This window comes from Simochromis diagramma, unplaced genomic scaffold, assembly GCF_900408965.1.
Source record: "Simochromis diagramma unplaced genomic scaffold, fSimDia1.1 OVJJ01000302.1, whole genome shotgun sequence".
NCBI classification, from domain to species: Eukaryota; Metazoa; Chordata; class Actinopteri; order Cichliformes; family Cichlidae; genus Simochromis; species Simochromis diagramma.
Genome location: NW_024386792.1, coordinates 12,887,415 through 13,103,702, shown reverse-complemented (window position 1 = coordinate 13,103,702; position 216,288 = coordinate 12,887,415). Strand labels below are relative to the sequence as shown.

The 216,288-nt window shown below is 40.1% G+C and overlaps 9 protein-coding genes and 3 long non-coding RNA genes across 22 annotated transcripts; 4 read left to right on the top strand and 8 right to left on the bottom strand.

Annotated features, from left to right (window-relative positions):
- Nucleotides 1-5,360: 5,360 nt before the first annotated feature.
- LOC120729153 lies at nt 5,361-14,203 on the bottom strand. 2 transcript variants are annotated; one of them, XM_040024641.1, is made up of 5 exons: nt 13,368-14,203; nt 7,863-8,216; nt 7,157-7,546; nt 6,176-6,285; nt 5,361-5,739 (listed from the first exon to the last, which is right to left on the bottom strand). In XM_040024641.1, exons 1-5 carry the CDS (start codon nt 13,372-13,374, stop codon nt 5,542-5,544), a joined length of 1,059 nt encoding a protein of 352 aa, XP_039880575.1. In that variant the 5' UTR covers nt 13,375-14,203; the 3' UTR covers nt 5,361-5,541. The 2 variants fall into 2 exon arrangements, with proteins under 2 accessions (XP_039880575.1, XP_039880574.1); XM_040024640.1 differs by lacking the exon at nt 13,368-14,203 and adding an exon at nt 9,211-10,343.
- Nucleotides 14,204-14,533: 330 nt separating this feature from the next.
- On the bottom strand, nt 14,534-20,618 carry znf207b (zinc finger protein 207, b). Of its 3 annotated transcripts, XM_040024639.1 has the most exons (11): nt 20,450-20,618; nt 19,837-19,963; nt 19,567-19,705; nt 19,227-19,409; nt 18,290-18,365; nt 18,079-18,131; nt 17,836-17,963; nt 17,256-17,354; nt 16,223-16,468; nt 15,681-15,837; nt 14,534-15,316 (listed from the first exon to the last, which is right to left on the bottom strand). In XM_040024639.1, exons 1-11 carry the CDS (start codon nt 20,488-20,490, stop codon nt 15,165-15,167), a joined length of 1,401 nt encoding a protein of 466 aa, XP_039880573.1. In that variant the 5' UTR covers nt 20,491-20,618; the 3' UTR covers nt 14,534-15,164. The 3 variants fall into 3 exon arrangements, with proteins under 3 accessions (XP_039880573.1, XP_039880570.1, XP_039880572.1); XM_040024636.1 differs by lacking the exon at nt 17,256-17,354 and having other exon boundaries at nt 20,450-20,617; XM_040024638.1 differs by lacking the exon at nt 17,256-17,354 and having other exon boundaries at nt 17,836-17,960; nt 20,450-20,617.
- Nucleotides 20,619-26,103: 5,485 nt separating this feature from the next.
- Nucleotides 26,104-99,809, bottom strand: rhbdl3 (rhomboid, veinlet-like 3 (Drosophila)). Of its 3 annotated transcripts, XM_040024633.1 has the most exons (11): nt 99,685-99,809; nt 98,381-98,557; nt 97,641-98,184; nt 97,043-97,066; nt 57,719-57,877; nt 52,761-52,985; nt 51,132-51,280; nt 41,049-41,161; nt 31,432-31,532; nt 30,661-30,721; nt 26,104-29,690 (listed from the first exon to the last, which is right to left on the bottom strand). In XM_040024633.1, exons 3-11 carry the CDS (start codon nt 97,779-97,781, stop codon nt 29,419-29,421), a joined length of 1,245 nt encoding a protein of 414 aa, XP_039880567.1. In that variant the 5' UTR covers nt 97,782-98,184; nt 98,381-98,557; nt 99,685-99,809; the 3' UTR covers nt 26,104-29,418. The 3 variants fall into 3 exon arrangements, with proteins under 3 accessions (XP_039880567.1, XP_039880568.1, XP_039880569.1); XM_040024634.1 differs by lacking the exon at nt 97,043-97,066 and having other exon boundaries at nt 99,685-99,808; XM_040024635.1 differs by lacking the exons at nt 97,043-97,066; nt 97,641-98,184; nt 98,381-98,557; nt 99,685-99,809 and adding an exon at nt 72,022-75,113.
- A 4,036-nt stretch (nt 99,810-103,845) lies between these two features.
- rhot1b (ras homolog family member T1) lies at nt 103,846-117,819 on the bottom strand. 2 transcript variants are annotated; one of them, XM_040024629.1, is made up of 20 exons: nt 117,420-117,819; nt 116,460-116,518; nt 116,217-116,298; nt 116,069-116,112; nt 115,929-115,982; nt 115,716-115,768; nt 114,427-114,535; nt 113,263-113,364; nt 113,026-113,124; nt 112,812-112,920; nt 112,599-112,719; nt 112,317-112,401; nt 111,704-111,849; nt 111,062-111,162; nt 110,785-110,915; nt 110,299-110,382; nt 108,514-108,636; nt 108,204-108,406; nt 106,502-106,624; nt 103,846-105,064 (listed from the first exon to the last, which is right to left on the bottom strand). In XM_040024629.1, exons 1-20 carry the CDS (start codon nt 117,454-117,456, stop codon nt 104,947-104,949), a joined length of 1,983 nt encoding a protein of 660 aa, XP_039880563.1. In that variant the 5' UTR covers nt 117,457-117,819; the 3' UTR covers nt 103,846-104,946. The 2 variants fall into 2 exon arrangements, with proteins under 2 accessions (XP_039880563.1, XP_039880564.1); XM_040024630.1 differs by lacking the exon at nt 106,502-106,624.
- An 8-nt stretch (nt 117,820-117,827) lies between these two features.
- Nucleotides 117,828-125,438, top strand: LOC120729149. The gene is made up of 3 exons (XR_005694856.1): nt 117,828-118,190; nt 124,326-124,395; nt 125,252-125,438. It is a non-coding gene; the product is annotated as an uncharacterized LOC120729149 (long non-coding RNA).
- On the bottom strand, nt 119,712-124,610 carry LOC120729148 (arf-GAP with dual PH domain-containing protein 2-like). Of its 2 annotated transcripts, XM_040024632.1 has the most exons (11): nt 124,248-124,608; nt 123,555-123,685; nt 123,186-123,277; nt 122,903-122,991; nt 122,651-122,763; nt 122,387-122,533; nt 122,184-122,267; nt 121,203-121,265; nt 121,023-121,100; nt 120,587-120,815; nt 119,715-120,492 (listed from the first exon to the last, which is right to left on the bottom strand). In XM_040024632.1, exons 1-11 carry the CDS (start codon nt 124,333-124,335, stop codon nt 120,464-120,466), a joined length of 1,143 nt encoding a protein of 380 aa, XP_039880566.1. In that variant the 5' UTR covers nt 124,336-124,608; the 3' UTR covers nt 119,715-120,463. The 2 variants fall into 2 exon arrangements, with proteins under 2 accessions (XP_039880565.1, XP_039880566.1); XM_040024631.1 differs by having other exon boundaries at nt 119,712-120,492; nt 122,387-122,763; nt 124,248-124,610.
- A 1,807-nt stretch (nt 125,439-127,245) lies between the features above and the next one.
- Nucleotides 127,246-130,106, top strand: tefm (transcription elongation factor, mitochondrial). The gene is made up of 5 exons (XM_040024627.1): nt 127,246-127,397; nt 127,620-128,104; nt 129,000-129,149; nt 129,282-129,460; nt 129,584-130,106. The coding sequence occupies exons 1-5, from the start codon at nt 127,355-127,357 to the stop codon at nt 129,843-129,845; spliced, it is 1,119 nt and encodes a 372-aa protein (XP_039880561.1). The 5' UTR covers nt 127,246-127,354; the 3' UTR covers nt 129,846-130,106.
- Nucleotides 129,995-137,205, bottom strand: atad5b (ATPase family AAA domain containing 5b). Of its 2 annotated transcripts, XR_005694855.1 has the most exons (15): nt 135,726-137,205; nt 135,386-135,631; nt 135,195-135,291; nt 135,010-135,092; nt 134,754-134,902; nt 133,869-134,040; nt 133,475-133,740; nt 133,288-133,381; nt 133,148-133,212; nt 132,798-132,972; nt 132,598-132,716; nt 131,723-132,510; nt 131,149-131,307; nt 130,346-130,474; nt 129,995-130,112 (listed from the first exon to the last, which is right to left on the bottom strand). XR_005694855.1 is itself a non-coding variant. In XM_040024624.1 (14 exons), exons 1-14 carry the CDS (start codon nt 136,369-136,371, stop codon nt 130,396-130,398), a joined length of 3,138 nt encoding a protein of 1,045 aa, XP_039880558.1. In that variant the 5' UTR covers nt 136,372-137,205; the 3' UTR covers nt 130,287-130,395. The 2 variants fall into 2 exon arrangements, 1 of the variants encoding a protein (XP_039880558.1); XM_040024624.1 differs by lacking the exon at nt 129,995-130,112 and having other exon boundaries at nt 130,287-130,474.
- A 924-nt stretch (nt 137,206-138,129) lies between these two features.
- suz12b (SUZ12 polycomb repressive complex 2 subunit b) lies at nt 138,130-148,283 on the bottom strand. 2 transcript variants are annotated; one of them, XM_040024625.1, is made up of 17 exons: nt 147,984-148,283; nt 147,597-147,741; nt 146,762-146,808; nt 146,589-146,653; nt 146,396-146,464; nt 146,225-146,274; nt 145,640-145,725; nt 145,323-145,554; nt 144,973-145,078; nt 144,767-144,872; nt 144,470-144,647; nt 142,589-142,677; nt 142,016-142,159; nt 141,501-141,658; nt 140,649-140,847; nt 139,966-140,045; nt 138,130-139,183 (listed from the first exon to the last, which is right to left on the bottom strand). In XM_040024625.1, the coding sequence occupies exons 1-17, from the start codon at nt 147,996-147,998 to the stop codon at nt 138,877-138,879; spliced, it is 2,076 nt and encodes a 691-aa protein (XP_039880559.1). In that variant the 5' UTR covers nt 147,999-148,283; the 3' UTR covers nt 138,130-138,876. The 2 variants fall into 2 exon arrangements, with proteins under 2 accessions (XP_039880559.1, XP_039880560.1); XM_040024626.1 differs by having other exon boundaries at nt 142,589-142,674.
- A 3,378-nt stretch (nt 148,284-151,661) lies between these two features.
- Nucleotides 151,662-164,573, top strand: utp6 (UTP6 small subunit processome component). Its single transcript, XM_040024623.1, has 19 exons — nt 151,662-151,949; nt 154,002-154,086; nt 154,182-154,223; nt 154,332-154,424; nt 154,744-154,791; nt 154,885-154,948; nt 155,114-155,232; nt 155,358-155,435; nt 155,530-155,611; nt 156,641-156,722; nt 156,833-157,011; nt 158,353-158,432; nt 158,544-158,621; nt 159,414-159,593; nt 161,474-161,554; nt 161,932-162,041; nt 162,206-162,272; nt 162,433-162,505; nt 163,992-164,573. The coding sequence occupies exons 1-19, from the start codon at nt 151,858-151,860 to the stop codon at nt 164,144-164,146; spliced, it is 1,788 nt and encodes a 595-aa protein (XP_039880557.1). The 5' UTR covers nt 151,662-151,857; the 3' UTR covers nt 164,147-164,573.
- On the bottom strand, nt 164,512-169,404 carry LOC120729142. Its single transcript, XR_005694854.1, has 2 exons — nt 167,789-169,404; nt 164,512-166,300 (listed from the first exon to the last, which is right to left on the bottom strand). It is a non-coding gene; the product is annotated as an uncharacterized LOC120729142 (long non-coding RNA).
- Nucleotides 169,405-169,711: 307 nt separating this feature from the next.
- LOC120729141 lies at nt 169,712-208,684 on the top strand. 2 transcript variants are annotated; one of them, XR_005694852.1, is made up of 4 exons: nt 169,712-171,046; nt 189,786-190,870; nt 207,174-207,269; nt 207,541-208,684. It is a non-coding gene; the product is annotated as an uncharacterized LOC120729141 (long non-coding RNA). The 2 variants fall into 2 exon arrangements; XR_005694853.1 differs by having other exon boundaries at nt 169,734-171,046; nt 190,634-190,870.
- Nucleotides 208,685-216,288: the final 7,604 nt, after the last annotated feature.

The window sequence follows — 216,288 nt, the reverse complement described above, 5'->3', positions numbered from 1 at the left end:
AGGATTGGCCATAGAGACAGAAACAGAAACAGACTTCATCCTCCAAGCAACATCCTCTGGGGCGATCGTGGCTCAAGAGTTGGCAGTTCGTCTTGTAATCGGACGGTTGCCGGTTCGAGCCACGGCTCCGACAGTCTCAGTCGTTGTGTCCTTGGGCAAGACAGAGGGCCCGGTGGTGCCAGTGCCCAGCAGCCTCGCCTCTGTCAGTGCGCCCCAGCTACAATGTAGCTTGCCATCACCAGTGTGTGGATGTATGGGTGGATTACTGAATGTGTAAAGCGCTTTGGGGTCCTTAGGGACTAAGTAAAGCGCTATACAAGTACAGGCCATGCCATTACCATTTACTCTGTTAGGCCCTATACCCACTGCCCTACACAGTGGACCCTGCATGGATAATAAGCAGAAGGGGAGCAAGAAGTGGCAGAAGAAGTGGCTGATATTAAAAAATAAAAAAACATAACAGCAGAGTGCAAGATGCTAGGATGCAGGCATAGATGGAACGTCAAAACCAAGTGGCCAACAGTTATCTGCTGGATTGTCTCAGGGACAGCTTGCACGTAGCAGAGGGCTGCTGTGGTCAAGAAATGACCGCAATCACTCTTCAGCTTCACTAAACATTTAAACTAAAAGAAGAAATCAAATTGTCGTATTACTAGCCTGAGCTGCAAACAAAGTTAGTGCACGGGTAAAGCAAGTAATCAATCCTGGATATCTTTTACACCACCACAAAGCACTGATTAAGCTCTGGAGGAAATCCACTGATCTAAACTATCACAGTATAAATAGTAAATGCATCAGGACTCAGAAGTTAAATCAAGGGAAAATTAATTTGCCTTGTATTCAAACCTAAAGATGCAAATAAGAGGAAGCATGCACTAACATTACAAGCTAAGCTCTTTAAACATTAACACAATGAAGATGTTAAAAAGTTACTAACACATCCTCTAGAACATAACAAGAAGATCCCGAAGGAAACCCAGAAAGGTTCTTCAGTGTTCCTTTACGCTTTTGCTTATGTTTGCAGGTTTGCTATTGAAACGATTATAGTAGCAGCCACAGTAGCGCTGACATTGAGTGCTTTTTCACATTCTTTATTTTATTTAGCCAGACCTAGGAAGCAGTCACATACATTATTCTGCAATAGCCCCATATTATACAGTACTGCAGCAATAGCATCTAACCAGTAGTGTGTAGGATTGGGGCTGTTGCAGAGTAATGTATGTGATTGCTTCCTATCACATACATTCATTGTAGACTGCTGTACTAAACTTCACCATAATTTAGTTAGCAGTTAATTCCATCATATCACAGGCACCATCTTACTTTCTTTGGTGTCAAAAAACACAAGGGAAATCTTTATTAAGGTTCTGATCAATGTACAAGAATTTCATTTGTATTTCTTTTGTTTATCAGCAACATTTTCATTTTATTTTTTCTTCTGAGAGTCATCGGAAATGTGTTACTTTAACATACTGTAGTAAAACTTCAATTCAATTCAGTTTTATTTGTATAGTGCTGTATCACAACAGTTACCTCAAGGCGCTTTATATTGTAAGGTAAAGACACTAGAATAATACAAAGAAAACAGAAAATCCTGACAACCATATGACCCCCTATGAGCAAAGAAACTTCCAGCAGAACCAGGCTCAGGGAAGGGTCCCTTCTGTTGCTACCGTTTGGGGGTGAGCAGAGGAAGACGGGACAAAGACATGCTGTACTTGTGATCACTACAATAGAAACTTTGATTCAGTTTGCTCACTGCTCATTTATAATAAAGTCTTTACAGAAATACCCAAATGCAAACGTGTTTACAAACTGGCAATATGCACCAGATTCAAAACATATTATATATAATGGAAAGATTCTGCGTGCTAACTGGAGTCCAATTTGTTTGGACCAGATGAGTTGACAAGTTGTTGTAGTTTATGATGGTGTTGAGATGAGAGGCACTCTCTGGGTTTTGTAGTTTCAATTTAGATTTCTTCACTTCACTTCTGAACTCGGAGCACACCATTTCCTCCAGATGGAGGGGGGGCTGCTGTTTGACTGGGAGACTTCATCTCCTTTTAGGTGTGAGGATGTCACTTCACATGGTGGCGCACTTTCCACTTTCATTGAAAGAAGAGGAAAACAGAGTTAACGCGCACTCTCGATTTCCCATATCAAAGTTTGTCTCAAGATGTCGTCCTCAACAGGAACTCTTACTTGACTCTGACGTGACTTACCTGGGAAAAAATACTGTATTTCAGCACTAATAAAAATTTATTAAACAAACAAGAAGAAGCAGATTTTCAAAGTGTTTCTGACTGAACTTTAAGACAAACATCCTCGTAACTGACTGAAACCACGTCATGAAACTAAGCTTTGTTTTTAATGTCTCCTGTCTTCGTCAGTGACAGGTATCTTCGTCATTAGACACTTGTACACAAACATGCAATGAAAGGTTCATAGCTGTTGTGAAACTGGTGTAAAGCGTATGCTTCAGAGCCTGTAAGAGCCATGAAGAAGCCAGAGGTTGGCTGATGGTCACTAAGAGGATACCACAAAAGAGAAGGAAGAATGAAAATTTCCACTTCAAGCATGTTGTGCTTTATGGTTCCATGTGGTAAGCCTTGAGAGCTGCTCTTCTGCATGAATTGGTTGTAAAAATTGTTCCAGCTCGAGTAGTCTGGCCTCTTACCTCCAACATTTTCACTGACCGTAAACCTCGTCGACACCCACGCACATCTGAAAATCAATAACGCTTTCAGTTATATATGTATGTTTGGTTTATATCATTTTACAATCATCACATTCTTGCTTTCTTTAACTTTTTAAAACTAAAACAGGTTTCTATTTTATAAAAATTTCACAGCTGGTTATTGCTGTGGTGATCAAAAAAAGTTTGGACGGTTGTTCGTGTGTGTGAATTCTTACGACGCTATGGCCGTTGGGCTTCAAGGTATATTTTGAAATCATATTATAAGAAATGTTAGAAAATATCCACTAGCTCTTTAAGAAAGTGACTTCCTGTGGCTCAGCTCAGAAATTACCACAGCTGCACGTACAGTTCCCACTGAAAGTTGACACCAAAATATCGAAATACCGGCCTGAGCTGCACAAACAAATTTACCAACCCACTTTGTGTGATGACAAAATCCCGAAGGCATGCCAGGCATTGTAACACCACCGCAAAGCACTAATTGAAGCCTAGAAGGTAATCTACTGACATAAACTGCGAGTATACAGCAAATGGATCAGGACTTTGAACATTTGAGGCAAAGTGAAACTTCGTTGGGCCCACGTTCAAACCTCAAGACACGAACAAAAGGAAATGTGTAACTAACCAACATCACAAACGTTGAAAAACACTCATGTGTTGAACATAACTGCAAGAACTTAATGGAAGAGTTTCACCACCAATTGTTCGAAGAATGACTTTGTTGTGTAGTCATTATTAAAATGGTTCTAAGTAGAAGTAGTAGGAGTAGTAGTAGCATACCCAGAAAGGTTCTTGAGGGGTTCTTCAGTGAATCACTTTGTGATATCAGGGGTTTGCTAGTAGCATTGACATGAAGTGTTTTCTCTCATTTGTTATTTTATTTAACCACACATAGGGAGCATTAGCACCATATCCATATTGGTATGATATTCATATGTAATACATGGGCCTATCACCCAAATGCAGAGGATGGACTCACACAATAATGGCAAGAAAATACTGTGCCACATCAAGTACTTCTTTTACTATCATTATTTTTAATCTATATGTGCAGTACACACTCAGAAATGCACACTTCTTGCATTTGTCTTTCCACTGCTTGATTTATACACAGCAATCACCAACACAGAATTACCACAGATGACTGATAATTATGCAAAGTTCAGAATATAGCACGAGCAAGACAAAACCACCCGACAATAAAAACCAGAACTATGGTAAAAAGCTGTTTACAGCTCATGATCACTTCTTGTTGTATTATTTTTCTATAGAAAAGACAGTACTAGTCATTCTGAGAACAGCAGGCAGGAAGAGACCACAGATATAAATAAGCAGTACACTGCACCGTTGGTGTCTGCAGACACAGTGGTTAACACTATAGTCATCCAGACTTTAAAGAACAAAATGTTAACTCAGTTTCACAAAGTTGGCTTTTAATCCAGAGCTGCTGCAGTTTGCTTTGTGTTGCTTTCCCTCTTTAATGCATTAGACAGAGATTACTGAGACATGTGACCACACTTCACTTCTATGAACCTGAGTGAAACCTAAGTTTCACTAAATATCTGTCTTCACCACCATTGGTCTTTATGCTCTTTGCTTTTCTGCTTCAGTTGCATCCAGCCAGAGACATGACATACTTGTTGGAGTGCCTCTCTGGTGAGGGGGCCCCTCACAAAAAAACATCCCTTCAGGTGATGAGGAAGAGCGCCATACAGACCCACAGAAAAAGAAGAACGGTGTATTTTAATGCTACGGTTCAAAAGGACACACGAGGTACAGATTATCTGATGAACCCCTCCACCTGGCTGTCCTTTCAGCCTTTTTGTGCGGCATGTCTCTTTGCAGATGTCCATGAGGTGGTGTGGCTTGTTTTCAGTGACAGTGACACTGGTCACAGCTGGGTCACAGCTGCTCTATCAAAGCCCTCAGAGCTTAATTGAATTTTAGCTGTTTCTTTGCATAGTTAATTTGAGTTGTGCACCTGCAATTGTGGTGTGTGTTGACCCCTGGGCAGGTGTGAGATATTATCAGTTTTGGTCTGTGTGGAGTTTCTCCCTCTCTGCAAGTATAGTAACATAGTCAGTTCATGGGGGGTTTGTTGTGTGCTTGCTTTGGGCCTAATTGGGTTACTGAGTTGAATGTTTAAACAGCCAACTGCTAAGCTTCTTAAAGTAGATAAGTAAAGGGAGGATTCCACTTTAGTTGAGGTACGTGTTTGTCTCTTTGCACTAAATGACCTGAGGCCATGCTGGGTTTCCCCCCCTTCCTGGGCCTCATGGCAGCGATAGAGGAATTTGTTGCGGTGCCATGTGAACGCTTTCTGGAAGGGGAACTAGTCAGACATCAACACTGCCAATTGTGGTTTCACCAGGAAACTTGACTAAGAGCTAATTTTGTTGTTAATATTGTATGAAAAGGAAAAAGAAAAGTTGAAGCAAGGCAAAGCATAGACATGGAATAAAGAATGCTGAATATGGAGATGCCACGAAGGAAGAAATGAGGAAAACCTCAGATGACTCAGTATACTGAAAGGAGGATACTAGTGATCCACTGTGGAGACCCCCTAAAGGGTGATGGATGGACTCAACAAAAACAAGATGACAAATGAAATGAAACGTGTGCAGAAAAAACCTCCACATGCACATCACGACAAACCAGCTTTGAATTTCAAGATGGATTTTATTGCAGCAGGTCAATAAAATATTACAAAGGATGCACATAGCCAGAAAAATATTTACGCCAAACCAGAAAGTGAACTGACCCCCACCAGCCAAGTTCAGGCACAAATGTCCAACTGCAACATTTTCTTCTGTGTGTTAACTGGAGTTGCGAGTGTCGCTCTAGGTTCTGATGCTGTTGAGAGCTGCTCTTGGAGTTTCATAGTGGTTCTCTGACGAGGATCTCTTCACTGGGCTGTCTCTGTACTCGGAGCACCCCATGTCCTTCAGACGGAGAGGTGCCTCTTTTTGACTGGGAGACTTCATCTCCTCGTAGATAGGGGCCGGACTATGTGACTTCGCATTGTGGCGTGCTTTGCCCTGACAATCATTGAGCGAGGAAGAGAAGTCAAATAAAGACTTAACACACATTCTCAATTTCCTGTGTCAAAATCAAAGTTTGTCATTTTCTCTCAAGGCGACATCCTTAGTGGGAACTCTTAACCTGACCCTTTCTTGGAAAAAATAAAGGCCAATTTAAGCACATAATGTAAGCAAATAATACAAATTTGTTAAACTAAGAAGAAGAAGAAGAGGGTTTTTGAAAGTGTTCTTCACTGAACTTTAAGACAAACATGTTGATAACTGGCTGCACAAAATTGTGAAACCAGCGTGGTTTCTGTGGTGAGCTGCAGATCAGCCGTGATCTTCACAAACAGGTGCTGTTTGTGCTAATGCTTCAGTTAGATTTCACTCTCTTGCCCCTGTGTACGAGCATACTCAAGGTAGCACATCACAATCAAAAAAGGACACTCACTTTACATAACACACATCCAGTGAGGAGCAGGAGGAGGAGGAGAACGCCCACAGCTGATGACAAAACGTACAGCAGAGAGGAGTAACTGGAGCAACCGCACCAATGACCACCTGTGGAGAAGCAGAAAGAGGAAGACGTGTTTAAAATGTGAAACTCCATACCATTCCCCTTTCTTCAACATAGACACACAATCAGAATCAGAAGTCACTTCCTTCTTAGTTTTAAGCTGCAGTTCGAATAATATACCTCAAAAGGATATCAGATAGTGTGGAAACTTCTGCAAACTTTAGGATAAAAAGCTCCAAAAAAAAAAGCACACATTAAAAGCAGGAGATATGCTAAGCAGCACAATGACCTTTAAAGCCTTAAAAACAAAGTGTACACATCCCTAAACCTGCTGAAGATTACAGGATATCTGTTTACAGAGGGGGAAATGTAGAACATCATGACACAAATGATTACAACTTTAAAATAAGACTTCATTAGAATAAAAAACAAAAAGCTTTCAGTTGTTTCCAAATTGAAGATAAGCTTAAAGGATATAGTTCACACTACATTCAGAAACAACCCCTCAATACCAGATACCATCAAAGGAAATGAGTCAGAAATATTCCTGTTCTCATCACTAGGGCTATCAGATTGATTTGGTTAGCACCTTATTAAACTTATCTCACATGCACAATATATTAATTTCTGCTATTGTCTTTGTGTTATCAGTTTTTCACATGCCTACAGAGAAAAAAAAAGTGCAAAAGACATTGGAACATTGTTGATGTGAAACTAATACAGACCATAAGCTTTGCTGGCTGTAAAAGCCCCACAGCAACAGTGTTATTGATTACATCATCAGTGGCAGCTTTGTTAGTAAAAGCTAGAAATTTTCACAATTAGTATGGAAAGAAGTTTTTCTTTCATCTTGAACAGCAAATACCAGTCAGCTGAAGTCACCTGGTGAGAAACTCTCACTGTGATGTGACCCACCTTGTACAGAAATAAAGAATACACGTCTCCCTAGGCTGGTACTGCTATCGGGTTGACCGTGCAGAAGCAGCTGGCAGCTGTACAAAGCACTGTCTTCTGGCTGCAGCTGCTGCAGGGTGAGGTTGTAGGTGATGCCGCCGTGGCCGGGCGCAGAGGACAACTGGACCCTCTCAACAGGGAACTGAGAGGAGGAGGAAGAACGGCTGCCGCTGTGGTGCTGCTTTGAGTTGTACAGCAGCTCTACAGGTCCCCGACCCTTCTGCCTCTTTAGAATCACCCCCTCCACGGCCAAGCCTTCCCCACGTTGGGGGAGGCAGGGGAGTACCGCTGAACCCCCAGCACATCTCTCTATCACGTACTCTGGATAAGTGTCCACTGACTCAGGGACATCTCCAAAGGGAAAGGGAATAAAAACGATATAATGGATATGGGTGCCACTAGTAAGGATCAAGTTCCAAATCTGATTTTATTATGTGCATGAGTCTGGCATGATATGTTAAGGAGGAAATGTGCCATACTTAGGAAAAAACAAACAACCAGAACTGCTCTGTTAAACTTTTAAGATGTTTGAGGCACTGCTGAGACGCTATGTTACGCTTTTTACATCCCCAAAGAAAAAAAGCTTCATCTTAGCACTGTAATATGGTTTGGAAAGTGTAAGTGTAGTTTAATGCTAAACCTAAAATAAATCAAAAAGTACACTCACCAGCACCAACAAGGAGGAAGAATTCCGTCTTTGATGGTATCTTTTCATCTGCAGAGGAAAGATTTTCCACGACAAACTCGCAGTAGTAGCGGTCTGTGTCGCTGGCGTTCAGCTGAGAGATGGTGATATTCAGAGAATGAAGGCTCGGGTCTCCACTGACGCTAATGCGGCTTTTGTCAGCAGAATTGTCAACTGTAAAGTCTTCCTTGGTGTACTTGAACAGCACTTCTTTATGATTCAGCCAGGTGCGTTTCAGGTAGACTCCCAAGGGCGATGGGTCCCTGTGTTCAATCTCACAGGGAAGAACGACAGATTCACCCTCATGCCGCTTCAAGAAGCGAATCTCACTGTGAGCTTTAGATGAAATTAAAATGACAAAAAAAAGAAGCACATCACAAACAGAGAAGAACTAAACATAATTTATTTTTTAGCCCAAATTTCCATAAAACTGGGGTATGCAAAATGTAAATACCAGCAATGAAGGTGTATGTGTTTGTATACGTATACAGACAGTATGCACCTAAACAAATGTTTCTAGCGAACGATAAGCTCTTTAATGCGCCGCTCTGTTGTACTACATGCAAAATGTGGTTTGGCATTTATTGAAATAAGGAAGATATTCACTGAAAAGGATGTTATTCTCAAACCAAACGGCATTATGTGACAGATTTTCAGGTTACCAGTTCCACCAACTGGCACTCTACGCCAAGATCACAAAGTGGTGAACCACTTCCCATCTTTACTTTTGAAAGAGTGCCTCTGACTCATGATAGTATTGTATAACGTAATAAGGCTTTAGCTGTTACATGTTAAAAATTCAAAAGATCTCTCTACATTTTTTTCAGTTAAATGTATTGTTCAAATGATTTGCAAACCATTCTAGTTGCTTTTTAATTTCCATTTTAGATAAGCATGTTTTAAAGTGTTGGAAAAATAAAGATAATTTTCACGTATTTTTTAAAACATTTCACAGATAATTACTGCAGTGGGGGGCAACAAATATATTAAATATGAAGAGTATTGTTCAGCAGAATGTAAAACAAATTGTATGTTTGAAGTCTAGATTACAATCTATCATTGTAATAGACATTAGACTTGCCTAGTGACTATATTTCAATTTCACACTATAACAAAAGGCAAAAAAGTTCAATAAATGTGACCAGACTATTTTCACAGATTTCCAGTGCGCTCTTTTTTGCTTCTATCATTTTATCCACCAGCACTCCAAGTGACTTCAGATTCCTTCGCACAGAAATTACCCAAACCACTGTGCCGCATGCACAATTCACATTGAAAGAAAAACCAGTGATCAAACCACCACCAGCCTGAGGAACACAACCAAACTTACCAAACCCAATCTGCGTGATGACTACAGCCCACAAAAAAGCAAGGTATTGGATCCAAATCATCTTTTACATCACACACTTAAGATCTTGTGGGAAGCCACTGATGGAAACCATATCAGCAGAGATGCAAGTGTAAAAAACTGAATTTCAAGTGTGTCTTACAGTAAATGAAACCAAGAGGAACTCCATTAGCTCCACCTTCAAACCTCAAGACATTCACAAGAGGAAGCGCGAACAAATGAACATCACGACTGTTGGATCAGCTCCTCCTACAGCCATGAATTAAAGCATTTAACACCTCAGCTGAAACAGTTTAGGATCATATTGAGTATTTGCTGAGCACTGGCTCTAAAGAAGCAGCATGTGCTCTCTTTTGTCTTAACTTCAATTAACTTCAATAGCAGAGCTTCATTTGCATTAATTGGGTTTCACATGTTTCGGAAAAAAACTTTCCTCACATAGTATTTCTGTATGTCCCAGAGGAAATGATGCTGAAGACTCGTCTGTGAACAGGATGTGTCTGCTTTTTGATGATAATTTGCATCATTGGAGAGAGACTAGAAAATAGGTCCGGTGACTGAAGGGAGCTAAAAAGATATTTTATTACTGAAAAATGAATCAAGAAACTCAAGAAAGTACTCTGAAAACATTCAGATCTCAAGTTTTTACTGAAGAATGTAACAGCTTCAGTACATGTTAAATAAACTTGGTCTCAGCTATAAGACAAATTGGATCATTCTTCAATATTAGCGATTCACCTTCTATCTACAGACAAAACTACAGAGTATTTCGTTAATCTAGATAAGAATCCTCATCGTTTCTGACTTATGGGGAATTCCAGTTATCAAAACATTCATCATGCTATTGTTCACATTCCAATTAGCAGATATAAGAAAAACAGAACAAATAGGACAGCAGTGTGATGTCATTTGAATGCATCAACAACTGAAGCATGGTAGAAAAAAGTGCATTTCGTGCAACCTCGACCTGCACAAACTAATTTCGTGCTCTAGATTTGTATCAGGAAAACCACAATTAGGTGTCAGAGGTGGCTTTATAGCATTTTTCTGAATAATGAGTCACAGTTTGAGAACTCGCTTTATTTTTGAACTGTTATCTTTACTTCAGTGGCTGAATGTGGATGCATTCAAATAAAAATCTATTAAGTAAATCTTAAGTAAGTAAGACTAAGTCTTACTTACTTAAGATTTACTTAACAGATTTTTATATGAAGACTTACTTAAGTAATTAAGTAAGTCTTCATAAATGAAGACAGAAAACTAAACAGCAGTGACGTTTGTAGGGTTACTGTAGTTGGGCTAGCTGGTATATAATGATGTGCTACGTGACCGCTAGCGACACAGCTATGTTAGCATAATATAAACAAGCTAACTTTCTTTCCACTCGATAAAAGTTAACGTGAGTGTTCACGGTGGTCAGGAACAAATGTAATCGCATGGCAGGATGCTGTAAAAGGACCAAACTTCAGCCAGGAGAACAACTGAGATAATCCATCCACAATACGAGGTTAGTCATTCATATACTGCTGCATGGGCTGGGCTGTAGTTACATCCTAAGGTTTTAAATACTGAGCTTAAATAAATGATTAGCGGTAATAAAAGCCGAGAGAGGTCAACGGTGATCACTGACTTTTTTTAGGAGCTTTTTGAGATTAAATAGAAGAAAATACAAAGCATGAAACATGTTAACAACACAAAAGCCATATTAAATGCAGACTACTTTAGGCCCAGAAGTAGGATTCGTCACGTCATCACTTAACAATCGGTTTGCATGTCCACCATGACCGAAACCGGAAGTGGCGTCATTTCGCGGAAATGTAGTTTTTTACCATCAGGACCTTACGAGTCTATACTTGTGTTTTTAAAAGTTATGTTTGACTTTATGACTTTCTGTGTCGTTTCTGGAATGCTTAGGATTCATATTGCACTACTGGAAATAGTTTATTTTGATGCATATGCTGGTTTTTTTTTTCTTGCAAATTTGCATTATAATACTTATTTTCGTTTTTCTTGCAGTATATAAAAATTGGTGTATTTCAAAAATAAAACTATGAAGACACTTAAAATAAATTTCCTGTGGTGGGAAACTATTTTGTGCAACTTTTTTGTATTTACAGATAAACCTCTTAAATTTCTCTAACTAGAAATATATGTTAAAAACACAAAAACGATTTTAAATTTTTTTGTAACTTTTTTGCAATTTATGTAATTACTATACACTTAATGCATACATATCATTAAAATTTGGGCTATAATGGTTTTATTGATGTATATCAACTTGAAATGCTCCCAAAAATGGCACTACAACATGTAAAAATATAAGCTCTGGCGGACTTGGTTCTATGGTAGGTCTTAAAGGGTCAATACTGTGCTGTACACCAACTACACGATGGCAGGTGAAACAAATACCTTGATGAACTTTTGCACCTATGTGCACTAACATGTTTTACTTTAGGAGCCTTTTCAAAACATTCAAGGTCCCGTGACACAGAAGAGTTAAAAACGGTAAGAACAAAAGTACCTAACAAGTCAAAACAAATTTGCATGTAAAATAACTCTGAACAGAGGATTCATGTGGCAGGTGAGGAGCGGAAACAATACAATATTTAACCGGAAGCCAACAGAACTGCTGAAGGACTAGTGTGACGTGACTAACGGAAGGACTTGAAGTAACTTATTACACTAACAGAAATTAGATTCCACTGAAAGTCAAGGTTTTCACTGTTTCACTATTATTTGTATGTTAATCAGCAGTAAATCACAATTCTGACCTTAACTTGGGTTAACATGCATTCAGTGATCATGAAGTTGGGGTTAAAATCTGACTAATACTCTGTGACGGAGCAGTGACTCGTAGAGGGGCAGATAGTTTCTGAATGCCTACAAGCATGAACACGTGGATGTTATAAACCAGAATGTATTTTTTTTTTTTAGACCCGTTAAAGAAAACAAGTGTCAACAGAAAATTTCAATTATTTTTATTAAATTGACATGTATTATTTCTGCACTTTATATGACAGCTTATATTTATTTTACTATCTGGAGAGAGAAATAAAGCATCTGATACAGAAAACCGTTATGACATGAATAAGCAGCACATGTTAGACAGACTCATAGCTATGCACAAAGAACATATTCATCTGAAATCCAATAGCTTGGTCTAAACATGAGCCTGATGCTAACCCCCCCCCCCTCAAAAAAAACCACCCAAAAAGCTGAAAAAAAGAAGAAGAAAAAAACAAAACCAAAAAACACCTAACCAGTATCAATACTTTCACTTTACGTATTACAGACATTAGCTCTTATGTCAGAATTTAAGAGTTAGTTCACCCAAGTTTAAAACAACCTTTCCACTCAGCTCTCACCTGTGGTGTCCTGTTTTGCTTCTTTTTGGTTCAGATATTCTCGATATAATTTTATGTTCAGGAAAAAATGTGACATTGTTTTGGAGAATGTGTAAGACAGCAAGGAGAAGAAAAAATAAATAAATTCAAGTTTAGCCTAAATTTTACTGCTATATAAGACTAATCCTGAAATCATGGTGTTTTTCCCAAAAACACTTCAGGGGAAATTCATATTATCATTTTATTTATTACAAGGAACAAAAACAGTGATGATTCTTGAGACTGAAGGGAACTTCCCAGAGGAGAACAATCACGTTGGTGTGAAACATTTGACAGAAATTCTTTAATGTCAATGTGCAAAGTTAGTAGGATGCTGGAATTTACCTAGCAAGCACAAAAACTAAGAGCAATCAGGTTAGACACCACTTGCGAAATCAGGGTGAACTGACCCTTTGACAGAAGCCCCGGTGACACTGGCGGCCCATCCCACGACTACTTACCATGTCTGTAATTTTCAAACTCAGACAGGACAAGAGAGACAAACTCAGTGCACATTTCAATGTCACTTCAGGCACAGCTCTTCTGACATCACACTAATGAGCCACAACCTTGAAACCACTCACAGATGAAGTGACACTAATCATCTTAAAATCTGCTGCTGGGAGACGTGTAGTCCAAGTGTTCATGTGCTGTGGCTGATTGGTGTGAAATTTAATAATACAAGGCCTAACATCCACATGTAGAGGATGGAGCCACACTAGAACATCATCAGGTACTTACTGAGTTTTAACTGACCTGTCATGCCAGCTGATTGGGTTTTAAGGCTGAAAAGCTGATATGGATGGGCTACAGACAAAAACAAATACAAAGCAGTAAGTGATATGGGCAGAGGAAACACTGTGCCACATCAAATACCTACAAGCACTTCTTTTTAAAAAACCTGCTATTTTTTGTTTTTAATCCATATATGCACTACACTCAGATTTGCACACCTGTGGTGTCTGTTCTTTCACAGATTGCTTTATAGACAGCAATCTGTAACAGGATAACCCCAGATGTCCGACAACTATGATACGTCTAGGATTTAAAACAAAACCACGCAGCAACACAGGCCAGCACTGTGGTAAAGACCAGCCAAACAAAGTGCTTTTGAAAATTATAATAGGCATTGATTTACTGTCATTTTAGAAATATAATGTTAAGGGGTTAACAGTGGTCACAAGAAGACCCTCAGGTGTCTGTTCTTGCATTTTATTTTTCCTATAGAAATGACAGTGCTAGTTACTCTTTAAAAAAATAAAAAAAACACTGCAGGGAGAAAGACTGCAGAAATAAGCACTACGCTGCAGACAGTGATTAACACTATAATGACGTCTAAAGTAAATAGCAAAAACCTCACCTTAAAAAACAAATATGTTAAACTCAGAGCTGCTGCTGTTGGCTTTGTTTTGCTTTCCCTCTTCAATGCATAATAGAGAGATGACCACGACAGACACCAACATTATTAAAGCAGTCAACCGTGTGTGTGTGTGTGTGTGTAGGAGTTAATGGGTCAGAAATGAAACTTAGCTTTTCCTTCATTGCAGACTGGGTGTACTGCAACTGTATTGCTTAATTTGCAGTTAATTCCATCATATCACAGGTACCATGCAGTATTTTGGAACAAAAAGTTAGCCAACATCTCAGTTTTTGGCTGGAAGTACACAAACTTAAAGCATGTAAAATCTTTATTAGGCTAATGAATTTATGTAAAGAATTTTTTTTAAATTTATTTTTAATAATCAGTCTATTATTAAGGCAATGATGGATGCACTCAACAAAAAACAGATGATGGCAAACTTGGTCTTTGTCTACCTGATAAGATTCTGCCATTAAACAAATCCCTAAGCTGTGCAGAAAAACAAAAGACATCAGTACAAACCTTCATGACTCACCTCCACGCACGTCAGGACAAACCAGCATTGGATTTCAAGATGGATTTTATTACAACAGATTGATAAAACATTACAAAGGATGCATACAAGTAGACTTAGGACCAGGAAATATTTAAATCAAACCTGAAAAAAAGAATAAAACTAGAGCCTGATGAGTCATGGAGTTTATAGACTACGTAACTGGAACCAGTTTCTGAGACCCTCACCAACCAAGGTTGGGGACGAATGTCCAACAGCATCTAAGCATGCTGTGAGGGCCTCAATCATTCCACCAAAAGAAATAAACAAAAATATGATTAAATGTTTACAAGAGAAACTTGCCTTTGTAAGGAGTTGGTACGTTCATGAAACTCCAGCAGCTTCAAAAGAAATATGAATCATTTAAACACACTTCACTTCTATGAACCTGAGTGAAACCTAAGGGGAAAAATATATCCTCACATGTAATTAGTTAACAACGTTATAGTTGTTAAAAACTTATGTGGTGTTTGGCTCTTTTCAAATAAAGATGTTACGTTAAATGTCCATGTGTTCTAACAAATATTTGTCTTCACCACCGTTGGTCTTTATGCTCTTTGCTTGCAGCTAGGTTTGAAAAAGCACAAGGGTGATAGAAAGGTGTTAACCTCAAACCTAATGTGCAGGTTGCTTTGCTGCTTCAGTAGCGTCCAGCCGGAGACATGACGGGAGGCCTCATACCCATGGGAGGGCCTCCCTGGTAAGGGGGCACCATGGGAGGCCCCTGCCCATATGGAGGCATCCCTCCAGGCATGTAGCCTGGCATGCCCTGAGGAGGGGCACCATACTGACCTACAGAGAGAAGAGCACGGAGTGTTTTAATGCTATTGTTCAAAAGGACATCTGATCTCACCTGCTGTGCACCATACACCTTCCTGTCCAAATCTACAAAATTCAATTAATTATATTTTTCAAACAGCCAAATATACTTGGTTTTTTTCTGTTGCGGTTTCTTTTTTTAAATTAAACACCTACTTGACAGAGACTGCTGAGAAAAAGCTAAGCTTTCAATGAAATGTGAACTAAAATGATCCACAGACAGGTAATGCGCACAAGCTGGTAGAACAGTGAGTTACACAAAAAAATGAGTTTGCTAGAACAGAGAAACAATTTTGTACACTGCCAAAAAAAAAAAAAAAAAAAAGCATTTTCTTACCATGTATGGGATGCCTCATGCCTGGCTGCTGTGGTGGCAAGCCTTGCTGTGGGGGCATTATACCACCCACAGCTGCCACTGGGGGAGCAGCCACATGGGCCTGACCAGGTCTTGGTGCAAGACGCTGGTAACGAGGAAGTTGGGCCTTCATCTCTTCCTGTTGGCAGGGACAACGCACAGAACAAACATTCAGACTAAAGAAACTTTGTTATGCCCCTTTACAGTACAAAAAAATGATGAGGAACTTGTACCAATGTTGACGTGCCCTGATTTCAGACTGAGGATGTTCAAGTTCAGAATCATCCTTTAACATAACCACAAAAGAAGAACTACTAAGTAGTATTAAGGATGTGCAACCAAAGTGTTTAGCTTCAAACATATTCTGAATATATAGCTGAATTATGATCAAGATATACAGAATCAAGCTGGTGGTCAAATACTGCACCAGTCTATTATTGTCTATTGCCCAATGTGCTATTATAAATATGTATCAGTCATTACTTACTGTGAAAAGGGCAAAATAGAAAGCTCAAGCAACTTACCAGTGAGATATCCTCATCAGGGTGGATCAACTTACTAGTTGCACTCGTGGTGGTGAGGGTAGCAGGCTTACTGGTCACTGTGGCTGGGGGTTTGGCCACAGTGCTGCTAGAGGGATTAGAAGAAGTGGAAGAAGAAGAGACAGAGGGCTGGGTGTAGGCAGGGAATGTTGCTTTGGGTGGGTCAGTGGAGGCAGCTGTGCTGAGGGAACTTGAAGCTCCTGCGACTCCTGGAACAGTCTGCTGGGCCTGTGCAAAGACACCATACATATAACTGATTTTTTTAAATTAAACAGTTATAAGATACTAGCTTAATGTTGCAATATGCAAAAAAGGAATGAAAATAACCCCAAAATAAATTCATTTTAAAAATTACAGTGAAAAGATGACATCTCAGTAACAACATTAAAAAAAATGGAAAAGTTAACTAATCATTTGATTTAAGCTTTACATTTTAAATCACTGTAATGTACAAGTGTATTATGATTTGATTACTCTGAAGCTTAAATACACAAATTACACATGATTTTAATAATCCCAATTAATTTGTTTCCATTTTATTTTAATTGGAACAAAGCTGTTGCGCTATTTTGTCTCAACCACAGTGCAATTTTTACATTAAATGGAGAAGAACTAGAAGTATCTATAGCACTTCAGATGGGAAGAACTCGGGTTAAGGGAGAAAAATAAAAATCTTGCAAAATCTGTTGGGTACTAATTGCATCATGCTCCTGAGGTTGAGAAAGAGTGGAAGATTCTAAATAAAGTTCATCTCATCTTAGGCCTATTTTAACTAAAGCGCATGCACACTAATGAAGCTCACAAACAAAACATGTCAGTTCTTGTCAGAGATGCCCATCCTGTGACACCAACATCATGGCCAGCATGGCTATTTTGGTGCACAAGTAGACTTATGAAGCAAATATGGTTAGTATCCAGCCATGTTTAAGTTTGCAAATTCAGAATTTACAGGCAGTGTTAATAAATATTCAACATGCAGCTGCCACAGAGCACAGAATCCTGTCTGTGAGCATACTTGTAGCATATTAGGAAAGGGAGGCTGGGGAGACGCAGACTGAGGGTCTGCAGATGGAGAGGAGACAGCTGCTGTGCTGCTGTGAACACCAGAGCCCATCTGCAGCATGGTGGAAAGGAAACCACAGCGTTTGCATGTAACATGTCTACAATGTTTTTAATCTGAATTTTACCCTTTACAACATACCCTAAACAAGGTTAGAATGCGAAGGGACACATCAGAAACAAGAACAAATGGGAAATAAAATATGAGGGGTTTTTTTTCCCCTGGTATACAAGACTAATTTTAACTAGCTTATCTAAGTGGGGTTTCTTTTATGTTCTACTTCTGACGATTTGTTTATCAATCAACCAGAAATGTAGCAAATATGAGCACGTGACACAGATTCCAAGCCTAAATTTTGAGCCTGGAAAAATCCTGTTATGTATACAACGACATCATAAAACACCCTGTTGACGATTTAATTCCAGATAAAGTAAACTACATTAACAACATGAGACCTAAGAAAACAATAACATCTCTTTGAGGCAAATGTCTAAAGAAGTCACTGCATGCGTGTTAGTGGGGTTACAATGCCCACCTGTGCTGCACTGGGGAAGAGAGGTTTGGTGACAGCTGGCTGGGCCGCTGGTGCGGCTGGTCGAGTGACTGCAGGGGCTGGGGCCATGTGAGGAATTCCTGGCCTTGGGGGTATGTGGGGTGGGACTGCTGTAGGATGAACCGGAACCAGGATCAGAAGTGTTTACATGATCACATTTGTCAAATTTAGTTCTTTGTGTAATATAAGTTCAATGGTTGTTTCTGAAATGCAAGCACAACTCACCCGGGGGTATCCCTGGCATCATTGGGGGCATCATCCCTCCCATTGGCATCATACTGCAAAAAGCAGAGACCCACAGAAAATTGGACACACTGATCTGACAGTGAACTACAGTAAAACTGCATTTCAGTTAGCTCCATGATTGTATTATCCCTACAGACAAAACACTGGATAGTAAAGTTACTATTAAATCAAAAGTTAGTAAATGAATTACCCTGGTGGCATTCCAGGCATTGCAGGAGGCATGCCATGCATCATGTGAGGAACACCGGGCATCATAGGAGGCATTCCTGTAACAATGGGTTAGAGAAGATTTATTTAGCAATAACTCATCATGCCACACAAACAAACAAGTAGGCAAATAAACACAGCAAAAGGATACACATACATAAACTACATTTTCACAGGCTCCATTTAGTTTCTTGAATGATTTCAGTCATAAATTTAGGTATTTGTGGCAAAAAACTGAAGGAGTGTGTTAAAAGCATACATGACAGATCATCTATAGGGTTAAAATAGATACAACCGCTGAACAAAAATTATTTGTTGGTGCTCTCTGGTGGACAAACTGCATTAATACTGTCAACTTTTTAAGAAGGTAGCTAAAAACTTAAAATACTAAGATATATACTGACGTGGATTTGTTGGTTAATTACGGGTCATGCGTGCCCAACAATTACACCAATTATCTGAGATTGTTGATGAATTTAGAGACACATCCAGCAGGAATGTGTTATGTAACGTGCTACAGAAATCAAATTCCCATGTCTCCTTAAATGCAGCTGTGATTCAGCAGTAAAATCCATCTAGCAAAAACATTTAAAAATATTGTGAATTTGTGGATGCTAGATTTCCTAGCATTAGAATTACAATTCAATTGGAAAGAAAAAGAATACTTTTAAACTGAAATAAACCTGGAATGAACTTGAACTTCTATCGACTGGCAAGAGGAAATGAAAAGGATGTGAAGGATGGCGACATGAGAAAACTACTGCAAAACAATTCAACACAATAACGGTTTTAGTTAAAAAGCAGAACTGCAACTGGAATTAAAAGTTGATCAGCTGCTAAGCCCGTTTCATATGTGTAGTTGAAGCATAGATTTTTAAGTTTGTAAAAAAATAAATAAATAAATAAATAAAAAACCTTGCCTTGATATCCTGCAGGAGGAATCACTGGTGCTCCAGCCACAGGAGGGATCCCAGGTTGTGCCATTGGAGCAGCATAGCCTGCCTGGGCCTGGACCACAGTGACCTGCTGAGCTGATGGTCCAGCTTCATCATCATCAGACTCATCAGAGTCATCCTGATTGTTTGACTTCTTCTTTTGACTTTCTGAAAATAGAAAATGTTGACACCTAAGCAAAATCTTATGTAACCCATACCATAACACTATATTAGATTACTAAGACTCGTGCATCATATTACAAACCCTATAATATAAACCAGGTTTTAGTCAACACAAGCACAGCCCTTGCATAGGTGAACAAACCTTGTGATTTCTGTTCTAACGTTCGCCTTCGTTCCTGCATGTCTTTATCTGGAATTCCCTCCATGCCATAGATTTCCAGCTCGATGTCTGTTCTTCCTGGAATTGCATTTGGTACGCTGTCAATCGTCTCTTTGTGCACCTGAAAAATATGCAAAGTGAGTCACCACAAACTCGAATAACTACTCGATTACCTGTAACTTATGTGTGTGTTTTTTTTAAACAAAGATGCTACAAATATTAATAAGGTTATTAATAATTAAAAACCCATACCTGCATGCAATGAATAGCCAAGCCAGGGCCAGTGTACAACTTCTTGTGGCAAATGTGGCATTTAAAATGTTTTGCCTTTTGATGCTGAATGAGGATCTTTTCATCGTCGAAGTCTCGATTACAGTACCTGGAAACTGAAGTTAAGGACTGCCCAGTAACACTGTACAAGATCGAAATTCAGCGACCATACAAGCCGGCAAAATAACATAATAACTGCTTAACATAACCATCACTCTCAGCGACTAAGTAGCGCAAATCGTCTGGTTACACAAATCTAAAGACGGATCAGTCCTGAAGATTGAATCATAAACGAAGCTAAATGCTAACAGAGCCGTTAATATCCAAGGTATTATTCGATTCCTGTAACCAGCACCACGAACCCAAACTCTACTAAAAATGAAATACAACCGATACAGAGTATTTTACAGCTTTAAAAATATCTCATTAGGTAAAAATCAACCAGCAAAACTCTTAAGTTCGTGAGTGCCAGTCGCTAATGCTAACGCAAGCTTTAGGGCGTCAAGAGGCTAGTTTGGGCCTTCCCTTTGTCGAGCTAACATGTAGCCCCTCGTCTTTCCACAGCGGCATTTTGTCGTCGAAACAAAAAGGATACCAGCACCATGGCTTCATCTGCTTCTTCTTTTTTCGCCCCATTTTATGAAATACTGGAAAACCGGTATCAAAACTCTAAACACTTGTCTTATTATCTGTTTGAGAACAGCATGCTGTAATCCCGTGACAAGGCCGAAAATGGCGCTACAATGGCGGAAGTTGTAACGAACGTATTCTCGCGCGAATACGAAATGAGCGTCACAGACACGCCCAGAGGTTCAAAACAGGAAGCACGGTAGGCAGGATAGCCGACAGGTGAAGTAAATAACTGATTTCACTGCAATGCAATATTCTGGCGAACCTTGGGTGCTGAATAGCACTTGGAGACTTAAAATGAAGTGTGTCTCATTCCATCATTCCTTTAAGGCAAAAACACTCCCCGATGGACAGACCTCCCAAAGCCAGCTCGCCATGCAACATGCAACTGTCTTGATCATGGCCAACACACTGATGTCTCACGAAAACGTTCATGACTCACGAAGTCTTAAAACAAGAATATTAGCAGATTGGGCTGATAGTCAATGATGTCTTATTTGGAACTTAACTTACAGGACGGTTTTTCTCTTTACATATTATTTATTCTAACAGATCCGTTTACTGAAATAACTGCTGACATTTTCTTGTATTGCTATAACCATTGTTAGAAGCGTTTATCCACCAGCATATTTAAAAGCTTTATGGACACTAAAACATAGTTCATGATTGACTGGCAACTGTAACCCAATAAATGTGCAAAGATCTACTTTCACCAGAAAGATGAACTAAAGTTATCATCATGATAGGTATTACGTGTTTTATATATTTTTTAACAAGATTAAAAACAAGAAGTAATGATATAGCTGCATGGGCACGGATTACAGCAGGGGGATTATATCATCAATAAATAGCTGCCACATTATCCATATTTTTCTTTTAACCAGTGTTGACTTTTTTCTTGTTGCGTGGAGTCTAGAGGTTTCCATCATATAAATGGAAAAAAAATATACTAGGTGTAAAAACTACAGTTTTGTCGATAACAAAACTGGCTTTTGTGCGCCACTTTTGCATCTGAGGGTGGTTTTTATTTAAAAAATGGTTTTACTATAATGTAATTTAATATACTTATATTAATATAAGGTCTATGGGACTATTTTGATGTAGTTCTAAAGTTTTGTCACAGGATGGTGGTGTTTTCTCCTGCATAACATGCAGTCACTTCAGTAAAACCTATACAGAACCCAAAAGAAAATGCTTTATCTTCAGGATTATGTTCATGTAGCCAGACAGCTAAATATCTATACCTTTTGCTATTAAGTTGTTGCAATGCCAGGTGTATTTACAGCTAGGTCCATATATATTTAGACACAATACAAATACAATTCTTGTTATATAATGGACATGGGCATAATGTGTAGAGCTTTCATTTGAGGGTATCCACATTCAAATTGGATGAAGGATTTAGGAGTTTCAGCTCCTTAACATGTGCCACCCCCTTTTTAAAGGGAACAAAAGTAATTGGACTAATTGGCCCATGTATTTCATGGGCAGGTGTGTGCATTCCTTCATTATGCCATTAATGTGGTGCTTGCATTTGGAAGAGTTCGCTGTCAACAGACAATATGCAGGCAAAGGAGCTCTCCATGCAGGTGAAAAAAAAGCTTTCCTTTAACCTCGAAAACAGAAAAAACCATCAGAGAAAGACAACAGTGGTGGATGATCAACAAAAGCCAACCAAGTGAACAACATTCAGAAGGTATCAATATCCAAGTCCACCATAAAGAGAAGACTACATGAAAGTAAATACAGAGGGTTCGCTGCCATCTGCAAGCCACTCCTAAGCCTCAAGAAGAGAAAGGTTAAATTTAAATTTGCTTAAAAATGAAAAACAAAAAAACCCCAAAACAAAAACAAAATCCATAAAAAAACAACATAGTCCTGAAAAAAACATTTTTTGGCAGATGAATCCAAAATCAACCTCTACCAGAATGATGGCAAAAAATGGAAGAGCTCATGATCCAAAGCATACCACATCACCTGTAAAACACGGTGGAGGCACTGTTGTGGCTTGGGCATGCATGGCTGCCAGTGCCAGTGGCACTCTGACACTAGTTTTTATTGATCATGTGACACAGGACAAAAACAGACGAATGAATTCTGAGGTGTTCAGAGACGTGTACAAAGAAATGCTCAAATCCAGCCAAATGCAGTCAAATTGATTGGGCGTCATAATACAGATGGACAATGACCCAAAACATATAGCCAAAACAACCCAGGAGTTTATTAAAGCAAAGAAGTGGAATATTCTTCAAATGCATTTCACTTGATCGAGACTAAACTTCAGACAGAAAGGCCCACAAACAAGCTGCTGCAGTAAAGGCCTGACAGTGTTAAAAAGGAGAAAACACAGCATGTGGTGATGTCCATGAGTTCAAGATGTCAGGCTGTCATTGGCAGCAATCTTTTGTTCAACCCACTGAATTAAAGCTGAAAATCTGCACTTTAACTACATCTGAGTGTTTTCATTTAAAATTCTTTGTGGTAATGTGCAGAACCAAAATTATAAAATAAACATTTGTCTCTGTCCAAATATATATGGACCTAACTGCAGTTACTAAGTAAAAGGGAAAATGGGGTTTAGGAAGAGAGACTTACTTTTCTGTCTTTCTGCTTTCCTCTTTCTTTTCTTTTATATCTCTCCTTATTTTTTGTTCTGTTTCTTTTTCTCTTTTTGCATTCCTGTTATGTTGCTCTTTCTTCAACTTTTTTCACTTTATGTCCATGCTTTCCTAATCTCTTCTGTTTATCTACTACTTCCATTTCTAGCCTTCTCCCTTTTCATCTCGGCTTTGCCTTCGTCAGTTTTTAAGGTAAGCTCCTAAAAAGACACACAAAGCATTTTATTTTCATTTTGAAAAGAAAAAATCTTACAATCCGTCATATTATCATGTAACTCAAACGATGAGGTAAAATGGCATTAGCTCAGCGTTTTTCATGGCTCGTGAGCCTGATGAGCTTGATCTCCTCCTCCAGCTTTCTCACCATGTTGACAAACTCCTCACCATGGAAAGCTGCTTCTCTTTATTGTCTCTTCTCTGTTTCTGAAGCCTTTTCTCTTTCTTTCTTTCTTTCTTTCTTTCTTGCTGCCAGCTCACATCTGAGACAGTCCTCCAAAGCTTTGAAATTTTTCTGGCATTCAGTTTTGCTCTGGTGGTGTTTCGACTTAATTGTTTTCAGCTTGGCCAAATGTTTTTCTACCAGTGTCATCATTTCAAGTTTGAAAATTCAGCTGTCTTGGACGAAGTTTTTCCACAGTGTTCCTACAGAGTTTTAAACTCAATGGTCACCCCCCCCACCCCCCCCTGCCAGCTTTGCTGTTGTGTTTAGTGACAGCTTCACCTCATTGCCTTGTTTGCACTCTGTCGCTTGGTGTTTTTTGACCTTCTCACTCTCACTCGGCTGGATGCTCAGATTTTCTTTTAAGATCCAACCTTACTTCTCCTTTTCTTTCAGTTTTCTGTCAGTCTCCTCGCACATAGTGTCAAACTGTTTTTCACTGCTTTTACAAAGCTTTCCAAGTCCTGTCTGGCCATTAAAAGTGTCGACACTTTCTTGAGCTCCTTTCCAGCAAATACCTCCCCACACAGCAGCATTTTTTTTCTCCTGTCAGCTCCTTGGATTTTTGTTGTTGTTGTTGTTGCTTGTCTTTTTAAGTCCAAAAGGGGTTTGTAGCAATATGTGCTGCATTTTGCTGGGGTATGTGCATGTAGGTATGCGATTTCCTTAGCCTAAAAAGTTCAAAAATGAAGTAAAAATACATGTTCACAGTTAAATGCAATAAACTATTTACATTTTGATGAGACCAAACAAGAATCTGTGAACTATGAATGAATATGAACTTTTAGCCAGCTAAACATTCATCACTTATCTTATAAATAATTTATAAAAGTTAATTATCACAAAAGTTTACTTACATGCGCAAAAGACACAGAGGATTTAATGTCAGAGAAATTTTCCATCATTCACAGATTTTTCCACTTTCAGTCCAGTCGCCAACAGTGTCTTCAGCCCTTCAGATTCAAAATGTAATGCCATGTCATGTATTTGATATCTCTCTGAATTTCCAACTTAGTTATAACTAAAAATATATTTTGCATTAAATTTGAACCCATATTGTGGACGCGGCGGATTTTTGTCCCAGATGTAATAAATTCCCTCCAAGGCATCCTGATAGATCACATTTACAAGAAATTGACAGATTTTTGACCGGTGACGCTGGAAGCTCAGGTAACACTGATAGATGAAATAGAACGGCGCACAACTTGTTTTGGCCACTAGGTGGAGATAGTACTTCAAGAACAGTACATTGGGGGTTTCAGGCTGTGGAAATTGGGTGGAAAGGCTTTCCAGAACAGCTGTTAGTAATGGTTTATATATACATTTCATTAGGAAACGCTCTCATTAGAAAACGTTCGATGGTTACTCTATCTGTACCAACACACAGTGTCGATTACGCTTATGGTCCATTACAATTTAGAGCCAAATATACATGTATTTGAGAGGTTTAGTAACCATTAGGTAATCAACCCAAACAGGAAAATAAGGTGTAACAACATTGACAATTTTAATGTATTACAATACCCAGTATTTAAAATCAAGTCCAGACTGACCCACTGTAATGTAATAGTGATATTTTTATCACTCCTCATTAGTTTTGGTCCTTTAAGTGTACTTCGTACTTGTCTCTGTGTGCACCTTCATGTTTAAACAAGGATAAATAAGTAACAAGTGTTTCTCGCAGCAGGCTGCATAAATGCTGAGATGCAACAAATGTTTCCAGACAGATTTTCCTTTCCTGCGGCCTCTCGTTTTCTTCATCAAGGTGAATGATTACCTCTGAAAGGAAAGATTTATGAAGGGGAAACACAACTGAGGCGGCTTTCCTTGGCTGCATAATGAATTTTTCATCGTAGGCCTTCAAAACTGCTACTCCATGGTTGTACCGGCTAGACAGAGAAGATGTTCAGTGACAGCTTAAGGGGTCCCTTCTCTGAATGAATTATAGCTGATTCTTGTATTCTCACACATTTCATTGATCACTCTGACATCTGCTTTTTTTCACAAAGGCTCTTACCCCAGCTCTCTACTCTCTGTATGGCCCTATAATCGCTTCCTCCAACTTTTAAGTTTACATTTAACACATAATCCTGTTTTAAAGTTGCTCAGTTTGAGCACTTTTTTCTTTGATATTGGACAATATCCTCTGTCCTTCCTTCCTTGATACTGAATCAACCGACATTAATGTTTCCAAAGAAAGTTGTTTAAATACAATCATCATAGGCATGAATGTCATGGTAATTTTTAATTTATTTGAACTGTTCTTTCCCCAGGATGGATAGATAGCAGTGACCTTCCTTAATTTGTTTAGGGAACTGCTTCTTTTATAGACTTTAAATGTTTGGGAACTGAGAAAACCACTTGCTGCATTTCTGAAAGCCAAATGTTTTCCCCATTTCTACTGAACAGCTGTTCAACACTTCAGGGCCTCCTTTGTTGTAATTTTTATTTCATAATGTGTGCAGTGAAGCTCCTCTTTATTACTTCACAAAACAGCATTTGCTCATGGATAAGTTGTACACATTGTACAGATAAATGATCACACACACACACACACAAAGATTGAGGTTATGGTGTTTTATTGATTAGTGTTGTTGGCAGGGTCCAAGCTGGGAGTCACAAAAATAAAGATTAGATTGGAAATCTTGGTTATGCCAAATAAACAAAATAATTTTAACTGATGTCGCTGAAGTGAAATAAAGGATAGAAGTTAATGAGTGCAATAACTAACCCTTTTATCTGTTTCCTTTCCCTGGTGTAAGTATACAAGTATAATAAGTATACAAACTTATATTTTCAATGATAGCTTGTCGGTGAATTGTTTTCTATTTAAATAAAGTTCACAATATTTGTAAATTTATCTAGTACTAATAAAGTTTAATATTAGCAATCTGATTGTGTAATCCATTAGTTTAGCTGACTTTTTAATAGCAGTCCACAGAAGTTCAGCCAGTTCACATCAGAGGATGCTAAACCCACATGCCACCTCAGATCACAAGTGGTGTTTTGTGGTTTGTGATGTTTGTCTAAAAAGGCTCTATAGAAATAACATTTTACTTAATTACTTTTTAGTTTGCTCTTTTATGTTTTGTCCAAATTCATTGAAGCCATCCACAGGACGGGCCACAAGCCAGTGTCAGTCCTAGTGTCACTCCTAGTGTCAGTCCTACACTCAGATAAAAGGGCAGGACTACGTCAGGAAGAGCATCCAGCGTAAAATCTTTGCCAAATCAGACATGCGGATACAAAGACCACAGATGAGGTTCATCGATGGAGTGATGGAGGAGATGCAGAAGGTTGGTGTGACAGAGGAAGACGCTTGGGACAGGGTGAGATGGAGGCAGATGATGAGTTAATCTCTAATGCAGGTTTTTGATGCGTCCTTGATCCAGCACAGCTGATTTAAATTGCTAAATTACCTCCTCAACATGTCTTGAAGTTCTCCAGAGGCCTGGTAATGAACGAATCATTTGATTCAGGTGTGTTGACCCGGGGTGAGATCTAAAACCTGCAGGACACCGGCTCTTGAGGCCTGGAGTTCCCTACCCCTGCTCTAACAGGAGCAGGCAAAAGAAGATGCAGCTGAAAGAAGACCTGCTGGTCTGTACTTCATTTCCTCCTCCTTTAATCCAACTGCCAAATGTTTTGGCATTTTGTGTTTCAATCTTTGATTAAAATATTTGAAATGATTTTATTTGATCAGTCCGGTGTGTGTGTGTGTGTGTATATATCCATGTATGAAACAAATTTATTTGTTCAAGATATTTCTTGGCTTAAAATATTTGAGAAAGTGCTATGACCTGCTGTCAGGATGCTGTAGTAACAGAGAGTTGGAGCCACCCCGAGCAAATGGAAAAACAATAACAAAGGCATGCATGTGTCCAAACACTCACAACAAAGGTGAACAGTACACTTATTGTTGGGCACATTCAGATTCTACATTGCTAAAATATATTATTGTAAAATTGTGTGACAGATGGACAAACAGCATCATTAAAAAAACTGGTACAGAAGAGGGCAAAATCAAGCCATACATCATCTTAACCACTTTTCTAGTTCAGGGTCAGAGGTGGACTGGGGCTTGTCTCAGGTGTTACAGAGCGAGAGGCGGGGTCCACTCTGGTCAGGCTGTCAGTCTATCACAGAGATTGCAAAAATCCAATACATCAGTATTTGTTTCTGTATAAAACTGTTTAATGCACTCCAGTATTTACATATCAAATCTAGAAAATATGCACAATGTTAAAATAGCAGTGATTTGCCCCTCATTCAGTTTTGTGCCATAGCCCTTATTATATACAATCCCAGGCCATTAATAATCAATCTTTAAATAGGACACATATAGTATATAGCTAACATATCACAATGCAGACCGACCAGACGATTTACACAACATACCAATATCACAATCTTTTTTTTAAAAATCAACAGCAAACACATGTTAAAATATTAATCTGTATGTAATTACATTATGTTTGTGCCAAGCAGTTACCAGTGTAACATGAGGTTAGAATACAGTACAGTTTAAGACTTACAGCTTGGGGCTGGGGTCGCTTTCTGTCTCGGTTCAATCAATTAACAAATTAAGTTGTGTCAGGAACTAATGAGAAGACCATTGATTTCTTTGCCCAGTTGATCCTGAACTGAGAGGGAAACAACCCCAGCCCAGATGTATTCGAGGTCAGGCATGTGTGTTTGTCTACATTTGGTAATGAAGAAAAAGAAAAAAAAAGATGTATTCAGAATGGCCCGGATGTCTTTACTGCTGTGTGTATTTATTACATTTCAATAAATAAACTTCTTTTAACTCTTTGCAGATTTTTATTTTCACCTTTGCAAAAACTACTTAAAATGAAAATAACTTTACTCTTCTTGGTGTCAGTAAAACATTTGTTAGAGAAAATATAGCATTCAACTGAAAAAATTAGACCTATTTCACGTCAAAAAAAGCAACACTTGTTACGGGCTGTGCTCTTGCTGCTATTAACAATGTTTTGGCATATTTTTTTAAGCAAAAAGCCTGAATGGCACTTCCGCTTCTTTTCTTTTCGCACACACAATGATACATTTGCTGCACTCCTTCCAAACACACGAAAGACACAAGTTTGAGGTTGAAATTGTGCCGAACACAAATTGACTGAACCCTGAACCCACAGTCTCCTTCAAACGGTAAATTCATAATAACCTCTGAAGGTAAACTGTGCCTACACGCTCCTCAGTTTCCTGTGAAACTTGGGGAAGATTGACTATCCTGTTGCCTGTTATATCCTCTCATGCTCATGGGGTGCTTGTAATGATGACAAAACACCAGCTTAGACTAAGTTCTGATATACTCTCCTTCATTTAGAGGAGTTTCAGAGACGTCTCCCTTCAGAAAATGGTTGTAGGATTTTACTGCTGTCACCCTACACTACAGGCAATTGTGCAGAAATACTTTCATCAGGCTGATGTCTCCATGAATAGGCACCATTGGATCGAGGGAAAAGAGGCAGAGAAGGTCAGGCCATGCAGACAGGTCTTCTTCTGCCTTCTGTCCCACTGGTTGATACTCTTGACACCAACATCCAGCAGACATGGAGACAAAGAACGAGTGGAGATTAGCTTGTATGGTGAGTGTGAGCCAATGTAAGGCTTAACCAGAAAACGTAGCACACGTGTCCAAAAAAGTTTAGTGTAACACAGAGGGCTTCTGCATGCCAAGTATCATTGCATCGGAGCACTGGATGTATGAGTAAAGCGGTTGTCAGACAACTCTGACTGCCTCAAGTTGAGGCTCGGTTAGTGAAGGCCCGGGTGACTCATCCAGCCGGGCAGTCAGGCGTCTACCAAGGGAGGAATAAAAGGGATACAGTGTCTTCTGTGCCTCTAATAAGCAACTCATGGTGGTGGGGGCAGTCGCACATCAAGCAGGCTGTAGGCAAAAATGTTCCAGAAAACAGCGCAGAGCACAAACAAGGTGTAGACACAGAAAAATATCCAAAACAGGGACTGCTCCTGGAGCCGCTGCTCATAGTTCTGCAGAACAACCACACCAAGCGTCAGGCCGACCACCACTCCTCCCAGGTGAGCTACAAAGCTGGGATTCGGGCATGGAGGAAAGGCCGGAGGGTAGAACCGGAGCCATACTGCTCGACCAAACTCTACACTCACTGTGGACAGGAAGGAGAAAGGAAGACATAATGGCAGCGAGATGTGAGCATGTAGGTGAAAACAGCAGCACTTTATTAAAAATAAACAGTCCTGACTTTGAGGTAGATGAGCTATGATAAAAAAAGAAGGATGTCGAGATTTCTTAAAATAAGACATAAAGCAACAGTGAACCTTTGTTATACAAGTTTCAATTGCTCTCATCCTTTCTCTTGTGTATTTGACTTGATCTGCTCCTAACAACCTTCTAGTGGAACTGGGGGTGAAAAATTCGACAGTCCTTGTGCTGCTGCAAAATTACATTCTGAAGTTTTATGCAAAGTTATTATGAGGCTTCAGCTTCAATAGCCAGGATTATGCAAATCAAGTGGATGAGCATGTTACACACTCAAAGTCAATATTAGTGCAACTTTCCCTCTTGGGGTTTCACAGACATATTTTGCTACTGCGTTTATGTGGCAGGATAGTAACAGAAAGAGGGAGGATTTTTATTTGATTTAAGACTGACTGGAAGCAACTCACCCAGCTATTTGGATGGAGTGTGTCAAAGGTTACGAGCAACAGAGGAAATTTAGTTTAATTTCAGTGAATCTGGCACGACTACAGTTTTTGATTCGCTGCTTGTTTAGTTGTTGTTTTCTGTTTTTGGAGAAAATCACTTTGAACTTGTCAGATCTGGGTTGCCTGGAATCCCATCTAGCCTTGCAATGAAGTTTGCTTACATCACCCCATTGCAGTGCATCACAACAATCATAGTGTCTTAGCAGCGAGAAATCCTTCATGTGCTGAAGCTCCAAAGCCAGAAAGCTTATTATTGTAGCATTTGGAGAAAATAAACACTTTTTTTTTCAAGAACAGGAACATTTGTTTTGACATAATTAATTTCTGGTGCTGAAGTAGTAACACAGCAAAACTTTTCTGTTGAACGAGAAGTGTTAAGAGTGGGAGTGTGGCATATTTATTCAGACTTACTGCAAACCAGAGCCATGGCCATCCGAAATAACTTAAACTGACACTTCATTCCTGACCAATTCTGCAAAGAAGAGAAAGAGAGAGTGGAGAAATCATAATGAAACACATTTCTGATGATAAAGACAGAACTAACTCTGCTAGAAGAGAAAGTCCTCCTTACATACACACTCACACACACACAAACAGACATGCATGACTACCTGAAATGACCTTAGATTGTGCCCTTTGTCTGAATTCACGTCAATTTTAAAGGCTCCAGAGACACTCTGACCCCCAGTCTGTTCTTGCTGTGTTAGATAATAAGATTTCAATGGAGAGGAGGAACACAAACTCCTCCATACTGACCTCAAGAATGCTGTGAAGGATGTGGCAGGATACATAATGAGAACCCCACTGCACATAATAGAGGTTCACCTTGACTGATATTTGCTACATGTGTCTAATGACCTGCTGAATGGGTTAGACCAAACAGAGTAGGCATAGAAGTCAAAGGACAGCAGAGTGCATTGAGATGGGATGCATTTTATTCGCACTCTGTCACGTAAACATGTGCACACGCTCAGATGCTTTTCTGATCTTTGAAGGAATGGGAGAAAACTGACGGTGAGGAATGCATGGCATCTGTAGATAAAGCGGCACCTGTCGAGGGGCCACTGTAGGCTACTTTGATGATACGACAATGATGTGTAGAGACAGGAACACTGAGTGATGTGGTAATCACTGATACACAAGTGCACACACATAGCATGTGCATGTAAATGGAAAACTTACCATTACTACATTGGCTAAATGTGCAGAGACCAGGGCGTAGACTCCCCCAGACGAGCCAACCACCGGAGCCGTCATATCCGTGACAGACACGGCCAGAGACCCTGCAGTGATGATAAAGGCCACATGTCAGTGAAAATTTATAAATAAATGATGCCATCATTTTACTGTCTGATAATTCATTGAAGAATTATCTTTTCAGTCAATCTTTGTTAAAACCTTTGTTTAAAAAAAAAACAAAACGCTGGGGGTTTTCTTTCTTTTTCAAAGCTGCCACTGAAATTTGAAGTAATGATCAAAGCCTAGGGGATATTTAAAAGGTGACATTAGACAGGTATCCAAAATAGTGAAATATATAGGATTTCATTCAACCACACCTAAGAAAACTTTCAAGAGATTCAACTCCCTGACTTTCCTTAGGATTAATTCAGTTTAACTCTATTTAACAAATCTTATATACTTTCTGTTGAAAAAAAAAAGTACTTTGAATCTCAGCTTTTAAGCAGGCAGTCACAAAAACTACTTTATTACCATAGGAAAGACAAACTTAACCAAACCACTGACTGTATCACCAGCAACCTCTGGGGTCAGTGTGAAAGCACAAAAAACTGCAATTACCCAAAAGGCCACTTGAGGACGGCTTCAAAAGCAACTCAGTCAGACCCCCACAGACTCCTCTGTAAAAATCCCAAGTTCAAAGCAAAAAGAAACATGTCTACAGTCTAAATGTTTTGGTCTCTGTAGCCTCTGTTCCTTTACCTTGAGAAAACTATACGAGAGGCTTTTTTTTTTTTTTTTTTACAATTTTTTTCATATCTATAAATCCTCCCTTTAAAAACTATTTTAAAGTTGCCACTTTGAATCATAGGTATGTGCATGCTGTTGCTTCTTGTGGCGGAGGTGTGGTCCCTGGCTCAGCTGCAAGGGAGGAGCGGTGCAGTGAGCTCAATGGGGCGGTGCTGGGGAGGCAGGTGAGAACACAGCTGGTGGCGTTTGGACTGATGATGGTCTTTTTTCCCCTTTTAGACGAGAGAACTGGTTGTTGGAAAAGCTGAGACCAGCGCTGACCAGACTGTGGGTTGTTGCACAAAGAGCCCTGAATAAACATGACATCTGGGAGCATAAACAGTGTCTCAGCTTCCACCACTCTCAGCACTGGAGCCCCCCAGGGGTGTGTTCTGAGTCCCCTGCTGTACTCTCTGTACACATATGACTGTGTGGCCACTACCAGCTCCACCACCATCATCAAGTTTGCTGACGACACCGTCGTGGTGGGCCTGATCTCTGATAACAACGAGACGGCCTACCTGAAGGAGATTAGGAATCTGGAGAACTGGTGCCAGAGGAACAACCTCCTTCTAAACGTCAGTAAGACAAAGGAGCTGATAGTGGACTTCAGCACTAAGCAGGAGAGGAACTACCAGACCCCCGTCATCAACAAGTGCCCAGTGGAGAGAGTGGACAGCTTCAAATACCTCGGAGTTCACATCACGCAGGACCTGTCATGGTCCTGTCACATCAACACCGTGGTGAAAAAGGCCCGTCAGCGTCTCTACCACCTCAGACGCTTGAGAGACTTCCAACTGCCCTCCAAGGTGCTCAGGAACTTTTACTCGTGCATCATAGAGAGCATCCTGACGGGAAACATCCTAACCTGGTTCGGGAACAGCACCATGCAGGACAGACGAGCTCTACAGAGGGTTGTGCGATCAGCTGAGCGCACCATCCGCTCCGAGCTCCCTGACCTGCACTCAATCTACAGCAGGCAGTGCTGGACCAAGGCCAGGAAGATCGTGAGGGACCTCAGCCATCCCAACAACAGACTGTTCTCTCTGTTGAGGTCAGGAAAGCGATTCCACTCCCTGAAGACCAACACAGAGAGACTGAGGAGGAGCTTCTTCCCGCAGGCGATACGGTCTCTCAGTCACACCACCACACAGTACTGACCCACACATACAGTTCTTACACACACACTGGACATTCTGGACATTGTTTTCACTTCATCACTTAAATCACTTTAAGCATATTTGCACTGCACAAGACACTAAATAATGTGGATTGCACAACACTGGACATTATATTCTTCATTTCCAGTTAATACTTGTACAGCTGCTGTTATTGTGTGTGTATATATATATATATTTATTTATTTATATTTCTTCATACATTCTTATATAGTTCTATACTGTGTATTTTGTTGTACAGTTATTTTATTTTCAACTTTAATTTATATATTTTATCTTATTCTTTCCCAGTTAAATTGACCCTTCATTCTAATTTGTGTTGTACAGTTATTTCATTTTTTATATTTTATATTTTATATTCTTATATTTTATTCCTTCCTAGTTAAATTTACACTTTTTAATTTTTCATATTTATTTCCTATCTTATTCATAGCCTTTTCCTTTTTTTTCCTTTAGGTCACAAGCAGTTGTCTAAGCATTTCACTGCATATCGTACTGTGTATGACTGTGTACGTGACAAATAAAAATTTGAATTTGAATTTGCATTCTACACTTTTTAGCATCTGGTTAGGTATAACAACCTAATGCCAGCAACTGCACTGACCAGCTCAGCAACACCAAAAGGCCTGAAAAGTTGATGATTGCAGAATTGTTTCCTTCTAGAGAGATTGTCAAGGTCTACAATCAAAACACTTTCATGAGTGTAAATAACTGGTACTTATAGCCTCTTTCTACTCAATTTGAGCACTCAAAGCACTTTCTACTGCAAGTCACAAACATTCATACAGTGTTTTAACCTATCTATGACTAAGCGTCTTATCTAACAGTGCACACGCTGAGGGCAGCTCTTGCCCGAGGATGCTTTGACATGGGAACTGGAGGAGCCGGAGATCGATCTACCAACCTTCTGATTGGTAAACAACCACTACCAATGTACTGTAACGACAGAACATATCGCAAACTACTGGTTACACTCAAGAGCAGGAAGATCATATTAGACTTTCTAAAAGAGCCCTGCACAGGTCTGGAAAAAAAAATATTTGGACAGATGGAAACTGAGCTGGTGGTGGAAGCGGAACAGCTCATGATCCAAAACATACCAGACATTATTTGTTAAACATGGTGGAGGCAATGTTATGGTTTGTGCATGTATACCTGCCAATAGAAACCAGCTAACTAGTGTTTCTGATGTGACTGCTGATAGAAGCAGGAAGATGGATTCTAATGTGTAGAGGCCTATATCACCTACTCAGCTAAATGCTGCAACGCTGATTGAGCTACAGAGCACAAATGGATAATGACCCAAAAACAAAAGCAATCCACAAGTGTTTCAAGACAAAGAAATAAAATCAAGTCAGTCACCTGATCTCAACCCAAAAGAGCATGGTTTTAAGTTGAAGATAGAAAACTGAAGTTAGAAAGTCCGACAAACAAGCGAGGGTGGCTGCAGTAAAGGCTTGGGATAAGTACTCAAGGAAGGAAACACAGCATCTGGTGATGTCCATTTGCTCTAGACTTCAGGAAGTCATTGATTATAAAGGAGTTTCATCGAAGTACTTAAAAAATCTTTATATTTGAAATTATGTTAGTTTTGTCCAATTACTCAAAATTACAAACATTATGTCATCTTAGAAATGGACCAAACTGCACATATGCTGCAAACTTTCTATAATATGTTTCTATAATATATTTCAGTCTTGAGTTTTAATTTATTCAGGAGGAAATACTCTGACAATATGTCTAATTTAAACTGCTTTCACACCAGCTGTGACCATTCGTGTACTGAATATCTATTGTGAATAGCATTTTGGCAGCTTTGCTATTAGCTATTTAATGTGGGTGTATTATATACAGACCTCCGTGAACTGAGGCTTACTCATACCGCAACAGCACACGCTATAATTTAATGTAAGACAAAAGCAATTCAAGCAAATTGGGCAGCAGCAAGGAGCTGCTCTCTTTTGTGCAACTGGTGGCAATTCATTGCATACACAAAAGATCCAATCACGTATAGCAAAGTTTAAACATGCGGACATTCAGAGGGTGAGACACATTTGTTCTCACAGCACTCACTTTACAAGAGATGGAATAAAAGGAAACAAAAAAGGCAGACATGTTTAGCTGGGCTATTCAAATGTCCAAACACTTACAGTATCTGTTATCGTCCCTTTCCTCTCACTCATTTCCTTTCTTCATTTACACTTTGCTTCTCTTTTCCTTTCCTTCACTTTTTGGCACTGAATGTTTACTGTATTGATGCAAAGTACATAACACACAACTGCCCACACTATGAAAGAGAGCACAAGGAGATGCAGATAAATATTCTCACATTCACTCTGTGTTCTTGCACTCTTGTTCTCAAAGTACGAATACGGATGCATATTACATATTTCTCCTTTAAGCAATACACAATAAAATGTGCATCATATACTCAAACGCATAGAAAATCTAATGGGGTTATTCTCCACCATTTCTCTTCACCATCTTGATTTTGATACAGATGCTTTATTAACTTTCTATAGATGAAGATTCGATTTTTTTAATGTCTGGTACTGGTACCAATAAATTCAAATTAAATGTTTAAAATGGAATGGAAACTCTTGAACTGGATATTTTCTATAATTCTGCACCTTTGGCCAATCCCATAATGTTTAAATTAATGTTAAAACCCGGTTTGATCAATGCTCAGTTTTACTTTCTCCTATATTTCTGTTGCTATTGCTATTTCTCCTTGATGTACAGAATTTATTACACCATACTTTATAATTCATACATGCCTTATTCCAAAAATGTTGTAAAATGTGAATAAAATAAATAAATAACAAAATAAAAGGAGCATCTTAGAGAAGCAGATGTTCACCAGTTTGTTGAACAACTTTAGATTGATGCCCCTCAACATTTTGAATATCTCAACATCTACAGTACATAATATCATCAAAAATCTGGAGAAATCTCTGTCCACAATGGATAAGGCCAAACATTGGTATTTGATGGGAAAAGCATGGGGCAATGCATGAAAAACATGAAATATTCTGTCACTGAAATCACTGCATGGACTCAAGAATTACTTCCAGTAATTTCCACAAATGTTATACTATCCACAAATACAGGTTCAAGCTCTCGCATGCAAAAAAGAAGCCATATGTAACATGATCCAGAAAAGTCACCGTCCTGTTTGGGCTAAAGGTCATTAAAAATGCATTGAAGCAAAGTAGAAACCAACAAAAATGTGACATTCTTTTTAGAAAACATGGATGCCATCGTTCAGACTAAGGAGGAGATGGACCAGCTTGTTATCACCGCTCTGTTCAGAAGCCTACATCTCTGATTTTATAGGAGAACATTAGTGCCTATGAAATTGGCAGCTTGCACATCTGGAAATTCATCTTTTTCAGAGAAGATCTTGCATATTTTAGCAATGTAATACTAAACCACATATGACATCTATTACAACAGCATGGTATTGTATTAGAAGAGCCTGGCTACTGGCCTGCCTGCAGTCCATCACATATACACACTTGGTACATCATGAAATGAAAAACACAGTGACGATGACCCACTATTTAGCTGCTAGAATCCTTTATAAGACAAGAATGGGATTCTGTTGAAAAATGAACTACCATAATCTGCCACTCAAAAATATCGGGGGCGATCGTGGCTCAAGAGTTGGGAGTTCGCCTTGTAATCGGAAGGTTGCCGGTTCGAGACCTGGCTCGGACAGTCTCGGTCGTTGTGTCCTTGGGCAAGACACTTTACCCTACCGCCTACTGGTGATGGCCAGAAGGGCCGATGGCGCGATATGGCAGCCTCGCTTCTGTCAGTCTGCCCCAGGGCAGCTGTGGCTACAACTGTAGCTGCCTCCACCAGTGTGTGTGAATGGGTGGATGACTGGGTGTGTAAAGCGCCTTGGGGTCCCTAGGTGGGATTAGTAAAAGCGCTATACAAATACAGGCCATTTACCATGTCTAATCCTTTACTTTTAAACACTGGCACCCAAACTAACAAACAAAAAAGAACAAATAAAAAAAGAACAATTGAAAAACAAGATAATCAGATTCCTACCCTAACAGATCTCTCTTTCTCTCTCTTTCATGTGCGTGCACGCACACGCACACACACACACACACACACACACACACACACACAAAGAGCAACTCCACCTTCTAGTTCCTGTGTTTTGGAAGTGTGTCTCTGCAGGGTGACCTCCATCTCTGTAATTACCTTGGTTTAATAACATTATTTTAGCAGTGTGCTTCTGTGTGCACATAATCTCACACACACAAACACACACACAGACAAGGACACGGTCTCTCATAGTCATTCAGCAGGCCCCAGGAGGCCCGTAGGTTTTACAGTTGTAAGTGGCAGCTCATTTTTCTTGGCTCTTCTTCCAAACTGCAGCGAAACAGCCAGACACATGAGGAGAAATAATAACGCACATCAGTGCTCATAATGAGAAAAATCAACAGCTTGGCTGCATGTTGAGCCAACTGAATATACCGAGCCTTTACAGTAGTGTTTTATGTGTGTGCCCTTTGTAAGTGACCCCCATGTGCCCATAGTCAAGTCTTTGACTTTGTGTAGCTGCTTTATTGTCTGTGTGTCTGTTTTGTCTCGTCTGAGCCTTAGTTATCATTGTCCACTGCTGCACCTGTCTTATATCCTTTGCTCTGAAAAGCCACTTCTTGTCTGTTTTCCATAAGGGGAGCTATGACATTAAAGTGTCAGAGTGTGTGTGAGCCCTAGAGGGTCAGACACCCTTTTCTGAGTCATTACTTGACCTCTGAACTATGCCTTAACCTCTGTATGTGCCAGCTGAGCCCTTTTCTGTTTGATGCAATATTTCCTCACGTAGTAACCTAATAGTGTCATTATGCAGCAACAGAGTAGCTGTTTGTCCCCTAATATTGAAGGATTAAGCTAAAATGTTTAAATGGCCTCAAATCAAACAAAACATGTAGGGAATTCAAAGTTTTTTGTTAATATTCATTATATTTGCCTCCCCAGAACCCAGACCTCAACATTTATGGAAGCAGTGTGTCATCTTGACAGAGATGATCCCATGACAGAACAGAGAAGAAACAAAGATATAGAGCTATCACGTGTTCTTCAAAAAATCTGGAGAACTGTTCCTCCAGAGTACTTAAAGAAACTTGCATGAAAGCTTTTCTAAGAGAGGCCAGACCACGTGGAAGAATTCAATTCAGTTCAATTCAGTTCAGTGCAAATTACAACAACAGTTGCCTCAAGATGCTTTATATTGTAACACAATATAACCGAGAAAACAAAGAAAACCTCAACAATCCAACGACCCACTATGAGCAAGCACTAAATAAATAAAGGTGGTCTTACCAAATATTGATTTAAAGCTTGTTAAAATTGTACACTCTGTTGTTCTGAAGAGAATTGGTCGTAGAGTTTTGATACAAACAAAACCAAAAATAGAAAAACTGAAAACACTTTTGTATACACATGTATGTCTACATTGAGTTGAATTGAAACAGACTCAGAAACTTTATTGTCATTGTAGCAATGAGAAATTAAACAATGCAAAAGAAGAATAGAAATTAGAATAAAAATAGTCAATTATTCCTTCACTTCAAATGAAAATATCATGAGAGAAAAAATTACTTGCTCAGTGGCTGTGGCTATTGCGCCTTTGATTAACTCCTCATAAACCAGTCAATTATTATTCCTAATGAGTTATGCACGAGGCGCTATATTGCAGGCCATAACTCACTAGAGTCTCTTCAGAGTATTATCCGCCTTAAGTCTCAAACGCTGATTAATGTCAATTTTTATTGTACCGTTTTAAAAGTAAATAAATACATAGAAATTGAGGTCCAGAGCTTGATGACCTCATAGATGTTTATGGCCATGTGTCCCTGTGCACAAGTTCAAATTGTGCCCCTCCAATGACCTCGACTGTTTGAAAGACAAAAAACAATCTAAAGCCGGCCTTATATTTGATTTATTACACTGATAAAAGCATCTAGTGTAAAGAATAAAAAGCTCACAGTAATTCTTTTAAAGATCCTTTACACATATGTTTGAAATCATATACAAATACTCCACAAACAGGTTCATTCATGTTAAAAAAACTACAGGCACCTCTGAGTAGGATCCACAACAGTGCAAATAAAAGTAAGTAAGTGAGAACAGATAGTAAGGAAAAAACTTCTGGCAATTTAATGTAAAAGATTAATATAATTTAGGCTAAAAGGGGCAAAAACTAAACATTAAACCTCAGTGAAAACTTCCTTTTTTAAAATTTAATTTACTGTTTACTATTAGAAAGTTTCTGTTAAAGATAATCATAAATCTACAGTCTACACAATACATGTGCTGTATATGTGACACATACACAAACATCCGGTTCTTGTTAAATATTGCAGATTTTGGTTTGAGTCTTTCTGCTGCCCAATTTTACCTGCTGAGCTCAGTCAGACACAAGAAACGCAAACATGGCAGCCGGCACAACCACACTGCAACTCCCCTCTTCCTCTTGGTGGTCGATATCTAATTAACAGACATTTGTGTGTGTGTGTGTGTGTGTGTCTGTGTGCATATGTAAGTGTGAGTGATTTATGTGCTCCGTCCTCATTTCACTGTGAGGTTAATGCTACAGGCCGCCGCAGCTGGTATCCCCAGGGGTGTTTGTCAGTGACCCTTGTGCGTGCACGCACAGACACACACTCTCTTACACACAATGGGGGCTCGCAGACGTGTAGAGAGAAATGTTCATGAATATTAAACAAAACCTCAACGGCTGCGATTCATATCACACAATCATTTTTTTTCAGTCTATCAGTAAAAACCCTCATTTTCCCGCCACGAGGCATCATGTTTCTAAGTCTCGTCTCAAAAAGTAGCCCAATATTTCCACTCCAGTTGTTTTGCTAAAAATGACACCCCAGGGTACCAAAAAAATGGGGGGGAAAAAAACAGGAAAACAGCACTGGGGTTGATCACTGTGCTGGAGACCACAGATTCAGTGAAGAAAAACGGTGCTTATGAGCTCACACATACACATGCTTTGTCTCAGCTGAACGGGCCTGAACACTCAAATTGCACCAGTGCTTGAGGTTGATAGGGGAGTAGGAAGGGAGCAGTGACATTTTGTTCAAAGCTGTGTCCGCTTTTGCTTTCTCATTTGTAGTTCCTCTCCTAATTCTTGCCCAGCTCTGCTTCACATCCATTTCTGCATTTCTCATATCCCGGCTCTCCTCTTCAGACTCTGTGTTATTAGCGGTTAAGAATTCATCACGTTTCTCTTTCTTCATCCCCCCCGATTTCATTATTACTGTGTGTGTTTCTCTGACTGAGCTTTATTTGAGATGACTCTCTTTGCTCTGCCCTTTACTGAATGAATATGGAGGACGCTGGGGCTTAAATAGGGGCTCTGAGAACCCCCTGCATCCCACCATGTCTGGTAGGAGGACAGAAACAGAAGACCATCTGTCCTGAACATGCCACACACATATGCACAATTCTCTCTCTGACCAGTATCCACCAACACACAATGAAATCTGATAGGTGATTAAATGCATAAAACAAGCAGATGGAACAACGACGGAGCTGAAAGGGAAAACCCCGCCATGTCTGTTTGTGTTTTTGTCCCTGGGTAGCAGAGAGACAGTGAAGCCACACACCTACCTGCTAACACACCACACACATAGACCAGTCCAATTCTCAGGGCACCGTGGACCATTTCTAGAGGGACGCCCACCAGCAGCTGCATGGCCATGTTCAGGCTCAGGTGTTCAATCCTGTAACATGAAAAATATATAACCCTGCACTTAATACAGTAGCAATATAAAAAGGTCATTGCAGAAATGTGAGTGGCACATGAGCTATTGAGCCTCAAAGTTTTACCATTTGTGTTTTCATTGTTTTGAAACAGGATTTTGAAGACCACAGCTTTGTCCTCCTTTTTAAATCAAACGAGGACCATGTTTTACAAAATGAACCTTATGTTGCATTAAATAAAACTTAAAACGAGCATTTGAGGAATTTAAAGTCATCAGAGAAGTGTTCTCTCATTAGAAAGTACAGCTTTTATACATTTCTACATCAATTTCAGATGTGGATGCTACATTCACCCTCTATACGGCCTATACATTCAGAGCAGGATACAACAAATGGAGCTCAGTCTCCCCAGTTTATAGTGTAGTGTGATTTATTTTGGAAAAAAGTAATGTGTCATTCCAGAAACATTCTTCCCTAGAAACAGCCCCTTGTCATTTTGACAAGTTTCTTGAATCTAAACTGGAAGCTGGTTCCACAGAAGAGGGGCCTGAAAACTGATATGTGCATTGAAGGACATATCCTGGTCAATAATGACTCCAAGGTTCCTCACAGTGTTACTGGAGGCCAAAGTAATGCCATCCAGAGTAAGAATCTGGTTAGATACCATATTTCTAAGATTTTTAAGGCCGAGTACAATAACCTCAGTTTGATCTGAATTTAAATGCAGAAAATTTGAAGTCATCAAGGTCTGTATGAGACATTCCTGCAGTTTAACAAATTGGTGTGTATTTTTTGGTTTCATGGATAGATAAAGTTAGATGTCATCTGCATAGCAGTGAAAATGTATGCTATGCCTTCTGATGATACTGCCTAAGGGAAGCATGTAAACAGAATTGGTCCTAGCACAGAACCCTGTGGAACTCCATAATTAACCTTAGTGCAGGGGTGTCGAACTCCAGGCCTCGAGGGCCGGTGTCCTGCAGGCTTTAGATCTCACCCTGTTTCAACACACCTGAATCAAATGATTAGTTCATTTCCAGGCTTCTGGAGAACTTCAAGACATATTTAGGAGGCAATTTAGCCATTTAAATCAGCTGTGTTGGATCAAGGACGCATCTAAAACCTGCAGGACACCAGCCTTCGAGGCCTGGAGTTCGACACCTGTGCCTTATTGTGTAAAGAGTACTCTCCATTTACATGAACAAATTGGACTCTATTAGATAGATATGATACAAACCACTGCAGCGCAGTACCTGTAATACACACAGAATGCTCTAATTGTTCATTTGTAACCTTCACTAAAGCTGTTTCTGTGCTGTGATGAGCTCTGAAACCTGACTGAAACTCTTCAAATAAGCCATTCCTCTGCAGATGATCAGTTAGCTCTTTGACAACTACTCTTTCAAAATTTTTGAAGAGTATCTAGAATTTAAATTTTTGAATTTTTGTTGCCATAGATGTTGTCAAATGTTATTTTGAATTAAAACACACACACACACACACACACACACACACACACACACACACACACACACACACACACACACACACACACACACACACAGATACATTTTCTGCTGATTAACATAGCTCCTGGATTTGTTTTTGTCTTTAAGGCTTAAAAACATTTCCATAAAAATTAATATTCCTCCTCCATCTGCACAAAAAGAAAGAAAGATGGGGAAGAAATGGAGGTTGGTCAGTTTGCATACTTCTCCATTGAGGTTTATTTCTGAAGCCATTATTTGCAGTCAGTTTATGACTTAAGAATCTGTGCTGCTGAGCTGTTGACAGGATTACATGCTTTGTTAAAACGCATCTATTAAGTGTCTCATAATTAACAACTAAATTTCTTACTATATTGTTTATTAGTGGTTCAAAGCAGTTTTTTTTCCACTGCAGCTTTTAAACACTGCATAATGTCATAAACACACAAATCCGCCTTTAGTGTATCTAAATAAGCATGATATATCATCACATATGATACATTTATAATGATTTTTACCCAAATTTGCAATGAAAGAAACTTGAATATCAACAATTTCCCAGCCAGAAAACCCATGTGGCCTTATCACTCACTTATGAATGTGTAACACAACATAGCATTGCACTCAATTCCAAATCTTAAACATGTATCGTCTGCCTAATCTTGACAAATATGAAAAAAGACATGAAAGTGTTGGGTTTTGCATTTCTCTCAAGCAACATACTGTTTGATCATATTTAATTAGTTTTATGTCGCATTAAAAGTGCAAAAATTACCACTTTCATGACAAATTCCTTGTATGAGACATAGAAGTCTTTAAAAGGCAACTTTTTTCTCCTGTTTCTCTTCTGTATACTTTAAAAGTGAAGACATGAAAGTGATAAAAAATTCTGTGATGGCAAAACACTTCTTTTTCCTCCTGCGGATGATTGGCAGGAAACGTACTGAATTCTGGCACGAAGAAGTAGTGAAACAGAAACTCTGATAAGAATCAAATTCTGGGTTCATGTTTACTGGGATGGGAAATGTTTTTCACAATGTGTAAAAGTAAATGGGAGCTACCTCCTCAAAGAAGAAGAAAACATGATTTCATGAACAATACAGAGCTTGCAAAGGCATTATCAGAAAAAAGGGGCAACTTGAATGTCACAAAGAAAGGAAAAAAGCCATATAGGAAGGGGAAAAAATATGTCCCCAAGAGTAAATGTTTATGTTTTATATCAAAGTCTTACATGACTCATGTCTCATAATTTAATCACAAAAGTGATTAATTCGCTTTTCACTTAATTCTTATGTTTTATGACACAACAGCAAAAGAAGCTAAACAGCATAATGTGAGATATGAGTCCTTTGAGATATACAGTACAATATATATAGAAGACAAATGCTTGAATTTTAGACAAAAAAGAGAGTGGCCTCAGGGGAAAAAATCTCTCATTATTTTTATGTTTTTTTAGTAGCATTTCCTTTGTAACTGTCCACTTTGGCCTCATTATTCCAAAACTTTCATCAAAAGGCTGAGGTCATACATTGGTAAGCTGTCAGCGAGGCAAAGGGAGGTGAAAGGATAAACAGCCCGAAAACAAGTCCAAAAAGTCACACACACACACACACACACAGACCTATTAGACACAAGGAATACACAGAAGACAAGAAACTTTTCCTCATCTGACAGTGTGCGCATGTTTATGTAAGCTATATCCTAATTAAAATCAAACAAACAAACAAAAACCCAAACAATCTCTGTATACAAATGGAGATAAAGTCTACTTGACGCCAAGCTGACTCTCATTTAATAAACTTATCACTACCATAGCTCAACAGGAAACAAAATGCTTATAATTGCTTATAACCAGAAAAAAAACAAGTACCAAATTTAGTTTTTTTTTTACAGGTAATTTCAGGGTTAACACTGGATTTTCAGGATTATGAAAGCGGTTCACTTCCTAGTGAGGTACATCATGATGGAAACTTGCACTGCCCGTATTCAGGTTATCTTCAGGTTTGATGAACACAATTAAAAAAATACATTCTTTTGTTTTTTAACTTTGCAACCCTAATTCCAAATAAGTTGAGGCGCTACGTAAAATGTAAATCCAGTAAATCCATATTTTATTCACAACAGACCACAGAAAACATGCTGAAATGTTTCAAATGAAACATTTGACTATTTCATGAAAAATAACAGCTCTTGAATTTGATGGCAGCAGAACATCTCAGAAAAAGTTGGGACAGGGAGAATAAAAAGGCTGGAAAAGTAAGTAGTAGAGATGGCACGATACAACTTTTTTATGTTCGATACCAATAACGATATCATAACTTTGGATATCGGCCGATACCGATATGAATCCGATATAGTGTATTTTGTAATCAATACAATTTTTTTATAAATATCTTGCTGCATTTTGTATAAGTTCATACTCAAGTTTTAAAAAACAAAACACTAAAACTATTCTGTTATACCTGTATGCAAAAAATACACTGCACCCAAAATATTTTCTAGTTCAGCTACACTGATCAATCTAACAAACTTAAACCTACACCATCCTCCCTATTCTGGTATTTTAAAGAGTACTTAGCATAAATAGTGAACAACCTAACTAATAGGGTTGCAAACCCTATAGTTTAGTTATGCAAAATTTTTTGCACTCTCTGGTCAAGTGAATCAAATGACTCAAAAAACCTGATTCACTTTGGTGAGTGACTCATTAAAACTCGATTCAGTAAAAAAATCAAATTTACCATCACTAGCTGTGGCTCCAGCAAACAGCACTAGAAATTAATATTAAATCAATTCTAACAACAGCTTATCAAGCTTAAGTGTGCTGCTGTTGTTTATCCGCTGGTCTCCTCTTTCTAGCGCAAAGTGGGCGATAAATAAACAAGAAAGACCGGAGTTGCGACAGAAAAGCGGATCACCTGATCAATGATCAGTTTCATGATTGAAGTAGCAACAGGGGAGGGAGGGGAAGAGAATGAGAGAAGAGCCAGCTTTGCAGCAAGGACATAATAACTCCAGCTTTGTGTCTTTTTTTCCATTGTAACTGTACCTCAATATGGAACTCCGATGGCCAGTCCAGCTGTGGCTCCATGTATCAGTTGTTAAGCTTAACGTGGAAATACTATGCAAACATTCAGAGATGAACTTACGCACTTGCTTTACTTTTCTGGGATAGTTTTCTCCGAGACGAAATGCCGCGGTTTGGAAGCAGTGCGGCTCCAAATGCTCCACCAGACCTCCGACAGGTCTTGCAGACAACAGCCGCTCTATCACGTGACACATACCGCTCCGATGCGCTGAGCTGGGTTACGCTAAGCAGCGCGTTTTGTGAGGTGATTTTGTGATACTTCGGATCGGATTACATTTTTTATTTTTCTCCCATATCCGATCCAATAATTTAGGTCAGTATCGGACCGATACCGATACGTAATATCGGATCGGTCCATCTCTAGTAAGTAGTACCAAAAAGAAACAGCTGAAGGAGCATTTTTCAAGTAATTATGTTAATTGGCAACAGTTAGTAAAATAATTGAGTATAAAAAAAAGGATATTAGATAGGCAGCGTTTCTCAGAGGTTACAATGAGCAGAGATTAACCCATCTGCAAAAAACTGGGTCTGGAGCAATTTCAAAATAATGTTCCTCAACTTAAAATTGTTGATACTGAATATTTCATCATCTATATTAAATAACTTCATCAAAAAATGTCATAAAAAAAAAATCTGTGTGCAAGGGACATGGGCAAAAATCCATATTGTATTTCTGTCCTGCTGCCTATATCAGACCAGAACGGGACAGCATACCTCTCTCAAAGTTTCAGCAGCTGGTCTCTCGTTTAAACAGGAGGGGATACTAAAGGGTGGCAAACATGGCCCTGTCCCAACTTATTTAAGAGGTGTTGTGTTGCGGATTGCTGTTCTATTTTTCTATTACTATAATCGCGTTGGTCATGAATGCACAATTTTGCTTGGCTTTGACTGTTACCTCAGAGCCCAGACTCAGTCTCCCAGCTATGATGCTTTGAAAGAAGAGAAAAAGAGTCTTTGGTCAACTAGAAAGGGTAAAGCCTATTCATCTGCTTGGAAATACTTTTTATTCAAGGGAACCAATGAGGAACAACAAATATAGAAAAAATTCAAACAAATGCACAATGTTTCAGAAGCCACTAAATCTCCGTGACCTCAGTAGTGACCAAAATGATTACAGTGTCAGCCATGATTAAGCAGCTCTATCACAGAGTCGCAGAGACATGCACCCAGCATTTAAATATTTCAAAAACAACAAAAGATAAAAGAGGTGTGCGGCTGCCATAAATGGACCCTAATCTGCTCACAGCTTGTGGTTCAATGTGATGACTGTAAGCAAATGATAGCTTTGCACACAAATACGTACACCCACACACACAAACACAGACACCCTGTGCCCTTCACAGCTAGAGAGTCCTTCCAGCCAAACCTCAGTCAGCAGCTCAGGCACGTTCGGGTGTCACAGCAGAATCCAAAAGGAAAGCAGCTAGCATAATCTGGCCTCTCAGCCTCTCTCTGCATCTCGGCTTTGATAACTCTCTCTCGCTCTCTTCAATCACTTGGTGTGTTTTTCTGTTTCTAAATTATCCTGACGTCTCTTTTTCAGCGAATGTGTGAGAGCGCTGACAGAAACGAAGAGAAAGACATGGCGATGACTCTTGTAGGAGTCCCGTTTTTTCCCCTGTTTGACAGGTTGACAGAGGGTTCCAGTAAACGCTGCGTTTACAGACAGACTCAAACAAAAATAAACAAAAACTTTCCTAAAACAAATAACCTCTCTCCCTCTGTGTCTGACACACATGCTATTCCTTCAACTCAGGCAAGCCCAGTAATCTAGTTAGCTTGAAACAACGCAGCCACCTCAACTACAACGGCGACATAAAGCATCGCTCAGCGATCAGAAAGACAATGGGGATATTGATTGGCTGGGAGAAGCCTGTTCAGAGAACAACTCCCCTCCAGATAACAGCAGCTATATATTTCTATACCACTAATGAGGCTGTGAGGAACAGGCTGCACTGTCAGGCAGATCCGTGGATACCCATGAGAAGCCCTATTGTGTCGAGATAACCATGGCCTTTCAGGGCACTCAACAAAAGCACTGTTGAATCTTACTGTCTTTATCGCTGCTTCACCAAACTACAGAAAACCTTATTGTTAGTTCACGTTAATGGAACAACTTTAGCGCTGAACTGAGTGCAATCTCTTGCCAGTTTTCCACAAATTATTACACTATCATCAGGTGCTCAGGCTCCTCTGATTATTATTGTAGGTTACATCTTCCCACATTAGACTGAGAACTAGAGAAACACAACCGGGCAGAAACTTGTCCTGGTTTAATCTCAAAAAGCACTAATCTTTCTGAAGGCTTCACACTTGCTACAGACATCCTTCGTGTGCTTGTGATGGAAAGTGAGAGCGAGGGGAGAGAGAGCAGAGCAGGCTCTGTCTGTCTGAGAGTCTGCTCTGCTGAGGGATGTTTTGGGGCCAATATTTACATTTTTGTTTTAGTGTTGGGAACTGGAGGGATCAGTGGTACTGAGCTGTTGACAGGATTACATGGTTTGTAGATGTGTGTGAGACTCTCACTCTCTGTTTCTCTGTGTGTGTGTGTGTGAGAGAGTGAGAGACACAGGGAAACAAGAAGAGAAAGCGGGCAAAATTCAAATATGGAAATATTGGTATCAGTCAGTTGCAAAGCTTTGTCAGTGCCACTTTTAATGTGAGCGCCAAGTATTATCTTGCAATACACATCAAAGTTCGTCTGCACCATTGGATAAATGAATCAGAAAACCAGCCTTGACTTTTGTTAAAGGGCACTCCATTTCTGTGTCTGTGCTCTCTGTCAGTGTTAAATCAATTACAGCTAAATAAAGAAAGACAAGACTTGTGCACTTTACACTCGATGATGCATGAGTCTATCTGAAGTGACATGAATTGGGTTACTTTGTCTCTAAAATCTATAAAAACTGAATGTATTTCAACATTATTTAAAGATCCAGAGTGAATCAGTGATTAAAGGTTTATATTCTCTGAATAAATAAGAATATTGATTTTCAGTCTGTAGGCGTTAGAATATCTTTGACAAAAAACAATCCATACAAGCTGAAGAAGTTCTGCTGCAGTGTGATATAAACGATCATTCTCTGCATCAAAAAGACCAGCATCATGGATTTCACACAGCTGTGCGGTAGCTACTTGTTCAGCTATTAGCGATTAAATTATGTGGACTATCATCAAGTGTGACCTGGGCTACTGCTGCTGAAAGCAAACAGCACAAATCAGCAGCTTGATTGCAAATATGCAATATATCTGTTTAGGTGAGAGCAGCCAGCTACAGATGATGGAACATTTAAGGATTAAATTATGCAATCATAGTAATGCTTTTAAAATATGTTTGTTTTTTCTTTGTGATTAATCAATAAACTGTTCGTGCAAAAACTCACACATTCATAGGTCTCCGCTATGAAAAGCAGCTGGTCCATGTTTTCTCCATTATAGCCGAAGTCCTAAAAGCAAATCTTGTCACCCAGCAGCCATCTTGAATCTATATTAACTTTTAATCAGGATTCTTTGAGCTCTTTCTCTTCTGACAACGCATAACAGGGTTCCTGCGTACATCACATGACCGCGTGAAGCTGAATATCGTGATCATCTTTCAAACTTTTTTAAGGGTACTGTGCTGAATTCATGTCACTTTGTGTGATTATACATATGTCTGTGAAGGTTCTCAGTCATCCAGGTCATCGTAGTCTAAGGAGCTTGGAAAGAAAAGTGTCTTTTATGAGACGTTTCACCTCTCATCCGAGAAGGTTCTTCAGTTCTAAGAGTCAAATGGTGGAGAGTCCCAGATTTAAACGACACGACATCCCAGTGTATTTCCGACCCAGCAACGCACTCAGACAAAAACTGGTTCTCCCGAAAGACAAAACGCCAAAACACAAACTTAACAATGTGGTGTATGCTGTACAGTGTAGCGAGGAATGCCCAGACCTCTACATTGGAGAGACCAAACAGCCACTTCATAAACGTATGGCACAACATAGAAGAGCCACCTCCACAGGACAAGACTCAGCAGTCCATCTGCATCTAAAGGACAAAGGTCACTCTTTTGAGGATGCCAACGTTCACATTTTGGACAGAGAGGACAGATGGTTTGAAAGAGGAGTGAAAGAAGCCATTTATGTTCACTGTGAACGACCATCTTTGAACAGAGACGGTGCTTTACGACACCAACTGTCTGCCATCTATAATCCAGTTTTGAGATCCCTTCCCAGACGCCTTAACGGCCACTCACATCCTGGGCCATCTGACTTCAGGAAATCACATGATAGGGTGGGGCCAGGTTTCACAATGAGCTCACCTGAAACCCTGGCTAATTGTGACCTACACCTGTCTTCACACCTTGGCTCATGTGACTAAGCAGAGGATCATCAGGGGGCCCTTTTGTCCCTCTTTGGGGGGATACTCCCACTGGGTTTAAACCTGGGACTCTCCACCATTTGACCTTAGAACTGAAGAAGCTTCTCGGATGAGAGGTGAAACGTCTTCAAGCAACTTAAAGAAGTCCAGACGCTTTTCTTTCCAAGTGATTATACATAGATTCCTCAGTCAGACTGTTTAAATCCCAACAGTCCCTTTTCCCCCCAGCCACTTTCCTTGAGAACCGTAATCATTTCAGTGAGTTCCTCTGTGATTGGGGTGTGTTAAACATCACTCCATCCTTTCCAGTTTATCTTCTCACCGTGCACGAGCCCTTCCCTCGCACTGAACCAGGTTCTCTTAAGTAAATTACCATTTTATTAGTTCTCTTTATCGCCTGAAACTACATTTAGCCAGAAGAGTAATTAAACCTGGATGACCTGGCCGGAACTGAACAGATAATAATATAGTCAGAGAGGAGAGGAGCGGAGGAGGGAAGGAGGAGACTGAAGAAATGTAGAGGTGGTTTTATTAAATCTGTCAAGTTGATATTTGGTGTTTTCTCTTTTTTTGTGAAGAGTACCTGTAAAGATAACTGTTTTCTATGCTCAAATATGAGCACACATAACACACGTTACAATAATCCAACTACAAACAGTTGTTAGAGGTTTCTTTCAGTCAACGTTATTGGCTGCATCCATCGACTACGTTTCTCATCTCTTACTTCTTTGTCCTGCTCGGTGTGTTTGAACGAAAAATCACTGCTGTATATTTCTGTTGATGAATCTGTTGCATAACTTGTGCTGATTCACTTCAGCACCTCACACGCCTTAGGTAACACGACCCCAAGGCATCACAGTTATGCGGCACTTCAAATTAGTGTTCATCAATATGTCATATCCACCTAAAATGCTACAAGCGTACCTCCTTGATCTAAAGGCTGACATGAACACACTGTAGCAGATAACTTCATCTAAAATATGTCACCAAGTTGTTTCCAAGATCAGAAAATCTGAATGGTGGCAAAGTTATGAAAAGCAATAGATTTAAACTCACCCAGTGTGCATGAAAATGTAGCTGAGATACCTCCAGGCTTGGGCTCGTAGCTGAGGATGGTAAGGTAGGGGACTTTTAAGGAAGGATGGACTGGAAACTTGCAGGACCAAGCGGTCCATCTGGCACCCATAGTACATGAACACAGCTACCTGGGAGAGCAGAGAACAAACAATAAGTGACTTGCTGTAGTATTTATGATAAGAATAACAAATACACAAATCCATTCATAGAATATTATAGAAACAATGCAAATAAATTACTTCAGTAATTTCACAGGAGTTGAGCAAAAGCTTCTGATTTAATATTGTTTCAATCAAATTAACCTAGAAAAATCAGTGGTGGCATCAACATCAAATACTATTGTTTTTTTGCTTTGTTTTGGTTTTTTTAGGGGATTTTGGGGGGGCGGAGCCATCCCTTTCTCACAAAGCTTTGGATGTTTTGCATTTTGTGTTTTGTTGTTTTTTTTCTAAAATTTTAATTTGATGATATGAAACATTAAAGTGTAAAAAACATACAAAAAACAGGAAACCAAGAAGGCGGCAAACACTTTTTCACACCACTGTATGTTTATCCTATTATTAAATGTTTTGTATACGCCTTATATGGGCAAACTATTATATCACCACCACCACTGACACAAGCCGAATGGATCCATGCTTTTATGTTCTTTATGCCAAATTCTGACCCCACCATCCCAATATCACAGCAGAAAAAGAGACTTCTCAAATAGGTAACATGTTATTCAGTCTTCTGTTGTACAGTTTTGGTGAGTCTCTTTTTCTCAGCTGACATCAGTAAAATATATATATATATATATATATATATATATATATATATATATATATATATATATGTGAAGAAATAATAATTTAAACGAATTTATCCTCTCCCAGTTACATCTCCCATCCATCGTCCATCCTCCCACCCACTACCCCCCTGCGTGTGCAGTGATTTTTCTCCCTTTGTTTGGTAGAAGAGGCAAAAAGGGTTCTTTTGACACTAAAAGTTGCAAACCACTCAGCAAGAAAGATGAAACCTGGACACATTTGGGTGTCCCAACAGAACAATGATTGCAAACACACAAAAACGGAATGGTTTAGGAATAGATAAAGCAGGCTAGCATTAAACTTCTGGAATGATCTTCCCAAAACCCAAACAGATTTAAATATAGAAGAGTGTCCAAATACCCAACGAAAATCATGCCAAGAGCTTGTTGATGGCTAGTTCAGGGACATCTTGCTGAGGGACATTTAACCAAATATTAGTGGCTGTGTTTGTATTTATTTGCACCTTTATTTATAATTTTAACCCTGTGTGAATTAGAGAAAATCCATATTAAATTCAAACTTGTGCAGTCAATTAAAGATTACATTATACTAAAGAATATGTCGTACAGTCATTCCACCTGGAAAAAGAACAGCTCAGAGAAATCAATAGCTCAAAATTACTACAACGATCATGTCCATGATGAGTGTAAGTAAACGCCTGACCACAACTGTATAACAGGCACACTGACATCATACTAGAGGTGCACGAGAAGGCACCGTTGAAAAGCATCATGGTCAATTCATATTAAAATGTACTATTACTAAAAGATTCATCACATTTTATGTTCCATCAACTTACCTCTGCGATGGTGATAGCCAGGATGAACCAGGGAGGGGGACAGTAGGTATAGCTGTCAAAGTACCACTTGCGGTCGACCTCACGGGGTAGCGTCTCATAGGCAACGTGGCGGACCAACCGCTGGGACAGTCCTAAGCCTGCCTCGTCTCTGAGACTGCAGCCTTTTAGCTGCCTGCTGCCCTGCAGAATCGCCCTCCGGAAACTGTTGGAGCGCTTGTTGCTCATCTATCGAAACAAACATAAAAAGAGGAAGAAGAAATATTAAGAATGGAAGAAAACTGAAGAGGAGATGGAGGTAAGTACAAATAGTTTAATATAACAGTCTAACTATAACCATCATTATTAAAACTCACTATCAGAGAGTTTTTTCACTTGCTGTATCTGTGAGAGCAGATATATGGTCATCACAAGTACACAGCTCAGAAACCCACCCGCTGATCAAATCTTCTGTTTACAAGGGGCAGCCAATCGAAATAAAGTTGCTTCAAAGGCAATGACAAGGGAGATAAAACGGCTTGTTTCATGCAGTCGATGAACTGAGGGACTGCACCAAGGCCCAGGATAAAAAAAGGATTATATTGAACCGTGAATCATTCAAAACTACCCAGGCTGAGAGTCTAAGGACAAAAAAATGAAGCAGGAATGTGTATGATTTGGTGCTGTTGGCTGAACAAAGGCATTTTTCACACTTTTATGATATCCAATAGGTCAAACGATTGACTGACTAAGAAAATAATCTGCAGTGAACTGATAATGAACACTGCCAGCCACCCTACATTAAAACAGTACAGACACGTACAGGCATTAAAAGCTAACACATCTTTTGCTGAACAAACATGTCCATCACAAACCCGTCCACGGAAAAAAGGTGCAAAATCCACAAGAAATGAGGGTTTCCAGGCTTTATCGCATTTGTAAATGTTTCGCCATTTTCAGCAGCCTTTGTTTGAGCGTAACGGTACATTAAGAAGGTCAGAAAAGTGAGAATAATAATAGGAATGTCTTTTAGCTATCTGCCACTTAATTATCTTTACATTTTCCACAAATAACCAGACGAAAAAACGTTTGCACAAATCTTAAGAGTAACTGAGTAAGGCTTTTTGTTTTGCATAGATGGCAAAAGAAATTCTAGTTTATCCTTTCCAGCTCTCTGCCTAAATCACAGCCGTCTCTATGCCGTTTATTGCACTTGCTGTGTGTTTTATAAGATTCTTGTCCCACATCTCCATCCTTCTCTCACTCTGGCTATCGTTCCCAGTCTTTCCCTCCTCCCCCAATCTGTTTCCAGCTCCGCTCTGTTTATGTGACACTCCATAACTCAATTTTACGGCTATGTCTGTGTCTCTAGAACTGCAGGAAGCCCAGATGTGTCAGTTAGCAGATGCTACTTTAAGGCAATAAGGATGAGTGTTATTGTTTTCAGCAAGGGCAGAGATTGGGGAAAAAAACATAAATGTGTTGTGGCAGCGGAGCTGTTGGCAATAGAGGTAGATGTGGACGGTAACACTGGATCTTCAAAAGCTACAACTTTAAATTGGCTTCAAAATTGCGATGTGTAAGAAAGCTTCAATTGATGTTTATTCAAGTACGAGCACTGGCTTATCAGAAGGAACATTTTAGTTTAAAGCCAGCAGGCTTATCTTCTTGTTTACATCTTGAAAGCAAAGACATTTATCACAGCTAAGCTCAGTTTAACGAAACTGCACGAGAAATAAAGATAAGAAGGAATACACGAAATCAGAAAAACAATAAAATCTCTGAACAGTTGTCTGATAGTTCTTCTGACACTTTTTAATGAGACTTTTAGAGTCTTAGGACTCATTGTTTGGAGACAAACTTCAAAAAAGCCAATTATTTCAGCCTTTATATCAGTCACAGAGAACTGTGGGAAAATGATTACAGGTTACCATGGCCACTTCGAGACCGCACACCGAAGCAAGCGCTCTCACAGACATCCCCCCCAGGCAGCCATGCCCCATAAAGACAGTCAATTCTTCGTGTGAAGCAACTGTGATTCCTCTCGTCTTTGCGAGGCACAAAAGAAAGAATAATGTTATGTCTGTTTTCTCGCTGCCAAGAGGAGAAGGGAGAGGGGCAGAAGAGGTGAGAGGCACTGATGAGCGTTCGGCTAGGAAGAGACAATTTCTCTGTTTGATCAGTGGAAAATACAATCAGAGAAAAGAGACGGAAGAAGAGGCAGAGGAAGAAACAAGTACAACAAGAAGGGGACAGAGAAGGACAAATAGGCGGAGGATCAGAAGAAATATGAGGAAGGCTGAAAAGAGACTATAGAAGTGTGTTAGTATGCGGTTTATGCCTTAATGCCTCCGTTAGCTCCACCAGGTCAGCCCTGAGTTTCATCTGTTTTGTTGGATTACCCTCAGTTTTTTGGCAGAGCGCACAATGTTGGCATCAACAGAGCGGCTTTTAAAAAAGCACAGACAAAGACACACACGCACACAAGGTGGTCACACTAAAAAAAAGTTCAACCAGGCTTAACATTTACCGCAACACACAAAACAACGTCATCCGTCCACATTCCTGGTGGACTGCTTTCCAAGCCAAGTGAAACAATTAAAACAACTTCCACTGTCATAACAGAAAATCCTTTCTCATATGCCACTGTGTGTTTTGGCATTTCCACAATGTGTCTTGGATTGCGTTTCACTGTCTCCACGTGTTTTCCTGCCTGAATGTCGACGATTGTGTCGAATCACAAAAACAAAAAGATGTTGGGAGATCTTACACCAGCATAAACAAACGTCCACATAAAAGAAGAAAAAAAACTAACATAAAGCTCAAGCTCTCTCAGGTATACATAACACAAAACAGGACATGCGAGCACGCATCATAAGTTATGAGCATTACCTGAATTTATTCCACTCGGGCGAGAAACTGAGTGGTTAAAAGTGTAGATATTTTGTAAAGTATAAACACATTACGTAGCTATTTTCTGCCCAGGAAAGCTGTAAAAAAAAAATGCAACACATCAGGGTGATGTATGAGAGAGAGTTAAATACAAGGAGACAAATGTAAAGGAGAATGTAATAAGCATACAAAATAAGAAAGAAAGAAAGAGCTGGAACCTGCTGGTTTATTCAATGCAAGAAAGGCAGATGGAAAGGTAAAGAGTTAGAGAGGATGAAGAAAGCGAGCGAGCAGTGATATGAAAGCTAACTGTGATGGAGCAGCGAGCAGGCAATTACTGACAATCACGCTGATGGAAGAGCTGTGGTGCAAGGGAGAGATGGCGCAACAAATAAAACCCTCACAGTTTGTCTCTGTCTGTCCTTTCCTTTGCCTCCTTTTCTGCTATTCCTCCCTACTCTTCTACTCCGCTCTTTCTTTGCTGCAGTCCTTCCTTCTCTGCCTCAAGCTCCCAGTTTGCAGTTGGTACTTTTGAGCATCGTGCCTGCGTGTTTACATACCACGCATTTCTTCAGATAGTCATAAAATGTTTCACAAGCCTTTTCACAGAGCTGTGGGTTCACATGTGAAGGATCCCACCAACAACATTTTTACTGCTGACCAATCGAAACAGTTCAATGTTAGTGTTAAAGTCATCGAAATTCAACTTACTATAAAAAAACCTTACTATGTTTTTTACAAAGCTCAGGAAATGTCTAAAGATGGTCAACCTTTGTAATCCACCAGTGCAAAGCAGTGAGTAACTGGAAGATGATGATAAATGCTTTACAAATCTGAAATTTTAGCACCTATTTACTCAAACATGCACACCTTATTACCATAACCATGAGTCACTCCTTTCTCTCTTATGTGTTTAGCTGCTGTTGGTGCTGCCTCTGTGAATGTATAAACTATACTTCACTATATTGTACACAAAGATCCACACGCACGCAGACCTCCATTCCTTTCTGTCCCACTTCCAGTTGCACACCATGACCCACAGGCTCTCACGTGACATGAATGCACCAAATAGAAAATGTCCTTTTGACATTTTTCCAAGCTTCCTACAGGCCTCATTCCTCACCCACTGTATCACACAATAAACAGCTCCGAAGAACAAGAGAGACAGGGAGAGATGGACTCTCTTACAGTCAGAGACAACAATGAATTCCCTACAGTCTGTACAGAGATGTACACCCCCACCGCATCCCTTAGCCACCCAGTAGTTATTGTGTACCACATAAGACCACTTCACAGTATCCTGGGTCAGCAGTTGAGTCTCCCACGAGGTATAGCAGCAAGAAAAAAGAAAAGAAAAGGTTATGAAGAAGCTAGCAAGGCTGAAGAGACTTGAGTGAGACCTTGGACAATCAGCGGCGGGCTGTGGTTTGAAGGTGAAACTGTAAGTGGGGCAAGGTGAGCCTTAGGAGGGGTAATTCTCACCAGACAGGGAGTTATTTCCTATTAGGAGCAATCTTGTGTAGCTGAGGTGATTTTGGAATATGGTGGATGTAAAGCTGAAAAAGTTCCAGATGTGGCAAAAAAAAAAAAACTGTTCCACAAGTCACAAATAAATCTCAGTTTCTGCACATTAGGAGACAATTAACAAGTCTTGGCCATACTTCAAACAGTTTTGGCCTCATACAGAGTACTATGAACAATTTTTAATCAGTCTTTTTAATGTCTCTAGTGTTTAGAGTTGTACTCTACTGCTTGCAACATATGTTTTGCTTTGGCGTATTAGATATTCTTTAGCCTTTGGGTTTGTGGAAGCTTTAATGTCATCACAATTAAATGAAAAAGTGTGACGTCCACGTGAAGTCATAGGTATTGAGTCTTTGACACTCACCAGACACTTTATTAAGTATAGTCGTTCAGCTGATCAAAAAGCAAATATCCAATCAATCAATCACATGGCAGTAACTCAAGTAGACATGTCGACGCATATTGGTGCTAGGCAGAGTATTTCAGAAACTGCTGATGTAGTGGGATTTTCTCACATAACCATCTTTATGGATAATACAGAGTTACAGAAAGTTAAATCATCTCACCAGGTTGACAAAGTCCTGATAACAGATCTTTCCATCAGCATTGCCATCAGCAAGGGCCAACAGGACTTCCAGTTTGTGGGGGTCGAGCTCAGAGCCATGGGTGGCCAGCAGGTCCCTGAACCGCTCTGTACTGATGAAGCCTGAGTTCTCGGGGTCATACTGCAAACAAAAACATATGAAAATGCAAAAGATTATTATTGATTCATTATTTGATTGATTATGTGATTACCTGTTTAAAAGTATTATTTAAATAGAACAGACAGAAAAATACTAGACAAACGAAACATGGTGTCTTTATGGGCACAACACTTGCAGTATATCAAACAAATAAAATAAAATAAACGTTTTAAAAAGTCTAGAGTAGTCAGTTTCACCTCGTGCACAGTTTTCTGCAAAGCCAAATATCAATACCCTAAAAACCATCAGCAGCGGTTTAGTCATGGTTTGAAGATCTTGCATAAAAGAGCTCTAATTGCTCTAAAAGGCCCAACTGTGGAGATGCAGTAACTTATAACAGCTTTGAATTTCACTTTGAAATGACACCCTGCACCGCATTTAGCCACAGGCTGCTTTTTGCTCATGAGAGGAAGCATTCAGACATATCTGAAAAATAACATACCCAAGATTTTCTGACAAATCCAAATATGTCAAAAGACCTTCAGAGCAGTGATTACTAAAGCACTTAAATGGTAAAAGAGCTTTGCTTTTTTTCCTCCACTCTTTTCTTTCCTTTGTGCCGTGTGGCTTCAAATCTTAAGTGCCAATTTATAGTGAAGTTGCCACTCAGCCTATGCATATATACATGCACGCACACAGACATTTAGGGGGCCAGAGGAAGGACCTCTTACAGAGGCTTTCTGATTGCAGAGAAGTGAGCAGTGTTTCTGGAATAATTCTGAGTGAAATGTGAAAAATCGAGCTGCTCATGACGCCCTAAAACAAGAAAAACAGAAAAAAGGTACAGCCATGTGCGACAATATCTGTCTGGCCTCAAATTACACTAGAAAGGACTTGAATGTGTTATTTGGATGTTGTGTTGATTGTGGATTCAGACAGAAGACAGCTGCTGCCACTCTGCTTGCCTCTGTGCATGTGAGTGTGTATGCACATGTAACTCTGTCTTTCTCTATCTGTATATTTGCAAATGTGCACATCCATGCATAAAGATGTGGCATTCAGACAATATTAGCCGCCTGCCAGACTTCAACACCCCTGAACCAGATATAGTTACAGCACGCATGCATGCGCGTGTGTATGCAAACGTGTGGTTGCCATATGACAGCGCTAGCAGAAGCTGAGCACAGCCAGTCTGGCAGCAGGTGGTCTATGGTTGACCAAGGGACAACAGACAGAAGAGGTTCTAGCTCTCTCTAACATTGTGTGTCTTTATTTTTACATGTTATCTAACAGCGATGATGCAGTTTTCATTTAACGCAAGCCCATTTGTACATTTTCAAGCCAGTGTTATCTCTGAAATTTGCATCTAGCCTGAAACTTGTTTATATGCAGTTCGTCTGGCAGCAGACAATTAAATGCAGCTCGTTCCAGCTGGCAGTCATGTGTAGCAAGCATGCCGGTGCTACAAAGTATAGTAAGTAAAGTGTATGCTATGGACTGACTCATCAGACAATGACAGATGTTTTTAACATATGCAGTCATGTGAAAGGACTCTATGCAGTCCTTTGAAAAAACTAAGTTTACCTTCACTTGCAAAGGAATAAAGAGGTTAAGAAGCAGCAAGTGCTGATGACCAAATACACTTAATAATAACACTTAGATAATCAGCAAGTGTGAGTTTATTAGTCTGGAGCACTCAAGCGTATGTTAACACAATGCCACAATCTTCACAGGTTAGAGGTCCTAGCAAAGTGACCTCTAAGTCAGATGTTCAGAGAACATGCAAAAAATCCAAATGCTACATCTCAACTTTACAGGCCTCAGTTAGCATGCTAAATCACGGCAAAAAAAAAAAAAATCATGATAGAAGAATTAGAAAAAAAAGACTAAACAGCACCTGGAGAAATCACTAGACCTCTGACACAATGTCCTGTGGACAGATGAAACTTTGACGCACAGCAGAATCTTTCTGCCAAAACCAAACACAGCATAGCAGTACAAAACACCTCACCCAGCTGTCCAGCACAGTGGTGGATGGGTGATGATTTCAGCTTGTAGTCACTGTGACCATGAATTCCTCTGTATATCAAAGCATTCAGAATCAAATGTGAAATTGCAATGAGCTGAAGCACACCAGCAAACTACAACAGAGGGACGGGAAAAGAAAATGTAACTGGACTTGGTCCAGATCTCAGCCCGATTAAAATGCTGTGGCAAGACCTGCGGAGAGCTGTGCATAAACAAATGGCTGAAAACTTCAATGAACTTAAGGAACAATGTAAAGACGAGTGGGACAATTTTAATCTATCACAACGTGAGGAAGTAATAAAGTCATATAAAAAATGATGACCTGTGAAAATGTTTTTTCCACTTGACAGTAAACAGAAGAAATGACTGACAGCAGATAGTAAGTGAGACCTTTAGAGTATAGAAAGCATGATGAGAGGCTCACACGATTAATGCATGGAGTTCTCAAATGTTGAAAAACAGTACAGTTGCAACAAAGCTGTACATTTGCAGAAGAGGAAGTAGCATGGAAAAGTGTCTAGATGTCTGTATTTTTTAAATAAGCCATAGGTTTTCCCACTTCACTATATAATCGCTGACAATCTGATCCCCTGTGAATCAGCTGTTTTCGTTTTGTTTTTATACAACAACTGATTTATTGAAACCATGCAAAATGAGTATTTTCTGATGCACAGACCCTCGAAGTACATCAGGTGGTGCATTTGAATTTGTCTTCATTTTTCCAGCCTTTTTGAGCCCTCTTACGTAAAGGAGATAGCTACATGAATTTTCAGGTGTGAAAAATGCATTTAAACTCTGATTTTTTTTAAATGGCACAAATGTTCATAGTAGGAAAGTACAATTTTACATAGCTTCATTAAATGTGTTCTGAGGGGATCAGATGGAAACCTTATTTTAGATTTGACTGATTTTACTTGGAATGGTACGGAAGAGGATTAGGGCCACTGGAAAAAAAAAGTGGGCACATCTTTTTTTTCCAGTGGCCCTAATCCTCTTCCGTAGAACGGCCTTACTACTATTCAATATTATATTCAATATCACATGAGTAATATTACTTTTGATGATGTGACTACTTACTTTCACATACATATCTGTAAGCAATGTTTGGAAAATGTGACAGCAATCTGAGAAAAACCATAGTTTAATGCTAACAGATGTAGCACTGAGAAAAGACAAAATAGGACCACAAGAGTAACCTCACCAGAAGGGGGCCAAGTGCTCTTCGTGTCTAATGACCTCACGCATACAGTGCTGTGAATAAGCATTTGCCCCCTTCCTGTTTTCTTATTTTGTTGTGTATTCGTCACACTTACATATTTCAGACGATCAAATTTTTTTAATATTAGACAAAAACAACCTGAGTCGATACAAAATGCAATTATTTAATAATTAAGGGAAAAACAACTATCCAGACCTAGCAGGCCCTGTGTGAAAAAGTAATTGCCCCCTAGACCTAATAACTACTTGTGCCACTCTTGGCAGCAAGAACTGCAATTAAGCATTTTCAGTGACTGGCAGTGTGTCTTTCACATCGCTGTGGAAGAATTTTGGCCCACTCTTCTTCGCAGAATTGTTTTAATTTAGCCACACTGAAGGGTTTTCAAGCATGAACAGCCCATTTTTTGGCATTTTCTATTTAGACAAACAGTCACCCCTGAATATGCTCAAACTTGCACTGCTGAGTGCAACATGCTCTCTTTACTTTATGCACCACAAAAAAATCTCACTTAATGCGTTAAATGTAAACTCTCCTCTACAGAAGTAAGAACAAACCTTCTTTTGCAGATCAGTGAGCTCCCGTTGAAGACATTTTGTCATGATGAAGTAACGTCAGCCAAAGCCAGTCTCACCACTCTGAGCGAGGCAATATGTTCAGTGTGTGTGTGTGTGTGTGTCTGAGAGAGAGAGACCCTGTCATATTGTTTGTCCCAGACTGTGCAGGGTTATTTCAAACCAGGACTAAAGGATTACAGTCCAATCCAAGACCCCCGCCACACACACCGCCCCAATTTTATCTCGCACCCACCCTACTTACGAAACCCCCCCGGCCCCCATCAACCTCCTATCACCCTCCTCCATCTATCCCCTTCACACAACACCCTCTTTACCCTACATCCATGCACCTCTCCTTCACTTCTCCCCTTTACTTTCTCACTGTAAAGTAAAATACAGGAACTCCCTCAGAAGAAAAATAAATAGTTCAATAAATATGCCTGTTATCTCTTCCCATGTCACTCACAGATGCAGACAGCCATGCATTATTTTCCTCACACACACAAACATCTTCCTCGCTCCACCCTGCAACACCACAGGCTTCATAGCTGAGTGAGCACCCTCTGAAGTCAATGGGCAGACTGCTGGGGTGGAGCTGCAGAGGGACACACACTCAACAATGGACCACTGATGGCAATTTCATGCAAGGTTTAGCCAGTTCCTTCACTCCAATTAGTGATCGTTTCTTTCGATGCAGGTCCACGCAGAGAAGGACATTATATCGCACAAAAAACATTTTTGACCAAGACTCTTGGCACAAGCTAAAACTGGCACATTTATGCAAGTTTAGTTTGTTTGTGTATCATTTAATCAATTTAATTAATTAAGTTATGAATTAAATGATTAACATTTAATTGCACTTTGCAAAGGAAATGAGTGTGAGCTGCACATAAAGATGTACTAATGCTGTTTTTAAAATTATGCACCGACGTTATTATCATCTGTCTAGCATGAAATAACTTTGAGTTTTGTTGGATGCATTTTGGCTTGTGTTGTAATATTATTTCCCAGATCTAGAATTTGAATTAGCTTCTATCCCAACACATTTCATTTTCATAATTATGTTATTGTCTCTGCTTCATAAGGCCTGTTTTGCAAGCAGCAAAGGGAGTGTGATGCAAATCTCTCAGATTAAAATAAGCACACACACACACATACTCTCAAATCCTGGTACAGACATAATACCATAAAACATTCACAACCAATGAGCCTTCATATTAAGGGCTTCTCAGCAGCCTGTCAGGGGGAAGAGGAGGAAAACAACAGAGGGAGGGGAGTGCGAGGGGTGTTAATGCTGAGGCAGAGGGGTGCATTTTGGACACAATGCAGGGCTTTTTGTCTTCATCCTCATTTTCATAAAGCTGAATATTAAGGAAGCAGAGGGGAGGCAGCGTGTGAGGGTCAGGGACTTTTTTTAAGGATTTAAGTTTGCATTGAGAGCCTGGAGAAACAACTCAGGCTGTGTAAAATATACTCAAAACAACTCGAGGATGATAAAATCGAACCCTCATTTATTTTAAGTGGCTGAAAAGAATGAAAACACTGAGATCCTCTGCTGTACTCTGGGCCTGGATTCCAAAATATTGATCACAATTTGTGTTGCTGTGTTAAAACATAAGACCGAAAGCCTTGATCTGTCTGACCTTTTAGTTTTTCAGTGACCATTGACACTGACCCCACACTGTTTTGAATCGCTGTCTCTGAGTCGTGAGCTACTAATTAGATGGTGTCTGGAACAAGAAGCACAAGCTAAGAAGAAAATTGGACAGATGACGACGTCCAAACGATCATCTTGCTCTACCGCAGCTGGTGGCCACGCTCAAATCCTGCTACACCTGTGATGGGTATTTTCAGCTGCTCACTAATTTCCCAAGGAAATTCCACAGCAGATGGACATGCACGTTTGATTTGGCACAGACTGTTAGATAGGGTGCCCTACCTGATGCAGCACGTCCATCTATCTGGGCCTGGGACCGGCACTAGGAGTACACTAGTTTTTGACCTCATGAAGCTGATCTCAAACCAGCTATCTTTTACATGTAAGGCTAATGTTTAAACGACTACATCACAGAGCCACTCAACGCCTGCTACACCAACAGTTGTGGTCAGAAGTTTACATACACTCATCCTGGGCATAAATGTCACGGTAATTTTGGGCTTTTAATGATTGCTTTTCTTGGTTAGAAAAACATCTTTAAATCACTTTAAAAACAAGAACTGGGTGCACATGTTTGAATCTATTCTGGACTTTCTCCAATCCACTCAGGGTCAAATGCATACAAACAAGCTCAAATATATACATACATCGACTTCCTTAAATCTTCCACAGTGCCTTTTAACTTGTCAAGGTCAAGGCTTACTAGTGATCATGTCTGACTACAACTGGCAGTTCTTCTTTGACAGCAGCACTCACTGGATTAACCAATATCCACAACTATTGGAGAATCCAAGGAACTCAGTGAAAAATACTAGATCTACACAGACTGGGAAGATCTTTTGGAGCTATCTCTAAACAATTTAAGGTTTCAACATCACCACTTCAAACAATTGTATGTAAGTTCAAGTTATTCTGATGTATCACCGGTTTGCAAGGTCTGTAGAAGACCCAAAGTGTTACCCTCAGATGAGAGGAAATTGGTTAGAATATTCAGGAACAACCAAGGAGCCAACAATTGCACAAGCCTGCCATGAACTAGAAACTCCTGGAACACCACCGTCACTCTCCACAGTGAAGACAGTTTGAAATCGCCATGGACTGAGAGGGTGCCGACCAAAAAAAGAAGCCCCTGCTCCAAAACCCGCACCTCCAAGTTCGAGTGAAATTTGTAGCTGCCCACATGGACAAGCCAAATGCCTTTTGGAGAAAGGTTTTATGGTCCAACGAGACAAAGACTGAGCTATTTGACCACCAATGCGAGAAGCTTGTTGATTGTTACCAAAATTGACTGATTTCGGTGCAGATTGATAGTAGAGATTAAACCAAATATTAGTGGGGGATATATGCATATATTTGGGTCTGTATGTATCCCAATTTAAACCCAAAATACATTAAAACTTATTTTTAGTTCAAAGAATGCCTTAAAAGCCCAAAACTACCATGACATTCATGCCCATAATGAGTGTATGCGTATGTCTTACCACAACCGTACATCAGTAAACAGTTAATAAGCTGTCAAACAGTTAAGAACTGATGTGTTGAATGCTGAAATGGGATAATTGCACACAGTGGGAAAACTTTTTATTCTGTGTCTGACAAAACATTTTTAATTGTTTCCGAAGAAAATGAGATCTGTTGTTCCACTGCTGACAGTAAACTTATGTATGATTTATGCAACATCAGCGGAAAACAGACTGCCAAAATTTTTGATAACCTCATCTACATTTTAGACAGGATGTACCCTGGAGGCTCTGCAGGAAGAAGTTCATATTATAGCATGTAATCACAAAATGTAGGCTGTGAGTCATTCTGACAGTCACTCTTTTCTCACTGCCTACGTCAGAAATGTGGTGAAACAAACTAACAGGACAGGAAATTGAAGCTGCATCACCACAGAGCTAATTTCACACTGGAAAATAATTCATTCAGTCATATGGGTTGGTGCAGTAACAAGCGTGACATGTGTGACCTGTCTCACTGGGATGGAATGACACGCACGAGCCATTTTTCCCATTGATAATGTCACTCTATCCCATGTAAAGAATTGTTAAGTACCTGGATTACCTGAAAGCTGCAAAGGTTTGCACATGGACAAGGACGTGAGGAAATGAACAAACATGACTGCTGCCCGTGGAGTCAGTAAAGATTCCCAGTGTCACACATTTTAAGAATAACATCCTCCTGGTGGTGTAGGTACGACTATGGTTAAGTAGCAAAGCACCGCGCTGTGGCAGCACATCCAGGTTGAGAATGCAATTACATGTGTTTGAGTGTGTGCAACCACACACTGCAGGTGGTTTTAAGGAGGGATTGCTAAAAATAGACACTATCTTTAGGATGCAGTAGACTTACTTTTGGTAGTGTTATTTGATATTAAGAAGAATTAGAGAGCAGAATGCATGTAAATACAGTCAACATACAACTTTGGCTCTGCAGATGTATGCTCAGCTCAATTATTTTTTACCTAAATATTGTTATTTGGGGTATTAAGGAAAAATATATATTACATCTACATACAGTGTATCATTTATTACTTCCTTCCAGTTAAATACATGGTGTGGCATAATCCATCAGCAAGCAGCCTGTTCAGCAATATAATTACCTACAGTCATACCACACAGTCAGACAGTGTTCAGTTGTTGCTATTTTAAGGATTGTGCAGTACAAAAAAAAGCAGCTTCTGCCTGCTCGAGTTGCTGACCCACAGACAAAACAAGATTTTTGGTTATCCAGCCACTGGCATCTTGTATTTTCTACAGTAAATCAAACATCTCATTACAACTCACAGCAATGAGGCTATTCTACCGTGTCCTGTTAAATTCTTTCAGAGAACAAGTTGCTTTGCTGTAAAACACTTGGAGATGTTGAGGTTCTCCCAGATATATATATATATATAGTGTTACAGTATTTTTATATGTAATACATCATGAAGGATGGAGCATGAAGGCAGAGCAGCTAATTGACTGTGGCTGACATTACAAAAGGCAATTTAACGAGCTGGCAGATTCTCTTTCCTAATGACTTTTGTAAAAACAGCATCTGAACTTCAACCTGCTGGTGTTAGAAACTCCGAGACACCCTGTTAAAGATTCAAAATCTGTCTCAGTAAGACTACATGACATGTTTGATCACTGAGTATGAGGACAACACTGTAATTAATTAAAAGATGTGTGTGCATGGAGTCTAGAGGGAATCAGAATCAGTAATTAGCATATGAAAAATAAAAAAATCAAGCAACTTTTCTCAGGAAATCAGAGCTTGTTCAAAACATCCAGTTCCTTAACAACTCGTCCATTTCGTGGCCCTGATGTAGCTGGAGCTTATCCCAGCTGTCATGAGTAAAAGGCAGGGTAAATCTTGGACAGGATGCCAGTCTATTGCAGGGCCAGCACAGAGAGTCAGACAACCATTCACATCCAAGTTCACACTGACACTAACTTCATATCACTAATAAAACTAACTTGCATGTCTTTGGACTGTGGGAGACGCAGTGACAACATGTAAACTCCACACAGAAAGGTCACAGCTGGCCAGCTGATTTACAACCAGGAGATCCTTGCTGTGTCCTATTCAAATCAATCATAGTAACCAATGAATATTCTTCATTAACTTGTGAATCTGATAAGAATGATTACTGAGGCCTGGCATGCAGATAAACAAGTTTATACGAAAAAGAAATTCCTGAATGAGAGTCAGCTAAAAAGAACCTTATAATTTGAGTTAACAAAGTTCAGTCAGGGCAAAGAGAAGGAAATGCAACCATTTGAAACTTGAAATGATTGGAAGAAAATCTCAGTTTGATTAGAGCGTTACATCAAACCTAAGCACACCCAAACAGAAGCACAAATACGCAAAGGTAACTGAAGATGCTAATTTTTCCTTTAATTTGTCTCACCTATAAACATGGAATACACATGTGAATTCAAAAAGGAAAACGGGAATGTAAATAAGCATGTGAACAGTTTTACATGTAGATTCCTGTCTAAATACAGTCTTTGAGTGTTATTGCCTTTCTGAGCAGATACTGCACATTTACACACACACACACACACACACACACACACACACACACACACACACACACACACACACACACACACACACACACACACACACACTCAACACACAAGTATTATAATTCCACTTCCCTGTGCTTCCTGAATATTCCCCTGGCATGGAGCAATTAGCAGTTCTAATAAAAAGCCCGCCTCGTTAAAGCTTGTTAGTCTCCTTGCTAATTACACTGAAGCACCAGGGAGGACAGGCAAAACCAGCGGCACCTCATTCACTGGCCATTACTCAGACCCTACAACTGAAACCACTCAAACACACTCACCTTCTCATGTTAATCAGGCTTTTCAGGATGTGACCTTGACAACAGGAGGGGTTTCCCTGTGTGATTTTTTTCCTTCTTCTGCCTTCTCTTTCATCTTTCTCACACACTCCCATTCTTTTATTTCCTTTGCTTTTTTTTTTTTTTTGCATTATCTAGCCCAGCTGAAAGAGTACATTATCAGAGTTATTGCCACTGTAAGCTGGGAGACGCTCTGTGGTTTTAGAGCTTGTCATAAGCCCCGCTAGCAGGACCCAGCCTCATTTAGGAGACTAGTTCAGGTTGAGTGGAGCCAACAGCTTGTCGGCGGGAGGCAACCCTTAATGGTAGAGGCGGAGCAGCGATGGAGAGGTGAAAAGTCAAACACTCAGACCGACAGCTGACATCACCCAAAAGACCCCAGTCAAGATTATGGGGCTATGAGCAATCATGGATGAAAATCTTCATGTTGGTGATGTGTGTGTCTTTGCACCAATTCTGGCCATTTCCATGCGAAGTGATGCATTCGAAAAAGCATTTTTCCATATTTTCCCTTTAGCAACACAAAACCACATATACAAAATTGCCATGACACATGTGTAGTATGCAGAATCCTAATGATCTATGGTGATTACTTTATTATGCCCTGATTTTTTCTTTGCCCTTTGGGTTTTTTCATTTCAGTGTTCTAATAGACAAGCTACTATCAACACCTTTGTTAATATACTTTATCTAGGGCTGCACAGTTCATTGAATTTTAATGTTCACGATTTTGGCTTCCCACAATTAAATGAACGTGACCGAGAGACACTGAAAATGCATGCTAAACTCAAAGCAAAAGCTAATGAAGCACTCCCTAAATCAGATCCATAACCTGTTCCTGCATGTGCCAGTCACAGCTGCTCACTGCATCACACAGCTTGAGTTTTTCCGGACGAGTGTGGATGAGCAAAATTACATTAAAAGACAAATATACAACAAAACTGAAATGTCTGGCATAAGAGAAGATGAAGAGATTATCCTCCAAATGGATCACCCTCTGTTGTTTGGAAATCAAAAGTATTTCCAAACAACAGCGCTTGATTTAGCCCAAGTGTTGCTAACCGAGAACTAATCATGTGCAAAAAGTGCTGTAGAGTTGTGTCTACAATGAGCTTATTCAGCCAGCTGAAAACAAACCACAAACTGTATAAGTATAATGAATGCATGAATATCAAGAAAAACTATGAATTGGTCACTTACTTAAATCATCCAATATTAACTCTGATGTCCATAAAAGTGAGCCCGTACAGCTGACAAAACTTACTGAAATCACCAACCAAAGATAGGAGGCCACTGAACACGGTGTGCATTTTAGTCATATGCATCATGCATGTACAAACACTTCAACAGGCAAGGTGAATAAACACCCTGTTTTAATTAACAGGTATGTAGCTTAATGTAAAAGTAGTGTGGTGTTGATGTTATCCGGATGCAAAGATTTGTACAGATATGAAAATGTGAAAGGAGTGTTTACATGACAATGCAATGAAAACATTTTTTGCCAACACAATTGAAGAATAATTGTGATAAATAACCACAAACAATACTGAACAAACTAAGCATGATAATCATTTTGGCCATAATCGTGCATCCCTAATTTTATCTGTTGGTTTTAAATTTAACACTACAAGGAAATAATTGGATAACAACTTAACAATTAAGTATTTTTCAAACGTGATCATCATTCTCAGAAGTTTTGTCTTGGTGCAAGTATGCTCAAATGCATGAACATCAATAATAACTCTCATTATTTTGAAAATTCATTTACCAAAAGGTTCAAAGCCTTGCAAACACGCACATTGTAAAGCATATATACATGTAAGACAGCACAGCAGTCAGCTCTCTTTCGAAGTAAAAAGTGCCAAATTCACGTCGGTCAGTCTGACATCAGCGGTTCTAATCTTTCCCACAGCCTGGGGCCAGTTTGACAGCTTCCAGCTCAGGCAGGCACTGATGCAGACAGGCTACCAGTCAGTAGCCCATTTGTCGTATCATTGTTTTCTGACAGAGAACAAATTCAGTTACCCAGACAAAACCAACACCGTTCAGAGCAGAAGAATTCAGCAGCATCTAATCGTTACTTTAATTATGCTCTGCAGTGCATGTGTTATTTTTTTTAAACCTCAAAGGGCAGAACTTTTTACTGAAATGAAGGAAAAACAATCAGCTCAAGTCAACTTGTCTCACACTGAAGCTGGATGACTCGCTTTAGTCTTGCTGTCACACGGATCCTCTTTTCAGTTTCATTATCATCCGTGTTCAAAATGAACTTTGAAAGCATTCAGCTGGGGAGAGATCTCCACCTGGGATAAACACAGAAAGGAAGATCCATTACCTCTCTGCTCCTCCCAGGTGGATCATCCGCCGGTGTCACTTGAAGGCTGAGTGACAAGACGACAGCAGAGCGGGGCGAGTCGTGAAAGGAAGGGATGTGATGAGCAACCACAGTTTCACACCATTAATTACTCAGACTTCACCTCTCTTGTCGTGGAGGATTCTGCTGGAAAAGGTCAGCCGTCTGGCTCGCATAGAGACCAGCTCACCATGCATGTCACGGCCCCCGCTGGCCAAGCCAGTGCTCTGCCCACATCACACTTCAAACGCATGACTAATGACTCAACAAGACTTCTAATAGCCCCCCAAATGCCAAGCAGTGCCTGTTAATGCAGCCATAAAAACTTAAGACTCAAAGGCCAAGGCCACAGATGAGTAAGGGAGAAGAGAGGGAGGAAGAGAAAACAAGGGAAAAGCTAGAAATAAAGCAAAGAAACTCAGGAAAGGATTAAAAGGATTAAAAGTTATAAATATGCTGACCACTGATGGGGGTTAAGCTGGCTATCCAGTTGAGTCTTTGATCTTTTGAGATAATGGTAACATTTCTCTTGCTAAGTCGTGATAAAATAACATGAGGATGAAGTTTAAAATTATAATACTTAAAAGAATGTCCAGACTGTAGCCTACAAATGGACAGAAAGTACTACAGATTCCAGGTGCCAGATAAAATTACTTCTTTTGATGCAATAACCTTCAGCTGGGCACAAAACAAGTCAATTAAGCAACATTGTGACAGAGCATACATCAGCAAGTTCAACAAGCTGAGGGAGGACCTTTCTTGTCCCAGCACAGCTCTCTATTACAACCCACTTTCATTAAATAGCAGGACCAACAATTTCTCACCCACTCCACTTTCTTTACCTCGTTACTCATGCTTGAATATGAGCTGTGTTTTCCCCTGGGAAACTCGGGTGAAACACTGAGGGGCAAGTGTTGCACAGAACGCACACTTGAACTTGTTATTTCCCCGAGCTTGTAGCGCAAAAAGATGATTGTTGTAGGACAGAGAGCAGGATGAAGCCACTTTGCTTTGGAGTGTAAGGGACAAAGGAGCAACAAGAGAGACAAAAGAGTAATCACTGAGAAGTGCATGCAAGTAGCTCAGGATGTGAAATACATATAATAATCAGAATAATAATATTAAGAACAATAATTATTCAAATGTCAATTTTATTAAGGCTGGCATTTTACAAACCACTTAAGGACGCAGAAGAAGATGCGTAGAAGAACAGTGTGAGAAATAAAGAAAGTCACTTAAACATAAATATGTGATATATACTACATTATAATCCAAACTATTGCTAATATTGCGTCTCTATCATGTTTGCTGACGAGGTAAACAAAACATTTACTAGTGATGACAACGGTTATTTCTGTTTATGTCTGCTCTCTGGTGAAATTACAGACACAAAAATAGTCACAACATAAATGCAACAACCTAACAATTGCAGAGCGGGCCAGAGGTGCACAAGGGTATGACCCTGAAGGGCATACTGGCCAAATGTATGATTTTTGATTGTCTGTGGGCAGAATGGTGTAACATTAAGGTCCTCGCTCATTGTGATGTTCACCTGAAAAACCAGGAGAAGTGGGGAAAGAACAAAAGTAATATTTTATATAATGATAATGTATTGATAATGCTTATCTACTCCATTACCTGCTAATCTACAAAAGTGTTTTGCCATACGGGATAGTTCTGTAGGATAAAACTCAACTTTTGTCAACTAATTCAAAACAAAAGTGTATTTCAAACTAAGGACTGAAACTATGGCACCATCAAGAAAAAGCTTTGCACTGCACTTTTGAATAATGTACAATTTAAATCCATGTACAGAACATGCACAGTATGTATCAGATCAAGTAGAAATTGAATGAAAATTTGTTTCTCTTTTTACCTTCGGCACATGTATATGTATCTATGGATATGTGCAGTTACCTGTATATGTACAGGCTTGTGTGTTCATGCACCTGTACCTGTTCATGTATAACTTTCCATGGATTTACATACATATTTGTATGGCTTCTACTACTGGATGTTACCTTATCGTAAGCCATTGCTTGTTCAAAGTGTTCAGGTTGAAGACAAAGAGACCAGGAGGCAAAAATATCAATAAAATAAAAGTTGTTATTAATAATTAAACTAGAAAAGAAGGACAAGGAGCTAACACTATCAAAAGAAGTAAAAATACAACAATGCCTAGAAGCTGCACAAAAAACAAAAGAATCAAAAAGGTTAAATGGTCAAAAACAACCTCTCTTCACAGAGCAGGAGTAAGAAGTCCAGACACAAACATCACTCACAAGCTGGGGGGAAAAAAAAACAAAACAAAACGGCTCTCTGGCACTGAAGCTCTGGCCTTAAGCACTCCTGGCCTAATTGCTGATTGGAGGCAGCTGCACAGAAGGGTGGCACTTAAGGCAGGAGACACCCACACAGGTATAAATCACAGTAGTCTCAGCTAGGGTTGTAACACTCATATTGAATAGAACAGGGTTACACAGGTGTTTCACAAGTGCTCAGAGTGCGTGTGTATACATAAATTTTGGTCATTTTCTAAAAGAAATACTCAGACAAATAATACAAGAACAATGCAGAGCTGTGTATGGTAAAAGTGAAGTCACTTGATGTTTAAGTTTGAGCATTAAATTGAACCAACTCTCATGTTTTTAGAAGACGAGAAAGAGTCCAAATAGAAAAACTTTCTGCACCGAAGCTAAAGTTCACTCGGCGGAGCAGCTGGTTGCACCTGGACATTCTTCCTCCTAGTAATTCAAACTCAAAGTCTCAATATCACCCCCCCCCAAAAAAAAAAAATTGAAATTTCAAATGCATGGCATTACTTCCAAAACTGCATTCACTCAGATTAGGCTTATCAGCTCTCACAGAGACAGCTGACTTGCAGACTCTTTCGGCCACAGTATCTCCGCTCTTTCCTTTTTCCTTTCCTTTTTTCCTGATACAGCTTCCGCTCCCTTTTGTCTTCATTTCTCCTCTCTCCACTGCTTTCCTGTTCTATGTGATGGGAAGTGCACGTAGCCGTCCACAGGTAATTGCTTTTTCTTGCGCATAGTCTAATATACTCTCTCCGCTCGCCTTCTTTTACTCTGTCTACTTCACCATGAAACAGACAATTCTGACACAGTACATATTTCTGTATCAAAAAGCATGCAAATAAGAATATGTGAGAATACACTGCTTCATTTTATTCTTTTAATTTAAAAAAATCTTTTAAAAAAGATCAGAATTATGCACTGCTACTTCTTTTAGGACCACTTCAGTATCAAAATATATTTTTTGAGTTAAGTCAGGTAAGTTGCTCATTTTGTCGCTATAACATAAATTGATTTTAAAGAGTCTGCTGTTGTGTCTGTGCAAATCAAAGCCTTGCTGGGTCACCTGTCTCACTTGACAGATTAGAAACCTTCATTGATCTTACACACACACACACACGCACACAGACACGTAGGCACGAACAGAGTCATCTCAGGCCATCACAAATTAGCATGGGCTGTCACCGTTCCCTTGCCAACTGGCCAGTAACCAGGCAACGTTGATCCACGTGAAGATGTCTTCAGTGGGTACATGTGTGTGTGCACACACAGATGGAGTATATGGATAGGTGTCAGACGCAAAGGTATTACTTTAAATCTGTAGACATCTTACTGTGCTGCACGGAGATAGCATATAAACATACAACTACACACTGAGACGGAAACAGCTTCACAGTTAATTCATCTGTAAACCCTGATCAAAACTACAGGAGTGGTTTCACATTTAGTTATCATTAATGGCAATAAGTACAGTTCCCAGGTGACACTGTTTATTAAGAGATCCTCGTCTACTTAAGGCTGAGGAGGAAATCCTGCCTGAGTGGGATGCTTATTGCAAATTTATCCTTTCTACAATTGCAATGGTGCAAAAATCCGCTTAATGGTATCATTATGATACGATTGAGACATACAAGTGAAACATTAGATCAGGCTAGATATCTGAAAAATGTCAGAAACATCATTTCAGTCAGTTTATTCATGGCTGGAAGACTAAAATGATAATCGGTGTTTCATTTCTCCAAAGCTTAAGGTGGTATTAAAGTAGCTTTTTTAAAGTGTCTCCGTCTATATTTAATGCACAGTTTTTTTGTATTTTTTATGGACTCTCTACATTTTAATAGTGTCTGTAGAGCTGTTATACTGTGCAACCTGTGTTCAGTGGGTCTAAGCAAACCTCTACACTGTAATATTAGTTTCTGCTGAAGGTGTGAAATTGTACAACCTCTCTTTTCTGTGCAGCCACTCACTGCTGTAAATACTGGCATCCTCTTTATTCTGCTTCACTAAGTAAGACCGAATAGAAAAAACATAGGCACTCTGCCTTAAGCAAATAATCTTAATAAGCAAATAATCTTAATAAGAAAACTCACTTTCATGTAACTATAAAGCACCTTGGAGCAGCTTAATCTAAACTGAATGTTTCTGGGTAACACAGTATCAATACCCTTGATCACCCAGCAGCATGCTGAGTATCTGTCCCATCGACATCTCTGCTAATTTCCAACACATCACAGCAGCTCACTGCACAGACAGCTGAGATCTATCACCGAGCGCCACAAAAGAGGGCTGCACACCAACTGTGTGTCCCTGAATATCCATTAACACACCCTTAGATGCACACTTCATTGCACTGTTAAATCACAAAGCCTTAAAGTTTAAAACCACATTCCTTCCTGGTTTAAAGCTGTTGCAGACAAAGAGCTACTTTGGTCTGTGGGTGACAAGATGCAGTCATAATATCATCAGCAGTTTTCTTTGACAGATGCTGAATGGGGAGACATTACATTCAGGCTCTACATTTTATTAGCTCCAAGTTCTGCGGTGCTACTTGTTGGATGAAGCTTACTCCATGGAAGCCAACTGTTGCAATAACTTTGATAAACCGAGTGTGAATGAGACAACAAACTAACCATAGGTGAGTGTTACTACTGTTATTCCTATGGGTTCAATAGAGTTCTGTGATTGGATTCTGTGATTTACATCAGCGGTCCCCAACCCCCGGGCCTCGGACCGGTACCGGTCCGTGAGTCGTTTGGTACCGGGCCGCGAGAGTAGAGGCTCAGGTGTGAAATGTATGGATTTCAGGGTTTTTATCGGTTTTCAGCGTTATTTTGTTATCGTTTTTATGGGTCTTTTCACGTGTGTTATGAATAAATCTTCTTTTTTTCGGTACCGGTACTAGTTTTATTTTGTTGTATTTATCCGCGGCACCTTAAAGGCCGGTCTGTGAAAATATTGTCCGGCATAAACCGGTCCGTGGCGCAAAAAAGGTTGGAGACCGCTGATTTACATGTACCATGCTTAGGTTTTGTTTAGTTTTTGTAAAGATTTTACTATATGAATTAAAACAGCTCAATCAGGACCAATTTAAATGTATGGCTCTGGGATCACCCCTTCAGTACAAAACATAAATCGCAACAATCAAAACAGAGATGACACTGACACATGATGCTGGGGTGGAGGTGGGTTGCAAAGCAGCCTGCAGACGGAGCAGAAACTGGCCTAAATAGAACACCCCTTAGCTTATTAGTTCGTTCTGCGAATCACATGCAAGACTTTTTACAGCTTTCAACTTTCACTGCTGTAGGGATGTCACCTGAACTGATATGTGTGGTACCATTAGTTGTCCCAACCCATAGGTATGTATCGAGACAGTACATACCTATGGGTAAAGGTATGTTCCAGTCTTCTGGAACTGAAGGAGGCAGCGTACAGCTACAAGTGGTCTAGTCTATCCTTGCATCCAGAAGAAGAAGAAGACTAGTGCGATTTCAACATTGGTTCTGCTCCAAATTATTGGTAAAAAAGGCGGAGTCTGCAATAACAGTACTGTGGCGTGGACGTGGTCTCTGGCCCGCTGCAGAGGAGGGGTGGCACGGTGAGCTCCCGGGGCAGCGCGGAGGCGGGGCTGAACAGGTGTTTGGGACGAGTGACTGATTGTGTTTGCTGTCACTATACCGCTGGTCTGTGTGCGTGTGTTGGGGTCCGACATGACAAGTACTGTGTTCAGCGGGGGTTTAATAAGGGATCATAATTGATTCACCAAAGGCAAGATGCAATTGATGTTGGGCGGAAGTATTTCCAATGTAGCGAAGCACCCAAGACCTATTCAAAGAATTCAGTTTGAGTAAGTTTCAACTCACAGCAACAAAATGTGATCTTTCTTGGCCTTGTAAGCTCAACTTTTGTTTCATAGATCAAAATGTTTACAATAGCAAACGTTAAACTCTTATGCTAATGTAATGCAAATGTAACATTTGTAGATTACTCAGGAACCATCTTAACCTTTCACTCTGTGTCTTGTTAACAAAATATAATTTAAAAATTGTAAACTTTTCCACCATGTCTGTGTTTTAAAATGACTTTTTAATAAAGGAGTTTGTGTCCGCAGGATGATCGTTTTGTTTTGGCATTCAACTGGGTATCGAGAATCTTGCAGTTCTTCCGGTGTTCGTACCGACTACTAAATTTCTGGTAGTGTGACATTCGTACAGTACTGAACACTGAATTCAGAGTTACATATTATAATTGCGTTGATGGTAAAAGCTGGTTTACCAATATTGATCTCTAGTCACGAGCATGTGTAGACTTGGATGTATGCTTGGATATCTACAGGTGGTTTTTGACATGGGGTTTAGAGTATCTAATGTCATGTGAACTTTGGCAGCAGTGGCAACAAGCTTATGGAGGGGGACAAGGTATAGCAGCAAAAAGCACATTGCTAATTAAATTATACATTACATGCCAACAAACACTTTTGCAGATCCTAAGTGCATCATTGACAGAATGGCATTAATCCATGCAAAACAAAAAACTGCAACATTTTCTCCTTAAATACTATTACCTGCATTTTAGAAAGAATTGGGAAAAACTCAAATTTAAGCCTTGACATCCACGAGTGGGTGTAAGAAAAAGATGTGCTTTCAGAGTTATCTGCATTAGTATGGATGGGGTTTGATTTTGTCTGACAGAAGGCAATATGGAGCGGGACAGACTGGTTGATAGTTTAAAAGATGGGTGAAATGAGAGAGAGAGCTGTACTGCCCCCAGGGCATTTCCAGAAGCAGAGGGGATTGTAGCAGACAGCTGAATGGCCCTCAGCAGGCTGTCTAACATGTGTTCAAATAAACACTTTACCTCCCGTCTGTGCTTGTGAAAGCATTCACACTGGAGAAAAGCATGTATGGAAACACAATTAAACACACAAACAAAGACACAAACTGGACACGCAAGACAAGACATGACCAGGAAGAAAGCTTTTACACCACAAGAGCACAAATGTCACTTTTACAGACACACACACGTGAGCTAATCTGCCAGGAGGCATGGAGAAGTCAAAATTCATGTCAAACACACACATACACCAACAAAGTTATAACAGAGCATCCATGTCACTCAGGCAAAGGGCACAGGCAGGTCAGCGCTGAGACAAAGATGGAGATTAGTGACCTTTTCTCCCCAAACCTCCCCTTTACAACGAGGTGAGAACCCTTCATTATAGCCAGGCCAAACCCTCTATCAAACGTCCCTTCAGTGCTCAACACATTCAGCAGCTCCTCACAGGATAAGAAGGGGAACAAAAAGTGGGGAGAAACATTTGTTTAATGAGCCATTCCCCAGGCTGTCTTTCTCTCGCATTCATTCCTCTCTTTTGCTACAGGCCTGCCCTCAGGTCAGCTCTCCCCAAAACACAATCAAATCCCTGCACCACTGATGGCAGCGGTTCCATTCACCGCAGAGATTTATGATCTATAATAGCTGGCAAATGGACCCGAGCTTGGGCTGCCCCAAGGGGAGGCCCCAGACTTATTTTCTTTAAATCTCAAAAAGAAAAGGGGGGAAAGGGTGAGCTGCCAGAGGCTGGGGGTGAGGATGGTGGAGTTAATCTGGCTCTCAGAAACATTTTCAAGGTAGCCATCTGGGCCGGGTGGGACTTTTGAAACTGTCTGTCAATCTTAAACAAGAATTTCTCCCTTAATAGAAGAAACACACTGCATGCAAAAGGACATGTTACACCAGTATACAGAACCCTTCATTTGCTCTTTGGGGGCCACTCTGCAAGCAGGAGCTTTTATTAATCAGCTACAATCAGGCAGCCAGCCAGTTAGCTGTCTCCTGATCCTTGGCAGTAGTGGAAAGTCCCATTCGGGCACCCTCAACTTCATAATCCTATTCCCATAATCCTTAGAAATCAGCGAGCAAGAGACAATCCCCACTCTCTCCATGGTCGACTCCCCTTTCCTTTTAAGGCAGAAGAAGAAGGGAGTTCTTTCAACCCACATTACTCGAGTTTCAAAAAAACAAAAAACAGAAAAAGCAGTTCAAGGTGTTTAAGATGTGAGGCAGTTATGTTGCATTCATACAACAACCAAAGACCTCACAATCAAGTTTTTACAGGAAGTGTAGGTTATTATATAATTTTATCTGACTTCTTTCAGGGTTTTTTTTTTGTCCTTTTACGTAAATATTTGAGAATAGTTGAGAATCATACTAACATTTTCAAATAGAAACAAAATGCAACACATAAAGCTAAGTCGATCCCCATTGACTCCCATGTTCAGATGTGAAAACGTCTTCAGCTTCAACAACGGCATTAAAAATACATCCTACACTGGATGAGAGGTCTCGATTGTCTTTGTGATGCTAGTGACTTTGAAACTTTTTAACTGAATTATTGAAGTCTTTGTTGCAGTTTAGGTGAGTAAAATTCAGGTATTTTATTAGTGCATTACTCGTCACTAAATAGTAGATATTTGTGGCGATGCACCATGCAGTTTATGGATGCAGCTTGCTAAACATGCATGCTAGCCTTAGGCCTCAGACTTTCTGGCAACCGCTAGTCACTAAGGATAAATGTGAATTCTTACTAGCAGTTTCTGGATGAAACTGAGATATAGTGCTGCAGTGCAAACCTTCTTCCTGCGGTCATTAGAAGACTATGGTGGCCTACGATTTGCGTTAAAGATGGTGACTGGGCTGAAAACAAATGGCAACTGCTCTGTGAAACACATAACACTAACTGGAAACAGAAACAATTCACCTTCCAAAAAGCTGCCCCCAATATGTTGGTTGCAGCTGTAAGACAACTTTTACTTTGAAGACAAACTTTTTATATTTCTGGCTTCTGTTGTACTTTTACAAGTTTCACTTCAACTCAGGGACCATCCACAGATCAGTCCATGCAAGCTACATGTGAAAGTGGCAATCTGCTAATGACCAAAGTAACTGCAAGGTTTTTGGTGCAACATCCCCTTTGTGACTGGTTTCATCCGGAAAACAGCAAGCAACCATCAGCAACCACTCACCAACCAGTTGGGGAATGCACATTATTCTCCGGCCGCTCTGTAGGCTTGTATGACAGGGGTCTTCATTGAGGAAGTCAGGGTGACATGTTACTCGTGACCCTTAAAAATAGCAACATGGCAGCGGCCAAAAAAAAAAAGTTGAAGTTTTAAAATTGGAAATCCAGAAAACAGTGGCTAATGATGGCTACTTCCATCATTTATATACAGTCTATATTTATAGTTAAGCGCTTGAACACAAACAAAATGACTTAAGCTACCAAAATAAAAGAGCATATTTCACTAAACACTATATCTGGTTAGCTGTTTGAAATAAGTTATAAATCAGAGTTAGCTAGGTAACAGATATGATTAATAACAGCTCCATAACTCCATTTTGCACATACCGGATTGATGAAGATGCTTCAGCTTAGATTGCAGACATACAACATCACTGGCATTTTGAGATCCCACTGGTCACTGAGTAACAAAATAGTTGCTGTATATTTGGCATACCAAATTTCCTGATCCAATACCTTCATCTCTTCCTGTTCATCTCATGGATCTTATGACCAGCTTTATACTTTTTAGGGGGGTTTTTTGTGCCAAACTAAGTTAACTCTCTCCTGACCTTTTCTTGCATCTTCATAAAGTTCTGAAGAAAAGTAAGCAAAAGAGTCCGTTTGACACTTTTTCTGTTCCCAGTCTGAGTTGAATCACCAATGTTGCCACAATATCCTCACTGAAGAATAAGAAAGAGTCGAAATAATAAGATCCATGCACAGATTTCATTAGAGTACACAAGCACACACACACACATACTGTTGTGTGTGCACATGTTTGCTCTGTTGTGTCCACACTGTCTTGTGCCTGCATTGTTCTGTTCTGTCTGGTGTTGCACTGTCTTTGTTTTGTTTTGTTTTTTGCAATTCTTGCACATTGCACTTTATGTAATCCTGTGTTGACTGTCTGTTATATGTCATATGTGACTGCACACACATAAATACCTCATTAAAAAGTGACGTTTATTTCAGAAAGACTGTTGTAAAAATAATAAATATGGATTCTCGTTCCACCTGAAATTGAACTGTAAGTTATCATAACCTTGGCAGTTTTTCCCCTGAAGGAGATAAGCATTATCTAATGACAACTTCAGTGTCAGACTCTGACAGGCACTCTGATGAGCCACTATGTCTGCAAATGTGGCTTCAGCAAACCCAGTGACGACCATAAGAATACCCCCACCTGCTTCTGTAACTCTGAGAAGATTTCTACTAAACACTGCAACAGAGGAGACAAGGTGATGGTGTTGTCACAGAACAGGCCCTGTTTTCACACTCAGCATTAACATGCAGTTTGTTTGATCTGATTCCAAGTAAACAGAGCGACTGCACCAAAATGCATTAAGGATGCGCTGTGATCACTACAGCCACATTTGGAAGTGACACAACCACATAAAAACGCAAATACCCCACTGGGCTGGCAAAGGATTAGGGATGGATTTACAGGCTGAGAATCTTCCATTATCAATGCTGTGAAATGAATCTTCTCTCACTTAATGTATGTCAGGTTACAGCAATTCCCTCTTATGTTATCCTTACGGTTAGTGTCAGCACTCAAGACAGCACTACGAGACCAAGTGGATATACAAAAGATTTTGAGATTGCAATAAATGAGGTTTTTACTGCCCCACAGCACAAAAGTGATAGCAACAAATCCGGACAGAGTAATAAGCTGAAAGCTGAGTAACATTCATTCTGACTACAACATATCAAATTCTGATTTTTTACAGGAACGGAGCTAACTTTAGATCCACTGACTAATTATTGAGGTAAGCTGAACACAAACACATTACAACTACAAAAAAGCAACGTTGAAGATCCACCAATACTATTTATTTCTTTTAAAAGCTTTTCAATCCATATCTAGAAATATCTGCTCTTTGCATGTTTTCTATTGTTGAAGGTTAATTCAGCTCTATTTACAATCGTAAAAGCTATATGAAAATTTCTATGTTGCCTATTATCTATTTGAAAAGCCTCTGTTATCTCAACCTCTGACCACTGTGTATCCTTACACATAAAAGGCCTGTTTAAGGATGTTCCCCCATGCTAACAATTATTTGAGAGCTTGTATCTCAGTCAGCCAAAATATAGTCCCTATTCAGTGACATAATGTGACCAATCTATATTAAATACTGTTTGGTTAACAGTGTAATTTTATTGTGTTTCATCTAACAGTTATAATAATCAGTCATGACATTTCCCAGTTTTTAGCACAGCAGTAATTCCCGTCCTCAATTTGCCTTAAATGAGAATTACTAAGCTGAAAATTATCTCCCTGCAGTGAGTTCAACAGATATTAAATTAAACAACACACTAAGACTCAGTGTTGGTAAATTCTCCACAGATAGGGAAATGTTAGGATCAAATGCAGTAAGCTTTATTAGTCCTTTATGTTCTTGACAGGCGGGTTTTTATTCAGGGTGTGTCTAATAGCCAAAGTTCAGTCATTCATTCATTTTACCATCATGTGAAAAATACAGTTGGTGCAGGACATTGTAGCCCTGTGGAAAAAGCAAGTACGCCCCATAGTTCAATAGCTTGTAGAAACACTTTTAGCAGCAACAAGTTGAAATAGTCATTTTCTGCATGACTTCATCGGTCTCTCACATAACTGCATAACAGGTTTAGTCCCCTGTTCTTTACAATGGTGCTTTGATTCATGGAGATTTACGATCATTTATTTATGAAAAGATCCAACCACAGGCTGAAGTCTGGACGTTGACTGAGTCATCGCAGCTCCTTGATGCTTTTCCCTTTCAGCTATTCTTTTGTAGATTTGTTGTTGTTGTGCTTGGGATCCCTGTCCTGTTGCATGGTCCAATTTTGGACCAAAATTTAGCTAGTGGACAGATGGCTGCACATTTGACTCTACAATACTTTGCTATACAGAGGAGTTCATGGTCTAATCAATGACTGAAGATGCCAAGGTTACTGCAAAACAAGCCCAAGTTATTACCCGTCCACCACCGTGCTTGGCAGCTGGTATGAGGTGTTTCTGCTGACATGCTGTGTTTGGTTTTTGTCTAATGTGGCGATGTGTATTCTGGTCAAACATCTCCATTCTACGCTTATGTATTCAAAGGGCATTGTTCCATTTGTTCCATCAAGTCTTCTGGTTTGTTCAGATACAACTTTGGCTTAAACTTAAGCCATGATGTCATGTTTTAGAGAGAAGAAGCTTTCTCCTGCAAACCATTCCTAATAAGTCATAATTGTTCAGTCTTTTTCTAAGTGTACTACTAACTGAGATGTAGCTCTTGAGTCTGCTACAGTTTCTCTGAGTACTGGGGTGAATTTGCTGGGATGTCCACTCCTGGGAAGATTGTGGCATTGTGTTAAAACACACTTAAAGGCTCCAGACCAGCAAACTGCTAAAACATCTGCTTTCATAGAGGAAGTCACACTTTATGATAACTGATGATGTGCATTTGATAAGCTACACCAGTGCTGCAACTTACCCTCTAAATTCCTATGGAAACAGTACGGTTATACTTAGATTTTTACAGGACTGCATAGAGCCCTGTGAAACCTTTCATTTTCACATGACAACTGGGGCACATCAGACCCACACAGCATCTGCCAGTGCCATAGCTGAGCCATGAGAGTCAAAAACAGCTCAGATAAGCCCCGCTGTGTCTGCATTATAGGTCTGAGTTGAGAAACTGAAATGAAAATGTAAGATGCAATTTCTTGCCATCAACAAACCCAACCATCAAATCTATAAATTTACAACTTGTGTCCATGTAATGAGCAAGTGCCATAAGAGATCTAGGATCAAGCTCTAGATCTATTCTAACTTACAGCAGCGATTTATTATTTCTTACTAATATCTTAATTAAACACACAGTCTGACATTACTGTGCTGTAAAACTATGGCAACAGTTTTTCCCCAGTGCTGAACAACACAGGCTATTCTCTTTGAGGAGTACAAAATATATTTTGTCTAAAAACAGTTACGCCTGTCCAACCATGAGAGAAAGGGAATCAAAGTATCTTCCCTGAAGCTCATGCTTCATAGTAAACACTGCTGAAAAACTGCTGAAATTTTTATCATCAGTGGGAACAACTCCATCTATGACCTAATTTCATGTCCCTGTATTTTACTATGGGCCTTCATTGGAAAATTACATGCAGGACGTCTGGATTATGTTTTATAACCTGAATGATTCAGTGTGCAGTTTATCTTATTTGCCCCTTTATGAACAGATGCCACTGCAGCAGTCAGCAGTATCAATGCTAATATTCAAAAGGATGCTAGAATTCAGTAAACATCAAATCAGAAAGTTAAGGAGTTACAATGGCTGCAGATCCTGTTTGTCTAATTTTGTGTTGCACGCTGTGATGTGGTTTTGCCCTTGGCACTGTTAGCCACTTCAGCACTTTGGCCCGGCTGGCAGGCTTTGGCAGCGATGCCCTGTAAGACGACACAGGGGAGACAGGATGGTATCTGTGTGAAAGCTAAGCACTGTCACTCACCTTGGACATTTGCTGAGCCTGCCAGGCTGGCCCAGGATGTCTGAGAGTTACTGACCCATCCTCTCACCCAAACAAATCAAGCGGTTATGTTGATATAAAAGAGCTTTTATATAAAATATAAAAACTCCAAAATCTATAATAACCCCACTAATATTTAACGTTTACTCTCAGACGCATAACAACTTTTTCTCTAACAAAATTATGTTTTAGTGTGTAAAACCTCTTCATTTTTTAAGGTTATATAGAGTTCACAGTCAGCAGAAACACTCAAATCACTTCATAATAGCCTATTAAAAAGCCAGTTATTCCCTTCTTTTAGTGTAAGATAGTCCAAATACACCTTGTACACTTTTATTACTACCCATGCAATTTCAACATAACTCAGTTTTTTTGTAACTTTTTTTGATATTCATTGTAATTGCTTTGCAAAGAAACACAGATGTAATGAATCACATAAAAACATCAGGAAGCTTCCTTTGCTTTGCTGTGGTATGGGTAACGTAGTCAGTAAGAAGGCTGCAAAAATGTGAATGATCTGGACTCCTGACTTGAAAATGCAATTCATAGAGCCTCTCTCCTGATGTGAACAGTCTGACACAACAGGTCCTGGTCCAAGATACAACGAAAAGCTCCAAAGTTTTGCCTTTCTTATCTGCAATATTCAAACTTTTGAATAAAACCCATCCAAAGTTACAAGCATTTTCTTCAATTTGACTTTCTTCTTGAAATCTAAAACTGCCAACATTCAAAACTCCTCTGGTTTACTCTGAAACTGTATACAAAAGATGGACGAAGCCATTATGATGTCATCCATCGGTGGATGATATCCCAGAGTGAACCTCATGCTGAGCATTTTCATCACCGTCATCTTGATGTGCATAATCTTAAAGTACCGCCATTCACCAGGATGACACCCTAAGGCATACCCTTTATGGGGGTTTTATTGGTCAATGTTACATTACATTACTTTATAGGTATAACATCAAACATGGCAATAAATAAATGCAAGGGAACCTTATATACTTGAAAATAAAATAAGAAAGCAGTAAGGAAACAGTAGGACGGGGCTAAGTATCAGTATCATGTATCACTTTCTCTAGGGACACCATTATCATTGTGCTGTCACCAAATACCAACATTTCTAATAAAACACGCAGACACTCTAAAGAGAATTCTCCACTAATGTGACCTACTGGAGTCCCACACACACGCACACACACACACACACACACACACACACACACACACACACACACTGACAGCAAAATGCAGCTGCTAAAAATATTTTCTTATTTAGTTATTTACTTAGATGCCATGATGTATCAATTGCTACAAAATCAGTGCAATACCATCGTTACTGTGGGTAATGTGTGATGATATTATCATATCAATCATGACTCTATGATTACCCACATTAGTAAACAGTAAACATCTCTCTCCCTTTCTTGAAGCCAGCTTCCTGATCTTGAAACTGGGGCAGGCACCGAGTCTGAGGGAAGTCACTTGTCTGCCTAATTTATTTAACCAATCTTGATGTGGCAGACAGAGGAACCTGATGTGAGGGCTGCAGAGAGAACAACTGCTCTGCAAAAAGTTATAACGAAGCGTCCAGGCCCACAGTCCCACCTGTACCGTGTCAAGTAAATTGTTTATATTCTTCTAAGTGCGTTATTAAGTAAAGTGACACCAGTTTGGGGGTTATATACAGTCTGCTTCTGGAAAGTTGTCATGTGAACACAAACCAGAGAAGCCACTGAGCACAGACAAAAGAGAGAATGGACACATTTTCTGTTCATTTTTAAAGTGGTGTTGAGCAAGAGTTCTCCAGGCTTTCTGGAGGTCTTATATGTTTTGGAGGGGTTTTTGGACATTGGCTGCTTGGCTCCAGTGTTTATCTTTCTTATATGTGTCTATACATAGAAAAGAATCCGTTTTAAATTGTGTCTGTACACATTTTACTGCTAGCAGCCTGTAAAAGATGAATAAGTAAATAGATAAATAAAGGCAAACTTTGTTCCCATTTCTTTAGCAGAACTTGTGAAAAATATGAGAGACAAATAGAGTCACGTGACCTCAAAGCTGGTACAACAGTGAGTGTCTACAGCTTGGAGCTGCATTTCACACAATTGTATTGGGACTGGTGTTGGTGTGAAAACTGATGGAAATACGGAGATAGAAAAGTGTCTTCAGATTTTGATTTACCCTGAATTATCATCTGGAAAGGTTCTGATTGGCAACAGCTTCATTTTTCAACAAAAGCAGTAAAAGCATGAATAGAAGAACACCCAACAGAGCACTATCGGCCAACATCCAAAGCTTTTAATGTCCTTCAGGAAGTCTGGAGAACTACTCCTGAAGACTACTTAAAGAAACAAAGAGAGTTCAGGCTGTGCTGAAGAATAAAGGTGGTCACACCAATTATTGACTTGCAAGCTCATTAGAACTGAACAAACTTAGTTTTTGCCTTCTATACTATATTTTAATGTATGTGTGCAGATATTTCAATAAATAACTGTATCTACTTTCCATTTTCCTATAAAAAATATAAAGAAATGTCAGGTACTGTATACTGTACGCACATGTATCTATCTTCTCAGCTATGCCACCACCCATGATGTTTAAAGCAAACGTCTGCATACTTTCCATGAAAGTATGCAGACATGTGAAAGTGTTTAATCACTAAGCTTCTAAAGATTTTCATACCAAATATTGACTTTTAAGCCTATTAGAATTGAACAAACTCTGCTTTTGCCTTATGTGCTATATTTCCATGTATTTTTGGACATGTTTCAATAACATATTGCACCTATTACACCTTTAATCAAGAAATTCAGATTTTTTTCACAGTACTGTTTTTGTGACAAATGTATGGATGGAAAATGCCCCTAAACTAAGAAAAAGGTTTTAGTAAATTTAGAGAAGTAAATCCAGAAAAATGCGATCTGAGCTCACCACCTAAAGTTTTACTGTGGGCGTAAAAAAAAGCAGCAAAAAAGAAAAAAATGCTATTACCTTTGAATTATGCATTTTTCCTCTTGTCTGCACAACAGTCTGTCATGACTGCAAACTCTCCGGAGAGACAAGGAGGTGTGGAAATAAACAAGGAGTCGCTGGAGAAGCACTTTGTTAGAACAGCGCTTCACGGACAGCTGAGCACATAGTGAGACAAAGTGATCTGAAAGCCAACAAACAATTTAGAGTTCAAACTCAGCAAATACAGCCAGCATTATGAATCCAGCACATGGGCCTAAACATCTGCGGTAGCAGTTGTCAGCTTTCGTTTGAGGTGGTTGTCAATGTGCCATCTGTCTTAGTGAGCACTAAACGCTTCTTCTACTGGGAGAAGAGAGGGGAATGAAAGAGTTGGCTCAGCTGAACACTCAGTCAGAAACATTCCTTAATGGGAAGTGCTTGACTGAAGAGGCAGAAATCAGAGCACTGAAACACACAGACAGGTATACACAGCAAACACAGGGTTATTGTACCTGTGTCAGCACCACACCTGCAAGGCTTCATTGTGGACCTGCATGGCCTATGGCATAGGAATGCGTCCTAAAATTCTGGTTTTCTTGATATCTCACTGGGGAGAACATTCACACAACATCTATAAACTGAGAAAAAGGGAGTCATTTTTTATTTCATGTGCCACAAGGTTCAAGAACTGCTTAGCTTACAAGTGTGCCACACATGTAAACACACACGCACACAGCTGCTAGTTGCTGTAATGTGTAATGGGTCATGACCAGATCTGTCAACAGCTCTGCAACCTGTGGGAAGACCTGTTGATACAATGAGGAATGAATGGACCTGCAATGTGTCTTTGATCCCCTGGAGGATCAGAGTGATGACCAGCTACAAGGAAACCGGACTCTGTTAAACAGTGATCCTGCACTGCTACGTTGAAATAGACGAAGAAAGTAAACTAGCTGTCATCTGTGGAAGAATGAGCAAGATTTTTACAGCTTTTAATTTCTTCATATGACTACTTCTGTAACTCATATTGTATATCATCAATACCTACAAAGAAAAAGTGAATATTGAGTGTTCAAATGTATCCTCTTATCTAAATGAGTTTTTGCCATCTTACATTTGTGACTTTGGAGCATCTCTACATCTGATTGGTTTGGACAAAATGGTTCACACTTAGTGTCTTGAACGATACAAATGTAAGCGCATATATAAAGTAAATAAGAGAATAAGTATATTTTATTACATTTGTTTCTCCGTGCATGATCAACTTTAAACGACAACAGGTGAAACAACTGTAGGCAACGCAAAGTGGATGATCCTGAGTTAAGCCCGTCCACTTGATGAGTGGGATTCACTCATCAAGCATCACTTTGTCGCTGATGGTTGATCACTAGTGGACATTCCTGTAGGTAACCCTCTCATTTATTTACTACCTTGTCATATGTCAATGAGTGCTATCCTGCGCTCTCAATCATTTGCCTCAACATTGAGAAAAGTTTAAATTGGACCCGCCCACTTTGCAGTTATTTCGCCCATCCTCTCTTGAAGTCATTGAATGTAACTGAGTTCCTGTGTGGACAGGGCTTTAAACTTTTCTCAACTTTAAAATGAGATATAGAAAATAACTACCAATAATCATAAAGGACTGTACACCTACAGCAGCCTCATGGCTACAGGTAACCCATCCCATGAAGCTCCTGGTGCAGTCTTTATGCTGATGTTAATGAAAGAGGATATGTGGAATGCTGCAGTTACTGAGTCAGCAGAGCATTCATGACTCTTACACACTAAGCACCTCAACATACCTCACTCGGAAACTCTGTTCTTGACTTTATAAAATCGGCCACTTCTCAGCTGAGCTGAGATCTATTTCTTTCAGTGGAATTGTTCCCCTGAGCACTGGCATGTCTGGTTGATGATCTATTATGCGCGTTGATACTTGAGTTGTGCTTTCTGTTTAGTAAAAGTGAATAATGATTCATTAGTTAACCTGACTCGATGACTCCATCTTTTTTATATATGCTATGTTCCACACTGCAATAATATCAGTTATAGTTGATCATGAAATATTTATGACAACTGGACCAAAAACACCTGAATTCAAAGATTAAGAGGTGCAACCCAATACTTTTGGCCATAAAGTGTAGAGCAACCTCGAGCCTAGAAGCTACCAGTTGTCAGCAACAAAGCGATGTACATTGAGCAAAGTGCTTCCTTTGCGATTGCCCCTTAAATCTGGTTTTCAAACCTAAAAAACAGAATTTTTGAAATCTCACACCTTAGATTGGCTTTATTTATGGGTGAAAATAAGCTTTGGTTATTTTTTTCTCACTAAAACCTTTTGCAGCATGCCTGCTAATTGGCTGTCTTGAAAAAGATAGATCTATCTATTTTCTTCTATAATTTTCAAGGTTGTATTCCTGTTTGATAATTATAAAAAGCAAATCCTTTTGGCACTTTTGTTCAAAAAACAAATAAAAGATGACAGCAAAACATGCTTGTGTAAAGCAGGAGAGGACAAAACAAGTCTGGATACCTGAGACTAAACAAAGTAAGCAAATGTGTTTGTTTGATGTCCGAACATTGGCTGATAGGTAAATCTTGTTATTATGATTTATTTTGATGAATAAATAAGGAGAAAATGAGAATTTGGAGAATTCTTTTCATGCTGCAACATGAAAAGATTTTTTTTTCACGTATAAATCGTGTTTGCAGGTTAAGCTGGCTTTCGGGAGCACACTGGATGTGCTTTGCCCTATGCAAAGCCCAGTGGCTTAACAGGACCACAACAATCAAACAGTCATTTTGTGTAGCTTAAGCCAGAGCCTGCGGGCTGACTGCAGGCAGCCTACAAGCGTAACATTGAGCAATAAAGGATCCAGAGTTTATGTCATGCTGGCACATACAGCACAGAGCGGGACCAAGCTTTTCTCTTAAAATTAAACTCTTCTGTTTTAACCATCCCAACATTGATAAGTGGTGTTGAGAAATGCCACCGCATTAATGGTTAAAAACAGTGCAAAAATGACAAGTTACCAACAAAAGCCATCATTCAGGAACAAACTAGAACCCAGTTTCAGCCAAAACTCTCACAATCTCACAGCTAGAGAGACTACAACGTGATCTTCCAGACAAAAAATAGCTTATTGTGAGCTGTGTCAGCAGTGACATAGACACGCACTCGGCTCACAATCACAATATATGTAGCCTTGCTGAAAACAATACCTCAGGCTCCTTTATCAGCCACTGATTTGATGTTTTTCGTCTGTAGCCCTTCAGTTTTTGGGCTGTTATTGTATCATTGATGAGCTAGTGCATGGTGATGTGTGGATCTGTGAACAGAGCTAATGGAAAGAGATTAAATAAAAGCACTGATGAGCAGACAGAGACTGAAGCCTTGTCACATCTGCAGTGTCATCCACTTAACTCTGATGGCAAATCGCATTTCAGAAGAACGAGACAAGAGACAGAGAGGTAATAAGTGAGATGAAAGAGAATGTAGAAAGCAGACCAGTCAGGGATGATTTGTGAAGAAGCCCCATCAGAATGTACGCACTGACACTGGTCCTAAAAGGCAATAGGCATACCCCGCCTTCTTCACTGCCCTCCCTTGACTTCTAGTAATGGATTTACATTCTCAGGACCAGTGTGTACAAAACTACTAGATGCACATGCATACAAACACACGGCATATGGAGGTTGCCAAATTACCGAGCCATTCAGCTATCAAAAGAGACACCTCGGATTCATGCCACTGCTGTGTTTTGCACACTATAGCCAATTACAAATAAACCGGTGCATCGTCTATCTCTCATTTACAGATCGACAGACAAGGCGGCTATTTTTACCTCTGCATAAAAGCAGAAACTGTTTTCACACTCCGCCAACTGGAACTGTGCCTTTCATTAAGGAAATCTATTTAGAGCTGAGCAGGGGAGCGGCAAAGGAGTGGGGGAAAGATGAGCACTGATTAAATCTTTCAATGAAAATGTTTGAGGCTCTCTCTGTTATTTCATCACCGCACAGGCCAGGCGCTTTGCAATAAAAATGAGGCGGAGTGTATTTTGCTTTCAGGATCCTGAATCGAGACAACACACTTCAAAAAGTGTTTGTCGTTGGCTCATCTCCAGGACTCAGCTGGTGTCAATCACATGTGTGCCGTTGGATGAGCAGGTCAGCAAACTGTGACCTCGCCATCTGTGTATGTGTCAGAGGCAATTAGGCTCATAAACACATCAGGATACTAAAAATAATGTGGATAAAAGAGAGAAACACTAATAAGTAAATTTATACACAGAAAGCAATTAGAAGCTAATTGATATCAAGGACATAAAAGGTACAAATAAAGGGAAAAAACGCCTGTCCTGGAAATATTTTGGTCAAACATCTAACCATCTGATCTAGTCTCAGATTTCTTGAAAATGGGGAGCGGCAAAGGTCCTTATGATTTATCCTTTACAGTCTGCGGGTGCCATTCTTTGAAATGATGCAGGCCTTACCCTCTTCAAACACAATACCTAACTACCACTAGATTCACTCACTGCTGTTCATGATCTCATTGTCTAAACCTCCTTCTGTTTTTAGTGTAAGTAAAACTGATGGGGCGTGTCGAGACATCCTCTCCCTGCATGCACCGCTAATAGCAGCTGAGGCTTCCCAGTTGGCTTTCCATTAAGTGCCAGTCAACTGGGTGGTGGACCATTCGCTCATTTACTCAGACAACATGATATCCTTGTTTCCTATGGTGTGCATTGTTTCAGATTAAGTGGCAACAGAGTTGCTAAATATCACCTTTATGATTTTTGCTTGATAACTTCTTTATCTGCATACTAGAATTAGGTGACCCCGTGTTTGAATGTTACTTAACACTAATTATAAGATATGTGTCTGTGCATTGCACCCATACTATTTATGAATGCAGCTCACTAACCAAGTTTAATTCCACCCTCTCATCCAAATGTGGTAAGTTCTGGCATCCAAAAAACGACAGCATCGGCGGCCAAAACATTAACGTTGAGCCAGAGCCCAAATCCAGTATATGATGCTAGGAGGCTACGCCCATCATTCACAAAGTTCGTGGTTTCCCCTCGATCAGTCATGCTTGACATCTTTTATAATATACGGGTCATGAGGAAGGAGGCACTAACCAGCAGTTTACAGGAAAATATACACTGATGTGCAAAAGTATTGAGCCAGTCTAATTTATTTGGATTTTGCTACCATGTAGTCAGACTTGCTTGTCATTTTTTATTGTTGTTGAGCAATAATTCTCCACACTTTCCTGAAGTTTTTCTTTTGACATATCCACTTCTTTACTTATGTTCAAGTCCAATCCCTATACCTGGCCATTTTCACTGTTAAATCACTTTACACTGAGCTGTGAATCATTGAAGCACAAAAAAGGAACCTAAATCAAGGGATGAACCTTTTTTTCTAGACTTAACAGACAACTTAGCAAAGAACCAATCTCTGTGTATTTAGGTATTTCGTTATTTGCAACATGTCGCTAAAACACAAAATGTGTTCCAATTATTTAGCTGAATCTATTTTTTTTAAATTCCAAAAATAACATCATCTGATACTTTTTCTTCACCAAAAACATGATTATTGAAGAGCCATTGATCAATATTTTTGTGTGCCGCGTGTCACTAAATAATTTGAGGAAACTGGACATGTGAAGGTGAAAAAAAGACACTACAGAAGATGAGCAGTATCTTCAAGCCACATCCAAAAGAAAAACAGCAACAAAAAATAATAATAACAATCCAACAAAGGCCTTGCTAGAGTTGGCCCTTCAGTTGATCCATCTATGGTTCACTGAAGCCTCATCAGAAATGGTCCCAAATGAAGGATGGCTGTCAAGAATCCATTCTTAAGGAAGTGAAACAGGGAGAAAAGGCTGAGGGATGCCAAATGACACACAAATTGGACTGAAAATCACTGGTAACAGGTCTTATGGAGTGATGAATCCAAATTTGACATTTTTGGTTCAAATAATCAGAGGTCAGGAGAGAAGCCCAACAGTGAGAGTCTACAGCCATCTGGGAAAACACGGTGAAGGCTCGTTCATTTTAGACAGTGGGGTTGGGGATCTTTTGAAAATTGATGGATTTATGAATTCGGATTTGACCAAATGCAACACCATCTGTAAACAGTGTGATTGGCAATGGCTTCATCTTTCAGCACAATGATTCCAAACGAACTGCCAGTGCAGTAAAAACATACCTGGGCAGAAAAGCACACAATGGAACAATATCAGTCATTGATTGGCCTCCCCGGAGCTGTGACCTCTCTGGGATCATCTTTACAGAAAATGTGAAAGAAAAAAGGCAGCCAACATCCAAAGAAGAGCTTTGAATCTCCTTCAGGAGGCCCGGAGAACTGTTCCTGAAGACTACTTCCAGAAATAAGAAGAGTTCAGGCTGTGATGAAGAATAAAGGCAGTGATACCACATACTAATTTCAAGCTCATTAGAACTGAACAAACTTTGTTTTTTCCTCACGTTTTGATAAATAACTGTATCTACTTCCCATTTTCTGGAAGAATAAAAAGAAATGACATGTACTGTATACTGTATCTCCCCAGCTAGACAACCTTCCTAAAACAACTATAAGACATTGATTTATGTGGCTCCAGTCAGTTGTTTTGGGATTTTCTTTGCCACCAACCATGAAGTTAAAAGGGAAACACTTTCACGGAAAGTATGCAGACATGTGAAAGTGTTTAATCACTAAGCTCCTGTGGGCGCATGCCTGGGGGATTTTCGAAGTGGCATTGGGAGCATGCTGTCAACACAAAGGCATCTGTGGACACACTTATGGATTGCACATAAACAAACACACACACCCAGAATCAAAGATGTATTAGTATTCACTGACAATTTATGAGAATTGACAAACAATCCTGTTGTGCGTCTTCAGTCGAGAGTTAGCTAAAGAAAAGTTTCTAAAGAAGAGGAAGACAATCTATGGTTTGTATATATCCTGCCTTTACAGGTGCTTCATCTCATTTGAGCTGAGCCACGTCGCAATCAGTACATCTGGGGACTTCTACTATCAGCAATCGCAAACGCAGATATAGTCCCAGCCCCGGTAAATAATAACTTTGAGTCTTTGCTGTGTGTACGTAGCTCTTCGCAATCAATATTGTAAGAAAATCACCATCTAGGTCAAGGCAGCTAAAGGAGAAAGAAGCTTTTTAGACACTTTTTTTACCAGCGGGTTGAAAAAGAAATCTTTAGCGCTCCCAGTCACACATAAAAAGCCATCTGATGTGCCTTCCCTGGCTGAGCAAAACAAATGTGTTTCCTCCAATTTACCGTGTGATTTAAACATGCTTAATATGGTTTATCAAATAAATCCTAGACATAAACTGGATTGATTAAATCCACAGAAACCTTCAAAAAAAAGAAAAAAAAGAAACATCATTATCTGAGCTTTGGTGTGCAAATCAGTCAGGGTAGAAAGAAGAATCTGTAAAGGGCCCTTTCTTTTTCTTCTGATGACATGTGCCGTGTGTAATCACGCTACAATGACTGCAGCCTTTTCAGATTTGTGTGTCTAGAGGACAAACAGAGGCTGGGACACTTTGATTATGAGGGAGAGCGAGGGCAGTGCAGCTGCTGTCCGCGCTAACAGCATCTCCTCTGCTTCATTAGATATCGCCTGTGTCTGTGTTGAGTCTCGATGTTTGTTTCAGGCGATGGGAAACATGAATCAAAGCATTCTGAGGTTTGCTCTCTTGCTTCCTGTGTGCAGAGAAAGAAAGCACTTATACAGCAACAAAATCCTCTCCAGGGACTGGAGAGAGGAGTGAGGGGGAAACAGAGCAACGCAGCACTTTGATTCCTGTCCCCAATGGTCTGAAATCCAGAAATGATAGCTGTATGTACAGAGTCACGTGGGAGCTGGTAAAATTGATAGGATGGCAAAGCTCAAACTGCTTTAAAGAGTTGGAAGCAAAGCCAAAGAGTGAGGCTGAAAAGAATGAGAGAAAATGATCCTGTAGTTTCTTTGCTGTGCAAACATCACTGAGAGAGATGACAGGATAAAATGCGCGCTGTCGAGACCATACAGAGGTGTCAGGACTGATTAACAGAAAAGATGCATCATTGTCCTCAACATTAGACGTTGTATTTTTAGCTGATTTGTAACATCTAGTTATTAGAAGGTGAGATTTTCATTCGTGAGACATTTTCAAGTTTACATACTGGGATATCTTTTAAAGAAACAAATGTATACAACCTGTCAGCCAAGAAAAACTGCTCTTTTTTTTTTTTCGTTTAGAATCGACAGATGTTCTCAGCTGTCCTCAAATACGATGATAATATGTTATAAACGTGAAGAAAGGACTTTGTTACCTGTACTTAATTGACCTCTTACCGGTCAGTCCACTAAGTCATGACTTTTCTTTGTTTTGAAAACTTGTTTGGTGACCTGTTGCATGTCACACCCCTCTCTTCTCTTGTTCCACATCTCTGAACCATACATATTTCTATTCATTCACATCTTATATTTGCCAAATAAAGTATCCAACACATGAAATAGACTTCCACACATACAGATGAACTTTGAAATGTGTATCTTTACTCATAAATCTTTGGATCTTGCTCTTTGTTTTTCAGTAGCTTTCATCTTTTGTTCCACATGCAGTAACACGGGCTGCCAGGGTGGATTAAAAGCCTTCTTTTCCTGGTCTTCAGTGGCCCATCATTTCTCTTGTCGCTTCACAGAAGCTGGGGGTCCCCGAGGTCAGCCCCTTGACAAATGGACCAACTCATTGTGTGAACCAAGAAGGAAAGGAGACCGAAAGAGTGAAAGGATATTTGTTGCTACCACGGTGAGTAGAGACCCTGCCATTTGCTTTTTTCTGACCGACGCCCACTTGAGGAAACTCCAAGCTGTGCAGCACACATGGAGACAGCGGCTTGAGAGGCCCACTTAATGCGTCCACAGAATATGCGCCATCACTTACACACACACACACCATAATCCCACGGGACCTCTGTCTCCCCCTTAAAAGTGAGGCTGACACGAGCCTCAGTCTCAACCCTAAAAATCCCAGCTGACCACTGCACTCACGCGCACACACAGACACACACATAAATATGCACACAATTCCCCACATGAGAAAGTGGGGGGCCCTATGCCGAGCAGGTGATGCAGTAGTCGCACACACTGCAAGCTGTGTGGGCATAAGTGTGCGTGTGTTTGTGTGATAGAGGGGGGGCTCGTTTGCCGTCTGTCAGTCCTGTCAGACCTGCTGCTTGCATGATCAGCCAGTCGCTGTTTCTCTTCTCCTGGGGTTTCTCGGTTGTGTGTGTCTGTGCATGTGTGTGTGCATGGTGGCATGTGTTTCTTACAAGACTGCTCTGACTCACAGATCAATCCATCCAGGTGTATCGTCCTAATTGTATTACTGGGGCCGATATCAGTTAATGACACACCCACCACAGCCCCCACTTCTCCACGAGTTTGGTTTGACAGCGATTCGACCTGGTTACACGTTATGCCGTCATACCCAGCGGGCGAAGGATTTAAAGCTGCACTAGGCAAGATTTTGATCTGAAAATATATTTATCAACTCATCCTAATTCATAAACTGGGACTGGAGGGAAAAAAGTCTCAGGATTCAAGTCAATTAACCCCATGAAACTCTGATGCTACTTTTTTGTGGAACTGATCAAAGTTTAGCAGTATTTTGAAACTATAAAAAGTATTAAGTAAGCACTTGTGATAGCTGAACAGAAAATATTTGCATCATATTTCTAAAATCTAAATGGGTTTTTTTTTGTTGTTTTTGTATGTCATTTCCTTTACCAGTTTGCAAAATCCCCCAGCGCAGGTTTAAATCACTTCTGTTAGTGATTAAGCCACTGTTACAGCACATTTACAATGATAAGGTCATGATCCATGGGCAATTCACACTAAAGTGCACTAAATATGGAGTTTTTATAAATTAATATTGTTGCCTCTGGTGCAATCCTGCAATCCTGATCTTGCTAAATCTTTCCTATGTTTCATGACCTTTAAGCAAGACAATGCCGTTTTTAACAGATTAATATATCTGTGTTGCCTGGAGCGGATAATAAAGATTAAGACATAGGTCACCAACAGTTCACACACAGATGAGCACCTTCAGAGACAACACAGTTCCACGATGAGTGAAACATGCATATGAAAAGTCAAGCCTAAAGGACTAAAGGTTGTGATACATACCTTGTCAAACAGAGACTTCCATTGCTGAGACAAGTAAAAAGAGAAAAGGAGCATGTGAAGCAATGAATAAGAGGAATAGATGGGAAGAAAAATAAACTCAGAAACAGGTACCAGACAGGAGGGAAGCACCTGTTTGATAATGATGAATCTCGGCCAAAAGGGCTTCCTTCACTATGCGCATTTGCCATAATTGCAGTCTTGCGATCACATGCAGCTATTATCTGATCATTACGGTCAATGAGCCGCAGCAAAAGATAACAAGGTACCAAAAGTGTGCCTCATTATGTGTAAAAGGTAGTATGCTGTGTGCGTGTGTCTTTGGAAAAGATGAAGCAAAGTGCTGGGTGCTTTTACTAACTCGGCTCTCAAAAGAATAAACAGTATTTTAAATTCCATCTCGTGTCTTTGTAAAACGCTTGTTTTTGTCAGTTGTGCCACTGAATTTAGGGACAAATGACTTTCTGAAATTAATTTTAGAGGGACTGTGTTTAACTTCGCTCAAAGAAAAAGAAGCTGAAGGTCCTGATTCATAACTGTGAAAATGTCAAAAGGTTACAGGGGTCATGTGTTCACTTGACGCCACATTGTGTAGACCTACTTCTTCTGGAGCCACTGGGATGACTTCGGTACTTTCCAAAACCTCGATCTCCTCGCCTTCTGCGTTGGCCGCCACCGCCGGAGAGATGTTCACCGGCGCCTCCCGGGTTCCGCCTGTCATTCTCAGGCTGCTCTTCTCCATACACCCACGGAGAGCAGCGATGCGGTCCTTAGGAACGACTCCACATGCTGTAGTTTAAAATCCCATGCTCCCGCCGCGATGAATTAAACGTGTGCGCACTCCGGTTATGCCCGACGCACTTTCACATAGACAGAGCAAGCAAAGCTTCATCCGCAAGGGAAAAGTTGACGTCTGACAGTTTAGTAAAAGCCAGTTAGGGGATAAAAAAAAGTATCCATACAGTGTCACACAATTTGTCAATACATCGTTAGTCAGCAGTGACAAAAGGTTTTCAGAGGTGGAGATGAGTCTTTCCGCGAAAAGAGGCGACGATCCAAGTTTGCGATGCTGGGGACGCACATTGGCAGAGCGAGTCTTCTCACTTCGAGAGGTGCGACGCAGCAGCAGCAGAACGCAGATCCAACTGAAAAAAAATAATTACATCATCAGTAGTGACAACAACATGAAACCCAGAAAAGGGATGACGACATCGACCTATGAAGTCTCGTATGGCTTCTCCGGGCAGAGGTAAAAGTCTACTTCAGAAGCGTGGGCACATGGCACACTGGGAGAGAAGTTCAGTTATGTGCCAGCTTCTTTTTTGTGGTGCGTCACGTTACCTGGCACGCTGTTTTCTGCCGGTCGACGGCGCAGAGCGGGAAAGGCCGCCTGGTTTCTCCACCGTGCGCCGTGCAAGAAACCTCACTAGGGGGCGGGGGGCACAAAACGACCGCCTCAGACGGGATGGTTGGATCAGCTCCAGGAGACGCCGCGACTCTGCTCCATCCGCATACGTCCTTCCAGGCACAGAGGGAGTGAAGAAGAGAGGGAAGGTGGGGGCGGAGAGATAAGGGAAGGGAGGGAGAAAGGGAGAGATTTGGCCGGCGGTGAGGAGGGATCACCAGCCACTGCCTCTCGGGGGTTTCGAGGAACTCCGGCTCCCTGAGCGAGCAGCTGGCTGTCGCTGGCTCGTGGGGTTTAGGTTGATTTGTGCACGATCGTAACGACTTGTGTTCTTCATCTTTACTGCTTAAGAGTGACCATATGGAATACAACATGCTCATTTTTTTATTTTTTATTTTTTACTTATTTTTATTTGTATTATTTGTGGAAAAGTCTTGTTTTAAAAGACTTTTGTCGAGCACAGCTGTACCCAAAAGACAAGCCCCATCCACCCAACAATTAGAACATGCACTTGCCCTAATCTCTTCCTCCCCGTAAAACATTAAGGAAGTAGATGGTTTATTTTGGGAAAACACGATAACATTACTAAGCAAAGAATACTTCTGGAGCAGGCAGGTGTTTGTTCTTAAGCAATTTGCTCCCAAAATATAAATATTAAGCATAAAATATTCATGCAACAATAAAGGTTTAACCACAGAATCTTCTGAGGTAAAGGTAATTATCCGAAGAAATTCATAAAGTTAAGTTTATGACACTTAAAATTTCCTAAGGGAGGACCCTCGCTTAATGTCCCACCATATGCTCAAATAAAAACTACAAACATAGTATCTTGGTTCAACATTTCCCTGTTAATATTTGAAGCTAGAGTGAGCATTTCACGTTTGGTCTGATCCATCTAATCTAAAACAGTCCATTCATTTAACTTTATTTTTATAGCACAAAATTACTGTAAAAGTCTACATTCACGATTTTATTTCAAGGTAAAGATTCCAAAAAAAATCTCGAAGACAAACTCAACACAACAGTAAGCAAGCACTTGGCATACAGCTCTATTGTGCTATAAACACTAATTAATCATGCCCCAAAAAACAGCATACAAAATCGCTTCAGTCTAAAAGCGGGAAGGGGGGAGTGTCCAAAGCTATAAATTCCGTTTTATTTAGAGGGATATAAAATGTCCCCTCCAGCCCGCAGCTACAAAAAGCAGGGGCCCCACCTCAGACAAACACATACCAATTACCTGAGGAGACATCAAACAAACATAATAGTTGGGTGGAAGCCATGTATGAGGAGAAATTATGTGGTCTGCAGTGTGTGGGTTGATCAGTATCCATCAAGTAAACCTCCCCCAGGTACTTCGTGTTCGCATTACCATGGTAACCATATGACCAGTTGATATTTTTAACCCTGGGGGTCTCTCCCTGACTCCCACACAACAACGTGGGATTAAAGCTGAACTTTGTCATGTTGCTTAAAAAAGGAGGAAAACAGAATACTTGGTCAAAGGTCACCAGACCCAGTGATGAGATTCTGTATTCTTATTTTGTGCTTTTTGTGCACTGGAGAGAAAAAAGTTTAATGACAGTTTTTTGAACTTACTGTAGGTTGCACAAATAATTCACTCTTCATTACCTCACATGACCATCTCCGTGCAGGTGAAGCAGATGCATGAGCGACACCTTACGATCTGATTTGCACTTCTATTTATATCCTGAAGCAGAAACACAGCCCCAGACCATCACACTACCACCACCATGTTTGACTTTATGATGTTCTTTTTATAAAGCAGCATTTGTCTCTTCAGTCTACAGAATATTTTCTAAAAGCCTTGGGAATCATCAAAACATTTGATGGGTTTTTTACAAATCTGAGGTGAACCTTTGTGTTCTTTTTGGTCACTAGTGATTTATCCATATTGGATCTCCCCCATGGATGTGCACTTTCTCTCTTGTTGTTAAATTGTGAACACTGAACTGAGGCAAGTGAGGCCTGCAGTTCTTTAGATGTTTTTCTGGTTTCTTTGATTTGTCATTGAGTCTCTGTTGTTGTCATTGTCGTAGGATGGGCACTGCTGGGAAGCTTCACTACTTCACAAAGGTTCACAAAGTTTGGATAATGGCTGTCTCTGTGGTTCGCTGGAGTCCCAGAGCCTTATAAAAATGAAACGCTTTTTTAGATGGATTGATGTCAATGACTTTGATTCTCAGCTGTTTCTTTAGATTGTGGCATGATGCTTTTTGAGATCTTTTACCTGCTTCACTTTGTCAGAAAGATTCTGTTTAAGTGGCTTTAATTAGGCTTCAGTGTGGCTAATGAAATTAAAGTCAGCTTTCAAACAAACATGCATAATCACAGTTAATTGTGGGAAATTTGTTTTTCACACAAGGCTGACGATGCACTGAATTGTGACAAATATGCAAAAACCTAAGAAATCAAGGAGGTGGTAACTACTTTTTCATGACACCCTGTCTTACTGTAAAGCTCAGCCAGAATTGATCTTTTCAACTATAAAACCAGGCATAAAATCATAAAAGACACCAGAGAACCGGCAAACTTATTGTCTCAACAGCTGCAGACAGCCCAGAAATTTCCATTTAAAACAAGTACAAAACCAGCTTTGAGGTGGCTTTCACAGGTCATGTGTTAACATCAGCTGAAGAGCTGTAACCCAAGAGACAGAGAGAAAGGACAGAGGTGATGAGGAAAGAGAGTGTGAAGAAGAAACAGAGAGAGACAAGATGTTTGGTTAGAAAAACACCTGCTATGTGGGGGAACTTAGCTCATCTATAAATGAAGACCTGAACTGTATCACTTTCTTTTCGCATCCGTGTAGCTCAGGGCTGTTTGCAGGCACCAACTGCTCTTTATTAACACCATTCCTGATGGTGTGAAAGTGTTTATTTCCACTGAAATTAAAGTGACTGAGTGAATCAGAGATGGACTCATTGATTGTTAATTATTTAAATGTTGTTTTTCTTCTCTCCATTTTTATATTTTGTATTCATTTATTTATTTGTTTGTGTATTTTGCATATCCCATACTTGCAGTAACAGATGCTGACTAAGTTTAATTAGGTTAAGTGTTTTAAAAAGTTTCCATTATTGATTAGTTTTAGCTACTATGACCACTTTCTGCTGTAGAAAACACTATTTTTTATTTAGCTTCATATTATCTGTTGCTATAACTAGTCTGCTATTTAAAATGTATACAAGCACATTAATTTTAGCTAGACATTTGAACTAATGGCAGAAGTTAGTTCACTTATTTATTCATTTGCTTTAACCAAGAACATCACAAATCTGTTATCTTTTTATATGAACTAAGAAAAAAGACTTAAAGACTTTAAAACAGTAGTAATTAATAGAAACTAAAATTCCCAGAGATTTAAACTGAAACTCCCAGGAATTTCAATGTAATTTATTCTGAAATACATACCAGAAAGTGCACTGGGATAAGGTGGTACTAATTCGGGTTTTTACAGGAAGGAAGAAACATTTTGATTGTAAGTAATTTTGGGTAGCAAGTAACTTCAGGTTTTTTACAGTAAAGAAGAAATAAACTACACTGTATGTAACTTCAAGTAGTGAGTATCTTTAGTTATTTTAGCTGAAAAACTAGCAACAACATTAAATATATAACTATGCAGATTATGGAGTGACTTAGAGTGTTTGACCAGTCACCAGGGTAAAACATATGACAGTCAACAGTTCAAATGTTGTGGTTCACATTAATTAGGTGGTTAATATATGCCCAGCTAATTCTTGCTGGTGCCTCATTGGTCGATATGTAAGTATGTTGAATCTGATGTTGTATATCATTGGTTGTCTTTGGTTGGTTGCCTAAGCCACTTCATAATATGGCCCTTTCCCTAAAACATGCAGAATATTACTTTATTTTTCTGCTTAAAAAAACTGAATTACCTGCTAATTACCTGGTAATTAAAATTATCCATCCATCCATCCATCCATGCTTGTAGGACTTTAAATTACTTACAGCATAAATTTTTCTTCTTTCAAACTTTGTAGAAAAACAAAAAATTTGAGACAAAAATATTGAAATTTTCTAAGCCACAGCCCGATCAGGTTTTCAGTAGGAGACATCACAGCTAGAGTGTAAGAAGTAAGGCTGTTATTCTAAGCAAAGACAGGTTTTCTCCCGATTCAAGTTTCTCAGAGAGCAATAACTGGCGCTCTCTGCAGAGCCGCAGCAGACAAAAAGACAGCACATCGAGCTTTGTTCACAGAGACATAGAAAAGTACCTTCCACAATGAAGATGAGACACCAACCAGAAAAAAGCAGTCAAAGGCAGGCTGCCTCAAAGTACTCTCTAAAGACAAGTAGTGATTTCTAAGTTTCCCTTTAAATGGAGTTTAAAGTTTTCAGTGGGCTGTGATATGCCAACATTTCACAGCGGATGACTGGGGGAATAACTAATGAAGCATACAGCATGAGATATTGCTGCGTATTGTGAAATTAATCCTGTGGGATTCAGTCATCTGCAATGGATCAAATTCACCAAGAAGCTCTACTTTATTATTTAGAAACTTCCAGCATCCTCTGGTTTCTGTCCTTATGCAGTTTATGACGCAAAACACATCTCAAAGGATTTATACATTTTCCAGAGGTCTGGAAGATAACTTCAGAAGTTCAGCGTCGCTTATTTAATAAATCTAGGATAAATTATGGTTCAGTTTGAGCCTCTTCAGGGGTGTAGGGAGATGCTACTTTAACACAGTACTGGGTCCCGCTTTAAAACATTCTGGGAGAAAAGCCCTCCACCACATTCCTCATGAAGTTATTCCAAATAGTTACAAAAAATATGCAATTTTTTTTTACCAAAGCCAAAAAAAAAGCCTGCAGAGATTTTTCATCGTTATAATTCTGTTAAATTATAAATGAGTCAGAATGATGAGCACTAATTCTAACTTGTATTTTACTGCACAGAATGTATGTGTGTGTGTGTGTGTGTGTGTGTGTGTGTGTGTGTGTGTGTGTGTGTGTGTGTGTGTGTGTGTGTGTGTATATATATATATATATATATATATAAAAACATGGACAGGCTTGAGTCAGAATCAGACTGTATGGCTCACAATCTGGTTTTAGCCACTGATGGAGATTTTTTTTTTTTTTAAGCAACGCTGCCCTCTTGTGTTAAGGTAAACCTTATTTCCAAATTGTTGCACACCGAATATAATCTGGAGAAAGACAGGCCTAGAAGAGGACAAGAGGAAAGTTAAGAGTGTAGTAAACATCCTGAATATAAAAGCATGAATAAAGAAGTTACTGTTTTTCAATAATTTAATTAGTTGTGAATAAATAACGGAGTCTTCGGGAGATAACAACTTTCAAAAAAAGAAAATCTTTGACCTGAAACACAATAAAATAACTCCAGTACACCACATTGTTCAGATATATTTATTCAATGTAAACTCTTGGAAAGGCAGGGATGAATGAATACAGAAACCAAGCAGTGAAGCAAGTAGCTGCATTTGGTTGAAAATGAGCATCTAGAGAAAATTATTACACCTTTTGTAACCAGGAGAGATCGGCGAGTCCTCGATTTTGGGGACTTTACAAGCAATGAGGAGAAGCTGTGAAGACGTTGGGCTACAATAATTCTTAAAACACTGAACTGTCATCAAAAAGTTTGAAGCATGCAAACTTTATGACAAGTACTTGCATACATACAGATAAAATGTAAAGTGACCAACATAGGAAGACATGAGAGAGCGCAGCAGACCTTTCGTTTCACACATTCACTTCCACTGATATAATCTTGATCCACTCAGGTAGCAACAAAAAAATAAAGCAAACATTTAAAAAAATAAAATTTAAAAAAAAATAATAATAATGTGCATCCAGGCATTTGGCCATTAAAGGAAATCCTAATTTCTGCCAGGTGATAATGATGAAAGATTGTGCTGTTAATAGCTCTGCAGTCAGTGCTGAAATGTGACTCAAAAGTGGCCTTTTAGACACAAATAAATCAAACGTACACACAGTCTACGCTATAATACAGTATTTACATCTTCTTCTAAAGAAATACTTGCATATGGTACACATCACAAGCCTTATCGTACTGAAAGTGACACTAAATTGTTCATCATATCAGCAAGCAACCAAAAAAAATAGCTTTTTACGTAACTCAGTATGACTAACCAGCAGCTCAACCTTGTTTCTTTTCATATAAATATATTATCTTTATTTTCACAGGACAGATTGAGCAAATTAGCATTTGGTAGAAAATTAAATATTTCTTTGTATCGTCCCCAAAGAGAAACAGAAATGAAAATGCAAAAAAAAACCAAAAAACAAAAAACCCTAAATGTTTGCTTATTTGCACATAAATCTCTTATTTTTAAACGGGGCTTATTAAACAACAGAATTATGAGTGATTTTCCATAAGGTTAATTCAATGAAAACAGGAAAATCAAAACTTCCGACTGGTCAAATTAGCTTTTATGTACCCCGGGTAGTGAGGGCTGGACTGAATGCTGAAGGATCACCGCGTTTTGAGCAGCACTCTGTACATGGCGAATCCCAGCACTGCAAACACCGTGGCTCCAACGCTCGCTCTCAGCCAGAAGGTCGAGCTCTTCAGGTCCGCTTGGCTAACGTGTCTGTTAAATAGAGGGATGCAGAGTGTAGAGACATATGTAAAGAGTCAAAAAACAAAAAAAAACAACTGATTTTCTGTATCATATAACCCTGTTTTCACTTGGCTTTAAATTTCATTTTTGTGCGACTGGGTTAAAACAGCTAAGATGTAGTTACATTTGTCGCCATCATGTGTATTCATGGTGTCCGATTTAACTCACATCGTGTTACTGACTATATGACCGGTACGCCTGTGGTGGATGAGCATGGGAAAAACCACTGAGTTAAACTGATTTAAGTAGGAAACCACACTACAAAAGACATGCGGCTAAGTTTCTCCCAGACAACCCGGCAGGTTGTTTGAGTGACTCGTGTGTTGTTGTTGGTTTATTACATCTGGATTTAACGCCGTCAACTTGTGACTGATCACCCAAGATGATGCATTTTAAAACTAAGTGTGAACAGGATCACAGATAATTCATTACTAGGACAGAAGTGACTCACAGACATCTCATCCTGTTTAACATCGAAACAAAAATTAAACTATTTCTCTTCCCCGATTAGCTCTCAACTTTCCAATAAAAGTGACAAACAGATCAAATAAGCAGTGACATTAGTTGCAAAGAAGGATCGCATAGAAATGAACATTGAGAAAATATTGATGAGCGGATGACAGAACAAACAGAGAGCTGTGACATATTGAGACGCTGAAGCAAAAGCCAGTCAAACAGATGAGGGACTTAAGAGGTTTATAGTTACGGATGCATGAGACAGCGAGACCAGAAATGAGTTGTGACAACTCTGTTAGATGAGACGGCTGAGGCACAGTGACATATGCAAAGCTGATACCAACAGAATGACAATCAGATTGAAGTCAAACACTGGGAAAAAAATGATGATGATGAAGTCTTTATAAAAAAGAAAGCAATATCAAGATTGAGCAAAATGAGGACAACTAAAAAGGACTGTAGAGGGAAAGCGAGTAAACTTAATGGCCTTTCTATTCTTCATTACAGAACAGCAATAGAAATGCAGTATAAGAAATAAAGTATGAAAGACTGGAACTTCAACAAAATCAGATTAGACAGAAACAAGCATCATATATGCCGTGAGAAGCATTTAAACAGATCTACAGCAACACTGAAGGCTCATGTTGCTCCAAAGGAAAGTTACTAATATTGAGCAAATCTAATATTTTCTGTACATTTGTATAGGAATGAGGATATGAGGTTTTTGCATGGATGAGTTAAGGTTCACCACCATCCTCGAATTTGGCGATTAAGAATTAACGGGAAAGAACTGGTCCCTTTGGTGCAACCAGCCGGGTCTGCTGCTGTGTTACAAATGATGATGCCACAGAAAAAAGAAAAAAAAAAAGCAGCTTAAGAATGAAAACGCGAAAAACATAAAAATGATAAACGCCAACACGTCAACAAAGATAAGAGAAGTTTGTAAGAGACCTTCGGAGTACGACAGCGTAGAGTTTGGCCCTGACCGTCTGCAGCAGCTCAGAGTTGAGGAAGTTCTGACACAAGCAGAATGTGCACCGGTTACAAGTGCACATGCAGCGCAGCCGGGCGTGGCTGAGGAGAGACACAGGGTACGTACACGCACACACGCCAACAAACATACAGACAAACAGGACACATACGACAAACAAAAACAAAGTTAAAAGCTGAAAGAGGCCGCCACCATTAAAAGGCTCCAGTGTAGTTCAGATCACAAGAGAAGCAGCTTGATAAAAGGCTAAATGTTTCTCCTTTTGAGAGAAAAAGAAAATGTTACCTAATATGCTGATCTTTTAAATATTATTTCTACAAAAACAAAGAAAAGAAAATTCAAGCAAATTAAAGAATTTTTAAGAAACCTGAGAAAACAGAAACAGTGATAAAAGCAAAAAAACAAAATCTCAATCTACCTGAAACAGTCACTAGAAAAGGCATTGGCCATGGAGGCGCCTCCAGCTTAAACACTTGAATCTCAGACAATAAAGTTGACCTCCTCAAGATTAAAGTCTCTGTGCAATCGTATAATAGCACAACGTGCAGCGAGGTGATTTACGTTGACAGTAAAGTGAAGCCTGACTGATGGCATGAGTGTGATGCTCAGGGAGAGATCACTATTACAGCTCAGCAGGAGGCCCGTGTATCCACAGTGGAAAACACAGTGGCATCAGACTAAAAGCAACATGTCCAGAGACCAGTGAAGTGCATTAATGCGTGTCGAGTGAGGCGCATGATGACAAATACTGACACTTGCAGACAGCAGGAGCATCCCCAGAGGGGACCTGGGAATATTACACAGAGTACAGCTCGGTATTTAAACTGTCAGACTAATCTTAACCATATGGGGGGGGGGGGGTATTCTATGATTCATCAGATTTATTTCTACAGTTGGGTCTTAAAGGGCAGAAAATCCTCAAGGACTACAGGAAACACAATTAAAACTTTGCAAGTTGCCTCCTTTTACAGCAGCAAACGAGAACTGTGACTCAGCTGCTTCATCACCTCAGACCACAACATCCTCTAAAACTTATGTTTGGAGCCAGAGCGGAGGATTTAGAGGACTATATTGTCGGTCCGCATTTCCAGACCCGAGGGAGATATAACGAATGCTCTAAATTGTATTAAAAACCTCATCCAGCACCAACAGCTTTAATAAAAATTACCAAACATAAATAATATAGGATTTATGTAATCATTTGCAGGAAACAAGAAAACTATGAGATTACAGCTGCAGTTAATAAATGCATATAAATCTTCCTCTTCTGGCTGATGATTTATACTCATCATATCCTTATATCATAGTTAAAGGGTTAACAATATATAAATAGAAAAAATAAAAACAGGATATCATGAAGAAAAACATATTTTCCACAAATCTTCTCATTCTAATTTGTCGGCTAAGCTCATCTCACAGCTGCGAAACTAAAGCTGCACTTCAATTAAAACTCAGACAATGCCCTCCAATAACAGACAAGACAGCTAAGTGGGATTAACTTCAGTTAGCACTAATAAATAATTGGATTTCTCTGAATTAAATACAATTCACTATGTTCTTAGTTACCTTTTTACCCTTTCGGGAATCTAATCTGAAAATGTGACTCGTAACAAAGTATCACATTTACAGTCAGGTTGATGTTTCAAATTTCTGCATACTTACGGATACATAGCCATGGTGGTAAGTTTGGTGTAGATGTCTCTGTTGGGTGCTGAGGCTGCGTTACAAGTGAAAGACTGAGGCGGGGGCATCTTGTGCCTCCGACAGAACTCCAGAGGACTGCAGCCATACATCTGCTTGACCTCTGGCAGGTCTGACTTTGCTGCAATCATCATACATGGTGTCTTGCTGTCCATGAAGTATTGCTGAAGGAGAAAGACTTGTTAATGAATGATTATGGTTGTGGTGGTCTTTTGTTTTAAGTGGAAAAACATCTGTTTTGGTACAGTGTGAACACTAAAAACAGTTTTACCTTGAAAACCTTGGCGCAGTACTCAAAGGAGTAAGGGTTGCTGACGTCATAGACTAGGCAGACGATGTCACAGGCCAGATCAGCGTCAGACAGGTAGTCGAAGTCAGGAAACACTTCGTGAAGCTGGAGAGGTAAGGTGGTTAAAATTAATTGGTTAAAGTGGAAATACTCTCTTTTCTAAATCTCTTAATTAAAATCCACTAAGCTAGAGGAACACAGCTGAGTTTGAACCTTAGTTCCTTTAATTTGGCACATCCCTAGTGGTCACAGTTGCTTAAATAGCTTGTAAAATGTGTGTGGACTTTATGTTAGATGCTGAGTTTGTGCTAATTTGACTCAGTTTACTGTGATCTCATTCGGCAGTGCTGCTGGCATTTTTCAATTGCTTCCTAGAATTCCAGTTTTTAAAATTTGTGTGTCTAGGAGGTGCGTTGGAGTTCATCTAGTGTTTGGAAACAGCGACTCTTGGAATGAATTTCATTTTAGGGTAAAAGTTGCAGGGACACAAATCCGTAAACAGTGAGAAGTGTACAAGAAAATGTGTTTTCAGTGCATTGGGTGAGGGACACACAAAGTGCTGGTTTCCCTTAGACCAGCAACTTTGTTTGTCCCCGTCTTACCCTGCTAGCCAAGTTCATGAGTGCAACCAAGTCCGTGTTAAAAATAACAAATAAAATGAGCATTCATTGTGCTCCAGATCTGATGACCAGATCACCAGAGGGCCCCATAGACCTTTGTTGTTTCTGTTTGACACAGACATTGATGTCTTGTCTCAGTGCAGGTTTGATGTCCATGATGAAATTGCAGACACACAAGTTGAGGAATTTGTACAGGGAGCGATCTAAAAATAGCAGCTGTGCTGTAAGCAGAACCAGTGCAACCCAGAAGTGCACAAGCACATGACATTACAGAGGGAAAATGGTCGAAGTCAGATAGATAGATACTTACTTTTAGTTAACTACTGTACAGTAAGTATCTAACCAGTTTAAAAACCAACCCACAGTGATGAAAACCAAAGTGACGAGAAGCACACAACCATCCAAGGACAACAGAGTGAATCACACTCATTAATTATTTGTTCTCCAGCTGCCTATAAGTGCCAAGACAAACAGGGTTGTTGTGCTTCACTATGGATGCCAGGACAGAGGGAGTGGAATCCACCCTGGAGGGTGAACCTTTTAAAGGTCCTTTAACCAGTGTCAAAACAAACAGTGCAGTCAATGTGCAAATCAATACCATTTCAACTATTGAGGTTCATCTGCTAAATGTTGCCATCTAAAAGAAGCCAGTATGCTATGGTATTCGATATTTTGCCTACAACTTTACAACAACTGTTCTTCTGTATCCCTACAGCACATGCACTGTGCTTGCACTTTGTCAAAATAGGCACAGCAGTGCTAATGCCTTTGTTAAGCAAGTACAAATGCTGGCTTGACAAAAGCATTAAGCGAGCATGATAAGAAGCTTACATAGAGCGAGCTAAGAACAGCCAACCTCAAGCTGGGCTGGCCTTCATGGATCACAGTTGACAACCTCACGTACAAGACACAGCGGTACATGCACAGTACAAAATGTATTTGTACCGTTACTGAAGGTCAGCACATACATAATGTGTAATAAAAGTATAGGAGCTACATTAAAGTGCCCAATATGAGAAATAATTAGAGTAACTTTATGTTACAAAAAAAATCTGCCTGGAAGACAGTGTCCACACTGCAAGGATAGAAGATATATGTGCCGTCATGTGTTTTCATTAATGATTAAAGCAGTGTGTTTGATACTCACGAGAAGGTATTTCTCCTGGCCGTAAACATAGGTTGTATTGATGGCATAGTAGGATCTGTGCTCCTCTTTAATGGTCTTCTGGCGCTGAGAAGACAGAAGAGGATCTGGCGTTAATTAAAACATGATGTGAATGACATTTTCAATACATGCAGCAATGCAAAAATATATATATATTGACATAATCCCAAATGTACAGAGTTAAGGCATTTAAATAAACCTTTTTACTGGAACTTTTTTTTTGATACTTGCTGTGTCTCAGAGTAAACACGTCAGTCAGGGTAAAGCAAAACATGTTTATGGCAAAGCCTGAAATCCAGTTCAGGCAGCCCAATCTAAGCCTCTCACATAATACACCCCACAAACATGCAAAACACCTTTCTGAATACCTCTTCAATATGTTACTGCATGCCTATGTGCACTGCTCATTCTATAGCTATTGCAATGCTGGTGTAGTGGATGGCTGAGCTGGTGCTTAGTTCTGCTTACCATGAGGTTTCTACCCAGAAAGGCTTGTAGGAAGCCACTCTTGCCACTGCCAATGTCTCCAAAAACATTACAGCGGAAGACGCTGCGCTGGGTCTGCTTCTTCTGCAGGTCAATCTTCTTATCCCTGGTCACTGCAGGAAGGAAACCACATACAAACACAAGTACCAGAGGATCAGTTCAGACAGCTGCTGTGCACAGTCCAACAGAGTCAACTACACCATTTAACTGTTCTTAAAACAGTTTTGTGATTAAATGAGGATTACGTGGTAGAGTTTACCTGTAATTCCTGCAGCTTGGGACTCCTGCTCAGCAATTATTGAGTAACCAAGATACCCCAAATACTCCAAACATCTTTGAACATCCAGATAAGTTGTTAACCTGAACAAAAGGCAGCTGAAGTTAAGACACATGAACTCATATACAGTAATGTAACTAATATTATTTTATATTTAAATGACAATATTAAAATCATCAGTTTATTATTTAAATAGTTCTTCGTTGTGTCCCTGAATTGTCCTGACCCATCAGGGCAAGGACACAGGACGTTCCTGTATCAGAATTTGTCTGTAGGGTTGTAAGAGCTGTGGGGTGGGACCTCCATTAATTGGGCTTTCCCTGACAGATCCTGCAGATAGCTTACTCAATTCGGATGCCACATGAAAACTTTGGACTCTTTGTTATGCTCTCTCCTGTCAGTGCTTTTTAGAGTGTGGTGAAAAGCACTGGAAGTGGGAGACCATTGCCACCGGGGAGGAACATTACTTTAGGGATACGTTTGGTTTTACACTGTGTCCTTGTAAATGCCAGTTTCAAAGGTTTCTGTAGTGTCAGTGGTTTTACTGTTATGGCTGATCAGTCAATCGGAGCATTCAACAAGCAGAAACATATAAACATGGACACCAGTTTAATGCCTACTTACGTCCACTGTGAGAGATACCCCTGGTAGGTGATCCAGCCTTGGTCATTAGTGCAAACTGTGTTATTGACATCTGGCCCCCAGGGCATGTAGGGAAAAACATCAAACAAGTCCCTCAGCTCCTCTGGTGACAAGGCACAGTCACGGTCCTAACAGACACAAGGATCAGTTATACAGCTACACCTAAATAACGAGCAGGGTGCTCGTGACAGGAATAATTTCCTGTGGGATTTTGTGGGTGAATGTACACTGAACAAACTGCTCTAGTTTGATAGACTTCAGAAAAAGAATGGACTAAGCTGGCTGTCTGTCACTTCTACCTGAGAAAACAAACATGACAGACTGAAGGCACACATTCACAGCGGGACACTAATCACTATGAGAGAAAGCAGATCTTGACACAAGCTGTCACTTTCACTCTTTGACTCTTCTAACCTCATGGCTAATTCTCCCTGCCAATCCCTCCTCAGCTGCAAGGAGTTACATCACACCTCAGCAGGTGGTCACACTTGACTGTGGGAAAGTGCCTTCCTAAATGTCAATCAGCAACTTCTTGTTTGTGTCTCATCAGGGTGAAGGCCAACATAAATACAGAACCAGATATACAGGACTGTACCTTATCGTGTTTGTCAAAGACGCTCTGGAGGAAGAGGTAGGCATTATGGTTGAGCTCAGTAGTGCAGTCTGGGGGAATTTTCAACCTAGAGAGGGAGAAATAACATTTATTCATATTTAACACATAAAATAAATGCAAGCATATTTTAAAAATGTATCAAACAAGCAAATACGGAAGGAAATGATTCAACAGAGTGCCACAAACCAACAGCCGAATGGAAATATAATGAGGTGCAAGAGCAGGAGCAGATTTTAGTTGCTTAGATGTCAAAGTAAAACTCACGGAGGGAAGAGATAGTCCTGATTTAACTCCAGGTCATCATCATATCCGAATCGCCTGAGTACTGTCCAGGTTGTTTCATGGCGTCCTCGCTGAATGAACAGCGTGTGGAGAAACAAAAATCCTGGAGAGGAAAAATAAATAAATCTCAGGAATCCCACTGTGAGGCGAGCTTGTATATACATAAGCATCAGAAATACGTCCCATCACTCCTACCTTTAAGAGTGAGGCCGTTGTCACACACGCCATCAATTAAATTCTTCCTCACCACATTTTTTACATCCTCTAACGCCTGAGGCTCCAACGGGGTGTTGAAGCACGTCCGCTATGGGCAGACAGGCAAATGTTGTTATCTGAATTAGCTCACCGTCTCCCACCGAAAGGAGGGAACAATAAAGACCGCCTGGATATTCTATTTTAACCAGTTTACCTGAAAAAAGTTGAGCTCGTTGTCGTTGAGATTACCATCGTTATCTAGGTCTGACACTTTGAAGATTCGAGTGAGAGCTTTTACACAAAGTGGCTTCATCTGAAAAATCATGGACACACATCAAACGTTCTTTAAACAAAAGCAGGTTCTGCTAAGAGTTCAAATCCAGCCCGTAATGTGAAACAAACTCAGAACACTAAACAGCTCAAGAGTCATGTAGTGTACATTTATCCTTACATCTTTTTTCTCTGGACAGTAGAGGGGACCAGTGGGGTGGAGAACTGCCTTTTGAGCATAGTAGAAAAGCTCGGAGATGTTCTTCAGGTTCTTTGCTGAACACTATAAACAACAAGGAAGAAGAAAACGTGCACACATGTGCACACACACAGACACTCTGTTCAGTGCTGTAATGCGGTTCTGGTATCGAAGTGGTTCATTTGAAAGCCCCATTAATACGCAGTGTGAGGCTTCTTGATCTCATAAGTATTATATGTGGCACTGTGAGCAAACAGTCCAGTCAGCAAAGGGCCATCCCTGTTTACCTACCTGTGTGTGTGTGTGTGTGTGTATTTTGGTGACTAAGTAGTTGCCAGACAGGGTATTAACACACGTGATCTGTCTGAGCGGCGCACCCGCTCCAATTAACAGACTGAAAAAAAAAACCCACAGGTGTCAGGAGGTAGTGAACTAACTTCAACAGAAAGCAAACTTGGTAGAAACTGGTGAGGGTTTTTTGGTTTTTCATATCGAGGAGTTGAATTCGTGCTGAATTCAAAGTTCTAAACAGGTTATGGCTTAAACTCGTGACCCTTTACAGTTGTTTGACTTCCTAGATTTAAATACTTATGCAGAAATACCACTATTTTCAGGAAGAATTAAAAAAGGGAACCAAAAGGCATCACTCACACAAATGCAACAGGCCAAATTAGGTCAGTGTTTACAAGCAAGACAACAATAGTCAATATACTGTAAGTGGCAAAGATTATCTTTAGGCTGTTAACCTCCCTAGTTTATACTTAAATATCAAGTTAGCCAATCACACTGCAGCAACTCTGTTTCTATATTAACATCCGCAAGACTTTAATTGTTTAACTGTTTAAATGACATGTCTGTTAAGATCCCTTAAAAGCAACAATGGCTAAAAAAGTGTGGATGTCCTTATTAAGAGAAAAAAAATGCCGTTCTTCTTTGTTCCTGTAAAGATGGAAGTTTCTGCACAAAGGTCATTGTAATTAATTGTTATCAACTCTGTTGTGTTTCTTCCTCTTTAGGTTCAGCACAAAATAGAAGAATGTACTGATGTCCACTGTCTGAAGCAAACTATTTAAATTCTTGCAATCTGCCATTCTGTGTTTTATTGTTGAGAAATGGTGGCAGCAATAAGAGTGGTGACTGTCTCACCTCAACGCAAGTCTCTATCTCACTGTACTGGTTCATAATGGGAAGTATGGTCTCCATGCTGCTGTGCTCCACCAAATCAGACTTGTTCCCCACCAGGATCAGGGGAACCCTGAAAATGTCAACACCACAAAGCAAAGTGATTAACAGACAATAACTGCTTGATATACACCAACTAGCCCCTTTATTAGGTATACCTGTTCAAATTATTTTTAACACAAATGTCTAATCAGCCAATCACACGGCAGGAACACCATGCATTTAGACATGTTCATGCAGACATGTTCATGCTAACTTGCTGAACTGAGCACCAGAATGGAGAAGAAACGTGATTTGAGTGACTGTGACAGACGGGCTGGCCTAAGCATTTTGGAAAATGTGAATCTAGTTTGTGGCATTTTCCCCACACAACCATCTTTAGGGTTTACAGAGAAAACTGGCAGATCTTTGGGTGAAAAGGCCTTGTTGATGCAAGAGGTCAGAGTAGAATTACCAGTGTTTCAAACATCAGCAGAAAGGCAACAGTATAAAGCACTTAAACAACAGCAACCGCTGACCAAAGACGCTGGTGGTGATGTAAAGGTGTGAGGGTAATTTTGCTGGCAAACTTTTAGGCCCCTTAGCACCCACTGAGCATCGATTAAACACTTCAGCCACCTGGGTATTTTTCCATGTCCGTCCCTTTATGACCACATCTTCTGTTGGCTGCTTCTAGTCACAAAGTTCAAATTGTCTCAAACTGATTTCTTGAACACTTGACACTGAGTTCACTGCACTCAAATAAGCTTCACAGTCACTAGATCTCAGTCTAATAGAGCACCCTTGGAATGTGGTGAAAGGGAGGAGTCACATGATGGATTTGCAGCAACTGTGTGACGCCATAATGACAAGATGCAAATCGCTGAGGAATGTCTACACCAGGGAGAGCTATGATAGTTCTGACTGGCTCCAACCCAGTACTAGCAATGTGTACCTAATAAAGTGACCAGTGAGTATACATATCAGTTCTTTTTTTGGTGAACCTGCTTGTGTGAAATGTGACACTTCTACTGCTGCTTTTTGCTTAGAGTGAAGACACTGTAAGGGGGAAAAAAAAACCATTAATCATCCCGGGAGTGTAGGTCATTACATTAACCACTACTTGAAAATTACCAGGTTTGGCTTCCTGCTACAGGACCTAATATTTTGCAGCTGCCTGTCCTGTCACACACAACTGCACAAACTGAGAATCTGATCCCACTCTCTTCTTACATTTGGTGGAAAACAAAAGCCCAGAATATTTCTGTACGTACCTGCTGTCCTTGTCTGTGTTCTCTGTAATGAGGGGGATCCAGTGGCTCGTCACCTATGAAAACACAAGTAGATACGATAAAAGATTTTCTCAGTTCAGAGAGACATGATACCCAATTCTTTAGTATCACGCTGTCACACCAGAGTCTTACATATTATACAGTTCAGCTGATATACAAACTAAATATGGAAATTCTGGCAGCAGAGGAGCTCACCTTCTCTATAGACTTCTTGTTGTTGACAGCGTAGACAATGCAAATCACATTTGCCTACAGGACAGATCAACACATAAGCATTAAGCTTTTACATGAACCCGAAAACTTTTCACTGAGCAAAGCAAAATCCACAGACTCACCTTGGAAATCTCCTGAAATAACTGCTCATCCGTCTGCTCTGCCTCTGTGGAGGGAAGATGAGCTTGCTTAAGTAAAACAAGGATGCTCCAATTCTTTATTTATAAAACACACACGCGCACACACACAAAGTAATGTTCCTTCAAATACCAGAGTAATCCACAATGTGTGTGGGAACTCTCTCCGGTGTAACATCAGCCGGTATGGTAATTTCTTCAGCTCGATAGGGAACCTGGGACACAGAGATGTTTAGAGCTGGCTACAGGGCGTAAATAGCACAGTCAAATCAATGCAAAATAAGGTGAATAGTGGGCACGTTTAATCCCAGATGGGTACAGTAACATTAAGTTATTAAGTGATTAAGTTTCTGGCAAAACAGAAATGCATTCATACCACATCTGGGAACTCCTCGCTGACCAGTGACATGATGAGAGAGGTCTTCCCCACCTTGGCTGCAGATGGAGAGAAGGAGACAGTTAAGTGACATATTTAGTGTGTTTAGCAAACCCTCATTACTCATAAGCATAATGTATTATTATTACTGAGACACGTTTCTGTAGATGTTTAAGAAAATACAGGTTAGACGTGTGACCCATCAATTTTAGCCTTCATTTCTGAGGACACCAGATGTCCCACTTTATGGGAGCAACTTTGGAAGTCTGTCATTTCTTGTGCAAAGAGAAATTTGCCAATCACTGGATGCACCTCTTCTGAAACTCAAAGATGACCACCAGTCAGATATCAGATAAAATAACAATAAACAGTTCTTGCAATAAAAAATGGAATACACAGGAGTACAAAGAGCATATACCAAAATGTTAAGTACTGTATTTAGCCTGAAACTGAGAAAACGTGTGGAGACAAAGTACTTCTTCCTGCGCAGACATAACCCCAACGTGTAAAACAAAGCCCATCACATCCCAATAATTCAGATGCTTGAAAGGCTGTGATGTTACCTGACAGAACCCAACTTTCAAGGAGATAGATAGATAGATAGATAGATAGATGCAAAGCGCAGTGAATTCACATGTATACTGTAGTGTACATGTGAAATTAGGGCAATCAGATTGCAATACCATCAAGAGTGTGCACCATCAAAGTGGTAAACTGAGGTTAGGTGAATAATAGAAAAGAAATTATCCGCCTAACTGCTCTAAAAAGCTACAGTGGGGGATAGCATGGCCAAGATAAGCTCCAATAACACATACAGAGCTCATCGTGATGAAGACACTGCTCAGCATCACATGTCCAGCTGTCTGGCAGCAGCAGTGCAATTCAAAGTGTGCACTAAAAGGCTGACTCTGCAGTCAACAAACACACTGCAAACACAGCTTTATCTAAAGCCTTACTTACGCTCTCCCACTAATAATATCCTCACGTCTTTGCGCATCTTCCCCGGCGTCGTCAACCACGTCGGCAGACCGGTCTGTGTGCAACATTTATGCTCCTGTCTGTCTGGATGAAGGATACAGCCAGCCACTTCTACGCGGCCTGGCTCGCTTGCTAACAGCTACGTTCGCATTTCAGCCCCCGTCTGCTCAGCTTCAACGCAAACTCCACACGGTTAGAGAGAGCCCTACAAAGCGTCAGATGCCCAGGGTGCCGAAAACGCTGTTCTTCTTTCTTACTGTACTCTACCGTGCATACTGTCACACAGCCAGCAGGGAGCTCACACGAACAGCCAGATAACCACACAAACTTGACTGTTACAACACCATCGGCTGCTAGCTGTCGGCCACGCCCCTCCTCGGGTCAGCTGAGTGCGTAAAGCCGAGATGAGCTCGCGCAACACTTAAAAAAAAACAAAAAGTCATGTAAAAAAATAAAAATAAAACTATCCCCCATGTACTTGACCAAGAAGTGCGGCATTAATCTGCGGGTTTGAATTAAGACAGGTGTGAGCTCTATCTGCGATATTTTTTTAGTACTGGGAAACTGGAGTGGAGTGAGAGATCTTACTTTTTCCTCTAGCTTTGAATTTCTGTCAAAAGGCGCTATCTGGAGGAAAAGAAAAAGCAGCACGTGCAAGTCTGAGGTATTAAAAGAGTGGCGGTTATGGTTTGTTTTTCTTTTTTAAGTCAAGCGGCGATACCTGCGTAATACATAGACAGAATAAGATTTATGGTAAGAAGATTGAGTTATTTCTTTTCTTACACACACACACAGACTATGAAATAGACTTCTACCTTATACTGCAGGGGGTGATTTAGTTTTCTTTTCAGGACATCGGGTGTTTATTGAGATGCTTTCGGCTATTTTGCCCTTGTGTGCATTAAGGTGGATTCCACACTCCATAAGACTCCATTTCACTACTGATTTCCAGTCCAGGCTGCATAATTTGGCAAACCTCGGCCTTTTCTCCCTGTTTCTCTTCCTTAAGAATGGCTTCTTTACAGCCACCCTTCCACTGAAACCATTTCTGATGAAGCTTCAATAAAAGGTAGATTGATCAACTGAAGGCCAGGTGTATCTCTCACATCCTGTGTCAGTTCATTGCTTGATATTTCTCCTATTTCTTAAGAACATGACTTTCAGATACAGTTCATCTGCTATAGATAGCTTTTTTTTTTTTTTTAGACCTGGCACTTCTTTTGTTCTCCACATGTCCAGTTTTCTAAGAACACACTGAACACTATTCTGAAATATGTCATGCTTCTGGCCACTAGCTCTTTGGTAATCACCTTGTTGATGCAAAAATACTATTTTATGTCATCTTGATGCATTCTCAATCATCCAGGTAAGTAAATCTCCAAAAGTTGATTCTGTTCATCTGGACATAGTGTTTTCAGTGGGAGAAACGTTTCGTCATTCATCCAAGTGACTTCTTAAGTCTCAGCTGACTGCAGGTTCCCCCACTTTTACGTGAAAAGGGAAAGACCATCTCTGAATCGAGGAGGGGGTCTAAGGGTACATCTTTCACCATCTTACAATGCTGTGATTGCAGCCATTCCCCAACTCTCTGTGAATGGTTCTCGTGGCCATTGATCAGTGTTCTTTGATCAGTGGTTGTTGATCAATGGTCATGAGAATTTGCATAATCATAATCAAGAAACTGACCTCGCACCCCATTGTTCCTTCAGTGGGCTGGTTTCAGTCATAATGCAAATGTACTGTTTATAAGATTTGGGGAAACCTGCAGTCAGCTGAGACTGAAGAAGTCACTTGGATGAGTGACGAAACATTTCTCCCACAAAACGCTACGTCCAGATGAACAGAATCAACTTTTGGAGACTATTTTATGTCTTCTGTAACTTTGGCATTTTTCACAAACCCAGCTAGAGAAATGGGAACAAATGATGTGTTTTTCTTAAACGCTGCTAGTAATGAAGTGCCTAAAGATACAATTTAAAATGGTTTCTTTGCTAATTTGTCAGGTACAAGCAGCTGACTGAACATGAGTGAAAAAGCAGCCAGTGTCCAAAGAAAAACTTCAAAAAGTATGGAGAACAATATTACTCAAGACCACAAAAAAGAAAGTCTGGCTCCTTGGGATGGGTCAGGACTTTCACACAGCACTATACATCTACTTTTGGTAGCCTATTAAAGTTTCTCTGCACTGCAAAACTGTCAAAACAGAAGATTTTCTGGTACACTTTCTTAAGCCTTTAGCATATCCTTGTGTATGGAAGAATCAAACTTTTAGATTGAAATGTTCACTTAAAATAATATTACTATTAAAACAGCTTTTAATAAGAGATGGAGCATAAAGTAAGTGTTTCTTTAAGGCTAGCAGCTAAATTACTGTAAACTAATTGATAAACAGTGATATGTGGTCCTGGTGGTTGTTGTGGTATTCCCATCAGCCCTGATGGAACCCGCTACTTAAAATCAAAACATCTCAACAGAGGCACATATGCCTCATACAATGCCCAGCTGCACATATGTTACTGATGAGGAAGAAAGCCAGCATGTTCCCCAACAACTGGTTAACAAAAAAAGAAAGAAAGAAAGCAGTTATTTATCAAGTTTATTTAAATTATGAGTTTGAGAAATTCACAGACAGCTACAAACACAAAAAAGTATCTAAGTACATCAAAGTTAACAAAAGTATTTACAAAATAGCCATTTCAGTCTTTATTTTAATAAATACAATGTCTGTTTTCAGTGACTTTATAATGTATTACAAAAGAACGCTGACATTAATTTCAACAAAAGTGCATCAAAATCAGGAGACATTGCTTTTTAATGTGCGTGGATCTTACAGAGAAACAAAGTCTCTACGGTGACAGTAGCTTCTCCACATTGCAGACAGTAAGCGCCTTAGTCGGTCTGTGGTCCTGTCTCTAATTATGTTTCTAGCCACACTGACAGGTTCGGGCGCGTCTTTGTGAGAAAAGCTTCAGGTCTGTTCTGTCCCCAAACAGTATTTTAATTTCCTTGCAAAAAAAGGAAACGATTCATTTTCCTCTCCTCAGGTTGGCCTCATCTGAATATCGCAAAGAGAAAGAATTAGGAATGCTTGACAACCAAAGGAGCAAAGTTGATGCATTTTAACAACACACGGGACAACAAATTCCTACTAGAGTAGTCTTCTGGTGTCATGGGTTGAGAGATGACCTTTCTGAAAGCCATTATCCACTCGCTCTGTTCCTGCTCCTGCTCACACATAAAAACAAACTGCCTCTCCGGAGTCTCCAGTGAGATCCCGCAGCGCCACCGGCTTCCCCTCGCGTTGCGGCTGCTGGTTTCTGAAACAGAGTAGCCGTGGCTCTCTGTGCCGATGAAGACAGCACCCAGCTCTGTAGCATCCTAACAGTATAAATAAACAAGGTACAACTAAATAGGATCATTATGATTATTCATTGCATTTTATGAGCATTAGAATAACTTCTTAATATCTCCAATTAAAAGAAAAAAAATGACAAATTTTTATGTTTCATTTATTTATGTAGGTGTTTCATTTTCACAAAGATATGAGCAACACAAAGATCTCTGTTCTTCATCTCTGTTCATTACCAGTGGAGATTTAAAGTATAGAAGCTTTCTGTTCATTGAGCACAGCGTGAACCAGCGCTTCTTGAATGGCTCCCGTTGCTGAAAACACATATAAACACACCAATCTAATTAGCCAGGCAGTTAAACTAAAAATAAGTAGACCCAGTAAATCCAGTTAAAAATTTCGGATAGTTCACAGACCGTCGGACCAGTTTTCTCCATGTATCCCTCCTTCAGGCAATGTGCTGTTAGCTGATGTTTTAACTGTGCAAAGAAACACAAACAAATACTGTGAGCTGAACAACAGCAGCAGCTCACAACCAGAATGATTCAACCGTGCTGACGTTGTGCGGGTTTGCACATTAAATGTAATGTGTTTAAATGGGGAGAGAACAAACCGAAATTAATATTGAATTTAACTGCCGCGAGTAGCATCATGTTTCATCTGATATATTTGTTCATGGAATAACAAGGCCTCGCCTAGCCATGTAACTGCTCTTCAGTCAATTGCCCAATTACTTTAGAGCATTTGAAAAGACTGTGTATAAAAATGGCTGTGATTCCTAAACAGTTCATACTAATTTTTTTTGTTACACCAATTAAAATAAAGCTAGGGGTCTGCACTTCTATCATATCCTGACTGTTTGGTTGAAAATCCATGGTTGTGGTGTACAGAGGCAAAAACAAATTCATTGTCCAAATATTTATGGACCTAAGTGTATAAATCCTGCCTGTGCTAGTTTTAAAGTGGATATTAAGTACAATAAAGACAAAGGAGCTTTCTCAAATGCTAAGACAAAAAAAAATTATATAAACAAGTGGTACTAAAAACAGAAGACTTGTGGTTCAGCAGCAACTTTCTTGGGTGTGAAAGGTCATTTTAAAACAATCACTGAGCAAAAGCTGCGGCATTAGTAACAAAGACTTGCAGATATGAGCGGAAACTTTAAAAGGAACATTAAACAAGGCTTCGGTCGAGGCCTTGAAACCTCTGCACACTTTCTTGAACAGAAAGCCATTAAATTGGAAAGGTCTATGTAGTTAATTACAGAAAACGTTTGATGTATGAGGTATGACTTTGAGGTTGTATAATTTTACTTAGCGGCTTTTTGAGGATAGACATCACTAGCCTGAAGTAAGAGGGGTTTACATAGCTGATGACCTAATGAAAGTTTGTCTCACGTCTTTTTCTTGAAGAGTGGGGTTTTTCTTCAGGAGGTATGCCAAACGTGTTGCCCGAATAGCATTGAAAAAAGACACAATCACCTATAAGAGATCATAGACATAGGTTTTGCCAGGAAGAGTAATTGTCTCAAATAAGGTATAACTCTATGAATGTGGGATGGAAAAGAGCATGCAGCGTACATCTGGGAAGATGCCCTCACCTGCCCGTCCTCGTGGTACACAAAAAGGTTCTTTGAGCGTTCATCATCCACATAGGAGATCTGCAAACCGGTAGCATGACCGATCTTCTCTGGTTGGAAGACTGCATTCAGATCCTTCATGTTGATGACAGCTTTGGGAACCTTGGACTTGGTTTTAATGAGATGATTGAGGAAGATTAGAAAAAGAGGTATTTGGCCAGAGTCAACTGAAGAATGCTTATACAGCTGTAAACTAAACGGTCTTATGACTGAAGAACTGCTCACATCCTCTTTGATGAAGTATCTGAGGGTGAAGTCTTTCTGTGAGAGCAGGAAGGTGCTTTTAAAGAACTGCTTACTGTCTTTGCCTTTCTTCCATAGTGTTGCCTCAAACAGTTCTGGAGTATCAAACAGTTCAAAAAAGGTGAAGCAAATAAACTGCAGGTTAGACTTTGATGGGAAAACAAATGCTGCGTTGTCAATGTTTTGTTGACGGGGTCTTTTTTTTTAAATTAAAAATATTGCTAGGATAATTACCTGCACTGTACACTTTTTGAAAGTAGATGTTTTCTCCTGTGAATTCCCGTCTTTCGTACTTGGCACGGATCCACTGATCCTTAAGAACGCTGAAAACAAACAAGTCCGTGAAAATGTGTAGACCTGTCACTGAGCCTTTACACTTCTCTGCTGTTCCTCTTTCTACTTGAGAAACGTGACTACTCCACTCCCATTCACTAAACAGACCGTTTGTTGTCTTTGCTTCCCACTTCCGTTGAGTTAATGAAATGAATGGGTGCCAAATGCAGTGAAAGTCACTTACACGCAATCTTTCTGCTGTGGTTGGTAGAAAAAGACCGGGACACACTTCTCAAAAATAGCTTTGGCAGCAGAATTCCCATTCTCTTGCATGAACTGAAACCGCATAATGTGAGAGTTAAAAATAAAGGTTAGAACAAGATAATATTGTTTACATGATGAACAGAGTCAAATTAGAAGGATTTATTTTAAAATGAAGAACGAAATGAAAATCTGGAGGTAACGGTGTAATAACAGAGGGAACTGGGGGGAGTGAAAAATCAAAGAAATCTAAAGGTATCCAACACCCTCTTTATAATAAAAGGAAAATGTCTAAATTTAAGAGAACATGAATAAATAATTAATCATATGAATTCATGCTAATAATCAATACCTCTACAAGTGAATCTTCCCAATGATCCAGCCGTATGGATTTCACTTTGCTGACTGCAGGCAGATTACGATGCATCCCCGAGCAGTTCAGGCACACAAAGACGCCGAGAGTGTAAGAAGCCCAGTCAGGGTCTGCGAGCAAAAAGTGATCACAGTGTTTATTTTATAAGAAGGAACTAAGTACAGTGCAAAAAAAATAAAAGTAGTCCTATGAACTGCCTAATGACCATAATGTACAAAGATTATAAAGCAAAAATCAGTGTTTCTTTTCTGCACAATTATAAAGTCGATAAACAGGCGAAAGAGTAAGCGTATAAAGCACTGTTTGCACTACCTCTGTCTTCGTTTCACATAGGTACACACTGTATTAACTGTCCTCATACAGTGAAGGTGAAAAGTGGTGGAAAAAAGGAGGAACAATAAGGTCATACCACCCTATACAGCAGTTTTCTCTTCCCCTTCTGAGAGCTTATTACAGTTTTACTTGGTTATAAAATAATATTTTGGACACAATATTGTTAACTAAATAAAACACATGACTCAGTCAGATGGGCCGTCTATTACCACTTGTGACGTAGTGAAATAAGGTAAATAAAATGTTCTCTGGAGAGAAAGTTAAAAAAAAGTATAAATAAATAAAAATCTATCAGTGCTAATCTATAAATTAAACCTGAGTCTGTTGAAGTGTACTCACCAGGAGCTCCACAGTCAGCACACAAGTTGTTACCCGGCTGTTGCACCAAATCAAGGAGAATTTTGTTATTTCTTTCAGAAGTGGCCATCGATGAAGGACGTCTGCTTCTCTTGGGCTGACAGTCAAATCCCAACAAAACATCTACTAGGTAGTAACTCCATATTGACTCTACACACTTCACAGTACAGAGCTATTCTGCCCTGTAGCAGGTACAAACATCTCCGTGGCCAGTGGGCCAGTATTTCCTCTTAACAATGCAGCATCATGAAGTTTATTGTTCTGCACACAAACACATATACCCAGAAATAACAGAGAAAGGAAGTGAAACATACGTCACTCAGTTACTGGGTGATTGACTTACAGTATTAGGCTGCTAGGCTTGTCGCTGTTTGAAAGCTGTGAGAGCAGCAGTTTTGTTTTTAAAGTTAAGGTCAGCAGTAGTAGCAAGAAAAAGGAGGGAACTTTCCAGAATAGCTCCAAGCTTATGTGCCAGTTTTACAAACTGTTGCAAACTTATAGCCAGACTTTTGTCCTACATCTAAATTTAACTGCTGCTGTTGTCACGAGTGGCATTCATTTGCTTTAAGTCCTGGGCTAGAATTAAGACTGGATAGGCAGATGTCAGTGAGACAGACAAAACCCACCTTTAAAAATGTACTTTTACACATCGGATAAAAATACCTCCTGTGGGGAGTTGCCACTATATTAATAAAATGTCTATAAGATGTATCTGGTGTGCCAAAATAAATCGTCAACTGCGTTCATACAGCAGATAAAGAAAAGGGGGAGATGCAAATTGCACTATTAATTTAAAAATTACAAAACCCACAGTGAAACAGAGGAATAAAGTGGGAAAAGTCTGTGTGTCAACTAGCCTGCTTACATTTTATGACCTTGACTCAGTACTCTTCAAACTCGACCTTCATCTTGGCCCCAGCTGCACAACTGTAAAATTTTGTGACTATATTTTGAATTGTTGAGGTGACAAATGCTTTTTGTTGCAGTTTCCGCTGCAGTACGTATCTTCAGCACTGCGTGTTGACAAGCTGACAAATGCACGTAGGGACAAATGCATAAGGTAACAACTGCTCAAACAACAACAGCTGCCTGAACCCACTATGAACATGAAAGTTAGAAGAACGGTGTCTCTCTTAGGAAAATTCAGTCCAAGATATGTGGTCCAAGACTCCCCTGTTGGGACCTTAAAAATAACTATTTCCTTTCATTGTTTCCTCCACAGAAGTTGGCTGGAAAACTTAAATATAAACAAAGAAAGCTTTATTAAACACACTTAGGAAAAATGTGTTTGTTTGGTTTATAACTCTATAGCTCCTGCATAGTTCTGCTTAAACCAGTTAAATTAAACTAGAGCAAAGTAGTAACACTGAATAGAGTTTATTTTAAGCTAACCGGAACAAAAAAAAAACTGTTCACATAGATGCAGAACAGATGAACATTCTTACTTAGTGACTGTCTGACGAGTTTTGTGTCCATTCAGATTTAGAAGCGAACGTCTACTTTCTATTCTGTTTATATGCAGAGAAATGGATTAAATGGTGGAAACCAAAGAAGGAAAAATGTTGCACAGATTTCAGGGAAGAGTTGAGATGGGCTCTGGGTGGTAAGGAAGAGTTAGCAGATGACTGGGAAAATACAGCAGTAATGGAAAATGGTAAATGGACTGGTTATTATAGAGCACATTTCTACTCTACTCTTTATACAACATGCCTCATCAACCCATTCATACAAGCACTTTTTTCTATGCTGAAGTGCTTTCTAATATTCACACAAATTCACACTTTGATGGATGCATCGGAGAGCAGCTTGGCGTTAGTGTCTTGCCCAAGGATATAGGGCATTCAGATTGGAGTAGGCAGGGATCAAACCACCAACCTTCAGATTTGTAGATGAATTTGGGATTGTGGAAAGAGTTGTTGAAGCTAGGTTATTGAGAGAGGTGCTGATCAGAGCGCAGCAGTATGGCTTTATGCTGAGAAAGTTTGCTTGAGAGTGATGACGGAGAAGTATAGAGGTCACAAGGAGTTGCACTGTGTCTTTGTGGATTTAGAGAAAGCATATGATAGGGTGCCAAGGGAGAAACTGTGATACTGGATGAGGAAGTCACAAGTGGCAGAGTATGAGTATGTATTTGAGGGGGGTGCAGGACCTATGAGAACAGTGAGGCAGTGGTGAGGTGTTTCAGCAGGAGTGACAGATGGGTAAAAGATGGGGGTGGGATTACATCAGGGATCAGCTCTGAGTCCCTTCTTGTTTGCATTGATGATGGACAGGTTGGCAGATGAGGTGAGGCGGGAGTCTCTGTGCACTACGATGTTTGGAGACAATATTGTGATCTGTAATGAGAGCAAGAAGCAGGTGGAAGGGAGCCTGGAGAGGTGGAAGTATGCACAGGAGAGAAGAGGAATGAAAATCAGTAGCAGCAATACAGAATACATACTTGTGAATGACACGGACAGAAGTGTAACAATGAAGCTGCAAAGAGAAAAGGTATTTAAGGAAAATTAGTTTAAGTACCTGAGGTAAACCATCTAAAGCACTGGACAATGCACAAGAGGAGTAAAGAAAAGAGTGGAGGCAGGGTGCAGTGGGTGGAGATGCGTGTCAGTGGCAATTTGCAATAGAAGGATACCAGCAAGAGTGAAAGGGGAGGTTTACAAGATGGTAGCAAGACCTGCTTTAATGTGTGGTTTGGAGACCTTCACCCCTAAATGCAGCAGTTGAAAAAAGATGGTTTATCATTATGTATTAAACATTAAAAAAAAAGAAATAAACCCAGCTCGGGAGTGGACGAATAAGCATTCTGTTATTTATCAGTTATTATTATTATCTATGATATTATTATTTACTTATTTTGTTTAATTATCTAATTCTTTATTTTTGCCTTTATCTCTACGACGTCCGATACATAGAGTATATGCCAGGGAGGGATTAAGCAGCATTCCGGAACCATTTAAAGTGTTGTTGTTGTGCCACACCGACCAGTTAAAACAGTTGGACACCAAACAATCAGAGGGCGAAGTTGTTCCACCTGCATTATGCCGGCGAGCAAAACCGTCAAATATTCATTTTAACTTCAAGTAACGATAATGTGGGTCGCCAGGCGAGTTTTGTCGTCGCTGGTCAAAAGAAGTAAGAATTTTTAATGCACATATGTCGTTAGCTAGTATCGCCAGTTGTAAAATGTCGTTTCATTGCAAGCCTTTAGAAGTTGCATCTTCTTTTATGGTCTTAAATGTTCATTAACAGGTATACCTTAAGTAACTTTGGCTGAGCTCCACACTCATATTGTAAAAGTTAACACCTTAAACGTTAGACTAAGATTGAACACATGTTGCCCCGTTGTGTTTCCAGGTCAGTATGCGGGACAGTCCGGTTTGTTTTGCCGCCCTCAGTACGGCTCCTTCCCTGAGCTGCGGTACCTTCAGTGCACATGCTGCTGGAGAAGCCGGGTTCCCGTGGCGAGCTTTGAGACCCTTAACGCTAATCTGTCCTCCAGTAATGAATCCTGCAAGGACGACGCGAGCAGAACGCTGGACACCTGCTACACCCCAGAGCAGCGAGACGCTATCCTCCAGCTCCTCAACACCGCCACGCCAGGAGAGCTGGCCGGGATAAAGCTGCTGCGAGGTCGCAAGTCCCTCAACATTGTGGAGTACAGGACTAAAAACGGACCCTTTAAAACTCTGGAAAGTGTGGTGAATGTTCCACTGCTAAAGCACAAAAGTGCTGTCATTGTCTTCAACTCCATTCTCAACCCGACGGTTAAGAAGGAGAGGAAAGTGAGGATACAGCTGGCCAAGTTCATCAGGCCAGAGGTCGACAAGTCTTGGTTAGAGGTGAGCTTTTCGTGTTAACAGGTGATTTCCGGTGTGTGGTTTGTTTTTGTTGTTGTTGTTTTTTTTGGGGGGGGGGGTCATATGATTGTTGGGGATTTGTTTTCTTTGTATTATTTTAGGTGTTTTACCTTACAAAATAAATCACCCTGAGGCATCTTATTGTGATTTGGTGGTATATAAGTAAAATTCAATTCAATTCAATCATTATTTGACAAATAACAGAAATCACTTCTTGATAGACGATCAACATTTGACACATCTGTGTTTGAAATATCTACATTGGTCTGTATGATCACGGGCAATTCTAGGATTTTTTTTTTCTTAATTGTTTGCACTTAATCTCGTTTTATTTGTTGATAAGCCATCCTCTGTCAACAGTGCCCATATTTTGGATGACACAGATGTTCTGTTATGTAATTACATGATCTATGAGAATTATGAACCACATAAGTGGGTTCTTCCTGACTCAAAGTAGGCTTTTTGCACATGATATGCACATAGGTTGGTACACGTGTACTGTTCAAGACTAACAATCTGCTACCCTGCTTAGAAGTCTTTCTCCCTGCTTTTTTTTTTTTTTTTTTTGTAATAAGTGTTGATAAATGTTTTCATGCTTCAGTAAATGAAACCCCATGTAAACAAATGTAATCGCAGCCCCATTGATTTTCCTTTGGCAGAAGTTTAAATCTTTGGGGCCAACTTTTATGCTTGGAAAAGCATACATGATATTGTAAAAATCAAATATCACAGGATGTTGGATAGCTGGTGATGGACTTTGCTGTGATAGGGTTTACTGCCTACTTCATAACCTTGAGCTGTTAAAAGAAAATATTAACTATGAAAAGAAAGAGCAGGATAATGCTCTCTAATCATGATTCTGTATTTGCCGATGCAGGATGCCAGTTCCATAGTGTCACTCATATGTGGGACTAATAAAATTGCCTGGGCACACGTGGACCGTGGAATGAGTGTACTAAACTGGCAACAGGTGGACTGTCCGAATTTCCTGAGGGGGACTTACATGGCTTCTGCTTATTTGCATGATGTAAGTACTTTTGTAGAGCATATTATTTCTAGTAAAGTCTAGCTAAATGAGAACGTTAATGTAGACTAACAGTCATTGTGTTTTGGAACTTTGTTTCTGTAACATAATTCATTAATTCTGTGATGCCAACAGGTGTCTTCAGTTGTGGCCCTCCTGCCATCAGCAGATTTCTACATAATAGAGAAATCTTCCATTTCAGTCCAAAACACAGCTCTGTTCCCCATCATGGCACACATGAGGGCTGTGGAGGCCATGCTTTTTGCTCTGCTGGAGCCCAAAAATTCCCTGCCAGAATCCAACATTCCTCCCAGGTGAAGTTAAAAAAAGATATCAAAAGTATTTGGTTTGAACTTGTGCTGGTCACATCTGTAATCCTGCACAAGCGAGCGTGCATGCAGAAACTTGACCCAGAAATTCTCTCCTTTCCTTTACAGGGTTCTCAACATGATGAGGACTGCTGTAGGGCGCCACTTTGGACTGATGGTGGGTGAGTCTCGAACAAGCGGGGCGCAGACAGTTCGACAGCTCATGACAGAGTCGGTGACGCAGAAGCTTCCCAGAATAAATTTTCCCCAGGATCTGCTGGTGAAGTACAGGAATTCCTTCCAGATGGGCAGCAGAAGAGGAGGGGAGGAACTCTGTGACGCTCTCCTTCAGGCTATAGCCTTTTATGAGCTGCTCAGCGACTGCTCCTGAGAGCCACTAGCTGGACTCGTCTCGTCACCACACAACCAACAAACCTCAGAAATGGCATTCTGAGTTCTTTTGAACTTTTTTTTTTCCTTTGAACTTTTTGGAGATTAATGATAACTTTCAAGAATTAAATATTTTTATTGTGACTTAAAACACTCAAATGCTGTTTTCTGGGTACTGTTTGAGTATAAGGGCTGCTCCTGTGTTTATTTCTGCTACTAAATCTGACAGGGGCAGTGACGGCTGTCGTCCTAGCATTTTGTGCAAAACCTGTATGTGGATAAAACACAAAGGATGAAAAGTATAAAAGTTTATGTCAAAAACCCATGTGAGTACCTGAGTAATCAGTACTTTAAATTCTCTTAAAATGCTCAGTATAATTTACAAAAAAAGGCAAACTTTATTTACTTAATGGTTGCACTTACATATAAATAAAAAACATGATTCCTCAAATAAACCACGTTAATTTCATTTCACAGTATCTGACTAAAATAAATACTGACAGGAGTAAACTGAGGTAGAGATGATGTCAGGTTCAATAGTCTTTTATGAGTCACGTGAAACCTTCTGCCAGGAGCTGCATAGTTGACTTTGAGAGGCCCAGGTGAATGTTGTTGAGGTAGTTCATACACCTATTGTGGGAGAAATTAGTATGTAAAGTATTAGATAAATGCACAAAATGTTAGATATATTTTAAAGGGATTATTCACTCTTAAACTAAATGTACATTCCTCCACTCCCTTCTGGGGTGTAGTGTTATTTATCAATCTAGATTTCTTATTATGTCAGGCTTATGATTCATGACAGAATCATAGCAGCAAGGGAACAAGTTGTTTTACAAAATGACTTCCTGTGCGGTTTCTCTACAGGTACCTCTGCTTCCTCCCATGGTCCAGACACGGGCTAGTTAGGTTAACTGGAGATACTAAATTGGCCATGTGAAAGTGAGAATGAAAGGTTGTCTGTCTCTGTGTGTTAGCCCTAGTGTGAAGAAGCGGTGTTATTTAACTCTTGTCCCCTTGAAAGCCTACTATGAGTAAATCTTTAAGCGGTTTTTTGAAACGAGTGGTTTCTGCCATATTTTAGACCTGCTTATAAAACTAAATGACTAAAACTGTTCTAAATGTTGTTCAACCACATCTTCACTGATCTACACTGAGGTGTTCAGGGAGGTTATCTGCCATTCTCTCTCACATGAACTTATTGTGATATTACATCCTCACTAGTAACATAAAATCCATCTCCATTTTCTGTCATTTATGATTGTCCCCTACTTTCGGACTCTTAAACCTTGTGTCTGACTCACCTCAGTGTCTCTTGTTTCTGTTGCTGTGCTTTATGTAAGCGGCAGATTGAGCGGAGGACCGGCATGTAGTCGACACACACAGCCCGTCTGTTCCCCAGCAAAACGAAGGGTTTACTGCTGAGAACCGTCCTGTTCAGTCTGAATCTTCTTTGGGACAAACTGGAGGCACGGGAACAAAGAAATTTGTGTTCTGCTTTATAATGTGCACAATATTAGAAATGTTTAGTGAAGCATCCACATGCATTCATGATCCCCCCTCATCCTGGAGCGACATCGCAGGTAGAATGAAGTTCTATGTACTTTTCCACTAAAGATGCTTTGAGTTATTTAACTGAAATTGTTAACCTTTCATTGGTCAGTGTCTTGCTTTTTAAATGGATTTGGACAAGAATTTATCAAATGAATGTCATGTAATGGCGCTTTCCCTTATACTTACATTATAAAGCATTTAAAAGAAGTCAACATCCTTGAAACTTAAGCAATGATAACTAAGTGTATGACTGGACAACTGAAATGGAAAGATGGTAAACAACTTGAAATGGCATTCAGAAGATGAGGTGGAGAGCAGACTCACCTTGGCTCACAGAGAGGCTGAAAACTAAAGCTGAGACTGTGTCTTTTAGAAGAAGTCAATGCAAGTCTCTCCATCAGCCTCCCCCACCTTTTGTCCTCCAGCACCTGTCTGATTTTTTGCACTTCAGTCCATGCTTCAGACGCTCTGCACAAGCACCTGTGACACCCCAAACCTTCAGCAGCAGCTTGAATGTCCAACAGCCTCTCCTGACTGTAGCTGCTCTCCTCTCCCTCCCTCATCTCATCCAACAAACCAGCCTTTAGCGCCGCTCCTGTCCACACAAATGACTCGGGTGCGCAGGAGTCGGAAACACGTGTCCCTGTGGGCGGCAGGGTGGCATCGAGGTAGGACATGATGTCAAAGAAGTCAGTCAGGGCGTCTAAACACTCACTCTCCTCTTTAGCTGCAATTTGTTGAGCCGTACTGCCTGAGTGCAGAGCTTTTGAAGTTGTCCCACTGAATGAGAATGTTTTTTCAAGGCCCAAACTGTCAGATGATGTGTTGTTATACTTCCTTCTGCTAAGCTTTGACGTATGGCTTACAGATTTGCTGTTGGTGAGTGAAGCCCTTTGATAAATGCTTCTATTGTGCTGCTCGATGTGAAGCCCAACATCAGATTGCTCGCACTGTAGCCTGGAATAAGCTACTGTTTCCAAGCATCGACCCGTAGTATGCTGAGCTGCTACAGACAGGAGAAGCTCCAGGTTCAAATAGAGAAGCGGCACGCCTCGTCTCCAGCTCTCAGCGAGAAGCATCAAGAGCTCGTTCGTGTGCTTTTTAGACGAGGACTGAGAATCAAAACACGATAGATCGGAAACGTTAATTTCATTTGGAGAAATGATCATGAAGATTTATGCAGAGAAACAAATACTTGCCTTTAGAAGGTTCAGCAAATGTTCTGGAGTTCCACCGCAAAGACCCAGCATGTTAGCAGAGCAGCCTGTTTTGTACGGAGGCAATGAGTCTAAATGTTCTCCTTCAGCAGCATCTGAGTCTAAAACAGGAAGATTTACAGAGAATAACATAAAATTTTTTGTTTTAAATGTTATTTATGCTTTATGTTGGAGAAACTTACACTGCACACAGATGGGTTTCTTAGACCTTCCACCACTCTGCACCCAGACCTGCAGCTGCAGCAGGCAGCGTCTGACATCACCACAGGTGAGTCTGAGGAGGCTGCTGACGTCACCCAAATCCAGCTGCACTCCCTCAGCCAGACACACCAGCTGCAGGTAACTGCACATATTCGCCTTCGAAAAGATGCAGTTAATGACAGACTGAGTTATTTTTCTATTAATGAAGTTCTAATAACATTTTTCTTCTTCTACAGCACAAACATGCAAGAAGAGAGCGGCGCTACTGTCAAACACATGCATGCAGTTGTCATTGAAGCTGTGTGAGGCGGTCGAGGTAACTTTGACTTACTGCTGATGGAGTTTTGAAAATTATTTCATCCAAGCTGCCGTCGAATCGATCCTTGAATAAGGGATCTGAGGAAGACACTAGTTTAGAACCAACAGCTCATCTTTAAAAGTGAAATTCAAACTCTGCGTGTGCGTCTTTACCGTTCGTAGTCAAAATGACTGGTCTTTTAGTGGTACTCATAAAAGCCTTAATGGCTGCAAGGAAACCGACGTCATCGTCAAATATAACGTCAACCTGCAAGAGCAAGCGATAACAGTGAATCTGAAGCAAACAGGGTTAACGTGTGGCTTTATATGCCAAACAGTGTCGTGCTCAGAAATGGTTTACCTCTTCAAAGAGAATAAGTGAAGTGGCTGTCTTTTTCTCTGCTACATCAGAGCCTGACGATGAGTTGACCAGTTTCTTGTTCTCTGGCCTTTCAGATGGTGACAGGAAACCAGACTGTAAGTGATCTGCTTTGGCCTTCATCCTAAAATAGCGAGTCAGAGTGACTGTGGCTGATTTTGTTTTTGCGCTGCGACGAGAGCCTCTCAAATTCTGTGATGTTCTTCTTTTTGAGGTGGAAGTGACATTTTTAGGAAGCACCCTTTTTCCTGTTAACAGAAAATATAATTACCTGTACGGTAAAATTGTGCCTCTGTTGTTTTTCACTAAAAGAACTGAGGGCTTTGATTACTCGTGTTACAATGAAAACAAATGATCATCACCATTGATGTTCTACCTAGTAAAATCTCAGATTTAGAAGTGCAGGTGTTGGTGTTGAAGGTGTTGAAGTAAGCCGGTTTCAGCTGGTCTTTCCCCGACGTCTCCACTAGGTGTGACTGGGTAACCTCCTTTAGCTGGGACAGAACATTGCGCCCATTGCGCTGTGAGGAACAGTTCACCTCAAACACCTTGGTTGAGAAGAAACCAAAGCATTAAGACTAGTGGTGGAGAAAAAAATTTATGGCAGGTTTTAGTGAGAGTGTGAGAAATTTATCTTACTGGATAAAACAGAGAATGACACAGTTTAACTCTGAGGACATAATTTGACAAAAAATTGTCACTGTGAGTGAAGTGTTGTGATAATATCATATTGTGGGGTGTCTGGTTATTACCACCTCCAGTGGAGACCTGATCGAAGTCAAAAATGTCACATTTTACCAGTTTTAAAATTGGAGACTCAGAGCATATCAGGTGTTGGTTTTTTATAGATACCTTCTGGGATGAGCCACAAAAATTTCAACCAGTAGAAAAGTAATATATTGTGAGAAGGATTCAATTTTAAATTTGAACTTCTGTACATTTCATATTACAGCTGTCGCCATTTTAAATTAGCTGTTTAACCACAGCTTAGTTTCATAGGGGTCGATTGTTTTTATGTAAAGTTATTGAAATCAAACTCATGTTAAGGATCATCGTTATTAATATTACAATGAACTAAACAGGTTATCTACGGGGATTCTTTGCTTTACTTAAATGGGAAAAGCTTTTTATTGGACATGTTTGGGATGGTGAACTGGCATTAAGATTCATCCTAACATGAATCCATGTTTGGTGGAACTGATTTCTGACAAGCCTTTGACAGCATCGCTTCAAAAACACCGGACGTTTTTGCAAATCCCACCTTGAAGCCCAGCTCCTGAGCACAGGCGTAGACCGAAGCAGTCTTGCCCACACCCGACGGTCCTGTAATCAGCAGGGTGTTACCCAGTGGGTCCTCTCTGCCATCGTCTGATCCAGCTTCACCCTGGAAGTCTCCACAATCCCATGACTCTGCTCAAAAGGATACTTGTTACTTTTCCAAAAGTCACACGCATGGAATAAAAAAAGAATAACATGTCTGACTGAGCAAAGCTTCACAGTGAAGAACCAGTTCATACCATTACTGTTTTCCTGTTGCTTCTTTTCCTCCATTTGTCTCTCCTTGTCACGGGCAGCTCTTAGTTTCCATTTCCTTAACCAACTGAACTCCAAGAAGAAAACATCCATAAAAAGTTTACACTCCTGATGCTGACTTCAAAAGACTAATTAATCAATTAGACTTGTGTAAATATCTTAAATTCACCTGTACAATTTATTCACAGATGCAGGATTACCAATGACCTCACTCGAATGCTGGGGACTGTACTTATCTGTCCACAGTGTATCCTCAGAAAATAAATCTAGACAGAAGAAAGAAGAGAAAAAAGTACATTTCCTGCAATTTAAAGGGAATAAAAGCACATGTCAAACTGTTCTGAATGAGACAAGCATTACTTCTTTGAAGAGGATCACAGCTTTTCATTATGTTTGGCTCATCAAGACTTGGTTGGCTCGCCCTCTGTTGCTTCAGTCTGCGAGTGCGACTCAGCTTGCTGCACCTGGACTGTTTCTCTGCAGGGTGAACACTACTGCTTCCCAGGACATCCTGATGTGACGAGTGACCCACATCTGCAGCACTCTCTGCAGACCTCAGACGCTTCGGTACCCTCTGCAAGAGTTCATCTACCCGTTTTCTCTTTTCTTTTAAGGGGTAATGCGGATATGAGGAGGAAAGAAAGGGGAACAATTATATCCTCACAGAGGAGCAAATGTACAGACAGTTGTTCAGTCTAACCTGTGAGTGCATACTCCTGCAGCCCTTCTCCTGCCTTCTTCCTCAAAGTGTCGAGCACAGCTTGGACTGGAAATGCTGGATTAGAAGTTTGGATTTCTTCCAGGCAGCTGTGCAGAACTGAGGGTGATAGCTGTCCCTGACACCCGTCCTTTATTGTCACGTGAGAAACTGCAGGTGGACGTTTTACTGGTTGCACGTTATCACCTTGAAGAGGGAGCACGGATTGCTGCGTGCTATCCAGAGGCTGGTCCAGCTCCCCGTCGCTGCTCCGCTTTCTTTGCTGTATCGCTCGTAAGAAAATCGGAGCAATTTTAGCTCCTTTTGCGCACAAAGAATCTCTTGTCTCCGGCACTGGTTGGGGGTGTGTTCCCGAAAGCCCTGTAGCTGAATTTGAGCCGTTTTTATCTTTTGCATCCAGCGAGATTTCCGCTTTAGAGCAGCTCGACTCTGATAAAACTATAACCCCGGCAGTTTGCGTCACGTCTTTGCACCGGAAGTTTGAGTCTCTGACTGTTTTGACCTTTCTGAGTTTATTTCGCATCGTAAAACACGGCAAACTAATTTTTAAAAAAGGCTTTAGTTTGCAGGTTGCAGGCTGGCTATTGCCATTTTGAATTTGGCGCTTGGTTTTTACGTATGACGTCATTTGTGCGACGTTCGCGTAACACAGAAATATCGGTTTTTTTATTTCTTTCAAACGAAGCTAGCTAGTTAGGGCTGTATGCAAGAAGAAAATGGTATGAGGAATATAGGACATGGAAATACACGAGTACAGTCAGTGCTACATTCATCCGCAGAGCTGAAGTGACGCTTTAAAAGTGCGCAGTGTTTCTCTGCAGTCAGAGATCGTGTGTACACAGATATCCCACACTGATACAGATTTGCCGCACTAGTTACAAAAGTTCCCAAAACCACACAAACCTTTCTCTAAAGTCATCAGACCAGCTACAGTTAGATGATTTTACTCAAATAGAATAAAGTGCAGTGTTAGATTTTACAGCTTTTGTCACCTGTAGTGCATTTTTGTAGCATAGACATGTATTTATATGAAACCATCCAGTCTCAGTCTTGTGTATCTACTTCTATAGACTCACTTGTCACTTTGTTAAGTACACCTGTTCAGCTGTTTATTAAAATATCTGAAATGAGGCAATCACATGACAGCAACTCAGTAATTATAGACTTATAGAGGTGATTAAGAGGACCTGGTGAGTTTCAAACTGAGCACCAGAATGGTGAAAAAAGTGATTTACTTGAACGTGGCATGGTTGTTAGTGCCAAACTGTTGGTCTTCTGGGACTAACAATCATGCCACCCCTATACAATCATCTCTAAGTCCCCAAAAGTTGATTCTGTTCATCTAGACGTAGCGTTTTCAGTGGGAGAAATGTACAGAAAGTTGCAGTTTTGTCATTAATTGGCTGTAATGCACAAACTAAAGTGATCCTGACTTCAATTTGATTGAAGGCCTATTAGATGCGTTCACTGTGCACAGGTTTCACTAAAATCCGTACAATATTCGAGCAGCAGTAGTGATTCTTGTGAATTGTGGAAGGGTAGTCAGTCAGTCCTGCAGCCAGTACATCTAAAAACAGTACAGGAATGGATAAGGACAAATGTGTTTTATTTCTTTAAATATAAAAATCCCCTTATCCAGAGTGTATATGCCACAATTTTCCACAGGGTGTTCTGACAACAACGTTTTTGTTTTCCCACATGGACACAGAAAGCCTCCACGGATAACGGAGGGCAGAGGGAGAAATATACTGTTAATCTGGTTGGCCACAAGGGAATTCTGATGAAACTGAATGGTGATGTTCACCAATTTATGTGCACACTACTAAACACAACTACTGCTTCTTTTTTTTTCTCAAAAGAAGTGTTATGAAAAAAAAAAAATTATACATACTTTAAATTTGTTTTGTTTTTTTACAGAACTAAGAGAATGATGAAAACATTCCCCTTTGGCATCAACTGAAACTAAAAGAACAACTTAGTTGGACCTGAAAAATCCTCCAAACAACACCATATTGCTTCGAAATGACAACTGCAACCTGTTCTTTACTAGATGCGAAACGGGGCACAGCTAAACATTTGATGTGATTACACTATACACATTTCTGTCAGCTACTCGTAACCCACGTTTAAAAATATAAAATTCAATTAATGTGTCTCCAATGTTCTCAGAGCTTGAAGTAGGGGGAAGGGAAAAAAAACAAACAAACTGCAGGTGCCTACAACAGAAAACAGCCGACATTCATTTCTCTGATGCTTTGCACGGCACACGGTGTGATGTGCTGCTGGTTGTCCACAAACAAAATACTCAAAAAACTTGACTTCCTTGGCTTTCCTTGCACCATCATCAATGTCAAACATGATGAAATGTAATTTCGGTTTTTTTTTGTTTTTTTTAGCCTGGACTGAAATCTTACTTTATTCTGTAGTCCAGGATCCATGCTTACAGTACAACACTGACAACCTTGTCAGGAAATCCCACAATCCTTTTACTGTATCGCCCTTCATTTGAAATGTCATCCATAGCAGCGAATCCAGCCCTCCACAGATTATCATGAAAAAGCTGCATTCAAGTGCTGACGCAGCATGATCACTCCCCCCCCCCCCCTTTCCAAATGACAATTTCAAGGTAAGCCTTCTAAATACAAACACCAAGTGCTAAAATAACCATCTAAAAAGGATACATTTTTAATCAAGGTTATTGTGTACGTGTACAAATAAACAGTGACAATGTTACCAGTACAGTTTTAACTGTAGCCGTCTATCATACTGAAGGCAGTCGTGCCACAGTAAAAGACACTCCATTCGTTTACTCTCAGTGACACAAGGATAATTCAATGGCTCCTACAAAATGCATATTAAGTAGGTTCAACTTGCATCATTCAGTCCACAAATTCCTGGTTTGTGTAGTATTGGGCAATTCACTTTTATATTGTTCATATTTGGTTCAGTTCAAGTTCCGAAAACTTGTTTACCTTGTATACTGATCTGTGTCCAGTCAGTTCATCTGCTGCTCAGTTCTCCCACCTATCTAAGCACCAAAATGTCGGTAAAGTCCATTTAAGGGAACAGGGGAGGGGGGAAAGAAAAATACAGAAAAATACAACAATCATAGTTCCCTCCAGCCAGCTTTACATCAGTCTGTTAGAGCGCTTTTTGTCCTCTTGCCCTGCTGTCCCCCACTTGGGGTGATGGCATTTCCATTACAGGCTCCTGCTGGATTCTGATCCTGCTGGTCCACCTCAATTTCCGGCAGCTCTTCTTGTATCTGCCGCAGTCGGGCCATCGCACGATCGATGGTGGATGTGCTTACCAGGTTGAAGTCGTGCATGCTGACTAGGTGCAAGAGGAAGTTGCGGCAGAGGTTGCGCCGGATGATGTGAGCGCCGCGGTCCTCCACGAAAAGCATGATGGCCTGATTCATCTGGTTGTCTGCAATGAAGCTGAAGGGGGGAATAATCAAATTATAGGAGTCTAGCATTTCTACAGTCAGAGGCTGTAAAGACACCATCAAGCTACTTTGAAGTCACTCATTAATTTGCGGACTACCATTAGAAGCTTTGAGCTCAGCAGCTCCAGCACTGATGTTTTGGAACCAGATTTCATGAGTGCGTGTGGTAGCTACATGTCAACCAAAGGCTGCCCTGCCCTAGAGGATACCCTGCATTACTGATTTTACTCTGGGACCACTTTACAACATAATGTACAAAGAACCTTATGTGCCTTAAAACCAAAAAACAGACTGGAAACTGACAATCAAATTCAAGGCTTTTTGACACACTCATAATGGAGACATGTTTCTCACAGACATCTATGATCTGACTCTTTTACAACTAAATGTGTCGCCACCTGCTGGCTACTGAAAGAATGCAGGTTTTAGAGGCTCCACACTGTGATCAAAATATGTAAAAACTACAATATAACTGCTGGGTGGTTTATTAAATTGAGCATATTCTTGAAGATTTTTTTTCTGATTTGTTTGGAATTGTCTGTGACGACATCCTGTTTAATCCCATTTATTATTTGCAAACAGTTTCCCAGAGCAAAAAGGTAAGAAATAAAATAAAGTAAAATAAAGTCCAATATGTTTTCCCCTCACCCAGTTGAGGAAAAAACAAAAACAAAAAAAAAAAAAACAAAACCCTGACACAGTTGAATATAAACTAGCTACACCGTTATAAGCATCCTGCAAAATCTCTGCTTCAAACTGATATATTCAGCATACCCATGCTTCATGACGTGCAGGTTCCACAGCTTCATCACCTCCTTCTCTCCTTCATTAACGTCCGTGAACTCATCCAGTTGCTATAGTAATTAAAGAAAATAAATAAATAAAACTCAATTAAGATACACTCCAATATGAACAACTTGCCATATAAGCCGAATGTAACAGTAAAACAGTGTGTAATGTGTGTCGAGTTTTACATCATTACAATTGTGAATAAGCAGTAATGAAAACTCATCAGGGGCTAATCTCACAGGTTTTCTGTCACTCCTGTCAGAAGTGTAACTAACAGACTTTGTTCTACAGGGTTCGGTGAGATCAATAATGAAGTGACACATGTTGTGTATCAGTTGAAGAACAAGCTGAAGAGGTGTTCAGTGTTGGCAGCAGTTTTTCTGCCCTGAGCACCTCCAAGTTATTTATGGGTGACCGGCCCGACCCAAATGATTTCTCACTCTGTTGCTATGGTAACTCTGAAATCTTTGTTTTGCCATTTCTCAGGGTTTTTTTTTTTTTTAAATGTTTCCCTCTCATCCCAATTGTGGGGGTCTGGGAAATTCAAGGACACAATCACAACTTTTCTTTGGATTTATTTCATTGGTGAATCGTTTCTCCTTTACTGAAGTTGATGACAATCAGCCTTTTACTGGGTAAAAATGACTTTATGAGCACTGGTTTCTCACCGTGGCAGTTTTCTCCCTGAGCCACTCTGGATCCCTTTCATCCTCGCTGTCTACATCCATTTCCTGAGGCCGCAGGGGCATGCAGCTATCACTGTGGAAATAAAGGCGGTTATGTCCACTGACGTAGGTCCTCTGCTGCTCCAACTCTCCGTCCTCAGACTCCAGGAACTCTGAAAGACTTGGTTTGGTCCTCTTGGGCCTAGCAAGAGAAGAAGAAAATTCATTTTGTATTTAACACTGTGTAGGCTGACATTTCAGAAATATATAATTTTACTGTCGTACATATGAAATAATATTTTCAAAGCATCCCCAGTTTGAGGTGGAATTGAGGTAACCTTTAATAAAATGTACGTAACCTTGCATCCTCACCAAAATAAACATTTGCTCAGTTGTTAAAACTAGGATATAAATTTATAGGGGGTTTTTATACACTTGTCCGGATTTTTTGCCATAATTTGCGTATGAAGTTTTACGTGTTAAGGTTTGTGACTTTTAAAGTAAAGGTTTATGATAAATATGAAGATACTCCCCTCAAAGGAATCAAGTAAAAACTCTTCACGCTATTGTCGGTGTATGCTTTCATCAGACAATTACATCTCGGCTTTCCAGACTATTATCAACCAAACTCATTTCTACCCGATACATTAGTATAAGAACATATCAGAGCTAATCCGTTTAGAGTTGCCTTCCTGCCAAGTTCCTCAGACTTTTGCTCCAAGTCTGTTTAAACCATGGTTAGTGTGCATGATCAGGTCATTAATGTTAATTCAGCTCATTACCCCTTCATTAACAGACAAACGAAGAGGAAAATGAGTCCGTTCTGTTAACTCTGACTGAAGGTCGTGTGTCTACCTGGAAACCAGTACGTGAGTCACAGCGGTCCTCTTGACTGGGCCGTTGCGGCTAAAAGCAAAACCTGGCTGGCTGTGGATGTCCTGAGGGTTGCCAACGTATGAGCCGTCATAGCACTCGTTGATGGAAACGTCTATCCTTGCTCCTTTAGGGTGAGGCTGCAGATTAAGAAACAAATAAAAGAACTAGATCAACCATTCAACTGGTAAAACAATCATTCAGTGGTTAATATTTAATATGGAGCAAATGATGTGATTAGATAACAGATTAAATATTTGAGGAAAAATCAGGAATAACGACAATTAGAATAATCCCATTCTCCTTGCACTCTTTAACTGACAAGACTGAAAACACATAACACAAGTGTATAGTTTATACAAGTGTTTTAAGATACAGCTTGCAGATTACAACCCCCCCCCCCACACAGCATCTTTGAACTTTAAGACTGTGTGAGATCCCATGATGTCTTGTGAAGACTCATGACTTGCCCAGCCACACACACACTTATTTCTTACCACATAGTTGAAGATAAAGCGGGAGTGGGAGAGTTTGAGGTGTTTGAGCAGGCTGTAGAGTTTGCTGCAGTTCAGGGTACACCAGGGACAGTGAAGATCATCTCTCGCCTCCGTCTGCTGCCGCGTATTATTGTTGTACAGAAACTGAGGAAGAACAAACCATTGATTTACTACAAGATAAACCAGAGATGGTTAACCTACAGCAGATGTAAAGCAGGGTCATAAAAATCAGAGTTACTGTCACTTATGACACGCTAAGGGCAAGCACCCAACAGCTAAAAATTGTCGCTACATTAAGTTTTAAAAAGGTGAATGATTACTAGTGGTGCAACGGATCACGGTTGATCCGTAATCCGAAACGTGAGATTTTTGATCCGTTGCACCACTAATGATTACAAAAAAAAAAAAAAAAAAGGGGGGGGGGGGGGGGGGGAATCAAAACAGGACAGTAATTCTAAAACAGCTCCAAAAAACATACCACAAAGACACTGCACATTTTTATCAACCTAAACAAATGGTTCTTATAATAAGTGTGCCAGGCTCAAATGTATTCCTTACTGTTGTGTGGTGTACCTGATAAAATATACGTAGCTTCTGTCGCGGCTCACATGGGACCTGCTCTTTCTTCGTCTGAATGTCTGTGCTGACTGACTCTTTCACTGCTGACAGGAACAGATGGAGAAGTTAATTCTTGGAGAGTCACCAAATAACAAATTATGTGGACTTTTTTTTGTAAACACACTGAAGGGCTTCTTTGAGAAGGAGAAATTGCATTTCCCCCCTCCCCGCCCAGTAACAAAAGATACACAATCTAAGTGCAAATACACCTGTTGATAAAGCCCATTTCAGACATGGAATACGTAACATTGTTGTAACTTCACCTACATGTTTATGTAATGACCTGATGACATTAAAAACACACGGTCACTGAAGAATTTCACCTTTGTTACAACACAGAGCACAAAAAGAGTTTCCTTCCCACCACAAGAGTAGAAGCACACCTAATGAGCAAATAAAGGAGGATGAGTGCTTACATTTCTGAAATGGAGAGCATAAGTGACAGGATTTAAAACTTGATGTGCAGATGAAAGGTTAAGCCACAGAGAAACAATCACAAGTGCTTAAGGTGAAAGAGATGAGAGAGATACTAACCCACCCCCTCACTAGGCAGGTCAAGCGTTCCTTTAACTACATCGTTAGTTATATTTAGTTGCATATAAGAACCCATATTGAATACTGACATTCATTCACAAAACAAAGACTTTAGACACTCCTACTCTCTGCGCAGAAGTCCGAGAGATCTTCCAAGAAAGGTGTTGCCATGTTCCAGAAAAAAATAAAATAATTATTGCTCAATAGTCAGCGATTTCATACCTGTTGATCTCTAATCTGGAACATAACCTGTCCTGGAGCGGGTTATATACGCAGCATAAGTTACCATGGCGAGCTACTCCTGTAAGAAGTAATCCACCTTTGTAGTACTGAAAACCCAAGGTTAACCCTCAAGTTGCTGAGATAAGCCAAAATCCAGCTTCACAGCAGAGACCTCTGGTCCCCTGTTCCAAAACCAACCTAAACGCAAACAGATCATTTATGACATGGTTACACTATCTTAGCATTAAATAAATTGAGCCATTAGGGGCTCTGACTAATGCTAGGGGACACTTTGGCTGAGGAGCACCACTGCAAAATGGTAACATTAGTAAGTAAAGTATATCAGTTAGCACTGGAGTCAATGTAAATAATGTTACATCCAAACAGATGGCTAGCACTCACCATATCAAAACAACCCGAGCTTTTAGAGATAATTAATAGGACCAACTCATAACTGTGTGTGTGCACACATGTCAGTCCACACACAGTTACTAATGATGAGACGTCAGGCAGTGACTCATTACTGCTTTTTGCTCATTTGGAAGCATTATGCCAAATACTGATACATATAAAATACTCCCCCAAAAAATAAATAAATAATTAAGTAGCGACATTGTGCCTTTTACAGAAGGATTCACGGGATTGTTCCAACATGATGGTGACGTGCAGAGGTGCCTGCACATTTATGGGATGAAAAGCATGTCTGAAAGGGACTCAACAGCTATTTACACAGCGCCTTTTGCCAGATTCAGTTACAAATAGACCATCCCACACCAACATCATAGTGGGCGACTAATCCAAAAGCATGACCCACTCGGGTTTGTCAGAATCTGTTCAGGAAATCTCTTTATTTGGTGTTTTGTCTGAACCCTTTTGCAGTGCTTTTAATTAATCAGAAGATCTGGCCTTCTCTTGTCATCTGTGGACATTTTCTGGTCCTCCTCTTGAATGTAATATAAGATAAAATGTAATCCAGGGATCTTGAAAAACCGATAGCATCACACTGATAGAATTTTTCCACGTCATTGCATTGCTCTAAATTTCTAAGTTCAAGCTACCGTGAATTGGTTTTGTACTTACTCATGAGGGCAGTTCGGTGGTTGCTGGTTCTGGTCTCCATAGGGCTGGAGCTATCCGAGTTGCGCGTAGAGAGGGGTTTAGCCACAGGAGCAGTGGACTTTCCACTGCCATCACCTGTCCAACGCAGCGTGAACTGCAATGTGGGTCCCTGAGAAAATGTCTCAAATGGTGGCAGTCTCTGTGGGACAGTCATGGTCAGTGAAGCAGTGAGGTGGACAAGAAGGAAATTAGCATTCAAGTTCAATATGACAATCACAATTACACCTTCCTTTCAGAGACCGAATCCAGCCAGCCTACCTTCCCATCAAGAATGGTTTCCCATGTGGCTCGCTTCTTGCTCACAGGGCTGTCGTCCATCCCTTGCATTGACACCTCATACTCCCCATCCAGCAGCTGCAGTCTCCTGTGGACAAAGCAGTGCATGTTTTGAGGAGTACAGGCAAAAGCGACTGGAAGAGGGACATATTTAGAACTTAAAAAGGAAAGAAAGTACAAATCCTTACCTATTCTTATCAAAGACGGTCATCTGTGCAACATAGGTCTCTGTGGTCTCTCCTTCATCCCTATGGGATGAACTTCGCTTCTTTCTAGTAGGAGTATCTGTTACATCTTCATGTTTAAAAATAAATAAACAAACAAATAAACAAACAACTAACAACTGAGACCAAGAATGTAATATCTAGCCAGCAACTATTTCAGTTACAACAGGTATCATTTTCAGATGAGATGCTCACAGAAAGAATATTCAATCCCTTATGCTACTCTCCCAACAAACTGCACTGTTAAATTATTCATCTAAATGGTGCACAGTCAAAAACAGAGCATGAAAAAGGTTTTACTGTGGGCTTCCTACCAATGTTTTCATTGGCCTCTCCATTCACTAGACCACTGGCATCCCTTCTCCCTGTGCGCGATACCCTGAACAGAAGCGAGTAGGACTTCACCATGTGGCTGTTGCTGGGCTCAAATTCATTGCTGGGAACCAGTAAGGAAGGGTAGGAGCCGGGCTTGGTTTGGTTACTGTCGGGATTCAAAGGCACCTGCTTTTTACCTGTAGGCACTTGCTTTATCGGGCAGCTGACATCCTGAAATACAAAAACAACCACGAGTGAGCAACAGCAGATGCATTGACATGTTGCCAAAAGTGACAGACCCAGTGTTTTACTTTACCTTGCGTTTTTTATGGCAGACTTTGACAAGTAGCACCTCTAAGGACACAGAATTTTGTTCATTTTCTGAATTCTGAGATGGCTTTTCTAGAGGGAAACAAGAAGAGTTTGTGTCAATCACAAACAACTGTATATTCTCCTTCTTTCTTATATACATAAGAAGCATCTCTTGACATCTAAGGAGCTTGGAAAGAAAAGTGTCTGGACTTCTTTAAGTTGCTTGAAGACGTTTCACCTCTCATCCGAGAAGCTTCTTCAGTTCTAGGGTCAAATGGTTGACCTTTGACTGAGAACCTTCACAGACATCTCTCTTAACATCAATTAATGTTATCCTACATGCAACTGTAAGACTGCATAGCAGTATGTTGGTACAAAAAAAAAAAAAAAGGTTCTTCTGCCTTGCTTCTGAGTGACTACTTTTGTCATTTCTATCAATGTGGTTGTTTAACATGTGTCAAAGCAAAACCAAATTTCAAACAGCTGAATATTGTAGAAATTTCTGACACACCTAAGCATTTCTGAGTCATTTCTTTCATAGGGAAATACACAAAACACAGGTACTTGGTGAAGATTAACATGTGCTTACCATCCTTATGGAAGAACCCAGTGAATGTTAACTGTAGATGTGAGGACAAGCTAAAATAAAATAAAAAAAATGCACAGGTGAAACTAGGTCATATCAAGTGCTACAACTGTTATTAGCTTTGTTCAATACAAAATACAGAAAACAGATGCAACACTTGTAAAGCTGTGTTACCTTGGAGAATCCTGCTCCCCCTTCATCTTCACCACTGTCTGCAACATATCATCCACTTTGAATGTTTTCCTGGAAAGAAGTCAGAGAACGTTTGTTCACAAACATCGTCAGGAACAAATCATCTTTAACCAACTATGACAGTGCATCGTTATGACAAAAAAAAGAAGGATTCCTGTTTCTCCAGACTCCATACCTTCTGGCATTTGTTCGACCATTTCTGTGAGACATGAAGGTGAGTGTCCTGTGCAAAAATATGGGCTAAGAAAAAAAAAAAAAAAAAAAAGAGGGTGGGCGGATATCAGTCATTTTCCATCAGCAGTTTAAAGCAGTTAAATTAAGATATAAATGTGTAGAGTATTCACTTACTGCAATCAAATTCCTTGTGCGTAGAAATCTATATATCTGAGTTGGTTCTAGAAATACAACAAGTCTTGTTTTAGACAGTATCACACCCCTCTCATATCATCATCATCTAAAGAAAGCTACTTTTGGCTGCTCCCTCATTTTATTCACAAGCGGCCACCACAGCAGGGAGCTCCACGTGTTTGATTTGGTTGAGTGGTACGCCAGATCCCCTTCTTGTATGTCTATCAAGGGAATTGGGGATCTTCTGCTTGTTAAGCAAAGTATTAACAAATACACTAGGGAAACACTGACAGGAAGTTTGTAGAAAGAGAACAATATTAAAAGTCTGAATAGGATCTGGGGGTGGGGGGGGGGGGGGGGGGGGGTGTCATTAAAAGAACAATTCTAGGTTTTATTAAGGCCAGGTGATCTGCAATACCACATGTGGCCCCTTTGTCAATCAGCTCATTATTTTTGACTTGATCTGAAAAACCCATCTATGTAGTGCATTTCTCACATGCCAACACTTCTTCTGGTATGTGGTGACTAATTTGACATGACCCCCCCCACCCCAAAAAAGAGAAAAAAGTATTGGGCGTGTGTTTTAGCCTGATTTCAGTCTGATAATTGTTACCTTACTACAGTAGTCATTACGTTAAGTTAAAAACAATATTTAGCACTCCATTTGGAATTAAACCAAATGCCAGATAGTCAAAAAGGCAACTAAAAAAAACCCCACAATAAATCACAGTAAAAATGATCAGAGTAGCGGAACAATCACGCAAAGCACAGGAAAGTCTCTCGTGAACCCAAACCGTAAACTTGTATTATAATGTAACAAGTAGTGAAGTCTCACTTTCAAAGGCCTGTAGGAACAGCTCATGGTCGGCCTGAATCTGCTCCATTTTGGGCTTTTTTACAGAGTTCATCATTGCTGATGAGGCAGGGTAGACGGCGCCGTTAGCTTTGCAACTGGCCCCGCTCATAATATGACCTGAGTTCTGCGGAGTGAGACAACACCACACGTTAGAAGAAAAAAGATTAAGGCATAGGTGCGGGAAACACAACAAGTTAGCTTAGCAAAACACTAGCATTAGCACGCGAGCTAACGGCTAGAAGCACAGCGCTAACACGCTAGCCTGCCTTTTACCGCACTATTTATTCGGTTAATCAAACCGCCGTTAACAAAGCTTCCAAAATTTGTAACGTGGCAAATATGGGGTATATAAAAAAAGTAACGTACCCTGGCTGATGGCATTAATTTGCTGGCCTCGCTGCCTCTAGCACAAGCCTGGCAGACTCAACAGCAGAAACCTGTGAAGAGGAGGCGACAAGACGCTGGCTAGTTAGCTAGCAGTGCTAGCATAGTTTACTTCAAAACAAACCTCCGGACACTCGAAGCTGTTCTGCATTCATCCGTCCGAAATACTACCAGTAGTTCTGGGTATATTGAACCCGATTATTGATATTCTATCTATAACTTGTTCTCAATGCGGTATCCCTTCAATTTGTACTGAACAACAGAGCACTGGTCAGTTGTCAGCCAATAGGAGATGAGCGGTGCCAATGCAGAACTTTGATTGGCTACTCGCTTCAGTGACGTCAGACAACGCGCTCTCGCTTTCTACGATTTTGCGGGAAATCGAGTCCATCTGCATTCATCATATCCAGACGAGCACACAGCAGCCAGAGCTCTGTCATTCACAAAATGTACTCAAGAATTCACAATATAAACCCTACGAACCCAAATATATTCAGTCTGACTATTTATTCAATGAAAAACCAATAGCAAATCAAAGATCGGAATTAATATTTATATTTTCTGTTTTATTGCATTGACCCCTTGTTGTTGAGAGGTACTTCACATTTGTACGAATATTTTCAGTAGAACATAAGGATACAGGTGCTGTAGGTTAAATTGTGCTGTAAAAGTAGAAAATTGTGGATAAAATCTATGTTAGTAATAAAATGTGGACGCTAAGAACATTAAACAAATAACCTAAAAACCTAACATTTACTTTTTCGTTTTTAATAATGTCGACATTATTCAAACAGATTGTACTCTTCCAGCAGGTTACAATAACTGTAATATTTACATACGTGGTATAAATGCTACGATTACTGTAATTTTTAAAAGATCATATTCTAATCCATGGAAGACGTTAGAAAAAATATTACTTTATATCACGGGCGTTTCTAGGTTTTTTGTTGTTGTTTTTTATTAATGGGGTGGCACAGGGAGGAATAAGAACACAAAGGAGACTAATGTGTGAACCCTTGTGTCCTATTATAGATTTATTACATGAAAAGTGCTGCTGTACTCCTTCTTTTTCCTCTCTTTCTTTCTTTCTTTCTTTCTTTCTTTCTTTCTTTCTTTCTTTCTTTCTTTCTTTCAGATACTCCCTTTTGGGGCCACCACAGTAGATCATCTGCTAAATCTCACCTTTTCCATCTCACCTGTCACGCCAAACTTCTGCAAGTTGTCCTTCACTAAATCCACAAACCTCTTCTGAGGTCTTTCTCTTTTGTTCCTGCCTGGCAGCTCAATATTCAACATCCTCTGTCCAGTATATCCACTACCTCTTCTCTGCACATGTCCAAACTACGTCAGCTTTGTCGCTCTAATTTTGTATCCAAAGCGTTCAACCAGGGGCGGATCTAGAGAAATTTTCTTGGGGTGGCATGATGGTAGCATGGAAATCAAATAGGGTGGCAAAATCAAAGCCTTTTTTGAAAAACACACATGCAAGTGTTACATATGGGTAAAATGATTCAAATGCAGTAAGTATACACGTTTCATACAAATATAGTCTATCACTTAATTATTTTCTGTAGCCCACATAATTAAAAAATTCAGTGACATAAAACATGTGAATTCACATTTTTATGTACTTTTGATTTACATTTGTATTTCACCTTCAAATTGTTTTAAATTATTTTTTCCCTTGCGTTGCTTGGTATCATTCTTTTTAGCTCAACCTCGTGTATCTGAATTTACAGTTATTTTTTCATTGACATACTATATTAACACAACTGATCTGAAATCAAACACAAAACATAACATCCTAGAAGTTGTTCTGTTTTTTGGGGGGGGGGGTTAACTGTAAAAACCACAGACACGTTTAGCAAATTATTTTCATAACTTCAAATACAAATATAAATTGTAAATTTTGAAAACTTATGCACAAATTTTGTAAATTATAAAGTTATATACAACTATTTATCTAAAAATGTAGCCAATTCATCTGCCGTTTTTTTGTTTGTTTGTACAACCATTTAAAAATACTACTATAACTAAAATGAGAGAGAGAACAATCAGTTGTCACAGTAAGATGCCCGATAAAATTATTTGTGCCAGTAAAAAAATTGTTTGTCTGACACAAGACAGAGGAGAACACTGCAGGGATAAACTCTGCAGGCCTGACAACAGGAGATGTATCACTCCTCTGGTTTTCCACCTGGAGATGGTGTTTACATTGAAATCTACCTTTGTGGCCTTCATTTGTACCCACTGACACACAAAACAAAACAATGACTACACAAGACACTAACTACACAATACAACATAACACACAAACTATAAACTCCATGCTAAACGTCATAAATCTCTCGCATCTCAAAACTCTCTCTCTCTCACTCGTTGGCTTTTTTCCCTTTTGCACTGTAATTAGAAAATGCTTTTTTGTTTTACCGTTTATTCCACGCTAAACGTGACGATAGTATTTAAAAAAAATATATATATATTCAGTTTAACCTGAGTTTTTCTTTTAATATATTCGTTTGTCATCGTGTCCATCCTGATCACTCCCAGTGAAATTCTGAACATCTTCAGCTCTTCCACCTGTCTTTTCATAAAATGGTGCTCCACAAGATTTTTAATATATATATTTTTTTTGTTGGATAAACCTTTTGCAACAAAAAGAAAGTATGTAGACTTTTCATTAAGTAAAATGTATAAATTATCCTACCCAAGTAATGTAGAGTAGTAAATAGTGCATTCTTTAACTATATTTAAAGTACCTAAAGTAAGCAGTTTTTAGAATTATTTACAATACTATGTACATATGTACTATGTACATTGGATCATAATTACTGATGCATTGATGTGCGTACATATATACACATCAATGGTCCAGCTATTGATTATTTTATTATATATATTGGAGGGTAGCTTGATATATTGCATTATTATGATGCAATTAATGTGAGGGGGCTTGTGCCAGCTCATTTCCCCCCTCGTTCATATAGTACTACATTGTGGAGAGAACTTGAAAATTATATATTGTGCAAAACAACATACGAAGTCAAAATTGAAGGGAAGGACATTATCAGTTATTTTGAAACCAAAGAAAAAAAAATTATGTACCATTGTCAATCTTTATATCTTACTAGGGAAATTCCACATACATAAATGTAAAATTTAAAACTCAACCCCATTATTTAATTTGTTTTTTACTTGAAATTGAATATTACTTAAACTCTCTTAAATTAACTTCAAATAAAAGAGGTTCATCATTGATTGAAATTCATTCAGAAATTTTCAACAAATGAGCTGTCACAGATATAATTTTCAAGTACAAAGCTATTATGAAGTCTGTCACATCCCTCTTTTTTCCTTTTATTTATTTATTTACCCTTCTTATTTTCATTGTAATACTTATTGTTACTCTTGTTTGCCCTGTATGTTTACTGTACAAACTGAGCTGGGATGACTGACTGTTCACGTTACAATTTCAAATAAAGTTCTGAAAAAAAAGCTTTCCCCACTCTATATGTTCCCCTGGTGTATATCAAAATTAATCTGAGGTGAGAAAACATACACCAAACCGTTTTCGAATATAAAAGGACAGGTAAACTTTCGTTTCATCTTTAATACGTTGTGAAACAGGGAGTTTGGGAGTTTAAAACTCTGAGTTAACAAAGGTTTCCGCCAGCTCAGATTTCCTGTCGGACCTATTTGCAGACGGAACCGGAAGCTCCGCTAGTCACAACTTCCACACATGTGTAATTGGGGATAGAGTTGGCCTCTCGTGGTGTTCTGTGTACAGTTGTTATACCATTATTAGGTTTTACCAAACAGCAGCTGAACACGAGCGTTTAACGGCTGCTTCGACGAGATGGCGGAGATCGTTCAGCAGCGGATCGAGGACAGAATCCCTGAGCTGGAGCAGCTGGAGAGAGTGGGACTGTTCACCAAGAAAGAAGTCAAGTAAGGCAGCACCGAGCCTTTACACGCTGTGTCTTCCAGGAAAATAGCAAAAGAGGTGATGGGTGAGCCCATCACGTACTCTCGGACGCACTCTCAGAGAGGGCCTCGAACCTGTGAAATATTTAGTTATTTACATTACAGGGCCGAGAAACTGCGAGAGATGAAGCTGAGAAAGTCTATTGATCATCTTCTTGTTCTCCAAAAAACCCCCAACAAAAAACGGTTTTTACTACTGATTAAATTTTGGATGATTTAGGAAAAAAAATTCCCCAAAATAAAGAGCAAATATAGTTAAGTGCTTTTATTAATCTGGGCAGCTGAACTTAACTTTTTGACATCTATAGTTAGCAGAAATACATGGAAGATATCGTCCTGAAGATTTAAGGAGGAAATATTGAAGATCCCTTCTGCAGATAGTTGCACATTTACATCCTTAATTAAAATCAGTGTTAGGGTTGTGAATCTCAAAGTAACTGGTGATGATCAATACACTATAGGAATATCGATACATCACCATATTTGTGTAACATCACAATAGAAATCAGCACTTGTCAGGAGAATTCCTTCTGTCTTAAACACCCCAACAAGTCATCACTTTCCAACACTTGACCTCTTCTTCAGAAGTCTCTTGGACACAGCTCTATTTTCTTTACTGGGTGTATTTATTACAGAAGCTGTAGTAGTCGGGCAAGAAGTTCGATACAGGAATGGCATAGAGAATGAAAGATCTGGTGCAGACTACGCGTTGTGCTTCTGTAGTACTCCCAGGGTGATTTGAAGCCAGGCAAAGGAAAGAAAATTAACTCAGGAAGTCCAGCGTCACAGAATATGCTACCTTGATACCACTTTTCTACTCTAGTTAGGCATCAATGCACTTTCTAGTATAACTTTCACTCACAAAATCACGCATGTTCGCTTGAGTGCTTTTTTTCTGCCATGCATGTATGGCACACTGTCTTGCCCAAGGATACATGCAGACTAAAGGAGCCAGGACTCCAACCACGGATCTTCTGACTGCTGGACAACCAGCTCTACCTCCTGAGCCACAGCTGTTGTGGGGGTTAAACTTTTATCTACTAGGAGTTATTCCCTTTACTAATAATGAGGCTAATGTTTAAATAATCTCTTTAAGCGTAAAACTAGGCTCCAGATTGCTTTAAATACAGTTTTTCTACTGTTGGATCTTTATGATGTCAGAAAGAGCAAATACCCAGCCCTGTACCCTCTTTCACCTGCTGTTCAATCGTTCTGTTTGCAATGAGCAGCCAATGAGCAGAAAGCTGACCTAATGGAAAGCTCTGCTTTAAATTCAGTTGATCAGTCCTATAATTTGATTTCCTGTGTGGTCTGAAGTTCAAACTGAGCATCTGAATATGTAACAAAGGTGATATAAATGACGTAGCATGGTAGCTGGTCTAAGTATTTCAGAAACTGGTAATTTACCTTGATTTTCTTACACTTTAGCCCCAACTGAGCATCGTTTAAATGCTACAGCCTGCTGACCATGTAGGTTCCTTTGGGACCATAGTGTACCCATTGTTTTGGCTACTTCCAGAAGAATAATATATACTGTGTCTCAAAGTTCAGATCTTTCCAAACCAGTTTCTTGAACATGACAGTGAGTTTACTGTATTCAAATGGCCTCCACGGTCACCAAATGTACGGGTCATGGATGTTCTCTGACAAACTGCAGCAACTATGTGATGCTATCATGTCAGTACGGGCTAAAATCTCTGAAGACTGTCTCCAGCATCTTGTTAAATCTATGCCCCAAAGACGTAAAGCAGTTCTGAGGATAAAAGGGGTCCAGTGTTGGCAAGGTGCACCTAAAATTGCCTGTGAGTGTAAATTCAGTGTACAAAAAATGCATTTTATGCTGTATTTCCTAAAATTGACTTCGAAATGTCCCATTCTTCTTTTGTGCTTTCTTTTCTCCTAATACAAAAACTGTTGGTCAGTATTAAAATTTCCATGTGAAAATATTCCCGTGTGTGTTTATGCAAGTCCTTCTCACTGATTCAACATTATTCTTCTGTTCTATTTTTCATTTAGATCAATAATCAAGAGAGTAACAGCCCTGGAGTACAAGCTTCACAGGCTGATCGTAAATAAGGAGGACTTCATTGCATACATTCAGGTAGGGGGCTGTGATGATACATCATGTTTCTTCTAAGTTTCAATAAATAAGTAAAGATCGTGAATCATGTTCAGAGACTCTCCTTTTGTTTATAGTATGAAATCAACGTTTTAGAGCTGATCAAGAAGAGAAGAGCAGTAAGTATCCTACATACCGAATCTGTTATTTTAAGCTCATGTGATTAAAAACTATATTTGTCAGGAAACCACACCTGAGAGTGACCCTACTATCCTTTTCATTTTCAGCACATACACTACCAGTTCAAGCGAGAGGAGATTGAGTACCCCATCATCCACAGAATAAATAGCATCTTTAAAAGAGCAACAAATAAGTGGAAGGTAGTGTAAATAGAGCATTTGTAATCTGTAATTATTATTCTGTATGGTTGTAATAATTAATTTATAACATCAGATTATTAAATTCAGCCATGTGTATCGAATATTTGTAACATTTTTAGACATTTTTTCCTCTAAATTTGTATGATATTATCTAATGTGTAACTGAGCCATTGCTGGAAAGTAATATGATGCTTTTTGCTAACAAACATGGCAAAAAAAAAAGAAGTTAAAATTGTAGATTTTTACATTGGGTTTAAATTTACAAAAGGAATGAAAGCCGAAAGGAGTGAAGAGTCACACGTCTTCTTTTCCCCCGCAGGATGATGTGCAGCTATGGCTCTCACACGTTGCTTTCTGTAAGAAATGGGTATGTAAAGATCTCATCACTTGCCTTCAAGTCAGATAAGTCTGCTCTACACCGTGTCTTCTCATTCTTATAATGATCCCTTTCACTCATCAGGCCACCAAGAGCCAAATCAGCAAGGTGTTCTCAGCCATGCTTGCCATCCATCCTGACAAACCAGGTACAGAAGAAAGGGGGCATTACAAACACACTGCAATTTGCCGATGTTTAGTGGCTGGAAATGTGCGTTAAAATAAATTAAACCAAGGCAGGAAATCTGTGATTGCAATCTTGGAGATGACCAAGACGAATGCTGTTAATAAACACTGTTTCCGCCCCGCTTTAGCTCTGTGGATCATGGCTGCCAAGAGCGAGCTGGAGGATAGAAATTCTTCTGAGAGCGCCAGACACCTGTTTCTGAGGGCGCTGCGATTCCACCCAAATGATAAGAAAGTCTACCAGGAGGTAAAAGATGCCAAATATCTTCTTTTTATTATTGATATTTAAGGTAACCCAGACTTAAAACTTTAAGCAACAGTTTATTCATTTAAAACATGCTCATCTAAAATCCTCCAACCACTCTGTGTTAGTATTTCCGTATGGAGCTGCTGCATTGTGAGAAACTGAGGAAGCAGAAGATTCAGCTGGAGCAGGCTCAGATGGACCTGGTGAGCGTGAAACAAAGCAAACACAAAACAGTAGGAAGTAAGCGCGCGCATATGCTGCTCGTTGTATTTAAAACCCACTGTTCACACCTTCCAGGGTGAATATGAATTTTCTCCAGAGATCCTGAGTGGTAAACTGGCTGAGGTTGTATACAAAGATGCTACAGGGAAAATCAAAGGTAAGCTTGTCAATGGTTATTCACAGGCCTGTGCAAATATGAGAAAATATAAAATAACTTAAGTGTTTATGCTGCAAATACATTTGAATATTAAGAGCAGCATAATGCTGTCGCACTCTCTCCTGTAGACTCTCCTCCAACGCACATAGGGTCTTAACTGCTCCTCAAGACCCAGATGTTAGAAAATTCCAGGTGTAACAGAAGAGAGAATATTAAAAAAACAAACTCTTAATGCTAAAGTGCAGTTGTGTTGTGTGTTAAGAAAACAGCTCAGCTTTTATAAATCGCCCTAAAACTAAGCACACCTGTGTACACTATATAGGGATTGTGCTTGCATGATCTTTAGGCCTGTTTAGTAAATCTGGGCTTTAAAAATAACACATTTATTATTTAAATAAAATGCACAGAATTTGTAGAGCCGTAGATTTAAACTCTTTCTGCATCTTCTTTTCATTTGCCAAAAAGAGATTAAAAACTGTTATTTATTTAGTTTTTATTTCAGTTCAAGACCACCTATATTGTCATTAAAGTGAATTCCTTTAGCAGTGGGATATGTAAAGACTAAACGGGGATAAGAATTGGCAATTGAAATCAACCCTGAGCACAGGATACCTATTAAAAAACGCTGAAATCACAGACTCCCATATGTGGAAGGACTTTTCATGGAAAAACTGTGTAAGATTTTTATTTTTAATAATAACTCTGAACCAAAAGTCCAGACACACCAGTGCACAACTTGAATGCTTTCTGGGATGTGATCATTGTTTGGCAGATCACTTTCATGTATTCTGGCGCAGTCACATTCTTAAAACTGTTCTGGGACGGCGTTCCCACTACGGCGAAGGAGGTTTTGTCTCATAATATTGAATTTATATGTCTGACCTGCTACCTGGGGGAAAATTGGACCTTAGTTTAGCTAAATGTGACAACTGTCTATTAAAAATATTTATGGTGGTGAGTAAGAACAAGCCATTGGCTTTGGAAACAACCTAGCATGTGTCTCTACTTGTGCATCTTTTCATCCTACAGAAGCAGAGTTTGTCATCTCACTTCTGAACATAGCGGCTATTTTTGACTTCACCAAAGACCTCCAGGACTCCATCCTGCAAGAGTAATTTACTTCCAAAAGGCTTTCATTTAACTCTCTTTTACATGAACTCTGAACTCCTCAACTTCCGTGTTACCTTTAAGCAGTAAGCTCATCTCACCTCTTGTTTCCAGCTTACAGACTAACTATACAGATGACAGCTCCACGTGGGATTTCATGGCTAAGAGGGAGCTGGAGGCCCCAGGAGCAGGAGAGGAGCTCCAGACTGCCAAAGGCAGGGCCTCAGATATAAACCGCAGAGAGGAGCGCTGCTGCCAGGTCTATGAGGAGGGCGTCAAGAGTCTAAACACTGGTAGGAGCTTCCTGATACACAGAGAGAACATATATATATTTCAATTTTAAAATGAATTGTTGAGACATGATTTAGACTTTGGTGATTAATTATTAATTGTAACGATCTTCATCTGCAAATGAAGTTGGTGGGTAAACTAAGAAGTATGAGAAAGATGCCACTTTGTTAGGTACATCTTACCCCTTTTACGCTCAAACCTCCTTCATTTTTCATGGCACAGATTCAACAAGGTGCTGGAAACATTCTTCTGAGATTTTAGTTCATGTTGACTTGATAGCATCACACAGCTGCTGCAGATTTGTTGGCTGCACGTCCATGAAGTTAATCTCGTGTTCACCCCCACATCCCAAAGCTGCGGTGACTGCGGAGGCCGTTTGAGTACAGCGAACTCGTCAAGTCAAGTCAAGTTTATTTATAAAGCACATTTAAAAACAACCAAGGCTGACCAAAGTGCTGTACAATAAAATATAAATATAAAATACAATCGTCATGTTCAAGAAACCAGTTTGAGATGATTTAAGCTTTGTGTCACGTGCCTTGTCTTGCTGGAAGCAGCCATCAGAAGATAGATACACTGTGGTCATAAAGGGTGGTCAGCAACAATACATACGGGTGGGCTGTGGCATTTAAACAATGCTCTGTTGGTATTCAAGGGGCCAAAGTGTGCCTAGAAAACATCTCCCACACCATTATGCCAGCAGCCATAAGTGTTTGTGGATCCATGCTTTCATGTTGTTTATGTGAAATCCTCACCCTGCCATCCAAATGTCACAACAGAAATTGTGACTCAAGATTTTTCCAGTCTTCTGTTGTCCAATTATAGCGAGCCTGTGTGAACTGTAGCCTCAGCTCCCTGTTCTTAGCTGATGGGAGTGTCATCTGTGCATCAGAGATGCTCTTCTGCATCCCACGTCTGTAATGAGTTCTGGCCTTTCTCTGTAAATCCTAGAGATCACTTAAATCACCTTCTTCATTCTTATGCGCAATTTGAACTTCAGCAGGCCCTCCTGACCATGTCTGCATGCCTACATGCATTGAATTGCTGCCATATGATTGGCTGATTAGGTATTTTCTTTAATGTGCAGTTGAGCGTGTGTGTAGCTTTTTTATGTGTCAATGCACCCATATTACCAAAACAAGAATGATCTCTTCTTGTTCTCTTCTTGTTCTTTTATTTAATTTGCACATGCTGGCAGTGGGTTAAAAGCTTTAATGGAAGAATTTTATTTTGGTCAAAACCTCCAAGAAGGAGCCCAGAAAGTTGTAAAATGTTATCGTTGTTCCTGCATGTATTCATTCACTGCTTCCGTTAGTATAAGAAACCGCTGCTTTGCCTCCCAGAGCCGATGTGGACCTGCTACGTGGCCTTCTTGTTGGAAAGGATGAAAAGGAAGACCAACGTCCAAGAGCTGAAAGAAAAAGTAAGTGAAAAGTCCTTAAGTTTGGCCTGAAGTTATTTCCTCCTCAGGTACGCTGAGAAATTTCAATGGCTTCAGTGTTTTCTGGAGTAAAAACAAGTGTTTGTATCACAGAGGCAGGAGAGGCTGCTGGGAGTGCTGCAGCGTGCCCATGACTGCTCGCTGTTGAAGGAGAATTACTACAAGAACTGGGTGAGATAAAGCCTCTTTTCAATGTGTGAATGGAATTTTAGGCACCCGTAAGCCTGTCTTCTCTTTATTTGAATGATGACCTGTCGGCTCTCATTTCGCTCAAACCACGTTTCGTTTTGGCCGGGTAAGAGCAGCGCCAGGCAAAGTCTGACAGGAACAGCAAACGTCTTTAAAACCTTGCAAGTCGTCTCTTCTTTCAGATATACACTAGCAGAGGTAACACGGAATGAAAATGTAATTGCACTGCACCGAAAACACAACATGTTATTGGAAAAGCAGAAACAACTGAGGCCGACAGCCAGAAGTTACTAACACACTGACGTTCAGGCAAATGAAACCAGTTCTATGATGAGAATCTCAATTAGAATAAAAATGTGGTAATTGTTGGCCTAGTGGTTAGAGGCTAATACCAAGCACTCTGAGTGATTTATGGGTTTGTGTGACTGTTATTTAATAGCTGTATTTGTTTGTTAATTTATTTGGTGGTGCGACAAACACACATTGTCCAGCAATAATGAATAACAAAGTAAACAGAGTGCACATTTAGACCCAGCACATGGTGGCTTTATGGATATCCTGGTGGTTGTAAGCCTGTGTTTTTTAAATCAATTGCTATGTTTCCTGTGTAGGATTATTAGTTTGTCTGGTAATGGGACTGAAATTGTTTAAAAAAACTGAAAATGGTGATAGTCGAAAAACTCCTTTAACATCAGGTTATATTCAAAAAGGAAACGATACCTTGCATTTTACTGATGTATGAATCAACCAACCTGATGTTGTCCACGTGACCAGCTCCAAATCTTGCTCTCATCGGGAGATGCTGAGGGAGCAGCAAGCGTTGCCATGACAGCCACGCAGCGCTACAGCCAATCAGTGACCATGTGGAGTTTGAGCCTGCAGACGCTGATGGAGCTAGGGAGCCGAGACATAGGCCGGTGTTTCCAGGACGCTCTCAAACACGTTAATCCCAAGGTACACACACACTGGATCGGGAGAGCCACGTTTGCTTTTCTGAAATCACATAATGGGGTTCAGTAATTTTCTCATCTTACACTATCACATAAACACTGTTCAGCACACTGAGTGGCAGCACCGCTTTAATTGTTGTCCTTGGAGAAAAGAGACATATGGATTCACTCACACACATACACACACTAGCCACCAGCAGTGCTGTATAAGTGGGCCATCTCCTTGGCCTAATTAGTCTCTGTTCAGTCATATTAATTTCCTCAACTGTCTTCATCTGCCTGTATGTGAGCGCACATGAAGGCAGGTGAAAAACTAAATTTAATCGTGCAGATATTTGTGTATCAATTTACCTTTTTTAAAGGTAAAAGCTACCCCAATGATGAAGCTGGGGGCTGTTATGGTTTAGGGCAGGAATCTGTCACAAGTGTCAAGTGCAGAGAGAATAAAGGGAAACGGTAGACATGCATGTGTATATATTAAAAAGACATTTTGCAGGTTGATGGGGCCAATAAATACGGACCAGGAACAGCAGGTCCAGAATTAGAAACGCATGCAGACGGGTACAAGGAAAGAGGGGACAGAGAAGAAGGTGCCAACTACAGAAGAGAGCAGATAGAAATTAATAGCAGTTAATCAGTTCAGTGCAGACAGGAAAAAAAAGGGAGAATATTTAGGGAGGCCACGCAGCAGCCTGAGTCTGACCATTAATAATTTGAAGCCCGATTTCCATCTCGGCTCAGTTTGACCTTATAAATTAGCGTTTAGAATTTCTTATGTACTCTTCTGGTCAGTGGTGAATTAAACCTTATCTTACAATCTCTCCTATATTTCAGAGTAGTCAGAACGTTCTTCTTAATTTTTCTGTTGAACCTCCCTCATAGTTGCACAGTTCTGTACAACTATGAATACGCATGCCTCGACTGAGCCGCGGGCCTTTGTAGCAGTGAATAGAATAGCTGATTATTGTTGTGGTGGGGGTTTCATAAGTCCACGGCCCTGAGAAGGAGGATTAGTACAGCTGCTTATTATGCAAGTCTTTTCTTTTGAACAAAACACCCTGTTTGAGCGTGGAGAAGTGGCACACACCTCCAGGGTTGGAGGCCTGTGTATCCAACAATGTTAAGTTTCCACATTGAAAAGCACAGAAGTGCAGATAAATCAATGGTGAAAATGTAAGCACGCTCTTTATCCTGTCATTCTGTACTCATGCCGATTCCAGAAGGTATATTGATCCTTCCCTCCTGGCTGAGAACAGATGCTGCCTGAGTGATTATTCATTTTTAAAATCTCTGCATATAATGGCAAAACCCGGTAACTAATTCTGATCTGAGCTTTGCATGCTCTGACACATTCACTGGAGACTGAGAAGGCCAAATACTTTCTGGTTCCTGCTGCTTCTCAAATGTGAATATCAGCTGTAGTGTCATACCGGATGATGCATAGTGTCCCTCACTTCCTATATTTACTTTAAATGATACTAATCCCACTTACTAGAAAAGATCAGAACTGACCACCCAATTGGTAGCTGTGTTTCTTACAAGCTAGCAATGATGTGCCAGTTTAAAATTGACATTAGTGTTTAATAGAAACACTCAGTCTGATGACAGATATCCCAGGTTGGACTGTCAACACTGCTTAAGTGTTTTAACAGTGAGGCACCTCTAATACAAACTCACGATAATCCAGAAGTTCTTTTATTGACAGACACGTGTTTTACGTTGTTGTTATTCATCAGTGTTAAGTCGTGAAAGTTTTGTGTCTGAACAAAATGCGTGCGCCTAATGGTTGCTTATTAATGAACAGGCGTAATATTAATGTAAGGTACATTCACATTTTTTAAGGTGGGTGAAGCTCATTCATGTAACCGTGTCTTGTCTTGACAGGAGAGTCTACCACTGTGGCAGCTGCAGTTTGAGTGGAGCAAGGCCAGCCAGAGTGCCGAGGAGACAGAAGCCATCCTCAAGGTAGTGCACCTGAATCCAGCCGTTTGAACAGCTGCAGTGTGATCTTGCTATAGCCTGCAGCATTTAGAGCAATTTATCCACTTCATTTTTTGTGGATTTGTTTACACCGATATTTTATCGATAAGAGTTACGTTGAAACACAGTTTTGAATTGTTAGAAATGAAATGCGCAACATAAGAAGTTAATGACAGGATAAAATATGATCCTGCACTGTAATATAAAGTACAGCAGACAGACTGTGATCAGAAAAGGCTGAATAAGCTAGAGATGAGATAAAGAGTAAACAATAAAAGCTAAAGCAGGCAAGATTAATAGTGTTTTTGCCTCTGAAATGAGGATATGCCTTGCAGACAGTTTGTTCTCTTGCTTGTTCCCAGAGAGGTCTGCTGTCTGCAGTCCCGGCTGTTGCCATGGAGATGAAAGAGTGCTACCTCGATTGGTCCTACTCCACTGGAGGCTACAAGAAGGCGAGGAAGACCTTTACAAGGTGAAAATCAGATAACTCTGTCTGCTCATGTAGTTTTTAATTTAGGTGATGAATGCAGCAGGAACATATAAGTTTAACGCGTCTCAAAGCACTGACCTGCAGGTGCAAAATAAACGTTCAGGATCTTTAATACCTTTTAATTAAATTGCATTTTTCTTATGTAGCTTACAGGAAAACCGCCCATTGTCCAAGGAGTTTTTCACCAGAATGATTCAAATCGAGAAGGAACAAGTACGTATATGAAGCCCAGTGACATCCTCATTCTTCTGCCTGCCACCAACTATAATGTTTATGTTGTTCTGACTTCATTGATAGTTTGACACTGGAAAGATACCTTTGATGTTGCTGATAAGTGAAAACAATTAATGTGATTACAATGTTGTTTTTTCAGGAAAATCCAAAGATGAACTATCTGAGGGACTACTATGAGAGGGTGCTGCAGGAGTTCGGCACCTCCAATGAAGGTGAATTTAAATCAGTTTAAGGAGCTGGAATGAACCGGAAAGCTGGTGTTATTTATGCTTTCAGCTCAGCCAGCAAGCTCAAGTTTTAAGAAGAATATTAAAGTTTGTGAGCTCATTGCTCCCCATTAATACAAACAGACCCAGGTGGATGCTGGGGTGGTGGAGGGTGTTGGGTTTATCTAGGCACAAACCCCGCTGGAACACGAGACACACAATAACTGCACGACAAAACAAGGCAAGACAGAGCTCTTTGTCTTTGTGGCTCGCGAGGGAAGTCAGCCCAGGCCTTCACCTGTCCTTAGCCAACTTCAACTGATTCCTTCGCTACAGCCCTTTTTTTATTGTCAGCAAGCAATCATTCATGAATGTGCAATTACAAATACATGTGACATTCTTAAGCAGGCATATCTGAACAACATCAGTGTCTATATTCTGTGTGTGTGGGTGTGTTTACAGCTGTACCATACATAGACATACGACCTTTCAATGAACTTAAACTGTGTGTATGAGGTATGCAGAAAGGCAGAAGTAAGCGTCTCGCTAAATGATAAGAACAGGAACTTGCAACAGGTCATGTCTCAGACGAACATTTAAAGGTGTGAAGTCTCGCACTTATGAGAAACAGAACAATTCTGGTTTCTAAAGCTATAATGGAAATTATAACGTCGAGGCTGCTTCCTCTCAACTCATGGTACACACACGCGCACAGAATCTTATCAGACCTAGTAAGGATATGATTTTTATCACCATACAAATGATTATATATTTCTAAGCATAAATGACAATATAAAAAATATGAATTCCAACAGAGGGGTTGAACAGCAGGAACAGTATTTACAAATTAGAGGAAGAGATTAAAAAAGAGATCGCCAAAACGAGAGGATGTGTCTTTGTGTGTTATGTGAGCACAAATCAAATACAGGTTTGGACTGAACAGCTAATCAACAGTTAGTTATTTGATCAGACTGAGTCAGAGGACAAGAGCAAAACACGTTCAAGAGAATCTGTATTGCTAAAGAACAAAGTTAGACGAGATGGAAAATACCGGGCCACCTCCATATTACACCTACAGGAGCTGCTCAGCCATGGAAACCTATGGCATGAAGGTCTCGGTGCATTATGTGCCCTTGCACTTGGTGACCCAACTCACAACAACAATCACCTCAACGCACTTTATATTAAAGGAAAAAATAAATAGTATTATGTAGAAAACAACAACAATCAAATGATCCCCTTCGAGCAAGCACTTGGCAACAGTGGGGAGGAAAAACTCCCTTGTGACAGGAAGAAACCGCTGGCAGAGCCAGGCTCAGGGAGGAAGACAGTGAGTGGCATGTTACAGTACCACACTTGTAATGCTATAAGCTCTATAGAGATGTGGCTCAATACTTCTGTCCTTGTAGTGTAAAAGTATGGATAGATACAATTAGATTAAGAACCTTTAGTTTTTTTTAACATAACTGTTTCCTGTTTCGTTTTTCTAAAGATCTGTGGCTGCAGTACATCCGCGAGGAACTCGGACCCCTCGGCCAGCCAGAGAACTGTGGAAAGATCCACTGGAGAGCCATGAAGTTTCTGGAAGGAGAGAGTGTAGAAAGATTCATTTCCAAACATGCACTCCTTCAGACTGGACACTTATAAGTAGCAGAAAAACAAGGCTGTGAGTTCAGACAACAAATACCTTGTGGAGGTTTGTCAGCTGACGAACAAGCACGTTTCTGAGTGATTCTTCCTCCCAGTCTAATTGAAGACTGGTCCCGTGCTGAATTTCTTTCGTTCCCAGCTTTGCAGTTTCTGTTGTTTGCGGTTCATTCAAAATAAACCCTGCTCGTTCCTCTTTAAAGGTTCCAGCCATGTTACAAGAACAATTCTCATTTTCACAGACTTGTTTTTTTCTTATCGATTGCAGCCGTAATTTACAACAGGTATTCGTTTTTGTTTTAAGGTCTGTGCTGCGTTTGTTAACCCCACAGTAATGACGCCCAGAGTCATTAAATACACGTTTGTCATTTTGAGAAGATAAATTTTAATGCTGTTATGAAGATGATATTAAAACAGTCTTTCATTCTTGGGTGTTTTCTCGGGTTATGGTCTGTCTGACGCAGTAAAATTACACAACCACTTTTTTCTTAACGAAGCAGTCATGTAACGGTAGCTCTCACTGTTCCAACACTTATAGATTGCAGCGGTTATTTTGATAAAAACATCCTTTTATCCTCTGAAGCATACTTTACATCACACATTGTTTGCTGTCAGTATCAAGTATCACTTAATTCTCACCTTTTATGGTACAAAATGTTGACTTTAAAGGTCAAACCATAAATACGAAGCAGCAGCAGCAGTACTCTGTGAGGGAATAGCACATGTATGTTGAGTTCAAGGCCAACTAAAAGGGAAAAAACCCACACCTGCCAACATCAAAATATATTTACAGTGTGTAAGGACACTTTAAATTGTTACAGTTTATACAGCAATGTAGGAAAGTTATGAGGTATAACAATATTAATGGAAAAAGCTTATAAATAGATCATGTTACACATTAAAATCTAGTAGAAAATACACATGTAGACTTACAGTATCAAATTGTATCACTAGACAAAAGCATGTTTAACTGAAAATGATAAATACAGAGAGTGTGAGGGCGTTTACTCTTAACACCCTACAGGTTGTTAACATGAGGTCCATGTGGCAGTTTTGGGGGGAGCTTGAGATAAATTAATGACAGTCCTCTGTAGAAGATCTTTGAGACAAAACTACATCATCTCTGTCCTGAACTGAATTTTCATTGAATGAAAATATTAATTAAGGCAGAAAGTGGTATGTTTAATGATCCCACTACAAAAACAAGCAGAGCTGCAAATTTCTCTGTAAGTGGAGTTGAGCTACTTGGGTTTCCTGTTTCTAAAATTTGGGTGGGGTGGGGGGAAGCTAACCTGAGAAATATTAATGCAGTGAGGGGTACATTTTACTCTGCAGCTTCAGTCTGCAAAATCTGCAATAGAGTGCAAGGGGAGCCATATCAGCTCATGGTGGTCTTTAAGGATTTATAACCCTTAAATTTGTGGAAACTGTTACAATTTCAGTATTTTAGCTATTAAAAGAAAAAAAAAGTTAACATTTTATGAATATCAGCAGATGAATTTCAACTTCAATCTATTGTAGCCTTTTAAAAATAGTTGGACGCTTATTAGAAGGCGTGTACTTCAGCGCGTTTTAACCTCCAAACATGTTTAGGAAAAAAAGTTGGACCACATTTTAAAACAGTTAAAAATGAACTTAATACCTTGATGATCTTTAGTGTTTTCCACATTTCTACCACCTTTCTTATTTTAGGAATAAATACAGTATATGCTTGTATGTGTTCCCCCTCCAAAAAACACAAAGAAAAACCTGAAACTATACTAACGTACCTTCCATGAACACCAAAACCGAGAACCACGACTCCTGTGAGCATTTCTAATGTACCCAAAATTCTGGTTACATCACCTCCCACATGCCAACCCCAGCCCTCCACATCACACATCTTCAGAGCTTTTTAAAGAAGATGTAGGTGAAGAGTACCAACACGCCAGCAGACAACAGCCCAATCACAAACTGGTGGATGGTGATGACGTTCTCCAAGGCGTGGATGCGCTCCTCCATCGCACTGGTGTGGATGTAGTCATAGATGGAGACCCCGATGCTCCACACCGCCCATACGGCATCCACCAGCGCCTTCATGGTGGGAGAAACCATTGAGAGGGCCGCCTGCAGCTGGACGCCCACCGCATCCGCTGCTTATTGGCCCCTGCTGCACTAAAGAGAGAGCAAGAGAAGAGGGTGACACATGGTGCAGCGAGGAGATGGCGATGTGTGGGCATAATGACTGCCTGTGAAACGGCAAATACAGTTAAAGCTCTACAGCCACGAACAGAAAATATCACACAAATCAGGTTTTAAATAAACCAAACTACTGAAAAATCTGAGGGTTTCTGTGTGGAGTTTGCATTTTCTCCACGTGCCTGTGTGGGATCTTTCTGGCTACTTGGACTTCCTCCCACAGTCCACAGACATAAAGGTGAAAGAAAGGTGTAAATGCTAGTCTATGTTTTAGCCTGCAACACACAGGTTACCTGTCCACCCTACCTGTGGAGTGAGCTCCAGCCACACCAAGACCCTGAATTTTGTTTTGTTTAATTTATTCAGAACACCTTCAGATTTAGTTTGTGTATCTGAAAAGGAGTGGGAAGACATGCACATCCACTTGGATAAGACAAGGAAAACGGATGGATGGATGGCAGTCTGCAAGTGAAACTCTTCTGTTTAAGCGATTGAGGTACGTTAATAATTATCATGCAATTACTGTATTTTTTTTTATTAATTTAATAATGATAAAGAAAATTTGCTTTTTAACTTCAGAATAAACATAATTGTATAATATTAATGATAATTTGTTTTTCGATATTATTGCATTCTATTGTATCCAACAGAGAACTTTAATATATTCTCCTGAGAACCAGCCTATTCATTTATGTCCTCTGTAATGGACATTTCGTCTTGGTCTCTATCTTTTGACTTATTTGAGATATCTTACTACATCCTGGACATCCTTGCTTTCCACTGATATCGCATGTGTTTGGGTTGCCTCTATTACCTCCAAAAAGGAAGAAAATCACAAAAAAATATGCCCAACATGAAGTCTAAAATGAAATTGGAAAAATAAATAAATAAAATAAAATAAAAACAAAAATAAAACAAAACTCCAAAATTTAAGGATTAAGTCGGAACCGTCAACATGTTTTATGCTGATAGATAAATACCCCCTGTGCTCAAGTACACACTTTCATAATTTACTCTACCAACTCACAGCTAAAAATTAAACATTTACTGCGTGATTTTTATTTCACTGAAACAAAAGCGATGACTTTAAATTATATATTTCTTTATTTTGCTAATGAAATAACCCGATAACGACTCTTTTAACGGATGAAACTAACCCAATTTTTAACTCTTGACACGAAAACGATCAACTACTGATATATTCCTCTTTAAACTTTCGTATCTTTTTCGCACTTTTTACTGAAAACAACGCGAACCTTACTCCAACGCGCGATGACGTCACGCACCCACTGGATTCTTGGCATTACGAGCATGACAGCGTTTGGCCTTGTGGGATCAGTAACCTCGCAAACCTCACGCCTAATCCACAGTTTGAGGGGGGACGTGTTGTTGTGTTGCGCACAAACCGCTCAGGCTGTAACACTAACGCGACGAAGACGTTTCCGAAACGGAGCCAAAACTCACCGACAAGTGTCAGATGCTACAGCGATGATGAGGCCGATGATGAACATCCGTCCTGCTGTTTCTGGAGTAATGAATTATCTTGTTTATGTGGCAAACCTGCGTGTTCTTGCCAGGAACCAAATCGGTCATTGCTGGTTGGCGAGAAGTCCACCTCGATCGGAGGCATCGCTTCCGGACCGAACCTTTAAAATTAAATAGTTATCTATTTAAATCGATAATAGCAACACTCAATGAGGGAATGAGGCCACGGCAACAGATATATTTATTGGAGAAAGGCTCTAACACCTGAATACACCGGGTTAAAGTTATCATTGATTTTCTTATTAATAATAGCTTCTTTAGTACCGAGCGTCAGGTCATACGTTTATTTTGATAAGAAATCCTCCAATTTCCGGTGTTATTACTATGGGCTTTTGATGTGAGGTGAAGCAGCTGACTGATGCCTTGTGAGGGCGTCACACAGGAGCGTCAGCAGCAAGACTAAAAGTGGAGCATGAGCTCAGGACCGAGTAGAACTCAACAGAACTGAATAAATGATCAGAACAGAGACTACAATAACGCACAAACATTGAAAACTTTCACACAAGATTCAAACTCATCATTAAAAACGACACAGGGGCAAAAAGGACAAATCAGATGTACAAAGCCAGCATGAGAACAGCTGCAGCTGTACTTAAAGGGAAGTCCTCCATCAGGGCTGCAGCCTGTTTGATCCCACTTCCTGCCCTTTAATTACCGTTTCCTCTAATACACATCTCACCAAAAATCTGGAGCCATCAGTAGTAACGGAAAGAAAGACAGATACTTCCACAAGGAAATTCGGTGTGTTACAGCAGCAGCACCATAAATAATAATAATGATAACAGTGAAATTAACAATAAAACCACTATTATTGAAAGTACCACAGCCACACGTCAAAGGCCTTATGATGCAAGGGAGTGCAGTTTTTTATGCAACATTGAGAGAATAGGATTTTCAGTATAAGTGGGATTAAATAAAAAAATAACACTGAAAATGTGCAAGAGACAATTCCAGCAAAGAGCAGTGCAAATGGCATTACCATGCACACTATAAGTCTGACAAACAACAGGAAGGAGGTTTGATATAGAGGTATGTGTGTGTGGACAGGTGTGATCACCTGTCACCACAAAAAGGAGAGCTGCTGTAAAGTTTAAAAGGGAAGGGTAGGAATGACTTCCCAGAACATTCATTATGGTAGTGGGATTGAAGAAGTTTGAGGGAGAAGTGTGTCCCGCTACGTCCGTATTGTGCAGTAGGAGAGGGGGAGGTAGTTTGTCTGTGATGGAGAGCTGGTTGTCCAGTGACCTCTTGACCCTCACCGAGCTGCTCCAACTTCTTATTAACCCTTTTCCTCACGTCCTGTCCACTTCTCATGCAATCCATGGCACCAATGAAACCATATTTCAACTAAAAATAAACATTTTAGCACTGGATTATAATTTAATGTTTTAGTGTTCATGTATTCTGATCAGGCACCGATGATAATACCAAACCTTAACCTCTGAACCTCAGAAACTAGATTCAGTATTCTTTACTGTCATCAAAACAAAAATGAAGACAGTACTCCTTCACATTATGCAAAAAACTTGAATGTAATAGAAAATACAATATTTATATACAATTTATTGAAAATATAATAGATGTCAGAGATATAGAATATAGTAGGCCTATCACACGTCAAATAGATGTGATATGTAATATAGACTATTGTGTGTAAGTAATGTAGAACAAAATGTAAAAGATCAAAGGAGAATGAAATGTTGCTGAGAGAATAATCAAACAATATAGTAAAAATATAACGAAATAAACGAATATAACTAACTGCAAAAGAGCTGAAAACGAAAGAACAAACAGAAGCAAATGACGCAAAGAACATGAGATGAACTAAAGAGAATACCAACAGATATTTGACCAGAGTGAGTAAAAGAAGTCAGAGAGGCTGGAATAATGGCCCACAGAGCACTATAACTAAACACACACCCGTCATGATCTCACTGAAAATACTTAACGGAGCCACGGACTGAATCCAGCTGTCACGCCGTAATTACCACCTGCTGTGGAGCGACACGTGATCGGTGATCTGCGTGAAACAATACAGGTTACATTTGAAACATGCACAGAACGATGAAGTGTCACGTCGCGCTGTAGCCAGCAGGTGTCGCGGCACACTAACGCGTTGCCGGTCGGGGAGGTAACGGGAGAGGTGTGATGAACCTGGGATGTATATAGCCTCCCGCACAGCATCGGTAAAAGGGGAACACCTTGAGAGAGGCGCAGACGAGCCGCCGCGGAGCCGCCGGACACCGCAGCTGAGCGCGGGGGCCTCTGTGGCGCATGTGGACGGGCAAGCCAACGCACCGCAGGAATGTGTGCAGTTCAGAAGCAAACGCACATGCTCGGGTTTTTACTCTGTATGTGGTGCTCGATCGTTTTCAGGTCCTCGGGCAGTGTAGTAAAGACTACGGGGTCACTTTGCTGTGCCGCTGTCGGAAACCTATAATTGGAAACGAGCCAGTGACGCGCTGAAAATAACCAGGTTAGCACTTAGTACCGGTCCATTTTGGGGAGGGCCCAACACGAGGGCGCAGCACCATATATCAGCTCTTTCCAGCTGTTTGGGAATATCCTGCTCTAGAAAAGCTGCAGCACGGCGGCAGCAGCAGCGGGGCAAGCAGGGTGCCTTTTTCTCCCGCCCCCCCTTCCAGAATGGATATTGGGTGAGTGGCTGGGTGCGCACGGGGGGATCTCTCGTTGGGAAACGCAAAAGCTCTCTCTCCCTCTCTCTCTCTTTTTTTTCTTGAAGGAAGGGAGGGAGGGCGGGAGGTGGGAGACTGGCACAAGGCTCGACACTGTTGCGTCTGCATGTTTTTTCCTCTTTGGACAGACAGGAAAAAAGATGGACCAGGGGGACTGTCCGACTTATTCCATAAGACAGTTCCCGGCCCCCACCCCCCCAAAAGGATAATCTTGCTCAATTTGGGATGCGTGCAACACCAAGTGATCACATATTACTTGGGCGGCGGTGGTGCTGGTGGTGGATGGACGGTGAAGTTCAACTTCGCATGCAGACGCGATCTCCTCCAGGCAGCCAGACAAACCCACCAGACAGTCGGCGCGTATTACGTGAAGAGGTCTCCATATGGGCTACGGGATGCGAACACCTGCCCGGTACACAGGTAACTACAATCCGACGGTGTCGCCTACTTCTTCGAACACCGACAGGCAGCAGATTAGAGGGTATGTATGAACTGGCGCAGATTAAATCTTCTCTTATTTGCTCTGAAAGTGAAATCGCGCAGTCGAGAGATATTTCAGTATGTAAACCTCTGGAGTTTCCTCCTCATGCAGTCCCCGGCGACGGGACTGATGATAGTGTGTCAGAGGCTGGGTCTTTGCGGGCAAGGTGAGTCCTCATTTCATTCAACTGGCCTACAAAGTCCCAGTTTCTGGCTCATGTGACCCCCTCAAGTCATAGACAATACACCTCGGCTATGTATCTATTATTAAAGAAAAGAAAAAACCTTAGGGAACAGACAGCATTTTAAAGCAGAGGTAAACCCTTTGTGTTGCAAGCAGATACATAGCTTAAAGTTACCCAGAATAATTAGTGCAAATGTTATGGCGAAACTGAGGGAAAAAAATACACTAACATAACGTGACCATAAAGTCATTTAATGAAATCCCTACACATATAAACTCCAGGCAAAATTACGCGAACATTAGTTAAATTTTAAAAGTTTATGGACAAGAAAATTACACGAATGTATTTTAAAAAGTAAAGAAAAAACCCATAAGAGTCATGTTATGTGAAAATAACCATTTGAATATATCTATAGATCAAACAGTGAACGTCACTGTTTAATATTGGCGAAAAGGTGTTTGACTAGTCAAGCTTAAACTTTTTACATACAGCCCCGGAAAAGAAGAGTGCGTGTCAAGTGTACCCAGAAACCGAGAGCAGACGTTGTTTCCGATTTATACAATGAATAATTTGGAGTAAAAAACAAGACAAAAAACCCTCTGATATCCCCCCCCACTGTTCTCATGTAGCTGTACAATTCGTGAGTAATTATTTTGAAAACAAATTACATTTCCCACCGTTTTTTCTTCCAAAATGGGCCAAATTAGTTTTTGTTTACCCCCCCCCCCTCCTCAAAAGAAAAGAAAGTAGGTGTATAGCAACAGTCAAAGCACTAATAAATGCAGATGAGCACTCAAGTCAGAATTTACTGTTGAAACTTGAAGCTCAAGCTCTACATAAACGCATCTCAGTAAAACAGGCAGAGCTGTCAAAAATCTTAAAGTGGCCTCCTCTATTATGTCGAACAAGTGTGTCAAATGGTGAAGAAGTTGTTTTGGAGGCCTGTTTCTATATCTGTCCTGACCCTAGCATGCCGTACATACCTCACTAATGAATTTAGCATCCTGACACTAGATGCTTTATGTAATTAATAGAGCCGAGGGCAGTGGTGGCATCTCTGTGCTGCAAGCGACACGTAGGTAAGACATTTGCTGAATAATGGGATATTTATTTTTTTTTAAAAACAAGACCTCCATGATTATTAACACACACTTAAAAGTGTGCTGTAAATGGAGCAAACTCTGCTGACATCACAGTAGGTGGGATGTCGTTACGCTGATCTTTTTTGTCACTGTTATTTATTAAACTCTTAATACTTGAACCTGAGTTGTTTTGTAGGCTGCGTATAACAGATCAGTGGCAGGCCATTTGTTTTTACAAGCCTGCCATTACTCGTTGCGTCTATAATAAGTAGCTGTGGACTGAAGTTACTGGAAAGTTGACACCTTGCAAACCTCTGGGCGTTCTAATGAAATTCATTGTGGCATCCTAATGCTAATTGGCAGCGTTACATATAGAACTATTTCACGCTCTTATCAGATAGCTATAAAGTACATTTAAAATCCAATCGGGAGAACACATTAAATGTGTCTAGTCCACCTAAGATTCGCTGAGATGCGCTCAACTATCATCACAGATTCCCTCCAACGTAGCACACTACAGTGCAATGACACATCACAGAAAACAGATAAAACCACTCCAGCCAAGAGCTCTCCATATATGCTGCAGGAGAGTACAAGCCAGTGTGAGTATGAGAGCCGAGGGCCTAGTAAGGGAGGCTTGGTGGAACGAGCCTGGTTTGAATAAGCAGCATGGCTACGGAGAGCTCTGGGATAGTCACCAAGTGTGCTGATTAAAATTGTGATATTAAACAGTGCTGGCTGCTGCCGCCTGCCAAGCCTCTCTCAGTGGCATTTCACATTGTTTAAAAGGTCCAATCGGACTCATCTCACCACTTGCTGCACAGTGTTGCTTACATCTTTTTTTTTTTCTTTTTTTTTTTCCACCACGGCTGTCTCATATTCTCTCCTCACCATTTGTTGGCAGGGTTGTAGACTTACTTTAAATAGACTTTTCCTACAATTCCCAGGTTGTTTTCTGCTCTGGGTCACTGGGTTCACTGCTCTCCGAACATAAGTCAGCGCATGTGTATGTTATCGTGTGCATCATATAGAAAACTCTGTGTAAGGTGACGGCCTCGGATTGTGTTTATGCTTTCTGTGAAAGCTGAACTTGTAATGAACACAGGGAGGCCTCCTTCTCGGAAATTCTGCTCTGAACTCATTCAACTCCCTTTTAAAAACGTCACTGCAAATCCCAATAAAACTCTGCCATTATAAATATACAATTCATAAATACTGGAAAGCATGCTCAGTTTCGTGAAATATATGACCCAGCCCCTTTAAAAGGTCAAACTCCAGACACGGTGGTCACTTCAGGTTGTTTCATTTCTTTAGCCAGGGCTGAACAGATACCGGAGTCATGCACCAAATCGCATTTGAAAAAGCCAGCGAATGTACTAGTAGTTTGATCTCAAAAGTTTGGAATGAGACACAAAGATAGGGAGGGAGGGAGGGAGAGAGAAAGAAAAGGCAGCAAGAAAAGTGAGGGACTTTTAGGGGCAGCTGTGTTTTATTAACCCAGTCATAATGCCCCTAAAAATCCTTATTGCTCTTGCAATGGTCAACAAATCTCCTGTTGCAGCATGTAGAGGATCTTTGAACAGCTTCCCGTGAGCAACTTGTCACACTGCAGGGCCGAGGCGCAATTAAGTGCATGCGAACGGGTCACATTCAGAGATTTTTCACCTCAGTTCAAACAGCCATAGAAATCACAATATGTTTTGAAGTGCAGAACACGTGAAATCAAGGATACCATCTGCAGTTGTGCAGTAACCTTTGTCAAAAGTTTCACTGCATGTCTGTGGATGCACAACTGTCTGAGAACTGCACAAGCAAAATCAAAAGCATCTATTTACTAACAAATCCAACGCTTCTCTTCAGCAGACTTGAATAATATTACCATTACAGTCGTGCCAGTCTTTATAGTTTAATATGCAGACGGGAAGTCGACGCTGGGTGTCCTTCTGTGTTTTGACATTGCATTGGAGTATCAGGGGACATACTGAGATATAGAGACTGAGCGGCAGGCAGGCAGGTAGTCTGACAAATACGTCAAGCTGACAAGCATGAAGCCATATCAAAAACAATTTCAGAATATGACGATGTACAGTACAGGCTGGTAGAAATACAGGCAGACAGATGGGAGTGTAAAGACAGGTAAACAATGAAGCATCTTGACAAGACAGCAGCTATGCAGAGAGACACAGAAAATGGCTACCAGGCAGACAGAAAAACAGAAAAGGACAGGCAAGAAGACACGCACTGATAGAGGCAAGCGGGCCGTGGAGGACATGGGATCCAGGCCTGGGTGTGGTGTGGTGGGCTGTCATGGCTGGAGAGCGGATGGTGTGGAGCTCTCGATGTTGGCGAGTGAGTCATCTGAGGGAGGCTATTCTGTTGAGTTTCCCTGTGGGACGGTCGCTGAAGGAAGAGACCTCTTCACGTCGAGAGAGAGAGACAGACAAGAGGATAGGGAGTGAGGGAAAGTGTGGACGATGACTCAGGGCCACGAACCACATGGTGATGGAGAGGGAGGGAGGAATTACTCATCAGAGCATGTGGAATCTCATACGGCTATCACAGGACTGACAGTGTGCTTCCCTCATGGCTGCTGCTCAGCCGCCATCAGTCCCTGAGGCACCAGCTCAACACCAGGCAGCGTTTCTTTTACCAGCCGAGAACAGAGGGAAGGTGGGGGGGAATCCGGGTGAGCCTGAGGTCAAATTCACAAGGGATGGGCTTTTTAGATTCTGTCATCAAAGCCAGGTCCGTTCCACTTTGGTGTAATTTGACACGTCATAAGGCACAAATTATGATAAATGAATTATTTACCAAAGCTGAACCTACTCCAGTTGCGTTGAGTCACACAAATTTTCCCCAAATGTCTCAGCTCTCGAGTGACTGACGAGCGTATGTTGGAAATACTGCATCATTATCGACCAAAGGCATTTGAATTTCAGCAGTGGCCATAATGACCCTTCTGATAACCACGTTTTGTACTCTTAAAGGTCGTTCTGGGTATCCGAGAACACGTCCGCTTACAGAGCTTGCGTTTGACCTGACACGTCGGAGTAGCTACGGTAGCTCTTAGAAACATTGTCGGAGACCAGACAGATTCGGGCGTAAAGTCTAGAATGAGAAGTATGATCGATGTTAAATATTGAGGTATTTTGAAACGGAAGATTTACTTCAGTAACTATCGGCTTGTATTTGGGTTTTAGATTACAGCAAGTCAGTGCAGGCCTCTGCTCTTGCTCCAAATTAGGCAACACTGTCAAAATATTTTATCAAAGAAACTTTACAAAAGGAGAAGAACTGCTTTATGAATATGTATCGGTAGTGCACAGTGAACAGAGGGAGACGTTTTAAGTCTCGTTGCTTCTTTTCTTTCTGTCCAGCTCGGCTTACAAAAAAATAGCTCTTTCATGGTTATGTGAACCCATCTTTACAGAGATAAATGTGCCACAACAGCAAGCCTGTGGACGACAGAGTTGTGCAGAGTGATGACGAGACAGAGAATAAATATAGGTAACAGGGGTAGCGGCGCAACATGCACCGTGGCTTCTCTTCATCTGCCTGCGATTCAACAGCTTAAGTCCTCGGATATGAGTGTTGGTGAACTGGGTGTTAACAGACGACTCCATGACGGAGGGGGGAGGGAGTCAGCAGAAAGGCTGAATGACTGTGAGCAAATGCACCCACATCTGTTTTATACATGCATATGTGATGCCTGCACCTGCCACACCAAACCGTTTGGTGTGCAAAAACTACGAGCAATTAATTTTTGCACACGCAGCAAATAGGCTGGCGATGAATATACGATAGTGGCATGACTCAACAGGTGAAATTGGCACGCCCATAACACTAGCATAGGCCTCATCTTACCGGTGGTGGCACAGACCCAGATCTTTCTCTAACAGAGGTTGGCATTATAGGGCGTGGGCCGACAGCACTCCAACGCCAGAAGAACCACTCAAATCCAGAGCAAACACTGCAGACAAAAGGGAGACAGGGAGAAAAAACTGAAGCAGGCCTTCTCTTTGTAGATGCCTGCAGCACTGCCGTAGCCAGAGCTTGTGACACTGGCTATGGTTGGACTACACAGAGATTAATATAATCATCTATCACATATCTCTCACGGTCATTTCTTACTTGAAAGAGTAAAGCAGACCTATTATGGTCTTTTCCAGCTTTAAATTTTTTATTCTTGGACTTCACTGAAGTACAGTACAGTACAGGAACAGTGTACACATAATTAATGTCATCTATGCTAAGCATTTTCCTCTAATAAACATAAAAAAGTTCTTTTCTTAGAGGAACTGTTCAGCACTTTGTTAGAAAACCACCTAGAAAGGGACCTTTACTCATTTCTAAGTACATTTTTCTATGTGGGAGTCTGCTAGAGTAGCTTTGCAAGATTCACAGTTCAAAATAATCCTTATTTATGTTATACTGGGCCTCTGTGGAGCCTCTCCGTCACTCTGACTGAAATAAGCCATTTTAGTGCACTTCCCCGTTCTTTAAGCCAGATGTTCCGAAACTTTTTCTGGCACGCCCCATTTCAGAAGGCAAAAAATGTTCACACCCCACACTCAATCATTAACAGTGCAAAGAAGGATTCAAGCTGACTTTTACTTAAAGGTCAGGAGATTAACATAAGCAAACCCTTTATTTTCTCTAAAAATAACCCTTTTTTTAACCCATATTTTTCACCTGGTTGTTTGAGTCCCACCTGCAGTGATTCAACACCCCACCATTTGAGAACCACTGCTTTAAGACAGCTTTCTTCTGATTGGCTTCTGCTTGCAAACAAAAATTCTGAACAGAAGGTAAGTTTTTAGCTGCCTTTTAAAAGATACCCCAATGTTCACAGATTTCAGGCTCAGATGGAGAGATTGCTGGAGAGGGACCTGCTGGGGATGTATGGGTAAAAACTTCCACTGATGTATGCCAGTCCTTGTCCTTGCCAACTTAAGTGATTAAAAACAAGAGCAAGCCAGAGATTTAACGCGAGCAACCAAAGTGAAAGCGGAGTCAGAAGTTACACAAACATTCCTGATAGAAAATTTGGCAAAAGTGGCAAGGCGAGCCGAGTTTCCATAACCGTAGGCACAAATCTCTTAGGCTACGTTCACACTGCAGGTCTTAATGCTCAATTCCGATTTTTTTTTATCAAATCCGATTTTTTTGTCTGCTTGTTCACACTACAAATAAAATGTAACAGCAAACGCGCTCTAGTGTGAACGCTCAAAGTGGCCCGCATGCGCAGAAGAAGACATCACACACAGCACGCTCTGTTTAGACCCAGACCAACCAGTATTGTTTGACTGATGGCTCTTAATATAAAGACTTGTTTCAGACTTTACATTTCCCAATTTTGCTTTAAGTTATAAAGTTATTTTGTTACTTACATATGGCCTAATAATTATCTCTATTGCTGTTTTAGAGAGGAGCGGTGCTTCAAAGGATAGTTGCAGATTTCTGTCAGTATCTGCAGATTATACAGTACAAATAAAATGTTCACGTTTCTCCAACGTTGTCTTCCCAGCAGTTTCACTAACATCTACACTGGATGGCCAGGGCTGATAACTGGCGTCTGTCTTGTGTCAGTGACGTAAAAGACGGATTTAATGCGACATGACCGTTCAAACAGCAGTCGCTTTCTAAAACATCAGATATGTATCGGATTCAGACCCAGATCGGATTTGAAAATATCGGATTTGTGCTGTTCGCACTGTCATACCATGATCGGATATGGGTCGCATAGGGTCAAAAAAGTCGGATTTGATGCGCTTTCGCCTGCAGTGTGAACGTAGCCTTAAAGGCACAAACAGGAACTTCTGTTTTTTCTTCATTAAGTTGGCAAAAATTGTCAGCTAAACAACTTTTAATAGAATCTATTCGCATAAGTTTGATGTGCAACAGAAATATCTTGGAGCTTAAAATAGATATATAACTGAATGTCATCTGCATAGCCATGCTAAGAAATGTCCTTCTGAGTGCTCAAAATGTGTTAAAGAACGAACAGATATAAGAGAAACAGTAAGGGCCCTAAAAGAGAACGCCGATAGAGACCGACCAGTATCTCAGCCTATGACAAATAACGTGATTGTCATCAGTGTCAATGGCAGAGGTCAGAACAACATCAGCAAAACAGAACATTTCCGTGAACCACTTCGGATCGAGAGGTTGTTTGAGACTCTAAGAAGAGCTGTTTTGATGAGGTCTATGAAAGCCAGACTGAAATCTACCAAGATGCTTTTTTTTGTCCAAACCACCTAGCTATGACATTCTCCAAAATGTTAGCAATAAAAGGTAATTTTAAGATTAGCCTGTAACTACTGAGAAGAGAGGCGACAAGCTGTTTTTCTGTTTTTAATGGGTGGATGATAGCGTTCTGGTCTTGATTAATGAAAGCAAACTGATAAGACTGAAAGACAGTTTTGAACAGAGATCTTTGTAAAATAACAGGTTGAGCTGGGGTAGGAACAGGCAGCGGAGATGCTGAAGAAAAAGTATTATTTCTCACACTACTCATTTTTTCTACAAAGAAAGTAAGAACATATTCACAATGTTCGCTGGGAAAAATTGGGACAACGGGTCAAACACAAGTAAAAATGTCACTAGTTGTGTAACACCCACCTCTGCTCTTTGAAACCAGGTTTTAAGACAGCACAAAAGTTTTGGTAGCGGACCCTTTTTGGATTCCATTGGTTGACTTGTGATGTTTGAGTGGGCTTCGCTTGCTTGCAGGGAAGCAAAACGGGGAACACACTAGCCGAAATGCAATTTTGAACCTGTCATCTGCTGCCTGACAACAGTTTCTCTTTTTAAAAATGCATCTGCTTTCATGACCAGTGATTGGCACATCGAACAGGAACTCTTGGCCTGCTATCCGCTGGGTATACCGGAGGCCCCGAAACATCAGCTGTCCACTAATCCAGTTTAAATCATTTGAATACTGTTCACTCTGAGACCCACACGAAATATCCCTCTGTGAATGTACATATAAAAAGTATTACAGTCACACATAAAATTGGCAGCTACTTTTAATGCATACCATGGAAATGTTTCATGGTTATGCTGGTACTACAGTGACCTCCTGTTGGCACCAATGATTGCTTTTTATTAGATGGAGCTACAAATGTTTCCCAGTGACTGATTTACACATTATTACTGTCTCTACTAGCTAAGACATTCCTTACGTTTTGAGTGGTGGAAGTAAATCACTGGCTCGATTTATGAATAGCTTCTATGACTCAGTTTGCAGTGACTGCGTGATGTAAAAGATCCACTTATGAATTCCAGCATCGATAAATAAACTCTTGAAGAAATACATTTCAGTTGCCACTTTTTGAAGAGATCTGGAAACGGCATGCTGCAGTGGTAAATGAAACAAACAAACAAAAAACCAAGGCTTTGCTGCACACAGCAGTCAGATCATGCTGTAGGAAGACAGAAAGGTCAAAATAAACTCTGCACATGCCTCCCAGGCTTTAGCGATAAGAGAAATAAGAGAAGGAGGTGTGTCTTTTGTACACATAGCCATATGAGATCTTTAGACTTGCTGGATTATAACTGTAAACACAAATGTGGCACACAAATGCACCCGGCCATATTGTTCCCTTCTGTTAGTCTTCTATAGGGTATGCGTAACTGCTTGCAGGTACTGAGCCATGACTTCAATCAGCAGCCATGCTTCATCGTCAGCTGTTGATCTTTGTCATTCTGTTTGAATATGCAAGTGCAGATACAGTGCCGATGTTTGTGTAGTATGCAGAGGAATGCAGTCCTCGTAGCTGAGAGGTGCTTTGCTGCCTGAGCTGAGTTCAAGTTCAGCCTCCTTTCCTTTTCTCTTGTCTTCTCTCTGTCTTACCCACCACAGTCCGGGGGCACATCAGGTTCCAGTTGTTTTCTGGCTATTCGGGGTCAGCGATGCACGTTGGCAGACCTCATTGGCAACTTTCTCGTTGCAGTGCAAAAATCTGTTGGAGACTGAACTCGGCTCAGCGTTTGTGTGCCCCGGTGTTGAGTAACAATGAGCTCCACAGGGCGATTGGCAGATGTCTGTTTGGTGCTGCAGATACAGTCATGCCATTGTGTGGAGTCAGCAAGTAAAATGTGTGTGTTTGTGTGCGTATGTGGATAAGGGGTGAAGAAAAGCGGCTGTTTGTTTTGGCAGGAAGATCATTTGCCAAAGAAGTGGCTCCGCAGCCAATTCTCACCAAACAAACCCGCAGCAGTGAGTGTTTTATCAGTCCAAGCACTTCAGCGGGTGAAATGAGAAGGTGGCCATTTTACTCCTCGCACTCTTTGCTGCTCTTCACAGCTAAGAGGGTTAATGGTGAGCTGCCGCTCGGGCCACTTTTAGCGCGGTGTTCCATTAAATTCAAAAGCTTGCGATCCCTAAAACTTCCCTGTAACATTTGTTGTTAACAAGAGAATGAAATTAACAGTTCCAGCTAATCAGCAGCATGACAAAGCTTTATGGTTTCTCTGATCTTTTCTTCTACTTGCTGTGACTCACTTGAAGCCCCATTGTCTGCTCCGAGCCAAGATCCTCCAGTCCAGAGGGCGTCGGTGCCAAGCATGGCTCTGAGGATATTACAAAAAGGGAAAACCCATCTTCCCCCAAAACCTTCTTCCATTACAGAAAAGAGGTTTTCCGCTTCAATCGAAACTGTCAGTGGAAGTTTTTCAAGCCACTTGGAAAACATCAATTGCTGCTTTTTCAGTCTTTATGTTGGCAAAATCATCAGTCACAGGAGCAGCATGATCCTTTCATAGTAGTTTTTCAGAAGAAAAGGCAGGTTGTGCATGTGTTTTTATGTCCTTTATGCTCTCTTTTGTTGTGTGCATGTATTGTTGAGCTGCACAGCTGACAGGTCTGTGAAATATCAGCACCTGCATTGTTTTTTCTCACAGTAATCTTTGCAACTGATGTGGACATGAATATGCCGCCTGTGTGTGGAGCACATCTTTTTAGTTTTAAACGACGAGCTGTTTCATGTTGGCGCAGGAGTAATAGGAGCCGCGGCGTGACAGCCAGGCCTGAGGCGACCCAGAAATGTGCCTTCTTGGAACTTCCTCCTCATTCCTTGGGCATAAGAACAGCGGTGCAGTGCAGGCTAGACTCCAAAACCAACAGTTTTGGAAATATCTGTTACATTTGCATCCCAAATATTCAGAAGAGCTTGCATGATGTTCTTATTTGGGTTGACAGGGTTTCATTTTTCATTCTTCGTGCCTCTTGTGTTTTCTTGTCGTACTTGGCTGTTTTTGTGTTGACTTATCTCGTTGACACACAGGATGGGTAATTTTGGGCAGCGTAGATGTCTGACTGCAAACAACATGTACAACTTAGAGTCCGCGCAGGAACGGCGTAAACATGGTTTCCGATTGAGGCAAATTCCTGTGGTCATGTCGCCACTTTTAATGTTGACTTTTTTCTCCAATACACCTTCTTCTTCTTCTTTCATCGCTATGTGGAAAAAACACTTAAAGAGAACCTATTATGCTCATTTCCAACACTTATTTTTATTCTTGGACTCTACTAGAGTAGCCCTGCATGATTCAGAGTTCAAAATAATCCCTTGTTTTAATACTGTTCAGGCTCTCAGTTCAACTAGTGGAATAAGCTATTTTAACTCCCTTTACGTTAACTTTCTGCTGATTGGTAGCCCCTCACAAGCAAAGGATTTGGACGGTGGATGGGTGGGGCTTCGGCGTTATTCATATGACCAGGACATCCACATTTATTCACATTATAAAGAGCCATGACTAGAAAATAACCTGCCTGAAACTGAGTGTTTGGAGCAGTCTGAAGCCCGAGCTTGTGGCTCATTGGCTCATCACTCTAACATATTATAATATTAAAGAAAAAAAGAGTGTCACACACCTCTTTAATTGCTCTCTTTTAAATTTAATGTTGTCTGCAAACGTCTTTGACAGAAAAGTCTAATATGTTTGAGTAAAATAAATCTTAAACAGTTAAACCACAAGTTTCCTTTTACTCTGAATCGCATCTCCTTGTGAGGGACCAAAAATCTGTGGGCATCCTCTTTGTGGGATAATGCCTAATACAAAAATGTGAAAGAAGCCATGCTGTCTCTGTTATAAGTTAATAAAAATTCCACCTACAAGCACCTCATTAAGTGATAAAAGACTAGTTTGTTAGTTTCAAAGGGCTAATGTGTGATTTCTTGGCAACCTCAAGTCTTCTTGTTATCGTCCAGTTTCTAACAAGGTATGAGTCTGACACAAAATACCTTTGTTTACCTAATCCTTTCTGTACAGCTGTAATTGATGGAGATAAAACGAGCTAATTACTGAGCTGACAGGCCGAGTCATATTAGCCACGTTCGCGTTTCCAATCTTTATGCAAAGAGACTTTAACCATTAGGGTGTGTGCCGGCAGGATCTGAAAGCCACTCAAATCTAGAGCAAACACTGCAAACAAAAGTGTCGAGGCGATCAAAAGCGGAGCAGGCATTTCTTGTGTGCCCCTCTTTAAAAGAAAAAAAAATAAATAAATAGAGAGACAGAACCTTCTTGACCTGCTTTCAGCCAATCAGCCCTTGACAACAGGCTCAACCTGAGCAAACAGTGAGGAAAGTAATCAGCTTTCACATAACCCTGATAGTAACTATCTCCTCAGAGTTATACATCAGCTGGTATTGATTAATGTGATGATGTTGTTGCCGTCCAGCACCGTGGTGTAGAGATGACTGCACTGGTGTTTTCCAGCTTTTAAACTTTGCTTGTAACTTATGTGCATAAGTGCTTAATTAGCAGTTTTCCTCCTCAGTTAATAATTATATCTATAACATGTAAGAAAACTGCAAGGAAAATCATCACATTCTGGCATTTTAGAAGTGTGCACTGGCAGTATTTTCACATTTTTGCTGTCGAAATGACTGCAGAGATAATTGCATTAACACAGACAAGTCTGATTAATTTTCCGTCAATCTACTAACCGATCAATCACCTAATCATTTCATCCCTAAACTGAATTAAAACAAGTTGCGTCACAGCTCCTGGCTCCAGCTGCGCGTTCACCCTACAGACACAGGAATGGTATCAATCTTCTCATCTAACTCTTGGCCAGAAAGAAAGTGCGCGTGCTTCTCAAAAATGCCGAGCTATTTCTTTGAAAGCTCAGGGTGCTCAAAACAAACCAGTTCATTCAAACACGCGTGCGCCAACGCATATAATGAATATAAATGGAGGACTTGAGAGATACAGTATATGCTCATCGCCAACAATTCTCAGTTTCCTTTTCCCACCACCTACATTTGGAAAGGTGTGTACGCCTGTATGGCTCCATTAAAAGGTATCGGTTTTAATCATACTTAAAAGTGATTACGTGGAGCTACAGCACAGTGAGCCTGTTCTTATTTGGAAATATTGACACAACAATGAATCACAGACTCATGTCCTCTCAGTTTTCTCACGTCTGCTGACATTTCAAACTGTGCGAATAATTGCCAAATTGTCTCGGGCTGTATTAAGCCAGGGGAGGATACAAATGCCTTTAAGCAACATCAGCTGAGGAGATGTAGAGGCCGGAATAAATGCAACGCTGCTTATCCTGCCAACAAAGCCTTAGAAACAGTTACACTTGTTTCATAAATCAACTTGTTAAGAAGCACATGCACATAAGAGAATAAGCACTCCCATTTTCCTAAAAGCTGTACGGGAGGATGGTGGTGGAAGGGGGTGGGTCAGGAGGTGATGGAGTTTGTAAGATAAACTTGGCTAAACTTTGTCAGTGTGCGAAATTCCCCTCATCAGACCCCAGCCTGCCATCCTCCCCTCTCTACCCATCCGTATCCAACAGTGTGCAAAGCTAACAAAGCCAGTATTTAAAAAGCTATTAAAGAACTACACAACTTCTTTCATCATTTAAAATGTCAAAAGCTTGAATAAGCATCCCGTTTATACAATGAGCAATCCCTCCAGGAATAATTCTCAGAATTTCAGCCACTCTTCACATCATTTGTGCGAGTTTGCAGTTTTACCTGCAGGGTGCTTGTAGATTTTATCAGCTACTGCATCTCAAATACAAATAATCCAATTCAGAATCACCGCTATAAGCTGAGCTCAAACTAAAACGGAAGGTAAGTTCATGCCTAAGGGTCTTGCTGTCTGTTGGATTTTGGAAATCTAAGTCATGCGTCAACTCCAGCAAACACTACCATTTAAATGTTTAGATTATATGTAACTTTTAAATTAAACGGGGACCTATTTAGGAGACTTCCTCGCTTTCTATCAGATATATGCACTCACGAGACACTTCATTAGTTATTCTTTGCTAGTAGTTGGTTGGAGCCCCTTTTGCCTTCAGAACTGCTTTCATTCTTCACGCTACAGATTCAAAAAGCTGCTGGAAACATTCCTTAGAGATTTTAGTTCATATTGACTTGATAGAATCACACACTTGCTGTAGATTTGTTGACTGTACATCCGAGAGGTGCACTGTTGGATAGAGATCTGGTGATTGTGGAGGCAATTTGAGGATAGGGAACTCATTTAAAGAAATAGCCTGAGATGATTTGAGCTTTGTGATATGGTGTGTTATCCTCCTGGAAGCAGCCAGAAGAAGACGGGTACACTATGGTCAGCAACAGTACTCAGGTAGACTGTGGTGTTTAAAAAATGCTCAGCTGGTACTTGAGGAGCCCAAAATATGAAAATGTCTGCCACACTGATACACCACCACCACGAGGCTGAACTGTTGATACGAGGCAGGATGAATCCATGCTTTCATGTTGTTTGCACCAAATACTGACCGCACCTTCCAAATAAAGACTCATCAGACCAGGCAACATTTTTCCAATTTTCCGTTGTCCAATTGTGGTGAGCCTATGCAAACTGTAACCCAAGTTTCCTGTTCTAAGCTGACAGCTAAGCAGTGGAAAAGGTATCATGACTCCTACTTGACCAAGCATAATATTATTGGCTTGTATTTTTCTAAGGTGGTATAATGAAACAGATTACACCGTATTTTGCTAGCACACTGACCGAGATTCAGTGATCAGGGACAATGACTGTGTTGCTTTCCATCGCCACAACTGACAGAACCAATATCATCTTTCTGTTGGCTCACTTGTGTGTGTGTGCGCGCGCTCCAAAATGTTGTGTGTTACATTCATAAAACTACGAGAGAGAATGCAAAAAAACCCAAACAAAAACTGGGCATACTGCAGTCTTTTTGACAGGATGCTGTCTGACGTCCAAAATATTGTGACGTCTGCCTGGGTTTCTATTATTCAGCTGACATAATGTTGTCTGATTGTGTCAGAAACACCAGCTGTAATATTTTAATAGTATTTATACTCTTCTCCCTGCTGTAGTTTTTGTTAAATCACTGTAAAATAACAAGAAATAAAAGGTCAGACGTGATCTTGACAGGATCCTTGTGGGACTAAATACGGCATGTGGGAAAATCACAGTCTTGATCATTTTCTTAAAATCTGGTAAAGCTTAAATCTTCATTGTGTTTTCAGTTTCCTTCTGAGGTTCTCTCGTCAGTCTTGTCATATAGTTCGATTAGTAATGAAGCTTTGGGCATTCTTTGTTGGCAAAATAGCAGCTCTTAAAGAGCAGGCCACATTTCCAGTGTTGATACTGTTTCACAGAGTTATGATCTCAGATCACACACATGAGAATGTATATTAGTCTTTTGCTCATGGACATTTTCATACTAAGCCACACACAGACTCCGGTAGTGTCTTCAGAAATGCCGATATAGTTAATTTTGACAGGTAATGCACAATGATCCCTGAAAAATCCTAACTAAAACAGTCATTCATTAAGGTTTTGGAATTGTGATTCGGTCGTATGGCAGTTTTTCCACCCAGTCTCATGCTGGAGGGAATTAGGTAGGTAAACATTAAAATTTGGAAGTTGGCTCTAAAACTAGAAGCCAAGAATTGTTTACTCTGTTACATTAGGAGGACTCATTTGGGAAGACTTTGCTAGGGAAACGCAACTCCCCTGCAGATATTATACCTTTAGTGTCATTTTGACAAACATTTCAGTCGTAGTTTGGTGAAAAGCGGTGGGACCTGCATTAAAAACCTCTACCTGGCCGTCACCAAATTTTGTTCTTTTCTAACAGCTCCCACGGCATTGAATTCGGGCTAAGACAGACATGTTGTGTGTTAGGCATCAAGATAATTAACTGGTCACAGTCAGGTTTTCCTGGAAATTGACTGTATTAGTGAGTCTCTTCTCTTATTCTCGCCTTTTCCCTTTCATTTTTTTCCCCCGCTTGGCAACTGTCACACAGAAAGCTTTGAAGTGGGTGTAAATAAGAAGACATGCATGCTTAATGAGCACGAGTAAAAATGGCTTAATACTTGTTTTCGCGATGTAGCTCTGCTTACCGAACTGAACGTCGAGGCAGCGTGACTGCTTAATTAAGCTGCCTGTTAACACAAAGAGGCCAACAGTGACATTTGCTGTGGTGACGGTCACATCAAATCTGATTAACTTCAAGTTGTTGTTTGAAAAAGTCCCAAACATCTGCAACTAAACGCTTATTTTCACCTCCCGATCTCACTTGTAAAACTAAATATCCTACTGTGACTTGCCGAGCAGATGTAATGAGCCGAGATCAAATACTGAAAGTCATTCACAGACGCTGATATGTGAAAGGGCCAGAGAGTGAAAAGGAGAAAGGAAAAAACAAGAAGTGAGGAATGGTCTTCTGCTTTCAGATTTACAGCCGCGGGGTCACCAGTAGAGTCGGAGCTGGAGCAGAGTGGTGCAGATACTCGCCTCCTCCTCCTTCCCCTGCCTCCCTCCCTCCTGGCCTCCTTAGCCTCCTATGCTCACACCCAATTTTTTGGCTCTTTGTTACTGTATATAGGTCACACTGTGATCGTGTGTATATACAGGTGAATTTATTCTCCTTCCCAGCAAGCATATGGAAAGAGGTACTCAAAACATTTCCTAGAAGTAACTGAACAGAAGAACAATGCTGCATTTGAAGCAAAGGTCATGCCTTCGTGTGTTTTAGAGGAGAACTCATTCTGAACAGATCCTCACTGTAAAAAATCAAAATAATGCATTCATTGTGTCATGTATAGATTTTTATTTGAGTGTTTACGTTAAAGTAAAACGTGTTTTATGAGCTACTTTTATGTTTTTTTTTTTATGTAAAACTCTTTATTTTAACTTCTCGCCACACACCTACAGCACTAGGAACATTTCTAGAATTCTAACGACATCTGTGTGCATGTATGCATGCGAGTGTCAACTCGGCTAAGCTCAGCTATGTTGTCATCATTTAAAGAATTTATACAGTACATTTAAGGAATTATCCCAAGCGGTGCATGTCTTTTATTTGCAGAGAAGGAGCGACGGTTATAAAGCAATATTACATTTTTTCCATGTCTTTGTTCTTGGCACAACAAAAAGCAACGCTGCAGCGAGTCAATTTTATCATCGCAAATATGTGATAAGAATAATATGAGCAATAGCGCTTATTTTTTTAAAAAGATTAAACAGGACAGTTTTCCATCGCTTCTCACAGCCTCTGTAACAAAATGTAATGCTTGAGCGTGCGTGTGAATAAAAGTGCGTTTGCCCCCACTAGCTTACCTGAGCTCCCCGTGAAAAGCGAACACAATCTCAGCCTGAGCAGAAAGGCAGGATGTTTTTGATGAAGCAGTGGGCTTAATTTAGGCCCAGGCATTCTCAGTATCTGTCACCTAACTCCCAGTGATCTCAACACACAGTGTAGTTGTGCGCATGTGTGTGTGTGTCGGTTTATGTTTATCCACAGAGGCAGGCTATAAATTCAAGAAATGTACACCGACATTCGGCCCCCCTATAAACTGTAATACCTCCCAAATATAAAGACAACGTCATACCCATTCCCCGTTTTATTTTGCTAGTAATAATGGAGCAAATAAAAACCGCAGCTTTACAACAGACACTACTATGATAGTGTCTCTCTGATAGGATTTTATTATGAATTATTAATACTGGCTATTAAAAAATAATCCCATTAACTCTGCCAAATGCCCCAAAATCTTGATTTCTTCTTCTAAAGGAGCTGGCTTGGTTATAGCTCCTGCTTGGCCATTAAGTAACCAAACAGGCGTAGGCATTGCCAGCAAACCAGCAAAAGCAAAAAGCGAGTGCCAGCAACCTCTGCCAAAGACTTCAGCTTGCACCCAGTGTTCTTCTCTTACTGGTACACAGAGAAATGATCTGCCTACTTCTTCAAATTGTACATTTTTCTATCCCTGTATGGATTTTTTTAAAAATTAAAAAATATTTTAAGAATGAAAACCTTTTGTTGCAAGCAGAAAGATTTAAGAGAAATTATGTAGATTCTTGTTTTTTTGAGCATGTACGTTTGCTGATATGAGTATGTGCATTTGCTCCTTCTTGGCCATTAAGTAACCAAGCAGGCGTACGCATTGTCAGCAAACCAGCAAAACTAAAAGCCGAGCTCCTACAAACTGCCAGTGACTTTGTTTTGCACAGAGTGTTCTTCTCTTTGCTGGTACATAAATAAATTTTCTACCCTTTGAGTTTAAGACTTTTTCCAGTCTGCATGGAAAATGTTCTTATTCATAATACTGACAAACCTCTGTTTTTAAGCAGCTGCATAAAGTAATTATATGGATCTCCATTTTCTAGCTCTCTCTCCATCGTTGCTGGATGAGCATGTACATTTTTGAAAATCACAAAAGAGGACCTTGCGACGTCTGACCTCGAGCTTGGCGTCACTTTAATGCGGCATTAAACGAACGTGCTCCATCTCGTCAAACGACTGCATGGAGAGCTAGGAGGAGATTTCTGTGGTCGTCATGCACCCATAACGAATGGAAAGACAGGAAGACCACACAGCAGCATGGTCAGATCAGGTTGTCAGAGACCATATTTAAAATCTGGGTCAGGGTCCAGGCCGTAACCTCGCTCTCACTATGGCTCCGCTCTCGCTTCTCTGTACCCGATTCCACCTTCGTCCCACGACTCTATCTTTGTGTTTTCTCCCTCTTTTAGTTGCTTCACCCACTTTCCACATCCACGTCTTTATGCATTTCATTCCCTGTCTCAACCTACTCGGCCCGAGCAATCCAGGCAGGCAGGCTGCTTGTGCTGAGCTACATGACATCTTTAGATTATATTAAATTTATTGTGAATTCATGGCAATGAACGATGCATTTAAATACAATAATGGCAAAAATCTAAATTTGTGAATTGTTGAGATAATAGTGAAACTATATTATATTATATTATATATATATAATGCTGCATTTTTTTTCTAGAAATACCAGGGCCAGAAGACAGCATGTCATTTTTAGATGTCAACTAGGGAACTGGCTTAGTACCTCTCCTCTTTCTTTCCTTTTTTTGGGACATTTTTGATTATAACATCTGAAAGAAAAACCACAATGATCCCTTTGTTGGAGATGAAAGTGTTTCCAGTGTTTTTAACTCTTAATGATTTCTCTGTGTTGTTTGCTTTTAGGAAGTGAAGAAGCATTTGAACCAGAAAACGGATAATTACATCAAACTTGTTCTACTTTACAATAAATAAATAAAAGAATGAAATAAAATTTTTTTACTTGTTATTTGCTGTTTTACCCACACACCAGTTATGTTCTGAAACCACTTTTAGTACTTTGAAAAAGATACTTGAGAACAGCACCCATATTTTAAAGACATACTCTGTATTCTGAGATAAGCCTCGTGACCTTTGATATGTGATTGATGTGTTTGGACTTGTTTTGTTTACTGTAGCACACAGAAATTATACTTTGCTGCCTAGCAGGCATTTTCATCTAAGAGCTACGTGAGTTCCTCTTACTTCATATTGCTACTGGGTCCAGTTTCTGTTTATCGGGGAACATTTCCTCACATAAATCACCCGCTCTTTAAAAATAAATCCCAAAAAACATACTTTTTCTTCTATTTTGACTGTATGTGCATTAAACATATGGGATATAAATTTTAAAAATATACATTTTTGACTTTGTCTAATACATATTTTACAGAGCTAAGCTGGCTGCTAACCCTTGTTTTATAATACTGCTACTTAAACTAAATATATCAATTTCAGAATTAAGTATAGCAACTTTTAAGTCAATTCCTTGTCAGATATTATTATTAATCTTTTAATTTGTTTTGTGTACTTTTAGAAAGTTGAATAGAAAGAGCCAGAGATAAAATTTAAGAGGTGCCACATAGTTGCCTATTCTCTAAGGCAGACCTGACAGGCCTGCAGCAGCTCTAACAGTGGCCTTGCTGCCATTAATAATGGGAAAATGGCAAACACTGTACAAATCAACTGGCATGAATCTCTGTGCTTCTCTACAGCACAGTCTCTCTGAACCTATTGTGGAGCTAACATGGCTGCCAGCAATAAGACATGATGACATTATCCTGCTTTCTTGCTGGAGGCCTCCCAGTAAGGAGTTCTTGTGAACACATCTTCCGAGTGACATGGAGACGGGCCTGCAGCCACCAGCGGAGCTGAGCTGAGCCGCTTTAGAGCCCTGCTGAGACCTGCCAGGCCCACAGCTTTCCCTGCCAGGGGCCTCGCTCGAAGTCAAAGTGAGTTACAACCCATGCTCTTGACACACACATGCTAATGCAGAAGCAAGCACCCACTATGTAGGCATGCAGGCGCACGCACAGGTGAAATACATAGAGGAATATATGTGTGCAACCATAAACCAGTACAGAGGCAAAGAAATAACACTGTACGTGCAAATATATGCACACTCATACATAATGATACCCCTCTAAGAGAGCTCCACTGGACCACTAGATAGACTACATTTACATACAATCACACACAATCATAAATTTGGTATTTGCAGCCTAAATAAATGATATCCCTTCTTCTACCCATGCAGTAAAGTGAGCATGTCGTCCAACAGGGGCTCTATCTGTCAGGGGTAGTTTGAGATCAAGGTCCAGCAGCTGCTGGATCAGCTGGATTGATCTGTCTGGGTAAACATGAGGACTGAAAATGAGCATGTTTGTGATTAAAGGCTTAACAGGAAGTGCGTGTGACAGTGAGAGAGAGGGAGCTTCAGTATGCTGTTTATACCCTGTACAAAAGAGAGCACTGTGTATTACCTCCATATATATGTGTGTGTGTGTGTGTTATATTGTGCTTATATCCAGCTCCATTTTTAAAAAATGTTTGGATACTGCTGGAGTCAATTTATAGCAACATCATCCTTATATTATACTGGACATTACTGGTGCAGCCCCTTAGTTCATCCTCCTTTCTTCTGATTGGCTGCCCCTCGTTAATAGAAGTCAGTGGGCGGGCGTTCTGTGCTCACAAGCCAGAACTATGTACCATTAACTGGATTGCTGCCCCTGACTGAGCCTGGTTCTGACAGAGGTTTGTTCCTGTTAAATGGGAGTTTTTCCTTCCCACTGTTGCCAAGTGCTTGTTCAGTTTAATGTTTGAATATTGGGATTTTCTCTGTTTTCTGGCCTTTACTTTACAATACATCGTGCTTCGAGGCGACGAATGTAATTTGGCAAGTTAATTCACACAACTGAAGTGAATTAAGAAAACCTCTCAAGCCACTGTAACACATTTTTGACAGAAAATCAGGAAAATCATATTGGGGCTGGTTAATGTTTTTCATCGTGACTCACCTAAAAAGAGACAGTCTTCCAGGAAATGGTTACCAAAAATATTTTCCTAACCATAATCACGCAGTTTTGGTGCCTAAACATAACAAAACTGCAAAAGTGAAATTAAAAAAGAACTTAAAGTTGTGACTCAACCTTTTCTGAGTTGTCACCAGATATCCAAAATTATACTGCGAATTACTGGAGACATCAACGCCCCCCCCGGGTGGAATACTCAAGGCCATTTTTTAGATACTGAGCAAATGAAGGAGAATTTACTTAAATGTGGTTGTAGCCACCTTAATTATCTTGCAAAGTGCCTTTAGATACAGAATAAATGTGTCAGTCCCTCTGTTCATTACAGCCAAGCCGTATCTGAAAAGACCCTATTAAGCTCTCACATGAGGGCTGACCAACAGTTTCATGCTGGCTATATATGAATGTATCTCACAGCAATAATATATCGCGAGTGCATGTGTAGCTATATGGTTTGTGTCTAATCCCAGGAATGTTGATGTAGTCCAGAGTTTAATAAATGGAGGCGTGGGTGTGGAGTAAGAGTCCCCTGGAGCAGAGTTAAGGTCTTAATGTACTAAAAAGCCTTGACCCAGACCATATACACCCACTCACAGGGACACAGCACCTTCTCTCCAGTCCAGCACATTCTTTCATACTTTGGCTACACAGCAAAGAAATATGCACTTAGACATACACGGAGATATGCAAGCACAACATGGACGATATGACCTTAAACAACAAACATGCGCAAAATGTACCGAGTGGCTCAAACACACACACACACACACAAACACATCCTTGTTGACTTGTGTTGGTCGTCATTCAATGAGGAGCACATGACTTAAATCGGGTGTGGTGCATGACATCTTATCGAACAAAAGCGTCCCACAGAGAGAGCTGATGGGGGAGACAATCCCTCCCCGCTTGTCCTGTCTGTTGGGAGTCATGAGGTCTCCATCTCGTTTGCCACGCTGTGTCTCGTGGTTCAAAGTCCATAAAATGTTCAAGTTAAAAAAAAAAAAAAATCCCCTGCTTTTAAAACTTTCAGCTGCGGTGCTGTGTTGTCAATAAATCAGCTGCTTTCCCTGAGGATAGCAACGTTATCTCCGGGAGGGAGAGGAAGTGCAAAACACTGCACGTTTTTCAAGAATGAAGCCTTTGAATTTCTTGTTGTGTCCTACAAATGTCTCACCTTGAGGGTCTGATGTCTCGCAGTGAGAATGGAGGGCTTGTATTCTACACATTCAACCCGTCGCTTCTACATGCTTCTGCAGTCATGCAGAAATAAACTCAAGTATGTTTATCGCAGAAGCTTTATTGTGTTTTCTCTCATTTAAGTGTCTTGCTGATAAACTTGTCATTTAACTGTCAAAATCATGACTGCTACCTCCATGTCAGATCTTACAGGGAATATTTCTTCATTTTCTCAAATGCATTGTAGCTCTGAACTTTTCTAACATTAACCAGCGGAGCTGAATATTAGAATGTAAATATCTATATCAGTTGGACCAGACATTACCCAGGCAGCCTCCTTGTAGAAAGTAAAGTCCAAATGAGCACATGTGTGAAAGGTTCAGGTAATTCACAGAGTGAGTTTGCATCACGTCCCGCCTCCTGCGCAGACTATCCAGTCGCCGCTCTTTGCCCAAACCTAAACTGCACAATGCATTTCAAGTGTCACTATGCATCTATCACATGTGAGAAAAGCCAACTCTGGACAATGTGCAGACCTGATTCTCTCAACATTACCTGGAATTTATGTGTAAAACTTGCTATAGTCTCATCCACCAAAGTTGCACGTCACCATTGAGTCACCAGCTTCAGTGATAAGATTGTTTATCAGAACAAATCTTTGCAACTGTTGCAACTGTTTTGGAGTCCTGTAAGTCCTGTTAATACAGGAGAAATAATGCGAGTTGCAATTGCTCAAGTGCTTCTGTGAGAGTTAAAATGGCTAAAAAAATAAATAAATCAGAACTCCACAATGACAAGAGAAGTGAAAAGAGGATTCTCAAGCTTACTCCTGAACATTCCCCTTCTCTTTCTACCTAGCTGGAAAAAGCTTGAAAAGTGTGAGCAAACTGGTGAAATCAAGCTGAGCAGGAAGGGGTAAACAGGACATTTGTGTGCATGTGTCTGTATAATCCCATCACAAGATAGTGTCGTCGAGAGCCATTGCCCCGAGGCAGCTGGCCATAGTCCATCAAGGGAACTTTAAATTAGAGTAATGCTCACTAACATAAGGTTAGACAGTTCATCTGCTGGAGAGATATGAAACGGGGGGATTGTCTGGTGCTGTGCTGATGGCCCAGAGAAAATAGAGTGAAGAAGTTTTGAATCCCAGGCCTATACGTGGACATGGCTATTTGTAGATTGAACTGAGGCAGATGCAGACAGGGTTGGAGAGACTGAGTCCTTTGATAATCGATAATGGCCTTGACAAATGTAAGACAATGTAATATAAAAAAAAAGTGAAATAAAATAAAGTTTGTCAAATGATTTGTTCCTGGTCGAGTAAAATGCTGAATAAAGTTTGTTTAAAACTAAAACTGTCTTCTTGTCCTTGTGCACAGAACATTTACTGTATAACGTTTAATTTAAATGATCAACAGTGTTTGAACTTTTTTGTCCTCCAATCTTTAAAACGAGCCCACAAATGTATCAAATGTCCCGACACAGCTGGGCACAGTTGCTTTTGGCAAACGATGCCCAAACAGGAGTGAACAGTGTGTTGCTTACGGACTACTTAAACCTGTGGAATAATACGAATTTGGTGCTCTGACACTGTACATGTGGGACCAATTAAAGATAAACTACAGGGAACTGCACTGAACATCGTCAACCTTACAAGTATAAAAATGCAAAAGGCGCATCTGAGGGAACACGTGTGCATTTTCACGTGCTGAATCCTTCCAATAAAGTTCAGATGCGTACAAGTATGATTCATTTGGCTGCTTCAAGTTCTCCATTTTAAAAAAAAATGGTTACAAAATATTGTCGTTTCCGTTTACGATGAGTAATCTGCTACGATTGAAAGTGCTGAAGAACTCGTGAATGGTTTACAGCATAAAACACATGAGCTTATTTAAAGCAGGAAGCTTATCCAAGAAAGCGTGCTATCAGGCTTCAACTGCTATGTAAAACTGGGTAGTTAGGCCTCCGTTGTCTATGCAAAGTGACAGCTAAAAAAACAGTCCCCTGAGCTCTGCGGGGAGAAGAGACGTGTAAATGATCTAAGTAATCTTGTTTAGATCAGCTTTTCTGAAGATATAACTGACAAGCGCACACAAACAGGAAAAATGAGTCAGACATTCCTTGCATATGAAATGCACTCCTCTCACAAATGTTATGATAAGCTATGGTAAATGCTGCTCTTTGCTGCACTTTCACTTTACAAAAAAAAAGTTCTCCTTTTTATTCTGAGAAAGAGGAATGACACAAATGCTGCAGCCGGAGATGTTCTAAAATATACCCTCTTTAACTGCAGCACTATACAGTACCTTATCTGGTATGTGTTGATATCACTATTAGTCATGTGTAAAGAATCTGTGAGTGTTTGTGAGAGTTTTGTTTCCCTAGGCAAAGTTTGGCAAACCACAAAATTCCTTTAAATCTCCCCCAACTCCACCAAATTATTAACAGCTCCAAACACAGCATATTTAAAAATGCTTTGAAATTCGAGCTTGAATAAAAGAATGAGCTTGGAAATACAAGCAGAGCGTTGGCAGGATGAATTATCATTCTGATTTTGCAGAATTTTAATAAATTCTCTCTATATTTTTATTACAGCTAATATTTTTGAGCAATAATTCACTCTCATTTGTTTAATCTTCTCATGAGCTCTCATGCCCGAACTGAGCTTTGGGAAAACACCTATCTAATGAGTTCATAGGCAAAAGTGAGGAGGGAAAAAAGCCCTTTTTACCTGCCAGTGATCCAGCACATCATATTTAAAACAAAGCAAAACAAAACAAAAACTTAAACAGTTTAAGTGTGGGAGGCCAGTGATGTGCCCCACCCAAGTAACTACCCTTTCATAGAGTCAATGAGCCCAGCCCTGAAGCTGCATCTCCAGACTTACCAATAATTCCTAACGGCCTGACCCAGAAGCTGCATCAGGAGGCCCCGTCGCACAGCCTGTGATCCACACCCCAGAGCTGCACTGGAGGAACAGCTCACACAGCCCAGTGGGACCAGTCTTGGATGTGCAAACATGCAGGAACGCCTTATCTGTGCAGCTTTTCTGACAGATACTGAACAGATACAAAGACAGCTGCAGAAAAAAAAAAAAGAAAAACAGCAAAAGCGCACCTACAGACTTTTAATATTGCTCTTCAATTCCTATATTAAAAAAAAAACAAATAAATAAAAAATAAAGGTTACCAGTTACTAAACACAGTTACAGGGCTAAAATGTCTGCAGCAACTTGTGTGTTTATCATCGGTAAATACACACAGCTGTTAGAGTCCAGCGTAGCCAGTGAACAATGCTGGCAGCTACACACCTCCAGCACAAGGGACACATTAAGAGAAATAGTAGGAGGAACTGGCCCATACTTTGTGTGTGTGAGGGAGTGTTTAATGTATAATGTCCTCACCATGAGAGTAGGATGAAAATCTTATTGCAGGCGAATGGATTGCAAAATGTTAGTGTGAAGTGGAACAGGATCTATTTAAAGCCATGTAATTAAATACACGCTTCTTTTATGGAATTTTCTTCTACATGAATCAATCATTGGAAAGCAGAAAATGTCACACTATTCTGCTTTCATTTCTGCTTCACATATGCTCAATTCTGCTTAAAGTTCATGTCAAGTTTCAAATATCCTTTAGAATGAGGCCATTTTGCAACATCTGTAAAGTTTTATAAGTTTTCGGTACCTGGCTAAATGTGTAAGTTAATTTCAGTGCCAAGCATGGTGGCTTCTGCTCACTGTTCCCAAACAGATGAGAAGATTTAAACCAATCTTAGGGGTTAAACTGGGCCTGTGCGATTACAAACAGCATTCCAGCACCTTCAATTATTAATGAAATCAAAAAGAAAGTTTCATTCATAATATCAACCAAGTTCATTTCTCATGTCCCAAAGCCTGGAGTTCTTTCCAGCTGATGACAGATGATACTCAATCAACATATCATGAAGTAATTTCAGCCAACCAGCCGGCCTGCAGACGCTACTCACACCTTTTTCCCCCTGCATTATCCCTGTCATGCATGTAGATGACATAAAGTTGCAGTCGCAGTACTAGTAGGTGCTACAGAAGGAGAAGAGCAAAAATGAACTTGGTTTTCTTTGTTTGAAGTGGCAGGTAATTTCAAATGCAACGCTTCAAATAACTCAGCAAATATCACCAAACACAAGCTGTTTCTCTATAATTTGGCACACAATCTGTCTTCTTAGTTAACTGCACATCTGCTGCAGCTGGGGAAGAAAATGGTCATGTGTGATAACTTCACTTCAGAGATTGTGAAAGGTGTAAGAAGTGGAAGAGAGAAGGGAAAAATTAGAAATTTAAGTCAAAACTGCATCAATTTTTTTTAATTTAAAGCGTCTATGAGGTATCCTTTTTTCCCTATTTTTTATTTATTTAAATGAGATACTTTTATTAATTTAAATCAGATATTCTCCTGCGAGAATCATCCAATTTCTTGTTGTGAAATGTCTTAAAAAACTACAAAAAGAATAATTTGGTATTATCAAGCCCTTTTCTTTATCCCACACCACAGGACATCCACGATCGGTCAGACCACAGGACAGTTTTCCGCTTCGTCTCAGTGCATCTTTAATTAGCTTCCACCCAGAGACGGCAGCAGCATTTCTGCATCTTGTTTATGTATGACTTTTCTTCATTGAATGGTTAAGTTTTGACTTGGACTTGTGAATGCAGGGAAAAAATGTGCACACTGGCAATGTTTTTTAGAAGTTTTCTTTTGCTCCTGCAGAGATTTTCACTACAGACTTGTGTCTGTTTTCAGTGTGGAGATCACAGCCAGGGTTCAGTACTGATATTCAGCCTGTTCCCTTAGGTACAGAGATTTTCCAGGTCTCTGAATCCTAATGATACATGCACTGTAGATGATGAAATTCTGTATTTCTCTGGAAGTTTATCTTGAGAAATAAAAAGTATTTTATTATTGGGCTACCGTCTCAGTAATGCTGTTTTTAGAGAAGTTACACAACTTTCCAGTCTTTCACTGCACCGTTGCTCCCATCAACTGAAAAAAGTATCAGTATTTAATATGTTGTACTCTTTCCATCATTTTCTTCAGCTTTTCTTCTTTATTTAAGTTTTTTCTTTATAGGTTTATGTTTAATGTTTTAGCTGCTGTTACAGCAACTTCCCTCTTTTTAAAAAAATAAACTTTAAATATAGGGAGCAAATCAATGCTTTCTATTTTTATTTATATTTTACTCAGCCTAACTACTTCATGGAAACAGTGTTGTGCTTGTCAAGTCCCACAGAGCAAGATGATTTTACAGAAGCAATAGAGAGGCATGTTCACCTACTGGCATGTTCCACTGCTCAACCTGTTGATCAGGCTCTTTCCAAAAGGGCCTGAATGCTTATATTACTATGAGGTGTTTCCTTTTAAAAGTGGCACAATTGCCATGTGGTTTATCTGTCTAAAGGAAGAAATTTATTTTAAAATTTGCGTAGGATGGACATTTTTGAGGTAACGAACATGTACACACTGGCAGCACCTCAGAGGGTGAAGAAATAAAACATCCGAAATAAAACGCCCTCATAAAACCAAGATAATGATGTGGGCAAAAGGCTAAATTGACAAGACGTACTTGCTGGGGAATTAATTTCAGTCTTAGTTTTGCAAGAGTAAGATATCTCATGTTTCAACAGCAATCCCAATGGCCTACAGCGACACATGACCCCAACATGGAACTTAGTCACTGGTATGGCTGGCTGTGAACACACACACATACACAGGAGAACCTCCCTCTTAGCAAACCGTATTTTTTTCACAGCGGCCGTTGTGAGTAGCAGACGGTTTTGCCATCCCTCTCCCAAAATAGCCGTCCATTAGCACAGGCAGGTCAGATGGATTTGAAACATCCATGGCAAACGGCGCTGGAGTGAAGGGCGGAGGGGGCAACAAGTGTGTGACCGCCTCTTGGAGGGCTCCACAGAGGTGGTTGTGGGTGGGTGTCAAATAGAGGCTTTTTTCACACTTTGGTGACAATGAGTGCTTAACAACAAATAGGAGTGTCTAAGAAAAACTGGTAATGTGTGTGTGTGTGTATGAATGTGTAAACAAAAGGTGGCGCATGGTTAATTTCCAATATTTGAGCATATTTATATGGAGTATTGATGTCACTTCCCTGGCGTGTACAACTTTTTGCTCATAACGCAACACAACTTTTTTCTTTTTCAAAAAAACAAAACAGAAACTAACTGGCAAAAACAGAAGTGCTGTGAGTCTGACTAAAGGATTACAGAAAATAAAACTACTGCTCCAATCAAATTTTAAAAGTGTATCAGCACAATTATTCAGAGTCATAACTGTAACATGTTTTTTTTTTCTTAAAAAAGCAACACCATTTGATCTTTTTCACGGTGCTGCTTAACTTGGCCATTTTCTATATTCACTGACATGTTTTTACCTTTACTGGTCTGGAGATTAAAGGAAATGGTGCTCTTTAAAATGTAATCTGACTGCATGTAGTGAGCGGTACAATGATAAATTACAGTATCTTTGGACAGCCTATATAAATGGCGGATAGACTGGTACTTAAAGCATTTTTTCTTTATTACAAACCATTGTGTAAGGAGCTTGGAAAGTAGTCCTTAGACTACGATGACCTGGATGACTGAGAACCTTCACAGACATATTACAAACCATATTCACCTCGTCACCAAGCACTTTCTAACTATCAAGGACACACTGGCACACAGATGGATGCAACATGGGTATTATGGCGTTGAGTGTACTTCAGTACTGTACCTCCACCTTTTGCCACGGGTTCTGGGTAGTGACCGAAACAATTAGATCACAAATACAAGCAGGGGAAATGAGCTTACTCTGAAGGATGGCTGTCATTTGTCATTTGGGAAGGGCTTATAGTAGAGCTGCTACTTCTCCACATCAAAGGATTGCTAGCACGCCTCCTGGACATCTCTTAGGCAAGGTGTTTCAGGTTGTCCCAACGGGAGAAGGCCCAAGGGCAGACACTGGGCACGCTGGAGAGATTTATGTCTCTCAGCTGACCTGGGAATGCCACCGTGTTTCCCTGGATGAGCTGGAGGGGTAGCTGGGGAAAGGGAGGTCCGGTCTCTCTTTACACTGCCTATCCCACGACCTGTACATCACAAAATGGATGACTGGCACTTTAGTGCACATATTGCAGGCGCCAGGGATCAAACCAACAACTTTCTGATTAGCAGACTATATGGTCTTATCCTCTGAGACACAATATGTGTGTAAATATGTGTGCGCAAAGACTTTCAAGTGGTCAATCTGCTGGTTAAGTGATGACATGTTAAACTGCTACTTCTTCCCTGTGGTAATTTGTTTATATTAGCATAACCGAGGCTTTATAGTTAGCCACCAGGTAACACTCATTATATGTCAACTAGCCCAACATCAGTAACCCTCCAAATGTCATGGTTAATTAGTTTTCTGTCATTGCTTATGTCCAAAGTGATATCACAGCTATTTATGCTTTAGTTTTTTAGAGATATTTAAGTCAGTACACGGTGTTATCATCTTCAGCCAGAAACTAGCAAGCTAACTTCCTGCCAACTTTGAACTTAGCCAAATCTTATTTTCTTTGATGTCTGGGTGTTAACCTTTATTGCACCAACTGGGAGATCAGCCACACTGGAGCCAAAAGAATATGCACCACTGTTAACTCTTACTGTTTAATTTAATTTTAGGAAGGTGACTTTGGACCTTAGAAATGGCTAATTATATCAGATTTAACAAGCGTATACAACTATGAAAGCAGTATTTAAACGCCAGCTCATTTGCAATACGGTGGTGAAACTCTTCTTTTAAAGTTGTACATGTAGTTACAAATGTCAGTTGAAGAAGGCTTTCGTACTTCTGAAACAGAATCCAGAAGTTTGGGTTTCACTTCGGCTCTATGAAAATAGCACAAGCAAATGACCCTGTGCAGGATGTTGGATTATTTTCCACTCACACAGCTCTAGATGGGAATCATCTGACAATAAGAGTTTTCAACAAAAACCCTATATCTATGTCGAGAGCAGGGTAGTGAAGTAAAGCTCCAAAATATGTTAAACAAACAAATAAACAAACAGTGGCTTCTAAGAATCTATGAAATCATTTCCTGTTGACTTCCTTTATGTTTTCACACAACAATCAGAACCATGACAAAAGTTATTTGTGTACATCAGCTTAATAAAATTTTGCTAACAAATTTATAGTCAGTAAGCGAGCAATCACATGCCCCATCTGCTTTGATCAAGTCCCGTCGAAGTTACTTTTAGCCATACTAGCACGCCCAGTCTGCCAAAGAGTTGGCTAAAAGTTTAGATGACCTCAAGCCAGCGACAGCAGAGGATAGATCCCTCTTCAACTCTCTGTACGTCCCATTCACAGGCAAGAATTTGGCGTATTGATTCATCATATAAGAAGGCCGAAGCTTGACAGGCCAACTGAACATGCAGTTTCCTAATGACTTAACCACATCAACTATTTCTCTTGTGTGCCATTCACCCCCCCTTCTTCTCTCCCTTTAGGCACCAACCGTAGCTAGAACATGGTGAGTCACGTTGGAACAAAAAGCCCCATTCAAAACACACATGTATACACACACACACACACACACACACACACACACACACACACACACACACACACACACACACACACACACACACGTACACCCACACACTCACAAACTCCCGATCAACTCTAGCCAGCCTGCCTTTTAATAAAAACTCCTTCTATTATTGAGTAACCCCCCCTCAATCTCCAGGCAGAACTGGTTTGCCACCGCCAGATCAGGCCAATCCAATTGCCGAGCAGGGATCAAGTCACCATGCTGGTGCTGCTCCCAGAAATCATCAGGAGCCAAACCTCCTGAGGTCCTCCTACCACATCACAAAGCCTGCTGCTTGGGCACATGAGTGTGTGTGTGTGTGTGACACAGAAAAGGCAGGATTAAAAGATAGAAACCATACGAGCAAACCAAATCTATTTTGAAGTACTATGACTTCCTTCCTCAAACAAGTCCTCAGCTGCCTCATTCGTCCCACATGACACACCATCATGATCACTCACTGGCCTTTAAACAAGCCTACACTCTGTACAGGGGTGCTTTATTCATTTTATTTTATTGGCTTATTTTCACAATGTTGAGAAATATTCAGTCATCAGTCCTATCTGGTTCGCTCATTTTTTTCTCTTGCTGGCAATATTTATAATCCAAAGATGAAGTTGCAAAATGCTAGTGTGTTCTCACCCCAGAGAAACAAAAATTGCTTTCTGGCCACTGCAGCTGGTGTCTTCAAATGTCTGGTTTGATATACCAGCCACAACAATTTTTGAACAATTTGATGTCCACGAAGTCCAACAGTTGGAGGGTGGACGTGTGTCAGCTAGGAGATCAACTGTCTTTGAGTTTTTGAATTTTGCTTCAGTGATCTTTTTCTCACTTTCTAATGTTGCATTTACATGCTGGTTAGGGTTAAGTTAATGTATGCCCCATCACAATATTAACCCTGCATGTTTAAAAGAAATAATTTCTTACCAAGTGCATTTAAATTTGATGCCAAGGGGTTCTTCAGAAGCATGCTGATGTGATTGATTAGGAGTGACAGATCTGTATAACTCATGCCTAAAAAGGGGTGCATTAGGCATAGATGCCAAAGGTCAACTTGAAGAATTCAGGAAATTAGACAAGACAGCATTTAAAAAATATATGTGCATTATTCTAAGATGAAAATATAAATCTCATTATAAAATCAAAGTCTTGCACATAAGTTAATATAAAGTCTTGGAAAAAGATTTTATATTAAGCAGCAACGGTAGATGGTAAACATACTTAATTACTTAAAAAAGTTTAACCTTTATCTGAAGCTCTGTGAGGATCCAGCAGTCTGAAAAACCAAGTGAAGATCTTTCAATACAAATTCCGTGGACAGAAACTAAAATATAGAACTTTGCATTAAAAACATATACACTTAGAGATATCCATTTCCATATCCGTGTTACTATAATCTGTGTTTGTCTGCCTTGGTTTGTTTACGTCTTTGTCTGCAAACCCCTCCTCGATTATCAGGAGCAACCAAATGTGGCACACGGGTATGTGTTAAGCTTTGTACACACTGGAAGTTATTTGCTGTAACATGGTAACAACGGAAGAAATAAATATCCATTGGCGATGGGAAGTTGGGAAGATAAACTTCTCAACTTCCACTGAGGAAACTACCAATGAGAGTGAAGAAAACCAATGACTGACTTATGACCTGGTAGCAAGGACTTTAGAAGGTTACCAGGACAACCAGAGCCTGGAATGTATAAAAGCCACCAGCTGTGAGCATCAAAGCAACGCGCAATGAGCGACTCACTTCCAGTGTGTACGTAGCTTTAGGCCACCCAAGGTTTCAGTCATTTTAGCAAATGGCTAAAATAATCTTATCACTCTGTAAGCTCTTATTAAGGCATCCTGTGGTTTCACGTTCACAACAATACCATCAAATTTAAATTCACAAATGTTGAATTATTCACGACATGTTATAATGTGATCAGTTTTCCAAGGGCAAGAACAGACCAGTCAATACTATAGTGTAGACACGTAATAGTAAATAGTATAAAGCACTACAATGCAAAACACAATGAATACAATTACATGAAAACAATACATAAATAAGTCAGTAATTGTGATTACTACTGTATCATCTTATGAAAGTATAAGCACAAAAATAAGTAATGAGAGTAATGATAGTGTTTAGTGAGAAGAAGGTAATGATAGCATTCAAATGATTTAGTAAATTACTTCTGTTTGACAACTAAATCCAACCCAACAATAGAATCAACTCATAAATAAATAATTTCTTTTCTGAACTTCACTCGGTGAGGTTTTGGTTTGAAGAACTCTCTAAAGATCTCCAGTGTATTTACACTTGTTTATCATAAATGTATGAAACATGTTTTCTCCAGGCATTGTGCCAGTATTCACACTAACAAGAGGAATCCCTGTGTAGGCAACAAAGTATAAGTCATATGCTAGTATGTGTGTGCCTCGTTTAGAATAAGTTCATAGAGAGGTGCTTCACACAGTTTTTTGATCTCATGATCATTTGTAGTGTGACCTTTGGTAACCTGTGGTTCAAAGATTTCTGAAGAAAGGCTTCAGAAACCTGAAGCCTTTCTTCAGAAATTTGCCAGGTAACCTGGCAAATAAGAACAAGTGAAAGATGTTTGCAGACTTGATTTTTGAGATTATTACATACTATGTATTTTACACTAGAAAGTCCATGAATGTAAGCACGAAATGAGCAAAGTTGGAAATGTGTTTTCTTTTATCTAACAGTTGAGTTAATTTGACTGGAAAAACGTCTTTCTGTCATGACTGTTCGCTCAGAGCATGGGAGTCAAGTTCCCAGTTGAAAAGCAAATAGAGTACTCAGCGCATTTGCGTTGATATTGTGCTTATGGTGGTGGGGCGTGGAAGGCCGGAGTTATCCCTGGGGGGAAATGCCTACCTGTGAAATATGAGGCAATTATCCAAACACACACAGACCCTCCATTACTGACATCCAGTTCAGGAGTTTAACTGTCTCTGCATGTTCCCTAGCTACATGCTGCTTAGAATACATGTATACTCCTAAAGAAAACTTTTACATGTGCCAAATGCTTCCCATAAACATGCTCAAAAAGTGTCCTTAAAGTTTAAAAATGCTTCTGATCAAGTTCTCATGACATGCTTTAGTGATTTAGTTGTGACTCAGAGTTATTTCAGGTATTTCACTCAGTTCAATGAGCTGTGGCAGCACAGCCAAATATATGTTTACTCTGGCTAACTCCCAGCGTATGCAAAGCGGCACAATCATGATCAAGGTTATAAAGTTATGGATATGAGTGGCACGTCAGTACAGTTTACTTCATGATGTTTCCTGCCTGCGGTGACTAACCTCTGCTTTTTGGCTTGCATTTAATTGTAAGAAATCACAGTCAGTAAAATCTCATTTTAGTGTTTTTTTAGTAATATATTTTTAGCAGGAGAGTAAATTCTGATATGAAACACAAAAGATCAAATTTTGTCTTTTGGTGGGAAAAGTGTGTTAAACATGATAGTGCCAACAAGCCTTGTTTACCATCTTAATCCAATGTATCAACATGCTAACATTTACTTATTAGAACTGAACAAAGTACAGCTGTGGCTGATGGGAAGGTGTATTTGCTTTGCCAGTATTTAGTCATCCAATAGCCAAGCCAGTAGACAAATTAAAATTTTAAACTGGTGACTGGTTTAGAGGCTAAAGTTAAAGTTGCTGAGACATCTTCTTTAGAACCACAAATATGAACCTCATGTTCGTGCCTGAAGTGGTCACCAAACCAGAAAATTTCTCAGAAATCAGTCTTGATATGTTTTAATTTGGACCAAAGTTTTTCACCGACAATAGGAAGACTAACACACCAACACCGCTGTTCATTAATCTGCTAACACTGCTAAAAAGCCAAAAGTTGTAAAGCCGGCGTATCGCTATTACCTCGGGATCCCATGTCTCTAAACTGTACTAAGGCAGACCAGCACTGAATTAAAAAAAAGAAAAAGGAACTGTCAGCTGCGTGGTTGATAGTTCATATTTTTAACATGTTTTTCTTTGTGAGCCCAGATTTTTCAGACTATTATGTTTGCCTATCTGCAGCATGGGTTACATCATGTGGAGAACTGATGCAATTCCCTCACTTAGCATGTAAAAGGACATATCTACAGGCAATGGTGTATTTTGTCCTTACATAGCATGAATACAGGAAGACTTTGAGTCTCTGTTAAAAAAGAAAAGGCAATAGTAATAATAGACATTGTTGAGAGGCATTTTTTCCTATTCGCATAACTCTCATTTGGCTCCTGACCCAGATTTAAAAAAAAAGAAAGAAAAAAAACTCCAACAAAAACGCCTAATGGGGATTGTGTAGACCTGCAGCACACTTTGTGGCATGTGCACTGCTGGGTGTGGTGAGAACAGAAGCCATGACGGAGGTTACTAAGAGGAAAGAGGAGAGATTGGAAAGCAAGGATGAGTCAGTGTCATCAGCCAGACTGTATCTCAATATAAAGGGCAGGGGTGACAACCTGTCTTCCCCACACCCAAGCCCACTCTCCATCCCTCTCATCCACCCCTCCCGCCTTGCCCAGAAATCTATTACCAACTAAGGAGACCAGAGGGTGGTATTTTACCAAACCAATTTATAATAAACCAACACCAACTCAGTGTGAGTCACAAAGGAATTTCCCTGACACATATTTTAACCAAAGACAGTCTTTCTTACTTTCAACATCCTGTTTGAGATCTATGGCATCAAGTAAACTAGGTCATATGCACCAAGGCCTTCAGTTCAGACACACCTCAAACATTAGCAATCGTCTAAATATGCACGAGTCTGTTTTTACTTGTGTTTGTTTAATTATAGGATGTTTACTCAGGCAATTATTGCATTTTATTTTTACTTTGTCTAGACTAACTACTTAATGGTAGTTCTTTGGTCTTATTATACTAAATGTTTTAATCTACAGTGAGGGAAATAGTTATTTAATCCCCTGCCGAGTTAAGTTTTTTTTTTAAACACATTACATTAAAAGTTATAAATTGAAGTACTTGATCCGCAAGCAAAACACGACTTAGTACTTGGTGGAGAAACTCTAGCTGGCAAGCACAGCGGTAAGAAGTTTCTTGTAGTTGGATACCAGGTTTGCACACATCTCAGGCGCCATTTTGGTGATTTTTTATAGGGTTGAGGTCTGTAGCTTAATGTGCTTCTAGCCACTCCTTTGTTGCCTTGATTACATGTTTTGGGTCATTGTGATGCTGAAAGACCCACCCACCACCCAGAAAGGAAGTTCTTTTCCAAAATTTTATTGTCCATTGGCTCAATGTGGTGAAGTTGTCCTGTACAATCTTACAATCTCCAGATTGAGGGTGATTGATGGTTGTTTTATATTTGTTCCATTTCCAAATAATCACACCAATGGCTGTCACCATCTGGCCAAGCTGCTTTCTGATGATCTTGTATCCCATTCAAACCTTGTGCAGGTCTACGGTTTTGTCCCTGATGTCCTTTGACCACTCTTTGGCCTTGCCCATGATTGTGGAAGGGAAGAAACTGAATCTGATCCAGAGTCTTTGTTGGTTTGTAGGAGATCAAATATATTTTCACACAATAAAATGCACATCAATTTCTAACTTTTATGTAACTGTGTGCTTCTTTGTTGATATTCTGTCTCTCTCCATTAAAATGCAAATACCTTACAAATTAGAGACTGTTCATTCTTTCTAATTGAGCAAACTTACAAATGATCAAATAATTGTTGCCCAACATTGTACAACAGATTACATCAGATAACTGACAAACCACCCTCTCTCTCTCTCTCTCTGTGTGTGTGTCTCCTTTGTTGAACAGATGCATCAGACAGATGAACTGACTGCTGTGAAGAGAGAGTAAAATACCTGCAGAAGGAGTGTCGGATCTTTTTTTTTGTTGTTATTTTTATTCTTGTATTTAAAAGATCTCAGTGTAGCTCTCAGGGACGTATAAGGGAGTCTGAGCTGTAACATGAGTGTGTGTGTGTGTGTACACACATGTGTGAGTTTGAGCACACTGTGTGTATGTGTGTGAGATTAGAGAAGGGCAAAGAGTTGAGGTGGTGTTTGATGCTAGTCTCAGTGGCAGGCTTCAAAAAAACAAAAACCTGTCACTCAGCTTCTCTCCACGCAATGCATACACACACAAACACACATGTGACCACCCGCATACACTACACTCACACAATCTGGCTCTCCAGCACAGCCATAGACTTCTAGCAGCAACACCTCTGACCATGTAAAACCTCTCTCCCTGTGCAGGCACACACATGCATTAATACTTGCACACACATGCAACTTTATAGGCACACATACAGAACAGTTCTAAGCATACAAATAACAAATAAACCAAGTCAATTCAGCGTATAATTGGTGTATCGTAAAGGATCAATTCCTGCAGAACACGCACATGTACTGGAGTACATATTCACAGACATACAGACTTACTGTATGGATGCTGTACTCTTGTGTGTAATCGTAAAGTAAATAGGGTGCTAAGTAAACACCTAACTCAGCAACTTATTCTCTTTGTCACGTACACACATTTATCCAGCACCCTAGCTGGGAGATCTCGCTCTTTCCTTTACAGTAGGCCATTTCTTTCAACAGATTTATCACCGGTGTTGCACAACCTATTCGATTATCTGTGTCTGTGTGCCCTTCGTGAGAGAGTGACCAACTGAGCTTCCGTGATAGTGTCTCTGCGGGTGTTTGTGTGTATCAGAGGGCCGTAGGCTCAAGCTATTAAGATCAGTATAGTGGTGAGATATGTGATCTGAGGGATGCTACTTCAGAGAAGTGAACAAAGCAGATGCTGTTCCAGAGAAGAAACTGCACAAGGCCAACATACAAACCCTGGGGGACCCCTCTACAGTGCTAGCTTTGGAGCAACTATTGTATTTGGCTGAATGTATGAACGCCAACAGTTTAATCTAACGCAGTATAAAGGACTGCCAAGAAAATCTGATGTGTTATTATTGTCACGTTTAACCATCTGTCTTGGGGTTTTGGTCCAAATTTCTTATTCACAAAGTTGAATAATATCAGGCCCTCCAGGGGTCTGGAGGGATGTTTGTGACAACGCATTGATATTCCTGACAGGAACTGTCGGGGGACTTTGGATGTGTTGTGTGAGATCTCTTCCTCACAGAGGTGAGTGACAAATAAAGAAAGAAATATTAACTATAAAGAAAAACAGATTTAAAGATAAAGAAGGACAAAGACAGCCAAAACAGAAATAATCTACAAATTACTTTCGTGAAAGGCAAATGTGTGCTGAATTTTCAAATGGAGAATAACAGTGGAGAAATTTAAGAAGGAAGGAGGAAAATAATAGAGGTCAGTGACAAATACTTCTGCAAAAAGTAAATAAAAATTAAACAAATCGAGAAAAAAGCTACGCACAGCCAAGTGTTCAATATATATACCTTCACACTAGTTTCAGCACACTGTTGTTGAGCTCCATTGGCACGGAAAGATAAATCTGGAAGGCCGACTGGACAGAAATCCCAAAGCTGCCATTTTAAGGATGAGAACTGCAGATTAGCCATGGCATGTAAAACTTCAGTGAAGAAGCAAAGTGGTCGGACAAGAAACAACAAGAATAAAAAGTCATCCAGAAAACTATTTGTGAGTCATTCGCTGGAAAAAAAAAAAGTTTTCAAATTATTTGTTTAACCTCCTAAGACCCGAACTCTTCCACGGCATGCATTTTTAATTTCTCTTTGATATCTGGGCTGATTGCTTTTACATTCATTAGGCCCCAAAGAATTACCAGATTTTTTTTTTTTTACCTTATTTTTGTTTTTATGAAAAATCACAGCCACATATGAGGATATTCGTTTAAAATTTTGATAGAACAGTAGCAGTATAATGTCCTCGTAAGTGGATATCAGGCCCTTGTAGAACAAAATTGAGTATTTTGGTCTAAATAACCCAAAATGTGATGTCCACATATGTGGACGCCAGGTCCTAGGAGGTTAAATACTTACCAGCCTGACAGACACTTTTTTTCTTTAACTATTATGATTTTAAATATGAATATTCTTCCTACATAATAGTCTAAGAACATACATTTATTATCTGTAGTTGTTTGTAAAAATATTACAATATAATATATGTAATATATTTAAAACAAACACATTATTTGTTGTAAAATAGACAGCTGAGATAAGCTAAGATTTCACATTGATGAGAACTGATGAGAAAGGGTCTGCTTTACATATGTATAAATACAATTTTTTAAATATATTAAAAAGTTGAGACTGATAATCAGCATTCTAGCTGTTACTATGCATTTTATTTGTAATATAAATAATATAATAATTTTGTACAAACAGACAAAAAGGAATAAATATTAAATAAATAAGTTATATTGCTAATGTGAGAATTTGATGTTGTTAGTTATGAACCTGTGATGTGAACATCGTGTCAGATCAGGTTTATAAAAAACACTTTAATAATATATAAATGTATTTTACAGGAGAAAAGAAGACCAATAAAAACCTCTCTGTAATGATTTAAATGTTATTTTGCTGTAATTTTAAAATGTAATTTTACAGTAGACCTTAATATATTACAAAATGAACACAAATTTCTATTTCTATTTCAAAATCATTCCCCGAATACCAGACCGTTAATTTAACCAGTCTAAATAATCCTGCTTACAATTTTTTAGTCAGCAATGAATTTTCTTTAAGAGAATAAAATGTGTGAGGGAAATTCTGCACTCTGTTATTTGGTTTCTGCAACATTTTAATAGCTTCAAAAGAATCCTGGCTTTTAAACACACACACACACACACACACACACACACAAATGTCATATGAGGGTGACTGTTTGAAACAGCCTTCTTCCACGTGTCCTGCAAACCACTCAGATGATAAAACTGGAAATCAAAATGATTTAAAATAAGGATAAAGTCAAGAAAGCGTACAGAAAAATAAGGTAACAGCTCTTTTTAAAAATACCACCTATTTGGTAACACTTACTATCCTATAGTCAATCATAATTGATCTGAAATCACTCTCCTCGGTGTGTTTTTTCAAGCCAAAGGTCCTTTTACAAAAGGAAAAGAAAACAGATATTTTAAAAACATCAGTGTCAGAAAGGATTTCAGTTTCGGTCTTTTACAGTAAAACCTGACAGAATACATTAGCCTGACTTAAATTATATCAGTATTTTTTTGTCTCCTGGAGAACTCACAGGATTAAAAATGCTATGATTTTTCTAACTGTGCTTGGCAGCAACTGGATGCCTGCAGCCGCTTCCAGCACAACAGCACAGCACACAAACATGTATGAATAAGTTATGAAACATGAATCCATTTGGTCTGCGTTCAACAGATCTTTCTCCTTTTATTGCACTTATCGAACTCGATACATCTCACAAAGCTTAAGGCCGCAGTGCAGCCAAATTCTTGTAAAGGAATCCTCTGTCGATTTCACTCCGTTTTCATCGAACCTTGGTTTGCACTCTGGCAACGGGAGCAAAGCCAAGCACATTTCTCTGAGTCATCACAGAGGGGGAGAGAGGGAGGGGAAACAGGAGGAGGAGAAGAAGAAGAAGGAGACGAAGAAGAAGAAGGGGGAGGAGGAGAAGCAGGAGGTGGCAAGTCTGGAGTTTCCCTCTTGCTCTTGCAGTCGAAGGCCTACACCGAGCAGCAACAAGCTGAGAAAACCGTGCTCTATTGTTTCAGGCCTGCTGGCAAAGTGAGCCTTCCTGAAACTCAGCAAACAACTATCACACAAATGGGAGACGAGCCAAAACTCTGCTCACTGAAAGACCTGCCAAAGTGGTAGAAAGCTGTTGTGTGGGAAGTTTAGAAGGACTTTTGTAGAAATTGTTGTTTTCTTTGCCTGGCAGTAAGACAAAAATACTTTCAATGTAACCTTAAAAGCGATGAGAAAACGTTGAATAAAACCTTCATCTATGGGAAAAAAAGAGAGGTTATAATCAAGTTGCTTCAGTCTTGCAGTGAGAGGAGAGGTGATTGATAATTAATGGTTGTCACACACCCAATCCCTAAAATATATAGTTTTGTGTTGCGGTTATGACAGTTGTCTTTTTAAAATGCTGGACAATGTTGGTAAAGTATGTCATTTAAGTGCCGTAAATGTGTTTACTGCATGCTACTTACAGCTATTGTGGGTCAGGAGTGCAGCTATTTGTAAGAAAGGAAGAGGAAATCGACAAAACTGCCACATGATTGATGGTTTCTATGAAGCAAATAGCCACGCCTCTCCTTCTAGGAATCCTTACAAGCTTCATTTAAAAAAAAGAGAAAAAAAAGAAACGGTTTACAACATGAGGAGCAAATGGAAATGTTGAAAAATAACTAAACCATCAGAGAGTTTTGCATCTCCAGACCAGCTGCAAGTGGAAGCTTGTCAGAGTGGCAAGCTTATTGTTATTTTTCTGGCGACAAGCAACAAGTTGAAGAAATGATAAATGAATGAAAACAGTGAGAGAAGGTCAACCGCGAGAAATGCAGCGGCGCTTCAAAAGTTTAACCCTTTATTTCTCGTCTTGGGCTCTGTTAAAATAACCGGCAGGTTCGCATGTCCCCTTGGACCTTTCAGGCAGCTCTACTGTTTGTTTTCCACTCCAACGTGGGGACAGATTTGGACAAGGGCGACTGCAGAGTCTATTTTCTCCACCTGGAAGCTTGGAACGGTGGGGAGGGAAACTCAAGACTGGTTTTACCCGCTTCCTGGAAACGGTAAAGCAAGCGGGAGGCCCCGCTGTCAGGGAAAGGGGTAGCGAAAGAGAGGGAGAGAGAGACTCTGTGACAGTGTGCACAGAGAGAGCGACTAAAGCCTCTGTCCAGCAGATAAGAAATATGTGTGAATGCATGAGTGGGCGTGTTTATTTGCCTGCCTGCCTTGTATGTGTTTGTGTGTATGTGAAATAGAAAATTACAGAATGGTAAAGAGCACACGCTCCAGCCAGGGGATTTGCTGATGCCCACGAAGATCTGTTTACAGTAAGTGACCCTGATGACCCCCCCAGAGGATACAGGGCTCAGTTCCAGCACACATACATATACGCACACATCATCCCAGCCTCGCATCTCACCAAACTCTGATACAAAGTGTCGAAGGCCACCTGTTAGAAACATCCGGAAGTCTCAATTCCAGACAAAGCATGCACACCTATCGTGGCACTAAAAACACAGCCTGGAGTGAGGTGTTGTGTGGATGTGTGATAGAGGGGAAAAGAGCGAGAAATGTTCCTTGTATCCAGCAGGCGACTAAAGCCCTGCACAGACCAATTTGCAGCTGAATGAAAATGGGAAGCCATACATGAGGAGAGAAAACACGCAAAACACATTTAAACGGTATTGGAGGCCATTGAGGAGCACGGGGAATTTTAAAAAGCTTATTCTAGAGACTGAAGGAACAAACACTGGAGAAAACGGTGGAAAAGGGGAATGGACGGAAGAGACACATACCTGAGCAAAGGCACAAAGACAGACAACTAAGGATTCAAATGTTAAATGAAGAAAGAGTCCGGGAGGTTGGGGGGGTGTAAAGAACAAAAACAAAAAAACATTGTGAACAACTGCTGCTCTGTTTAAGGAAAAACTTGAGGAGATATGCCAATTTGCTTTACTGCCATGGAACAAACGGTAGCTTTGATGCTACTGACGTCTTTAAACCCAATAAGAAGCTTCAACCATGAGATGATGATCACTTAGATCTAGTCTCATTTTCACAGTGAGGTTTCAGGGAAACTGGTGAAATTTAACTGCACCACAGCCAAGAATATGTTACTTTCGGACAAGTTGTTTCAGGTCTTTAAAGGGGACCTACTATGCTTCAGCACCGTATTCATATTCTTGGACTCTTCTAGAGTAGTTTTGCATGATTTACTGGGCCTCAGTGCAGCTCCAAAGTGTACACACTGTCTAAAACAAGACATTTTAGCTCCACTCCCCCTTCCCCTCTAAGTCAGCATTCTTATCATTGGCTGCCCCTCGGAAACACAAGGTTGAACTGCAGGTGAATGGAGCTCTGTACACAGTAAGAGGTGTATTCCTGATATATTAAGTTTATCCCATCCCACTCAAAAAAAACTGTCCAAAAAGGAGTGTTTAGAGCAGTCTGAAGCCTAAGCATTTGGCTCACGGCAATTACCTGTACATACTCTAACCTCAATATTTAAAACTTTGGCCATATTTAATAAGAGCACCACCATTATATCAATATATACAGAGGTGTAGCTGAGCTAATTGGCTGCAACCTGTTTCTTTATATTTACCCTACAGGTGTAGCTGTAGGGGCCAATTAGCATATCTCCTAAACTATTACTTTAAATCTCCATTTTCCACCTCCACTTCCTCTCTGCTCTAGACTTCTCAGCCCCGCTGTGCTTTTCAGGTTTGCATATGACGGGCAGGTTTTAAGCCTGTCTGTTACATTTCAGTGGCAGATCCACTTGACACACACGGACGTGCGTGCATGCCCGCTGACTCACTAACCTGCTCGTCTGTCAAAGCGATTGTCAAATGATCAATGCTGTGTGCCAACCACGGCTGCGCTAATGCACAATAATATGGCTTTTATAAAAGCTGCAGTTGGCTGCACTGAATGCAGTGGCACACACAAAGAGAAAGTAACAGATTAACTTAACATAAGCTCTAAATTATAGGGCGTCGCTTCGATGCTATGCAATGAACACGGTCAAGGTCCAGTGTGTTTATATGTGGTGTGGCAGACACACCAAAGTACAACAAGCATGAACGCTGTATGCGTGAATGCCTTGAAAAGTGTGTATGGGAGTATACTCCGTTGTAGTGTGTAAATATGTAAGTGTATGGGAATAAAGAGTGTGTCTGTGTGACAACAGGGACAGAGATGGTGAGAGAAAGAGAAAGTGTGAGAGAGGGGAGGGTGAAAGTGGGACAGACAGCAGCAATACAAAATCTTAGCTCCCTCCTCTCCTCTCCTGCTTCATCCTCCCCTCATTCTCCTGTCTTCTGCCACTAAGGGGAAGCGAAGGAGGTCACCTACGCCTACAAGCACTCAATCAACCTGGCGGCGACCTTGCTTGTCCTGGATACAGTGCCCGCTCCCTCTGTTTGTCTGCCTGCTACACTGCCATCCTGCTGCCATCTCTCTGCAGCTGGTGCCAGGTTACAATGCCACAGGCACAGAGGTGTCGTTCCACAAGATGCCCACTTTTCTGCTCACGCTGTGCCAAAAATTCAGAGGCAGACAGCTCTGTTTTCCATCAGTGTTAAGAGAGATCTTTGACAGGGGTTTATGTCAAACCATATCCACGTTAATTACTATGTGGGGGATCCTATTCCTCTTTGTATACTCTGCTGACAGACGGCTACAAAGTGATTTATACAGCACATAATGAAAGAATGGTTTTGATTAACCAAAGTGAGCCTTTAGAGAGTTGTGCATGTATGTTAACCCTTTAAGATCTGGTACTTTTAAAGCCGGATCTAATGCGAGCACTTTTTAATGTGCCTCAGAACTTGAAAAGGATGACATCATGCATCTGGAGCTAAAGGAAGAAACATGGAAACTTTGGAGCTTGTCTTAAGGAGATATATAAACGTCATACATAAGCCTCACTTGACAACGTTAATGGACACCAAGCCGAAACTACAAGTAATTTCTTGAGAGCGCACAATAATATATGTTGCTAAAATGACATATGAATCAATATTAGGACTTTAACTTCAAAATTACTTTCCTGATTGCTTCATAAAGAGACATAAGTGACAGACTTGATAAACCATAAAACCGTGATCACATCTTTACACTCCTATGTGTATGATCCTGAAAGAAGTGACCAAGTCAGACTTAAAACTTGCATGCATGGCGTGCCAACAGCCACTGTTTTAATTCACAGTAGTAGCAAAAGTAGCAAGCGCTATACATCCGTCCACCCATTTTTCTACTGCTTATCCAGAGCTGGGTCACAAGGGCAGAAGCCTAAGCAGAGAATCCCACTCCTCCCTTCCCCAGTCACCTCCTCCACCTTCCCAGGCAGGCCGAGAGAGACGTGCTCAGAACACTTCGCCCAGGAGGCATCCTAATCACATGCCCAGACCACCTCAACAACCGGCTGCTTTCAATATGTGCTATATACTTTTTTCAAAAATTAAATCTAATCATTTAAAGACTAAAACTAAGAACAACTATTACTTTACAACAGACAAACAATTTCAGACCTAATGCATTGTCTTTTAGCTCTGTCACAAGGAAAGTCTTACATGTTCTAAGGCAGGAAACATTGCCTTGAAAAGTGTGTGAAGGATGCCTGTTGACTTGTGCAGATTTATCATTTGCAGAACCCCCAATACTTCAGTCCTCAGTGTAGCAGTCAGTGAAAAGCTCACGTTCTTTTGGCACATCTTGGAAGTTGTCTCGAGCTGTTCCTGGTATATTTCATCTTGGAGTCATGTGCCATTAGGTTTGTATTTCCCATTCTTGCAAGCTTCCTTTGCTCTCTTTTGTTTATGACAGTGTACATAACATGCTATGTGAAATCAAATGTAACCCAAAATCCACAAAGTAACATATACTATTTAAGACGATTGATTTGC

What these genes read in the sequence shown, in the direction of transcription:
- LOC120729153 (XM_040024640.1), bottom strand. Translation starts at nt 9,271, where the DNA reads ATGATTTGGATCCAATACCTTGCTTTTTTGTGGGCTGTAGTCATCACG. An exon ending in CTTCCTCCTTGTTGGTGCTG is followed by an intron (nt 7,547 to 7,862) that starts GTGAGTGTACTT and finishes TTCCCTTTGGAG; the next exon opens with ATGTCCCTGAGTCAGTGGAC. An exon ending in CTGGATGTGTGTTATGTAAA is followed by an intron (nt 5,740 to 6,175) that starts GTGAGTGTCCTT and finishes AATGATTGTCAG; the next exon opens with GGCAAAGCACGCCACAATGC.
- znf207b (XM_040024639.1), bottom strand. Translation starts at nt 20,490, where the DNA reads ATGGGGCGAAAAAAGAAGAAGCAGATGAAGCCATGGTGCTG. An exon ending in ATGCCTGGAATGCCACCAGG is followed by an intron (nt 18,132 to 18,289) that starts GTAATTCATTTA and finishes TGCTTTTTGCAG; the next exon opens with TATGATGCCAATGGGAGGGA. An exon ending in CCTTTCCTAATATGCTACAA is followed by an intron (nt 16,469 to 17,255) that starts GTATGCTCACAG and finishes GTCTTTGCACAG; the next exon opens with GCCCAGCAGACTGTTCCAGG.
- rhbdl3 (XM_040024633.1), bottom strand. Translation starts at nt 97,781, where the DNA reads ATGGAGAAGAGCAGCCTGAGAATGACAGGCGGAACCCGGGAGGCGCCG. An exon ending in ATCAGGACTTTGTCAACCTG is followed by an intron (nt 52,986 to 57,718) that starts GTGAGATGATTT and finishes TTGTTTCGATAG; the next exon opens with ATGAGCAACAAGCGCTCCAA. An exon ending in GGCCATGGCTCTGGTTTGCA is followed by an intron (nt 29,691 to 30,660) that starts GTAAGTCTGAAT and finishes TCCTGTCCACAG; the next exon opens with TGAGTGTAGAGTTTGGTCGA.
- rhot1b (XM_040024629.1), bottom strand. Translation starts at nt 117,456, where the DNA reads ATGCGCAAAGACGTGAGGATATTATTAGTGGGAGAGC. An exon ending in TCTTTGACAAACACGATAAG is followed by an intron (nt 111,850 to 112,316) that starts GTACAGTCCTGT and finishes TGTGTCTGTTAG; the next exon opens with GACCGTGACTGTGCCTTGTC. An exon ending in ACCACCATGGCTATGTATCC is followed by an intron (nt 106,625 to 108,203) that starts GTAAGTATGCAG and finishes GTCTCTCCTCAG; the next exon opens with CCACGCCCGGCTGCGCTGCA.
- LOC120729148 (XM_040024631.1), bottom strand. Translation starts at nt 124,335, where the DNA reads ATGGCCACTTCTGAAAGAAATAACAAAATTCTCCTTGATTTGGTGCAA. An exon ending in TCAAAAAGTGTACAGTGCAG is followed by an intron (nt 122,764 to 122,902) that starts GTAATTATCCTA and finishes TTGATACTCCAG; the next exon opens with AACTGTTTGAGGCAACACTA. An exon ending in CCACTCTTCAAGAAAAAGAC is followed by an intron (nt 121,266 to 122,183) that starts GTGAGACAAACT and finishes TTCTTTGCACAG; the next exon opens with TTAAAACATCAGCTAACAGC.
- tefm (XM_040024627.1), top strand. Translation starts at nt 127,355, where the DNA reads ATGTGGGTCGCCAGGCGAGTTTTGTCGTCGCTGGTCAAAAGAA. An exon ending in GTCGTCGCTGGTCAAAAGAA is followed by an intron (nt 127,398 to 127,619) that starts GTAAGAATTTTT and finishes TTGTGTTTCCAG; the next exon opens with GTCAGTATGCGGGACAGTCC. An exon ending in CTTCTGCTTATTTGCATGAT is followed by an intron (nt 129,150 to 129,281) that starts GTAAGTACTTTT and finishes TGATGCCAACAG; the next exon opens with GTGTCTTCAGTTGTGGCCCT.
- atad5b (XM_040024624.1), bottom strand. Translation starts at nt 136,371, where the DNA reads ATGACGTCATACGTAAAAACCAAGCGCCAAATTCAAAATGGCAATAGC. An exon ending in GCAGGAGTATGCACTCACAG is followed by an intron (nt 135,632 to 135,725) that starts GTTAGACTGAAC and finishes ACCCCTTAAAAG; the next exon opens with AAAAGAGAAAACGGGTAGAT. An exon ending in GCAACAGGAAAACAGTAATG is followed by an intron (nt 134,903 to 135,009) that starts GTATGAACTGGT and finishes CCTTTTGAGCAG; the next exon opens with AGTCATGGGATTGTGGAGAC.
- suz12b (XM_040024625.1), bottom strand. An exon ending in TGGGTTCTTCCATAAGGATG is followed by an intron (nt 145,726 to 146,224) that starts GTAAGCACATGT and finishes GTTTCCCTCTAG; the next exon opens with AAAAGCCATCTCAGAATTCA. An exon ending in TCAGGGAGAAAACTGCCACG is followed by an intron (nt 140,046 to 140,648) that starts GTGAGAAACCAG and finishes TAATTACTATAG; the next exon opens with CAACTGGATGAGTTCACGGA.
- utp6 (XM_040024623.1), top strand. Translation starts at nt 151,858, where the DNA reads ATGGCGGAGATCGTTCAGCAGCGGATCGAGGACAGAATCCCTGAGCTG. An exon ending in AGCAGGCTCAGATGGACCTG is followed by an intron (nt 155,436 to 155,529) that starts GTGAGCGTGAAA and finishes CACACCTTCCAG; the next exon opens with GGTGAATATGAATTTTCTCC. An exon ending in GTTCGGCACCTCCAATGAAG is followed by an intron (nt 162,506 to 163,991) that starts GTGAATTTAAAT and finishes GTTTTTCTAAAG; the next exon opens with ATCTGTGGCTGCAGTACATC.